Source organism: Delphinus delphis, chromosome X (assembly GCF_949987515.2).
Source record: "Delphinus delphis chromosome X, mDelDel1.2, whole genome shotgun sequence".
Taxonomy (NCBI): Eukaryota; Metazoa; Chordata; class Mammalia; order Artiodactyla; family Delphinidae; genus Delphinus; species Delphinus delphis.
In genome coordinates, this window is record NC_082704.1 from 119,010,873 (window position 1) to 119,299,230 (window position 288,358).

At 46.2% G+C, this 288,358-nt stretch overlaps 2 protein-coding genes and 2 pseudogenes across 6 annotated transcripts; 2 read left to right on the plus strand and 2 right to left on the minus strand.

Annotated features, from left to right (window-relative positions):
• Positions 1 to 445: 445 nt before the first annotated feature.
• On the minus strand, positions 446 to 73,960 carry CLCN4 (chloride voltage-gated channel 4). Of its 3 annotated transcripts, none has more exons than XM_060002228.1 (12): positions 73,811 to 73,960; positions 43,551 to 43,705; positions 39,402 to 39,501; positions 34,803 to 34,990; positions 26,134 to 26,256; positions 19,531 to 19,737; positions 19,344 to 19,424; positions 17,826 to 18,371; positions 15,816 to 16,002; positions 14,903 to 15,301; positions 8,036 to 8,252; positions 446 to 987 (listed from the first exon to the last, which is right to left on the minus strand). In XM_060002228.1, the coding sequence occupies exons 2-12, from the start codon at positions 43,692 to 43,694 to the stop codon at positions 897 to 899; spliced, it is 2,283 nt and encodes a 760-aa protein (XP_059858211.1). In that variant the 5' UTR covers positions 43,695 to 43,705; positions 73,811 to 73,960; the 3' UTR covers positions 446 to 896. The 3 variants fall into 3 exon arrangements, with proteins under 3 accessions (XP_059858211.1, XP_059858209.1, XP_059858210.1); XM_060002226.1 differs by lacking the exon at positions 73,811 to 73,960 and adding an exon at positions 55,250 to 55,602; XM_060002227.1 differs by lacking the exon at positions 73,811 to 73,960 and adding an exon at positions 54,333 to 54,516.
• Positions 41,097 to 41,219, plus strand: LOC132419087 (U4 spliceosomal RNA; annotated as a pseudogene).
• A 6,332-nt stretch (positions 73,961 to 80,292) lies between the features above and the next one.
• On the minus strand, positions 80,293 to 203,158 carry WWC3 (WWC family member 3). Of its 3 annotated transcripts, XM_060002223.1 has the most exons (23): positions 202,572 to 203,158; positions 160,280 to 160,389; positions 156,489 to 156,692; positions 145,532 to 145,608; positions 144,302 to 144,381; positions 131,331 to 131,460; positions 128,117 to 128,263; positions 124,393 to 124,466; positions 111,995 to 112,237; positions 109,050 to 109,139; positions 107,663 to 108,228; positions 102,350 to 102,470; positions 101,387 to 101,461; positions 100,596 to 100,682; positions 99,307 to 99,499; positions 98,206 to 98,370; positions 97,631 to 97,782; positions 96,339 to 96,504; positions 88,896 to 89,060; positions 86,740 to 86,832; positions 84,728 to 84,955; positions 84,454 to 84,581; positions 80,293 to 83,015 (listed from the first exon to the last, which is right to left on the minus strand). In XM_060002223.1, the coding sequence occupies exons 1-23, from the start codon at positions 202,853 to 202,855 to the stop codon at positions 82,949 to 82,951; spliced, it is 3,645 nt and encodes a 1,214-aa protein (XP_059858206.1). In that variant the 5' UTR covers positions 202,856 to 203,158; the 3' UTR covers positions 80,293 to 82,948. The 3 variants fall into 3 exon arrangements, with proteins under 3 accessions (XP_059858206.1, XP_059858207.1, XP_059858208.1); XM_060002224.1 differs by lacking the exons at positions 160,280 to 160,389; positions 202,572 to 203,158 and adding an exon at positions 158,191 to 158,267; XM_060002225.1 differs by lacking the exons at positions 144,302 to 144,381; positions 145,532 to 145,608; positions 160,280 to 160,389; positions 202,572 to 203,158 and having other exon boundaries at positions 156,489 to 156,596.
• Positions 136,828 to 141,147, plus strand: LOC132418696 (V-type proton ATPase subunit G 1 pseudogene; annotated as a pseudogene).
• Positions 203,159 to 288,358: the final 85,200 nt, after the last annotated feature.

The following is a 288,358-nucleotide window of genomic DNA, read 5'->3' on the forward strand; positions in this document are numbered from 1 at the left end:
ACTCTTGTATATGCTATTTGGAAATTCAGCCACTACGGCAAGCTGGCAGAATATAGGACATGGCCCTTGGAAAGCGCTAGACTGATCAATATTTAAGAATGCACAGGCAACAGCAACAAATAAATGAAGCAAATGCGATGGGGATGCAAATCAATGAGGGGTATGTATACCCTCAAAATAAGCACGAATCCCTTTTCGTGGCAGGAAACAGTGCAGCACTAAATGCTCGACAGTTCATCGCGCAGTCCCAAGAAGCTGGTCTTGCATAGAGAAATGATTTCTTCATACTCAACATGGCAGGTGACCCAATGTTGGTTCAGAAAGCAATGGATAAGCAAAATAACAGGCTGAATACAGGAGCCAGCAACGGCTGGTCACGAGTGAACCCACTAGCATACTTGCAGCTTTCACTACGTTCACAGTTAATTTTTCTTTTCCAACAAAGTAAGTGCAAATATCTTTAATCTGATTCAGTAACATAACAGCCAAACCTCAGGAACCAATAAATAAGGACGCTGACACGCCAATACCCCTTGGCCTTTCAGACTCAAAGCTTCACCAACACCAGCCTTCAACAGGAGGGGGCAAATGTTTCTTGACTCAGCAATTGTGTTCCATGTCCTTGTACAAACCGTATCATTTACACCCACCCACGGGCCCCCACAGTAGTTACTAAACTCATAACACAGCTTGAAACTCATAAGGGGTTAAAGCTATAAAATGCCTACTCGCCAATGTATTTTTTCTAAGTTTCATTCTTCTTCCCTTCCTTTTAAACAAAGCTTTTGTTTCCGCTGCCCCCAGTGCATGACCGTTCATTAGGATGACATATCATTTGTTTATTTCTTTTCAAATGACACAGTTGTATTTTTCTCAAAGAAACTGCCATCTTGTTTCTAATTAAACATGATGGATTCAGGGTCCTGGTTTGCCATCTGGGCCATATGTCTCAGAACATCCTTTTTCGTGATGATGCCAAGAAGTCTCCTGGAGAAGAAACAAAATAGAGAAAAGAGGTCAGCCTCGCAATACCGACTCATGCCTGTCCCTAATCCCCAGCGTCCTTTCCACCCGGGCACACGGAGAGACATTTCCCAGCCTCCCTTGCGGATGGGTGGGTCTAACTGAGTGAGCTCTGGCCAATGGCGTGTGGGTGGAGGTGAGAGATACCCCTCCCGACTCTCCTGCACATTTCCTCTCTCCTCATCTGCCAGCCCAAGACGGAGGAGCCAGTGAAGGACTCTGAGGTCACAGAGGACTGAATCAGGAGTCACCAGATTCAAAGACCTGGGTTCTGGAATGGCTGTGTGGTGCAAAGCCCACATCTGCTGCAACTCACACTGGATGTGAGTGACGTGGGAGAAAAATTAACCTTTATTGTGTTCGGCCACTGAGATTGCAGGCTTGTTTATTACAGCAGTAAGCCTATGATGACTAATATGCTCCCCTAAATTCCAAGACTATAATCAATTAAAAAGGGCTTACAGAAGCCATTGTCAAAACGTGACCACACCGCAGAAATTCCAAGCGTGGGGCATTTTAAGCATAAGAAATTTTAAGTATAAGATAACAATTGGTTCTATTTTTATTTATTTATTTAATTTTTTGCAGTACGCGGGCCTCACACTGCTGTGGCCTCTCCCGCTGTGGAGCACAGGCTCCACACGCGCAGGCTCAGCGGCCATGGCTCATGGGCCCAGCCGCTCCGCGGCACGCGGGATCCTCCCGGGCCGGGGCACGAACCCGCGTCCCCTGCATCGGCAGGCGGACTCTCAACCACTGCACCACCAGGGAAGCCCGGTTCTATTTTTAAATCTATCTTACTGGAAGGGTAAAGTTTCATCTCTGCCCATATATGTAAATTACCTGCTCTTTCATAATTCCATGGTTTTCAACTTATAAAAACGATGCCACTTCTCAGGGATCCTGGTATAGAGACACCTATACTGTATACTGCCCAACTCCAGGGAGCACCACTGACAAACTCGACAACGTAAACAGTGCCCCTGGATCATGCCTCACTCTCGATTTTATTAAATACTTAAATAACCACCTGCTGGGGTCAAATCATGCCCCCTGGGGAAAGTGAAAGGTTTGAAAGAAGGGGATGTTTGCAAGTTCTTCAGAGAAAAGAAGTTCCATTGCCAAATTAGTTTGCAAAACGCTGCTCACCATGTCTCCATCATCCCCAGGAAGAGGAGAATAGAGAAGTAAAGGACGGCAGTCTCACCCTGGAATACTGTACGGCTATTGAAATGACAGGTTTCTACTCTGTATCTGGGTAAAATGATGATACACCAAAAAAATCATAAAACACAACTGTAATACACTGTCATTTATTTAATTGAAGCCAAACTATGAAACTCATCTCTTACTAACAGGAAGTGAACATGAAGAGGGGCCGCAAGTACCTGGAGCAGTACTCCAGTCAGTGACAGCTGGTGAAAGGGACACTGGTTAGTGAAACTGTCAGCTAGAATTCTCACTTCCTTGTCCCTGACCACACTGGACCTTAACCTTGAAAAAGCGATCGATTTCTTGTGTTAGTTTCCCCATCTATCACACCGGGGGAGACAGCAGATACTACCTCTGCCCCTCCATCTTATAGGAACATCTTCAGGTGATAGGAAAATAGCAAAAAGGGCCTTTAAAAGCATGCTAAACGAAAAGAATAATGACAATACAGATGACAAAACACTGAAAGAAAGCACCATGACTAACATGATAATCAAAAAAAAAAAAAAGATGGGGAAAAAATGTAGCAAGCACAAAAGAATTAGAAAATCAACATTTTGCAACCCCCAATGTAATCATTAGTTTAGCCAATAATTATCGATGGATTCCAAAACCATCAGGTAAATGGTTGCTGGAAAACAGAAAATTCACATGGTCTCAAAGTATCCCTCCACAGATTACGTACAAAGAGAAAAATGTCCCCTTACTACAGAGGGCTCTGGCCATCCCCACCTCATCCCAGTGATGGAGCTTATCACCAACAAAGTCAGAAAAGCTGACATTATGACATCATCTACACTGGAACACTGCCCGAAACTCGAAACTACTTAAACCAAATCAAACCATGAGGAAGCAATCAATCAAATTCAGAATGTGGGACTACTGGTCTGGATTCTTAAAAAAAAAAAAAAATCTATGTCATAAATATCAAACAAAAAAGGCAGGGAGCCGTTCTAGAGAAAAAACAAAAGAGAAAAAACAACCAAATGCGATGTCTGAACCTTGAAGGAACTCTGGATTGAAATTTGATATGAACTAGGTATTGAGTGACATATTGAGTTACCATTAATTTTGTGTAATTATGGCTCAGTGGTTATGTAAAAGAATGTCCTTAGTCTTAGAAGATGTATGTGTCATACATAATTGGCAAAACTTGGAAGCAACCAAGATGTCCTTCAGTAGGTGAGTGAATATACAAACTGGTCCATCCAGACAATGGAATATTACTCGGCTCTAAAAAGAAATGAGCCATCAGGCCGGGAAAAGGTGTGGAGGAGCCATCTGAGAAGGCTACACACTGTGTGATTCCAACTCTAAGACATTCTGGAAAAGGCAAAATGATGGAGACAGTAAGAGGATCAGTGGTTGCCAGGAGGTGAGGGGAGGGAGGGATGAAAAGGCAGAGCACAGAGGACTCTAAGGGCTGTGAAACTATTCCTGATGATACTACAATGGTGGATACATGTCATTATACATTTGTCCAAACCCACAGGACGTACAACACCAAGAGCGAATCCTAATGTAAACAATGGATCGTAGTTAATAATAACATCTCAATACTGGCTCATCAACGGCAACAAATATAACACACAAATGCAAGACTTGACAGTAAGGGCAACAGAGAGAGGACCAGAGAGGGAACTCTGTACATTCTGCTCAATTATGCTGTAAGCCTTAAACTGCTTGAAAAATAAAGTCTATTAATTCAAGAACACAAAATTCTTAGGGGGAAGAAAGCGGTTGCCTGAAAGGGGGTGGGTGGTGAAGGAGGACAGAGCCAGGAATTGTTCCTTCCAGCTGTTTAGAGCTACTTGACTTTAACAGTGCTCATAGATCACTTCAAACACATTTCTAAAATTTATAAAAATACAGTAAAATCAAAGATGCCCCATAAAACAAGATGCTATTATACTAAACCTGCCAAGCTGAGTCTGTGTCCTGACAGAGTTAGCTTGGTCTGCTGTAACAAGGCACCATACACTAGGTAGGTGGCTTAACAACAGAAATGTATGTTCTCCCAGTTCTGGAGGCTGGAAGGCCAAGATCAGGGTGCTGGCAGGTTTGGTTTCTCCAGAGTCCTCTCTCCTGGGCTTGCAGACACCACCCTTTTGCTGTGTCCTCACATGGCCTTTTTCTCTGTGCAAGCATCCCTGGTGTCTCCTCTTTTTCTTCCTTTTTTTTTTGCGGTACGCGGGCCTCTCGCTGTTGCGGCCTCTCCCGCTGCGGAGCACAGGCTCCGGACACGCAGGCTCAGTGGCCATGGCTCACGGGCCCAGCCACTCCGCGGCATGTGGGACCTTCCCAGACCGGGGCATGAACCCGTGTCCCCTGCATCGGCAGGCGGACTCTCAACCACTGCACCACCAGGGAAGCCCCTCCTCTTCTTTTAAGGACACCAGTCCTACCAGATTAGGGCCCCACTTTTATGACCTCATTTAACCTTAACTATCTCCTTAAAGACCCCATCTCCAAAGACAGTCATATTGGAGGCTGGAGCTTCAACATATGAATTCGGGGATGGGGCGGGGGGCACACAGTTCAGTCCATAACGGTCCTTCAACTCCCTTTAAAATCAAAAAGGAATAGTTAGAAGGCAAGCAGCTTACGCTTGTAATACACCACTAAGAAAGCTGCGATCATCAGAGAAGTGGCAGCACGTGAAAAGGTGAAGCACCTTCTCATCCGCGGTGGGAGGAGTTCCGTGGCTGGCGGCCACCAACTGGCAGACACTCCCTCAGCTTAAAAGGCTCTTTTGTTCTTGCGGACATTTCTTTTCTACTTGAAAGCCTGGCTGAGGACACTGCCCTCCAGAACACCTGGGGAACACCACTCAAATTGGATGACGTCCATGTTCCTTGGTAGATGACAAGCTCCTTGATTTTTTTTTTTAAAGCCTTTTTGAGCTTCCTCCAGTTCTCCCCTCACATAGACGCTCAGTGAGATGCTGATGAAACCAATGCCGCTTTGAGAAAAAACGACTTGTTAACACACACAGACACCCTCCCATATCTATAAAGCCTGGGTTTTGTTCCCTTACAGTCATCCTGGACATAATAGCAAAAGGTCAGGCACATGCAGTCCTGACAACCCCGTCTTAAAGCTTGGTAACTATGTCTGAAAGTCAAGCTGGTTATAATGGCTCTGGGGAAACATGAATTCAGGAGCTGCCTTGGGTTCTGGCATAAATTGTGCCTGGCCTGTGACAATAAGTATCAGAAAAGAAGAAAGTTGAACATCCTCCCAAAAGGAGGCAGCATTAAATCCAGCGGGGTTTGGTAGTGGTATGAGATGTGCTACTTGATGTAAATCAAGTGTTTAAACTTCCAGCCCCTTTGGGTAGCAGTTCAAGTGAACCTGTGGAATGGTAAACAGTCCATCTATGACCATGAACATAATTCACATTAGAGCAGCTGGGCTCCTGTGAGAAGGCCACGCCCCAAGGCCCACCTAGCAGGGCTTGGTGGAAGCTGACACCATCTCCCCTGCTCGCTTTTTCTTTCTAGATCCTCTGTGGAGAAAATCCCAAATTCACTCTTGGCCACTGGAGGCTTCCTAGACTCTGGCCTTAGGGAGACAAAGACTTCCCTGGCTCCTGGTCTGCTTTTAGGATCACCTGGGAGCCCAGGCCCTGAGAAATCCTGCAGACAACGCGAGTCAAGGGTACGAGCTCAAGTGCTCGGCCTAGAGCAGGGAAGGCACATGGCGACGGAATACATCAAAAACGCGAGCTGGCTTGAGCCGTGCCTGCCCTGGCTCAAAGCCCGAGAAGATGAAAGTCCCCGCAAACAAGGATCTCTTGCCAGCACTAATGTATCAGCATCTGTGTTTGTTTAAAATACGTAGAGCGAGAGAGAGGGTGCGATTGTTTTCTCGCAGAACATTCGGAGCCAATTTCGACACCCAGATCTTCACAGGAAAACCTCACGGGGCTCCGTGAGGTGTGAGCGGGCGTTGAGGGCAGCATTTCCTGCCAGAACTGGAGATTCCAATGATAACTGACATTGGATTATTATTTTAAAGGAAAAGAGAAACTGCTATACACTTGAGACGACACGGCTGATCACGGTGGTATTTCTGCCGAGCGCTGGAAATTCAGGTTCATCGGTGGGCTTCAGCAGTTTGCAAAGTGGGGACCCCAACCAGCAGCAATCTCCGGGAGCTGGTTAGAAATACACATTCTCGGGCCCCCTCCCAGGTCGGAGGGGTCAGTAGCTGCAGGGGGGCCCGGCACTCTGGGTTTAACCTAGAGGTTTACTCCTCCGGGGGATTCTGACGCCTGCTTAAGTTTGAGAACCACTGACTTCCTTTAAAAACCACCAGCAGAGGGCTTCCCTGGTGGCGCAGTGGTTGAGAGTCCGCCTGCCGATGTAGGGGACACGGGTTCGTGCCCCGGTCCGGGAAGATCCCACATGCCGCGGAGTGGCTGGGCCCGTGAGCCATGGCCGCTGAGCCTGTGCGTCCAGAGCCTGTGCTCCGCTAACGGGAGAGGTCACAGCAGTGAGAGGCCTGTATACCGCAAAAAAAAAAAAAAAAAAAAAAAACCACCAGCAGAAATGACCTCTAGCCTCAAACACTTATTTATTTGTTCCTTATTGATTGCCCCTCTCCATGTGCAAGACACACCCCAGCTGCAGTCAGAGCTAAGAAGGACACTCGTCCCATCGGCCGAGATTTCTCTGGGTCAAATGCAAATTCAGCTCCTTGCAGAGCCATGAGCAGGGCGGCAGGAGGAAAGCCCGGCACCGATGTCTCCACAGCCCATACCCCACCTCCCAGCCCCCAGCCCATAAAGGAATCAACTGGGCAGAGAATCCTAGGTTCCGCGCTACCTGGACCCAGCCAATCTCTCGCTCCACCCAAGTTTCTGAGGCCCTGGAATTTAGGGAGAGCCCCTGAGCCCAAGCACAGCCCACGGAGCACTGCACCTCTTACATCATCACGAACCTTTGCTCTCTGCAGTGCTGGTTTCCTGGTTCGTGATAACACAGAGCGAAAGCAATATGGCTGCGGCGGAGACGATGCCATGGGCCACCAAATCTCTCGGCTCTGCGATAACGTTTGAACACGTGAAGTTGTTTCGAACCGACCGATGTATTAGGGAGTAATTTGAGCATACTGTGAACCTCACGTTTGCTTATGGGTGATTTCATCCACAGGAAAGTCCAGGAGGACAGAGAAAGATGCCCCGGCCGGGAGCACCCAGGGGCATGGGAATACTCAGCCGCAGCCCTCGCGATGCCCGCTTCCACAAGCCAACTGCGGGGCTTTCTCAAGGTGAAGGGACAATAAACGGCCTTTTTGATACACTTCTCAACCATTTAATGTGTGTAAATGTCTGACCGCTTTTATGAGATTGCCATCTCTGTTTTTTTTGATCTGTCACTGACGAAGTGTTCGAGCGTCGTGCGCCTAACCCTATTTTTCTCATCAGCCCTGAGATCCTTGTTGCTCGTTTCTGCAGAGCACCGTGATGTGGAGGAAAGTGTCGTCACATCGCAACGTCACAGCAGGACAGACCGAACCTTCTCCCAGAGCCAGGACCACTGCGGGTGGCGGGGGAGCCACAGCCCCTCCCCGTGGGCTTCTCCCCTCGGACTCCACCTTCAACCTCAGGGCAGAGACAGGAGCCCCACCTGGAAGCCTGAGTCCCAAGCTCGCTGGCAACTCCTCCTCCTGGGCTCACCTACGGACATCTCTTCCGAGCACTGCCACCCACCCCCCTGCCCCGGTCCCCGCCACTCCCCCAAGGGCTGAGCCCGCGTCCCCTTCATCTTGTTCCCCCCAGGGTCCCGCCACTCACCCGCTCCGCGTCACCAGGCACTGGCGGAGCCCCAGCTTCCGGAAGATGTCCACCACCGTCTCCATGGGGGTGTGGTCCGTGACGGTGAAAGGGCTGAGGTTCAGGACGCGCCGCAGCTTCAGGGGCTGCGGGCTGTTGGCTGGCAGCTCAGGGGGCTCCTCGGTGAAGTACATGACCGAGTCGCTCACGATGCCCTCCTGCCTCTGTCTGGCGTTCTCTGCAATGGGCGAGCAGGACGGTGAGCCTCACGAGACTCCCTTGCGGAGTCCCTTCCCCCACCCCATCCCACCCCATCCCACAGCAACACGCGACTTCCCTCCCCCAGCAGCCTAGAATCCCACAGAGGAGGGGCGCGGAAGGCAGACTCTACATTCTTAACGAGGAGCTTCAGCCAAACATCTGTGAAACTGGCATCTCTCTCTCTCAAGCTAATGCTGCGCGAGACCCCCCTGCTGTGACCTGATCATTCACTGCCAAAGTCTTGCAATGCGGGCCTGACCAGGCTACTTCCTTTAGCGAATGCACTGCTTCTGCCTGGAGGCCAGGGCACCCAGCTGGCCCAGGGCCTGCCACCTTTGCTTTCCTGACACACCTTCACCTCATCAGGGGCTGAGGTTTGACGTGAAAAGAAACCTCACTTAGCTGCCCAATGACCTTAATACATGGTTTGCTTTTTTTTTTTTTTTTAACAAACTAACGTATAACTGGCCCAGATGGCATTATAAATCCTGAAAGGAACAAGAAACCAAGAGGACCATCCTAGGCTCACAGCCCAGAAACGCAGTTCAGTCTAACTATGACCCTTGGGACCAAAGAAATAACCCTAGAAAAGCTGCATTCCCCCCACCCCTTGGATCGCCTCTCTTAAATATGGGCCATTTGGTGGATTTCTCAAAGAAAGATAGTAAAACTGTTATGGTAACAATTAGCCTATTTCTATCTGTAGGCGGGCCCACGTGAAAGAAAGCTGAAGAAAAGTAGGGTAACAGGAACTCATTAGAAATACAGCTTTATGCGGTACTAGAAACCTAGGCTATTTTAAGTCACACATGAAATAAATCCATCGGTCTCAAGATATTTCTCCAAGGCGATTTTCCTTCTGTTGGAATTTTAATCTTTCTTTTGCTTCATGGGAAAAGGTTAGGGAAAATGTACAGCAAGGCTTGCCTTAAAATGGATCCTGCTTTCTATAATACTTTTTTTTTTTTTTGCCTTCTCAAAGACTACTATTCACCTATATTGTTCTTTGAAAAATAAAATTCTAACTGCTGGCTCTAAAGCTATTTATTACAACAGAGTACTCTAATGGAAAACTGGCAGCATTCGGGGTCAGACTGAGTTTGAAAAAGGGTCTCTGTTTAAAAGGGGAACAGAGGGCCCGCTGGGCAAATGCCTGCACAGTATGTGGGTCAGGTTCAATCGAGTTACATCAGATGGAGTACAATTCAACCACAAATACCAGATGACACTGATGCACAACATGCTTTCAGCCGTAGGTGCCACACAGTACACACTGTGCATTTCTCTCCTAAATCGAGATGGCTCTGTCCTGAAATGCTAAGGTGGGCGGCAAACAGTCAACACACACTTATCGCCCATTTTCATAGACCGACTGATTCTCTAAAAGTCCCATGCAACAGGAATCCCATCTATTTCAACAATCCAGTTGAACATCAGGATTGGATCAAGCCACAAAACCCAATCAAGAACTGATCACATGGATTTGCTGAGCCCCCTCATAAAACCAACTACAACCTAGCCAACTGTCAATTCACTTGGTGAAATGAATAACAAGCTTCTATTGCCTCTGAATCTACCGATTGAGTTAGAAGCCCTGATGCGAACAGCACCTAGCTCCGTGAATTCTTGATCAGCACTGCAATCCCAGTGCCTGCACAATGCCGAGAATACAGCAGGCACAAAACAGGTATTTGCCAAGTGCACACATGCGTCAGTCACAAGTGGATGAACGAGTGGGTAGGTCTACTGAACGTCGGTGTCCTTGGCTCTGCCTGTCATGTAGAACAGAACCTATCTCACAAAGTAGGCATTAGGAAGGAAAGCCCTGAGCTATCCACTGCCAAACAAGAATCAAAGGCAACAGCTGGGGTCAGAGCCGGAGACCTGAGCAGCGCTCCTTGGTACTCCAAGAGTAGCAGCTGTGGCTCTCTCCAGAAGGGCTCTCTGTGAGGCCACTTTGGAGCTCTATTATAAAGACCTATCTTAAAGCCTTGATTGAACTTTGGGCATGGAGGTACGACGCACAGCCAAAAGCTGGTGAATGGAAGAATCAGCAAGAAAGCTCTCCTCATCTCTCTACTGGGGGAACCATCTACTCCCACTTTGGACAAGAAATCATCTGTCACCAAAATGCCTGCAACAAACTCCAGCATGAAAGTTCACAGAGGGCAGAGCCTGGCTGCTGTCATCGCTGTGCTCCCAGCTCCCGGGACAGCACCAGCACATGGTGGATGCTACACGAAATATTTCCTGTACGAAAGGGTAAACCAAGCCCTCACCCAGCACATGATCCAGTGCTATGAGAGTATAGGCTCCCAGACCCCAGGGACTCATGGGAACCTGTGTTAGAAAAGAAGCCAAAAAAAAAAAAGATAGCCCAACATTACATGTGTAAAAGGCCTAAAAGATAAGAAAAGCGCTAAATATTAACCAGAACCTTCTACGGTGTTGAAAATGTGGGCACCTTGTTAATTTTCCCTTTGCTTCTGATTTCCCCAACATTCTGAGTATTACTTTTACTTTAAAAAATGTAATAAACTTCATTTTTGTTGTAAAGATCGTTTTTGTTACGTCTAAACTTTTGTTAGCCCCTAGACTTTTTAAAATTGTTGTTAGTATTGGTGGTCTGCTGTTCTATTCTACCACAACTACTATCAGTGGCTGCGGCTCCTGAAAAATGATGCACCTTTTACGAGCGCCTGTTAAGGTCATTCAACCTGACATTCCACTTGCTAGCAGCAGTAAGATCATAATGCCAGGTGCAGGGAGGGTAATGAGGAAAGTGTTGATAAAGTGAATTCCACAAACTATGATAGGCCAAGAAATTTTAAAAGACTGGAAATAATCACATATCCAGTAAGTGATTACAATGGCTTTAGAGCAATGGTTCTCAACTGGGAGTAATTCTGCCTCCACCCTCAGGGGACATTTGGCAATATCCGGAGACATTTTGGGGTCTCATAACTGGGGGGATGGGGTTGCTACTGGCCTCTAGTGGGTAGAGACCAGAGATGATCCCACAGTGCACACGACAGCCTCTATCAACAAAGAATGATCCAGCCCCAATGTTAATGGCTTTAAGGTTGAGAAACTCTAATCATGTTTTTAGGGAGGTAATACGCTATCATCCTGTTCGTTAAAAATGCTTCCATAGGGACTTCCCTGGTGGCGCACTGGTTAAGAATCTACCTGCCAATGCAGGGTACACGGGTTCGAGCCCTGGTCCGGGAACATCCCACATGCCGTGGAGCAACTGAGCCCGTGCACCACACAGCTGAGCCTGCGCTCTAGAGCCCGCGAGCCACAACTACTGAGCCCACGTGCCACAACTACTGAGCCTGCGTGCCTAGAGCCCGTGCTCCACAACGAGAGAAACCACCTCAATGAGAAGCCAGCGCACCGCAACAAAGAGTAGCCCCCTCTCATTGCAACCAGAGAAAGCCCGCGTGCAGCAACGAAGACCCAACACAGCCAAAAATAAATTAATTAAAAAAAAAAAATAAGAAAAAAATGCTTCCATAGATAAACAACACGGTCCTACTGTATAGCACAGGGAACTATGTTCAATATCCTGTGATAAACCATAACGGAAAAGAATATAAAAAAGTATGAATATATCTATAGGCATAACTGAATCACTTTGCTGTACAGCAGAAATTAACACAACATTGTAAATCCACTCTACTTCAGTAAAAAAGTCAAAATAAAAAAAATCTTTTTTAATTTTAAAAAAGTTTAGGCAGATGCCAGACATCAAAGGTTAAAAACATGCTTCCATAAAACAGACATAATTGACAAGAAAGGTTAAAATGGAAAATTAGAAGCAACTATAGTGGTGGTCAGTACAAAGGTGATGTGGTAAAAAAGTAAAAACTATTTAGAAGAAAAGGCAGATGATTTTCTGACAAGTTACAGTTTATAAGGCATGCAGAAGTCCCTCTGCATGTATTTTTTCATCCCCAGCAGAAAGAAGCAGATGCCACCACTGTTCTCCACGGCCTATCCCCATCATTAACAAACAGCTCTCCCAGGAAGAAACCTTTTTATCCCTAAAGAACCCGTCCAACAGATCTGACACGCATCTTGTTGTTCAGTTCTGGACATGGATCCCTTTCTGCAAGTGGGCCTCTTCCACATGCTGGAGAATCACCATCAAATCATCCACCAGGTGAAAAAAATGAGAGTTCCCTTAACTCTGGCCCATGACTCTAACTTTCCATCCCTTTAATCATCTTTGCGGCTTCCCACGGAGTCCTTTCTGGATCCAGCCTCACTTAACTGTGGAACTCAAGACTAGAGGAGCCTGAGCCTGCTGAGCACAGAAAGAGCCTCGTGTTTGCAGAGAGCACCAAGAGGTAAAGTCCCATCTACCAGGAACTTGAACAAGGGCCACATATGGCCCTACGTGTGAGTACGTGACGGTGAAAGGGCCACGTTTCCAAGGTGCTGTGACTAATGGCTCTCCAGCAAAGACAACAGCTATGGTCTGGCATTCCAGAGAGAGACTGAAAGGAAGACATGTTCAGCTTCACGGGAGCAACTGATACCTTTTTAAACATGACACGTGAGAAAAAAATCTTTGCCTCATTTACTACTTTTTTCTTATCTTGGATCTATGTAAAATCTCTGCTCCTCAGTCCCCTGAAAGGGAAATTGGCATGGGATCGTTACTAGCTAAATGCTTACGTCCTATTTCTATATTCGCAAAAGGGCGTCTAAGTCTGCAAATACAGGTAATGAATTTCTCCACCGGAGTACAGGACTTTTCTATATCCACGGAGCAGGAAAACAGCTTTTCAAACTGCTCACAGCCAAACACTCCTTGCTTTCCTGCAAACCATGTAAATGGCAGCTTCCACACTCTTATCGGTCTGATGGAAAGCATAAAGGTATTATTTACACCCCGTGTTGCCTCTTCAGACATTCCAAACATAGCTTCTAGGAGGGCACTGGGTTGGCAAGCTTAAATTTCTTCTCTAACCGGCTGATGACAATTACTGTTTCCCACTTGATTACAGTAATGGGTTTCAGCAAAATTAGTAAGCTCTCTCTTAGCAGGTGTGCCTGGAGCTACACAATAGGTAATGGATTCCGTGACATTTATTACTAGAGTGTTTAAATTTCAACCTTTGCTTAAAAGATTTTAAGGATTGAATAAATTTTTAAAGCCTGCTGATTACATTAATTTAAAACAAACCCAACCGTACTATACAGCTTTTTAAAAAAAAAAATCTCATTATTTATAAGGCAATGGTCATGCCTAAAGGCACCTACCTGTTAAGCAACAGGACGTATAATAAAGAGAAGCATCATGGAGCACTTGAAGCACAAATGTACTTTCATGTCTAAAACATAAAATCAACTGTTGCTTTGGGGGAGGGAAATATGTTTGAGCAACAAGCTAAAATTAGAGGCTATATAGCTCATTGAAACTTATTTTTATAAAGCCTTTGATGAAGATACTTTAAAAACATTTTACAAGCTACTTAACATAGCGAAGAGGTTTTAGAAATTCAAAGGGAGAGCCTAAGAAATAGTTAACAAAGGGCAGGGATAAGCTAAGGTGTGTTCCCGGTGGGGCGTTCTACCATCATACCTGAAAAAGTCCCCCTGGCAAACTTCACAAATGTCGTGGAAGTACAGTCATCAAGGGCACACGTGAGCCATGTCGTGGGCCCCGGTGTACCGTGAGATGCAGGGGTGCTGAGCCGGCGCGCATTAGTGTTTACCATGCGCCGCGGATGCGCTCTGCGGCTCCCTGCCCCCGCTGCATCAGGAAGTCCGGAGGGAACACCCTGGGGGAGCCCCGCTAAGGCCTGCTGCCCCTCCCTCCTGGGCCTCCAAAGACTCACACCGGGCCTCTGCCTGTGGAATCCTCCCACGTCCCGCTCCCCTTCCAAGGCGCTCATCCCTGGGCCATCGGGAGCCCCGGGCTGCTCTGAGCCGCCCGTGTCGGGAACAACCAGCTGGGCATCATCCCCTCTCTGCTCTCCCAACTCAACAGCCTGCCCCTCAGCCCAGCTGATCCAGTTAGCGCACGAGGAGGAAAAGCATCCCACGGAACTGACTGCACCCACGTGGGTCTCTAACTGATGGCACCGGACATCGTGGCGAAGTGACGGGCTTGAGCGGCGCCGAGGGAGGCGTCTGAGGCAAAGGGCTCAGCATCTGAGCCGGTCAGCCTGCCTGGAAGTCTGTCTCTGCGAGCAGCTGGCCCGGCCAGCCCAAGCTCTCCCACCGCTTCCTGCTGAGCTTCGCCCAGCAAGTCCCTAAAAGGCGGAGCGCGTGTGTCCTAGCGGGAGCGGCCCAGGGGGCTGCTTGCAAATGTGGTGCTCGGTGTCCAGCCAAGAATGCCTCCGACAAGACACTGTCCCTCACGGTGTGACTTGGGGGCAGCAGCAGCAGCATTGAGAGGGAGCTCGGGAGAAATGCAGAGTCTCGGGTCCCACCCCAGACCTACGGCAGTCTGGCCAGACGCCCAGGTGAAACGGAATAAGCATTAAAGCGTGAGAGACCCTGGGCTGAAGCCCTCCGACCCTCGTGCACTCTGTCGAACCTCTTTGAGAATGTCGGGGCACAGAGCTGCTATTCGTCTCCGTGAAACGTGAGCCTCCCTGCTTTACTCACTTATGGCAGGAATCAGCTCCCTCCTCTGGGCGAACCCGATGAGGCGCTCCGAGTCCCTGGAGACGACCACGGGGAAGCCGTTGTAGTCGGTCTCCTTGATGAGCGTCTCCACGTCCTCGACGGTCATGCTGCCCTGGGTGAGCACGGACAGCGGCGGCTCCCCCCGCCTTGGCCGCATGACGTCGGTGGCCAGCGTGCGGTGGGTGAACTCGTCCTTCACGTCCAGGAACGGGTACCCATTTAAGTGGATGTGGGCCTCGTAGATGCCTTCCTTCCCAAAGGCATCAGCCACCCACTTGCTGGTCACGGCTGCTGCCATCAGGGGCACGATGTACTCGAGACCACCCGTCAATTCAAACATGATAACCACCAATGACACCGTCATCCTGGTAACTCCACCTGCAACCAAAGGGAGGAATGAAATTGCAGGACTCGACTCCACACCCACAAGAAGACATGAACTGTGGAAACCGAGAAGCCGGCTCTACCCTCCCGGCACCTGTTCTACTGAGACAGTCCAACACGGCGCCCAGGCTCGGACCTCTGGGCCAGAGGCCAGACTCGGTAAACACAGCCTTGCATCAGGAGCCGTAAGTCACATCTCCCTGAGGGGCTCTTCTCCCATGAGGGACAGCAAGTTGTCTATTCACCCAGGACCACACGCCTTGCTTTTTGGTGAGTGGAGCCTACTTGGGCTTTGCAGGTTTCTGACTCAGCAAGCATCGCTCTCTACCAGAACCCCTCGAGCTGGAAAATTGCACAGACTATCCACTATTGTAGATGGTACAGCTGCAAGATGGTGGAGACCCCATCAGCCTGGGTCCCTGGATGACTGAGCAGAGAAAAGCCCTCTGCTACTCACACACACACACACACACACACACACACACACACACACACACACACACGGTACCTAGGCAGGCGGCAGCTCCCACCATGGCATAGAGCCCTGGGGTGACGCAGTCTGCTCCGGGCCTGCACCAATTCCTAAAGATGATCCAGTCGTGGTGATGGTAAGCCAGTTGCTCCACGCCAATTCCCACCATCCTGCCTGCCATGGCCCCCACAGCCATGCTGGGGATGAAGAGACCGGACGGGATCTGTGGGGAGCGCAGGGGAAAGAAGCATGAGGGAAGGGGGCCCCGTTCCCGCCGCCCCGCCGCCGGGAAACTCAGGCCCCCCTCGACGAGCTTGCATTTTGCTTCGGTCTTCAAAGGAGGGGCAACGCTTCAAAACATGGGTCACCTGGGAAACCATGGGACCAGTGATTTCACCTGCTTGGTCGTATCTACTGTGACCTGGAGAAAATGCAATTTTACACTTTCATTTCCTCGCCTTCAAAAGCTGGCCTAGTTTGTCTGCTGTGGATAAAAGAATGATAAGCCCCACTGCAAATAACATTCAAACTGCACATCTGTCACTTGAGATACTCACCACTTTCTCTCTCCCCTCACGTGCCATTCAGATTAGCTTTTAAAATTAAATGTCAAGCCACAGCATGAAAATGGAAAAGCAAGGCCTCAACTGTTCACAGGTCAAAGAAAGAAGCTAAAAGCATCAGTGTAGCTGCCCTGCATCTTCCAAAAACCTTGGCACGGGCTTACTGCCCTCTTGTATGTACAGTGGCCAAACACCTGTCAGAGAGAGATGGGGGGCAGGTCCGTCTTCCTAACAAAGTCCATTTTCCGAAAAGTATTCTGAATATTTTCAAGCCAGGCTAAATGCAGCAAAGAAACAGACCATGGAAACTGAAAGGCCTTGGTAATAGCGTATTTTATATTTTGCTGTATGAAAAACATGTTCATTTCTCTAGTGATCAGACATGTGCTACAGAACAGACTTGACTCTGTTTGTGGAGACTGCATGTGACCGCCGATCCTGACCGGGAGCTGCATTTACGTCACCCCTACCCCACCCCCGCCCCCCAGCTGTCATCAACCTGAGGATGCAAGTGGATCTTTACCCAAATTCAAGTTAAGTTTGGATTCTCGGGTGTGATTTCCAGAGTGTGAGACATTCCTGAGGAAATTGTTCCTTTCTCAGCAACCTTTATCCCCCCATCATTTAATCCCCTGTACCTTCAAAGCAGGCTTCTCCCAGCAGGCACCAGAAGAAAATAAATCCCTTTGCATCAGAGACAGTCACCTGTTTAATAACGTTCATCCTTCCTTGTTCTTAAGGCAAAAATTCAGGTTTGTGTTTGACCACTGCACCCAAGTGCACAGCTTCTCAGACTTTTTTTAGTATTTATTTTTATTTATTTATTTATGTATTTTGGCTGTGTCGGGTCTCAGTTGCGGTTCGCAGGATCTTTCGTTGCTGCGCGCAGGCTTGTCTCTAGTTGTGGCATGGGGGCTCCAGATCGCGTGGGCTCTGTAGTCTGTGGCAGGCGGGCTTAGTTGCCCCTCGGCATGTGGAATCTTAGTTACCACTAGAGATTGAACCCATGTCGCCTGCATTGGAAGGCGGATTCTCAACCACTGGACCACCAGGGAAGTCCCTAGACTTTTGTTTTTTTTAATTCGTAAGAATACCACAAAAAGCAACAGTCATGGAATACAAGGGGGTTCTGGGGGGTTCCCAGCGTTCTGCTCCTGGCCCTGGGTGCTGGTCACACAAGTGTGTACGTTTTGTGAGAATTCACCAAGCTGTACATGTCTCCATATGAATGATATACTCCAAGCCTTAGCTTCTTCACTTGTAAAATGGGGTTATAAATCTCTATTCCATAGGCTTGCTGTTTATCAAAAGCGTTGTTTCTTGTTGATTAAAAGAATGTCAAGTGCCCTGCGCATGAGAACGTTCAGTAAAGGTCACCTCCCCTTTTCCCCTCGTCACAATCTTATTCTGGGGACTAGGGTGCTATCCCCAGAAGGATAGAGGTTGCCTCCCTCCCCTGACACCTTCCCTCCCCTTCACTTACCTTCATGCCAAAGGTAAATATGGTAATGACGATTTTGAAGATCAGCGCCAGGGCCAGCTGCCACATGGCCGTGTAAACCCCGACCCCGGCCGGGCGGTCGGGGATGTCGTCCACGGGTCGCGTCATGTTGGGGTCATTGATGTAGTCACAGAGCTGGGAGGACTCGAGGGCCCCGCAGTCATTGAAGAGCTCGGATATGAGCTCGCTCGTGCTGCGGCGCGTGTAGGGGTTGGGGTAGGCGACGATGGCAGTGATGGCGGTCACCGCAATGACCTCCAGCACCGGGTACTTCCCCAGCTTGGTGGTTTTGCGCCTCCTGCACCAGGCGATGTTGCAGCGGATGAAGAGGGTTCCCCACAAGCCCCCGAAGACCCCAAGCAGGATGAAGGGGAAGAGCTCGGCCATGTACCAGGGCGTGTGATACTCCACGTAGAAGAGGACGAGGCGGCTGTTCCCAAAGGGATTGATGGATCGCAGCGTGAAGGCTGCCACCAGGGCCGCAAAAAAGGACCGCCACAAAGTCTTTAAGGGAAAGTAGTAGCTGACCTGCGACCAACGAACAGGTGGAAAATCAGAGACTGGCGGAAGAAAGAGCTGCCCAGAGCCCCAGCCCCTGATCAGCAGCCACCTGCTGGCATAGGCCACAAAGTCACACTCAAGACCAAAGATGGGCACTTCCTCAACCTAGGTGTGAGTATGGCCCAAATGCACTAACAAAGATACTTAAAGGACTCTATGTCTAAAATTGGAACGGATGCTAGTCAAGGTGTGTTTGAGCTATTTTTTAAGAGAAATGAGAACACTTCATCATAATTCTGTTTATGGCACAGAGACCCTCCTAAAAGAAAAGAAACCTCTGATTTGATTCTCCAGACAACAGATCATGGGTTGAAACCCCTGGCCCAGCAAACGTACCTGGAGGGCACGTGAGTTAAGAACGGTTTGTACATTTTTAAATGGGTGGGGGAAGAGAGAATTATTTTGTGACATGTGAAATATTCAAAAGAACAAGACTTAGTGACAAGTGGTAATGATATAAAATCCAAACTTCAGCATCCATAGGGAAGGTCTTGTGGGAAGGCAGCCACGCCGCGCACGCACGTGTTGTCTGCGGCGCCTTCCACGCTACAAGGGCAGAGCCCAGTGGTTGCGACCGAGCCCTGAGACCCGCAAAGCCTAAAATATTTGCTACCTGGCCCTTTAGAGACAACGTGGGCCAACTGCTGGACTAGATCCATTTGCGTTGCAAAACATAAAAATGCTTCATTGTGTTGTTTATGAAAACGAGAGAGGAGACTGCAAATCTCCCCCAGAAATCACACTGGCAAGTTTTCAACAGGACTTGAAAACACGTATTTCATGGCGAACACTGCGGCTCCTTAATGAGCTGCAGGAATCTCTCAATCCTCCTTCGCATCTAGTCCTCAGAGGGCTAGAGAGGGAAGCCTCCTGCCGCCCCGAACCCCCATGTGTTCCTCGGCGCTCAGAACCACGGGGCCCTCCAGAGCCCACGCTCACCTCTTCCAGACTGAAAAGCACACCCCCGATCGGAGCACCAAAGGCGACAGAGACCCCAGCAGCGGCCGCAGCTGACAGCACCTGCGAAGCAAAGAGCTCCCCGTCAGCCCGAGGCCTTTCCGGCAAATCAGCGGGTACTGGTGAGCCCGGAGAGGGTGGGAGGGCGCTTCATCCTGCACCTGCTCACCTCGCGCCTCTTGCCCTCGTTCTTGCTGTACTTGGAGAAGAGGCTGCTGAAGAAGTTGCCACAGCAGCATGCCACGTGCACCAGCGGCCCTTCCTTGCCAAGGCTCAGGCCCGAGGACACCACCAGCACCAGGGTGACAGTCTTGATCAGCAGGGTCCACTTGCCCAAGTAGCCCCTGATGATGAAGCCACTCAAGATGGTCTTTATCTGAAACACAGGATGGAGAACGATAGGGAGTGAGCCGCTTCAGCGCCACGGCTAGGAAAGTAACCTCTCCCTCCTCTGAGAAGCATCTTTCAAACTGAGATTCACTAAATCATATGGAGGACAGGCTGCTTTAGTTGTTAATTTAGCTATAATTTTATATTGAGAATTTATATTAACGCCTAATTTTATATATTAATGGAACCCTGAAACAATTTCAATGCATAGTAAATCTTACTAATTCCGAGAGTAATGAGAGATCATAACGAGGACTGAGTAAGTAATTATCAGTCTCATTTTATTTATGGCATTTATCCTGTGCATTTTACCCTCTGTTGTGTTGAAAATTGATTTTAACTGTTCTGTATCTATTGATTTTAACTGTTAATTTTTCACTACTGAAAGATGGCCAAGATAAAGGGACATCTGGCTGGCTATGTGACAAAGCAAATACAACAAAATATCAATTGAACTTTAGATCAGGGCCGGCAAACTATGGCCCATGGGCCAAATCCAGCCCACGGCCTGTTGTGTATGACACACGAGCTAAGAGGGCTTTTAATGTTTTTAAATGTAATATGTAAACAAGACTACCGGTCTTTTAGTGAGAATAGTTCCTCAATTTTGCCTCTTGACTCACAAAGCCCAAAATATTGACTCTCTGCCCTTTATCGGAAAAGTCTGCCAACCCCTGATGCAGGCCAGGGGTATATGGGTGCTCAATTATTTCGACTTTCCTGTATGTTTGAAAATATTCTTAATACAATATTGGAAAAAGAAGATGCTCAACATTCTAATAACGCACCTCTGGGGGATGTAAGGGTATCTGAATCCACGGCAACCCCTTCCCTTCCGTTGAATCTTGCCCCCTGGTACTGAAAAGTACTTTGACTACAGGTGGAGCTGCCTCGTGCTCCACTTTCAGACCTGCAACTGTTTTGTAAATGCCAAATAATGGCTTTCTCCCTAAATGTGCACGTGAATTTGCATAACGCTTTTAGAATTCAACGGGGTGCCCATCTCAGTGATTAACTTCATCTACTGGAGTCCTCTTCCCCCAAAACAGGGTTCTTCTGGATACGGAAGCATCACCAATGGGTAAGAAACATTTTACCTTCAACCTCTCCTGCGACTGGCTGAAATGGAGTGAATGTTTACTGCCCAGCTAGCAATTTACAAGCCTGTAATCAGAGATTTATTAGACAGTGAGTGAGTCAGCTAATGAAATTCTTGGTCAGTATCCGTTTTCCCATTGTATAATACATAATGGGACAGTCTCAGCTCTTGTCACCGTCAGGATGTTTACATAACGTCAAAGAGCCTCCTAGTGGGCGCCAAGAAATCAGTTTCTCAAATAGCTATTACTGTTCTCCACCGGCGCTCTGTGGCATCACCTGGAGAATTAGGCACCAGTGAGGACGAGTTATCCCCCCACCCCGAGATCTGATGTAACTCGTCTGAGGTGTATCCTGGGCATAGGAGGTTTACAGCCTCCCCAGGTGATTCTAAAATGCAGTCCAGTAGAGAAGCACTGCTCTCGTCCTGAGAAGAGCAGTCCAGGTATTCCTAATTACTCAATATTTAAGGGAGGTCCTGAAACACTCTTTGGCATCATGTCACCTGTGATGATTTGGAGAGGGTCGTGAAGTGAACTAATCCTAGCAATTTTACAGGGGTGTGACTGGACCATTTCCATCTCAGGAATTCTTGATAGAGATCTGTTTCTTAATTCAAGGAGGAAGACCAACAGTGAGTGAGCGTGTGGGCATCCGTTCTAAAGAACTCACTAAGATCCTTCCTAGAGAACACGAGTGAGGTCTTCCAGCTCTACAATCAGATGGTATTTCTTGAACTAGCCTTTAACTAAAGGCAGACAAACTAGCGGTGGTTAAACTGGTCTTTAACTAGTGCTAGTGGGCCTATTTGAGCCTGTGCTCTGGGGATCTCAGATCCCTTTATTTAAGGGACGTTTTAGTATGCCTGCCACAATCCTGCCCTTTTGTGTTGCCTAGAATAAAATTATCTATAAGTTTTTGTCAGTTAGTTAATGTGGATTTGGACCCCAGGGTACAGTTGAAGAGCGTAATACCATTTAGAAAATTACAAGCATCTAAATTACCTGAGCCTTTGCCAGCCATGACATGTGGTGAATTGAACAATGTAAGAGGTATTTTGTAATTCTCTAAAATGACTTTATAAAATTGTCATGATCAAATTAGGGACTAAAGAAGGCAAATTCATTCCCAGTAGATGCCAAAATCCAATCGCTTGCTTTAATTTGGATCAACAGAGACTGAGTCAAGCAGGGCTTTAGGGCGATGTATTGCAGCACATTTGTGACTTGATGGTGGTAACTTTAAAACCTCTCTGGCAAATAAATATTTGTGAGAGAGTTCACATTGTATAGAACTGAAACATCAACTCAAAGTAAGTTCTAGGGGGGCATGATTACTTTTTTTTTCTTTATTTTATTTATTTGGCTGCGTTGGGTCTTCATTGCTGCGTGCGGGCTTTCTCTAGTTGCGGCAAGCGGGGGTTACTCTTTGTTGCGGTGTGCGGGCTTCTCATTGCTGTGGCTTCTCTTGTTGCGGAGCATGGGTTCTAGGCGCATGGGCTTCAGTAGTTGTGGCCCGCGGGCTCAGTAGTTGTGGCTCGCGGGCTCTAGAGCACAGGCTCAGTAGTTGTGGTGCACGGGCTTAGCTGCTCCGCGGCATGTGGGATCTTCCCGGACCAGGGCTCGAACCCGTGTACCCTGCACTGGCAGGTAGATTCTTAACCACTGCACCAGCAGGCAAGTCCCTAGGAGGACATGATTTCTTATACGGTCCACAGTGGTTCTATGAATGAAGCAGATAGTAGTAGAGTCATCCTTGCCCAGTTCGCTCTAAGTTCTGAAGCCCAAGAACTAGTGTGCACTTTTAAATGTGCTTTGTAGAGCTAATACAAGAGCATTTATTACACAGAAAAGAAATGGTCTCTAAATTTGTATTTTTTTTAATGTTTCAAAGGAGTTTTTGACACTGGCTGGGACCTGGGACCCTTTGCTGCAGTGCTGCAATGCTTGCACCTGGACAAACACCTAGCAACAAAATACAAAGAAAGTATAAGGGACTAAAAGTAACTGCATGCATGCCCAGTTGGGGCAAATTCTGGACAACAAGGTACAAAGAGACCAAAAAGCCCCACTGCCACTTCTGAAGAGCCGGGAGCAAAAGCAGGGCACTGCGCATGCCCCCTGCACTCAACACCACCAAAGGGGTGGGCAGACCCCCTAAGCCTCCCCTCCGGCCGGACCCCTGGACACACCCCTCCCCTCACCGCATATCAGGAACCAGCTCGCCCTGCCCCCCAGCAAGTAGGCCAGCAAGGGCACCTGTACTTGTTCTCCCTCCCCGCCTGCTACAGCTCGGGCCCCAATAAAGCCTTGCCTGAATTTCTTGCCTGGCCTCTGATCACTTTCTATTGATTAAGGAGGTCAAGAACCCTGGTCAGTAACGCTGTCATCCAAAGTAATCTAAATGTTTCAGAAGCAAACATTATAAAGGATGAGTGATTTTTTTTTTTTTTTTGCAGTACGCAGGCCTCTCATTGCTGTGGCCTCTCCCATTGTGGAGCACAGGCTCCGAACGCGCAGGCTCAGCGGCCATGGCTCACGGGCCCAGCTGCTCCCCGGCATGTGGGATCTTCCCGGACCGGGACACGAACCCGCGTCCCCTGCATCGGCAGGCGGACTCTCAACCACTGCGCCACCAGGGAAGCCCGGATGAGTGATTTTTAAACTGTTCAGAAGTGCACTGCATTCAAAGTTTGTTCCGACACTGCCGATCACCTCCTACGATGGGAAGTTTATTTTCTAAAGATCTCATTTAGTATCTTTCCTGAAGTGAAGAATAGCCCTGTATCTCAAACTGAGTAGAGCTGTTTGCATGGTCTGTTGGGTTTTAACTGGAAGGACATCCTTTATATCCAGGAACTACTTATTTGCACTTACTTTTCACTCTGCCCCTCTCCTCCAAGAACTGGGGTAGGTATTGCACCCTTAGGTTAGGAATTTCAAGCTCTACTATAATAATAGGGAAAATTTTCTACTACTGAGTCATAATAACCAAAGCTTAATTATGAAATCTCCATTGGGCTCCTGGTACTTGAAAAGATTATTGTGAACTCTTTTATAAATAGAGACATGAACCTGTTACATATTATATACGGCTGAAAGCATGTTCATGTACCCACTACCAAGTTTAGGACAGAAGAGCAGGTACCTTTGAAAGCCCTGTTTGCTTCCTCAGTGGAACCTTCCTCCTCCCGCCTCCAATCATTCCCTTGCCTTTCTTTATAGCTTTAGCACATATGTATATCACTATACAGTATGCTTGTTTCATTTTGGCTGTTTTAGGGACTCTACATAAATAGATTCATACTTTATTTAGATATTCTTCTGCAACTTACTTTTTTCACTTGATACCGCTTTTATGAGTTTTATCCATGTCAGTGTGTTCCTTGTGCTTTGTCACACGGGAAACAATGCTCAACTCAGTAGTTTATTCCTTTTGAGTTCAGCTGTCACAAATAAAGATGCCCGCTTTGGACGAAGACCAGGTCCAGCCAGCCCCTCCCAGATAGAGTTCCCTGTCTGTCTAAGAGCTGAGCCACGCACCTCTGGTTCTTGGAAGGGGAAGATGGGATTGCCCCCACATCTTTTATTGCTGCTTTAAATTCCCCACCAGTTCCCTACTGGCCATCTCCTTATTTTGATAGGCGGCTGGAGTCCAAAAGCGCGTGCTGTTGGGCATTGCGATCAGAAACCGAGATGCCAACAGTAATCTGTTCTTTTTAGTGTCCCAGGTGCCTTCGGTCTTCGATATCCAATAAAACGCAGTCAGTTCTGCCTGAACACTTGTTTGGAAAACCCAAATTTGTTCCAGTGTGATTCATGCAGTCAGGGCAGAACTTGAGCATAATGCCAATTTCGCATCTGTTTCTGCACAATTTCATCTGGGAGAAACACAAGGCGGAAAACTGCAGCTGCGAATCGAGCCGTGCAGGGCTACACAAAATGCACACAGGCACACGTCTCAGACGACTCCCAGCTCACGCATGCACTAGGGGAGTATTCACACATTTCTTAACCATTTAACGTGTGTCTAACTCTGCTACTGCTTTTATGAGGTTCCTGTCTTTTTCATGTGTCACCAGTGAAGTTTCTGAGTGCTGTGCCCCTCGCCCCATCTTCCCCACAAGCTCTGTGGTTTTGATGATGCAGTTTTGTGATTTTTAGGAATGCATATGGTGCCTTAGAGCAGCAGTGGCTGTACCGAGGAAACAGGATGGTATTGCAGCTTATTTTTCAGGCTCCTGCAGCAACACGCTCATATAAACCATCCAAAGTTCAGCATGAAATAGTCTTTTTTTTTTTTAATCTTTTCCTGGATCAAGACAATGTTGAGCTTTCCTTTCGATGATCCTTTAATTACCCCAGCCCTTTGCATGAACTGCCCAGACCAGCGGCGGTGCTGGCGACACCACCAAAGAGTGTGGGTGCACTGCCATGACCGCTCACATCTTTATCAACTCGGCATCTCCACCGTCTATGGGCGCTGCTGAAGCACCGACGTGAAGGAGAATGGAACAGCAATGATTAGAATGATCATCTAAGTGCTTTTAAAATGATTTCTGGCTAAAAGTTTTACTATGTGGGTTTTTCGGGAATTTGCTCAAGCATCGTTATTCTAACCCAGCAGATCTCCTTGGTTTGAAGTTTGGTCTTGGGCATTCCTCCTGGTCGATGAGGTCACTTCCCTCATACTCTGGTTACAAGAAAGTGCTGAAAAATATTTATAAGAACACTAAACTCACAAGGGTGCATTCACGGCGCATGTACTGAACGTGGAATTCATTTTTTAAAGATTGCTATTACCCTGTCACCAGAAGAGCAAAACGTGGCGAGGGAGTTTACTCATCAGTAAGCTTTCTGAGCAGTAAACCTCCACCGTTGTCCTCTTTCACGTTCCATCATAGACGCACTTATGAGTTACTAGAGTGCCACGTTTGTGTGTGTGGTTGATGGACTCTGACTCCACAGGCTTTAAGGGTTATGCCTGGTTTGTAAAGACAAGAATTTGAGCAGCTGAGAAGCAACAGAGCATAAAGCCAGACAGCTGGATTCGACTCCCAGCTCACCGGCTTAGTGACCTTGGGCAAGTTACTTAACCTCTCTGTGCTTCAGTTTCCCCAACCGTCAAATGAAGAATAACAGTACCTACCTCATAGGCTCCCTGTGAGGACTAAATGAGTGAACAGATGTCCAATGCTTGGAACCGTGCTTAGCACAGAAGTACCACGTAAACATTTGCTATTCTTATTATTGGCACAAAAGAAATTCATTCAGCCCCCACTCACCTCGGGTATACCAGAGCCACAGGCGTATGGTGCAAATACTCGTACCAGGGAGACGGCCAAAAACGCAAACAGCAACGCCCACAGGATGTACATTAGGTAATTCAAAATGTAAGCGCTGGCACCCTAAACAAGACACAGAACAAGAAAGAACACGTGAGCCACCGCAGAACCGAGCGACGCACCTGCCCCTCCGCCAGGCAGCTTCTCTCCGGGTCCTGTGTCAGCGAAGAGGCAGGGTTGGCTTTATCAGCTGCTGCTATTGCTACAGTCGGTTCACACACACAGCGCTGGCTGCTTCTCCGGGAGCTGTGTACACACACCTTCTACCAGGTGAGATCTCAGCAGTCATAGAAACTGTGAATGAGGCTTGGTTTTAATGGCTCCGGGCCCTCAAGTTAATGAAAGGTGTAAGAGAAAATTCTGCCTTCGAGCCCCGGGAAGGTTTGTTTGGTCTCGTGTATGGTGGATCAGCCTCTTTGCTTTCATGAAGGCCACATCCGTGCCGCAGCACGCAGCTGCCCTGCCAATGAGGAAGTGTGGGAACTGCATTTCAGAATACCGCTACCCAGATGTGGTCCCTGGACCTGGGCGTGGGCTGGAAATGCAGAGTCTCAGGCCCCGCCCCAATAGTTCAAATTATCTGATGTGTGGGGAACATTTTCTGAACCAAACACACAGTCTGAGGTCTCTGAGGCTGAGGACCTGGTCTGTGGGCAGAGACCACAATTCTCCAGGCCTCAGCTTCTTGCCACCATCTGGATGCCGCACGTGATGGAGAGGGAAAGTGAGGGCACCTACAAGCCAGGCTGTGGGCACGGCTACACGTGTGCCTGTAAAATGCAAAAACATGCTCCACGAGATGGCTCTAGCCTTAACAATCACAGATATTCACACCCTATGTGGTGAGAAATCAGACAGAGAAATACATTTCACCTAGTGAAAAATGGACTTTTTTGAGACTAAAAATAACGTCTCACCCTTACTAACAGTAATTCTTTGAATCAAAGTATAAATCTTAGAAATGGCTGAAAAGCTAGACGGCCATATTTCCCCCCAAAATAGGAGAGAAGAAATCAAACATGGCGCCCAGCCAATTCTGCCTGCCCACCTCCATCAACTCAAGTAGAGAATTTATTTTTGTATTTTTGGAAGTAATGGAGAGCACTGAGAATGTGTGAGATTTCAAGATCCCGGTCTACTTCTGAGATTTGAAGGAATTAATTTTCAACTCCACTGAGAAAGAGGTTTAGCAAATGGCAAAGTGCATTCCAAATGTCTTCAGCTGCATTAAGTCAATCGGGCAAGAGAGCGGGAGAGGGAAGAGGAGAATAAAGGGATCACATCTATCTTCCAAGAACACTTCTAGCTTGAATGGTCCTCACATTGCCCCTAATGTGAATCGTTCCAACCTAACTCCCCCTCACCTGGGCTTCTGATCTGTTGATGACCCACAGTCATTGTGGTAACCACTGAATTCGGTTAGAAACTAACCCTTTTCCCCAGCTAAGATGTGTATGTGGATCTGAAGCTTGGAGTGCCATGAAGGCAAGCAACAGGTCTGTGCTTCACTGCTACATCCCCTGGGCCTGGGATATTCCCATCACAGAAGGCCCACAAACATCCTCTGTAACGTGCTCCTAAGATGCACTGGAAGATGGTAACTTAATCCACAATGAGCCAGCACTTCACACCTGTTAGGAGGGCTATAATCCAAACCAGATAACAACTGGGGTCGGTGAGGATGTGGGGAAACTGGAACCCACATACACTGCTGCTGGAGTCTCAAGTGGTGCAGCCACTCTGGAAGAGAGTCTGGCAGCTCCTCAAAAGGTTAAATATAGAGTTGCCATGTGACCCAGCAATTCCCCTCCTAGGTATCTACCCAAAAGAAATGAAAACATATGTCCACACAAAAACCTGTAGACAAACGTTCAAAGCAAAATCATTCATAATAGCCCAAAAGTGGAAGCAACCCATGTTACTCAGCTGATGAGTGGAGAAATGAAATGTGCTCTATCCAGACAATGGAATGTTATTTGGCCATGAAAAGGAATAAAGTACCAATCTATGGTATGACACGAACGAATCTGGAAGACATTACGCTAAGTGAATGAAGCCAGACACAAAAGTCCACAGGGGCTTCCCTGGTGGCGCAGTGGTTGAGAGTCCACCTGCCGATATAGGGGATGCGGGTTTGTGCCCCGGTCCAGGAAGATCCCACATGCCGCGGAGCGGCTGGGCCCGTGAGCCCTGGCCGCTGAGCCTGCGCGTCCGGAGCCTGTACTCCCCAATGGGAGAGGCCACAACAGTGAGAGGCCCACGTACAGCAAAAAAAAAAAAGTCCACGGACTGTATGATTCCATTTACATGAAATGTCCAGAACAGGGAAATCTGCAGACACAAGAAAGTAGATTCGTGGTTGCCTAGGACTGGCAGACTTGGGGGGAAATGGGGAGTGACTGCCGTTCCGTACAAGCATTCTTTGGGGGCGATGAAAATGTTCTAGACATTCACAGAAAGACAGACAAGATGAAAAGGCAGAGGGCTATGTACCAGATGAAGGAACAAAATAAAACCCCAGAAAAACAACTAAATGAAGTGGAGATAGGCAACCTTCCAGAAAAATAATTCAGAATAATGATAGTGAAGATGATCCAGGACTTTGGAAAAAGAATGGAGGCAAAGATCGAGAAGATGCAAGAAATGTTTAACAAAGACCTAGAAGCATTAAAGAACAAACAGAGATGAACAATACAATAACTAAAATGAAAAATACACTAGAGGGAATCAATAGCAGAATAACTGAGGCCGGAGACAGGTAAGTGACCTGGAAGACAGAATGGTGGAATTCACTGCTGCAGAACAGAATAAAGAAAAAAGAATGAAAAGAAATGAAGACAGCCTAAGAAACATCTGGGACAACATTAAAGGCAACAACATTCGCATTATAGGGGACCTAGAAGGAGAAGAGAGAGAGAAAGGACCAGAGAAAATATTTGAAGAGATTATAGTTGAAACTTCCCTAACATGGTAAAGGAAATAGCCACCCAAGTCCAGGAAGCGCACCGAGTCCCATATAGGATAAACCCAAGCAGAAACACGCCAAGACACATAGTAATCAAATTGGCAAAAATTAAACACAAAGAAAAATTATTGAAAGCAGTAAGGGAAAAAGGAAAAATAACATACAAGGGAACTCCCATAAGGTTAACAGCTGATTTCTCAGCAGAAACTCTACAAGCCAGAAGGAAGTGGCATGATAAAGTGACGAAAGGGAAGAACCTACAACCAAGATTACTCTACCCAGCAAGGATCTCATTCAAATTCAACAGAGAAATTAAAAGCCTTACAGACAAGCAAAAGCTAACAGGATTCAGCACCACCAAACCATCTACAAAAAATGCTAAAGAAACTTCTCTAAGTCGGAAACAGAAGAGAAGAAAAGGACCTATGAAAACAAACCAAAACAGTTAAGAAAATGGTAATAGGAACATATATATCAATAATTACCTTAAATTTGAATGGATTAAATGCTTCAACCAAAAGACACAGGCTCGCAGAATGGATACAAAAACAAGACCCATATATTTGCTGTCTACAAGAGACCCACTTCAGACCTAGACTGAAAGTGAGGGGATGGAAAAAGATATTCCATGCCAATGGAAATCAAAAGAAAGCTGGAGTAGGAATACTCATATCAGATAAAATAGACTTTAAAATAAAGAAGGTTACAAGAGACAAGGAAGGACACTACATAATGATCAAGGGATCAATCCAAGAAGAAGATATAACAATTATAAATATATATGCACCCAACACAGGAGCACCTCAATATATAAGGCAACTGCTAACAGCTATAAAAGAGGAAATCGACAGGAACACAATAATAGTGGGGGAGTTTAACACCTCACTCACACCAATGGAGATCATCCAGACAGAAAATTAATAAGGAAACAGAAGCTTTAAATGACACAATAGACCAGATAGATTTAATTGATATTTATAGGACAGCAGATTACATCCAAAAACAGCAGATTACACTTTCTTCTCAAGTGCGCACGGAACATTCTCCAGGATAGGTCACATCTTGGGTCACAAATCAAGCTTCAGTAAATTTAAGAAAACTGAAATCATATCAAGCATCTTTTCTGACCACAAGGCTATGAGATTAGAAATGAATTACAGGGAAAAAAACGTAAAAAACACAAACACATGGAGGCTAAACAAGACGTTACTAAATAACCAAGAGATCACTGAAGAAATCAAAGAGGAAATCAAAAAATACCTAGAGACAAATGACAATGAAAACACGATGATCCAAAACCTATGGGATGCAGCAAAAGAAGTTCTAAGAGGGAAGTTTATAGCTATACAAGCCTACCTCAAGAAACAAGAAAAATCTCAAATAAACAATTTAACCTCAGCTAAAGGAACCAGAGAAAGAAGAACAAACAAAACCCAAAGTTAGAAGAAGGAAAGAAATCATAAAGATCAGAGCAGAAATAAATGAAATAGAAACAAAGAAAACAACAGCAAAGATCAATAAAACTAAAAGCTGGTTCTTTGAGAAGATAAACAAAATTGATAAACCATTAGCCAGACTCATCAAGAAAAAGAGGGAGAGGACTCAAATCAATAAATTTAGAAATGAAAAAGGAGAAGTTACAACAGACACCGCAGAAATACAAAGCATCCTAAGAGACTACTAAAAGCAACTCTATGCCAAAAAAATGGAAAACCTGAAAGAAATGGACAAATTCTTAGAAAGGTATAACCTTCCAAGACTGAACCAGGAAGAAACAGAAAATACGAACAGACCAATCACAAGTAATGACATTGAAACTGTGATTAAAAGTCTTCCAACAAGACCTTCCCTGGTGGCGCAATGGTTGAGAGTCCACCTGTCGATGCAGGGGACATGGGTTCGTGCCCCGGTCCGGGAAGATCCCACATGCCGCGGAGCGGCTGGGCCCGTAGGCCATGGCTGCTGAGCCTGCGCGTCCGGAGCCTGTGCTCCGCAACGGGAGAGGCCGCGACAGTGAGAGGCCCGCGTACCGCAAAAAAAAAAAAGAAAAAAAATCTTCCAACAAACAAAAGTCCAGGACCAGATGGCTTCACAGGTGAATTCTGTCAAACACTTAGAGAAGAGCTAACACCCATCCTTCTCAAACTCTTCCAAAAAATTGCAGAGGAAGGAACACTCCCAAACTCATTCTATGAGGCCACCATCACCCTGATACCAAAACCAGACAAAGATACTACAAAAAAAGAAAATTAGAGGCCAATATCACTGATGAATATAGATACAAAAATCGTCAACAAAATACTAGCAAACAGAATCCAACAACACATTAAAAGGATCATACACCATGATCAAGTGGGAGTTATCCCAGGGATGCAAGGATTCTTCAACATATGCAAATCAATCAATGTGATACACCACATTAACAAATTGAAGAATAAAAACCATATGATCATCTCAATAGATGCAGAAAAAGCTTTTGACAAAATTCAACGCCCATTTATGATAAAATTCTCCAGAAAGTGGGCATAGAGGGAACCTACCTCAACATAATAAAGGCCATACACAACAAACCCACAGCAAACATCATTCTCAATGGTGAAACACTGAAAGCATTTCCTCTAAGATCAGGAACAAGACAAGGATGTCCACTCTCACCACTATTATTCAACATAGTTTTGGAAGTCCTAGCCACGGCAATCAGAGAAGAAAAAGAAATAAAAGGAATACAAATTGGAAAAGAAGAAGTAAAACTGTCACTGTTTGCAGATGACACGATACTATACATAGAGAATCCTAAAAATGCCACCAGAAAACTACTAGAGCTAATCAGTGAATTTGGTAAAGTTGCAGGATACAAAATTAATGCACAGAAATCTCTTGCATTCCTATACACTAATGATGAAAAATCTGAAAGATAAATTAAGGAAACACTCCCATTTACCACTGCAACAAAAAGAATAAAATACCTAGGAATAAACCTTCCTAGGGAGACAAAAGACCTGTATGCAGGAAACTATAAGACACTGATGAAAGAAATTAAAGATACCAACAGATGGAGAGATATACCATGTTCTTGGATTGGAAGAATCAATACTGTGAACATGACTGTACTACCCAAAGCAATCTACAGATTCAATGCAATCCCTATCAAACTACCAATGGCATTTTTTATGGAACTAGAACAAATCATCTTAAAATTTGTACGGAGACACAAAAGACCCCGAATAGCCAAAGCAGTCTTGAGGGAAAAAAACGGAGCTGGAGGAATCAGACTCCCTGACTTCAGACTATGCTACAGTAATCAAGACAATATGGTACTGGCACAAAAACAGAAACATAGATCAATGGAACAAGATAGAAAGCCCAGAGGTAAACCCGTGCACCTATGATCAACTAATCTATGACAAAGGAGGCAAGGATATGCAATGGAGAAAAGACAATCTCTTCAATAAGTGGTGCTGGGAAAACTGGACAGCTACATGTAAAAGAATGAAATTAGAACACTCCCTAACACCATACACAAAAATAAACTCAAAATGGATTAGAGACCTAAATGTAAGTCCAGACACTATAAAACTCTTAGAGGAAAACACAGGAAGAACACTCTTTGACATAAATCACAGTAAGATCTTTTTTGATCCACCTCCTAGAGTAATGGAAATAAAAACAAAAATAAACAAATGGGACCTAATGAAACTTAAAAGCTTTTGCACAGCAAAGGAAACAAGACAAAAAGACAACCCTCAGAATGGGAGAAAATATTTGCAAACGAATCAATGGACAAAGGATTAATCTCCAAAATATATAAACAGCTCATGCAGCTCAATATTAAAGAAACAAACAACCCAATCCAAAAATGGGCAGAAGACCTAAATAGACATTTCTCCAAAGAAGACATACAGGTGGCCAAGAAGCACATGAAAAGCTGCTCAACATCACTAATTATTAGAGAAATGCAAATCAAAACTACAATGAGGTATCACATCACACCAGTTAGAATGGGCATCATCAGAAAATCTACAAACAACAAATGCTGGAGAGGGTGTGGAGAAAAGGGAACCCTCTTGCACTGTGGGTGGGAATGTAAATTGATACAGCCAGTATGGAGAACAGTATGGAGGTTCCTTAAAAAACTAAAAATAGAATTACCATATGATCCAGCAATCCAACTACTAGGCATATACCCAGAGAAAACAATAATGCAAAAAGACACATGCACCCCAATGTTCATTGCAGCACTATTTACAACAGCCAGGTCATGGAAGCAACCTAAATGCCCACTGACAGAGGAATAGATAAAGAAGTTGTGGTACATATATACAATGCAATATTACTCAGCCATAAAAAGGAACGAAATTGAATCATTTGTTGGGACGTGGATGGATCTAGAGACTGTCATACAGAGTGAAGTAAGTCAGAAAGAGAAATACAAATATCGTATATTAACGCATGTATGTGGAACCTAGAACAATGGTACAGATGAACCGGTTTGCAGGGCAGAAGTTGAGACACAGATGTAGAGGACAAACGTATGGACATCAGGGGGTAAAACCGCAGTGGGGTGGGGATGGTGGTGTGCTGAATTGGGCGATTGGGATTGACATGTATACACTGATGTCTATAAAACTGATGACTAATAGGAACCTGTTGTATAAAAAGAAAAAAAACAACTAATACTAAACTTTCTTTGGGTTACTTGTATGGAAATATGTTAATATAAATGTTTCAGACATTACATGAAATTCCTAAAAATCTTATATGTTCTGGTATAATGTTATAAGTCATAATTCTAGTTATTACTTTAAAATGTATATCTCAGAAATAACTAAGTTTCCTTGTCAATTGCATTATTATGAACTTTCATCAAATCTTTAACCATGGTCATTTTTAAGTCTTTTGTCATTTACAGACAGTTCTGGGTGTACCCTGATGCTTTCGCAAATATGTTCCTATAAAAGGGTTTCATATTCAAGGAATTCATGGAAAAGACTCTGAGAAGTACAGCTTTCTGGTAACTGACCATACTGCTGAACTGAATGAATAAGCATTTTCAGAACTCTAATGGAAAACTGATGAATTCATAAAAGTGCTAACAAAAGATCAAGATGAAAATAATTACATGGGACTGAGTGAACTGATGAGGATGATTATAATTTTTGCGACTTTCTGTTTGAATGAAAAATAAATGTTAAAAAAAAAAAGTTCTAAAATTCGATCGGGGTGATGCGGCACAACTCTGTGAATATCCTAAAAGCCACCGCATTGTACCCGTTAATGGGTACACCCCACGGAGTATGGATCATGTCTCACTAAAGCTGTTATTAAAAAACAGTAACATCTTTTCTTCTCAATCAGAAGGGATAAAAATCAACCCTATTTCTTCAGCATGATCAAGAGATCACTCTCAGTAAGAAAAATAAAGCCAAACAAAAGGCTTTAAAGAAAATACATACATCGTGCACATGAAATAGTGGGAAAGGATTTTCCAAGTGAAGTTTGAACCCTAGAGCTAGGAAAAGCCAAGTGGCAAGTGGCACTCGTAGTAGCCACGACGACGGTCAGGACAGACCCTGCAAGGTGAGAGCTCGGACGTCCCCCAACACCAGCCACGGGGCTCCCAGCCAGGACCCGCCCCTGCACCCACCTCCGACTGTTTCACCAGCAGCTCCGACCACTTCTGCCACAGGGGACACTTGTCCCTGTCCTCAAACGTGGTCTCATTGGAAGTCCAGCAGCACTGCTCGTGGCTGTACCAGAAGGCGGACAGGCAGATGCCCTCCTTCAGGTCTGTCATCCAGTCGACGGCGAGATCGATGACCCCGGCCAGGGTGCCTGGAAGAAGCAGCGAGAGCCACTCAGAAGGACGGCCGGCATGGGCCAGGGTAGCACGTGCGCCCGGAGGGCCAGGCGGAGATGCCCGTGCCCCGGGCTGCCACGCACCCAGGAACCCTCTTTCTTCAGTCTTGAGGTCACCTGAGCGAGTGGCAGGGCACCAGGTGTGGCAAAAGTGGTGCCCAGCCCAGTGAGACACAAAGGCCAATGATACGCTGTCCTCGGGGGGCTTCAATAGGGTGGGAGGGAGAGACCCGCAGCACTGAGCCCACCGCAAGCCCCTGGGGCTGAGCGGCTTTCAGAACCCAGCCCTTCCGAATCTTAGAAACAGGGTACCTACACCCTATAAATCACGTAACCCCCTCAGCGGCTTCTGGGGCAGGATGCTGGGATCACACACATGAATATCCTCCAGGAAACCTGACAATTCAGACAAAATGGAGACAAAACTATTTATAACAGCCTCGTCATTGAAATAAAGTTTTCCCATCAAATGGAATCCAGCTTGAAAAATCTTACTTGTTAGAACTTTCTGGATTTTTAAAAAATTATGGATAAAGGACTGAGGAGCCACATAAGTAAATAACTACTTTAAAGGCCGATAGGAGTGGGATAAAATCGAGTGTGCAGTGGGTCAGAGAAGGCCATTTTAGGTCTCTTTCTAGAATAACCCATTCCAGTCTTTCACGAAGGCAGGGAATACTTTTGCGCTACCAAACTTTTCACACTTTTACTAGATCCTTATTACAACATCAATTCCCCGAAGGCAGCCATATGCCAGCCTCAGGCGACCCGGCCTTGCCACTCTCCTGGTTCCATCAGCAGTCGCCCACTGTTCTAGCCAGAACACCCGAATCCTCAGCAGCGCACAGGCTCTGACCACCGTTCCCACATTTCTCTCCAGGCGCCTCTCTCTCCATCACGAATCCCACACCCTGCCCACACTGTGTTCCTTGGCACACCAGGCCCTCCTCTCTGCACCACCTCAGATAGCACTGTCCTCCCCCAACCCGCCAAGCTCCTATTTATCTTCCAGATGCTGGCATTTATATCACCTCCTTCAGGAAGCCTTCCCTGATTTCCTAAGTCTGGGCTAAGTATACTTCCCAGGCACTCCCCATCACCATACCTATCACATCCTGATATGATCAGTATTTATATATATGTGTATACACACACACACACCCCTCACATGCACACACACACACTCCAACTAGTCTATAAGGGTGGGGGGAGTCTCTTGTCTGGTTTGTGTGCCACGGTGGGGATCAAGCCAGGTGTCTAGACCCTGTGTCCCCTTTAAGTGGGCAAGGGCCATTGTATTCACGTCAGGTACATAGCTGGAACTATATATCCATGTTGAATGAATGAGAGCAACAAACGAATGAAAATCAGGAAACTCAGGTCCATCCATTCACTCAAGGGCTATTTATTGAGCACCTACGTACTACGTGCCACGTACTGTTCCACACCCTGGGGTACAGCAGTGAACAAAGCAAACTCAGGTCCCTGCCTTCGTGGAATCTCAGCTTGTACGAGAAGACACTAGATTGAATAAGTAAGTAAATGAGGGGCTCCAACAGAAGGTGGTAGGTGCTAGAGAGGAGAATACAGCACGTTCCAATGGCAGCCATTTCCTACAATGGTGCAGGAGAACAGTCGGACACGTCCTCAAAAAGTTAAACAAGGGGGTTTCCCTGGTGGCGCAGTGGTTGAGAGTCCGCCTGCCGACACAGGGGACATGGGTTCGCGCCCCGGTCCGGGAAGATCCCACATGCCGCAGAGCGGCTGGGCCCGTGAGCCATGGCCGCTGAGCCTGCGCGTCCGGAGCCTGTTCTCCACAACGGGAGAGGCCACAACAGTGAGAGGCCCGCGTATTACCAAAAAAAAAAAAAAAAAAAGTTAAACAAGGAGTCACCACCTGACCAAACACTTCCATTCCTAGGCATCTGCCCACGAGAAATGAAAACATACACCCAACACAAGACATGTACGCAAATGTTCACAACTGCATATTCACAGAAGCCAAAGAGTGGAAACAACCCATATGCCCATCAATTGCTGAATGGAGAAACAAAATGTGGTCCACCTACAATGGCAACCAAAAGGAATGAAGTGCTGACACATGTGACAGCATGGATGAACCTTGGAAACGTTATGCTGTAAAAGAAGCCAGTCACAAAAGACCATATATTGTATGCTTCCATTTTATGAAACGTCCAGAGTAGGCAAATTTACAGAGACAGCAAGTAGATTAGCGGTTGCCCAGGACTGAGCGGAGGCTAGGGACACTGGGGCTGATAGCTAAAGGGTAGGAAGGTTCTTTGGGAGCTGATGAAAATGTTCTAAAATTGGCCTTGGTGATGTTGCAAAACTCTGTGAGTACACTAAAAACCACCAAGTTGTACACTTTAACTAGGTGAACTGTACGGTATGTGAGTTATATCTCAATAAAGCTGTTACGTACACACACACATACATACATATAGTGGGCGAGGGCGACGAGGCTCAGAGAGGGAGACGTGCTTTTAGAAAAGGTGGTCAGAGAACACCTCAAGCAGAAGATGACATTGGAACAAAAACTGCCTTGTGTGGAACAACAGCGACACCCAGTGGTGGCTCCTGGTTAACGCCCTGCAGAGGAGCCGCAGCTTGGGCGTCGGAATATAATGTCTGGGCTGCCAATACGGAGGTGACTGGCAAGATAGTGGGACCCCTGGGGCTCGCCACTGGGGAACGGGAAGGTGAATGGGGCAGTTTTCTGGCTTTTCCTTCATCCAGATCAAAAGAACACTTTCGCCACCTTCACTGCCAAGATCATCTTTTTCTTGCCTCCCTCCTATATTCATCTGCTGATGTGACCATGGGATCGCCCTTCTCCAGCAGTCCTCACCCCTGGCTGCATATTAAAATCACAGGGGAAAGGGGGCTTTACTCAATGCTAGGGTGTCATCTCCAGGGAGCTACTATTTAATTGAAGCCTGGGCAGCAGCATTTTTTTTTAATTCCCCAGCTGATTCTTCCTGAAAGAACTGATGGAAATCGGATTAACAGTGAAGCCCGATGGTCGGTATCTGACTTGTTAAAGACAGCCCGACAGGGCTCTGAGATCAGTTGATAAATCTATACTGTGTGACTCCAGCAGGAAGCCAAGACATCTACTCTGATTCCTTCATTTCCCGTATTCATCCCTCCTTCCCAGGAGCCAAGAATAACACAGGGTACAGTTTTATAAATCTATTCTAAAGAAAGACATCAAAGTTCGCAGCAAACTACCCTCTCCGCCCTCTCCCCCCCACCTACCTTTAAAGGACTTCATAGAGCCTAATGAATGGGTGGCAAAACGCCATATGTCCATGAACTCGAATTCCCTCCCAGCACTGCTGCCAATATATACCGGGAGCGCCACTGGGAGGGGAAGGACAGGATGGGCGGAATGGGTGGGTAGCTGCTGTGGCCGGAAGGAGAGGACTGCCCCTTCAGCACTCTCCTGGGCCCTTTAGGACATGCCAGGCAGAGGGAGCCCCTCCCCGGCAACCAGGCCCCTCTTACCACTGTAGATGTAACGAGTGACAGGGCAGCCAGAAATCAAAGTCCTCTAATCACAAAATTTTACCCTATGCCCCGCAGGTGCTCTGCGAGTACGTACTATATTCAACCTGTATCACACAGCCATTCTCTGATCAGTCCTATAAGCAGAACTAGCGTGTTACTACAGGCAGGGGGAGTTTCTTAAGGGAATCTCTTCAGCATGATCAAATTTTTTTCTCCTTAGACATTAACCTTCACAGCCTCCTAAAAGGAAGTAAGTTTCAGGAAACAATTTCCATGGAGGGCTGTGCATTTGCTATTAAAAGGGGAGGTGTCCCCTCCAGATACTCATTCATTCATTCTGGAAACAGCAACTGCTCACAAACATGGTGTTGGGATTATAAGAATGAAGGACACGGAGTCGCTGAGGGTCAGAACAACCCATGGGCTGGAGGTACCTCCCCCGGGCCTTCCTCAGACCCTGTGGTGTCTCACGTTACTGTGAGCGTCTCTCGATGTTTACAATTCATCTCAGGGCCTGCCGGTGTTAGTAAAGGCCAGTCTCATATGATGTTTTATTTTTAGAGATCAACATGTTCCCGTCCTTTCTCACCTTCTACGTGGCCAAGTACTATAGAATGTGAAATGTGTGTTTTCAATAAAATCCAGCATGGCGGTAAACCTTTCTACAGTGTGGAAAGGGCCAACCCGCCTTCTCGGTACCGCGCTCCAATGACCATACCTGGGCCTGTCCGTGCCTTGGGGTCTTTTTGCTTTACTGATGATAGATTTATGTTAAGTGTATTGTCATGTATTGTGCCCTTAGGTATTTCAAGTAACAGCCCCTTTGCCTGAAGTACAAGAGAAACACTCCACGTACCTGCCAGCAGGCCGATGAGCAGCATCACCGCCCATCCTGACCAGGCGTCCAGCAAGCTCTTGATGAACTCCCATATGGACTCCTTGCTTTTGCTGGTTATCTAGAAGCAGAAAGACATCGGAGCTGATGTGGACACACTTTCCAATTCAGGCTTCCTTCTCTGAAACTGTTTCCTCAGGAAACACGGTGATTGAGAAAACGAATATAATGAAGCAACTAGACTGCCGCTAACGTGACTCTTTCAGTTACCTAGCACAGTGGTTAAATGGGCTTTCTAGTTCACAGAGCTAGAAAGATGCCATGGTAGTCTCCAAAGAATCCAAAAAAGTTCACTTACTTAAAAAAACCTCACTAAGTGTGATGTGATCTTTGATTATTTCAAAGCCATTCTGAAGGAAGACATCACTTCGGTGTCACCGTTTTGAATACAAATCATTATTTTAGCCTAAATCGTAAGGTCTGTTCACAAAGACCCTCTTCGACAAAGACTTCAATTCCTTCTTTCATTTTCCAGGCTACATGTTAACAACAAGAACGAACTTAATTTCTTTCTCTTCCTTCCTTCCTCCCTCCCTCCCTCCCTCCCTCCTTTCTTTCCTTCCTTCCTTCCTTTATGGCTGCGTTGGGTCTTCATTGCTGTGCGCAGGCTTTCTCTAGATGTGGCGAGCGGGGGCTACTCTTCGTTGCGGTGCGCGGGCTTCTCATTGCGGTGGCTTCTCTTGTTGCGGAGCACAGGCTCTAGGCGTGCGGGCTTCAGTAGTTGTGGCTCGCGGGCTCTAGAGCGCAGGCTCAGTAGCTGTGGCACACGGGCTTAGTTGCTCCGTGGCATGTGGGATCTTCCCAGACCAGGGCTCAAACCCATGTCCCCTGCATTGGCAGGTGGATTCTTAACCACTGCGCCACCAGGGAAGTCCCAAGAACTTACTTTTTTTTTTTTTTTTTTTGCGGTACATGGGCCTCTCACTGCTGTGGCCTCTCCCGTTGCAGAGCACAGGCTCTGGACACGCAGGCTCAGCGGCCATGGCTCACGGGTCCAGCCGTTCTGCGGCATGTGCGATCCTCCCGGACCGGGGCACGAACCCGCGTCCCCTGCATCGGCAGGCGGACCCCCAACCACTGCGCCACCAGGGAAGCCCCGAACTTTCTTTTTTTAATTGAAGTATAGTTGATTTACAATGTTAATTTCAGGTGTACAGCAAAGTGATTTAGTTATACCTATATATATATATCCTTTTTCAGATTCTTTTCCATTATAGGTTATTACAAAATATTAAATATAGTTCCCTGTGCTATACAGTAGGACCTTGTTGTTTATCTACTTTATATATAATAGTGTGTATCTGTTAGTCCGAACTCCTAATTTATCCCTCCCCCACCCTCTTTCCCCTTTGGTAACCATAAATTGGTTTTCTATGTCTGTGAGTGTATTTCTGTTTTGTAAATAAGTCCACTTGTACCACTTTTTTAGATTCCACATATAAGCAATATCATATGATATTTGTCTTTCTCTGACTTACTTCACTCAGTATGATAATCTCTAGGCCCATCCATGTTGCTGCAAATGGCATTATTTCATTCTTTTTTATGGCTGAGTAATATTCCATTGTATATATGTACCACACCTTCTTTATCCATTCATCTGTCGATGGACACTTAGGTTGCTTCCATGTCTTGGCTATTGTGAATGGTGCTGTTAGCTTTGTGCAGTGACAGTATCATAGCCAGTGAGGTTTATCTGAGGTGTGATTACTGCTAATTGTAAATAGTGCTGCTATGAACATTGGGGTGCATGTATCTTTTTGAGTTAGAGTTTTCTCTGGATACATACCCAGGAGTGGGATTGCTGGATCACATGATAACTCTAATTTCAGTTTTTTAAGGAACCACCATACTGGTCTCCATAGTGGCTGTATCAATTTACATTCCCACCAACAGTGTAGGAGGGTTCCCTTTTCTCCACACCCTCTCCAGCATTGCTGTTTGTAGCTTTTTTGATGACAGCCATTCTGACCGGTGTGCGGTGATACCTCATTGTAGTTTTGATTAACAGCAAGAAGGCTGAAGGAGCCAGCCTGGATCACGCTTTCCAGGCAGATGGTTACATCTAAACACATCGTAAGAGCACCCCTTTGCCTCCCTGTGTTAACAGAATCCTACATTCCTGAGACCATCATTCCCCTCATAACCCTTTAGAGCAAGGGTTGGCAAACATTTTCCATAAAGAGACAGAAAGTAAATATTTTCGGTTCGGCAGGTCAGTTGGTCTCCGTGGCAACTACCGGACTCTGCTGTTGTAGCACAGAAGGAGCCATAGAGAGCATGGCAGTGCACCTCTCTTGTATCCTGTGGCCATGAAAAGGAAATCCAGGGCTTTCTCAGTGGCGCAGTGGTTGAGGATCCACCTGCCACTGCAGGGGACACGGGGTTGATCCCAGTCCAGGAAGATCCCACATGCTGCAGAGCAGCTAAGCCCGTGTGCCACAACTACTGAGCCTGTGCTCTAGAGCCCGCACGCCACAACTACTGAAGCCCGCACGCCTGGAGCCCGTGCTCTGTAACAAGAGAAGCCACCGCAATGAGAAGCCAGCGCACCACAACAAAGAGTAGCCCCCACCCTCCGCAACTAGAGAAAGCCCACGCGCAGCAGTGAAGAACCAACACAGCCAAAACCAAACAAATAAATAAATAAATAAGTAAATAGGAAATCCAGGGACTTCCCTGGTGGTCCAGCAGTGGAGAGTCCACCTTACAGTGCAGGGGCCACAGGTTCAATCCCTGGTCAGGAAACTAAGATACCAAATGCCGCGGGGCAACTAAGCCCACGCACCACAACTACTGAGCTCGTGCGCCTCAACTAGAGAGCCCACGTGCCATAAACTACAGAGCCCACACGCCCTGGAGCCCGTGCGCCACAACTACAGACCACAACTACAGAGCCCACGCGCCCTGGAGCCCGTGCGCCACAACTACAGACCACAACTACAGAGCCCACGCGCCCTGGAGCCTGTGTGCCACAACTACAGACCACAACTACAGAGCCCACACGCCCTGGAGCCCGTGTGCCACAACTACAGACCACAACTACAGAGCCCACGCACCCTGGAGCCCGTGCGCCACAACTACAGATCACAAGCGCCCTGGAGCCTGTGCGCCACAACTACAGACCACAACTACAGAGCCCACACACCCTGGAGCCTGTGAGCCACAAGTAGAGAGAGAAAACCCGCCCACCACAACTAGAGAGAAGCCCACGCGCCACAACGAAAAGATCCCGCATGTCTCAACGAAGATCCCGTGTGCTGCTGCTAAGACCCACCGCAGCCAAAAATAAATAAATAAATAAAATTTTAAAATAATAAAATAAATCTTAAAAAAAAAAAAGGAAATCTAAACTCCTCTTCATGGTCTACTCAGTGGTTCCCAATGTGGCCCCATCGCCCACGTGGCCAGACTCATCTCTAGTCCTCCCCTTCCGTGAATCTGCCACCAAACCTTAGAGCTCCTTGAACTGCCTAAATGTGCCACGGTCTTTCATGCCTCTGTGACCTAAAAAAGCCACTCCTGATGAGAATCCTTTCCCCTTCCTCTGCCTGGCAAATTCTTAGTCATCCTTCAAGACCCCACTGAAATCGCACCCCCTCTAAAAACTCCCTCCCTAACCATCCCTCCTAAATGATCCCACAGCACTTGATACATAACCTTACTGCAGCCCATAAAAATATATATTGACTGCCTACGAGAGGCCAGGCACTGTAATATGTGCTTTCATACACATAGAGCCCCATTTAATCTTCTGGTATAATTAACTCCATCCTTACAGATGAGAAGATGGGGTCCAGAAATGGCACCCCAAAAGTCAGCCAGCCTAAAGATGTCAAAGTCAGGATGTACCCAATCTGTCTGGTTCCAGAGCCCCACTCCTTGCCCTCCACACCACAACTCTGTATGACATAGCCTTCCACCCAAAGCACCTGGTATTAGAATTACCTGTCCACATCTCTGCCTCTCCCACTAGCCCTTCTCTTCTCTAGAACCTAGCTCAGCACACGACATATGAACCCAAGCTCTAGCTCAGTGACTGTCCGATAGAAGCATGGCCCAGCCCTTCGAAGGGATTCCCCTCACAGTGTCCTTATGAACAGCATGTACCTTTCTGTGTCTGTCGGTGTCCCGTGACTTCTCCCTCAGCCAGTCGATGGTGTGGAAGTCCTCATACGTCCCCACATCAGGGAACGGCTCGTCAAGGAAATCCATCAGGTTTCCAGAGCCACTCATCGCTCCTGCATTGACCATGCTACTTACACCTGGGAGAGAAAACCTGTCATTAAAAACGTGAGCAGAACATCTGCACAGACCTGGCAGAACAATCCACGTGTGCTATTTTTTTGCACAGGAAAGACATTTCAGCATAGGCACCTCTGCTGTGATGAAAGATACATACAGTCTGTCTTAGTGAGCACAGGCTGCTGTAACAAAAATACCACAGACTGGGTGGCTCATCAACAACACACATTTATTTCTCACAGTTCCGGAGGCTGTGAAGTCCAAGATCAAGGCACTTACTTAGAGATTCAGTGTCTGGTGAGAGCCCACTTCCTGTTCACAGATGGCCATCTACTCACTGTGTCCTCATCTGGTGGAGCTCTCTGGGGTCTCTTTTATAAGGTCACTAATCCCATCCATGAGGACTCAGCTTTCATGACCTCATCACCTCCCAAAGGCCCCTCCTCCCAACACCATCACATTGGGGATTAGGTTTCAACATATGAATTTTGGGGAGACACAAACGTTAATTTCTTTTTTTTTAACTTTTTATTTTATACTGGAGTATAGTTGATTAACAATGTTGTGATAGTTTCAGGTGTACGGCAAAATGATTCAGTTATACATATACATGTACCTTTTTCCAATTCTTTTCCCATTTAGGTTGTTACAGGATATTGAGTAGAGTTCCCTGTGCTACACAGTAGGTCCTTGTTGGTTACCTATTTTAAATTCAGCAGGTGTACATGTCAATCCCCAACTCCCTAACTATCCCCTTCCTCCACCCTTCCCCTCAGTAACCGTAAGTTCATTCTCTAAATCTGTGAGTCTGTTTCTGACAAATGTTACTTTCTTATTATTTGTGGTAGTTTTGTGCTATAAAGTCACCATGGCCACCGAATTAGTGAGTACTAAATCACTGTCCCCAAGAGAAATACAGGGTTAGGTTCCTTCGAGCCTCTGGTCACATCTTCAGCAACCAATCAATATACAACCTTGTTTTGTGTGTTTCTGTTTAAAGACACCTTATCAAATATATATCGTTGGTTCATCCACTGAACTCACAGCCAACAGCACTGTCACTCACGTTGCAGGAAGTTTGTCTAACAAACATATTTTCTCCATGAGGCCCAGCACAGCCTTCTCGTGCTTAAAAACACTACAGACACTCCTGCCCTGCATTTCAAGGCCACTGGAAACAGCAAAATTACCAATAAAAAAAACACAAAAATGCGAAAAATATGGCACTAAAGAGACTGTGAAAAGAACACTTGTTTCTGGTCTGGGCACTGAAACAAGACGGCAGAGCACCAATTTCTCCAACCTCAGCTGGGATCGTGCATTCCTGGCAACTCAAACTTTTTGAGGCTCTGCACGTGCACTGACCAGGCAAGTGCCCCATGTATTGCCCTGGATGTTACAAATACATTTTAGTGAGCAGGCAAATTCACAAATACGGAACCGCTCATAATGAGGGTCAACTATAACCATTTCTAGAAAACCTCACGTTCTGCAAAAGCAGGGCATCAACATGAGAGGCCTGGGGGAAACAGGGTTGAGGCATACCACTCAAAACCAAATCACTGTAGTCAATCCAGTAACCGGTTCTCCTGGGAGATAAAGCGGACCACTGAGGCAGACAACCTCTGCGGATACTCGAGACGTACAGCAACAGCAGAGTGAAAATGCTAAGACTTAACTCACTGGTGGGAGCCAAGGTGATCCACAGAGGGAGTGGTCCTCTGCACCAGGGCGGGGGGGGGATGCCATGGGGATGACAAGGAGGCAGGACAACCTGCCACGTGAGCCATGCTATGGTCTGAACGTGTGTGTCTCCCCACCCAAATTCATACATTGAAAGCCTAACCCCCAAGGATGGTATTAGAAGGTGGGGTCTTTGGGAGGTGATTGGGTCATAAGGGCAGTACCTTCAAGAATGGGACTAGTGCTCTTATAAAAGAGGCCCCAGGGAGCTCCTCTGCCCCTTCCACCATGTAAGGACACAATAGGAAATCTGTGACTGGAAAAAGAACCATCACCTGACCATGCTGGCACCCTGATCTCAGACTGCCAGCCTCTGTTGTTTCTAAGCCACCCAGTCTATGGTATTTCGTTATAGCAGCCCGAACAGACTAAGACAAACCATACCAGGCTGGCAGCACACTGCCCCGGGCAAGCAGCCCTGAGTGCAGGCCCTCACTTCTAATTTTCCTTAAAATACAGTCAAAAGGGTGCCTGCTACCAGGGCAGTAGCAAAGTGGAGGATTTCTTCCTTTCCTGCCTAAGATAACAATTCCACTCCTATTATTCTGCCTCCCCTTGTCTGGAAAACAATCTCAAATAAACCAAGACATCTTCCATGTTACACCACCATCAGAACCTGATTTACAGATCACACAGGAAATAATTTGACACAGAGAAAACTCTTTGCAGCAGGACCAGTGCTCACCACCAGTTAGCAAGAAAAATAATACACTCTTACAAAGACAAGAGGTTGGAATAGGCACTAAATCAAAATTTCTTTGGCAAAGAGCATGGAAATTTGAATTATACGACGGGAACCACAAAAGTGCCGGAATAAGATGGTTTAAGAAGTGAAGGGTAGTTATTAAAATATTTGAACACAGGCTTCTCTCAATTGCTTTATGTATTTTTATATCTGGAGGACTCAACCACGACCTGACAAAACTGCATTTTGATCAAATTGAAAAGTCGCTACAGGCAAAGTGGAGTAATCACCTTACAAGCAATAAAATGGCGATAGTTATTGATTTATTGACTGTCTGTGCAACTTTGCTACTTTAAAACTTAAAAAGTTTGAAGTCTGAGCCATGCCAAGCTGAAAACTATACCCACTGATGAATGCCCAAGGAAGAATCATATTGCAGAAGTCAGTAGCAACCAATTAATAAAAGGGAAGGAATAAAATTAGAAAGCAAAGATTTCATTTTCATTTCTAGAAATGCAAGACGGTAATAGCCTTGTATTATATGTGGTAAAGAAAATCTCTGATGGGAAAAAGAAGATGGCAGGCTGCTGACCCACAGTGGGTAGCCCGTGTAAGAAACACCAAGCCAGCAGATCGAAGAATTGCAGACACTTGGACATTCTATTAAAAAGAAGTTCATGTTACCTGAAATTTAACCAAATCTCTAGTCAAGCAACAACTCCAGGCAATAATGACTGAAACAAAAAGTCACTCTGGAGAACAAATGTATCCTTAAACTTTGGTGGAGCATGTCATGGTCCTGACGATCAGACGCATAATTGGTAAAGGAAAATAAACATGATTTAATCCGTAGATCTAATTGGAGGCTTTCCCTGGGGGCCCAGAAGGAGGTGGTGACTTTGCTTCTGAAGCTCGGATTAAGAAAGACAGGAGGACCAGAAGTGTAAGAAGAGGGCACCCAGGTCAGAAATAATGGAAAGAGGGAATTCCCTGGTGGTCCAGTGGCTAGGACTCTGCACTTTCACTGCTGAGGGCAGGGGTTCGAACCCTGGTCAAGGAAGTAGGATCCCGCAAGCTGTGCAGCATGGCCAAAAAATTTAAGAAAAGAAAATAAAAATGGAAAGAATTCTATCTGGGATCCCCTGGGAGATATAGATGGATAGGAAATGAGAATCCAGCCAAACACAGGAACAAAATGGAATGAACTCCAGGGACTTGATGAGAAATAAACTTAACCTGTGTAAGTTCAATATGGCACCCAAAGGGATGCAAAGACTGCTGAGCCCTGAACAACACAGGTTTGAACTGGGTGGGTCCACTTATACGTGGATTTAGTTCGATAAATATCATACCTGTATTTTCGTTTTACAGATCTTTACCTACGTGAGGGGAAAAGTTTGTGCTCGATTAGAGAGCCCAATATGTAGAATCACAAGAACTAGGGGTTGAGTCCTGATTCTATCCAGACTGTTTCAGCTTCCTGCCCTTGGGTGAGTCATTCATCAATTCCTTTGGTTTTGAGGCAGTGAGAGCAGGATGCGGCTTTTCGACTGTGCTGGGGGTCAGTGTCCCTAACTCCCACGTTGTTCAAGGGTCAACTATAGTCATCTGCACCTTAGAGGGGAGCCCTTGCTCCTCTCACCTGGTTTTATTTCTTCTCGCCAATAAGAGCACTTCTGCTGGCAGATGACACCTCTGCTTATGATTTCAGGAAGGACAGCATCCTAGATCCTGCATCTGAGATTCCTACTTGGTCTGGATCGTCAAGGTCAGAGCACAGCAAACTGCTGGCTGTGGGCTAAATCCGGCGTGCTGCCTGGCTTTGTAAATAAGTTCTAGAGGAACACAGCCATGCCCACTCCACATATTGTCTATGGCTGCTTTCACATCGCAACGGCACAGTTGAGTAGTTATGACAAAGGCCAAATGGCCCCCAAAGCCTCAAATGTTTACTATTCGGCCATTTACAGAAAACGTTTGCTGACTCCTGATCTACACGGTGGAATGAACACAGAACCAGCTCAGATTCTCTACCTGTCCCTGCATCTACAGCATTTTCAGTGGGACCTTGCGGCTCCTCTTCATTAAGAGGTAGAGTCTATTTCTCCAGCTCCTGAATCAGGGCTGGCCTTGGGACATGCAGTGGAAGTGACAGCATGCATGTACTGAGTCTAGACCCCAAAGGCGACGCGGCCTCTGCTTTCTTCCTTGGCCTTCTGCCATGAGCAGAAACCTAGGCTACATGCTGGAAGATGAGCGACCACATGGAGTCAAGGTGGGTCATCTCAACTGAAGCCATCCTAGATCATCCAGGCTCACCAAGCACAGATTCATGAGTGAGCCCAGCCAAGAGCAGCTGGCTTTGACCCAATCAAACCACCCAGCTGACCTGCAGACCGTGAGAAAAATGAATGGTTATTGTTTTAAGCCACCAGGTGTTTCTGAAAGGGTTGTCATGTAGCAGCATCATAACAATGTTTAACAGGTATGATTTACGTGGGCTCCAAGGGAGAGAAGAAATGAAGATGCTAAGTTAGTTACAAGGGAGGACAACTAACTAAGTTAGTTGCAGCAACAGATAACACACCTGGCAACAGAGACAGGATGGAATCGAACTTCACGCTGGAGGGGTCCATCCTGAAGAAAGAGCATCTCTCTTACACAACCGTATTTACCTACACAGGGACTTCGGAAGACACAAAGGACACCTAGGTCTTTTATCCAATCCTTAAAGGCAAGAAGGGATCTACAGAGCATGAGGGTAGCTGTGGGCTTTTCATATTCAACAAGCTTTCCTAGCTTGTTGAATGTTTTTAATGACGAAAGGGTGTTGAATTTTGTCAAATGTTTTTTCTGCATCTATTGAGATGACTATGTAATTTTTATTCTTCATTCTGTTAATGTAGTGTATCACATGGGTTGAATTTCAGATGTTGAACCATCATGGCACCTAGTGATAAATCCCATTTGGTCATGGTGTAAGATCCTTTTAGTATGCAAACCAGAAACAAGACAAAAAGACAACCCTCCGAATGGCAGAAAACATTTGCAAATGAAGCAACCGACAACAGATTAATCTCCAAAATATACAAACAGCTCATGCAGCTCAATATCAAAAAAACAAACAACCCAATCAAAAAATGGGCAGAAGAAAAAATTAAAAAAATAATAAGAAAAAGAAGGTATTCCCTGGTGGCGCAGTGGCTGAGAGTCCGCCTGCCGATGCAGGGGATGTGGGTTCGTGCCCCGGTCCAGGAAGATCCCACATGCCGCGGAGCGGCTGTGCCCGTGAGCCATGGCCGCTAAGCCAGCACGTCCGGAGCCTGTGCTCCGCAATGGGGGAGGCCGCGGCAGTGAGGCCCGCGTACCGCAAAAAAAAAAAAAAAAAAAAAAAAAAAATGGGCAGAAGACCTAAACAGACATTTCACCAAAGAAGACATACAGATGGCCAAGAGGTACTTGAAAAGATGCTCAACATCACTAATTATTAGAGAAATGCAAATCAAAACTACAATGAGGTATCACCTCACACCAGTTAGAATGCCATCATCAAAAAACCTACAAACAATAAATGCTGGAGAGGGTGGAGAAAAGGGAACCCTCTTGCGCTGTTGGTGGGAATGTAAATTGATACAGCCACTATGGAGAACAGTATGGAGGTTCCTTAAAAAACTAAAAATAGAATTACCATATGATCCAGCAATCCCACTACTGGGCATATACCCAGAGAAAACCATAATTCAAAAAGAGACATGTAGGGCTTCCCTGGTGGTGCAGTGGTTGAGAGTCCGCCTGCCGATGCAGGGGACACAGGTTCGTGCCCCGGTCCGGGAAGATCCCACGTGCCGTGGCGCGGCTGGGCCCGTGAGCCATGGCCGCTGAGCCTGCGCGTCTGGAGCCTGTGCTCCACAACGGGAGAGGCCACAACAGTGAGAGGCCCGTGTACCGCAAAAAAAAAAAAAAAAAAAGAGACATGTACCCCAATGTTTATTGCAGCACTATTTACAATAGCCAGGACATGGAAGAAACCTAAGTGTCCATCGACAGATGAATGGATAAAGAAGATGTGGCACATATATACAATGGAATATTACTCAGTCATAAAAGAAATGAAATTGAGTTATTTGTAGTGAGGTGGATGGACCTAGAGTCTGTCATACAGAGTGAAGTAAGTCAGAAAGAGAAAAACAAATACCGTATGCTAACACATATATATGGAACCTAAAAAAAAAAAAAGTCAGAAGAACCTAGGGGCAAGATGGGAATAAAGATGCAGACCTACTAGAGAATGGACTTGAGGATATGGGGAGGGGGAAGGGTAAGCTGGGACAAAGTGAGAGAGTGGCAAGGACATATATACACTACCAAATGTAAAATAGATAGCTAGTGGGAAGCAGCCACATAACACAGGGATATCAGCTTGGTGCTTTGTGACCACCTACACGGGTGGGATAGGGAGGGTGGGAGGCAGACACAAGAGGGAGGAGATATGGGGATATATGTATATGTATAGCTGATTCACTTTGTTATACAGCAGAAACTAACATACCATTGTAAAGCAATTATACTCCAATAAAGATGTTAAAAAAAACCAGATGAATGGATAAAGATGTGGTACATATATACAATGGGATATTACTCAGCCATAACAAAGAATGAAACTGGGTCATTTGCAGAGATGTGGATGGACCTAGAGCCTGTCATACAGAGTGAAGTAAGTCAGAAAGAGAAAAACAAATATCGTATATTAATGCATACATGTGGAATCTAGAAAAATGGTACAGATGAACCTATTTGCAGGGCAGGAATAGAGACGCAGACATAGAGAATGGACATGTGGACAAGGGGGGTGGAAGGGGAGGGTGGGACGAATTGGGAGATTAGGTTTGACATGAATACACTACCACGTGTAAAACAGCTAGCTAGTGGGAACCTGCTGTGCAGCACAGGGAGCTCAGCTCGGTGCTCTGTGATGACCTAGATGGGCGAGACTGCGGGTGGTGTGGGCAGGGAGGGAGGTCCAAGAGGGAGGGGATATATGTATACGTATAGCTGATTCACTTTGTTGTACAGCAGAAACTAACACACCATTGTAAAGCAACTATACTCCAATAAAAAAAAATAATAATAATGTTTAAAAAAAAAAAACCTTAAGTGTTTCATGAAAACACATTTTCCTTACCACCCTGCATGTTCCCTCATTCCCAAAGTTTGTCTAATCAGTCCTTTGATGTCTGTAGCTCACAGAAGGGACCTGATGGATTCCAGTTCTGCTCAGGGAGATTAAGCAAGTCAAACTGAACTTTTGGGGGACCTGCTGCGATTTCTGTTCACCAAGAACTCGTGAGGCCATTAAAACATGAATCTATGCCTGGCATTTTAAATATCTTCTCCTGAAAACTCCTCAAAGTGTTTACATTAATGAGAGACTATTTTCTTTCAAACGAAATACATCTACTCAAAGTGAAAAGACCACTAACCGAGAAATTTGCGTGAATCCCATCTGGCTGTGTGACCTCCGCTGACCCCCACTGACCTTCACCGCCCTCCTCTCAAAAACTACAGTCCTGGGCTGGACTGTTTCTCAGGTGCTTTCCACCCAGAGCAGATGACACAGAGACTGAAACTTAGTACCAGCCCCTTCCACACGCTCGGGGACAAGCAAACAATCTTCAATTCATCAAAACTTTTTTTTTTTTTTTTGCAGCACGCGGGCCTCCCACTGTTGTGGCCTCTCCCGTTGCGGAGCACAGGCTCCGGACGCACAGGCTCAGCGGCCATGGCTCACGGGAGCAGCAGCTCCACGGCATGTGGGATCTTCCCGGACTGGGCCACGAACCCGTGTCCCCTGCATCGGCAGGCGGACTCTCAACCACTGCGCCACCAGGGAAGCCCCATCAAAACTTTTTGTCTCTGCACAGATATTGGTTAAGCCTAGGGAACTTTCCAGAAATTTCAGAGCTGTCTTCACTGCCAGCTGTTTCTATCAGTCATTACAGAGCAGAAAATCATTTGAAAAAAGAACATACTCTTCACTGTTGGCAAAATTGAGATCATCTGAGTGATAATCTCACATCCTCAAAAGCTATAGTGATATCTGTGAGCATTATTGCCCTTAACAGTTAGAAATGGGAACCCAAAAGTGCAACTCAGAAAAGATTATTAAAAACATAGAAAAAGCAAGCCCCAGGTAAGCAGGGGGATCTTGTACCCAGCAAGAAGCCAAGAGTCCACGCTCCTGTCCTTGATGGAAACGCATGTGCACCAGTAGGTGCTAGGAAGATGCTTGTTCCTCTCCAATCAAGCCAGAGGGAAACAGAGACCAGGAAGGCCGGGGCTGGCCTGGGCATAATCACAGGGCAAGTCCAGGAAGTGAGTTATCTACAATCTTCCAACTTGCCCTGCTTTTCGTGCAACTGCTATTTTAGTAAACAGAAGTAGCAAATCTAACGTCCTCATTTTACTTACATTCTGGAAACTGCTCTGCATTACTCATGTGGCCTGGATCTGGGGGCAGGTCTGGATTACCTGGTGGAAAAGTCAGGCCTTCCCCCTGTCAACCTTCGAGTCACCTGTGCTTGGAAGGGCAGCACGAAAGAGCAGGCGAGGTGGCTGTCATCTTAGGACCTTCTCCTTCTGGCTACAGAGGTGCACTATCTAACTCCAGAAGTTTTCATCCTCTACAAGTAACCCCATGCCCACAGCAGTCCCTCTCCTGGCCCAGCCCCTCGTAACCACTCATCTGCTTTCCTTCTCTGCAGATTTGCCTCTTCTGGACACGTCACAGAAATGGCATCATATCATATGCGGCCTTTTGTGTCTGGCCTCTTTCTGTTATTATAATGTTTTCAAGGTTTGTCCATGTTGGAGCATCAGTGCTTCACTCCTTTTTATGGGTGAATAATACTCCGTTGTATTTGATATACACACGTTGTGTTTGTCTACTCATCAGCTGATGGACATCTGGGCTGTTTCCACTTTGGAGCTATGGTGACTAATGCTGCTATGGTCATTCCAGCCTTCATGTAGACATGTATTTTCAGTTCTCTTGGGTAGATACCTAGGAACAGAATTACTGGGTCATATGGTAAGCCTACGTTTAACCTTTTGAGGAGCTGCCAGACTGAAATCACTTTTCTTAAGTAAGTTTTTTATTGAAATAAACATCTATCCATAAAAAGGCAAAAGTCCTAAGTGTACACCTCCTCAAATTTTCACAAAGTGAGCTCACGCACATAACCAGCTCCCAGATCAAGGACAGAACGTGACCAGCGCCCAGAAGCTCCCTCACGGCCCCTTCCGGGCCCCTACCCCACCCGTAAAGGTAATCACTATCCTCATACCACAGATGAATTTTGCCCGTTTTTGAACTTTATATAAACGGGATCTTTCGTTTCCAGCTTCTTCTGTTTTACACTGTGTTGTAAGATCTACCCATGGTGTTGAGTTTATCTATCGTTCATTCATTCTCTATGCTCTACAACAGTGAACTTTTTCTATTAAGGGCCAGAGAGTAAATATCTATAGCTTCGTGGGCCACGTGGCCTCTGTCGGGACTACTCAACTCTGCCACTGTCACGTAAAAGCAGCCAGAGACAATACACAAATTAATGGCTGGGGCTATGTGGCAATGAAACTCGATTTATCGACAATGAAGTCTGAATTTCATATAATCTTCACCTGTCACCAAGTATTATTCTTCCTTCAGTTTCTTTCCATCATTAAAAAATATAAAAATCAATTCTTAGCTCATTTTGGCTCAGGCAGTGAGCTGGATTTGGCCCACGGGATGACGTTCTTTGCCGCTTCCTGTCCTATAGTATTCAATGGTGCAAACAGACCCCAGTGAGTTTATCCATTCTATTGTGGGCTGGCCTTGCCGTTCTCCTCCCTGTGCCCTCACAGTACCTCAACTGCCATTCAGGGCTTGGCAAATGTTTCCTACAAAGGGCCAGATGGGAAATATTTTCAGCTCAGGGGCCATGCAGCCTCGGTCACAATTCGTCTACTCAGCCCTTCGGTCGTTGAAACACAGAGCAGCCCAGACAGAGCAGAAAGAAGACATGTGCCTGTGTGCCCTGACGTGCGACCTACAGAAACAGGCCGCGCTCGGGGGCTGCTGGGCGCTACTTGACACAAGCAGTCACGGGCCATTGGCCACCTGCCAGGCCCTTGTCCACAGTGCCAGAGCCACCGGCAGGCCGTCAAGCCTCACCTACCAACAGAAGCAGCAGAGCAAGCACCACCATCCACTGGGAATGTACAAAGATGAAGAGACATGGCCTTCCTGCACAGGATTCTGGAAGGGAAGGATGGGACCCTGCAAATGCAAGCACAGGACCTCCCGAGCGACGTTTCAACCTGGAAGCTGCAAGGGAATAAAAGGTAGTTCTTAACACACACACATACACATCAAGGTTTCTAGGATATCCTACCACCGGAAAAGTTTCTCCAACAAATTAGCTATCCAAATGCTTCAAGACACCAGATGCCCCTGGCTTGTGAATACGAATATGGTCATAGCATCACTTTGACAAAGTGGTCAAGGCCATCAGAGCTAGAGGTCACACATACTCACAAGAGACTGTGAAAGGAGTAGGACACAAGGAGGAGAGGATCCCAGAACACTGAGTTCAGAGCCAGGCCTTAGATGACAACTAAAAAAAAATAATATGGAAAAAAGCTTCATGTCTTACAGATTTTCCAGAAGCTCCAGCAACCAATCGCAAGTCACTTTTCTTGCAACCTGCATGGATTACAGCAGGCACTAAACTCAGGGCTGACGTCTGCTGGCCGCCAGCTCCTTGGTGCTGGCCGCTCCTCTGAAGGCCACCAGCCTGGGCTCCCTGGGGCTCAGAGGGGGTGTCACTGCACCACGGGGCCACCAGAGGGTGCTGTGTGAGCAGCCCTGCTGCCTGGGGCAGCTGAGTCCACTGGGCGGGGCCTGCCTCCTCTCCATCTGCTCCAACCAGTACCCTGCCCTGCCTCACCTGCCATCCTTCCCTCAGCCTCCTTTAGCCCCAGCTCCTGCCTCAGGTCACAGGAACTCCTGTCTCCACAGCCCATGGCTTCTGCTCTGTGCCCTGAGCAACTCAAGGCCAATTCCCGCTCCGACCCGTGGCCACTCCTCTGTCACCTTCAGTGGCTTCTCGGCTTCTACACACCCTCTGACTCCAGTGCTTCCCAAGGTGTGCTTGCAGTGGGTGTGTCTCACACAGCCTGCTGACCGAAGAGTCGAGTCGCGTCAGAATCCACACTGTGTGATTCCATCTACGTGGCATCCTATAAATTATACGTTAGGTGGTGACATGAGACTTCGTGTTTGATCCATTAAGCCATACAGTCAGGTGTTATGCACTTTGGGGCGTGTTTGCTATACTTTGCAATTTGAAGAAGTGTTTGAAAATGTGGGCTGCCCATCAGGAAATGCAGCTTCTTAGGCACGATTCTCATTTGTGGCTTTTGCCCAGCACATCTGTTCCTTCTTCCAGCGATAGTAGTGTCATTTTTCTTTGGAGCACAAGCCCTTCTCCACTCTCCACGGTCCTGGAGGTTTGGGTAGAAGGGGACTATGGAGGAAAGGAAAGCTCCAGTTCGATGGGCAGGGACTTCGGGGCTGTCTAAAAACGCTCACTTTCTCTTGAGATGCAGAAGTGTTTGGAGAAGAAGAGGATGCTCTGAAAGAGCCCTCTGACAGGCCCGTGGAGGGAGGCCTGGAGGAAGAAGCTGAAGGGGGCATGGGGGCTTAGGACACCTGGGCCCTGCAGGCCAATGTGGGTGCCTCGCCAGCCCCGCCGAGCCTGGGCTGCTCACCTGTAAAAGGGCTGAGCGCCCTCCGAGGTGGCCTGGAAACAGGCAGAGAAACGCCGGCACCTGGCATTCGCTAGATGAGCTGGTTACTGACTAGACGGCAGTGCAGCCGAGCATCTAGCTCCGCACAGGGATGCAAGAGCAGGTCATTCTCGCCCCCCAGAACTGTCCCTCCCCTCCATTTGGTACCAAAGCTTCCCCTCCCCACCGTGGGCACGTGACCCAGGCTGGCCAATGACAGTCTCCAACCGCCAGGCACAGCGACTGGCTGTGGGGCGAGCAGAGGACCCATGCAGTGCCACATGCGGACGACAGAGAAAAGGAGGACCCTCTTTCCAGGGGAGTGGCTACCCTGGGAGCCACCACCTCTACGGCGGGTCTACAGCGGGGGGATGAGACCGGGCGACACAGACCAAAGATGGATGGACCAGTGGCACCCAACAGGCAATTCTGCCCCCAGGGGTCACTGGGCACATTTTGTCACATCTGACAGGGGTGCTGCTGGCATCTAGTGGGTGGAGGCCAGGGATACTGCTCAGCACCCTACAGTGACCAGGACGGTCCCAAGTGCCGACAGCGCTGAGGCGGAGAAATTCTGCCTTAATTCAAAACTGGACCAAACGAGCCTTTTGGGCACTTCCCTGCAGGGGTTATATTTGGGGGCCCCAGAGTCAACTGGTGACCTTTGAACCATGTGGATTCACAGGTCATTTCTCCCCAAAGTGGCCTTCCAGGGCCAACTGTGTCCCTAAGCAGCCACTTGGCAGTGCCTGGAGACATTCTCAGATGTCACAATTGCGGGGGAGGTCGGGGAGTGGCATCAAGTGGGTACAGGCCAGGGATGCTGATAAACATCCTAAATGCGCAGGACGGCCGAACAGCAAAGAACGGCCCGCGCCAATGTCAACAGCGACACCCGAGAAACTGACTAAGTAAAGGCCTTCCAGTTCCTGAGGCCGGGTTCCCTGGCTCCTGCCAACGCCACCAGTTCTCCCCGCCGTGACAGCGAGAGCTGCGCCCCTCCCACCAGTTCTCCCCGCCCTGGCAGGCAAAGCGGCGCCCCTCCCACCAGTTCTCACGGCCCTGACGGCCAGAGCGGCGCCCCTCCCACCAGTTCTCCCCGCCCTGACAGCCAGAGCGGCGCCCCTCCTACCAGTTCTTCCGGCCCTGACGGCCAGAGCGGCGCCCCACCCACCAGTTCTCCCCGCCCTGACGGCGAGCGGCGCCCCTCCCACCAGTTCTCCCCGCCCTGACAGCCAGAGCGGCGCCCCTCCCACCAGTTCTCCCCGCACTGACAGCCAGAGCGGCGCCCCTCCTACCAGTTCTTCCGGCCCTGACGGCCAGAGCGGCGCCCCTCCCACCAGTTCTCCCCGCCCTGACAGGCAGAGCGGCGCCCCTTCCACCAGTTCTCCCCGCACTGACAGGCAGAGCGGCGCCCCCCCACCAGTTCTCCCCGCCCTGACAGGCAGAGCGGCGCCCCCCCACCAGTTCTCCCGGACCTGACAGCCAGAGCGGCGCCCCTCCCACCAGTTCTTCCGGCCCTGACAACCAGAGCGGCGCCCCTCCCACCAGTTCTCCCTGCCCTGACAGCGAGAGCAGCGCCCCTCCCACCAGTTCTCCCTGCCCTGACAGCGAGAGCAGCGCCTCTCCCACCAGTTCTTCCTGCCCTGACAGGCAGAGCGGCGCCCCTCCCACCAGTTCTCACGGCCCTGACGGCCAGAACGGCACCCCTCCCACCAGTTCTCCCCGCCCTGACGGCCAGAGCGGCGCCCCTCCCACCAGTTCTCCCGGCCCTGACAACCAGAGCGGCGCCCCTCCCACCAGTTCTCCCTGCCCTGACAGCGAGAGCAGCGCCTCTCCCACCAGTTCTTCCTGCCCTGACAGGCAGAGCGGCGCCCCTCCCACCAGTTCTCACGGCCCTGACGGCCAGAACGGCACCCCTCCCACCAGTTCTCCCCGCCCTGACGGCCAGAGCGGCGCCCCTCCCACCAGTTCTTCCGGCCCTGACAGCGAGAGCGGCGCCCCTCCCACCAGTTCTCCCCGCCCTGACAACGAGTGCGGCACCGCTCCCACCAGTTCTCCCCGCCCTGACAGCGAGTGCGGCACCGTTCCCACCAGTTCTCCCCGCCCTGACAGCGAGAGCGGCGCCTCTCCCACCAGTTCTCCCGGAACTGACGGCCAGAGCGGCGCCCCTCCCACCAGTCCTCCCCGCCCTGACGGCCAGAGCGGCGCCCCTCCCACCAGTCCTCCCCGCCCTGACGGCCAGAGCGGCGCCCCTCCCACCAGTCCTCCCCGCCCTGACAGCGAGAGCGGCGCCCCTCCCTCCAGTTCTCCCCGCCCTGACGGCCAGAGCGGCGCCCCTCCCACCAGTTCTCCCCGCCCTGACGGCCAGAGCGGCGCCCCTCCCACCAGTTCTCCCCGCTCTGACAGCGAGAGCAGCGCCTCTCCTACCTTCCCACACATTTGGAGCACTGGGCAGCTGGCTAAAATGCGGATTCTGATCCAGCATGGCCAGGGTAGAGCCTGAGACTCTGCATTTCTGACAAGATGTTGCTGCCGGTCTGCGGACCACACTTTGAATATAGAAAAGGGACCGGGCTGAAGTCAGAAACCCAGGGAAGAGGGAGGGGTGAAGTGGGAGATCGGCACTGACATATACACACACTACCAGACAGTTAAGAACCTGCTGTACAGCACAGGGAACTCTACTCAGTGCTCTCTAATGGCCTATATGGGAAAAGAATCTCAAAAGAAGAAACGCGGGGAGCCAGGCGGGACTGGGGGCCAGAGACAGAATCACGGCCCAAGCAGATTAAGAAGCCGTGGTCAGGGGCTTCCCTGGGGGCTTAGTGGTTGAGAATCTGCCTGCCAATGCAGGGGACACAGGTTCGAGCCCTGGTCCGGGAAAATCCCACATGCCGCGAGGCAACTAAGCCCGTGCGCCACAACTACTGAGCCTATGCTCTAGAGCCCGTGAGCCACAACTACTGAGCCCACGTGCCACAACTACTGAAGCCCGCGCACCTAGAGCCCGTGCTCCGCAACAAGAGAAGCCACCGCAATGAGATGCCTGTGCACCGCAACTGAGAGTAGCCCCCGCTCGCCACAACTGGAGAAAGCCCGCGCGCAGCAATGAAGACCCAACACAGCCAAATTAATTAATTAATTAATTAATTAAATTTTTTAAAAAAGAAGCCATGGTCAGAGGCAGGCAGGAGGGCAGGTGTCTTGGGGGCTGAGAAAGGAGAGCTCTGCGGAGGCGCGGTGAGCAGGTTCCAGGCTGGTCCCAGCCCTGGCTGCACAGCCCGATCACCTGGGGCCTTTCACAAAGGCCCCCAACCCCAGGTCCAGCCCGGAGTAGTTAAATCCGGGTCTGGGGGGCCCAGGTATCAGCATTTCTAAAGCTCCCCAGGTGCTTCCAAAGTGCAGCCTCTCAGGTGAGACCCTGAACCAGGCTGGGATGAGCCCATGAATCCCCTGGGGTCTTATTAAAATGCAGATTGTGATCCTGGAGGGGGGTTGGGGAAGAGGGCAGTCTTGGAGCTCCTGCCTTTGAAGAGTGTCACACCTCTACTCAAGGGCTGCATTACCACGATCATCATCATGAACTTGTGATCCAGTGTAAACCCTTTCCCCCCAGCCCCTCCTCCTAGGGCAGCCAGGCCAGCTCCCCATCCACTCAGTTCTCTGACGCGGGAGGAAATCAGGACCTTAAAATGAATGCGGGGACGCCGGCCTGCCTTTATTCATGCCCTGGATCTCTGTGCACACAACACCATGACACTCTTCAAAAATGCAATCCAGGGCTTCCCTGGTGGCGCAGTGGTTGAGAGTCCGCCTGCCGATGCAGGGGACACGGGTTCGTGCCCCGGTCTGGGAGGATCCCACATGCCGCGGAGCGGCTGGGCCCGTGAGCCATGGCCGCTGAGCCTGCGCGTCCGGAGCCTGTGCTCCGCAACGGGAGAGGCCACAACAGTGAGAGGCCCGCGTACCGCAAAAAAAAAAAAAAAAAAAAACCAAAAAAAATGATACACACGTGAACTTCCTTACAAAACAGAAACAGACCCACAGACACAGAACACAAACTTACGGTTACCAAAGGGGAAAGGGGGAGGGAGGGATAAATTAAGAGTCTGGGATTAAAATATGAAATAGATAACCCACGAGGACCTACTGTATAGCACAGGGAACTCTACTCAATATCTTGTAATAACCTGTAATGGAAGAGAATGTAAAAAAAAGAATACATATATTTACGTATATACGTGTAACTGAATCACTTTGCTGTACACCTGAAACTAACACAACATTGTAAATCAACTACATTTAAATAAACATTTTTTTAAAAAACAAACAAAATTACATCCATCTAGAGATAGAAAACGTTATCAAGCAGTCAGCTCAGTACTTGAGACATCACCGCACAGGCACACTCAAAAATACATACAAGAAAGATAGCTTACCTGTGAGTATACACAGGACAAAAAGAATACGAAAACCATACTCAAGTCACTAGACGTGAAAATGAGAGGTTGGGACACGTCTCTCTGACTGCATCGCCTTTCATATGCACCATGGTCTGCAGTTTTATCCTCTGTAGCAACGCGAGTCTGAAGGGCATGCCTTGCTTTCCCCTCCTAGGTTCGGGGGGTTTCTTTAACTGCTCGATTCATCCTGATTATTCCCTTATTACTTTTCACCCAGGAAAAAAGCTGGGCTGACAAACATAGACAGATCTCTTCCTCGGTGCCGCCGGCCAACATCTTGGCTGACACCCAACCACAGGCATCTGACCCAGAATCTTGGGAGCCCAAAGAAGTGGACTTTGGACCCATCACAGCGGGAAGCAGGGTAGCAGCACCAAGAGTTGGCAGCCCCTTTAGCAGCCCGATGAGCCAAACCCTACTTCACATTTCTTATCCAAGTGGAGGAGGTCACAGGGAAATTGGTTTAAAACTCCCTTTAAATTCTCTCAAGAAATTTCTCTGAAATACATTTTCATTTGTGGCCCAGAACTTTTACTCTAGGAAATCCTGTTCTACAGGATTTAAACTACGAGACTACAAGCCCACAGATACAAGAAGCTCAGCGAATCAGTACACCCCAAGCACCCAAATAAATAATAGAATAAAACCACACTAAGGAGTGGCATAATCAAATTGCTAAACCCAGTGAAAAGGCGGATATCTTAAAAGCAGAAAAAAAGACACCTATATACAGAGAAAACTATGTGACTAGACACAACCACAAGGATGAACAACCTACCACTACATACACTCACTGACAAGGATGAAATTCACAAACCCAATGTCAAGGGAAGGCCAGACACAGGAACAGGAGTCCATTAAAACAAAGTTCCAAATAAGCAAACCGAATGTGTGGAGTTAATCAGGACAGCAGTTACCCTTGGGCTGAGGAGTGACCAGAACGGACATGGGGGTGGCTTCTGGTGGCTGGTCACGTTTTTTCTTTTTCTTTTTAATATTTATTTATTTAGTTAGTTAGTTAGTTGTGCCGGGTCTTAGTTGCAGCTCGCCAGCTCCTTAGTTGCAGCACGTGGGCTCCTTAGTTGCGGCGTGCGAACTCTTAGTTGCGGCATGCATGTGGGATCTAGTTCCCTGACCAGGGATCGAAGCTGGGCCCCCTGCATTGGGAGCAAGGAGTCTTAACCACTGTGCCACCAGGGAAGTCCCACTTCCTGTTTCTTGATCTGGGCACTGGTTACCCAGGTGTGATCACTTTGTGAAAATTCATCAAGCTGTACACTTACACTTTACACACTTTTCTGCACATATATTTCAATAAAAGATTTATTACTCAAGGCAACCCAGAAGACCCATCAACTAGAATTAAATCTCACCGCCATACTGTACAAAAGTTAGATTTTTTAGTTGGCATGCTGCAACACTTCTCTCAAGCACCTGTGAACTACTTTCTTTCTGTTTTAAAATACCTACCTAGAAAAACTGATCTCCCACTGAAATAATTCATGTCCAAAGTCTAAACCCTCTGACCGAGCAAAGGCACTGGGGTTGGCAAACCCACCATGACATGGGCTCCAAGCTGCATTACAGGCCGGAGCACGTTTCACTGGTGCAGGGAGAAAAGGGAAGATGCTCCCAAAGCAGGTGACATCCCAGATTTGCAATGCTGGGTGCTTGAACTGACAGCAGACATCCAGACCCCACTGGCGTTTGCGGGCTAGTGGAGATTGAAGTCTCCAGGCTATGAAAATCCACTGGGAAGTAGACATTTTCCTGAAATATACACAGTTGTCCATTTACTTAAATCAGTACACTGGAGCTCATCATCAATATGCCCTAACTTACACTCAATAACCTAAATCGTGCATGGAGCTCCTCTCCTCCCCAGGTGTTATTATCTAGAATGCTACATAACAAACTACCTCAGAACTCAGCAGCTTAAAATCATACACATATAATCTTACACAGTATCTATGGGCTGGGGATTCAGGAGCAGCTTGGCTGGGTCTTTCTGGTTCGAGGTCTCTCAGGAGGTTGTCGCCCAGGGCCGCAGGCATCTGAAGGCAAGGCAGTGCTGGCTGTTGGCGTGAGGGCTCAGTTCCACTGCACCCTGCGCCTCCACGGGACTGCTTGAGCGTCCTCGGGACATGGCAGTCAGCTTCCTCTAGAACAAGTGCTCCATGGGAGCGAGGTGGAAGCAGCCGTCTCTTATGACCTAGCCTGGCGAGTCACACGCCGTCCCTTCCAGCACACCCCGCCGGTGGCAGTCAGCCCTGAGGGACTCAGTGTGGGAGAGGCTGCACCTGGCCATGAACACAGGAGGCAGTCATCGGGCCCGTCCTGGAGGCCAGTTCCCCCACTAGTCAAAGCTCCTCCCCTCCCCTCGCCATCTCACCTGAAACCCCAGCAACTTCAAATTCATTTGAGATGATGGAGTCTCGCTTTCAAGATGCAGACACCTTTAGGCGGGTGACAGGCCACGCTTCATCCACCCCCTCTAGCCAATGCTCCAGCCACCGCACGGCGCTCCCCAGGGGGGTTAGGCCCAGCAGCGCCGACACTGAGATGAGCCCCCTGGTGGCCACGTGGCGAGAGGCCGAGGGCCACGGCACCCTCGGGCGTCCCCAAGAGAAGAAAGCTCAGACCGCAGGATGCGCAGAAAGAGACGTGAGAATTAAAGTTTGTCAGCTTCAAAATGGTGCCTGGAGAGGGCACAGAGGCGGAGGGTCACTTCTACCTCCCCCTCCTGCTTCCCCCTTGGCCCCTGCCCAGCACCCAGCCCTCCCGCACCCCTTCTGCCCCCCGAGGCTGGCGAGCTGGTGCAGGGCGCGGCCGCCCTCCGTGGCACAGTTCCTGTGGCCCCAGGGCTGCGCGGCTATGTGTCCCCTTTCGGAACATGGCCTGCGTGCTGGGAAGCGGCCGAGGCCAACTGCACACGGCCTCCGGTGACGCAATGGACTCTGTTCTCACATCCCCCCCACCAGAGGGCAGGGAGATGGCCATGAGTTCTCCGCGTTCCCGGCACCCAGGGCCAAGGATGGAGACCGTCCCCAGAGCCCCCTCCTCACAGTAATAAGAACAACAACGACTCTGTACAGGGCTCCCGTCCTAAGCGCTTCACACGCATCCGCCACCAGGGCTCCTGACACTCTCTGAAGTAAATGCCGTCACCCTCAGGCCCACGTTACAGATCAGCAAACTGAGGCAGAGGGGAGGTTAGGTCTCAAGCCCAAGTCCCACAGACAGTGAGCGGGGAGCCAGATTCCCACCGGGGCCCTGAGGGCCCTTCCTCTTGGGTCGTGAGAGGACTGAACACGCCTCGTTCCTCTCGGGACCCAAGAGCTACCTGCTTCCACGCAGAGGGCACTGCTCGCCAAGCCTCTCCTAAACTGCGCGGAAAGCGCTCAGGTAAAGGCTGCTGGGTTACCGTCCAACCTCCCGGGTGGGCGATGGCTCGTGTGCCCCGGAAAACACCACTGGATTAGTTCACCTGGGTTGCCCTGACCAGCCCCACAGGCCAGGTGGCTCAAATGGCAGAAACTTCTTGTCTCCCAATGCTGGAGGCCAGAAGCCTGAGATCCAGGCGACAGTACGCCTGGATTGGTTCCTTGGGGGCTGTGAGGGCAGGATCCGTCCAGGCCTCTCTCCCTGGCTGGTAGACGGCCGTCTTCTCCACGCGCCCCTTCACACCCTCTTCGCTCTGCGCCTGTCTGTGCAGAAACCTCCTCTTCTTATAAAGACCCCAGTCACACTGGACTGCGGCCAACCTCATGGCCTCGTTCTAAGTTGATTACCTCTATAAAGATCTCGTCTCCAAGTAAGGTCGTATTCTGAGGTACTACGGGTTAGGACTTCACCACGTGAGCTCTGAGAGACACGGTATCAGCCCATAACAGCGGCTGAAGACGATGCCCGTGAGAAACGCCGCGGCGTCCCTCCCTCTCCTGGGACCTCTGCAGACCATCTTCCTCCGCAACAATCTACTTCCTGCTCATGTGGGCTACTCCCCCTCGTGGATGAAAACAATGTCACAGACACTCACAGCTAGCATCTCCGTGAAGGTTAAATGCACGGAGTCCTCCAATGCAGCCTCGAGGCGTCCTTCGCAGTGTCCTCAGAGCAAGGCCACAGCGGGAACACGGCCACGGGGTGGCTTCACCGTATTCCAGCGGGGCTACCAAGGTGAGGGCTGAAATGTCAGTCAACTCCTATGTTTTGGGCAAAAGGCAGGCTGGTGGGAGGCCTGACGGAGCTAAGAGGAAAATAATGTGTCTGGGATCGCTGCGGTGGCCCCTCTCGTCCTAACCCAACCAGCACCTCCAAGGGCTCCAGTGGATGGAAACAATAAATTTTACACTGACCATCGCGACCCAGAAGGGAGGCTAAGATCCCGGCAGGAGGTAAGCTCCGGCCACCCCCAGAGACGTGGTAAAAAGTGCGGGGCGAGCCCAGGAGAAGCAACAGCAGCCACGAGAAATGAGTCAGCAGGTCCCCGGGCACCAGGGCAAGGAGCAGACCTCCCGAGGGGATTAACAGAACTCTGCGTGTCTGTGTCACGCTCCCTCCAGCCAAACCCCACCCCCACCCCCGGATCAGCGCTGCCGCTGGTGGGAGCGGGCCCCGCAGCATCCTCGGGGGGTCGAGGGCCCGGCCTAGCCCGCGGGGCTCTCCCCGCACGGGACCCCAGGAGGGGGACAGTCACCTCCAACGGGGAAGGCTCTGGTCTCAAACTTCCATCAGTCCAACCGACGGCCAGCTCCCTGCTCTCAGGACCGGCACAAGGACCTGCACGGGAGGGCTCGGCGACAGTGGACGGTGGGTGACCCAGGCTGACCAGCACGGGGTGTGGCGTAGCCCTCCAGACAGAGAACAGCCAGTTCACAGGGAAAGAGGCAGGCGGCGGGCTCAAGGGCCTGCGAGAAAGCTCGAGCGACTTCATCCACACCAGGAGGCCGGAAGGGGAGCCTTTCCAGTGTCGTATGTGGAATACAAGAGCTGTTGCCTCTGCTGTCCCTGCGAACTGCCGCCCGTCACTGGTGACACTGTCCTGACAGGTGCGGCAGGTGGCCTCCAGCTCGAGGCGCTGTAATCACACACTCACGGTGTGACCTGACCACACGTGCTCCTCTGATGTCCAAGGCCCGCCTGGCTCCGAGCACGACGTGGCTGCTAACTTAGTTAAGGGCACGGTCCTCTAAGCTACAGCTCACCTGGCCACCCAGGTCACCGCTCACGTGGCCACCGTCCCCACCTCCTCGCTGGCCACCCTGCTTTCTCTCTCTCACCCACCTCTGACTTTTCTCCTTACAGCAGCCACAGCCATCCTTTCAAACACAAGTCCAGAAGTGTCACTCTCCCACCCAAGAGCACCCAGTGGCTTGCCATCGCACCTAGAGTCACCAGGGTTGGTGCCACTCCTTCCGAGTCCCCATAGGGTCCGCCCAGCCACCCTTCCAAGCACCTTTCCCACCACGCTTCTCTGGGTGGTTCTTCTCTGGACACGCCCACCTCCTTGCTGCCTCGCCTCAGGGCCTTTGCACTGGCTGTTCCCTCAGCCCGAGCTCTCTGCCCCCTCGATGTTCACGTGGCTCCCCCTCAGTCCCTGGTCACATATGAGCCCTCAGACGGGCCTCCGTGACCGCCCTGTCTAACCGGGGTTCTGAATTCACCACTGCCCACCCTCCGCCTCCCGCTATATTTCATGCGACAGCACAACCTATCAGTTACCTTCTCTTTCCTTGACTTGAATGTCACTTCCACCGAGGCACGAACCTTGGCCATTTGGTTCCACGGTAAACCCCAGTACCTAGACTGGTAGGTCTCAACCGGGGGCAATTTTGCCCACCAGGGAACACTTGGCAATGTCTGGAGTTCAGCTGTCACAAGTGGGGAACGGGGCAGTGGTTGCAACCCACATCGAGTGGGTGGAGGCCGGGGACACTGCTAAACATCCTACAGTGCACAGGACAGCCCTCACCACAGAGAATCATCCAGCCCAAGAGCCCATAGTGTCCAGGGTGAGAAACCCTGGCCTAGACACACAGCAGGGACCCAACAGATACTGGTTGAATAAAGAAGTAAATGAGGGAGTGAGTGAATGAATGAATGAATGAATGAATATAAAGGCTCACGTCTCATGGAAACGCCTTTGTAGTCCTCAGGATATCGGTGGTCTTTTCTCAGGGTACTAACATTTCACTTAATTTTTCATCCAACGAATATTTAATGAGCACTTACTCTGCCACGTGCTATGTGCTGGGTTTACAGTGGTGAACAAAGCACACACGGTTCCTTCCCTCACAGAGCCTACAGTGCAAAAAAGAACATTCTGTACAAGGCATCTGGGGGGGACCTGGGCTGTTCCCCAACTCTGTCGCCACTGGTCACGTGACCTTGGACAAGTCACCTGACTTCTCGGGACATCTCTTGGTCATATGTAAAATATAAGGGTTGCTTTGATTTTTGAAGCTAGCTAGCTTCCAACATCTAAATTCTATGCATTTAATTAATCCCAGAGGTCTTTTCCTGTTTGGCATTTTTACATTGGTATAATACCACAAGCATTGATTACAAAAGCTTGAGGAATCCACACACCCATCAAGAGGGGACTGGTTAAGTAAACTTGCACACCGTCCACACTCTGGAACATGCTGTGAGCGAGCTGATGTACAACAGCTTCCAAACAGCAGGACTAAGAGAAACGAGGTCTATCAAGTACATTACTCTCCCAAGTACTTTCACAAGAAAATGGAATGAATGAATGAATCAGTGCTACATGATACAACACAGCTGAATCTCACAATCACGCTCAGTGCAGAAGCCAGACATAAGCGTGTACAGATCATAGGACTCCAGGTATATGAAGTTCAAGAACAGGCGAAAGGAAACTGTGCTGACAGACATCAGCATGGTGGTACCCTCCAGCCAGAGGATTTGACTAAAGGAGGGCAAGATGAGGCCCTGTGGGAGTACCAAGAATGTTCTCTTCAGCTGGTCAAAACCAACTGAATTAAGATCCACGCATTTCATTCCATGTAAATTACATCCTAGTGAAGAAAAAAGAAAAAGGAAAGTGCTACGTACATTCTACAGACGGATGTATTTGCATAGACATTTTCTGAAACAGTATATAAGACAGTTATCAGTGGTTGCCTTTGGAAGTGGGATGGGGGACCGGGAATGGGAAAGAGACTTTGTTTTCTTTCCATAGCCTTTATCCTGCGTGAAATCCTCCCAGAAAGCATCTATTACTATTTCGATGGAAAACAAGTCATTCAAAAACTACTTATCACTCTCTAGAAAGGAAACCACCCCTGCCCTTAGAAAGGACAACTTATCTCTGGCCAGCCCCTGACAATACAGTCAAGCAAGGGTTTGATAATAAGGCCACCACACGTCAGAATTTGCAGAGGGCTCATACACACCCACCCTCCTCGCCACTAACTAATCTCCCTGGGTCTGGTTTGGGAGGGTGCAGGGCTGGAGGGCTGTTGGGCAAGCTGGGAACCTCCGGGCCAGCAGGTCTCACCTGGGGCCTCAGGTTCGTGCGATCAAGGGCACCTGGAGCTCAGGTTAAGAATGCTCCCCTTGGGGCTTCCCTGGTGGCGCAGTGGTTGAGTCCGCCTGCCGATGCAGGGGACACGGGTTCGTGCCGCGGTCCGGGAGGATCCCACATGCCGCGGAGTGGCTGGGCCCGTGAGCCGCTGAGCCCGCGCGTCCGAAGCCTGTGCTCCGCAACGGGAGAGGCCACAACAGTGAGAGGCCCGCGTACCGCAAAAAAACAAAAAACAAAAAGAATGCTCCCCTTGGGCTTCACCCTCAGATCTCAATCAGAATCCCTCACATGTCCAAGAGTCTATATTTCTTTTCTACCTTCTTCTGAATTTTCTATTGTGCACATTTTCAAATACACAGCACATTATGGAGAAGAGTCCAATTAATAACACCAATCAGATTCAACCAGTGTTCCTATTTGACTGTATTTGCCTCTTCTCGCTCTCTCTCCATTCAATTGAACTGTTTAAAAGTAAATTATTGTGGTTCTCAAAGTGTAGTCTGGGAACACCATGAGGTCCCCAAGGCCTTTTAAGGGAGTCCATGCTGCCAAAAACATTCTTATAATAATTGTACATTTTTATTTGCCTTTTTCCATTCTCCTTCGAGGGTACAGTGGAATTTTCCAGAGGCTACATGACATGTGATACTGCAACAGACTGAATGCAGAAGCAGGTTTGAGAATTCATCTGTCTTCTATTCAGCCATACATTAAAAAGATCTCCAAAAATGTTAAAAAAAAAAAAAACACTTTAAAAGTAACTTATTGCTCTCATTGACACTTCACCCCTAACTACTTCAGCATGCATCACTGAAAAATAAGAGTCCTGTACATATACACGTGTTAGTTATCTACTGCTGTGTAACAAATTACCCTGAAACATGGCAGCAGGAAACAACCATGTCTCATCTCACTGTTTCTGTGTCAGGAATGAGGAGTGGCTGAGCTGGGTGCCTACCACACCACAAGCTTATGGCATCTAATCAAATTTACAACAGTCTCCTCGCATGATCTAGGAGGCAGGCACATAAAAATAACCCAGGTGTCCCCAAAGCCTATTACTGATGTTTGTTCAAGCCAGGATCCAATCAAGGGCACAAGTTATAGCTGGTTATTGTCATGGACTGAATGTATCCCCCAGAATTCATATATTGAAATCCCAATCCCCAATGTGATGGTATTAGGAGGTGGGGCCTTTGGCAGGTGATTAAGTAATGAAGATGGAGCACTCACGATGCAACTAGTGCCCTTATAAGAAGAGGCCAGAGAGCTCTCTTCCCACCATGCGAGGACACAAGAAGGCAGCCATTTGCAATGCAGAAGAGAGCCCTCACCAGAACCCAGCTATGCGGGCACCCTGAGCTCAGACTTCCAGCCTCCAGAACTGTGAGAAATAAATGTCTGTCGTTGATGAGCCACCCGGTGTGTGGTATTCTGTCACAGCAGCAGGGCTGCCTAGGATAGTGATTCCAGCGCTTAAGTCTCATTTGATGGAGGATCCGCCTCCATTTTCTTTTTTTTCTTTTTTAACTTATTTATTTTATTTATTTATTTTTGGCTGCATTAGGCCTTCCTTGCTGTGCAGGGCCTTTCTCTAGTTGCGGCGAGCGGGGGCTACTCTTCCTTGCGGTGGGCAGGCTTCTCACTCCAGTGGCTTCTCCTGTTGCGGAGCACGGGCTCTAGGCGTGCGGGCTTCAGTAGTTGTGGCACATGGGCTCAGTAGTTGTGGCTCACGGGCTCTAGAGCGCAGGCTCAGTAGTTGTGGCGCACGGGCTTAGTTGCTCCGCGGCACGTGGGATCTTCCAGGACCAGGGCTCAAACCCGTGTCCCCTGCATTGGCAGGCGGATTCTTAACCACTGCGCCACCAGGGAAGCCCTCCTCCTTTTTCATTTTCTTTCACATCATTGACTGGGTGCAGAGACAGCGCCCAATGACCCACATAGCGTGCCAAGCCATTCTGGGGACAAGCTACCTGGCCGGCTGTGGGCGCCACCTGTAAAGAAAATGGCTGGAAGTGGACAAAGGAGGCTGCCTGTGCCCCGGCCTCTGCACACTGGCTCCTTCTCGCTAAAGAACCAACCCTCCCCCAGGCGAGCAATTTTTATGGGGCCAGGAAGAGGCAGAGAGAGTGAGCTGAGGGCAAGGGTACTGGGGGAGGGGCACACCACAGTCCCAGGCCCGTGGGAGGGACAAGGATAATTGTTTGATTATAAGCTCCCTCCCCCAAACCCACTACACATAGCCCATGCCTCGCGATGCCACTGCCATGACTGCTTCCTGTCTCCCGGGAGTTTCCAGCTTGCTGACCCTCTTACATCCATCTGATCCCCCCAAGAGCCGAAGAAGCAGGACCAGCAAGTACAGTAGCCCCATTTACATTTTCGGCAACGGTTCCAAGAGGTGAAGTGGTGCAGCAAAAGCCGCTCTCTGAAGTGTCAGAGCCAGACCTTTAGCGGCCAGTCCTACACTGGAGCGTAAAGCGCGTGACCGTGACGGCCACAACGGGCACCAGCACCCGCGTTACCTCCCTCCCTCCCCTCGACACCTCCACACGGGTCCTATTCCCACTTTTGCAGATAAGGATGGGGACCCTGGTCTGCCCCAGTTCCCGACACGCTGGTGTGCTGCTTGTGCTCTTCCCTCCTTCCCTGACACTCTGGCAAGCTAGCTTCCCAGCTACGACTGGCACACAAGACAGGCCTCCCCTTTTTGACTGAAGCTACTTCTGGAACCCCAGAGCATAAAAAAGTCTCTGCATTGACAACATCATGAAAGGGAATCGGATCTCTGACCAAGGGCTCAGCATGAAACAAATCATAGGAAAATGAATTCTAGAATACCAGAGCCAGAACATCTAAGATCGTCCAAATCAGTGGTTCTCAACCAGGGGCAATGGAGCCCCACGAGGGAACAAGTGGCAGGGTCTGGAGACATTTTTCATTGTCACAACTTGGGGGGCGGGGGCCACTGGCATCTAGTGGGTGGAGGCCAGTGATGCAGCTAAAGAAACATCCTCCAGAGCACAGGACGGTGCCCACAACAAACAGATTTATCCAGCCCCAAACGTCAATAGTGCCAAGGCTGAGAAACCCTGATATAAATTCCTTGGTCACTCTGGGGACAAGAAAACTGACTCCCAAAGACACAAAGTGACTTGTCCCAGGTTCCACAGTCCCAAAGCCAGAAGTGGAATCAGGTCTCTACTATATCTGTCTCTCATCTGCTCTGTCTAGGGTTGGGCTGGGGGACAAGGGAAGGTAGGGGCCTGAGGACCTTGACTCTAATAGCCAACCTGAACCAAATGAAGAAAACTGCAGTAAATTAATTACTGAATTACTGCAGCAACACATCAGGGTGTCCAAACGCTGAAAGAAATGCCTTATTTAATTATCAACTAAAATACCATTGCCTTACAGGTCCTCCCACAGTTGCTGGATGGGTCAAATGATCCATGGTGTGAGTTCCAATACAATTCAGTGATACCACGGCTTCCAGAGGGGTCACGTTTTACAGGAAAGAACGCCACATTCTCCTCCTAAGGGTACCCACACATGTCCTGGCCGCGGGTCGTTTGCGAACCAGAGAAAGGAATGTAAACACAGGCCTGAACTCTCAAAAGAGTCCATTAAAATCCCACCTCCTGTCCTGCTAAAATTGAAGTCAGCTGATCCCTCCTCCATCTGCCACTGCGTCATCAAGCCCCTTCTTTCAGCAAGCAAATTACTTAGCAATGGAATTAAAAAGAACACTGGAAATTCATGGATTTTGGTGTTCATTTCCAGCTCCACCCCCTTCTAAAGACCTTTTTGTTCTTAACAGATGTAGCTGGTTTGCACTCTCCTACACGCACATTGGAAGCTTTATTTTATTTTATTGGATACTGTTATTTTTTAATCTATTTAAAACACCCGGAGAAAACAAACACATTTCTGACATATCCCCTTTAAATGCCGGAACCTTGCAAAATAATGCCAAACAATTTAGACCGCACATCTAGCTCTTCAAATGCTAACCAAGAAGTTTCCATTCCATTTCAAGCAAAGCAGCTTGGCTTTGAAAGAAATCAGGCTGACCACTGAGGACAAACCCCTGTAAGGAGAATCAGTAAATGTGTCATTATTTAAGAAGCACAATGACCGTCGGTAGACAGTTATCTTTGACGAGCAGCCCCTGTCTCTCCTTACAATGCCTGTACTGTGATCATTCCTGATTTTTTTCCCCTCCTGTGAAAGAGGCCCGGGTCTTTCAGTCTGGCCCGTGCCCACTTTCCCAGGGTGCGCCTGCCAAGACCCAAGTCACGCGTGAGCCTGCAGCAACCGCCCTCCGCGCCCCCCTGCTGCCTGGTGCCTGCAGCAGCCGCAGCAGCCAGAAACCCCACTTTCGCCGACGGTCTGCAGGGGCTCCTCCTGCAGAGTCCCTTACCTGCAGTGCCGCATGGCGCAGGCCGGTCGCCCACCTGCACCGCATCCTAGAGCATCCTTTCTTCGGCTCAACGGCTGCGAGCGCGCTGACGTCACCGGGAGGCGGGCCCACGCCGCCACGTGACGCCCTCGGGGCGAGGAGGGGAGGGGGGCGGGGGAAGACCCTGGAAGTCCCTGTAGGCGAGGAGCGAGTGGCCGGGAAGCCTCGCTCTGGCCTCCTTTCAGGGCGGTGTGTTTGGTATGGGCAGCTGGCCTAGCCTTCCACCAACTGTGGGAAACAAACGGCACACAGAAGGGGAGACCCAAATGACTCCAGGCTCCACGCAGGTAATAGGATTTCAATAAGGGGATTAGTAATGAAAGGAAATAATTTAGTCTTTTATTTTTAAGAAGTCTTTATCAAATGCAATGGAGAACTAAATAAATAAATCTATTTTGTGCAAATCAAAATGACAGTTAAAATACAGAGTGCGTATACATATTTTGCATAGAGGGTCCATGTTTCAAACCGTATATCAAATACATTAATTTGAAGCATATTCACTGTGGAATGTAATACTAATTGCACTGATGAATAATGCTTGTAATTACTCTCAATACCTGCATTCCAATATCACCGTGTTTTTGCCGAAGAAAACAACAGTGACACCACGTAGTTATACTTCTTACTTGAACATTTGACTGTTTAAAGTAAAGCGCTAGTGCATGAGCACGGTTGTACTTGTGTCTGTTTTCCTAAATCTTCTGGCAAAGAATTTGATCTCTCAGACATGAAAGTTAATTCGCAATAACTCACTATTATACGTTTTCTAATTTTTATCACATTCTGCGAAAGTGAGTCATCTATTAAAGAAAATATGTACAATGTCAATATTTCTCATTCACAACTGAAACAGCCTTGCCTAGACGGACTTAGAAAATTCCAACTGTGATCATTTCATAAATTTGAAATGGCATATTTCAGACTTAAACTGTGAAGATATCAAGTTTCTTGCCAAACCACATAAACGTTCTTGAAATGTGAAAGAGCAAAAGCAGGAACTGTTTTTATTTGTATTCCAGTTTCATATAGATTAGTTTCCTTTCGTTTGAGTTCAAATTGCAATTTTAACATTCCCTTCGCTGGCGCCCCTGAAAGAGATGTGAAATGGGTTGTTTCACAAGCAGGCCAGGGTTACTTACTTGCTATTTATTGCGGCAGCTTTCATGTCCTTCTATATTTAACCCCGGGCCCTTTTACCACCATCCCCTCCTGATTAACCACATTTCTGTTCAGAAGGTCAGTCTCTAATTTGGGGCTAAATAATGGCCCTTGTCTCGCACAGCGATCGATTATTTTCAACTCGATTTGAAAAATCAACAAAGTGGCCGTACAGTATTCCAGGTCCTTCCTCTCATTTGTTTTTCTGAGTGATAAGCAACTTACCTTTTGCTTTCAGATTCCTGAGACATAAAATTTAAATGCTACCGAAATCCCCTGCTCCAGTGGGTTGAGGGTCCGCTAGAGAAAGAAACTGACAAGCTCATTTTCCTGCCGGAGGCAAAAGCCGATTTCAGCCTTCGGCGCGCGGGGCGGGCCCCCACTACCCCGAGCCAAGAGCCAGGCTGCGAGCGTCACGTGCTCCGTCCAGCCACTCAGCCCTGCCCGGCAGGCTGGGTCACCTCGGCTCTGGAGGCCGGCCCTTCCAAACCTCATACAGTCGGTTCCTCCGGGTGCACAGAGAACCCCCGCGTCCCCGACACGGGACGCGCTGCCCGCTGGGGTTGGGCTGCCGGGACTACGGTGGTGGGAGTTCCAAGAATCGACGGGAGCTGGGACGCGGGGCGGTCTATAAAATGCCCTCCGAGGTCCGAAGTGACTTGCTCTGTGTTCCGGCTCGGCGGAAATGACTCAAGCAGAGGCACCTTCCTCGTCGTGGGGCGACTTTTTGCCAGTAGGTTTCACCTTTTCTTCTCCAGGTGATTGTTCAAGTGTGAAGAACATTATAGCAAACAGGCAATTAAGGAAAAGCCTATAAAACTGGGGCGCACAGTTTTCAACAGAATGAGATCACTTCCGACATCCTCCACCTCCACCCATGAAACTGTCCTTTTGGCAAGGACTTAAAAAAAAAGAAAAGATTACCCCCCCCATAAGAATGTAAATTGAACAGTCTTCCTGGTGGGCTGTTTAGCAATTCCTACCAAAAACCTTGCAAATATGCACGGGTTGAAACATAGTGGCCCCGACAGCTATTGCTGTCATTTGCTCCAGGAACTAGCCTCATTAGGAAAAAAGGAAAGGAACGGAAAGAATCGTGAAAGGAAGAATTGCTGCAGTATTATTTATGACCTCAAAGCACCAGCAGCAAGTTAAGTGGCCAGAAACAGAGGATTGGTTAAGTTTATAAGTACAACACAAGAATTAAAACAGATATGGTAACAGATACTTTTCGACATGGAAGGACATTCACGGTGTCTTATTGAGAAAAAACAAGCTGCAAAGCATTATGTGCTGAATGATCTGACGAATGTATGTAGGTGTTGAAGGGAAGCAGAAGATGCCACCCCCAAAATAGGCCACTTGGCATACTGATTATTTTGAATTAAAGTTACTTAAGAAACAGCCTGTGCAAATAAAAGACACTCTGACCTTCCTTGGTCCCCCCAAAGGCATGTGAAGGTACCCTGCCCCCCACCAGGTGGATAAAAGGCATCCTTATTGCGGAGACAGGGAATTCACCACCTGGAAGGCTGTATAAACAAACCTTGTTACTTGCACTAGTTTGCTAGCCCAAGCCCAAACCCCTTTGTTTCTCCAATTTTTCACAAACTTATGGTTTCCTTGTCTAGAAGGTATAAAAGCTGCCTGCTTTGGTGACTTCTTGGAGTCTCAGAATTCTATGGGCTCCCCTACTGTAGGAAATTAAATTTGTTTCTCTCCTGTTCGTCCATTTTATGTCAATTTAATTATTAGACCAGTCAAGAAACCTAGAAGGGAAGAAGGGAAGAGTTTCCCCTACAGTTTAATATATTTATATCTTCGCAAGCATATACCTTTGAACAGAGAAAACAACTGGGAAGCAAATTTACTAAAGTATCGACCTTAGTATTTCACTCAATAGTGAGATTAAGGGAATTTCTCATTTTCTTCTTTTTAGCTTAGCTGCATTTTCTAATTTTTCTACGATTAACATGCATTGCTTCTGTAACAAGAAACAGCTATTGCTTTTTTTTTTTTAAGCACTGTAGGAGACATGATCATGCATTATGTGCATTTTGCTACTTTTTAACGCAGATTTCATTCCTTGAAGATTCTCAAATCTTAACCGCAAAGCCCGGAGAGAACAATTCCTAATCATCCTAGGTTATTCTGCTCATAAAAATCTTCAGGAAGGAAGATGGCAGCTCAGAACTGATGTTACCGTTTCATCGTCCGTAGGTCCAGCCTTAATTTCTCTTCCATTTAAATTCACTTCTTATTCTGCTATGTGCGAAGACTGAAAGATAGCCGTTAAGATCCTTCCTGAAAAGATTCTTCAAACACTTATGTAATAACCTTTGAGCTTTAATTTCTCCATACTGGCGCCTTCTGTTTTCTTCACAGACTTCTACTTGTTAATCCCTTTGAATCTTTTACATTTTTTTCCTCTTATCTGCTGCTGGTACATGGGACACTGTCTAGGGACAGTTTTGGCTGCCACACCTCGGGGCGGGGGGCCCCTGGCATCTGGTGGGTGAAGGCCCAGGGTGCTGCTCACCAACCTACAGTGCCCAGGACAGCCTTGCAACAGAGAAGTTTCCAGCCCAGAATATCACTAGTGCCGAAGCAGAGAAACCCTGCTTATACAGTATAATTTGATTCACCCAAATCTTCCATTTCCCAGGCTTTTTTTTGCCTTTTTTTTTGGCCGAGTCCCACAGCATGAGGGATCTTAATCCCCCGGCCGACCAGGGATCAAACCCAGGCCCCCTGCAGTGGAAGCGCGGAGTCTTAACCACTGGACCTCCAGGGCAGGACCTTCCCAGTCATTTTAAAGAGTTCACCATTGTATAACATGCTGGAAGCTCTGCTTCATTATAATCCCTTAAATGTGGTACTGCTGGCACGTGGGAAGTATGATTGCCTGTATCTTCATAGACTGTTTCAGAATTGATGCACAGGAAGCTGCAAAGGGTGGTTATCTCTGGGGAGCGGAACCCAGTGACTGGGACACAGAGAGGGAAGGGAAGTTTTCGTAGACATGGAAGCACACTACATGGTAAAAAACAAAACAAAATTAAAAAAAAAACTGTCTCTGGGATACAGTGTTACACCAGAACCAACAATGTCTTCAAATGTTCTCAGACACCATCTTGAAGTATTACATAACAACCACATTACAGTATTATTGTCTGCGCTATTTGTCAAGCTTCTGCAAGCCTCGATTTTCCCTTCTAGAAAGTGGGGAGCAGTAGAGGTAGTAAAAGGATCCACCACCTGGGGGCGTTTTGAGGCTTAAGTGAGGGCTCTGGAAAGAGTAAGCAGTGCTTTGCAGAGCCTTACTGCAGCCTGAGACGCAAGGAAAAATATGTACCCCTATATATACTTATCAAAATACCTAGCATATTTGAGCCAAGTGGAAAAAGTTATAACGACTCACAATCTAACACACACACACCTATATATAAAGCCCCATGTGGCCCAGTTCATTTGCACACCATTGTCAACTCACATAAACCCACCCACAGGGACAAGCAGGGCATGTAACCCCTGGCCAGTTGGACATAATTATTCCCCTTACACAGTAATACAGGGTAAAATTGCACTGGTTCAATATGGTAGCCACTAGCCACAAGCTGCTATTCGAGTTTAAATTAATTTAAATTAATAAAATTTAAAATTCAGGGACTTCCCTGATGGTCCAGGGGGTAAGACTCCACACTCCCAATGCGGGGAGCCCAGGTTAAATCCCTGGTCGAGGAGCTGGGTCCTACATGCACGCCACAACTAAGACCTGGCACAGCCTAAATAAATAAATAAATATTTTTTTAATTAAAAAATATTTTTAAAATAAATTTCAGTTCCTTAGTCACACTAGCCACATGTCAAGTGCCTGATCGCCACATGTGGCTAGTGGCTACTATATTTTAGTGCAGATATAAAACAATTCCATCATTGCAGATAGTTCTATTGGGCAGTGCTGCGAAGCATTTCTTTTAAACTAATTCCATTGCAATAAAACAATTTGTGTTTATTACCCAGGGGATTCTGTCTGTAACTGCAGAGTAGGAAAAGCAATCTGGCCAGAGTGTCTGTTGGTGGGAAGGACGGAAAACCATAGATTCTAAAAGGCTGCGTGCCTCTCGCCATAGGTCCCAGACACGGTGTTTCCAAACCAAAAGACGTGCAGCCTCTGCCTTTGGATGTACCCAAGGGCCTGCAAATCTTGCTCCAAAATGAGGTGGCAGTGTCTGATCACTTGTTTCAAAGCAAAAATTGAGATGCGTGACGAGAAAATATTGTCAGTCTACTTAACAGAGACAGACAATAAATCTAAAAACAATGACTAACTCAGCAGTAACGAGTACTCCTGGCACCAAGAAACCAAGTCTCCCTGGAGAAATGACCATTTCCAGGTCACAAACATCTGGTCAAGCAGGGTAGTGTTACCGAACCAAACTTGGTCCCCTCGCCCATGGAGCAGCGAAACCAATGTACTGACACCGGCTTGTGGTGAAGGAAAGCGCAGCGTTTGTTTCAAGGCCAAGGAAGAACTGGCGGCTTAGCTCAAAAGATCCGAACTCCCCAGTGGCTTTCAGGGAAGGGTTTTTAAAGACAGTGTGAGGGAGAGGGTGACAGGGTGTGTGATCAGCTAGCTCGTGCACGATTCTCTCATTGGTTGATGGTGAGGTAACAGGGTGATTTAAAAAATCAGGAATCTTGATCATCAACCTTCTGGTTCCAACTGGTCTGGGGTCTATGTGACCAGCACGCAATTAACTTCTTCCACCTGGTGGAGGTTTTAGTGCCTGCAGACAACTGAAGGGTACGGCCCAGGGTATTATCTATAGCCCCTGAGGAAGAACCAAAGGCCCTTGACCTTGTTTTATGGCTAAACTGTTATTAGTCTTACTTGAATATTTTCTTTTGTTTCTGGTTTTTTTTTTCTTCTCTTATTAAATTTTTCTTTTTGGAACTCAGGGAAGGTCTAGGATGCTAAAGCTTTTCTACATACAAGAGGTGGGCAGCGGACACGGGGCCTGGGCAAGCGTCTGTCCCCGGGAAGGCTCTGTAGGGTCCCGCTCCGTTTCAGTAGCAAGGAAGCCATCTCAGACTCCTGGGGACATATAAAAAAGGACCCAGCAGTCAACCAGTAGAGATTGCCCCAGCTACAGAGGAGGGAATGTGAGCGTTAATAAGGATAACAACTCCAATGGATTAAAGCACACCAAACATATTTAAATTTGTGTTAATAATAACGATACAAAAAAAAAAAATTTCCAAAAACCAAAAAAAAATTGGTCACCACTGTAACAGTGCTGGGGAAACAATTATTTTCAAAACTGGTCAATAAAGAAAAAAATCAAGCATTTATCTTGTTTTTCCCATACAAACTGTACCACTGGATAACCAAATAGACTAGTAAGTTTCTCTTTATAAAGGCATTTCAAAGTAAATAATAATGTTTTAAAAATTGAGAGAATATCATCATTTTTCAACCCTTAGTGAATTAATGGATCTATGTATTGATTATCAATAGTTGCAAACCCTATAAAAAGAAACATTGTAAGTCACCTGATGGATGAAGGTATGTCTTGCCACCCATCCCAGCCCCCAAAAAAGAAAGGAATAAAACGAACTGGAATCTGATCAAGCTTTTAGGTTCAACAACAGCTTTTTTTCAGCATTTATTTTTAGGAAATAAAGTTCAGAGGAACATGTTAAACTACACCCAGGGATACAATGAGCCAAGTCCAGGCTGTGGGAGATCAGAAAACACACAAATTAAAAGGTGTGTGTGTGGTAGGGGGCGTGGATCCTGTGAATTAAAAACCGACACAACTGCGCTGAGATGGCACTGTGCACCTATGAAGATGACAATGATCAAAATGACAAATGTTGGCCAGGAAGTGGAGAAACTGAAGCCCTTGTACACTGCCGGTAGGAATATAAAATGGGCAGCGGCTTTGGAAATAGTCTGGCAGTTCTTCAAATGGTTAAACATAGAATTACCATATGATCTAGAAATTCTACTTTTATGTATAGACCCAAGAGAAATAAAGACCTATGTCCACACAAAAACTTGTACACAAATGTACACAGCAACATTATCCCTATCAGCCAAAAAGTGGAAACAACCCAAATGGCCACGAACTGCCGAACAAACAAACACAACGTGGTCTATCTACACAAAGGAATATTACTCAGCAATAGAAAGGAGTGAAGTCCTGACACAGGCTACAATGTGGACGAGCCCAGAAGACATGATGCTGAGTGAACAAAGCCGGCACACATAGCATGTGATTCTATTTCCAGGAAACGTCCACGATAGGCAAATCCACAGAGAGAGAAAGATTGGCAGTTACCGGGGGTGGCGGGGGGGGAGGCGGAGAAATGGGGGTGACGGTTAACCGGCACAGGGTTTCTTTTTTTTTTTCGGTACGCGGGCCTCTCACTGTCGTGGCCTCTCCCGTTGCGGAGCACAGGCTCCGGACGCGCAGGCCTAGCGGCCATGGCTCACGGGCCCAGCCGCTCCGCGGCATGTGGGATCCTCCCGGACCGGGGCACGAACCCGCGTCCCCTGCATCGGCAGGCGGACTCCCAACCACTGCGCCACCAGGGAAGCCCCCATACCTCTATTTTTATGTTGAAAAAAATTATATACATTTTAATATATTTAAGTCTCTAATTACATTTTTTTTAAAAATCACACATTTCCATTCTGTTCTTAAGGCAGGTTAGTTTAATTTTGTAGAAGAAATACTTTCAAACAATACAAATGACACAATTAGAACAGTGACAAAAATAGAGATGAATACTGATTATAACTTATTCCCACAACAGAAGGTTACTTATTTCGGTGGTGACAATTACGTGACCAGATGAAGTGAAGACCGAATTCCCTTTTACTCATCACACTGTTTCTAAAGGACCCTGGTGGCAGACTTCGGATTGTCCAAGGCACGATTATGGGCAAACTTAAACATAAGAAAATACCCCTTAAGACGACAGGACTTCACTTTTTGGATATGTGGGATATTTTCCAGGGGGTGGCAGTCTTGACTAGTCGGAAGCTGCACAATCGATCACGAAAGAGAAGCCAGTTAGTTAGGGTGCCTCGTGCCCTGCCTGGTGGCCTGGCCTCTGTCGCTGTCCACGTGCCACTTCCAGCACAGCCTGCGAGTAGCACGGACCCGTCACCTCCCCGTCCTTCATCAGCCTGGCTTTTCCTTCCTTTCTGACTATGGTCCCATTCAGGTGCAAAAGCAGACAGGGGGGAGGCGGAGAAGCACAGGGGAAAGGCGCAAAACACAGCGCTCCTTGAACTGACACCAAAGCTGGGGCTGCATTTGTTTCTGGTGGGGCAAAGGAGGGATTTCCTTTTTTTTTTTTTTTTTTTTTAACTCTGGGATGGGGAAGCATTCCAAACAGAAACCTGTGTCTAGTGGGCAGTGACATTTGAAAACCCTTGCGGGCCTTCTGTATTGGCACAGTGGGTTTCCCCACGTTGCTACTTTGTAGGGGTCAGCAGGAAAGCTACCTCAACCTTTCCACCCACTTAGAGCTTCAACTGGCAGTGCCTACACACAGGCCCGGCAACGCGGCCGGGGCTCTCCCACGTCTGGGGAGCCATGTACCTCAGACGCATATGACTTGCTCTCCACACACCCCCGAGTCCAGCGGCAGCCAACCCATCAATCTGAAGTTTCAACAGCTGGGGACAGAGAGGGCCTGCCACCAACCTGACCCGTGCAGCAACGCTGTCTCCTGGGGGGGCACTTCTGGCAAGCACTCGTGTGTTTTGTGTCTCTACCTCTGTTGTGGGTATATATGCAGAGAAATTAGCAAAAGAAAAAAAACCGGGACTAGAGGCAGAAATACATAGCAAGAAGTGACAAGTGTGAAAAAGCACACAGTTTTCAGCCTTACCACCACAGACAACTTCACTGTCCGTGATAGGTCACATATCAATGAAATGCTTTTACAAAATGCATTTTTAATAAATGTGAAAAGGAAGGTGGGTTATACAAGGGAGTGCTTACAGACGAATGAGAAGAGAGATGCTGCTGATTAAGGGGGGAGGGGCACTTTCAAGGGAGGGGCACAAAGACCCAGGAGGAGGGTTCCGTTTTCTTTTACATTTTGTGTGACTCACCTCGTTTACTTTTCCGAGGCCTCATGAAGGAGAGTGCATTTCATATATAATAAATACGTATTAGGCAAACTATACCACCTGGCATTTTTAAAGGATGGTATAGTTTTATTACGTAAAGAATTTTTTCCTCATGAGCTAGTTCTAAGATTTCTTAAGAAATATTGGGACGACTCCAGTATGGGGCGGGGGCCCTCCGATCGAAAGCACATGCTCTCCTGTGAGTGACTCGCCTGGTAGCTGTAGTTCCCACGGAAGCTGGCTTCCTCAAGAAAGCGCCTTCAAAGGTTATCGTGTCCATGTCGTGACTGCTCTATCCATCAGCGGATCCAGTGACTCCGTGAAAACACACCTTCCTTCTTCTCTCTTCACTTTCCTGCAGGGCAGAGCAGCAGAGCAGAAGCTCCACCACCGCCCTCCTTGTCGGTCAGGATCAGATGGGGCAGACTGGAAAGGCAGGCGGGGCTGCCGAGGCCGGGTGAGGGTGGGCTTGTATGGCTGCCGGGGGCTCCGTGACCACCAGCCTCAGACCCGGGGTGGGCACGGAAAGGTGCACGGAAACCAGGGGCTATGGGTGCCCAGCCCGCGCGGGAGACCAAGCTCCGCAACGCACACACCGCACTGACTCAGGACTGAGCCCCTAAGGTGGCATCGTAACAGAACACAAAGGGTGCAAAAGTGTACAATATACATGATAAATGCACAGAGGAGAAACGGGACGAGTGACGAGTTCAGCACATAGTGTTTGCATTTCGGATGTCAGACACAAAACCGGCCCCAAAGTTCCATTCTACCGCATGGCAAATACTGAAGAACAAAATTTCAGTCTTAAAATACATCTTAAAGTCAGTATTTTCCTTCAAGGAAAAAAAAGTACTATAAATAAATTACAATACAGTGAATTTGCCTGAACTCACTTCGTTTCTGTCTTCCAGCCTTTAAGTCAAATAAAACAGCGTAAAAACTGTACACTCTTAACATGATAATTGATCTCTTATAAAATAACCTGTCTTCAGAGATGTCAATTTCACAACAAGGAAAAACCAAGCCCTGTTGCCGTCACTATTATAAAATATATATGTATAGATATATGTGTTTTGTTTTTATTTTTTACAAAATGTGTATATTAATAGCTTTGCACAAATATTTTAAAGACAAATTTAGCTAGTCTAAGAACTTCATGAAAATAAAACAGGCAGATAAATACTTTATGTGTACAAAGCACTACATCAAACATCGTCGGCGGGCAGAGGAGGTACGTTAATCCTTGGTCTTGTAAAAAATGCTATCTTCTCCCTGCGATTGGAAAGAATTACAGGTTAGAGGCTGATAGAAATGCAGTGAAAGGTGGCAAGAGGCTCTGCCATCAATGACAGCTTTTCTGACTCAGAGAACACACTGAATTTCAATCCCCAGGGGCACATCTGTATACAAACCCTCTAAAGTTTCTTGCCCCGGCCCCCTCTCTAAATTTTAATAGAAGTTACAAAGCCCCATGAGGGCAAGGGTTTGTCTCCAGTGCCTAGAACAGTGCCTGGTATACGCAGATGCTCAGCAAATATTTTCTTTATGAATAAATGAAAAACTATACAAGGAGTTCTAAATCATAGTTGAAGGAAGATAGCTATAGTGTTTTATACTCTTTTATGATGGGGAGGTAAAAATTCAAGGTATAAAAAAATTAAGGCTAGACGTCAGGCACACATTATTTAGCCCTAAAAAGGAACACTGCACTGATTCATGCTACAACATTGATGAACCTTAAAAATACTATCCTAAGTGAAAGAAGCCAAACACAAAAGACCACATACTGTATGACTCCTCTTATATGAAAGGTCCAGAAAAGGCAAACCCATAGAGACGGAAAGGAGAGTGGTGGCCGCCAAGAGCTGACGAGAGGTTGGCATGGGGAGTGACTGCTTACCGGGGGTACAGGGTTTCCTTTTGGGGTGACGGAAATGTTCTGGAACTGAATACAGATTGTGACTGTACTAAATGCCATGGAATTGTTCACTTTAAAATGGTTAATCTTATGCTTCGTGAATTTCACCTCAATTTTTTAAAAAGCCAGACACAAAAGAAAATAGATTGACTGGGTGATTTTCCTCATATAAAAGATAAAAACAGGGAAAGCTAATCTACACTATTCAAATTCAAGATGGTGGTTATTCTGGTGTGGGAAATCTGGGGGTGCTGATAACATGTGATTCTTGCCATGTAGGGTTTATGACAATTCACTGAAATATTTCATATATAGGACGATATGCATGCTTTCCTGTATGTCTATTATGCTTCAATCAAACGTTAACTAAATAAAAAAAAAGTTAACTAAAAAGGCAAAGGTGATACACATATGTATCTATATGTAGATCACTGTGCTGTTTACAGGAGCAAACATTTGGAAAGAAGCAGGGTATAAAATAGGTAAATTATATCTGTTAGATGAGACATTACAGCCAAAAAAGATAACAGATGATGTGGCAACATGGGGTATTTTAATTTAAAAAGAGCTAAATGCAAACTCGAACCCACACTGTGATTACAAGCAGCATGAAAAAACAGTGTTTAGAAAACAAGATCGGAAGCAACTCCGCACAATGCTAACAGCAGGGGAGATTCCTGCTTTGTCCTCGACTTCCTGTGGGTCCTTCTCACTACTTACTTTACTCTTCATAATGACAAAGGTATGACAGGAAAAAGCAAGCAGGAGAGTGAGGCCTGGGCTTCTCCCCACCTGAACGCCTGCACCTGGATGGGCTCTTTGAGGTTCTGCCCGCGCAGCTGGCACACCCCTTTGGAGGCCTTCTTCAGCATCTTCTCAGCTGCCTGTTCTTGATGGAAGTCAAGTTTGGTCTGTCTCGTCTGGAACAGCAACGCGGGGTGAACCAGACGGGTTTGCTTCCAGTTTTAAGGAAGACCGATGGAAGCCCCTGCCAGCTCCGGGCACCGGGAGGCGAGAAAGGCCCGCCTGCCTGCCCCCTCCCCCCGTTGGCGGGCCGGGGCCTCACCTGCCTCTCGGCCTCCCGCAGCAGGCTCCGGAAGCGCTCGTCGCGCAGCAGCCAGGCCGGGGGCTCGGCGTGGCCGCGGAGCTGGGCGTCCTCCAGGCGCTGGCGCAGCTCGCGCAGGGCGCACAGCTCCTCGTTCAGCTGCCGCTGCCGCGTCCGCGACGCCTGGAGGTCCAGCTCCAGGTCCAGGGACGTGCGCGCCGCCAGCGCCGCCAGGGAGGACCTGCAGGGCTGCGAGACGGCGGCCGTGAGCGCGCCCACCCCGCCCGCGCCCTGCCTGCAGCTTCTTCCCCGAGTGACCGACCCCACTGGAGGGAGACACCCGCAGCGTGGCCCGACGCCAACACAACACGGATGTGGGCGACACGGGTTCAAACCTCCACTCCGGTAACGAGCCAGTGACAGCAAGCTGTCCGCTGTAATGACGACCTAGGCTTTGGCTAAAGCGCAGAGAAACAGACCCTCTCACACGGGGCAGGAGGGCGTCATCTTTCTCAAGTGCTACTTGACAATATAAGCAAGAGCCACAAAATGTTGTGTTTTCTTTGGTTCTGAAATTTCATTTGACTTGCATCTGAAAGGCACAGCTGATGATGTGCAAAAGCTTTATGACAGAAAAATTCCTAAATACCTGACAAGAGAAAAGTGATCAAATACATTATAAGGCCCGCAGAAAACGCAGCTATTGTAAAAAGATGAAAAATATGCCGACATGGCAAAATCTTAACGGCCTACTGTATAACGGGAAAAAAGCACGTTATAAACCACGTTGAGGGCTTTCTGGTTAAACACACAAGCTGTCAAAAACGTTCCTCCCCAGGGAATTCCCTGGTAGTCCAATGGTTAGGACTCCCCGCTTCCAATGCTGGGGTGCAAGTTCAATCCCTGGTCAGAGAACTACAACTGCAAGCCGCGCAGCGAGGCCGAACATCAACAACAACAACAACAAAAAACGCTCCTCCCCACACACGCCTGAAGTAAGCAAGTCTCCTGTTTTCAAGAAAGCTCTAAGACGAGAATAGAATTTTGTACACGGAGCTGAGAGCAGTAGTTCCCACGCCACGGCTAACAACGCTGGGGAAGGCAGTTAGCGCAACAAAATCACAACTCCACGAGCCTATCAGCGTTGTTGGGAGGACTGAATAACTGTATGCGTTTTACACACCCATAACACTATTTTGCACATATACAGAAGTTAAATGCAAATGTAAGTGACTTAATAAACACAAACTCATTTAAAAGCTCTCCTGAATTCATAGTAGAGCTCACTGGTTCCCAACCACGGGTGACTTGGGCCCTCCGGGGACATTTTTGGTCGTCACAACTGGGGGAGGGGGTGATACTGGCAACTAGTGGGTCAAGGCCAGGGATGCAGCTCAACGGCCCACAGTGCACAGGACAGCCCCCAACAAAGACAGACCTAGGCCAAAATGCCAACAGCATGGCTGCTGAGAAATACTTTTGTTGCTGAGTTATGTATTTTCTTATCATTCTCAGTCAGCGGCTACTCTAAATACAACCACCACAAGGAGATCTGGGAATTTTTTTTTCTTTCAAAGAATTCTTGCCCGGGCACTACCTTACAAATTAAAAGTAGCAAAAGTGTGTAAACTGGCGTGACGTGGAGAAAAAATTCGGTGTATATAAAGGAAAACTGTAGAACGTCCTAAGTAGGAGAATGCTCCAAGTTGAAAGACTCAAATTTTCTAAACTGTATATACTCCCTTGTCAAAAAAGAAAGAAGAATCTCTTATACAGAATGGCTGTTTATTAATTTATTATATTTTAAAATGTAAAGATCATGTATCATCTTAGATTATGACATTATCTTAGGAAATTAACAAATATTGGTAACATATTGACATTATATACACTTCTAAAAATTATATCTAAGTAAACAAGGAAATAAACATATTACCTTTCAATTAATCTTACCTAAAATATTACCCCTTCGGGTTTGTAGAAGTAACTCCCAGCGTACATACAGACGGCAGATTAGTCTACGTGGCACATACCTGCTTATAGCGAAGGGTTCGTCTTTCCAAAGTGTTTCGGACAAAGGGGGACTTCCGGGGCAGCGTTGAACTGTCGCTGTCACTACGATAAAGCTACACCAAAAAGACTGAGGTTCAGAAACATTTCCTCAAGAATTCAACATTCATTCTCTGTGTACTCTGAACTGGATTATTTTGTTTCGTGCAGGTGCTCAAACAGTTATGACGTTTAGAGCTTTTACCAAGACTTTGGGTTTTGCTTACAAGAAAACCCCACACAAGAGTTTCAGGCCAAACAAAGACAAACCAAATAAGCAGACCAACCCCCAGCCCCACCCCTGCTTCAGGTCCATCAACCGAACCAGCTGAGGTTTTCCAGGCTAATCGAGCAACACAATTTCGGTCCTATCAATGCCAACTGCCACTTGGTACGGTGTGACGCTCATGAAAACCCGCACTCTCCTCAGCGCTTTTCACTTTTTATCAGTCATTCTCATTTGCTGTGTTTCTAGCTTTGGCAAGAGCTGGGAAGAGTGGCGTTCCAGATAAGAGCCTCGTTCCCGGCAGGAGGACAAGGCCACACCACTAACACCCACCCTGCCCGTCAAGGGAAAAGGCCTGTCTTTAAAAAGAAAAATAAATAATGCCGACTTCACGGGAGCCGAGACGTTACGTATTTCATTTGGCGGCAGGTTTTCATTTCAGGATCAACATATATCTGTGTGAAAGCAAAGTCCTGGCCTTCACGGCCTTACTTTCCATGCCAATGAACCCCAGATAGCAGGAAATGTTGCAGCACTGCACTTACGTGCCTCCCAGTCATCACAAACATATATAAAAACAGAGGCCTCTAGAAGCATCGCCGGTCAGTGCGTGCCTTTGTGCTGGGCACAAAGCACAGTGCAGGGGCTGGAGGCCTGTCTCTGGGGAGGTGAAGGGCTTCCTCCTTCACCACCCCATCCTCCTCAGCAAGCAGGTGGGAGGCTGCTCCACAGGGGTTCGGCAAGAGTCTAGGATAAGGAAGGATGGCCTTCGATCAGGCACCTCCAGCCGCGTGATGAAGCATCAGGCCCCACAGGGCTGCAGCCTGATGGGGCGGGAGTGCCCCGCCTGACCCTGGGCTGCCCGGGGCAGCGCGACCGGGACACCTCACTGCGTGGGGAGAGGAGCTGCAGGCCTCGCAAACGTGGCCACCCGGGCCCCAGCCCCTGTTGCTCCCTCCTGTGAGTAAAGGATTCCCTGCCCAAGAAAGGTGGGCTCCCTGCTCAGCTCCTGGGCAGTGACCTGTAAGTCCCTAGAACGTTCTAAGTGTCTCTGTTTACCTGGGGACCTTGGCCTGGCCGCACAGTCTCTGCTGACAATGTGAGGGGGGCCCTGGGCCACCAGCTTGACCCTGGAGGGGCTGCAGACGAAGGTCAGCCACGCCGGCCACCAGCAGTGCCCCGTGACCACCCCTACAAAACCCCTGGGCACCAAGCCTCGGGTGAGCGTCCCTGGTCGGCTGTGCTCCGGGCACGCTGCCACTGCTCCGAGAGGTGAGAGCTGCCGCACAACTCCGCTGCGGGAGAAGGGTTGGAAGCTCCGCCACGTCTCTCCGGAGCGCTGCCCGACGCCTCTTCCCTCTGCGCGTCGGTCTGCACCCCTTCCCTGCGGCGCACCATCATCGTGGATACGACGGCTTTTCTGAGTTCCGTGAGTCCTAGCCAATTTCTGAGGGTGGGCCTGGGGACCCCTCAGTGTCTCCCACGTAGGCCTGAGGGTCTGCCTCTCTCATATGATCAAACTCTGGCTTTGCCCTAATGCAGCGGCCCCTTGGTAGCCCTTTCAAGGGAAGATGCTTTCTCCAACGAGCCCCGTCAGAGGAGCGGGAGGGTCAAAGCTCTCCTCGAGCCAAACGGCGCCCCAGTCTGCTGCGTCGTGAGCACTTATCCTCAACAGCGCCTCGTCTCTGCTAGTCTGTGCCGTCACTGTCACACGGCCACGGCCGGCCAACCTCCAACCTGCTGTCCTGTCTCCACGGACCACAGCAGGTGGGGTCTCCCCCTCCACCTGTCTCAGAGTTCTCAACCCTGCGTGCAGGTGAGGATGTGCCGGGAGCTCCAACCCTCTGCTGCCCAGCCCCGCCCGCGACCGATGAAGAATCCTTCCAGGCAGGTGGCAAAGGACTCCCGACTTACTCTGCAAACGTACTGGCTTCGCGCTCCGGGCGAGAAAGTCTGGGAACGGACAATGGTGCTGCTCCGCGTGAAGGGCGAGCCGCGGGCCCTGCGGCCAGGCCTCTCCTTCGGCAGACTCGCCACCTCTTCCGGGAAGAGATCTTCTGTGTTGGTTTCCTTATCAACCTAGATAGTAATTTATTGTTTACCACGACTCTTTCTAGAACACAAGCATTAAATTAGTGGAGTCACCAAACAACCTTGCCATTGCCACTGGAGCTCTAACTGGCATTTCACACTTAACACGTCCAAAATGGAATTTCTGATATTCCCTCTGCCAAGGATCTCTACTTTCCCATTTGTTCCAGCAAAAAAAGGGTTCGTGTCATTCTGGACCCAGCTCTCTTTCATACACCCTATATCTGGTCCAAGATTAAATTCTGCTGGCTCTGTGTTCGAGATTAAGCACGTTTTGACCTCCTATCACCAACCCTCCATCGGGGTCACCATCGTCTTGAGCCTGATTAGCGCAGGAGGCTTCTCACCCGTCTCCTGGATTCCACGCCTCCCTCCTCCCTTCAAACCCTTCTCAACACAGCACCAGGGACACCCTGGTAAAAACTGAAGTCAGACCCAGCAATTCCACTCCTAGGTGTATACCAGAAAGACCTGAAAACAGGTGTTCAAACAAATACTTGCACACAAATGTTCATAGCAGCCTTACTCAAACAGCCAAAAGGTGGAAGTAGTCCAAACATCCACGGGCGGATGAGAAGCTAAACAAAACGTGGCATACTCATGCAAGCGATGAGGAGGGAAGTGCTGGTAGATACTACAGTCTGATGTACCTTGAAGACATTAGGCTGAGTGAAAGGCCAGTCACAAGAGGCCACATGCTGTATGAGCCATTCATTCATTAATTTTTACTGAAGCATAATTGACTTACTATGTTGTATTAGCTTCAGGTGTTCAACATACTGATTACATATTTTAATACATTACAAAACGATCACCATGATAACTCTAGTTACCGACTGTCACCATACAGAGTTTACACAATATTATTGACCTTATACCCTATGCTGTACAGGACATCCCCGTGACTTACTTATTTTATAACTGGAAGTTTGTACCTCTTAATCTCCATCACTTATTTCCCTCATCCCCACCCCCTCAACCCCCCTGGCAACCACCAGTTTGTTCTCTGTAGCTATGAGTCTGTTTCTGTTTTGTTATGGTTGTTCATTTGTTTTGTTTTGTTTTTAATTCTACATATAAGCGAAATCATGCAGTATTTCTCTTTCTCCAACTTATTTAGCATAACACCCTCTAGGTCCATCTGTGCTACTGTAAATGGCAAGATTTCCTGCTTCTTTATGGACAGTATTTCACTGCATATTATGTACATACATATGTATGTGTATATATGTGTGTCTGTGTGTATACATATATACACATATATACCCCATCTTCTTCACCCATTCATCTATTGACAATGGACACTTAGGTTGTTTCCACATCTTGGCTATTGTAAATAATGCTGTAGTAAGTATAGGGGTTCATATATCTTTCCTAACTAGCGTTTCTGCTTTCTTCAGAAAAATACCCAGAAGTGGAACTGCAAGATGGTGTGGCAGTTCAACTTTTAACTTTTTGAAGAACCTGCTTACTGTTTTCCACAGTGGTGACACCAATTTACATTCCCACCAACAGTGCACAAGGGTTCCCTTTTCTCTACATCCTCTCCAATGTTTGTTATTTGTTGTCTTTTTGATGATAGCCATTCTGACAAGTATGAGGTGATACCTCATTGTGGTTCTGATTTGCATTTCCCTAATGATTAGTGACACTGAGCATCTTTTCATGTGTCTGTTGGCCATCTGAATGTCTTCTTTGGAAAAATGTCTATTCAAGTCCTCTGCCTAGTTTTTAATCAGGTTGGTTGTTTTTTTGATGTTGAGTTGTCTGAGTTTTCTGTATAGTTTGGATATTAACCCCTCGTCGGATATAACGTTGGCAACTATCTTCTCCCATTCAGCAGGCTGCATTTCTGTTTTATTGATAGTTTCCTTCACTGTGCAATAGCGTTTCAATTTGATAAAGTCTCATTTGTTTTTTGTTTGTTTGTTTCCCTTGCCTGAGGAGAGATATCCTAAAATACATTGCTAAGATTGATGTCCAAGAGCATACCTACCTATGCTTTCTTGTAGGAGTTTTATGGTTTCAGATCTTATATTTAAGTCTTTAAACATTTTTAAATTGAATGGGAAAGTAGTCCACTTTGATTCTTTTATATGTAGCTGTCCAGTTCTCCCAACACCATTTATTGAAGAGGCTGTCTTTTCCCCTCTGTGTTTTCTTGCATCCTTCATCATAGATTAGTTGATTATATAAGTGTGGGTTTATTTCTGGCCTCTCCGCTCTGTTCCATTGACCCATGTGTCTTTTTTTGTGTGTGTGCCAGTAGCATGCTGCTTTGATTACTGTAGCTTTGTAGTACAGTTTGAAATCAGGGAGCATGATACCGCCAGCTCTATTCTTCTTCCTCAAGGTTGTTTTGGCTATTCGGGGTCTTTTGTGTTTCCATACAGTTTTTGGATTATTTTTTCTAGTTCTGTGAAAAATGCCTTTGGTATTTTGATAGGTATTGCATTCAATCTGTGGATTGGCTTGGGTAGTATGGTCATTTTAACATTAATTCTTCCAATCCATGAGCATGGTGTATCTTTCCATTTGTTTGTGTTGTCTTCAATTTCTGTCATCAATGACTTAACACTTTTCTGAGTACAGGTCTTTTACCTCCTTGGTTAGATTTCTTCCTGGGTATTTTATTCTTTTTGATGCAGCTGTAAACTGAATTTTTTTTTTAAATTTCTCTTTCTGATAGTTCATTGTTAGTGTATAGAACTGCAGACGATTTCCGTATATTAATTTTATATCCCTTAACTTTAAATGTTGCCACTTTACTGAATTCACTGATGAGGTCTAGTAGATTTTTGGTCGCGTCTTTAGGATTCTCTGTGTATAGTATCATGTCATCTGCAAACAGTGACAGTTTTACTTCTTCCTTTCCAATTTGGATTCCTTTTACTTCTTTCTCTTGTCTGATTGCTGTGGCTAGGGCTTCCAATACTATGTTGAATAAAAGTGGTGAGAGTGGGCCTTGCTCCTGATCTTAGAGGAAATGCTTTCAGCTTTTCACCATTGAATATGATGATAGCTGTGAGCTTATCACATATGGCCATATATGGTCAAGTTATGTTCCCTCTCTACCCACTTTCTGGAGATCTTTTATCATATCAAATGGATGCTGAATTTTGTCAAAAGCTTTTTCTGCATCTACTGACATGATCTTGATTTTTATTCTTCAATTTGCTAACATGGTGTATATCTCTTAGATTGATTTGTGGATACTGAACAATCCTTGCATCCCTGGGATAAATCCCACTTGAGCATGGTTTGCTAGTATTCTGTTCAGCATTTCTGCATCTATGTTCGTGAGTGATATTGGCCTGTAGCTTTATTTTTTTGTGGTGTCTTTGGTTTTGGTCGGGGTGATGATGGCCTCATAGAATGAGTTCAGAAGCACTCCTTCCTTTTCCATTTTTGGAAATAGTTTGAGAAGAATGAGTGTTAACTCTCCTTTAAATGTTGGTAGAATTCACCTGTGAAGCTATCTGATCCTGAACTTTTGTTTGTTGGGAGTTTTTAAATTACTGATTCAGTTTAATTACTAATAATCAGTCTGTTCATATTTTCTATTTCTTTCTGATTCAGTTTTGGGAAATTGTATGTTTCTAGGAATTCATCCATTTCTTCTAGGTTGTCCAGTTTACTGGCATACAACTGTTCATAGTAGTCTCTTATGATCCTTTGTATTTCTGTGGTGTCAGTTGTAACTTCTTTTTTTCGTTTCCTTTTTTTCTTTTTTTTTGCTATGCCATGCAGTCTGTGAGTCTTAACCACTGGACCACCAGGGAAGTCCCCTCTTTTTTTCATTTCTGATTTTATTTATCTAGGCTCTCTTTTTTTCTTGATGAGTCTAAAGGTTTACCAATTTTGTTTATCCTTTCAAAGAACCACTTCTTAGTTTCACTGATATTTTCTATTCTTTTTAGTCTCTTTCATTAATTTCTGCTCTGATCTTTCTTTCTTTCCTTCTACTAACTTTGGATCTTATTTGTTCTTCTTTTTCTAGTTCCTTTAGGTGCTAAAAAAAAAAAAAACCTCCCAAATGCAGATTTTCAACTGTGAGGTGGGTCAGCACCCTTAACCCCTGTGTTTTTCAAGGGTCAACTGCAGTCGTGCTTTTGGTACACCTGTGGGTGGAGATGAGCTCTTCCTTACTCTGTCATCTTGGCTACGATCCCCTGGAGTCTGATCTTTTAAACCCTGGATGATTCCATTTACACAAAACAACCAGAATTGGCAAATCCATAGAAACAAAGCAGATTGGTGGTTGCCAGGGGCCGGGGAGAGATAAGGGAGAGTGAATGCTAATGGTTATGGGGTTTTACTTTGGGGTGAAAGAAACGTCTTGGTACCAGAGAGAAGTGGTGGTTGCACAACATTGTAAATGTATTCAAACTCACTGAAATGTTCACTTTGAAAGGGTTCATTTTATGAGAATTTCATATCAATAAATTATTCTAGGAAAAAATTTAAAAAGTGAGTCAGATCACATCACCCCTGGGTTCAAAACTATCCACCAGTTTTCCAATGCTCTCAGAGAAAAAGCAAGAGTCCTGAGTAGGCCCTATATGATGTGGCCCCTTGACTCCCTCTGTCCTCAGCTCTGATGCCTCCTTACCCCGACCCCACCCGCACTTGCAGCTCCCTGCACCTGAATGCCCATACCCAGCCCCACACAAGGCTCCCAGACTCCTTCCTTAAGGACTTTGCTCAAAAACTGCCTTCTCAGTGAGACTTCTATGACCTTTCATTTCTATTATAAAAAATACATAAAATTAACCATCATGGACTTCCCTGGTGGCGCAGTGGTTAAGAACCCACCCGCCAATGCAGGGGACACGGGTTTGAGCCCTGGTCTGGGAAGATTCCACATGCCGCGGAGCAACTAAGCCCGTGCGCCACAACTACTGAGCCTGCACGCCACAACTACTGAAGCCTGCGTGCCTAGAGCCCACAGTCCACAATAAGAGAAGCCACCACAATGAGAAGCCTGCACATCACAACAGAGAGCCCCTGCTCTCCGCAACTAAAGAAAGCCTGCATGCAGCAATTAAGACCCAATGCAGCCAACAATAAGTAAATAAGTAAAATTTACCATTGTAACCATTTTTCATTGTGCAGTTCAGTAGTATTAAATATACTTACATTGTTGTGGAAGAGATCTCTAGAATTTTTTCACCTTCCCAAACTGAACTCTGTCCCCATTCAACAACGCCCCATTTCCCCATCTCTAGCCCCTGGTAACCACCATTCTACTTTCTATCTTTATGAATTTAATTACTTTAGGAATCGCATATAAGTGGAATCGTATAGGATTCACTCTTTTGTGACTGGCTTATTTCACTTTGCACAATGTCTTCAAGCTTCATCCATGTTGTAGCCTGTGACGTGACTTCCTTCCTTTTCAAGGCTAATATTCCATAGTACATATATACCACTTTTTCCTTACCCATTCAGCTGTCAATGGACACATGGGCTGCTTCCACCTCTTGGCTACTGTGAATAATGCTGCTATGAACGTGGATGTGCGAGTATCTCTTGGAGACCTGCTTTCAGCTCTTTTGGATGTACACCCAGAAGTGGAATTGCTGGATCATATGGTAATTCTATTTTTAATTTTTTTAAATAGATTTATTTATTTTTGGCTACATTGGGTCTGTACTGCTGCGCACAGGCTTTCTCTAGTTGCAGCGAGCAGGGGCTACTCTTCGTTGCGATGTGCGGGCTTCTCACCGCTGTGGCTTGTTTTTGTTGCCGAGCATGGGTGCACGGGCCGTGTGGCTCACGGGCTTAGTTGCTCCGCGGCATGTGGGATCTTCCCGGACCAGGGCTTGAACCCGTGTCCCCTGCATTGATAGGTGGATTCTTAACCACTGCACCACCAGGGAAGTCCCTAGTTTTAATTTTTTGAGGAAACTCCATACTGTTTTCTATAGCGGCTGCACCATTTTACAGTCCTGATGTTTGTAGATACCAATTTACATTTCTAAATGTAACCCTTTCTAAAATGGTAAATCTTTCTAAAAATGCAAACCCTGCTTCCCTACCATCTCATTCTTCAGTAGCCCCTTTGACTATCTCAAATGCTGCTGTATTTTACTGGTTTACCCTGTCTGTTACCCACAGGGCAGGACTTTCCATTTGTTACTTTGCTGTTGCATCTGCAATGCCTGGCAGCTACCACATGCACATGGAAAGAGATAATGCAAATGTGGTGAAGAACTAACAACTGGGGAGTCTAGCTGAAGGGGATACGAGTATGTGTTGTACTATTCTAGCAACTTCTCTGGAGATCTGAAGTGCTTCAAAATTAAAAGTTGAGGGAGGAGGACACACCAAGCTAGCCTCCCACAGCTACTGCCCCTGACATGGGCCAACGCTTGTCAAACTCTTAGAAAGAGGAATAATGGCCATGACCGGCAGCCGCGCCCAGAACATCTCTCCGCCCGAGGCACTGCATGGGCTGCAGTGCGGGAGGCTGCAAGCAGGCAGCTCTCACTTCTCTCAGGACCTGTGTTTTGGACTGAGATCAGGGGCTGTGGTGGTAGACGTTCTGATGAGTTGAACAGTTGGGAAACGAAGTTGCAATCGAGCACTGATACAGTGTCTCCCAACCCCACTGCGTTCCTTAGACATTTGTCACCACAAACCTGAAAATTTCCCCAGTGGAGATACATTGATGGGCACAACTAGGATCGGGTGAACAGAAGGGGCAAAAGGATGCTTCACTGCTCTTAATGTCAGAAACGGAGAAAAACGACAAGCGGCCAAAACGTTAGGAACGCACAAAACACCCTGAGCCACACGCGGCCCTGAAGATGGCACCTGAAGGAGTAAAAATCCACCCCGTTTAGTTGTCCTTTCCTTTTAATTTAAAGTAGACAGGGGGCTTCCCTGGTGGCGCAGTGGTTGAGAGTCCGCCTGCCTATGCAGGGGACACGGGTTCGTGCCCCGGTCCGGGAAGATCCCACATGCCGCGGAGCGGCTGGGCCCGTGAGCCATGGCCGCTGAGCCTGCGCGTCCGGAGCCTGTGCTCCGCAACGAGAGAGGCCACAACAGTGACAGGCCCGCGTACCGCAAAGAAGATAAAATAAAAAAAAATAATTATTAAAGTAGACAGGCGTTTCCATGGTACCTGCTGTTTACAGATCTGAGGCCACTCACTTCAGTTCCCTCGCGTAGGGCACACAGGCCCTCCTTCCAGGGCAGCACCTGGTGCTGTGAGGCAAAACATCAGGGGCTCCGCGAAGTCCTTTGTCCTTTTGTTCTTACCTTCAGAGGTGGGGGCTGAAGTTTCTCCGGGCCGTAAGGGTCTGCCTGGCCAGCAAACGTGTGTCCGTGGATGGAGCTGACACCAACGCAGCAGGGCTCTGGGTGCGGGGGGCTGGTCTGGGCGCAGCTGCTACAGCCACTGTCCACCGAGTCGGCTTGCCAACTCCTGAAGGCGGGCATGGCAACAGCCCCCAAAACGTTCATCAGGGCACTGACTTTACTGCTGCACTCAGAGCACAGCAGCAGACACACCCAATATTTGCTTCCAGTGACTGAACACGGTTGCTTTTCTTATAAAATGAAAGGCAGTTCCGTTTCGCAGGGAAGACAGAGCTACAAGGCCTTTCATTAAGAGGGTCTGTCTGTGTGTATCGCCCAATTGCAGCCGCTGAAGATGCCAGCATCCCGGAACCCCCTCTCCCCGAGCCCGCCCAGCCTCCTGCCCATCCCTGAACACACACCCTTCCCCCTCTGCCGTGCACTTTCCCTTTCGGAAATAAATTCCTCTCGAAAATAAATCCAGAGAAAGCTATTAGGAAGAAGTAGCAAGCTTTGGAAACATGATGCTCTTTATGGAAAACCGTGGAAATAAAGCAACACGAAAGTGCTGCTGGAAAGGACCCGCCGGGAAGCGATTCCCTCGCGGTGCCTGCCCATCTGAGCTATTCCTCTACTGCAGACACGTCTGCCCCGAGTCCAGCGTTCACCCACGGGCTGCTCCGGGGAAGACGTAAAGGGGCATCGCATGATTCCATTTACAAGAAAGGCCCAGGACAGGCAAATCCCTGGAGATGGCACGCAGATGGGCAGTTGCCAGGGGCTGGGAGGACTGGGCGGACTGGTAATGGGTATGGGGTTTCCTTTCGGCACGATGAAAACGCCCTCAACTTGAGTGTGATGTTGGGGGCACAGCTCTGTGCCTGTACTAAAAACCACCGAATTGTCCACTTAATGGGTGAACTGTATGGTAGGGAGATTATATCCCAATAAAGCAGTTAATAAAGAAAAAAACAAAACTTAAAGGGCCCTATTGTATTCAATCTGGGCAGAGGGAGTCCCTCAACAGTCCCCCCCTTTAAGAGAAATTCGGGGAACAGAGGGAAAGGTGAAAAGCCTATGCGTAGAGCTGGGGTCAATGTACTGCCCTCATGCAGACTGGCATACGATCCCCTGTGAGAATCCCGACTTCTGGGCAAAGGTACCGAAGAGCCCGCCGCACACATTCTACGCAGCGTGGCGCCTGACGAACACCCCGGCGGCCTCTCCCCCGAGGGGCTGCTGGCCGCGCTCACCTCTCGGACACAGCCTCGGCCTGCTCCGCCCTGCGCTCCATCTCCACGACCTCCTCCTCCGTGTACTCCAGCTTCACCCGCTCCTCGGCCAGCTCTCTCTCCACCGCCTGCAGCTGGGCCGTGGTTCTCGCCAGCAGCACCGTCACCGCGTCCTACAGGACCAAAGGGACGTTGCTAAGAGGCAGCCGAGGCCAGCAGCGTGCGGGTGGCAAAGCGGAAAGCGGCGCGTGCACAGCCCGTGGGGAGCATCCCTGCCGCCGGGCTGGTGGCCGTCCCCGGCTGCTCTCCAGCGGGGAAGCAGCTCACCCCCGGCTGGCAGCAAGACAGTAACTTGGCCTTTCCACGTGGCTCTGAGGACTCAAATTTTAAAGCAACCAATGCATCACTCATGATCATGAACAAGTTGCATTAAAGAATATTACCATGAATGGCCACATACATCACTATAGTCCGTTTTTATTACTTCCCTTGAAACCCTGCTTCTTCGTCGCCACTGTGCTCTAAGACTAAGTCTACACGCGTTTCTTAGAAACAATGTCCCCAGGAAAAGCCCGTCTCAAAGCCAGGCCACCTACTGTCTTTCCAGACGTGGCGGCCACAGGGTCCCGGGAGTCGCTGTGTCCCAGCCGCTCGTCCTCCCGCCGCGGGGGCTCAGGGCCGGTGAACACCTGCACCGAGTACCAGCGCAGCTGCATCTCGCTCGAACCGTCATAATCAGCCAAGTTAATCTGAGCAATGCCCTGTGTGGTGTTTAAAAAAAAAAAAAAAAAAAGCAGAACAGGCCCTGAATGACTACACCTTAACAACCAATGGGCATCAAAGTCACCCTTTAATCTTAAGCAGAAAGGCCATACAATGTGTCACTGCTACTCAAAGGACTGCCGTAAAATGAAAGTCATCAAAAAGGATCGTAATGGGGGTGGCTCCTCGCTTGCTTGTTCAGCCCAATCAGAAAGTGCTAGAAGGGGAACAGGGGCAGAGAATGGACGACATGGAATGGTGGGTCAGGCTCAGGATCTGCCACTCAAAGAGCCGCTGATTCTAGCAGGAACTTTTGAAAAAACAGAGGACTGGTGTAAAATAATATAAATAAGTAAATAAATAACCCCCCCCCCCAAAAAAAAAAAGAGAGAGAGAGAGGATTGGTGGAACTCTCCAATCTCTAATTCTGCCGCTGAAGGGGTGGGACCAAGGGGGAAAATTCCAACCTTGGGAAGAAAGCACCCTGGCTTCCAAGCCCTGGCCCTGCACTGGCTGGCCGGGGTGAAGACGGACTGCTGACCTGCCCAGTTATAAGGCTGCCAGATAAAACAGAGGGCATCTGGGTGAACTGCAATTTCAAATAAACAGATTTTTTTAAAATAGAGGTACGTCCCAGATATTACGTGGGACATACTTACACTAAAAGGCATCCATAGTTTATTTGAAATTCAAATTTAAGTGACCATCCTATACTTCTATCTACCAAATTTCTCAACGCAAGACAGGGATAATGCAGAAGCCGTTGCACAGGAGTTTTGCAAGTATTAGCTGAGATAATATATTTAAATTACAGAACACTTGACAAGATAAGGGGTCTTATCATCCCTTTCTGTCCTCCCAGCTACAGAGATCACTTGACATCAGGACAGCGGAAGGAGGGGAGGGAGGGGGAGAGGGTGAGGAGGGCGCCGTACCAGCAGTTCTTCCTGCAGCTGCGGATTCACTGAGCACACGTATAACTGAAGGGACTTCAACGTCACCATGCTTGAATGCACAGGGATTCTGAAAACTTCATTAAATATCAGGGGGGCTTGCAATTCCAGAGCCTTAGAGCAGTAAGTGTTTGGCGTGCCGGAGTCAAGCGGGGGCAAATAGACGCGGATGTGTCTGCAACCAAGAGAGGAAGGAAAAAGCAGACAGAGGCAGCCTGACACATCTGCACGTGACACGCATGGACCACATACGTGTGCACATACGCCGCCCTATTCCACTGCCCATGTGCAGAATTTTAATGTCTTTTGGAAAAGATCCTTTTCTCAACTAAGAGTAAGCCCAAAGAACTTACGTGCCCCCGGAGATCAGGGGGAAAAACCCAATCACAAAGAGAAGACTTCCAAGTCAGCGGTTAGGACTTCAGGCGGACTCAAACGGAGGTCTGCTTTTACCATCTTTGTGGGAAAACATCTGCACTGATCTCTCCACGGCCCCCTGGCTCCCTCTCCAAGCCCTACCTGCCTTGCCTCTCAGAGTGCTGGCCCACCCAGGCACCCGCCGGGCTGGGCTCCCGGCCCTATCCACCCCCAGCATGGAAGCCAGCACCCAGGAGAAGCTCCAGCATCAGTGGAGTGAAGTACACGTCAGGGCGAGCAGAATCCCAGGGCGAACCCTCAGCCGCTGAAAACCAGGCTGCTTCCAAGGCCTTCGGGAGGCCAGTTTACCAAGACGACTCACGGAAAGGGAGGGCACCGTCGGGCGTGAACACCCATCACCGGTGGGTTCACCCGCCAGGGTAAGTGGGACCTCACACCCCCATCGGGCACCCATCTCCCCACTGGGGACAACACAGATTTCCTTCTCCCTGCTCGGACAAGGATGCCTGAGCCCAGCCTGAGGCCTCTTCAGGCACCTCATCAGATCGCAAGAGCCGAGTGTGGCTGTGTCGCCACCAGCCTTGTGACCAGAATGGACGTTTTAAGCCCCAACGCTGCCGATGATGGGCACCCGGCACTTTGTCAGCATGGCCACGGCACATAACCAGCCTGGCTCCAGTAACTCCACCTGCCTCAAATAATAAACCAGCCTCTTCTTAAAACTTACAATCCTTTAGATTTCAGACAGACACCCCCTAGCGTTTTATTGTAAATTCAGGTTCCAAGACAGTCTTTTCCCTCCCCAAACTGCCACGTGCAGCAGGTCAGCCAGTGGTGCCATGTGGAGGAGGGCCCGGGGGGAGGACACGGCCCCCACTGGCGCGGGAGCTTACATTTTGCAGTCTTCCTTCACCACCAGCCCGGCAAAGTTCTTCAGCTGGAGCACGTTCACGAGGAGACACTCGCTGGCACTGTCGTGCCTAGAAAATAAAATGCACGTTCACAGACTGCAAATGCCCCACGGTGCAGAAATCCTGCTTGAACGACTGCAGTGGTCCTCACCCCACCCCCAGGGGACCTGCGCAAAGTCTAGAGGCGTTTCTTACTGTCACACTGAGTGGAGGGGGGCTACTGCGTGTCGTGGGCGGAGGCCAGGGCTGCTGCTCAACACGCCAGAGGGCACAGCATGGCCCCCCACCGAGAGCGACCCAGGCCGAACGCCACGAGTGCCGAGAAACACTAGGATGACAAGAGCGAGCAAAAGAAAGCTGCTGGGATGTGACCATCCTGCCTCGTTCGTCTGAACACTGCTGGTAACTGCCTTTCTAGACACTGTAGCTAGAAACCAGAACGCTTCGTGTTGCACAGCACTTGGCTACCCCAGCTCCGGCGGGAACTTCCCCGAGGGCCGGACTGTGCCCATGGGGTGAGAGTCCCCGGCTGTGACTCGTTGTTGGAGGACGGCAATGGAGCCGCTCTTGCCCATCTCTCCTTCCCGCCACCTCTGTCCCTTCACCTGAGACCGCTGAGATGGGCCCGGGGGCACCCAGGCCAGGGAGCAGCAGCCGGATCACGCGGGTCCCTCCATCCCTCCTGGCCTGTGTGTGGAGGTGTGAGACGCCGGGCGGGCCCCAATCTACCCATCGTCTTTACGAGCAACAGGGAAGGAGTCTTCTGTACTCACAAAAATCCAACATGGATCTGGGGCCCCTCGTTACCGCAAGCGTCTCCACGCGCAGGGTCGTCAGCATCCTCACTCCTGAACACAGTCGGAAAGGCACCGCGTTATTCCGGGGGGGCCTGGTTACCTCGGACTCGGCAGAAGCTCTCTCACACTAGGGGTGCTTCTTACTGAGAAGGGCTTTATTAAGTTGCAACATAAATAAATGCTTTAAGTGACTGGCAGGGCACGGCAGGTCCCCAGGATCCATGACGTCACCTCCCAGGGTACCTGCTGACGAAGTGGCCTTTTTGAGAAAATACCTCTCAAAACCACATGTGATATTTACGACAAAGATCAAAAACATATACTCTTAAAAGCTTTGCAGGGGGGACTTCCCTGGCGGTCCAGTGGTTAAGACTCCGCGCTTCCACTGCAGCGGGCGCGGATGCGATCCCTGGTCAGGGAACTAAGATCCCGCAAGCTGAGCAGTGCAGCCCAAAAAAAAAAAAAAAAAAAAAAAAAAAAAGTTGGCGATAAGTGAAATGTATACAGATATCTGAGCTGAAAAAATGACATCAAAGGTCTCAAACAAAATAAAGCCCACAAGGGGTTTTGTCCTTGCAAAGTCGATTCCTCCAGCTAAGGAAAGGGGACGGGGGAAACATCCATTTCTAGTGAACGTCCTTTCTAGAAAAGCAGGTCTCCCTCGCACACTGGTTCTCCTTTTCCGGCTCTACTGAGCTCATGCCTTCCAACCCCCGGGGCCGGAGAGAAAGCAGTCATCCTAGATGCCCGAAGCCAGGCCAGTCCCCAGACGCCACCTGGGAGCAGAGGGGGTCCGTGGGGATGCTCAGGGCCCCTCCCGCATGGAGAAAAGCCAGGAGAGCTGCACCCCGGAGACACACAGAGTGTCAAGCCAGACAGGTCTCGGCAGGGGTGCCTTTGGGAAGTCAGCCCAGGCAGGGGAGAAGGTCAGCTTCTAACCTTTTGGTGGGAGGTTCAAACACGCCGCTGTCGCTGGCCAGCGAGTAATCGGACAGGCAGGCGGACACGCAGCGCGCTCTCCGCTCCAGCCTCTGGGCGCTGTCTTCTCGGGGGGTCGCTGCTGCAGGCGAGAGACACGGCCGGGCTCAGGAGGCGACAGTGCGGGAGCCCAGGGCAGAGCAGAGACAAAGGCACGAAGTGGCAGAGACAGGCCAGCACGTGTGCAGATGTGTGTTTACATGCACTCTGCTCGAGTCTTTTCTTATATTGGAAAATGGAAGAAACAGGCTTCTGGCTACTTCTTTAAAAGCTCTTTAAATGATCATCAATCTCCCTTCACCTCCTTAATGAGCGCACAGGTCAGAAGGTGGCGGGAAGGCCCTTGGCGTGGCCCTTTGAGAGAGTGTCACACGGGAAAGCCTGGAGAGAGATTTCGCCTGCACGTGGACGGCAGCGCGCTCTCCGAGAAGCAGGTGGGGGATGTTTCCTCCTTGACGCTGCTTGGTATTCTCCATACTTTATACAAGGAACACAGGCTACACTGCTTTATAATCAGAAAACAGAGTTTTTAAAAATCATCAAATAACCCCCAACAAAAGGGAGTGACTTTCGAGTCAGAGGACACAGATGCACCCAGACTGGGCCTTTGCCAACGTCTCCGTGACTCCTCTGCCGCTCTAACTGCAGCGTCCTCCTCAGCAGCCCTGGGGCCACACTGGCTTCCAGAACTGTCTCCTGGGATTAGGAAGGACCATGACTGGGCAGCTTATTTTTGTCTCATATCTATTGTAAGCAAGAGCCAAAGACAACTACTGACATTTTCCCTTTTATCATTTCATCAACTCTTTCTACTCCTTCCCTCACAGCAACAAGTTTCTTTTAACAAAAGCAACAGAAATAGGCATGCCGTCTCCCGCTGCTAAATGTGACGACGGACACAGGAACCTCAACGCTTCTGAGAGAGGCACACACGGTTAGAACACAGGCTTAAAGCATGAAGCCCCAAACTGAGCCTCACTCTGGCATCACAATGCCTCTTGTTAATAATGCAGGTCCCTCTTGTCTATGTTCTCCGGCCATCTAAGCTCTAGAAATTGAAAATCTAGACACCTGTGCACCCCTGAGTTGAGGGAAATAGCGAGTCCACCAATGACTGTCTCTCTGTTCAACCAATTTATTATTCACAGAACAATTAAACCCAAATATATTCATCGGGGTACAAAACAGACAGGGCTGTGGCCTTTGGTCTCACGATGTTAACTGCAGACAAAAGCCGACCTTTCAAAGGCCTGCAGCGCCCAGCGTGGGGGCCACCGGCCCCGCCTCGGCCAAGGGCAGAAGCTGGCTCCGTCCTCGGATGGCCGGAGACAACAACTCTCACATCGTAGATGACGACTCCCAAGTCCAGCTCTGCTCATCACCCCGGCCCCATGGAAGGACCCAGAGCCTCCAGCTCTAAACTGCAGATAGAACCCCTCAGTTTGCTCCATGGAACCCCAGCAAACACAATGGCTCACTACTTCCATTCCCAGCCCTGACACTCGGCCCTACATGCCTTTAAGGAAGTAACACCACACAATGATCCAGTTAACTTCCAGGCAACCCAATGGTGTGACTGCCAAAATTTCTCTCTCATTGCAATGAAAGTGGATGAAGAGAGAAAGGAAATGGGGGAATCAATCCTCAGTGATCCTGGGCTTAGCACATTCAAGGAGCAACTGGATGCAGGAGTTGACAGAAGGAGGTACGGTCAGCACTTGCCCTGGGTGAGAAAGAAAGCACACGGCACACCCCACAGTACACACCGCAACCATCTGCTCTTGGGCTTCAAGGCAACGAGACGGAGAGTGGGGAGCAACGCCAGTGAAGTAAGGAATAAACAAGCTTCCACACGTTCATTTTATAAACCTCAGACCTTTCCATCATTAAACACAGACAAATAGACACTGAGACTTAAGGACAGCAACGCTGCTTGACAAAAGGGAAGAAAGTATAAGGAAAATCACATCGTGGGCAAAGCTGCCAGCTGGCATATTAAAATAATGAAAGTGTTAAAGTCTGGGAAAAAAACCCAAGAAGGAAAAAATACGTCAAGCTCTTAGAAAAGTTCTTACACAACTTTCATAGCCAGGATGAATACCGTTCAAACGACAACAACAATAATAAGAGCAACTGTTGAGCTACATTAAAGCACAGCTATGAGCTATGCCCTTCCTGACCACACCCCAACCATCCTAAATACACTGATTCACTGCACAAAGATGTGGCACAGCCTGACCAGCAAGGCGAAGGAGAAGTCCAAGGTCACTTACAGTGAACGTTTCTGTCGAGCCGCATGAGAAAAGAGATAAAAAAAAAAAGCACAAAGTGAAAAAACTGTAGAATTTAAGACAACAATTTTAAACAGGGTATGAATGTAATAAAAAACATCAATAAACAAATGAACAAGGTTAAAATATTTACCGACTTATATTAGCAAATACCAGTGGGAAATGAAAATAGGAACGGATTTCAAAATCATGACACATTTGACTTTCAAAATGTGGGGAAGATAAAATTGTAGTAAACATGTAAAAACTGTTAAAGATGACAGTTTATTTCCCCACTCCCCTGCCCCACCTTCTGTCCCCTCAGGTTGATTTAAAACACAATGGGCAATTCTGAATTTTATGTTACTAAAAATTTTTCTCGTTAAAGCTTCCTTAAGTCAAACTTAGACTGTATTGTTCTTAGTCAGACTGGAGAGTGGAGGGAACTACGTGACCTCGGGCGTCATAAATGAGGGGTGGGGTTAATATAACGAGTATTGAGATCCTCGCCAACTTTATGAAGCTGCGATGACTCTAGGCTTCATAAGCATCACGGGAGGCAAGGAGTCACCCTGTGTCCATGCCTGAAGCTGCTCACCCAACCCAGCCCTGCGAGAGCACCTACCAAGACCCATTCACTAAGTCAAGTACCTCTAGTTTGTATTCTACCCAGAGTGTCGTATATGAACGCACCACGAGATGGAAGTATCTGACCACACCATAAGCAAAGACCTCCCAGTCTAAGCTTGAAGCACTATAACATCCACCACAAAGTAGAAAAGAAAAATAAAGGAATCAGGATCAGAAATTAAGTCAGCTCTTCCCCTTCCCACCCAGTCTTTCCCCTGGACCAAAAGCGGTGCTGGACCTTGTGTGGATTTCCTGCATAAGTAGATAGACACTCTTGTATCTCAGCCTTTAACGAAAAGTTGGTACGGGGGGCTGGACACTGAGAAGAGGAAGCTCAAGCAACAGATGCACGATTCAGTCCTTATTTTGTATTTTCTTTTTTGAATAAACATGGAGCACTGAACCTGTGATTGCAACAAAGAACAAAGCGAACAAAGTTCCCCCGTACATGTGAATTACAGAAATAACGTATCTGGGGATATGAAAGGTGTGTTTGCAAACGCAGAGGGGGAGACACCAAAATAACAGAGATGCCAAAAAGGCTCGGGGCTGCCGCAGAACATAATGGATCTCTGGTTAAACACGTAAAGCCTACAAGAGACTATTATCTTACATATATATAATAACCCGCGTGGGTATACATAAAAAAACCCGACAGGTAACAGAATGGTGGTGAATGGAAGAGCCCATAAAGATCACCTCATTCAAGGGCACAGAAGCCAAGACTCAGCTCCATCTAAGGTTGCGCTCAAGGTCGCACAGCTAGTGAGTCAACAGGGCAGGGAACAGAATCTGGGTATAAGCTGCTAGTTCGAAGCCATTTCTGCTACATCACCCTGGTTTTGTATTCAGGTTTTATTTCCACCTTTTGCTGCTGACTGCTTAACAGTACATGACCAGGGTTTCTCAGCCTCGGCACTCTTGACATCTTGGCTGGATCATTCCAGCCAAGATGGGGACCATGTTGTGCGCTGTAGAATGTTGAGCACTGCCCCTGGTCTCCACCTACCAGATGCCAGTAGCACCCCACCAGCCCCACAGTGTGACACCTGAAAATGTCTGCCAAGTATCTCCAGGGGTCAAAAACACCCCTGGTTGAGATCCACTATGCTATACAAATTATCTAGTGTTCGCCTAAATGGAATGTCTAAAAACAGCTTTGCTGTGCAAATAAAAATTAAGTGGGCTGAACTTCAGGAATGAGAGGCCTGTTCTGATCTTCTCTTAAAATTCAGGAAGTTAAAGTCGCTAGAGGTTGGCTCACAAACGCACTCGGGGTGAAGATAAGGAGGGCGGAGCCCAGACTCTGCTTTGTGCACCAGCCATCAGCCAGAATACCCCCCACAACAGCAGTCTGGCTTTCCATGTGGGCTACAAGCTGACAGACGCTGGCACCCAGCAGAAGCTGAATCAACACCAACTGGACGGATGAAATTCTCATGGCTACATGTTTCTGGATTTCAAGAGCAGCGGAGAAATCGATTCGGTAGAAAGGACTGATATTTTCACTCCCTCCGTGACAGAATTATGTCCTTGAAAAGTACAAGGACAGGGCTTCCCTTGTGGCACAGTAGTTAAGAATCCGCCTGCCAATGCAGGGGACACGGGTTCGAGCCCTGGTCCCGGAAGATCCCACATGCCGCGGAGCAACTAAGCCCGTGTGCCACAACTACTGAGCCTGCGCTCTAGAGCCCGCGAGCCACAGCTACTGAGCCCGTGTCCTACAACTACTGAAGCCCGCACACCTAGAGCCCGTGCTCTGCAACAAGAGAAGCCACCGCAATGAGAAGCCCGCACGCCGCAATGAAGAGTAGCCCCTGCTCGCCGCAACTAGAGAAAACCCGCGCGCAGCAACGAAGACCCAACGCAGCCAAAAATAAATTAAAAAAAAAAGTACAAGGACAAAGGATGAAGAGATGAAGTCACAGGGCCAACGGAAGTAGAGATTTCTGCCGGGCCACGGCCAGACAGCAGTCCCAAGGCTGGTCTGAGGCGGGCACACACACAACGCTGTATCTGGGCACACGCCCTGGAGAGTTAAGGCCCGCGTACTTCTTTATCAGCCTCCGAATGTGGAGGAACTGTCTCATTTTCGACAATTAAGTATATTCTGAAAACAAGCCAAATGCCTGGGAAAGACTACTTTGCCAGTTTCCATGACATTTCAAGGACCCAGGGCCAAAGCACGCAAAACGAGCGAGCGAGCAAGCGAGCGGGCGCACGGGCCTCCTCTTGCCCTGGAGGGTCCTAAGCTGAGGGCTCACTAGGCCACAGCAGAGCCAGCTGGCTTCTATGCGGATGCACGGCTTCCTCCCTGAACTCGAGACCTTTCCTCCCCCGCCCCGGGGCACCCACCGGACCCATCAGTACGTACTTGCAGCCGTGGGAGCGGCAGCCGCTTGGGGTCCTCGCTCACGAGGTCCTTCCCCGTCCCCGGGACACCCATGCGGCGGCAAGGACGCCGCGCCCGGCGTGTCTTCGTCCCCCACTGCGGAGGCCTGAGCTCGCAGCCTGTCCAGGGCGCCCACGCCCGCCACCTCGAAGGCGTCCCCGAGCTGCGCCAGGGGCGAGTCTCGCGAGGCCGGGAGGAAGGGCGTGTCCAAGGGCGAGCTGGGCGGGGACAGCGAGGACAGCGAGGAGCGCGAGGACAGGGACGCCAGGGACTGCGGCGTGTCCAGGGAGCGCCTCTGTTTGTGGAGGCCCGTGGGGCCCGGGGCGTCCGCCAAGGGGGCGTCCCGGCCCAGGGAGTCGAAGGGGACAAGGTCGAAGCGCAGGAGCGGGCCGCCCTCGGCGTCGGGCTTCTCGTACTGCGGGAGGCCGTAGATGTCGGTGAAGCTGACGGAGCTCAGGGAGCCCCGGCTGGAGGCCAGCGAGCCCCGGCTGGAGGCCAGGGAGCCGCGGCTGCTCCCCGAGGAGATGGTCAGGGTGCTGGCGGACAGGCTGAAACGAGAAGAGCAGCCTGGAGCCCGCGGCTGGAGCCTGCCCGTCCCCACCGGGAGCCGCGCCTCCGGTCTGCTCCAGAGGAGCAAAACTCTGCCTCGGGCCCGTTCACCCCAGCGCCTCTTCAACACCTCTGAGCACCTGTGAGCGTTTTAAGACACCCCCCCCCACCCCCGCCCCTTCGTAAATATTTCCTTTGTTTCTTTGAATGTCGGTCGAGAGCAGTAGTTAACGTCAAGGGCTCTTGCTCGAGTTCAAGTTCCAGCTCACACTCAAGACTAACTGAATGCATTTGATTTGGTCAAGGGCTTTGCCCTTTCCCAGCCTCCCACCTTCTCACCCTGCGCTGGGATGATAGCGGTTCCTGCCTCAAGGCGCTGTGAGAGGGAGAACTGAGAAAGTAATACACAGAAAGCCCTTAACACTACACTTCACGATACGGTAAGTGCTTGAAAACTGGAGCTCTTACTGAGCATCCAAATCGGATTTTAAAGATATTCATGCCTAATTAAAATGAATATCTTAAAAGGAAATAATTAAACGCGTATGTGTGCATCTATGTAGATGGACATATACAGTCCTGATGCTGTGAGTGACAAAATCCTTCGATAAATGATTCATTATTCTCAAGTCACTCTTGGTTCTCCTCGTATTCCTTGGATCATATATGAGTAGCTCCTCTTAAAAATATCGTGTATCCACACTTTCCTGTCCAGTGTTTACAACCACTGCAGGTTCCAAGTTCTAGGAGAGAAAACCAAGCCAAAGGGAACTGTGAAGTTCACGGCCACGTCGTTATAAGATGATAACAAGTTACCCACCTTTGTAACTGGGACTGGAGATAGGACGTTAGACGGGTAGCTTCTTCCAGCTGCATCAGGAGACAGTTTCTTTTTTCCTGAAGTAGAATCCTGTAGGTACGAAAAGAGTCCACTGGTGAATTTCAAAGACGTCAAGTATATTTTCCTAACAAGAAATTCAACTGTAAATTCCCCCAAACTGACTGAGGTGTCAATGACTAAATTCTAAAAAAGCACATCCAAGATCATAAACATCAAGATAACAGACTGTTTTTGTCTTGCTTAAAAATGTCCCACTGGCTGCCTGAACAGTGCCTGATACACTGTAGAAGTTCAGCACATGGGTGGATAGGCGGATGAATGCATGGGTGGGTGGATGGATGGATGCATGCATGCGTGGATGGATGGGTGGAAAGACGGATGGATAAATCAATGGGTGGGTGGCTGGATGGACTGACGGATGCAGGGGTGGGAGGAGGGACGGGCAGACGGATAGGTGAACAGGTGGATTGGATGGACAGATAGCAGACAGGCAGATGAGCATACGGATGGGTGGCTGAGGTGTGTGGGAGGATGGGTGTGGGTGGATGAACAGATGGATGGGAGACTAGACTAGAATATGGATACAAATGTACAGCATGCAGTAATCTACTGGAATTCCTTGGAACAAATCAGGTTCCCTCATGCTAAGCCCCCTTCCAGGCAAAACTACGTGCAGTTCTAAAATCTACAGAATTAAAAGATTAAACACAAATAAAATAAAAAAACAACTGCCACAGTGTTGGAGGTAGTTTTCTACCTACTTTTTTCAACTTTATTATTTTCTAAAATGAAATTTTTTCCCACAGCGCTACGCCCACTGCCTAGAATAGAGCCCAACATGGATAGGCACTCGACAAATAGTTATTAAGTGAATGTACAAATGAATATGTTCACTCCTAGAACAAAACAGTTCTCGCTTACAATTCAAAATGATGGCAGTTCACCATATGGCCAAGTAGGCGCCCTACAAAACAACTGCTCTTTCCTTTGAAAGAGGAAAAAACTTACATCCCCCCAATCCCCAGCAGTACTCACTAACCTGGCTCAAACTTTCCATCTGACAATGATGCCACTGAAACCAAGACGGGCAAAGACTGGGCCTGGCCAAACAGCTGGCACACGTCAGCCCTGAGACGCGTACCTCCATACCTTTCTGCCTGGCTCCCTCCTCCCAGACCGGGTCTCTTCTAACGCCCTCAGCCTGATCCCAGGGAAAGCCCCCTGCCTCTGGGCCCCAGGCGGCAGGGAGAAACGGGCCCGCATCCGCTAGGCCCAGAACGTCACCGCCAAGGGAACACTCACGGGGCACTTGGCCCCATCACCTGGCCGGAAAGGTGCTTATTAGCACCTGTGCACGGCCCTCCTTGCCCAAGGCTGTGTAGTGCCAGATTCAGGAGACACCTGGGGCCAATTCAGTCCCAGCTGAGGGCCCTGCGCCCCAGGATGCAGCTCCCAGGCTGGTTCCACAAGAGACCCCGTCAGGTGAACGAGCTTGGGTGACCCAGGCCCTGAACCCAGGCATCAGGGTAAAACCAGCTCTGTGGGGTTCCATGGATTTGTGCCCTGGGACCACAGCACTCCTGCACTCTGGATTTCCACATGGTGAGGGCAGAAACACTCAAGGGTACATGGGTGTGGGGTCCTGGTACATGTGGTGGACATGTGGTGTTCGTGGGACTGAATCCTCGCCCCTTAAGAGAAAACCAACCAGAACTCCCAGGCCCTCTGACCTGAAACATACACAAGAGAACAGCATGGGGAGAACAGAAGGTGATGTTAAGCTGAAACGATACAAAAGCACAAGAGCACAGATGAAACTTCCATTTCATAGTCCCGTTGCTCTGGGTTTATTTTGAGCGAGGTGACAAGGGCACGCCACCACGTCAGGCAAACTAACATGCTCTCTGCCCATTCCTATGCACTGGACTCCCCAATCACCATTGCTTCCCTCCAGCGCTGACAGTAGCCCCTCAGGACACAACGCAGACCTGTCTATCAATTAACAACGAATATCCAAGCAGAGACAACCCCCAGCAAAAACAGAGGACAGTCCTAACATTCGATGAAATAATCGTTATAAGGGCATCTGTACTGACCAAATAATTCAGGTGACTATTAAACTCTACCTAGAGAATGCTCACAGAGATACAGCTTATGATCCTGGTAATACAGTGAATTTTAAGGAGCCAGTATGTTATCAAATGGGCGGTGGGCTCTCCAAAGCTCAGCAAATATCCCCAAACTTCTGACAGCTGTGCAACGTGGAAAGCAGACCCAGCCTTCCACGCAATCCGTGATCACACACAGCAAACGCAAACCAGGAGACAGGGCACACAATGAAAGGGCGAGCAACAGAGGACAAAGGACTCTGTGCTGGCTTCACGTGTCCCACTCTGGGAAAGAGCCCCAAGACCAACTGAAGAGATGCACGTTCAGAAAGACACGCGAGAGAGCGGAGACTTCCTGCTGCCAAAAGGGCAGGCTTTGCTGGCGAGAAATCAAAGTGGGAGATAAAAGTAAGAGGTAGACTGCGGAAACGGAGATGCTGCTGATGTCAGGAACGAGGTTCCTCCGTGGTCACGGAGCCGACCACCACCTGCCTCCGGCCCCCTGTTGGCTGGAGACCCGACACCTGTCCTGGGCGCTGTCCTGGAAACACAGGGGCCGGGTGCACCCGGTACCTGCAGCGGGAGTGGGCGGGGTCTAAGTGGTGGGTTCCCTGGTCTTCCTTACTCCATCTGGTTCTCGACCACCTCCCACTTGTAATAGGGACCGGGAGCCTCCGAGCCCTGGGCACCCCCTGCGGACGGCAGGCACCGGCTCCCTCCACCTTCCGCCAGGCCGTAGCTGCCTGAGTAACAAGGCTTCGGCTTTGCCAGCTGCTCCTCCGCCGGAAGCCGGCCCCGCCCGCCCAGCCAGCCCACCTTTCCGTGGCACCCTGCACGGATGTGGCCCGGGAGCACTGGATCTCCTCTTCCAGGCGCCGCCGCTCCTCCTCCAGCCGGGCCACGTCCTCCGCCGGCCTCCTCTGCTGGATGATGAGCTGCAGCTCCTGAAGCAGGGCCTCCTTCTCCTTGATGAGCTGAAGCCGGTCCCTGTCGGCCTCGGCCATGCCCGGCCAGGACTCGCTCTCAAACTGGGCCAGCTGCCTCTGGATACTTGAGACTCTGCGAGACAGGGACACAGAAAAATCCATGAGCTTCATGAAAAAACATCGTCTTCACACATCCTCAGCACCATCACACGGATTCTAGAAACTCAGTCCGATAAATATGGGAATGATTGCACTGAGTAAAACCTCACACGACAAAAATAAAGGATCTGGAAATGAGGTGTAACAAAAATGATGTGTAAGTCCTTTGCGACATATGCCCCAGCCTATGAGATTCAGGATGACAGTAACCATATCATGTTTGTTTCAAAGAACTGACCAAAAGGCTGGCAGACCCCAACTCGCCCACGTGCACGGTGCTGTTTCCTCTGTGTACTGTTCTGGAGCGGGATGGAGCCGGCTCATTTCTCTCTGTGCCCCTCCCTCTGCAGTAGCTAAACACCGTGCTGCACACATGAGAGATGCTTCTGGCCTCCTGCCTTCTCTGCCATGCCTAACTGCTGAGCCCGCCTTAAGAAAATCCCAGGAGAGAAATGCGCCCATCACAGGATTCTGTATCGTGCCAGAGGCCTTGACCACGCATGAAATTCAAAACGCCTGGCAGAGGGCAGATACTCAACAAAAGCTACATGCATGAAACGGAGAATAAACACGCCAGCAAGGATATGAAAGAATGGGACTCAGCCCTGGTGAGAGTGGATGTGGTGTGGGGTAATCTGGGTGGATACAAACCGGTCAGCTGCACTGTGTCAGCACGACCATCCTCAAGGTGTAAAACTATGGCTCTCGTCACTCCCCGTGTGCCTAAACGTCCGTGTGCCCGCTTGGCAGACAGACTGGTGTCCTGAGGTGGTGCTGAATGCAGAGTAAGTGAAAGAGATGTGACTTGTGTTTTCAGAGCATCCTTTCATACCAGGAGTAGAATGTTTTAAGCCCTTTAAGTTTACATATGGCTAAGGATGAGGGCTATTTCCGGGCAGAAACAAGGAACTCCAGACCTGACCAGAACCCAGCGCTGTGGAGGACAGAGATTGGCACACGGGCCCAAAACCAAAATCCAAAGACTTCTCTGAGGTGACAGAGAGCTGTGAGGACAGCTAAGTGGCAGGTGCACATAGCCCTCTAGCCTCTAAGGCAGCGGTTCTCAAAGTGGGGTCCCTGACTGGCAGCCTCAGCATCACCTAGGAGCTTGTTACAAATGCAAACCTCAGGCCCCACCCCAGACCTGCTGAATGCCACATTCTGTGGATTGGGGTTGGGCAACCTGGGTTTTGACAAGCCCTCTAGGAGTTTTTGATGCTTGTTTGACACCCTCTGCTTTCAGGCAGCCCAGCCTGGTCTGGAGGATGCTAATTGGCCTTGGAGCTCTTAGAGGCTTGCATTAGGCACGGATGGGATTATCCTCACTAAAACAGGAATGGCAAGAGTGCTTCTGAGACTGCACTGTCCCGTGCCCAGGGCACATGTCTCTGATCAAAGCTGGCATCCTTCCTGCTGGGTCCAGACTTCAGAATCCTCCTCAACACTGTGCTTCCTGCAGATAATGCCAGTCAGCTGGCATTGGTCCACGTGTTAAGGGCTGTCGGCCATCCCTGCACCAATCCACGCTCTTCCTGAACTAGACATAAGCACGGGACTAGTCAGCCTGGCTGCAGGACTGGGCAAGACTCCTTCTTCAAGTACCAAACCAATCGGATAACCCACAGGCATGAAGAGGAAAGAATATACAAGTTATAGTTTAAATGCACACATTTTACTCAAGCCCAGTTCCCCAAGAAGGTAAAGAAAATAGCTGAATGTCAGTAGCTTTATTAGGCAAGTTCTTTTCTAACGTAAAACTAATTTTCTGAAAATGTGTTGGAAAATGGTGCCAAATCATGTCACTGAAAAAACTAATGACAGACGCAGCTGAACAGGGTTAGGAATCCAACTGGGCTTAGGCATCCACCTCTGTCTAATTAGTGTAATTAAAATTTACGGCAGGCATATAACTGAAGCCCAAGGAAACACTCCAAGCAGACTCATAAATTAGCGCCAAATCAGACATCAGACCCAATGAAATTTCTGGAACATTCTACGGTAGATCAAGCCAAGTCAAAGGTAAGGAATAAATATAAAAGAGATGTACAGTGAGCAAATGCACTGGGTCCTCATAATTTTTCATTTCAATGTATCTGATGGGCAGGAAAGCCTATCTGAGCACAAGTAAAGTTAGCAGCATTACCTGGTAATATATACTAATAATTCTCGTACTACAGGCAGACATATTTTTCAAAGCACTCCTTTTGAGTTTTCTGAAGTTTACATGTAAGGAGATCAAGATTCCATTTGAGTTGGCCAGCTCCAGGTTAGCTGCCATTTCACAGGGATTCAAGTTGCTGAGGGTGGCTGGAGATCCAGTCCTAGATAATCCTATTCTTTCCAGTAATCTCAAGTAATATCAGAAAAAAGAATAAGGAAAAAACTGAATTATGAGAGGGAGGAGAAGCAAAGGGCAAATTTCAAAAGGTCTGCCCACCGTGCGCATAAAAGAAATAGTACAGTGGCCAGAATTAAACAGTGTACTGTAACTTTCCAGAGCTCACAAGAAAAGTATGTAAGGACACATGGTGAGGGATGACTTCTATAGCAGAGACAACCTGGATGAAGCTGACTTCATGTAACCCATCTGGAAAAGTTGTTTGGGCTGTACTGAGTACTAGGCAAGCACACTGTGCTTAAGAACAGTGCTCTTTTAATAATTAAATTTTACAACAACGTGAATGACTGCATACTCATCTCAGAGGTACCTAAGAATCTAGAAGGATACTGGCATATATTGGAAAGTGCAGTTTCTTCCTCTAGATCCACACTCCGGAGGCAGACATTTGGGTCATGCTCTCAGCCAGGTTGAGAGAAGCACGTGTCTGTCTGTCTGTCTATCTGTACTGGGAGCCAAAAGCTCTAAAAGGATTCCTTCAGCGGTTCCTAGTACAGTTGCCAAGGAACAGATGGGATGGCTTTACCTTTGAAACAATAAGCCCTGTCTACCGTGCTGCTGGCTGGGAAACGAGCCACCTGCAAGGCGGACCCTTCGTGTGTTAGGGTTACTGGAGGGAACAGACCTTCCGTCTCAGACCACATACAGATGTACAGTTACGATGTCCCTTCCTTCTACACCCACGCCCAACAGCTGATGCATAGTACAAGTTGGAACCCCACTCCTGCAAGCGCCATCAGTCCAATTCTGGGTAATACAGGAAAAACCATTTCCAGAAAGGCTGTCTTCTGAAATACCTTTTCAGGAAAATTAAATACATGGAAACAAAGCAAGGTCACGATTACAGTTTGTAAAAATAAAATAATCTTTTCCGAGTTCTTTTTTTTTTTGGCCATGCTGCACGGCTTGTGGGATCTTAGTTCCCTGACCACGGACCGAACCCAGGGCCACGGCAGTGAGAGCGGCAAGTCCTAACCACTGGATGCTTAAGAGATGGACCGCCAGGGAACTCCCCAAGTTCATTTATAAAGAGAACCGAGATCAATTACTCAGCCATTAAAAGGAATGAAATTGGGTCATTTGTAGAAATGTGGATGGATCTAGAGTCTGTCATACAGAGTGAAGTAAGCCAAAAAGAGAAAAAGAAATATTGTATATTAACACATATATGTGGAATCTAGAAAAATGGTACAGATGAAACTATCTGTAGGGCAGAAATGTAGACGTAGAGAACAGACATGTGCACACAGTGGGAGAAGGGAAGGGTGGCACGAATTGGGAGATTAGGTTTGGCATAAATACACTACCATGTGTAAAATATAGCTAGTGGGAACCTGCTGTATAGCGCAGGGAGCTCAGCTCGGTGCTCTGTGACGACCTAGATGGGTGGGATTGGTGGGAGTGGGAGGGAGGTCCAAGAGGGAGGGGATATAGGTATCCATATAGCTGATTCACTTCACTGTACAGCAGAAACTAACACAACATTGTAAAGCAATTTTACTCCAATTAAAAGAAAAAAAAAGTAAATAAATTTTAAAAAATAATAAAGAGAACCGAGATCAATTTAAAACTGGCAAGGGTTTTTTTTTTCCCTGCGAGTCAGCTGTATTCTTTACTGATTCTTATTTTTGATAGGTAATCCCTTTTATGGCCTAGATATATATATATATATATATACTCTCACAAATGCCTTTAAAGGCTTTAAAACACATGTCCCTGTGCTCAGGATAGTGAAGAAATGAAAGCAAGTCCTCAATCAAGCATTTTGGTCTCATATTTATTGTGTGATTTCTAAATTCCATCCCCCTGAACAGGCCTAATGTAGACAGAAGCCAAATATGAATCATTTTTCCCTTACTATTTTTGCCCAAACACCTTTTCTGTTGCAACCCAGGCACCATTAAACCACGAATGGAAACCTGCATTTATGCCGCAGAAACTGCTTGGACCCTTACAGTTCACATGGAAATCTTAGATATGACTTCTTTTTCGAAGAAGAAAATGCACTTTTAATATTACACAGTTTTGAGGCGTATTTTACATATCCAGAGTAACCCCCAGGTATCTGAATTTATACCTAAATTCTGTGACCTACAATATAAATTCGCATGTTCCTAAAATACTGCTGCTTTCTGGAATAGAAATGGAACTCAGGCAAGCCATGGCCCTGACTGGTCGTGATGGGACGTGGTGGATCCCAATGCCATGTTCCAGGACATGGTCCCAGCTTGGAGCCTCGTGCCTTCAGATGTCAATTACAGCTACAGATTTGATACCTTTATGTTTCCTCTCCTTAGTTTTCTTTTTTGCAAATATCCATTCAAATGAAAAGCAAAAGTTCAACAAAGTCTCAGCTGAGATCTGAGTCAGATGGATGGTGAAATCACTTCAGCTCACCGAACTAAATATCAATAAACCAGTGTCCATTCGGCTCAGCTCTTTATCCTACACTGGAGATTCACAGAGTCTGAATCTAGAAGTGTGGCATAAGAAGGGCCTACGAATACCCCAACATCCCTCCCTGCCCTCACATCTTGTCCCCTCTGAACGAACAGATCTTCAGAGAGTGAGTTCTTTAAGTGAAAAGCAGATCGTCTCCAGGCTTCTTTCTCTTGGCCTGAATGGAGAAGGTGCGTTCATTTGTTTCTCACAGCCGTGCCCCACTCCCAAACCCAAACACACAGTCATGAGAGAAATGAAGGGAAAATCCAACGGACTGATCAAATTCAGCTGGAACCCTAATACCACACCAGCGACAACTGAGGAACAGCAGGGCCCGTCCTGGCAACAAACACTGAGACACGGAGAAACCGGACGGGCCGAATGTTTTGTTCCTATCAGGACCGCGAGTGTTTCTATGGAAACAGCTAGTTTGTGCACAGTACAGTTCCACTTTCTGGAACAAGTGCTCTTAGGTTAAAAATAAGGAGCCAGGCTTCCCTGGTGGCGCAGTGGTTGAGAGTCTGCCTGCCGATGCAGGGGACACGGGTTCGTGCCCCGGTCCGGGAGGATCCCACATGCCACAGAGCGGCTGGGCCCGTGAGCCATGGCCACTGAGCCTGCGTGTCCGGGGCCTGTGCTCCACAACGGGAGAGGCCACGACAGTGAGAGGCCCGCGTACCGCAAAATAAATAAATAAATAAACTAAAAATAAGGAGCCACCTGAGTCATCAGGATTGCTTCAAGAACACTAGCTCCTCCAAACTGGCTTTGAAAAATTCTCAAATTTTTAACCAATAATGTGAAAATATTCCTATCATAAGGTCTGCCTTGGGAATCCAAAGCCATGTTCCTAAAGGGAAAGGAATAAGCAGTTGTTTGGGTACATTTCACATGACCTAGAGTTGAAAACACAAAACTAGTCACCATGATAGTGGCGGTCTGGTCTAGAGAATTCTCTAGAAATCACACCACTGCTTGGAATTGTAAGTTCCACTTCCATAAACTTCCTTTAAATCTGAATGTACGTGAAACCCTCATTGTCCAGAACATTTACTGCATTTTGACGATTTCCCAACTCTGAGAAACAATCTCGAATCTAGATATACAAGGAAATACATAAGTGCATCAACTTCTCTCCACTTAGAAGTGGCAAAGCCCAGGAGCTTTTGCAGAGGGTAGGAAAGCTAAACTTCGCAGGATGGAATGATTTCAGAAATGATTTCAGAAATGGAATGATTTCAGATTGACATCTAAGGGTGGGGCAGCAGAAGGAAAAGACAGAACACTGAACGTGGCACTAAAATAATGAAAGCCTTGGAGTGGGAGAGAAGGGAAGGATGCGTTTTTCTGCGCTAACACTGCCGTTAGAAGTGATGCCTTCTCTCCCACGCACTGGTGGGTGAACGGGGGGGGGCATGATGCTTTCCTGCATGTGGGACACCCTTCTCCAATGATGCTTGTCATGGAGGTGGCCACGTGGAGAGTCCCTGGACAGAAACTCAAAGCCACTGTGCTCTGACTGTGGTCCTCATTACTCAGGTTTTGGAACATTAACGTTGGTTCTAGATTTAGTTCTTGGCAAAGACCTGCTTGCTGTTGCTCCCTTCCCAAGTCTACGCTGTTCTAATCATGTGTCTCATTTAGAGGCAATCTGAAAAAACACACAGAAAAGGCAACTGGAATAAAATCCCTGACCTGGTGCTGGGTGGCTATGTTCCTGACACCTGATGACCATGACCCTCCCTAACTGTCACATGTATACCAGGAGCGGGGATCGTAGGGTTGTCCTGACCACACTACAAGGGGTATTGAGTCTAGCGTCTTGCAAGATGTGGCTGGCACTTGTAGGACCACAGCTGAGTAGGTTACAAGTCGGGAACTCACTCACCTTCCAGTCAAGCCTTAACTGTAAGCAATTTCAGTGACTGGAGGCCAAATATGATTACCCCACGGGGACTGGAGCCAGGCACTGCCACCACATCAGGGGACCAGATCCAGACTGCCAAACACAGGGTGCCGTAATCAACGACTTGGCAACAACAAGAACGCTTCAAGGATGTTTGTTGTTGTTGTTGTTGTTGTTGTTTGGGTTTTTTTGCGGTACACGGGGCTCTCACTGTTGTGGCCTCTCCCGTTGTGGAGCACAGGCTCTGGACACGCAGGCTCAGCGGCCATGGCTCACGGGCCTAGCCGCTCCACGGCATGTGGGATCCTCCCGGACTGGGGCACGAACCCGTGCCCCCTGCATCGGCAGGCGGACTCTCAACCACTGCGCCACCAGGGAAGCCCCTTCAAGGATGTTTTTAAGCAGGAGAAGGTACAAGGAAAGCACCGAACTGATTATCAAAAACTGAGATCCATCTTCTAAGTGGTCGACCATAAAGCGAGCCCCAGAGAACTCTCTCAGGGGCCGTTCTTCCCTGACCCCTAAGAAATTTGCCATTATACAACTTTCCGCCCTGATCCCTGCTCCCCCTGGACTGAGAAAGCCCTTCCTCAACGTACGGGCAGCCGGAATTCCAGCATCCCTCAGGGCCCAGCTCCAATGCCATTTTCTCCAACACCTAAGAACAGGACGCATCACAGGGGGTTCCAAGACCACAAGCCCTTTCCAATGACCGTGAAGGCCCAGGAAGCATAAGCCGAGCTTGGAATGATGATGTATGAGGTGACTGTGCCCTGCCTCCGTCAGATCCCTAAAGACATGCATGTCTAGATGCCCTTTCTCCTCTTAAGTTAAGGGGAAATATCCCACGGCTCACACCAGGACGAGGGCCTTGGGGAAGGGAGCCAGGAACACAGCAGTTGGCCCGGAGCTGACTGGGCCCCAGGACTCTGTCCACTCGCCCACTCGCAGGGGTGAAGGCCAAAGAGCAAGCGTGACCAAAGCAGACCCCGTTTACTCATTCAATAAATATTCACCAGGTACTCAGCTGCTGGAATTATAGCAATGACCTAAACAGACAAAAACCCCTGCCCCTCACGGGCTTCCCATTCTCGCAGGGAAAGACAGACGATAAAAAAGCAAACACATAAGTACAGAACAGGTTGGGTGATTACATTTGCTGGGAGAATCAGGGTGATGGGGGTGGGGATGGGAGTGCAAGTTTATTCAGGATCATCAGAGAAGCGTCTCTGACACAGTGACCAGAAGGAGAGCAGAGGCCACGTGACCATTTGAGGCCAAGCATTCCATTGCAGGCAGAGGAAACAGCGAGGGAGGGCAGAGGGCACTGTATTAGTTTCCTCTTGTTTCTGTAACAAATTACCACAAACGTGGTGGCTTAAAACAACACACACGTCATTACCTTGCAGTTCCAGATGTCAGACGTCAAAAATGGGCAAGCAGGGCTGGGATCCTCTGGAGGCTTCGGGAAGAAGCCATTTCGCAGCTGTTTCCAAGGGCTGCCCACATTCCTTGGCTCGAGGCCCTGCCACCCTCACATCTCCTTCTCTGCTTCTCCCTCTTATAGGGACCCTTGTGATTACACTGAGCCTCTCTAGATAATCCAGGGTCATCTCCCCATCTCGAGATCTCTAGCTTGAGGCCATGTGCAAAGTTCCTTCTGCCATGGAAGGCACAGAGTCACAGGTTTGGGGATTAGGCCATCTGGGGCAGCATTATTCTGCCAACTCCAAGCACTAAATCAGGAACGCGCCTGGACGGTGTGAGGCCTGGCATGCAGGAGGGCCAACGTGGCTGGACGAGGCTAACGCCCTGAGTCCGTGGAAGACCTGCTCCTGAGCCCTTGATGTCCACACACAGTAGGGATTTCGGAGCAAGATAAGAAGCTCAAGAGTAAGGTTTCTCGAAGGCAAAAAGAAACTCTGGGCCACCCACATCTTTGCTGTGGGGACCGTCCGGCGCATTGTGGGTTGTTTAGCAGCGTCCTTGGGCTCCCGCCCGGGATGCCAGCAATACCCTCTCTCCAGTCATGAGAACCAAAAACATCCCCCCGGGGCGGGGGGGGGGGGGGCGTGCAAAACCCACCCCCACCCCTTAGTGGATGATGGGATCTAACATGTTTTGAAAGGAGCACTTGTCTGAAAAAAAATTCAGACCTGGCAATTTAACTAACCAAAAGTCACACAAAATTATGCTCAACTGCACCATGAGTGCAAAAGTGCACCATTCTCAACAGGGAAAAAGCACGTGACAAGCGACAGAACATCTATGCCCATCACTCCAGAAAAATTTACAAAGAATCGTGGTATTTAACGATGAGGAGGAGATACAGAAATCAGGGCTCTCAACTGCCATTGGTGGCAGTGTAAAGTGTGTAAGTTACTTTGGAAGACGATTCACTGGTATCTATCCGAACTTTGAATGGACATGTCTTTAGACCCATACGTTTCCTTGCTATGTATCTGTCGAAGGAAACAGCCATCTCTGCAAGGCTGGGGACTATAAATAGATGTGCACCATTTGTGAAAAGGAAAAACTGGAATCATCTAGATGTCCATCCGTAGAGGATGGCTACAACCATTGTGAAAGCTATGCATCATATACTGTATTTAACTATATTGAGCTTCATTTATTTCAATGTTCAGGTAAAAACTGGAAGGTTTCATAGCAAATCATTAATGGTGAGAGGTAGGATTAGAGAGGAGGAGAAGATGGGAGGTCTCCAGTGATTGCATCTTTGACAAAAACAATGTATTCATGTATTATTTATGTGTACACAGATGTACAAGCATATATGTGCATGTTTCTGAACCCTGTGTGTCTAACATATATGTACTGTGTGTGCTCACACACACACACACACACACACACACCCCAGATACCGCCTGGGGTATCCCCAGGCAGAACCACTGGCACCCTCACGTATTTCTGTTAGCTGTGGGGGAGTTTATCTCCCAAACAGGTTAAAGACTATATATATATATATATATATATATTTTTTTTTTTTTTGGTCGAGCTGCACGGCATGTGGGATGTTAGTTCCCTGACTAGGGACTGAATCCGGGCCCCTGCATTGGAAGCACGGAGTCTTAACCACTGGACCGCCAGGGAAGTCCCAAAGACCATATGTCTTTATGACATCACATAAACCACAGAATTTCTTCGCAATACCTGGAACAGGGCAGGTGCTGGGCAGAAGTATAATCTCCCAGCCTTGCAGCAGCTTCTGTGCCCACTGCTGCGGGATGTGTGTGAAGCTCCTGGGGTCACCCATACAGATCTGCCCGGCTAAGACGGCACAATCCTCCAGCACAGGGCAGGGGCCCTCGGCCTCAGCACCAGTGACGTCTGGAAGACTCTCTTTTGGGGGCCGTCCTGTGCGCTGTAGTATGCTGAGCAGCATCCCTGGTCTCTACCCACTAGATGCCAGGAGCACCCACCCCAGAGCTGTGACAACTAACAACGTCTCTAGACATGGCCAGAAGTCCACCGGGGCCGGGTGTGAAGTCGGGCCGTCGCACCCCTCCCCCATTCCCCACCCCACAATTGGGAACCATTGTGCTAGTGGGAAAAGAACAAGGCAGTGCTTGTGTCAGCCAACCCAGGACCCCAGGACGTCTTTACAACGCATCTCTGATTTCTAAATGCGGCCAACGCAGCCCAGAAAGGCGTTTCTGAGAAGCCCCTACTGTCCCACAAAGGTTGAAGCGCTGGGGACAGGACCCTCCTCTGCAGCTGCATCGCATTTCCTAACAAGGTTCTGGTGACCTTGAAATACTCCTTCCATTTAGAAGATACTGATGAAGTGCAGTGTCCTCCCCTGCATAATTTTCTTAAATAATGGACTTTCAGCCCAAATGTATTATTTCGATATGTAAAAAGTTACTCACTCTGTACCGACATCATCTCTGGAAAACAAAGAAATCACTTGCTGTGGTTGGTAAATGTCACAGCAGAACAGTAACGATTATGTGAAGTGTAGCAACCGTCAATTTTCTGTAGTTTAATACAACACAGCAAATTCCGATACCCACACAGTGCAGCAGAAACATGCAGGAAGGAGCCGAGGAATATTGAGGAGAGACAAGAGCGGCTGACAAATGCCAGCCAGCGAGCTCCTGAGAAGGGATGCGTGAGGCCGGGGAAGCAGGCGCCGAGGGAAGCGGTCTGCGTGGAAGTGCAGTGCCCGCCTTGAGCGCATCAAGGACATCATGAAGAGCAAGAGCCGGGAGGACCGGGCAGAGGGGCTTTGGACAGAGGCCGCAGCAGCTCAAGCCGGCCCTCCAGCAGGCAGTCAGATGATCTGCTTCTGTTGCTATTTTTACATTTGCTAAAAAGGTAACAAAGCGGATTTCCAGACATCCCTGAATGATACACCATACTGAGCGGCCCGCCTATTTCGCTTCCAGAACCACGCCCTCCCCCTGCCCGCCCCCTGCGTGACATTCGCTCCTCCTCCCCGCGCCCCCCAGACAGCAGTTCGTATGTGACTAAAGAAAGGTTTTCGTGAAGCGTTCCATATTTTTTAAGAAGAATTAAAAAATACAAAACTTTTTGAAAAAGATAGGCTTCACAGCTTTCCGAAGCACATATTTTGAAATGATTTGGTTTTAAGACTCTTTCCAGAAGGCACAAAAGAGAGAAAGTCCCTAAAAAAAGAACATGAAAGCTAGGGCAGGGTCAGAATACTGAACACGGTGCACATGGGGAGAAAGGTGACAGGCTAAAGACACTGTGCCTGCGAGGTCGGCAGCCCACCTGGCAGTGCTGCCCATGAACCCTGGCTGAGACCGGGAGGGAGGGAGGGAAAGACACATTTTGAAAATGCACACACAAGGTCAAGTCCCGATTTTCAGAAGGCGGGTGATGGACAACACAGGTCAACAGAAGCGACTGAGCTTCAATTCTCTCCATCAAAATGATGTAGATTAGGTACCGCTATCACCCGTTGACCTAATCCTTTCTAAACTGTCTTTTAACCCAAGATACGTGGCTTTTTCTGTTAACCTATGGAATAAGCAGCCACATATTCAAAAACCAGGTTTGCTTAAGCTGGTCTGAGGGACTGATGCTCAGTCGGAAGGCAGGGAGGGGGTTCTGAACTACCTGAGAGGATAAGGAGAGCCGGAAAAGTCTCTGTTTTTATTAAATCCCGTCTTCATAACTGTTTGCAATATTGAGAGTTTCACATTTTAATGCACATGAAATTTTGTCACATGTATTCAGACGCTACGCATAAATGAAGAACCTTAATTCTGTACTCTATCAGACACTGCTTTCTGATAAGAAGTGGATAAATCACACGCTGGAACTCCGCGAAACCACTTTCCACAGGAGAAAGGAAGTAAGCAGGAGGGCAAGGTTTGAAAAAGGAGCTTCTTACCTCTTTCTGGCTTCCTCATACTGCCAGTTAAGCCTGACTCGGTCCACGAGCCTTGTTTTATCATCAAAGACGAACTTTGTGGAACAGAAGAAAGAAAGAAAATGGGGGAGACACATTAAAAACATATTTTCAAAATAGAAAATTCACTTAAACTTCCAGCAACAATGAAGAATATTTTAATTCGCCTTCCAATTTCCATTTTGCAAAGGTCTGGAAGGAAACACACCAAATTACAGCCGCCACCTCTGGTCAGTGGAGGTTGCGAGTGGGGCTGGGAACACTTTTGCTGTCCCAACACCGGTGGGTTTTTTTTTTTTAAACCAGTGGAAATATATTCATCTATTGTGTGATTCCAAGCAACAACAACAAATTAAGTTTTAAAAGAAACAGGGAATTCCTCAAAGTTGATAGAAAAGCAAAAAAAAATCATCCCGCCTAGTGTAGTCTATGCTCTCACTCCTCAATCAACACAAAACAATGGTGTTCTCCTAAAAAGTCACAAAATTCGAAGAAGACGGACTAGCTGTGTGAGGTGTTGGCTACGGGACTCCTTCGACTGCCATGCAGCCCGTTAAAGAATCAAAGGTGAAAGGACGGAAGGAAGGCACGGAAAAGCCTGGGACTGGCCGCCTCGCCTCAGGAGTCAAGAGTTGAAATGAGGAGCTCTGATGCGATCACTAGTTGCACCTAAATATTTTCATACCAATTACACTGAAGCCAACAAATTCCCAAACAAAACAAACAAGACCTGTATGAGAGGTAACTGCAGCTCACCTTGGTTACTTCTTCCTTCCTTCCTGGAAATATATGACTCTAGTTTCAATAAATCGGCTCCATCTGTAGATCTGACCTTACTCGGCCATACCTTACGGCCACTACTAAGTCTTTATTTTTTTAAATGACCTCGTGTCGACAAATATTTGGAAATATTCTGCTTGTATGACTGGCAATGAATTCACTGATACGAGTTTTGAGACAGGTCAATGGGGAATTTCCTTATATCTTTATCGCCCTGAATGGCAAGAAGAAATGCCTTATACGAGACCATAAGCACTCGCCAGTGAGAGGTGTCACGATTTTACACGTTTCAGCAGCCTCACCCAAGGCCTCTCTCCACAGTGTCCTCAACGTAAATGCATTTAGGCTGCAGCACCGCATCTGCAGAAACTCTCTACACTGGATATGAGCTACTTGTCACCTTGTCACCTTGTTCATTAGAGACCCCTAAAGCCGACTCATCATCAAGACAAATAAATGTCATTTCTTAAACATCTTCTCAATGCTATTTATGAACCTCTAAGCTCTGATTTTGCACTCTTCTGTGAGAATGAAATGGACATTTTAATAAAAAAAAAAAGCCTACAGCCAAACGGATCCAACAGGTTCCTGCTTCATGGATCCTACATAGCCCTACAACATGTACCCCAACTGCTAAATTCCAACATTAGGCTTGTACTGCTTACAAATCTGTGCTTGCAAAGCCGTGGGCTCCAAAAGCATGTTTGATTACATCAATGCCCATCCCACAAAACTAACTCAAAGTGATAACTACATGAGGTAGGCAGACGTCCAAGACGGCCCCCAATGGCCTTCACCTCCTGGGATTCATCCCATGTGAAATCCCTCCCCTTTGAGAGTGGGCTAGACCCATGACTTGATTCTAACCAAAAGAATACAACAAAGATGATGGGAAGTCATTTCTGTGATTAGATTACAAAAGACTGTGACTTCCTTCCTGCTGGAGACTCTCTTGGCTTCCACACTGTGACAAAGCAAGCTGCCGTGCTAGAGAGGTCTATATGGTAAGGAACAGAAGCCCTCAGTCCAATAACCTGTGAGAAACTGAATCCTGCCAACAATCATGTAAGCCTGAAAGTGGACCCTTCCCAGTCAAGCCTTCCCATGAGGCTGCAACCCTGGCTGACACCTTGACTGCAGTTTCTTGAGCGCCCCTGAAGCAGAGGACACAGCCCAGTTTCCTGATCCACAGTATAAATGTGAGATAATAAAAGTGTGCTGTTTTAAAATGCTAGGTTGGGGATGTTTTGTTATGCAGCAATAGCTAACTAATGCAGTTATAGCCTTTTGATATATTTTTCTATAACATGATGTAGTAGAAAACACAGAGGTTTAGGGATCAGAGACATTGATTCAAACCCAGACCTGCCTCTCCCTGGCTACATGACCTTAGGTAACCTGGCACCTTGACCCCCTCGTCTGTCAAAAGAAGATGGAAACCACTACGTAAATTGAGGTCACAGCCATGAAGCTGCCAGGGCCAGCCCCAGTAAACTCATAAACAATGATAATTTACTGCTGAAGTTATTATAGCTGTATAACCAGCCACTCCCCACCTGACATTTTTAGAAAGTCTTAGCTAAATCATTACAGAACCTTCGATCTTACCTGTTGCTCTCAAACTAGTTAAGAGTCTCTAAAAATTCTAATTCTAACCTTATGTTGAGCAGCAATGAATTATTCATGGAATTCAATAAGTATCATACTTTTTTCCTTCTCTCATGCCAAAATCTTTAGGCAAAAATGCCAGACATTTTTGACTTACAGATTCTTCTCTGTTTTAAACCAAGATACCTAGTCAAAAAATGTCCAAGCGTACTTTTGAGAACAATGAGGGGAACACAGCAAATAGGGCAGTTCAGGACATCCAAGACACAGAGGCATTATTTCCTATATTATACACCCCTGAAAGAGGCACTATTTGTCGACATTTTAAAATATCAGCTAATTATTTAAAATCCAGAGTTTTTTAGTCAATGGTTTTCCTTTCTTTTTGTTTCTTTTTATTTATTTAATTTTAGGAAGGCATTCTGCATTCCATTGATATTTCATCTTTACTTAGTAAGCCCTAAGAAAAAGAAGCCATCCAAACTGTTTTTCCATTTCTAACAAATAAATGTAAAACTTCACTCAATGCCATTACAACAGTAGTGTCTTTAAGTATTCACCACCCTGCTTCAAATGATGGTTGCCAATTTTGTTTTTGTGGCTAACTCCAGGCTTTACTAATTATCAAAAGGGGCATTATGAAATTCTTCCAAGTCCCAAACAAAATTAATTTCAATTCAATTCAATTTCCTGACATTCTCTTAGAAGAATAAGAAATAGCATCAAAGTATAAGCCAAGAGTGACACAGCCACAAAGCCTCTGAAAATCACTGGCCTAAGCCAGAGCTCAGCAAACTATGGCCCGAAGGCCAAATCCGGCCCACCACCTCTTTCTGTAAATAAAGTTTTATTGGAATTTTACTGGAACAAGCCCCATCCACCCATTCACATATGGCCAACGGCTGCTTCTGTACTATGACAACACAGCTGAGTAGCTATGGCTGAGACTGCATGGCCAGCAAAGCCTAGAACACTTATTATCTGGACCTTGGCAGAAAAAGTTAGCTGATCCATGCTCTAAAAAGTCATAGGTCTGCCAAGAAACATCTAGACTCAACTCTCAAAAGGATTCTGCCTTTTCTAAGAATGCGAATCACAAGGATAGAGGTAATAAGCCATTCAATTGCCTCCCAGGCCCCTGAACCTTCAAGATGGCTAGAAGTGGAAAACAGTATTCTTTCTTCAAACTTAATGGCACAAAAGCCAAAACATTTTTGAAGGGAAAGTGGAAAATTTAAAGAAATGGGTGACGGCCACACGAAAGCAGTCCTTTTCTCTCTGAGCACACTCAGTTCCTCCCCCTGCCCAGTGAGCGTACCTCGCCGATGACCTCAGTCTGAGACCCAGCATCGCAGAACTGGTGAGGTAAAGACTCGCCCAGCGCGCCCGCACTGGGAGGGAACTCTTGCAGAGGGTCGGTAAGAGAACAGCTATTCCTGAAGCCATCAGTCAGCTTGGCCAGGCTCTGAAACAGAATGAAACAAGAGACTTGAGCAGCGATGGCGATGCTTCTCTTCCCTTTCACAGCGGTCATTTCCTTCCTGTTCCAGGTCGGCAGCTTCATTACTGGAGAGCAGGCCGGCCCCAACTCCATTCTCACGAGATTCAAAAGAAATGTCGATCAGCACATGCACCTTTCATGAAACTCGTAGTAATTTAAATCAGACGGCAACTGAGTCCTCCTGGCAGCATGTGAATAATATAGAGAACTGTGGTACCACTTCTACGGTTTTTTAAACCTTTGTGTTTCCTAAAGAAAAAATAAGCATTCCCTCCAAAAAAGCCAAATTCAAAATAGAGAGTAGAAAGGCAGTTGCCAGGGGCTGGAGGGCTGGGGAAAATGGGGAGATGCTGGTCAAAGGGTACCAAGTCCCAGCTGTAAGGGGAATAAGTCCCTGGATCTCATGAACCTCATGTCCATAGCATGGTGAGTATAGTTAGTAATACTGTAGCGCATGTTTGCAAGTTGCTAAGAGAGTAGATCTTAAAAGTCCTCACCATGTAAAAACAAAGGTAATCGTGTGACGTGATGGATGTGTTAACTAATTGTGTTAGTTATGTGTTAACTCATTGTGGTAATCATTGTGGTAATCATTTCACAATAGATGTGTATATCAAACCATCATGTACACCTTAAATTTATACAATTTTATTTGTCAAGTGTACCTCAACAGAGCAAAGGGGAGGGGGGAAAGTATTTCCATCCAAAATAGTCTATCAATAAATAAGTCCAACAGAGACGAATGCCGCCTTGAGGTCTTCAGTACCACACAGAAGGTGAAAACAGCTCCCAGACAATATTTACATATTCTTATAACCTGGCTTTTCAGTCACAATGCTACAGGGTCAAAAGTCATCTTATATGGATGTCAGTTTACCAAAAATTAGAGTAAGCATAAATTCTGGTACAGGGAACCCTTTTGGGTAAAAGTTAAAGAGAAATCAGATTTTCTAAGATTTTTTAAAAGACCTGTGAAAAGCAACTATACCCCCATAAAAAGAAATCTAAAAAAATAAGAGAAAAACATGAAAAACAATTTTTTAAATAAAAGACTTGTGAATGCATTCACATTCAGCAGATATTCCTGCAGATACTAGACGCCCACGCGCAGTGTACCCCAGGTAGCTGCCTCGGGATCTAGACAAAGGCGTCTTGGAATGGGCCAAGATTGCTACAGTCATATAACAAAGATGAAACACCTTATTTGATTTTACTAGATGAAGACATTGCCTGTGCGTCTCCCTGGAGCATCTCAGAGAAGATGCTGGGGTCTGAAACTTCTTCCAGAAATTCTATCTCCAGCCTCCGTGGTGGGGAACCCACTCGAGGCAACTGGGTGGCTTGGCCAGTTCTGCACTCTCAGAAAGAACGGGGCAGGGACACCAGCTCCACGTCCCGGGCGAGGCCTCCGTGTCCCTGGGGTGAAGTACCACCTGCTTCACCCCAGGGTTTGGGCTTGGATCACATGGGTGATGTCCGCAGAGCACCTCGCCCAGTGCGGCACACAGAGGCCTCGGCAGACGGCCGCTGTTCTCCTTGCTACCAGGCCTCGGAGAAAATCTAACAACTGACCGTTTACCTCTCATGACCTGGAAATACAGGGCATCTGAAAATACAGATTTCTGGGTCCCAACCCCAGACAGTCTAATCCAGGAGACCTGGGGTAGGGTCTGGTAATCTGCAATTGAACGAGCAGCCTAGGGACACTCCAGCCTCACGCCCTTGACGTTAGGAAGCACTGCCGGGCAAGGCAGTCATGTGCGCACCTGTTGCACTCGGCCTACGAGTCTGAGCTTTGCTCCCATGTCCTTCTGTGTCTTACATGCTACAGAATCGAGACAAATGCCTCCCAGCACCAGGTGCTCACTCGGTGTGCTGAGCCGAAAAGAAAAGCCACAACAGAGAGCATCAGATGCATTCCGGCACCGAGCAGGAGCCCGGCATGGGCATCTGAAAAAACTCAGCTGTTTCTAAAAATAACAGAAACTGCAGGAGTTCAAGGGGCAAAAAAATAACGCAATATAAAGCTACAATGAAAAAAAGTCTGTCCTCACGGTGGAATACTATGCAGCCATATCCAGGAAGGAGGGAACTCTGAGTCCAGAGACGGGAAAAGGTACAGGGCATAACGGTTAGGTGCGGAAGCTACCGCGGGGCAGCAGGCACAGGCCCGGCTTTCTGCGAGGGCAGCTGGCCACGTGTTCACACTTTCAAGTGTCTGGAAGGGTGTACAAGAAGCTAATGAAAGCAGCTACAGGAGGTGAGAGAATGGGGTGACAGCAACTCTTACAACAGACGTTGAATTATTTTGATTATTTAACAATACAAATGTATCACCCATTGTTGTGGCCTTAATTGTGTCCCCCAACAAGATATGTTGAAGTCCTAACCCCCAGAACCTGGAATGTGTGCTTATTTGGAAGGAAGGCCTGCAGATGGAATCAAGTTAACATGAGGTCATGCTGGATTAGAGCAGGTTCTAATCCAATGATCGCTGTCCTTATAAGAAGAAAAAATTCATACACAGAGACACGGGAAACCACGTGATGACAAAGGCAGAGACTGGAGTGATACGTCTACAAGCCGAGGAACACCAAGGACTGCCAGCAGCCCCCAGGAGCTGGAAGAGGCAAGGAAGGAGCTTCCCCTAGAGCCTTCAGACAGAGCGTGGCCCTGCCGCACCTTGATATCAGACTTCTGTCCTCCAGACTCGGAGAGAATAAACTTGTGTTGTTCTAAGCCACCTGGTTTGTGGTTCTTTGTCATGGCAGCCCTAGGAAACTAATACGCATATTTTTAAATATTTATAAATATGTACACACACATATACAGAAGATATCATATACACATATATATCATACATACATGTATGTCTTTAAAATATGTGTGATTATATAATAAGTATATAATATATATATAGTAAATATATATATATATATATATTTTTTTTTAAATTATTAAATAAAGTTAAGAGATAAGCAGGTGGGCAGACAGACGGACGTGGGCTCTGAAGAGCACCCGGGCCTCTTACTTGCATCAGATCCCGCCTCTCCTTCTCGCCTGTACAAATGGCTTTCTTGATGGTCCTGAGCTCGCTCATTATAGCCTGAGCCTCATCCAGTTTGTAATTGGTGTGAGCACTTGACATCTTACGATCAATCCTGGTTCGAAAAGAAACATGAGTCATTCTATGCGAGATTACAACATTCTATTAAACAGTAACAACCCAAAACTTAAAAGCTTCAGAGAAAGGTGGGAAACAGTTAAAAACAATGTTTTGACAAAGAAAAACAAAGATCCCATAAGACCTTCCTTGTTCGTGGTGAACACCAGATGAGACTGCTGGTGGACGGCTCCCTTTGCTCCAAGAGCATCCTCTGCAGGTGAGGACGTTCCAGGCAGGGTTCCCGTGTTCTCTACTAATGCTCAGGCAACGAGTTCACTGGCTTAAAAATTTCCTGAAATTTTAAATTTCCCTCTCTGAGAGCAGGATAATGTCTTATTCGTTTATCCCCAGCATCTGGCTTAGTGGTCAAAAATGTCTATTAAATAAACATACAAATGAAATCTGTGTACAAGAAGAATATATGGGAAACAGCAAGAAGTAGTGAACTTTCAACAGGGACACCCTGTACAAAAGTTGGAAACTCTTATGGCTCCTCTATCTTCCTTTTATTCTGGTTCTAATTTATCACTCTCTCAATCTACTACTCCCCTTCTACTCAAACATCCATTCATCCTTCCTTCATGCTTCGCATTCAAGCTAACTTCCATCCATCCTTCCTTCCAGCCAGCCCACCCCGGGGCGCACAAGGCCTGGTTCTGGGTGGTGGAAGCAGAGCGCTGGCCGAGACTAGGCTTGGCTCCGGCCTACAAAGAGCAGGCAGCCTCCTGTAGCTCGTCCTTGGTCACATCTTCCATACCTAAGTCTTAAGCCTTGGAAGCCCGCGGGGCTGAAGAAGAGACTTTGGTCCAGAAACAGAATGAACTCCTTCTCTGGAAAGTCACCAGATCCACCATGACACAGATTCTAGCTCTAAACTGCTTCCCCCATGTTACCCGAAAATCCAGATGCTTAACGGCCAGCCCAAACGCCCTTGTGTTCCACTCACAAGAGCATCCTGGCATGCTGGTGAGTACAGGTGACACTCCAGCTCTACAGTGGGACCCTGGGCGAGACACTTCACCTCTTTAAACCTCAGTTTCCTCATGCCTCAGATGAGGACACTAAAACTGTCCCTCCCACTTAATGAGAAATGTAAGGAAAGGGCTTACTTAGCAGAGACCTGGCGTATAATGTCTGCACTGATTATTATTACCAGGATAATGCTCAGTCTACTTACTCATGGGAGAAAAAGTAAAAAATGCACCAACTCCGGTACTTTATTATCATTAACAAATTCCTGGCCACAAATGTCACAACTCACAGCAAAACTCAGCACCAGAGCTGATCTGAGCTATCAGCATCACTGGAATGAGAGAACAAGCAGGAAATCATTCCCTCCCTTTGGAATAGGGCTTCAGGGCTCAACAGCACCGCTATGATTGCCATCTGCAACAAACAATATTTATGAAACCTGGTCCCGAGTCCTCTTCCTTGGAGAGCGGATACAGATGCACTGGGGGACCCCACACATTGAATGGTGACACCCCTACATCCCAGCATGACCTGGCCATGTGTTTTTCCATTTCAGCTGTTCTATGGAGAACCAGGAGTCTCTAATGCAAGGCAGGAACAAAGGCCATCCATCTCCCAGCACTGCATCTGTCTAGGAAGTGGCCCAACTTTTCTTGCAAAGAGAATCTAGACTCATTTATGTAATAATATCTCCTTATATCCATCTTCTGATAAAAGGCTTTCCAATACATCTCATTTAATGTCACAAACCACAACCCACATAGGTTGACGAAGTCTGTAGAAAAGGGTTACATCATTTCCATACAAAAAACCCAAGGCCAAAAAAGTGTGATTTCTCTGTAACAGTTAATGACCAATGCCTTTGCTAACCAGGCCTACTGGCTCCTCCAGAATGAGAAATACAGCAAATGGATCGTCACCTGACACTGACACCCACATAGAGAAATGAAACTCTACTGCACTGAACTAAATGTTTTCAATTCCTTAATCATCAGTGCTAATCAAATGGTCAGAGAGTATAGACACACAACCACTGCTAAGGCCGCGACGTAAGATGCTAACCACATCAGCTCCAGCTTCGTACTTAGGTGTTGTGAATTCCTTACAGCTTTTAGCAGCTACAGAGCCTAAGTGCAGCCATCAGTAAAGCCAGGCGCTGCGCCAGCTGCCTGTCAAGGCACCAGCATCTACAATGGGAATGGCCGCTACCTGGAGGAAAACAGGCCCCGATTCCCATCAGGGAGAGGGATCCGCAACCCTGTAATGCCTCGCATCGGCAGACACTGCAAAGCGCGTCGGAGAACGAAAGTTCAACTTTAAGGCCACGGACCCGGGCCCTGACCTCAGCTCCACCCAGGTGGCTCTGAGACCTCGAAAAGGAATGAAGATTGACCAAGAGCAGCTGTTTTCACTCTGTCCCGAGGGTGTCCTGGAGTGGTGAGCTGGAGTAAAGGGAGAACCCACACAGGGCTCGGAGACCCTCACCCCTGCTTCGGCAAGGCCGTCCCTTTGCTCCGTCTCAGACAGTCTGCTTCCACAGAAGGTGTCATTTGAGGGGAAGGAAAGGGGAAAAGATTCCACTGTTAAAAGGTGTGAAAGCTATTAGAGAAGATGATCTCAAAGTTCTAGGAATCTCTGAAACACTATTGTTTAAAAATAGTTACGTATTATTGTAGAATATATAATTATGTAAAAAGTTATTATTATATAAGTATAACCTTATATAGCCATATTTGATACAGTACATATTATTTGACTAAATCATATAATTATATCAATAGCATATTAAAATAGTTCAGTGTATCAAGCACCTACTACTAGGTGACAGAGTCTTGTTGCATGCTTTATGTCTGTCATCTCATTTAATCCCCTCAACAGTTTTATGAGATGAGCACAATCTTCTCAGACTTTAAAATGGAAAAATTGAGGGTCAGAGAGATTAAGTAGCCCAAGAGGACAAGCTGAGACCTGGCAGAGCCAAGGTTCAAACCTACACCTCCCAGGTGTCAAGCCCGAACTGGATCACCAGGTGCAGCGATGGCCCTTGCTACCCCTGGGTGCCCTCCTGCTCACAGTGGCCAAGATAGGGCCCACCTGCTTTATCATCTAGCAAAAACTTCAAAGGACAGGCACCCTCTTCCATCGCATCTGCAAAATTCACTTATTTGGGAGTTTTCTCCCTTTTTCCAAATTCCCTCTAAAACTTTGGTCAAATTCGGAGGATATACTCAATGATTTGGTACTTTCTAAAATATCAATATATTCCATTTCGTGAAGAAAATCATAACATCTGTGACTGCCAAAGAGCTTTTTCCTTTTTTAATTTTAATTAAGAGCTCAAAACAGTGCTTATACATCTCAAATAAGATGACGGAAAGTTGACAAGGGCTCAACAAAAGACGGCATTAGTAAGAATACAAGTTATCACGCAGTGCGACGTGATGTGCATGCTTCTGTCCCCCCAGCACCCACGCGCTGGAATCCTAATGCCCAGGGTGACAGGATCAGGAGGCGGGGCCCTTGGGAGGTGATCAGGTCATGAGGGAGAAGCCCTCATGAATGGGATCAGTGCCCTTATGAAAGAGGCCCCAGGGAGCTCCCCTGCCCCTTCCGCCATGTGAGGACACGGCGAGAAGATGGCCATTCGTGAAGTGGGAAGCTGGCTCTCACCAGACACAGAACCTGACTGTGCTGGCGCCCTGATCTTGGACTTCCAGTCTCCAGAACTACGAGAAATGAATTTCTGTTGTTTATAAGCCGGCCGGTCTATGGCACTTTGTTACGCAGCCTGAATGGACTAAGACCCGGTGTAAAAAAAAAAAACCCAGGACACAGACCACACAGCCTTTACTTTTCACCCCTCAACATTCTGCAGCAGCTTTGGGAAGGTTAAGTGACTTGCTCAAGGTCACACAGCCAATAAGAGGCACAGTGAGCTTCACACTGAGGCCCCTCACACCACACTCATCCTCTTCTGTTGCTGGGCTAGCAATACATTCAGGGTCAAGGCCTCCAAACTCACATTGTGTCAAATCTGAGGGCCACCCACATAGCCAGTCAGATGTTGTCCCAAAGTAAACTGGTGCTCTTTACTGGCTGCCTTTGAAAGAAACGGTTAGAGAGAAAAGAAGGCACAGCTTCAAATGCTGACCACACACCGCTAAGAAAGCATCTTCAAGATGATTCTCATCAACCTCCCCCTCCCACTGCCCTCAAGTGTCCATATTTGTTGTTCAACTTAAGATGTCAAGAGAAGGGCTTCCCTGGTGGCGCAGTGGTTAAGAATCCGCCTGCCAATGCAGGGGACACGGGTTCAAGCCCTGGTCCAGGAAGATCCCACATGCCACCGAGCAACTAAGCCCGTGCGCCACAACTACTGAGCCTGCGCTCTAGAGCCCGCGAGCCACAACTACTGAGCCCGCACACCTACAGGCCGTGCTCCGCAACAAGAGAAGCCACTGCAATGAGAAGCCCACGCACTGCAACCAAAAGTAGCCCCTGCTCGCCGCAACTAGAGAAAGACTGCACGCAGCAACGAAGACCCAACGCAGCCAAAAATAAATATAAATTAATTAATTAAAAAAAAAAAGATGTCAAGAGAACTGGTCTGACAAAAGTAAAACCAAATGGACTCTTAAACCCACATCTTGAAGAAAAGGGCTGCCAGGTCTCGAAAGATATTCCACGTTAATACCACACATTACAAGCCCCAAGAATGAGAAGTGTTGTTACAACTCTACCTTTTACATCACCAGCCCTGGCAGGGGGCCTTGAACGACCCTCACAAAGCTTCCGGCAGCTTTCTATCAGCAGCCGGTCCTGCGTGGAACGCCAGACCTGTCTCACGACGGGAACAACGCTCTTTTTGTTTCCGCCCCCATTTCTGTATGTTTTACTGTTATCTGAGGAGCGCTGGCCTTTTAGCATGGGCTGTAGCTTCTGTGCTACGGTAATGGGATACTGCTGGTCTAAGCCTGCGCTACCTGTGAACAATCCCGTTCTCTTCTGAAACCACTAAATCCCCTCGGACAGAAAATGCTAATTCCGAGGTCTAATGCTGCCTCGTGTGGTATCGAATGGTCCGCAGAGTGCAGTCACTCTCTCTTATTGCAGGAGACACACGGGCTTAACTTCATCACAGCATCCCAAAGCGGAAGAATGTCATCAAGCAATTAAAAGGCTCAAAGCAAAGAGGCTGACCCAGGGGCTAAGAACACACCTCACGGAAAGTGGGTACTGGCGCGTTTAACGAGCACCCCTTTCTGTGATCTGAACAGCAGTGATAGAAATAGATTTCTTAAAACACAATATAACACAGTAAGAAGCAGAGAAGGAAACGCAAGAGGGCAGTTAATAAGAAGGCACCTGGGCCGATGCAGACACCTCCCCGATGCTCGCAGCCCAGGCCCTGGCCCAGGGGGTCCCGGTGTCCCAAGAGCAGTGCCGCACGGCCCCCGGGCTGGTCCCCTCACCCCACCAAGCCCTGCCCTGCACCCGGAGCTGGCTGCATCCCGAGGACCGAGTATGGAACCAGGCCAAGTCCGCATCCTCGCACAGCGTGACACTAGGCGAGGACACAGATGACAAGAAAGAAACCACCGGGTCAGGCAGCAACTGGTGGTTCAAGGAAAACGAAGCCAGGTGTGGGGATAGAGGGTGGGAAGAGGGCTGCTTTTTAGATACAGTGGTGAGCAGGGACCTTGGCGAGATGTTATTTGTCCAGAGAACTATGGAAGGGAGGGGACAGGCACGAGAGACTTGGGGAGAGAGTTCCAGGCACAAGGAGCTGCGAGTTGCACTGCGGGCTGACGCAGGTGAGTGAGGGGGAGACTGGGGGAACGAGGTGAGGATGGGGGCCAACTCATCTGCAGTCTAGATCATATTCTAAGTGAGAGAGCCACCAGGGGCCACGCAGCAGAGACACTTTACAAGAACCCCATGGCTGGTGTGAGGACGAGCAGCCACCACGTCAGCACTTGGGGACGTTACAGGTGGCACGGCGGGAAGAAGCTCCGGTGGCACAGAAGCGTGGGAAACTCAGGGAGAAGTGATGTTAAACGAGCTTCCCGGTTGCAGGACACCTCACAGTCGAACAGGAGGAACATTCCAGACGCCCAGGAGGTCTAGCGTCACTAAAGAGGGAGCTCTCCCCCACCCATTGGCACATCCAGCACGTTCTTGGGCATCACCCATTTGGGAAGCTGTGGACATCCTCATTCTAGCTCCTCCCCCCTTGCCCCCGGGTGCTAGCCATGAGTTACATGAAGACAATTTTTCAAAACAAGCTTCAGAAACTTTGGGGCAGCGATACCCAGTAGCTCTCTCACTGGAAAAGTTTGATTTTTCTGAAGACTTTCATGACTTGTAAACGTTGCTCCTGTTTTCTGAAGACGTTTATAAAGGGCTTCAAGAGAAATGCAAATTACAACGACACTGAGACACTATCTCTCACCGATAAGACTGGTAGAAATGCAAAAGCGTGAGTGACAACACATTGTGCTGGCCACGTGGTTGGAACAGGAAGACGCATCTACTAGTGGTGGGAATGCAAAATGGCGCCACCCTCCCGAGGAGAATACGGCCAATGCCTTTACCCCGTGACCCAGCAAACCCACCTTCGGGAGCTTATCCTGAAACCTCGTGTCTACACGTGCACAGCATTACGTGAAAAGCTGATGGGAAACATTACAAATGGATGTATCAGGCTGACAATGCCAGACCCCACTAATAATCTTCACACCACACAAAAAAAGAGACAACCAGAGAGTGTGCACCTCCTGACCAAAAGGAAAAGAAAATGAAACTGAACTTGAGTCAGATCAAGCCTCTCGGATTAATGACACCCGTTTACGTAAATAGCAGGGGACAGTGGAGCGTGTTAAGTGACGCCGTGCACGTTCAAGCAGCAAAATCCAGTATCAGGGCAATTCTTTGGGACGAGCAAAGTAGCTTCTTCAACAAATAAGATGTCAGCAGGAAGAAAGGAAGGAAAAAAGAAAAAAGGAGAGGAGGGTAGAGATTAAGAGACACACTAATCAAACGTACGGTGTGGACCTTGTCAGAACCCGGACCCAAACAAACCAGGGAGATGGGAACACTTGCTGGAGAAAGGACAACATTAAGAGATTGCTACTAAGTGGCACAGGTATTATAGTTATGTTTTCAAAAGGAGTCCGTTACTTTAGGAGAGACATTTATGGATGAAATATGACTCTGGGATTTGCTTCAATAATGCGGTAAGAGCTTGGGCGATGAGGCTGTGTGACAGACAAAACAAGACTGGCCATTGTGTGGTTAGTTGTTGAAGCAGGGTGAGGGGTACAGAAAGGTTCCCTTACACCATTCTCTCTACTTTTGTGTATATTTGACATTTTCCATCATTAAAAGTTTATATACATTATACACACACACACACGTTCTATCATTAACCCAGAGAATGTGTTCACGGCCAGCTCCCATCTACAAAAATTAACATACATAGACTTAAAAAAAAATACAAAAGGTTCTTTTTTCCTCACTTGGACCCAAGCATAATGATGGATTTCCTTGCTAGCCAGGAAAGTTCACCAAGATAAACAAGTCGAGTTTAAAATGTTATAAGTAGCCAAACTCTCGGTGAGGTGCTCTGGAAAAAAATACAAGGGCTATTCTGGGAAGCAAGAACAGCAGAAAATTTTCTGGAGGAAAATCTAGGGTCTCTGCCTTAAATTGATGTTGGAAATAATATCTGAGAAGCCCATTTACATGTAACAGCTCACGTATTATCTGTGCTCAGACTTAGGATTTCACAGTAGGGGTGGGGTAATCACATTATCGATGCTTACCAAAGGTTTTCCAAATTTCTCAATAAATAATACCTGTCTGCATGATTTGATCCAAACACAAGAGCCAATCTGCAACACCAGATAAATAAAGAGGCTGTTTTCATCTCACACATGGCCTGTGTAACTCAGAGGAAGGTATCAGTCTACTTTTCACTGGCAAAGCGTTTTAAGCACGGCACAAGCACCCTTGTTTCCTCTCCTTCCCGTGAGCTCGTGTCACAGCATAGAGTGACCGACCATTTGCAGTGACAACACAGCAACCAACTAGAAGCTGCCTCGAGAGGCAGCTCCATCTGGAAAGCTGGGCTGGGTCCCCCAGGACCAAGGCCAGGTCCAGAACTTTCCCTCAGGCCACCCCTCAGCCTCCACTGGGGAGGGTGGGTATCCAGCAGTGAGGACCGTCCCCTTGGCAGGGGGCATGTTTCCCATCGCTAAGGATTCTTGCTAAGGAAAGCAGAAAGAAGATCAAACAGCACTGGCCCTTCTCTCTGCAAGTGCACAACTCATACTCCGCTCCGGCTGCAGGTGTAAAGTTATAACTCTTCCCAGGCCAGCTTCTGCTTCCCGTCCAATAAACCCGGAGCAACTGAGGCCGTCTTTTCCTAGTCTTAAAATTACCTTGACTACAAGAGATGAATTTACTTCCTAGCAATGCTAAGGGGAAGGGGTTTTCTCTGTCACCTGAGCCCTGACATCTTTTATTTCTGAGAGTGTTCAGTCTTAAGCTGACGTTGCAATATAACCATTGTCTTCACATAAAGAAATGGAGGTGGCCAGAGTGATGGAGGCCAAGCAGAGGAAAAGGCACTGGGCCCAGCAATCCTGCTACAGAAGCCAGGGCCAGTGGGGAAAGGTGCCGGCCGGGGCTCTCCTCTGAGGCTCGGGGATCCCATGTGACCTCAGTGTTCCTGAACCACCCTGAAACCCGATCACCTGCACCAGAGCTTCAGCGAGTGAGAGCTAAATTAACTGCATGAGGCCCAGCATGAAAAGTCACTATTATCTAGAGACGCTGGGAAGTCTTGATTCGCCCTGGTGAAGAGAGAAAGCTACAGTGTGGCCAAATGACAGAAGGAAATCAACCTCCAATTCAACTGGACAGTCCAAGCAACTTGTGAAGACCTGCCAAATTCAATGATTTGCTTCTGCTTTTTTCTGATCCAGCCCTTTAGCAGAAGTGACACAGGAAGGCACGGCCACGGTGCACAGAGAAGCACCCAGCAGGCAAGGGAGCATCTGGAGGCAGGCAGGGCTGCACGGCATAAAATCACAGAACAGGTATTGCTGCGCCGGGAAGCACCACGGCAGATGGACAAAAAGAGTAACAAAACCAGTAGCCGATATTGAAAATGCAGCTTGATTTGTTTAAGCAAAACTTCTTTAAAAAGCTGTACTGCTTGGGCGGCTGGGTCAACTGACCCGAGGGGACGGTCGAGCCGATTTAGGCCGCTCTCTGCCGCCTTGGAATCGCCGCCACCGTGGCCAGTCGGTCGCAGGGCACCCAGCAGCTGCTCCAGGCCGAGAAGCGGGCCGCCAAGGAGGTGGCCGAGGACCACAAGAAAAGAACCGGAGGCTGAAGCAGGCCAAGCAGCAGCCCAGGCTGGCAGTGAACAGCACCGCCTGCAGAGGGAGAAGGAGTTCAAGGCCGAGGGGGCCGCGGCTCTGGGATCCCACGGCAGTTGCAGCACTGAAGTGGAGGACCCCCAGGAGAAGATGACCATCCTCCAGACCTACTTCCGGCAGAACAGGGGTGAACTCCTGGATAACCTCTTGGCCCTTGACTGCGACATCCAGCCAGAAATCCACAAAAACTACCACAAAAACAGATAAAGGAAGAAAAAACCACCTGTTGTTGCATGGATTGGCATTTTCGATCCCTTCATGGAATATGAAGCTTTAGCAAGGCTTGAGTCGTAGTCTTGCGAAAAGTCATTAAATTATTTCTGTATGTTATATAGTAGGTCCCCTCACTTTCTGCAGAACAGCAAATCTAGCTTCTTTGTACAAACTTAGGGCTTATCCAAAGATTTTTATCTTTTTAAAATTTATTTATTTATTTTTGGCTGTGTTCAGTCTTCGTTGCTGTGTGCAGGCTTTCTCTAGTTGTCGTGAGCGGGGACTACTCTTCATTGCGGTGCGCAGGCTTCTCATTGCGGTGGCTTCTCTTGCTGCGGAGCACAGGCTCTAGGCACGCAGGCTTCAGTAGTTGCGGCGCACGGGCTTCAGTAGTTGTGGCTCGCGGGCTCTAGAGCGCAGGCTCAGTAGCTGTGGCACGCGGGTTTAGTTGCTCCGCGGCATGTGGGATCTTCCCAGACCAGGGTTCGAACTTGTGTCCCCTGCACTGGCAGGTGGATTCTTAACCAGTGTGCCATCAGGGAAGTCCCAAGATTTTATCTTTTTACCTCATATTTCTTGGAATTTAATGGGTATACACTGTCTTTTTTCCTATGCCTTTTCGCTCAAGCAGCATATATATCAATACTGACTTTTTCTTCCTTAGATGTAGTTAAAAAAAAAAATTTCTTAAGAAAGAAAGAGATGAATTTTTTTTCCCTAAATCTTTCTTGAAGGTCAGGGGCTTTATCTATGAAAAAGTAGTAAATAGTTATTTGTAACCTATGTGATGCAGCAGCCAGCCTTAAAATAGTCCTTTCCGGCTAAGAGTTAGAATAATGGATACTAGTATCATTGTTTGGGCTGCTTTTAGTTTCCCTTAATCAAAATTACTAGATGACAGTCCTACCATATAGCACAGGGAACTATATTCAGTATCCTGTGATAAACCACAATGGAAAAGAATATGAAAAAGAATGTACATATGTGTATAACTGAGTCACTTTGCTGCACAGCAGTCATTAACACAACACTGTAAATCAATTTCAATAAAAAATAAATTTAAAAAATTACTAGATGATGGAATTCAAGAACTTGCTACATGTTACTACTTGGTGTACTGAAAATCATTTAAAAGTAAAGACTTTCTGGCATGCAAAAAAAAAAAAAGAAATAAAAAGCTGTACTGACTAGGGATAATTAAAGGAACTCCCATTGTAGATCCAAATCACCAGAGAATGTGCACGCGCGCGCGCGCGCGCACACACACACACACACACACACACACACACACACACACACACTGCTACAGGTAGTGGTAGAGAAAGCAAAAAGCTGACTGTAAGGTTAAAAGCCTGCAGCTCATGCTAAGCACGTGGACAGCTTACCAAACCCTGCCACATGGGGGACCTGCAGGGGGCATGGCAGTGTCTCAGGGCCAGAAAAGTCAAGCCCCTCCAGGCAAGACCCAGCTCACCTTTCTATTGTGTCCCCCTTGGTGTCTATAATATGTCCTTAATAAAAAGCGGACAAACGAATCATCAACCAAACTAATCCTGGGTGATTAACAAAGTGAATGTCAACCTCATGTTAAACAACAGGGTTTGACGTGCCCGTTAATTACCCTTTATGTGAGGTGGGATCATTATCTTTGTCAAACACATTCTGTGTAACCTCCCTATAAAGAGTAATACTGCAATCACATTTGACACACTGTCATTGTGTCTGCACACAGGATGCAAGAGAGTGGCACGCTGCCCACATTTACCAAGAAATCGTAGCCACGTGGATTCCTGCCATTTGCTGAAGGCTGACTATGTAGCAGGCACTGGTGCTGCACTTGGACAATTTAGCCCAATGATCACTGCTATGGACTGAATGTTCATGCCCCCCAAACTTCATATGGTTAGCCCTAACCCCCAATAGGATGGTATTTGGAAATGGGGCCTTTGGGGGTGATTAGATTTAGATGAGGTCATGAGGGTGGGGCCCCATGAAGGGATTAGTGTCCTTAAAGAAACAGAAGAGACACCAGAGACCAGAGCCCCCCACCCAAAAACAGCACCATGTCAAGACACAGCAAAAAGGCAGTCATCTGATAATGAATTTGCCAGCGCCGTGACCTTAGACTTCCAGCCTCCAGAACTGTGAGAAGTAAATGTCTGCTCTTTAAGTCATTCAGTCTACAGTATTTTGTCAGAGCAACCGAGCTACGACAGTCCCCATTGACACATGAGAAGAGTCAACACAGAAGGTATGAAGCACAAGCCCAAGTTCAGCAAGTGAAACCAGGCTCTGAATCAAAAGGGAATATACTTTGAACCAACAAGCATACAATGCCCTTTCTTAGGAAAATTAATTCTTTCAGACCACCAATATCACCATTTATAAAATAACTCCTGTTCATTGAATTTGCTCACTTCATATAACTCACAAATGATAAGAACTTCATCCCCAAACTCTTAGTAGGGATAAAGTTCTAATTGTAAAGATGTCAATTTTATAGGAGGAAGACCTATAGATCAGGCTGCCCAACTGAAAGTACTGTGAGGATGGAAATGTTATCTGTGCTGCCCAATGCAGTGGCCAACTAGCCCAGTGGTCCTCAACTTGGGACAAACATGCCCTCCAGGAAACACTTGGCAATATCTGGAGACATTTTTGGCTGTCACAACTGGGTAAGAGGGTGCTACTGGCATCTAGGGGGTCAAGGCCAGGGGTGCTGCTAAACATCCTCTGGTGCACAGGACAGCTCCACCACAAACAGTTATCTGGTCCAAAATGTCACGAGCACTGAGGTGGAGAAAACCTGCACTAGTCACATGTGACTGAGCATTTCAGATGTGGCTACTGAGGTTGGGAACTAAAATTTTAATTTTATTTAACTTCAATTAATTTAAACTTTAGAATTAAAAACTTTAAGAGATTAAAACTAACAAAACAGGAATTCAAATGTAAATAGCCATGTGTGTTTCAGACAGCACAGCTATCAAGAATGTGCGTAAATATAAAATAAAGGTCTTATTTCCCAAGGAAACAAGAACAAACTATCTTCAGGGAAAAGAGAGATCTGATCCTTAGGATTGGCAAATAATAAGCATAAATAAAAGCATAGAAGTGAACACCCATGAAGCTTTAGGACACATGTCCCGGCACCAAACAGGAAATCGCAGGGAAACTCTCCCTCTGTCACTGCAGGCCACTCACTCTTGCAGGGTCTCCACCCCCTTTTCTTTGTACTGCAGTTCTTGCTTCATCTGGGTCAGCTCTCGTTTTAATCTGGAAAGCTAAAGACAAATTACATTTTTTTTTCCACAAAAAGAAGCTGTGAAAAATGATTTCTACAGTTGTTAGCATTGTCATCTAAGTTTCTGACTACCTTGCAATTCACAGGGTCACCCATTCTCTCCATGGCCTTCCATCCCTGGCATATCAAACAGCCCTGGCATATCAAACAGCCCTGGCAGGGGGGCCGGCTCGCTTAGACACAAAAGGCCCGGGTCACGAACAGCTTTCTACCACGTGGAGCCCTGGAACCAGCAATGATTTTCTTTTTCGAGGTATTGATTTACACATTGCAATGAGCAAACTTTGTCATACTTTTTTCATCCTCTCTTCTGCTTACTACCCACAGATCCCACCTAGGAAACCCTGTTGCTCAAAGCATGGCTTCCCACTACCTGGAAGTCAGTCGCCTGCAGTGCTTATTTAAAGAGATGATAGGACCCACTCCAGGCCTTGTTAAAACTCCGTGGGGGCGAGGCGGGGGGTGTCTGGAGCTCACACTTTGAACTGATGCCCCAGGTGTTTTTCGTTGGTGTACTAGAATGTGAGAACCACGGCACTAAAAGAGACACTCTGGTTTAGGGACTGAGACACCAGGACAGGAGGCTTGGCCTCTAAGATGTCTCCCGTCCCCGCTTCCAGACACCCAAGACAAGGGGCTGAAGGGATGGAACACGGTGGCACACCAAGAACCCGGCACCACTGGCAGGGAGCACCGGTACCTTCTGGTCAAACGCCATCGTAGGCAAGATTTCCCTGGGAATACAGCCACCAGGGAAGAACAGCAGATGCTAAAGCTGCTGAGGGACAGGCCTGGCAGCCCACTAATACAGGGAAGCAGCCCTCTGAGGTTGGGCCCCAATGTCACCAAATCTTTCCAAACAGGGGGTGAATCTAGCCCCATGAAACACACTGAGGGATACAGGTGATTTTTTGTTAGATGGGCTGAGGCTTTAAAATGAAACTTTTCCCTTCCTATCGGAAAAAAAAAGTGGAAAGTAAAACCAAATGTGGTAATAATTCATGAAATGGAAAATCTTACTAAAATATGGGTGTTATACACACTGGCCACCATAAAATGAACCATGATAAGTGATGTTACATAAAAAGACATAGGGGGCTTCTAGTTGTGAAAATATTCGTTTTACTCACCCTATCCCGACGACTTGCTATTTCTGCTTTAATTTGGTATGGGTCGTACTTTGTATTTGTTGAATATCCAAAGAAGGCTAAACAGAAGGAAAATATTTTATTTTATAATGGATCCTTTAAAGTAAATAAATACACATAGATAGGAACTTCTGATTCACCATATTAAGTAGTTAATTCTCAGTCTCAGACTTCCAAGTTGGCGCTGGCTCCTGAAGAATTAACATCTTACAACCTTGAATCTTGATGTTTGATTTTTGCATGAGGCCCTTCTACGTGATTCCACATAATAAAATATATGGCTATAGGTAAATCAAAACTCTGTTTACTTCAACTGCAAAACTACTAGGGTTAAAAACCATATATACACAGGGGGAGGGGTACAGTTATGGTATAGAAAACTATTCTAACTATGTAAACAGTACATACAGTATGAACCCATTTTTACTTCCTTTTAAAATGCATGCACCCATGGAAGTCACTGGAAGAAAAGAACCCAAAAGTTGACTGCTATTCTCAATGGTTTCATTGCAAAAGATTTTGTATTCACTCTCTTCATATCTATAGTCTCCACATGAACGATTTTTGACATAAGAAAGAAAAAAAAAACCCAAAGATTTGTAAAATGAAAAAGACAACTTTCTAGTCACGTATCAGTATCTGGCAGGCTTGAGGAAAAGCTATTCTTCCATGTTTTTGGTTCCCCGAAAGCTGTTATTCTAAGCAGCTTGTTTTTGAGGGATGTTTAGCTAAATCACATTGCATAGATAAATGCTTTCTTCAGCGGTGCAGCACACATGACTTAAAGCCTTTTAACAGACACAGCATCGTGACTGCAGACGGCTACCACCTGGGGGTGAATGGGGCGCGCTCAGCCGCCCAGCTGTGTGCTAAGCACAGGCAGCCAAGCCCTCTCTGCTGTCTCAGCAACTGGAGCAGCTTGCAGCTGTTTCTTTCTCTTTTTTTTCTTTCTTTTTCTTTCTTTTTTTAAATTAATTTTTATTGGAGTATAGTTGCTTTACAAGGTTGTGTTAGTTTCTACTGTACAGCAAAACGAATCAGCTATACATATACATATATCCACGTTTTTTTGGATTTCCTTCCCATTTCCGCCATTTCTAATTTCTATCACCCCATCCACCTCTCTGCATCCCTTTTTCTTGATGCTTCTGTCTCCTTTCTCTTAGGCCTTGGAGCTGCAGTGACTTGGTTCCTGTCCCTTCCTGAGTTGTGGAGGCTCCTCTTTCTTCATCTGAGAGTCACCCCACACTGGTGTAATCTGCCTCCGGGTCATTTTCATTAGTTTCACCTGCTCAGAAGACCCATCAGCAGGGCCAGCATCCATTCTTTTACTCCTTTGATCTGGGTACCAAAGGCTGTCATTCAGGTAACTTACATGTCAACATCTAGAAACTAGTTTATAATCATCTCCTGATTTCATATTGGAGAAGCTGACTCAAAGCCATCAAGTGGGGCTTCCCTGGTGCCGCAGTGGTTAAGAATCCGCCTGCCAAGGCAGGGGACACGAGTTCGAGCCCTGGTCCGGGAAGATCCCACATGCTTCAGAGCAACTAAGCCCTTTCACCACAACTACTGAAGCCCGTGCGCCTAGAGCCTGTGCTCCGCAGCAAGAGAAGCCACCGCAATGAGAAGCCCGCACACCGCAATGAAGAGTAGTCCCTGCTCGCCGCAACTAGAGAAAGCCCGCGTGCAGCAACGAAGACTCAACGCAGCCAAAAATAAATAAATAAATTTATTTTAGAAAGCCATCAAGTGGTTTAAACAGCAAGAGTATTTAATATCCTCAAATAGAACCACATCAGCAAACAGAACCACATCCTAACTTAATTTGAGCTGTTCAGATATATCCTGTTTTTTAAAAAATACAGTTCTATGGAAAATCTACTATTCTAAGCCCCAGTCAGAATTTCAAATTACTAGAATCTACTGGAAATAAATATCTGGAGGAGCTGTTTGCCAAATTTATCTCAAATGTTCTTATATTTAGAATTCTAATCTCTCAAAAACAGAGTAAAATGTTTCTTAAATAGAATTCTTTCTAAGACGAAGAATGTTTATTTCCAAATCCTAGAACCTCCATCTTGCCTGACTCTTTGGTCTCATTTAAGACCAGTAATGAAAGCAACACCTCAGACAATGCCCTTAAGAGGCAGAAGTTATTTCTATAAAATCTCCACGTTAAACTCCTGGGACTTAAGGTTCCCAAGCCTGAGCTTAAGGGGCTTCCACTGGGGCCCAGACAACATGCAAATAAACCTACGGCTTGCTGACTCCTTCCACGTGGGGCCACTTGTCACCTTGCAGCTGAGGAAGACAATGCCAACAGTTACCACCTGGGATCTTTCCCATTCCGGGTAGAAAGTAACCCCACCACCAAAGTCCAGGGAAGTTAACCGCAACGTTAAACATCAGTAACAATGATCTGAAATCGTTGCCAAAACTCTTTTTGTCTGTGCAGTTTCATAGGGAAAATTAGCAAAGAGCCTTGAAGCGCACGCTGGAGGTGTAGTGGGTACAGATGGACAGATACGTGGCAACCTGCCCCCGGTTCTCCTGCATAACTAACAGAGCCCTGAGGCACTTGGGCATCCGCCTCTCCCCCAGGACACTCAGCCTGGACCAGTCCTGGAGGGGGGTCCTGATAAACCACGACATCACTGAGCTGCCCAGTCCACCGATGGGGAGGCCCACCACCCCCTGGAGGACGCTGCTAAGTGACAATGACAGCCTTATTGTCCAGGCCGAGGGGAGTTAGTCTTTTCTGCTACTTACAGCTGAAAACATCCTAAATGGTAAAAGGTTTTACTTATTGATACCACTCATGTTACCTTTGCCATGGTCTCTAAAGCTATAAAATTCCAGGACTGGAATGAGGTAAAAGGCAACTCAAGTACCTAAGACAGTGAGTACATTTTATCTTCAAATGCTAAGGAGAGTGATAAACACTGGCAGATCTTCTAATGATATAATTCAGTTTATAAAGACAGATTCTCAGTTCCTGATGTCTGCCAGTAAGTCTAATGGAACCCATTTGTGGAGTCCAAGGAAAAAGCTCAAGACTCTGGACCGCATTATTTATTTTTTTATTTTTTTGCGGTACGCGGGCCTCTCACTGCTGTGGCCTCTCCTGTTGCGGAGCACAGGCTCCGGACACGCAGGCTCAGCGGCCATGGCTCACGGGCCCAGCCGCTCCGCGGCATGTGGGATCCTCCCGGACCGGGGCACGAACCCGTGTCCCCTGCATCGGCAGGCGGACTCCCAACCACTGCGCCACCAGGGAAGCCCTGGACCTCATTTTTAATGGCACATACACCACAACACTTAGAAAAAGAAACATCTTCCTCTGTTAAGACACGTCTCCAATCTCAAGGTTTAGGATAAATAGGAGACTTTCACCTCTGAAGCTTTCTTCTCACTTGAAGAGTTTGAGTGGGCAGAGCTATTAAACAGCTTAAGGAGGCCGCTCAGGCATAGAGCATTGCTTTGGATGATATAATAGGAAGGTTATAGTTTCACTGGACCTCACCAATGTAAATTACTATACCTTGCTATTATAGGGTAGCTGTCGCATTTATTTCATCTATCCTCATAAAATCTTTGTGAGAGATGGCGATTACGTTTCCCCACTTTAGAAATGAAGGCTGAGTGTGTAGTGAGTTGACCTACATTCTGCCATCAGTCAAAGAGGGACTTCTGTCTAGAACCTGGGCTCCTGTGGCTCACATTAGCTTTTCCAAATTAAAAAGAAATGGCCCTCCGGCTCCCCGGTGCGCAACAGGAGAACTCAATCTGTGTTATTTAGCACTCAAAATGCTGCAGACCCCAGTAATTACTTTGGATTTCGATTTTATGGGTTATTAAAAGGGGGAAATGTGTCCATGTCTGCCTCTGTGTCCATCTCCTCTTACACACAGGGCTCCTCTGGACCGTGAGAACCCAAGATCGCCCTAGGCGGATGACATGCTTTAAAAGAGGGTAGTCCTTCTCCAAAGACCTCCTCTGGGCAGGCGGACGGCTCCTTAGGACCAGGTGTACGCCTTCCAGGCATCGGCGCTGCAGCGAGCTGCTGGAGGGAGCCCAGTAGGACTCCCGCACAGAGGACGGCAAGCCTGGACAGTTTCCCTGCTGACAGGTACTAATTACCAGAGCCGACCAAGGCATGCCTGTAAACAAGCGAGGCCAACTAAAGAGGGCATGACCTCTTTTTTAAAGGCACCAGAAGCAAAGGAACAAAAAAATCAAACCAGCCCGCTGAGAGGTAACCTACAGAAGTAACACAAGGGCCCACCAAATCCAAACCAAGAAGTCCCTCTCTAGGGCAGACGAGGAGATCTGGTAAACATGTGTGCTCTGCGACAACCTTCGAGATTGCGTCCTGCCAACTAATACCTGGGAAGATGCTGCGTGAGCCATTTTTTTCCTGCCTGCTCCAACATGCCTGCGTGCAGGAAAACGAAGGGCTGAATGGATGGACTGTGGCCCTTATCCTCAGCTAGGCAGGAGATGAGAAACCTTCACCAGGGAAACAAGGGAAGACAGTCTTTGTGGGATGGGCCTGGAGCCTCAGAAAGAATGCGGGGCCGGACAGAGGACTGATAAGGTCAAGCTTCCCCACCGCCCGAGCCAGCCCCCCCGAGCCAGGAATGCAGGGCGGGTCAGCGCTTTCTCACCGGAGATAAGGCTGACTCTTTCCCAGGCACCCGAAGAGACTTTGGCTGTAGGCTTCTGGGAGCTCCCAGGAGCCAGGGTAACAAACAAAGTCATACTCCTGCTGCTGGAAGAAAGGATCACAATCAGTAGATCTCAACTCTGGGAATCCCCTGGGGAGCTTTAAAAAAAAAGTGTCTGGCCCCAGCCAAGGCCAATTAAACCCAAATCTCTAGGGGTGGCACTGGGGCCCAGACAGAAGAGTTTTTAAAAGCCCTTCGGGAGATTCCTCCAGTGCAGCCAGGGTTGAGAACCACTGGTGCAGATTCTTCTGCAAAGGACCAAATAGTAAATATTTCTGGCTCTGTAGGCCATACACTCTCTGTCGCAGTTCCTCGACTCTGCCACTGTAGCTGCTACAGACCATGGGTAAGTGAATGGACCTTGCTAGCTCCCAATAAAAGTTTATTTACAAAACACCCACAGTGGGCAGGATTCAGCCTGCGGGCCAAAATTCGCTGACCTGTGGTTCAGACTATAATTTACCCCAAGCAAGAATTCCTTCTAAAAGGTCCTGCAACTGGTCATATACTTCATCTGAACGCATCTGGAGGCCAGAATTTCTCAGGAACAATGAAAAAAAAGTTTCTGAAATAACGAATGTATTCAGTGTTTAAAAAGAAGACAAACAGAAGAAAATATTGCAGCGAAGAAAGTAGGAGAAAACTCTACAAAATGGAGCTGCAGAGAAAGTACTGGGTGCGTCTTAGAGACTGAGTCCTTTGTAGTGAAGAGTTCCATGCCAGGGTTCTACAGAGCATTGGACAGGACTGGGCCCAAGGCAGCTAGCTCATAAGCGAACAGAACTAAAGCAGAGTTGGGGTCTTAGTCTCATGGGGATGTGTGCTCAAATCCAGCAAAGCATGACTTTGTTTTGGTCAGAGACAAAAAAGTTAAGGCTTGGATATTCTCAGGCACCAGATGGCCCAACACTGACACAAAATCTTTCCTCTCCAATGAACAGAGTTTTATTCTGACGACTTCCATAACTCAGGGGGAAATCTGCGAAAGGTGTGGAACAGAGCACTTCCCCTCCCCTTGCCCTCCCCCATGCCCTTCTGCTCCAATACTGGAAATGACTTTCTAGTGAATTCCGCTGTTTACAATTATTGCCTCATTTTCCCCTACAATCAGCCATTCAGGATAAATCGTGTCCCCAACACCAGGCGCTAAGGAAATATCTGTTGAAAACTAAATGACTAGTTTAGTGGGCCACAAGAAAATCAAGAAGCAGAAGGCGTTCTGCCTTCCACGTGCCCCTTCAAGTGTTGTGAAATTGCCGGACTTGTCAATTTATAATGGGTCCTTATTTCCAGGTAACTTGAACAATGGGAGGGCAGCCTGTTCCAAAGCCACGATCAGTTCTTCTGAGCTGACTCTTCCATGTCTCGGAAATACTACACAGCACTGAAGGCTACCTACACAAAAAGATCTGGGTTCAAATCCAAGGTCTACCATTTACTAGGGATGTAACCTTCAAGAAGTAACTTAGCCTACCCAATATTGTTTCTGTGTGTACACCGAAAATAACATTACCATGTTACAGTGCTTCACCATGTTGCAATCACAACAATGCAGGAAAACACTAGCCCATTAGATGTTGCTTCCTTTCACTTGGAGTCACTGTCAATGAAGGAAGTAATGAGAAATAAGTCCAAATCTTCCTCTGTTGTTCCCAGTACCCGAGCAAGGAGCCCTGCTTTAGATGACTAACAAGGTGAGCGACCTGGGTTGTGCCAGACCCAGGTGGCCAACTGGAGCCCAGGTGTGCCATGGATCCTGCCACCAGCAGCTCCTGATGTGGGCCCGGACCTCTGTAGGAGACATCTGTTAGAGCACAAGCCACCAGGATCATTGTCTTGAACTTTAGCCTGTGGCCAGAAATAGTTCATTTGAGTCATAGCTAACAGAATTATCCTCAATGAAGTTCAGGTTAAATGGCAAATTCAAAGAGCCTGATCGGGCTTCCCTGGTGGCGCAGTGGTTGAGAGTCCTCCTGCCGATGCAGGGGACACGGGTTCGTGCCCCGGTCCGGGAAGATCCCACATGCCGCGGAGCAGCTGGGCCCATGAGCCATGGCCGCTGAGCCTGCGCGTCCGGAGCCTGTGCTCCACGACGGGAGAGGCCGCAACAGTGAGAGGCCCGCATACCGCAAAAAAAAAAAAAAGAAAGAGCTTGATCAAAAACTGCAGGGATAGCAGCAACTTGATAAAATGCTTGAATTAGTTCCTAGCTTCCATTCGTAGTCTTTTTCCCTGAGGAGACAGGCTCCAGCAAGAGCCACTGGCATCTCCAGCCCTTCATGAAAATGGCCTAAGCTGGCCTCCAATGCCACCTGCACGAGTAGAAGCAGAGATCGTGTCTACGCAGGGACCTCTCATGGGTTGGGGAGTGGAGTCTCATGGTAGGATCTCAAGTCAACACCCCAGAGTCATCACCTTCCTTGACTCAAGGTTTCCTCATATATGATTTCAAAGACAGCATCTCAAGTGTTTCTTTTTTACTGGGCATTAATAAAATTCTACGGAGCACAGGAAGAATGAAATTGAGTGCAATTCCCTACTTGCCCAAATGTCAACGGAGTGAAAAGCCCGTGGAAATACAAAAACTAATGCTGAGGGAAGTCCCAGCTCCAGAGGACTATAAGTTCTGGATGCCCTCACCCTCTAGGCTCCACATTGCTATGCGACTCCTCCCCTCGGGCTGGGCATAGAACCCGATAGGCTGCAACTAGGTCCTCCTATATTTGCATCCTCAAGGGCTCCAGTCCCGAGTCCCCACACTCACTGCAACTGAAGTCCTGGCTGCACCAGTACAGTAACCAGTACATAAGACACACCTTCTCTTGATGAAGTTTGTCCTTTCAATGACTGGCAAGAAACTTCCTGCCAGGTTTTTCTGATATGTGCTTCTCCCATCTTAGAAAGACTGACTGGAAAGCCTCTTTGGAGACCTAACCAAACCTGACCATGGAACAGATGAGGTGCCTACAGGCTACTGGGAAGAAATACTCTATTAGGTTGAATCATACGAAATTGCCAATATTTGGGCCTTTTTAAGCTACAAAAATGACAATTGTATATGGTTCAATCTACTTCTACCAAGTAACTTTTGGAAAGGTTTAGAATCGCTAACTATATGCTTTCAGAAACAGTTATAAGCCAATGCTTCAGCCAAGTGTGACCTCGAGGCACCAAGTCCATGAGATCACTTAAAAGAGACCATATGCCGAGCCCCGAAAGTCATCTGAATAGATATCAAAAGATCGAAATCTTATACATCTAGTCTCTGACCACAATGGAATTAAATTAGAAATCAACAACATGATACCTTTAAAAAGTTCCAACAACTTACTTTTTTTTCGGCCATGCCACTCGGCTTGCAGGATCTTAGTTCCCCGACCAGAGACTGAACCCGGGCCCTCAGCAGTGAAATCGAGGAATCCTAACTACTGGACCACCAGGGAATTCCCCCAACAACTTACCTTTTTTTTTTTTTTTTTTTTTTGCGGTATGCGGGCGTCTCACTGTTGTGGCCTCTCCCATTGCAGAGCACAGACTAGGGATACACAGGCTCAGCGGCCATGGCTCACGGGCCCAGCCGCTCCGCGGCATGTGAGATCCTCCCGGACCGGGACACGAACCCGTGTCCCCTGCATTGGCAGGCGGACTCTCAACCACTGCGCCACCAGGGAAGCCAACAATTTACTTTTTAAAAAACCCATGGGTCAAGAGAGAAATCTCAAAGAAAATGAGAAAATATTATGAACTGACTGAAAATGAAAATACCAAAATTTGTGGGATGCAGTTAAAGTAGTACTTAGAGGAGAATTTATACCTTTAGAGGCTATGTGAGAAAAAAGAGAGGTCTGAAATCAATGGTGTAAGCTCCCAATTTAGGAAGGTAGAAAAAGAACAAATTAAAGCCAAACTAAGTAGAAAGAAGGAAATAATAAAGAGGACAAACCAATAAAATAGAAAACAGACAAGAAATTGGGGGAAAAAAAAAGAAAACCAAAAGCCAGTTCGCTGTAATGCTACGCACAATCAATAAACATTGAGCTGTGCTGATTAAGACACAAATTATTAATATCACAAATACGAGAAAGGACACCAGCTCAGCGTCCAGACATTGAAAGAATCATGCAGGAATTCTACAAAAAACTTCATAAACTTGACAGCTTGGATCAGCGTTCAGCAGATTCCCCGTGGGCCAAATCCAGCTTGTTACTGTTTTTATACTTTTATCAGAACAAGCCACACACATCATTTAGGTATCATCTCTGGCTGCTTTTGCAGTCTAACAACAGGGTTGAGTAGCTGCGTCTAAGATCATATGACCTACAGAGCCTAAAACACTATCTGATCCTTTACAGAAAAGCTTACTGATTTTTGGATTAGATGAAAGAGACGAATTCCTTGAAGCACACAAATACCAAAACTGATTCAAGAAGAAACAGGAAAATCTGACTAGCCCTGTATCTATTAGAGGTATTGAATTTGTAGTTACAAACATTCCCACAAAGACCTCCAGGTCCAGATGGCTTTTCTGGTGAATTCTATCAAACTGTTAAGAAAGCATTAATACCAATCCCACATGAACTTTCCAAAGCCTGGGGAGAAGGGAACACGTCCCAATTCATTCTGTAAGGCCAGTATTATCCTGATACCAAAATCAGAGAAAGACATTACAAGTAAAGAAAACTAGGAAGAGACCAGACTTTTCTAAAAACTAGCACTGAGCTGACCCATCACATTCTGATGGACAGTTAAAAAGAAACAAACAAGGGCTTCCCCGGTGGTGCAGTGGTTGAGAGTCCGCCTGCCGATGCAGGGGACGCGGGGTCGTGCCCCGGTCCGGGAAGATCCCACATGCCGCGGACCGGCTGGGCCCGTGAGCCATGGCCGCTGAGCCTGCGCGTCCGGAGCCTGTGCTCCGCAACGGGAGAGGCCGCAACAGTGAGAGGCCCACGTACTGCAAAAAAAAAAAAAAAAAGGAACAAACAAGAAAAAAACCTAGTACATATCAATAGCTGAAGAACAAGAGATGAAGCAGCCTGGACACAACGTACCATCATACCTGAGCCTGCATTCTCTCATGGCACATGGAGACACAGCCATCTCAATTCCTGCTACAGGAGGCAAAGCCCACCCCCACTGCTCTCTTCTTCACAGCTTGTATGCTGCAGTGAAAAAGATGTTTGGCCCCTTGGCCTCAATTCCATTCTGACCTGCAAAACGGGATAAAGCTTTGACCACGTCCTTAACGTTCAAAGCTGTGTCACCAGAGCCAAATACCTGGCAACGTGGCAGTCACGTCACAGTAAGTCCCTCATGTCTCAACCAGACTTAGGTTTTTATACAATAAAACCTAGCAGTACCGACTTCATACACTCTCCCCAAGCTCACCGGCACGCGGGACAGGCATGGCCACAAGCACCTGCAGTGGGCGGTTAAGCGTGACAACTCTGTCGGGAAGGGACCGGCTCAGGAAGTGACTGACTGGGTCAGTAACCAGAGGCTTTGGCTTCTGCGACTGGACCTGATTCCTTCAATTCCTGAGCATCTGCTGAGTCCTCCTGAAACAGGAGGCCACATCCAGCAGGCTCCAAAACTCGGAGGGGTCCCCTTTGGAAGACGTCAGTGTGCACCCATCTCACTTGAGGGGCAGAGTTCCCCTGATTCCCCGCGTTATACTGAGTTCCCCCACCTTCAGTGCCTTGCCCAAGAAAGTATGCTACAAAGAGACAGGGGCTTGACATGTGTGGAGGCTCCTGAATCTTTCCATCCAGGACCAACAAAACCATCGTATGGCCTTCCCAGGGACCACCCCAGACAAGCAGGAATAACGGCAGAGATCTCTGGTGAAGCCCTTTTCCACGCTGACAAACAGAAGCCAGGAGGCTGTTTCGTGTCACTACCTGAAACATGCTTGTTTATTTTCTCCCTTCCCCACCCGCATGGAAGCTCCAGGAGGGCAGGGGCCTCTCTTTTCTTGGGCTCCCCCGTGTTGCAGTGCCTGGGCACAAGGCGGACACTTGATCAACATTTGCTGAAGGAGCGGTAGTGAATGACTGTCGGATTCCAGTGTGGAAGGCTGACTACCTAACAATCTGCGATTAGAAAATTTAGGAAGCTGTCTTGCCTGACTCAAGCTCAGTGTCTGCAAAAAGCCTAGCAGACAGACAGCTTTGGAAGTCACGCGTGTTAACCGCGGGGGATGGTGAACTCACAGCTGGCATACGAGCGGCCGTCATCCTCGCACATCTTGTGCAGCTGCTGGTATTCCTCCTGGGCCAGCTCGAAACGCTGCTGCTTAATCTGGTAGATTTCTTTCTTGGCGTTGAGGGCCTCCTGGGCTACAATTAAATACTCCTTCAGCATCCGTTCCTGCTCCCGCCTCCACTGCTCTCTGGGATCCTCAATCTGGGTAAGCTCTGAAATTGAAAGGGTAAGAACATAAGGGACTTCAAAGTAAAATCTTTACATTGACCAATAATCATACAGTTATATGACTAGTCGATGAGAAAATTAATTAACTACCAGGAGGTACATTATGGAAGCGTCTATATAACGAACCTCCCAGAGTGCGGATCACCTCCTATTTACATATCCACGCTTGGGACGAGAAGAAAGCTCTGTAGACATGCAATAGCTCCATGGAGGGGAAGACGGTACCAGGCAACTTTTCACACTCTAAGTAAATGTTGGTGGACATGAACCCAAAGGAGGTCATCCCTGTCAAACTAAGACACACGTCCAAGCTTCCTCTCCCTGCCTTCTTCAAGCCAGGCTGCTGTGGGCTCTGCTGTCCCCGTGACTGGCTCGCTCCCCTTCTCCCACCTCCCACGCCAGACGACGTCCTTCTGCATTCTTCCTGGACTTCCCATAAATCCCCCGTTTTCCGCTCTGGCTCTCTCACTCTAGCAGCTCCCCTAAGGGCTCACGCCCACCTCCGGCTCCAACCTCTCCCCTGAGCGCCCATCCTTTCCTTCCTCCTCCCTCCTAGAGGCATCTCCACCTGGACGAACGCAAAGTAATTCTGAGTCATTCGTCCAAAGCAGAACTCATTCTCACACAGCGCCCTTTCACTACACAAACCAAAGCAAAGCAGAGGAAGCCACGCTGACGAGCGCCTGCGTCTCCCACCTGCCCCTCTGAGTAGCGCCTTCCTCTGGATCTACCCACTGAGCCAGCCTGGGACTCGCCCTCAGAGGACTTGTGCGCTCCTTTCCCCACACAGAGTATTCCATGGGTCATCCACAACTGGCAATTCCTGCCCCTGCGTATCACAGTGGCCGACGTACGCCTTCTCTCCTTCTCCCCTTACTTCAATCAGACCCTCACGATCTCTCTCCAAAAACACGCAGGCTGCCTGCCTCATCCCGCCAAAAGCCATCCTCTGTGCGCTCACCAAAGTGACCTTCCCAACTCTGCCTCCGGTTCTCTAACACATGGCCTTTTTTAAAGCACAAGGTTGTACCTTGGCGTGACGAAATGTTCTGGAACTAGATAAAAGTGGAAGCTGGACAACACTGTGAATGCGCCAATTGCCACTGAACTGCAGACTTTTAAACAGTGAACTTTACGTTCTGTGCAACTCACATCAAAATGGTTAAAAATGTAAATTTTAGGTTATCTTTGCCCCATACACACACAGCACCTGCTAGGATGTTTCAAGTAAGTCCTTCCATTTTAAACCCCCTCCCAGCAACATCCCCTACCCCGCTTCACACTGCTACCCCAGGGCCCCTCCTAGAAAGCCTCCCTGGGCCTTAAAAGCTCCCATGGGGAAATAAAAAACAAAGACAACAAAAATCGGGGTCCTGACCTAGCCCCGGAGTCCAGATTCAGTGGGCCGAGGGGGTGCGGGCAGAGTCACAGCTGTTATAAGTGCCCGGATGTCTCTGACGTTGATTCAGCCATGAGACTCACCCCGGCCGACAGGCATCGTTCGCACTCTGTCCAGTGCACCCGAGAGTCTTGGGAACCTTGCAGGTGATCCGCGTAGGGCCCCTCTGGTCCCTCACGTCACCGTCAATCTGCACGGTTCCAACTTAATATCTGGCTCCCCAGGTCCTGTGCCTTTAGAGAGCTGTAAAGCTGTGCTGTCGAGAGTCCGAGCCTCAGGAGCAAGCTTTCTGGAGTGGGGCCTCTGGCCCATGTACTAATCGTTACAATAATAATCTTTTATGTTCCTGGGGAAAAAAAAAAGAGTTGGGTTCCCTGAAGGTCTCAGAGGGAGGAGGTGGTATGACCCTGGAGCTGATGTCTTCAGCCACATTCCCCATGGTGCTGGGTCACCCGTTATACTCAAGGGGGCCGGAAGAAAGTCCGTGGTGATTCTTCGGTTCTCGGGTTCATGGCCAAGTCCAGCATGTCATGTTGAATCCTCATGGTGGAGCCTGGGTCTCACTTTCCTGTGTCCTCAGGGCCTCAAGAGTGGCCAGCATACAGAGGTGCTCTGTGACACTCGCTGTGACTCAGCCAGCAGGACAGCAAGGCACACCAGCGGCAAAGAAGGGGACACAGAGGGAGGAGCAATTGGGGTTTACGAGAGACGAGCTAGAGGCCTCGGCGGCAGGTAGGCGGCTTCCAAAAACGTTGTGTAAGGCGGATGCCTGTGCCGTTCAGCACTGCCGCCCGGGCCCAGAGAGGCCCACAGCACGGGAAAGGTGGCCCAGAAGAGCCAGACAGCCCGGCCGCACGCAGCCCAGGGGCACCGGGCCAGCCGGGCCAGAGGGAGGGTGGCGGACCCACCCGGAAGCCCTCCTGCCACTGGCATAACCGCCGGGGAGGGCAGCAGGGCCAGGGCGGCACTCACCCCCCTGCCCAATCCCTGGGTGAGAGCCGCAGTCACGTGAAGGCTGAGGGTACGGATTGGAAACTCCCCTGCCCCAGGAGCCAGCCAGGACGCCTCGCCATTCAGAGTTCCAAATGCTGAATTCAGAGGCCGGCCGGCAGGCGACAATGCAGGAATCAGCCCTAAAGGTACCAGCTCGGGTCGATCACACTAAGGGGACAGGAGGAGCCGTGGGACTGAGCGTGGAAGGAGCTTCGTCACTCACATGCTGGGCACCCCGCCCCCGGCCTCCCCCGCACTCAACAAACTGAAGGACAGAAAGCACACCAAGGGGAACTTCGGATCCCCGGTAGTAATGACGATGACAGAAACACGAGGCAGCTAGAACGAAAAGGGGGGAGTGAAGAAATGTGAATCTGAGAGAGAAATGGGTCCCCAGCTGGTCCCAGACGGAGGAAGGCTGAGGAGGCGGCCGAGAGCAAGGAGGGCGGGAAGCAGCGCGTCAGCTCGGCACAACGGACACTCCAGGCGGCTCAGCCTCTTCGGGGGGCCGTCCTGGGCACTGCACGAGGGGGAGCAGCATCCCTGGCCTCCACCCACCAGATGCCGGGAGCACCTCTCCCAGGCATGACCATGAAAAATGCCCCAGACACTACCATGTGTCCCTGGGAGGCAAAACCAGCCCCAGATGAGAACCACCGCTCCCGACAAGTCTACCAAGAAGGCTGGCATGGTCAAGGACCCATTATTTTAGCTGTGGTCTTTACATCATTTTCTCCCTTCACAAAGCTCCAAAATGTTTGGTATATTAAAGCTAAAATCAAAGGGATAAGACAAAATGAAGTTAAGGTAACCACTTGGGCATTTATTGTTCCAAGAACTTGTAAACTTCACTCTGCTAGAAACACCCTTCTCATTTTGAGAGAGATTTCTATTACTAAACTGCCTGGGAAATTTATTCCTTCTTTTAGGTATTCAAATTCTGCATTCCACATATTCCATGCAGTCCTGAGCAACACACAAGCCAGGTAGCTACACAACTGCTTCACTTTTTGAAGAACTCAGCTAATCAACACTTCTGATGACACTGATAAAAATCCAGTTTAATGCTGCATTGGAGAGTAACAATTGTTTCACTCTACAAAAAGAGTTCCTAGCTACCGGGGGATCAATATGGAAAGTCATTCATATGTAACAACTCAAGTGTGGCACTGTACTTACTATTTATGTGGTCCATGTAATAAATTCCAATTTGTTTATCATATACAGTTTCCCATCCTAACGGAAGTTCATCCCCAACACAGTCGGCAAAGGTCAATGGCTTTGTTATCCTGCAAAATAAAATTATGAAAGCAAATTTGAAAGTGAGGTCAATTTCATGTAAGTTTGCTGAATTGACTGTAGAATTCGGTTTCAATACAAAATTATTATCTAATTGACTGCTTTTGCTCCAACTATTTGGTTGGAAAATTAACTCACTGGCTTTGCCTCAATAATCATCAGTAACAGTATCAGTACACTCACAGTTAAAAGCATTACTATCCCACAGTGCAACTTTAAATACCAGCAAAAACAGATATTGACAGTTACAGAACAGGTAAAACAAGCATCTTCTTCCAAGCTGTATGTTTAATGAGGTGATGACAATGGAATGTCGCTCTGCCACAACAACAGGAGAGCACCTACGTTCTCATTCCCTGACAAATGTTCCCCCCTCACAACTTTCAGTTTCTGTACATTACAGCTTAAATGTATCTAAAATGTATTTGTAAGTTTCATCTACCAGTGGTCATAAGTGAAGGAGTTAAATGTTAACCACTGACCAAAGGCAAAAAGCCAAACAAGCATGGTAACAATACAAGGAGATGCCTACTAAATACTGCCTGTATTCTTTACACAGAAGGAATCAGAAACTGCAAAGTATCCTCCTTGAAGTAAATCTGATCAAGGAAAGCTTGGCTTGACACAGATAGATAAAGGAAAGGTTTTCCAGATGGGTTTAAGTAGAACCTCCCCCGCCCCTACACCCCACGATCACACTGATTGACAAGACAGCTGTGGCATAAAACAAGCCGCCCCTATAATCGTCTGAGTCCAGGCAGCTATCTATTCAGTTGTGTCTATAAATGCACATTGACTGGTATGCATGGGAATCTGATAACCTAAATTTCACTAACTCAGTCTTCCCACATCTCTGTTCCAGTCTCTGGCCCCAGGAAAGTGAGACACCACAACCAATGCCAAGCCCCACAAGACAAGTATGAATTTTGAACATGTTATTTCCCCAAACTGGTTCGACAACAAAGCTCTGTCTCTCCCAGGAGCTTTTAGAAATTGATAAACACTATCAGAACGGCACTGATCGAACTCATCTTCGTTTTAAACACAATGGTTTTAAGTTAGAGTCAATATCAAAACAGAAATACATATACAGAAGGTAAAACACACCATGGAAATCTCTCAAATACGATGTGCTCAAAACCCCACAACATCACAAGATGAGCCTACTGCATAGTGTCGGTCCCAGTCCCAAACACCAGTGTCCGCAGCACAGTTCCTTTACGGGTCAGGAATGGTGTGGTGGTGGCGTGGTTCCAAGTCAAACAGGTAACAGCAGGCTGTTGTGCGTGACTCAAGTCCTGAATGGGGCCAAGCCACAACAAATGCTACCTGAAGATAAACTGAGTCCTGAGCACAACTCTGCTATTCTAGATTCACGTATAAGCCTAGAGAAAGATGCCCAAGCGCGGGCACATTCTAAGCATCCTGACATACATGATCTCATTTAGTAGACAAATATAGGTGGGAATGGCTTCCCTGGTGGCACGGTGGTTAAGAATCCGCCTGCCAGTGCAGGGGACACGGGTTCGAGCCCTGGTCCGGGAAGATCCCACATGCCGCGGAGCCACTAAGCCCATGCGCCACAACTGCTGAGCCTGCGCTCTAGAGCCCGTGAGCCACAACTACTGAAGACTGCGCACCACAACTACTGAAGCCTGTGCGCCTAGAGCCTGTGCTCTGCAACAAGAGAAACCACGGCGATGAGAAGCCCACGCACTGCAACAAAGAGTGGACCCCGCTCACCACAACTAGAGAAAAGCCCTATGCAGCAACAAAGACCCGACGCAGCTAAAGGTAAAATAAATTAATTAAAAATATATATAGGGCTTCCCTGGTGGCGCGGTGGTTGAGAGTCCGCCTGCCAATGCAGGGGACACGGGTTCGTGCCCCGGTCCGGGAAGATCCCACATGCCGCGGAGCGGCTGGGCCCGTGAGCCATGGCCGCTGAGCCTGCGCGTACGGAGCCTGTGCTCCACAACAGGAAAGGCCACAACAGTGAGAGGCCCGCATACCGCACAGAAAAAAAAAAAAAAAAAGTATATATACATATGTGGGAAGCCTGACCTTCTAGCGCTGCTGAGCCCAATTCATTTACTTTACAACTCACAACTGTTATAAAACTATTTCAAGTTCATAGTTTTCAATTTTCTATCCAATAAACAACGCAAGTAAGTAAAATAACACTTCCATACTCTTTCTTCTAAAAATAAACTGACACATCTACCATTTTGGCAAATTTTATTTTGGCCTGATATAGAATTCGTATGTCTCTGATTCCACTTCTCTAAACAGAGCATGGGCTTTGCATGATCATCCACAGAATCAGTACTTTGAAGCAAGCAGATGACAAGTCACGCCTCTCGGAGTCCAGCTCGCACCACGAGCAAGGAGAAGAAGTTATCAAGTCCTTGCTGTTCATCTCCTCTGTCCACAGGGCTCACACTTGGAGACCTTTTACTCACTTGACAGCAGTTCGAACAGGCTCAATGAAGAAGTTTTCCAGCTCCCAGAAGACAGAAGTGGTAAACTAGAAGGCAAGGACAGGGGGCCCTTGGGCAGGAAGAAGGCAGCAAAGGAAGCAGCTGACAGCAGGGAGAAACACCCACTCCCTGGCTTCATCCATCACACCGTGAAACATCTATGCTGCGCTTCTGCTTCATTCACCTATTTATCAGGATGACACACGCTCCAGACTTCCAGACAGCTGTAACTTCATTGTATGCAGACAAATTTGGGCATGATTTTCAATCAGAGCATCGAGGATATCTAAATTTATTGTCCTGTCACCCACAGGTATGCCAGTCCAGGCTCTTGAGTTCTCATCTCCCCAAAAACTTGATGCTAGATTTTTCCCACCAACTCCTTCCTACGATCACCACACACAGACACCAGGGTATTTTTGTTTCTATTACACAAAGTTTAGGAAATACACCTAAATAGGAGAGAAGTGTCCATGCACACCACCACTCAAAAACAACCATTATTCCTATTTTGATGTGTCTTCCTCCATCTTTTTTCTATATGTTCTCTTTATTCGTCTTTTTCTGACATAGTCATGATCATACAGTATACACAATTTTCTCCCCTGCCTTTTCCACTTAAGTTTGTAACATGTTTACTTAATAATTCATACCTTGAGTCTCTCCAAAAATTACTCAAGATGGCCTAACACTATAGCCTAAGTATTCTGTCCCCGCTTGTTATAAATTATTTGTAAACATCACCTGGAACAACTGAATAGATTAAGCTCCTTGAGAACAATTACCCTGTCTCAGCTGCCTTTGAACCCCCAGCACCCGGTCTAAGAATAAATAACTTGCATTTTTACAAACAGTTCATTAAGGGGATTAATATGTTTTACCTAAGCACTTTCCCACTATTGATAGCTACACTATTTCCTAATTTCCACTAGTGTAAATATTCATGAGAGCTGCTTTGGAAAGCAGTTCAGCAATTTCTCAAATATATAGTTAAACACAGTTTCCATGTGGGTCAGTAATTCTACACCTAGGTGTATACCTAAGAGAAACGAAAACATATGTCCACAGCAGCATTATTCACCATAGCCAAAAGGTGAAAACAACTAAGGGCCATCAACTGATGAACGGACAAATAAAACATGGTCTATCCACACAATGGAATATTACTCAGCCACAAAAAAAGAATGAAGTACTGGCACATGCTACAGTATGGCTGGACCTTGAAGTCACTGTGCTGGGTGACAGAAGCCAGACATAGTGGCTACATGTTGTATGCATCCATCTACAAGAAATGTCCAGACTGGGCAAATTCATAGAGACAGAGGGTAGATCAGTGGTTGTCAGGGGTTGGAGATAAAGAGAGAATGGGGAGTGATTGCTAAAGGGTTAGCCTTCCTTTAGGGGGTGATAAAAATGTTCTGGAATTAGATAGTGGATGATGGTTGCACAACTTTGTGATTATACTAAAAACTAGTAAACAGCATGCTTTAAATGGTGATTTTTATAGTATATGTGAATTACATCTCAATTTAAAAAACTATGACGAAAGGAACATCTCTGTGCATATAGCTCGTAATCTGTATTTACAATTATTTTCTTTGGAAGATTCCCAGAAGTAAATTTATGGGGTTGAAGGATATGAAGGTCGTTTCTCCTTACTGTGAAGTCAACGTAAAAAAATTCATACAGTAAAGTATAAAGCATAGGAAATAAAATCACCTAAAATCCAGAAGCCCTGGATTCATGGTTTAGCTTATTTTCCTACATTTTTCCACAGCTGACATCATACTAGATACAATTTCACACACTAATTTTTTTCATTTGTGTATTTCCTCATGTCCTTTAAGTCTCTGTCACCATCGCTTTTTATCATTTTAGAACCTTCCGTCATGTGCAGTAAACCGTAACTTTTTTACCAGGCACACCTCCAGTCATCTATTTAGGTATGTTCCAATTTTCTGCTCCTTCTTGTAAATCATGGACATGAGCTCACAGCAAACACCTGATGTATACTGCCAAGGTGCTCTAGCATCAGCATACACTCCTACCAGTGAAGTGAGATGGCCTTTCTCATCACCCTCTGGGGATATCTTGAATGCATTTGTTCAAGGGCTCGGGACAAATCTGGATGGCACGAGCGTGCTTCACTTTCAAAGAACAAGCAGGTAGGGAGTGCAGCGTAAGCTCCCCGGCATTTTCAGGCTGTGGGGGAAGTGTGCAATGAGCTGAGAAGCCAGGCACCAGTGTCCTCCCACAGCAAAGTCCGCTCTGCAGTGGGACATGAAGGCCCCCACGCGGCCAGTTCTCACTGGTCTCCTCCTATCTGAGCGACATCAACCTGGAGCTGCCAGCTCTCCCTGCCCTCAACCGCCCCGCACAGATCTTCCCACCGTAGATTCCCCGCTTCACAAATGGCTCTTCTTGGCCTCAGCAGAGGACATGAATATGGTTTGCTGGCCGTTCTTACCAGAATTGGTCCACAAGAAGGGAGAGAATGCTGGAGGACACAGACACGGGCTTCTTTTTGTTCCCTTTTGCCTGCTGCATCCTGCGGGGCTCTTTAAGAAGTGGCACTGGGCCATCTCAGCCAGCAACAGTTCCCAGAGAGCCATTTACTTCCATGAAACCTTGCATGAGTCATTCCTTCTCTCTCTGGGCCTGCCTCAGTTTCCTAATCTTTAAAATGGGGGTGGGGACTTCCCTGGTGGTCCAGGGGCTAAGACTCCGCGCTCCCAATGCAGGGGGTCCAGGTTCAATCCCTGGTCAGGGAACTAGATCCCATATGCAGGCCACAACTAAAGATCCTGCACGCCGCAACTAAGACCCGGTGCAGCCAAATAAATAAATAAACATTAAAAAAAAAATGGGGGTGATCCGACCAACCTCACGGGGTCATGCTGGCTGGGTGCAGCCTCTTCAGTTACAGCGTGGAGACCAGCTCCATCCACTCCCCTTCCTGCTTCCCCCTCAACCTCCAACAGACTTGCTTCAGACACTATTAGTTTCCTCATGCTGCTGTGACAAATTGCCACAAACTTGGTGGCGTTAAACAACACATTTGTCATCTTACAGCTCCGGAGATCAGAAGTCCGATTGATTTCAGTGAACTAAAACCAGCGTCTGTAATAGACTACCGGCATCCGCGGCAGCTTCTTGCATCTTCAAAGCCAGCCACGGCTGGTAGAGTCTTTCTCAGGATGCCATCTCTCTGGTTCTCCCTCTTCCACTCAGAAAGACCCTTGAGATTACACTGGGCCCACCCAGATCATCCAGGATCACCTCCCCGTTGCAAGATCCTTTATTTAGACTGCAGGGCTGACAGCGGGTGGAGCCGGCGGCGGTGGCCCAGTGCCTCAAAAGCCATGTCCTCCCTCCCGGCCACGCTCAGGGGGCTGGAATATCTGACGCTGACTGCCCTGAATTGCAGAAAAGTAAACGTGGGCAGCAGAAGGTGAGAGCAGAGAGAAGAGAGCAAAGCATGAGCACCGATTCTTTTTGTTCAATCCATGAAGGCAAATGAATTTATTTGGATGATACACAATCTTTCTAATGGTGAGACTTCTTTTTTAATTGAGGTAACACTGGTTTATAACAATGTTTCCTGTGTACAACATATTTCGGCTTCTGCATACACTACAGCGTGCTCACCACCAAAAATTTAGTTTCCATCCATCACCATACAGTTGACATGCGTTGATTTAGCCCTTCCCCCCACCCCCTCCCCCTCTGGTGACCAGTACTCTGTTCTCTGTGTCTATGTGTAAACGCTGGTTCTGAACACATTTTCTTTACCAAAAGGAGGCCAGGGTAATCCTATGGTGCCTGTACTACATTTTCCAGTCTCCTAGAACAAGATAATCTCTATATTTCCCTTAGGAATACGCTTAGGATACTATTCATCTCAATTTCATTCCAAACCAATCCTCAAGAAATTATGATGAGTCCCTCACGTTTTCTGGCACGCATGGCTCACAGCGAGTCTCAGAGCCCACCAGGACAGGCCCGGCTGTTTGTGGTTATTTACGTGGTGAATTACACCCTGTTTGCTGTGCCAGTGCTTCTCCAGCTCCAGTGGTGGCACACTGACACCCAAGAGCCGGGTTCTCACTTAGCAGGGAGTGGGTCCCTAAACTCCCTGAAATTACACAAAAACAGCAAAGTTAAAACAGCAATGAATACACCACAAGCCTGCCACGTTAGTCCTGAAAAGTCACTCAAATAATCACATTTATTATTTATAGAACACGCATATACTTGATTTGGCAATTGTCATCTAGTCTCAATTCTAGAATTTAGGGTAAAGAGTAATCACACCTAGAGCTCAGTCTAAACGTTGCAATTGACATTTCAGTGTATTACTGTAGCATGAGTGACCCGATTTCAGTGTTGAGTCTTAGAATTGTTCTTGAATTACATTTGTGGTTTCCATGTGAAAAGACTGTCTTCTTAGAAATTTTTTTTTTAAATTACATATTATCAGTCTGGGTGCTTCCCTGGTGACGCAGTGGTTAAGAATCCGCCTGCCAATGCAGGGGACACGGGTTCGAGCCCTGGTCCGGGGAGATCCCACATGCCGCGGAGCAACTAAGCCCGTGCGCCACAACTACTGAGCCTGCGCTCTAGAGCCCGCGAGCCACAACTACTGAAGCCCATGCGCCTAGAGCCCATGCTCCGCAACAAGAGAAGTCACCGCAATGAGAAGCCTGCGCACTTAACACTTTGTAATAAGTGACAGCACTTATCACTCTGTAATCATTTGATATGGCTGCCTCCCCTATTGGTCTGTGAGTTCCTTGAGAAAAAGGATTCTGTTTCTCTAATTCGTCTTTTTAGAGAGCCAGAGCCCTCACATACAACAGGTCTTCATTAACCTGTTTGATAAACTAATCAGGCCAATTTCAGAAACTTATATCATATAAAAACCACAATGGAGCCAATTACTAGTCAAGGAACAACTGGAAGAGGGCAAACTAGAATTTGACTGAGCTTGCAAAGCCTAAATTGTAAGAAAAACAGGGCTTAGGAGGCCAAGGTGCTACGGGATCATTCCTCCCTCGAACAGCTCTCCTTAGGCAGATACACCCTAGTAAGGGAGAAAGGTGGTTCAGCAGGCCACAGAGCGTGATGAAATGTCCCTGAAGACCTCCCACATCCTCTGTTCTGATTCTCTACCGACAAAGTCCACTTCTCATCTACACTATGGTTTCCTGAGTGTGGGCCTTTCCACCAGGAAGGGAGAGTCCAGGGTGGACAGGGGCGGGATTCTGGCAAGATGCTCTTTCCTCCAGCAAAGAATAAAGTGTCCAAAGGCAAACCAATCTAGTAGGTGTTTCAGACGACCAGCAAACTTCCTGGGGGCTCCACCTCACAGCGATCCTACCAGTTCTCACACGGGTTCAGACACTGGTGAACCGAAGTCACAACGCCTGAAAAAGACCACGAGCTAGTGACTGAGTAAGTGTAAAGTCGTACAGTGTATGTTTTGTTGAGTCACGCTGACAATGGACAGACACTGCAACAACTTGTAAAAACATCATGGGAGGAAAAACTTCCAACTGAGGCAACTATAAGCACTTACTAGTGAGGGTGAGCCTGGGCAAATGACTGTCTGGCTGTGCCTCAGTTTTCTCATCTTTACTATGGGGTGGTAGGGCTAAAAGGCTGTAACCAATATCAAGGTTTTGGGGACTTATTACATACTCCATAAACATGCATTTTCCTTCCATGCTGTTTTTTCCTCTAAAAACTGGGGGAATGTCAGTATTATTCTGATGTAGCAGAATAATACTGTACGAGTGGAACACAGTTTAAAAGCCTGGGATTGAGATGCTAGGATGCAGGGCTGAGCAAGCTGCCCACAGGCCAAGATGCAAGTCTACCACCCAAAGGAAATCACAGCCAGAGGGGCAGCCGATCGCAGTCACCTGCCTGAGCACCTCACCCAGGACGGTCATCCACCTTGAAAATGACAGAAAAAGAATTTCTCATCAAGCCCATCAAGTGCACAATCCTGAGATAAGTGAAAACACTTTGTTCACCTCAAATATAGGCTCTAATGATACAACTTAGACTAAAATAAAGACAAACTTCAGCCCAGTTAGTAAAAAGAATTCTCTAGGGCAGTGCTGTCCAATAGAAATATTTACAGTGAGGACCACATACTTAACTAAAAAATTTCTAGGGCTTCCCTGGTGGCGCAGTGGTTGAGAATCCGCCTGCCCATGCAGGGGACACGGGTTTGAGCCCTGGTCCAGGAAGATCCCACATGGCGCAGAGCAACTAAGCCCATGTGCCACAACTACTGAGCCTGCGCTCTAGAGCCTGCGAGCTACAACTACTGAGCCCACGTGCCACAACTACTGAAGCCTACGCCCTAGAGCCCGTGCTCTGCAACAAGAGAAGCCACCAGAATGTGAGAAGCCCGCGCACCGCAATGAAGAGTAGCCCCCGCTCGTGGCAACTAAAAAAAGCCGGCGTGCAGCAACGAAGACCCAACGCAGCCAAAAATTAATTAATTAATTTAAAAAATTTTTCTAGTAGCCACATTTAAAAGGGTAAAAATAAACAGGTGAGATTATTTTAATAATATTTTCTATTTAACACAGTACATCCAAAATACTATCAACTTGACATGTAATGATTATAAAAATTATAAATGAGATATTTGACATCCTTTTTTGGTATGAAGTCTCTGAAAGCCGGTGTGTGTCTTATGCTGTGAGCTCACTTCCTGCTGGGCTCGCATATCTCAAGCGCCCAGTTGCCCATCTGGCTGTGGCTACCGCGCTGGACAGCACAGCTCCGGGACCTCAACTCGTTCTCTGACAGTCTGATTCTACGAAGGACCACGGCAAAGTCCACGGGCTGAGACTGAGACCACTTAAGAAACATCCAGCCTGAGACACCGTCTTCTACAAGTCCCTGGTGGGGATCTGGAAAGAGTCAGGTTTCTAAGACCACAAAACATCCTGCAGGGAACTGTTTCCCTTCCCTCCGCCCCTGGCTGCCCATCCGCCTTCCCAGCAAGCCCCGCGGAACAGCTATTCCCAAACTTGGAGCGTTCTCTCCCTTTCCCATGCTTCCCTCCCGCCCCCTTCCTGTTCAAATCTTGATGCGTCTTCCAAGATTTGGCCCAGATTCCTCCTGTCCAGACCCAGCCCACCCCAGCAGGAAGTAAGCTGTCCTTTCTTGGGCCAGCCTCAGCACTTTCTCTCTCCTCCTGGGACCGTTATTAAAACTCTAAGTAGAAGGTGGTTATTTGTTCACATCGCATCTCCCGTAGCATTTGTTCCTTCTGGGCAAGAATGGCATCTCCTCCCGCTCTGACCTGCCCCCACAGAGCTCCAGGGCGCACCCCAGTAGGTGCTCAGCTGCACACACAGGGTGAGTCACAGACAAGACCCGATTAAGGGCGAATGGAGCCTGCCACCAAATCCATGTCCACGGCGGTTCTAGAGCTGTTCTCACACGTCTCTGCCTCGACAGAATACGCTCATGAGCAGGTGTGCAGATCTGAGGCTTGAGAGACTGGATCCAAGCAAGTGGGCTGCTGTGTGACGGATGCATCGCTTCCTCTTCGGGGACCGGAGGAACAGGTGCTCGAGATCTGTTTACCAGCGCCATAGGAAAGGCAGGCTTGTCGCATTACGAATGGCATCCTGGATGCACAGCGCTAAGGAAGGAGAGCCAGTGCAGGCTGGAGGGCCCTCACAAGGAGACCCAGAGTCGGCTCTGGGCCTTCCAATACTCCGCAGCTGCCCTCCAAGTCCCCGCGCCCACCCAAGCATGCACAGAGCAGCCCTCAGAACCTAGCCCCTCCCGATGGACCCCAATGGCTCCTCCTCCCTGGGCTCCCGACCAGGCCGACTAGCCACCAGGGAGAACCCCAGCCAATGCGGTTCTCAGCACGGGTGGGTGGAGAAACAACAACTCCCAGGACAGTGTGACTTCCGGAACCCGCCTTTTACAAAGAGGAACCAGAAAAGCAGGCATTCCAAAATACACAGGCAGAAAGCAGACCAGCAGATCAGTGGCTATCAGGGACCAGAGTGGGAAAGTGGGGGACGGCAGATGGAAATGTTCTAAAACCGAACATCCTGGTGATGGTGGTCCAGCTGCATACAGTTACTAAAACTCATTTAACTACACTAAAATGGTGAGTTTTGTGGGATGTAAATTACACCTTACTAAAATCTGTGTTAAAAAAATACACACACATTGCGATTCCTAATAAGTACTTCATTTACAGTAGGAAGAAACAATGTCAGGACTCCAAGTCATATGAAAAACTGGGGAGAAGAAAAAAAAATCCAAGGACGTAGGTGACTGTCATCTCACTCACGTCAAACTGTTACACACATTTGGCGATGTTGATCCACAAATTCTAAGTCATGGCTGATCGATGTCCTGGACGTCTTCCAAATAGCTGGACACATTGAAACATTCTCTAAACCATCATTCCCAATCCTCTGTATTCATCTGTCACGTTACTCTACGTCATGCTCTCATGCTACAGCCACAGCCCATTAGTGAGCAGTGAAATTGATGGAGTAGGTCCCAATCAGTGTTTTGGTTTAAAAAGAAAATACTGGAGCACATCATACCTCACAAGGGTAGAACGTACATACTATGTCATGACACTTTTCTTTCCATTGCACATGTGATACAGAATGGTCTCCTACTTTCCGGAGCAGTAATTGGCAAGGCAACGCTCCAGGCAGGATATACCTGTAGGTGGCTGCATCCAGTCACACAGGAACCACCGTGTTTAGTGCACAGGGCTGCCGCCTACCACCTGTAGGTTTTGCAGACCCTGCTGAAAGTGTGCAGTCACAGCCGCCAGACCCCCCCAGGCAAAGCCCGCATTGTGCTCAGAGGGACGGGAGAAACTTCTTTAATCAGCACGACAATTTTAAAAAGGTGGGTCCCTCATAACCACCCCCACTTTACCTAAGGAGGAAACTGAGCTCAGGGACAGGCACCTAAGAAGTGGCAAGACCGGGGGGAGAAGCCTGCTCGGGTCACCAGTGGCTCTCTGCACTCCCATCGAGCTCGGAGGAGGGATTCCAGGCAAAAATGAAAGGGTTCCTGCCAGTGAGGCAGGAACCACCATCCCTGAGGAAAAGAGCGGAAATAAAGATGCTGTATTACTGTTATAAGGATACTCATATACGCACCACATTCCGCTTTTAAATAATTTTTATCCTCCTTACTCTCCTGACAAATTGCTAATGATGATTACTCAGAGAAGAGTACAGTTTGGGAAGTTAATGGCCATCTTCTTATTTTTAGTATGGCCAAAACAATAGAAGAGAGACTTAAAATACTCCTTTAAGAATAAAATACAGTGTTATAAAAATTTGGTTCTTAATTTACTACTGAATATCACAGACAGGAAGGGATATTTAAAAATTAAAAGAGGAGGTTTTAAGGAAGGATTCGGAAAAGAAAAAAAAGAAAAAGTAACAATTGACGGAAGAAGAAAGTTCAACTGAAATACGAGAGGAAAACACCACTGGCCAAGGAGAGCAAAGAGGCCCAACAATAACATTCTTTCGAAATGGCATCACAGGGGGAGGCGACCCAGAACGGTCTGGCCATCCCTTCAGCCAAGCGGCACACAGGCATACAGCGGCAGAGACGGCACAGAACTCGGCTCTGTGATCTCAATTTCAGCTTCGCAAATACTGCCGAGATCGAGCTCGCTCCTGCGTACTGCTCCCAGTTGCAGAAGTCCTGTGCCAGGCTTCTAAGAGTAAGAGCTAAAGGATTTTATCACCCGCCCTTTTTTGTATTAATTACCTCCCCCCACCAAAAAAAACCCAGACATACACACCACTTTTTAGCAGTCACTTAATCTGTTTTCTTTTGGGCATGAGAATTCCATTCTTTACAGACGCCTCTTTGCATATATCGCCATCTGAATCCATGAACAAAAGCAGAGGGGAAAATGCCTGAACATCTAAGACATTCAGACACCAATCAAGCTCTGATGAAGAAACGTGCCAGGAAAGGATGCAGGGAATGGCAAGTGCTCGCGGTTCTTTTAGGTCTTGGATCTCTCTGGGAATCTGAGATAAGCCATCGATCTCCTCCCTAGAAAAACATGTTTACACATATACCCAAAATGCTGCCCTCATATATACACGAAATGCTGCCTGTCCGGGAAGTCCAGTTTCGGGAACCCTGTTCCCAAAGCTCCCTGCCCAGGGGAAGAGGCACCAGGGAGAGAGCACACACAGCTCCTGGAGGAAGGGCCAGTTTCACTGGCGGTGGGTTCAAGGCCCAAGAGAGAGGAGCACCAAGGCCGCTTCTGACCTGCCCAGGGAGGACGGGGGACCTGCCCAGGCCTCACGCAGGGGGGGTGAGAACAGGTGAGGCGAAAGGAAGCCTCTCCCCCCGCCCCACCCCCTGAAGGCACGGCCGGCCTGACAAAGAGCAAGGCTGCAGTTTGCAACCGGCAGGGAGGCCTGAGGAATGGAGGCGGGCGCGCGGGCATCAGATCTGTTTCGGAGGAAGGTCCCTCGGGCTACAGAGAAAGTGGACAGCAGGAAGGGGGAGCAGAGGCTGGGCGGGAAAGGTCAAGGCCCGAGGAGCGCTGGGCCTCAGTGACGGGGGCAGGTCCTTGAGTCGCGGTGAAGCCACTCACCAGGCCGGTGCTGATGGCGAGGGGACACCTGAGCTGAACACTCTGGGAAGGGTAACAGGAGTAACCACTTCTGCTATTTCCGGGACCCTGCTGCGTTCCCTTCTATGTGACATCAGGAAGGCGATGAGCTTAAGGTCTTGGGAGGCACCTCTGCACTAACATGGGTCCGCCCAACGGGAAACTCATTCTCACTGTAAAGGTTCTACAACGCAGGGCTCCCCTGAGACTCTCCAAGGAGGCAGGACGGGTCATCGCTGCCTCTGCGGCAGCCTCCCTGCCGGGCCAGCTCGGGCGGGGACCACAGGCACGAGCGAGGCAGGCTGGGTGTTACTGGCTCGAGTGAGGATGTCCCGTAACGTAGGAAGCTGCCCCCCAAACTGCAGGCACTGGCGCAGGGACTCCGTCACTTTGCTCAATATCAAGTCATAAAAATTGTTTAAAACATCCTCAGAGCAGGACTGTGGGTAACAATACTTGGGCAGCCCCCTGAAGTGGCTTAAGAGTGAGCCCCAAACTCTCCTTCAGAACTGAAAAGAGGCCAGGTTCCCACCTGGAGGAGCTGAGTAAGTACACTGCGTGACAACAGCGACTCAAAATTCCCCACCGCGTGGCCACAAGCCGGAGCGGTCAGCATCTGCACGCCAACACCAGGGCTCCTTCCTCGCATGCCCCCGCCACTCTGGCTGAACTTTCTGCACCCTAAAGCCTCTAGAAGGCCATTAACATCCACACCGAGCCTCTCAAGTGCCCTCACTGAAACGCGCGTGCAGGCCCCCAGAACGGCCGCGGGCTGGGCTCCAGCTCATTCTCTCAGAACCCACGCTCCAGCCCTCTCCCGAGGTCCCTCCCACCACCAGGAGGCCCGTGGGACCGTCCCCTCAGCCCTGCTGACAGGGACACCAACAGCTGCTGCACGCGCCCCCCGGAGCCCTGGCCGGGGGAGCAGGGGTCGTTGGGCTGGGCAGGACCGCTGGCTGCTGTGTCCAAAACGGAAAGCAACACCTAGAACAAGTAACCTGCGATTTTTCTGAAATACATCTGTTCTGTCAAACTTGTCGGTGCACATCCCCAAGACCAAGCCACCAGCGCTCAGCGCCTGAGCCCACCTGGGCAGAGCTCAGAACTGTCACCAAAGAGCACCGTTACGGTAAATGGGACTGGCCCCTCGATCGCTGGAACACTGCTCCCCTCATGTGCCTGGGGTCTGCTTCATGATGGCACAGGGGACACAAGTGAAGGAAGGAGTTCTTCCCAGGACCAGAAACCAAGGAAGACTAAAGGGCTCTGCCTGTCCGGCTTTGGGACACCATGGCCCAGCAACCCAATCGCAGAGAATGAGACCGCAATGACGCAGGCCTTCTGTCTTTGTTATCCTCCCCCAAACCAGCCCAGTGCTCTCAACCCTGAAGTGACCTTGACTCATCTTCTCACTCTAAGCGTCCACAGCCCCCTTTCCCTGCAGAGGCCACCTCACCGCGAGCCCAGGCAATCCTGCTCCCAAGACTCTGCTCTGAATCTTCATCGAAGGGCAAGTGCCTTCAGATGCCCCAACTAGTCTGTGCACATCACGAAGTCAAGGATCCTAGAGGTCTTGCCTCCCCAGTACCTGGCACAGACCCTGACCCTACAGCAGGAGTGCACTGAGATCAGATGGATGGAAGGAGGGATGGAGTGACAGGGACAGCTGGAAGGATGGAGGGAAGAATGACAGAGAGAAGGATGGATGGAGGAAGGGATGCATGGACTGAAGGATGGACAAAGGGATTGATGAAGGGATGGATAGACGGATAAACAGTTGGATCAGTAGATGGGTCAATGGAAGGAAGAAAGGAAGGAAGGAAGGAAGGGAGGGAGGGACGGAGGGAGGAAGGGAGGGACGGAGGGAGGAAGGGAGGGATGGAGGGACGGAGGGAGGAAGGGATAGAGGGAGGGAGGGAGAGGGGAGGGAGGAGGAAGGGAGGAGGGAGGGAGGAGGGAAGATATACAGAGGGATGGATGAAGGATGAACAAAAGAATGGAGGGATGGACAGGTGGACAGAGGGATGGATGAAGGATGGACAGAAGGATGGAGGGCGAAAGGGAGGGATAAAGAGGTGAAGAATTCATCTATATAGGCCAGTGGGGAAGAAACTTCTAGAAAAGTAGGAAGCAAACGGATTGAGTTAAGGGAAAACTCCATCCTCCTATTGGGTCTCTCCTGCAAGTCAGAATTCCCAAATCAGGCCCCTTAGGATTTATAGGCAAACACATTCCAGGCAGGCTTAGAGGGCCAGAGGGCAGCCCAGTTCCTTCATATCTCAATTAGGCTTTATTTCCTTAGGTTGCTTTCCTCACTAACTGGGATGCTGGAAGGTAACAAAAGAAGGAGCTGAACTCAACAGTAACCGAACTCCAACCAAGGAGAAGTCACTTCAAAACTTGCTATTGAGCTGATTCTCATCAGGGCCACTTTGAGAAAGGGTGGGTGATTTGGGGGTGCCACACAGAGGGGCTTTCCTGCACTGTCCACTGAGGAAGCCACTAGTCACATGTGGCTATTTAAAGTTAAATTAATTAAAATTAAATTAAACGTTCATTCTTCAGCTGCACTAGCCACATTTCAAGTACTCAAGAAATGTATGTGGCTAGTGGTTGCCATACTGGACAGGGCAGACATGGACCATGTCCATCATCACGGAATGTTCTACTGGACGGCACTGCTCCAGAGTCACAGGGAAGTGGGAGGATGCTGATCTCCCAGGGGAAGGAGGCTGGGTGAAATGGGGTAGAGAGAGGCAGCGGACAGCAGCTCACTGAAGTATTTTCTCCGAGCAGCATGTATTTTAAGGTTTAAAATCTTAAAATACATTGACACTTTGGTTCACTAATCCCACTAGTACAGTGGTTCTCAACCAAGGGCCACTGTGCCTCCCGGGGACACCTAGCAGTGTCTGGAGCCATTTTTGGTTGTCACAAGGGTGGAGGGGAGGTGCTACTGAGTCTGGTAAGTGGAGGCCAGGGATGCTGCTAAACACCCTACAGTGCACAGGACAGCCCACCATGAAGAATCACCCAAGCCCAAATGCCAACAGCAACACCTATGAAAAATGATCTAAAACAGGTGAAGAGCTTAATGTATAAAGAGGGGCATCACAGTACTAGGTACAATAACAGGAAAAAGGAAACAAGCCAAATGGCCAACAATAAGGATGGGACCCAATAAATTACTGCCCACCAACAATCATGTAATAGTTAGTCCCTGAGGACCTACCACACGCCAGGCTCTGCTCAGGCACTGCGGGCAAGGGAGCAAACAGCAAAACAGAACTCTCCTCCTTGTGAGGTCTACCTGGGATAATGTTTAAAGTGTGTTTAATAAGACACTGGAATAACTTGGAAGGGCTTTGGTTACTGGTCAGGGAGAAAGGGTGGCTATAAAATTACTTGATATATCACCGCATTTTGGTTTCTTTACTTACAAAAAGAAAAAATACTAGATACAGAAAACACTCAAACACAACAGTAACTGTAGGTAGAGAGCTGGAGGGGACTGTGGGATGTCTATACGAAGAAAATAAGCCATTTTGTATGAGAGAGCGTTTACCCAGAACCCAAAGCGGCCTCCTCTCCTCTCCTCTCCCCATGATCCCATCGCACAAGTGCGGCCATCACTGAATTCTCCCCGGATTCCTGCTTCTCTCTGTCTAGAAGAAGGGCAAACCAGACAGTGAGAGCTGGAAGCACGTGACTCCAAGGCCGTCCCAGGGCCAACTCAGCCTGCAGCTGTGTTCTATCCGGTTTGCAGTGTCGGCCCTCAGATATTCTACCAAAACCCCAGTGGATTTCCAACATTTAACCTCAGCAGATTTCATTTCAAATACCTGAATTTCCAACTCCCTTAGAAATAGGAAGAGCTGGCACATGGGGATAAGAGTCCCCAAAGACAAAAACGGCTAAAGCTGATGAGGGCCATCCCCTTAGGAAGGGCCACTCACTAGCATGCCCCAGTCCCCACCACTCCCTGTGACCTCTGACATCTGGCAGTTTGGTTGGGGGCCCAGTGCCGGTGGGTGTTTGAGGCTGTAGTCACCACGCCAAGGTGAGGTGCAGAGGTGGGCAAACCCTTCCTGGAGCATGGCCCAGCCAACAGACGGAACGCACAGGGAGCTCCTGCCACGCAGAGCTAGGCACGAGGCTTGGTATAAACGATGCTCGTGGTTGCAGGCAGGTAATCTTGGCTAAGGATAAGAGAGCTTGGGGACCCCACCCTAGCAGAAGCTCTAAGAAATTTGTAAAGGGCTATTCATTTGTTTCAATACTCACTACAGGAAAGCTATTTGAGATGCCAAGTGCCAGGAGTTAACCTCCAGGAATTCAGCTCAGCCAGGGAGCAAATAAATAACAAACAGCCACTACCTGACAAACTCCCTCAATGGGAGGGGCACACAGAGAGCGATGGAAGCTCAGAGTAGGAAGCGATGCAACATAAACATATGTGATTTTTAGGTTCAGCAGAACATCAAACCCTGAGGCCCCGTCACTGCTCCAAAGCAATAACACAACGGCATTTAGAGCTAGCTATTCGACCTTTCGTTCCCCTTTACAAACCTCAGTGTTTCTGGTTTCTCACGTCAAGGCTCATGTGCCCGAGTTTTATGATGAGATTGAAATCATCAACAAATATTCATTCATTACCGTGAACAAGATGGGGTGCATATGACAGTGGGTTTCCACACTGGCTGCAAGGAGAATCAGCAGGGACGTGTGGGTTCACCCCGGAAGCTGGACCTCATTGATTTGTGGGGGAGCACGAGCAGTAGTAGATTTAAATGCTCTTTAGGTAATTATAACTTGAAGTCTGGCTTGAGCCAACTCGTATAAGTGAAGCTCTCACAGGTAAATAAATAGTCATCCGGCTCCTGGGGGGCGGGGGCACCTCCACAGAGAGGGAAGATGGGAGGTGAGAGGAGTCAGGAACTATATACGGGAAGCACAGGATCAGTTACTTTAAGCAGCATCTGCTTTTCAAACTGAGAATTCCACCTAGAATATTTAAAATACCTTTAGAACTCTAATCAAATAATTATTTATTCAGCCCAGGGGTGGGTGATGGCATTGCCACTCGGCAAGTGCAAGAAAAGATCTGGGAAACACGAGGGATGAGAGCAGGCCCCAGACAGTGTACAGTCTGGGAAAGAGGAGAGAACGGAAAACTGCCAGCCAAATACATGCACTAAAAACATTTCACGACGATATGCTTCTGCATGTGGTAAAGAGCAAAATGCCACGCTCATCCCACGGTCAGTTTCTCCTCTTTCAGAGGGAGACGGTGGTTCTAAAACAGTCATCAATTTTTAAAACTGGTACACAGAGCACGTGCTAAGCATGAGACATACAGCTGACCAGGAGATTATTCGAAACAGACTTTCCTTTGCCTTTTTCTAAGGGTGAATGTGATGCGGCACTTAAGTAAAATGATCCTATAAATACTGCGCAGCAAAATATACCACGTGCCCTAACTTGGAATTTAATAAAACATGCGCACTTCTATGGAACTGAATCCCTCTGAGGTGACCTTTTTCTTCTGCTTTTCTGCCCATCAAAATCTGTTCTTAGGAGTCCCTACGCTGTTGCCAAAGTGTGTATGGAAGTAAGTCACTTTCGACCAGCTGGAGACATGGGCGGGGGAGGCCAGGGGGCGGAATGCAGCAGAAGGTGCAGGAAGGAAGAACACGGCAGGGCCTCGGCCCCTGGGAAGCCAGGGGCGAGAAGGGACCCACCAGGGTGATGCAGGATGCTGTGGGAAACAATGCCAGGTCAGCGGAAGAAGAGACTCCTATGACACAGAGAGCCCTAGGGAGCACGCCCTGCCCTGCCCCCATGCCCAGCCTCCTATCAGATGAGAACTTCGACTAGAAAGCTCCACCAACCATCCCACGACCATCCCACCTTCTCAGTTTTGAGCCAAGCCCTCAGCCTCCTTTGGAATTAGGGTCATGAGGTAGGGGGACAACAGACTGACGATACTTTCTTCAGAGTGGAAAACCGCAACATTCCACATTACCGTGATTAAAGCGGAAACACCGCACGCAAGCACCAACCGTGCTCTCTCCATCAGAAGAAACCAAAACGAAACAGTAAGCGCACGGCTCAGCATTTTACACACGAATGCTGAGGTGCCCTTACCATGGGCACAGGAGAAACAGGCAGATGACATGTCACCTCCTGAGAGGCCTGACGACATGGCAAGTCTTGGTGGTACTCCAGGGAGGCCAGGCCATCCTGTGAGTGAGCGTGATGCTCTGCACAGAACATTCTGGAGAAAGGGGAGCAGGGAGCTGATGCCGGCTGATGCTTTATGGAGCTGCTGGATTCTCTGTTTTGATGACACCTAACCATTCAGTCAGGTCGTCAGTCACCTTAGCTAAACTACTGCTTCACCAGGTAGTTGTTTGTTTGTGGGGGAAAGGGGGCTTACCAGAACCCCATGGTTAGGGGCCAAGGGGCTGCGTTTGTTTGTTTTCAGAAAGCTTCCCAGGTGTTTTGCAGGAAGCCCCAAGAATCACTGGTCCAGATCAGTGGTTCCTGAGCTTGGTTGCTAATTGAACTCACCAGGAGAACTTCTCAAAAACGGACACCAGTTGCAAATCATATACCTGACAAGGGTCCAGTATTCGTTATATATAAATAACTCCTAAAATTCAACAACAAAAAGGCAAACAACCCAATGAAAAAATGGGCAAAGGAATTGAACAGATATCTCTCCAAGATATACAGACAGCCAAAAAGCACATGGAAAGGGGCTTAACATCATCAGCCATTAGGGAAATGCACACCAAAACCACAATGATACCACTTCACACCCACGAGGATGGTCGTTTTTTCAAAAAAGCAAACAGACAAACAACAACAGAAAATAACAAGTGTTGGTAAGGATGTGGAGAAACTAACCCTCATGCATTGCTAGTGAGGATGTAAAATGGTACAGCTGCTGTGGAAAAAAACAGTTTGATGGTTCCTCAAAAAGTGAAACATCAAATTACCATATAACCCAACAATTCCACTCCTAGGTATATACCCAAGAATACTGAAAGCAGATACTCAAACAGACACTTGTACATGCGTGTCACAGCAGCCCTACTCACAAGAGCCAAAAGTTGGAAACAACCCAAATGCCCATCAACAAAGGAAGGGATAAACACAATGTGCTCTATCCGTACAATGAAATGGGATTCAGCCCTGAAAAGGAATGAAGTCCTGATACGTGCCACCACATGGGTGAGCCTTAAAACATTATGCTATACACAAAAGACCATACATTCTATGATTCTATTTACGAGAAATGTCCAGAATCAGCAAACCAGAGAGACAGAAAGCAGATCAGTGGTTGCCTGGGGCTGGAAAGAGGGAGGAATGGGGAGTGACTGCTTAATGGGTATAAGGTTTTCTTTTCGCTGATGGAAATATCTTGGAACTAGACAGAGGCAGTGGTTGCACAACACTGTGAATGTACTAAATGCCACTGAATTAACCATTTTAAATGGTTAGTGGTTAATTTCATGTTATGTGAATTTCACCTCAATCTTTAAAAATGGGAAGAAAATGGATATCAGGGGGCTTCCTGGGCCCTGCTGATCAGAATCTCCTTGGGGGGGAGATATACATATATATACCACCTTAAATTAGTATAAAACCGAGAGCATTTCTGTGGCTAAGACCTCAGGGTTTTACCTGATGCTATATTCATCATGGGTAAAGAGTATGACATGCTGCCCTCCCTCTCTCTGAAAAAAACTATGCATTTTAGAAATTTTTTTTTTTAATTTATTTTTGGCTGCGTTGGGTCTTCATCGCTGCGCGCGGCCTTTCTCTAGTTGCAGCGAGCGGGGGCTACTCTCCGTTGCGGTGCGCGGGCTTCTCATTGAGGTGGCTTTTCTTGTTGTGGAACACGGGTTCTAGGCGCGTGGGCTTCAGTAGTTGTGGCGCACGGACTTAGTTGCTCTGTGGCATGTGGGGTCTTCCCGGACCGGGCCTCAAACCTTTGTCCCCTGCATTGGCAGGCGGATTCTTAACCACTGCGCCACCAGGGAAGTTCCAAAACTACGCCTTTTAAAACAGCATAAATAGATGTGTAACATTCAGAAAAACGAAAATAATGACAAAATCATGGCAACGAGGCACTCAAGAACAACGGAACCAGGACAGTGTGTGGATTCAAAATCACGCCCCCAAAATGATGGACGGACCCAGAGTGTAGTCCGCAGAGATGAACACAAAACAAACTGGAGAGGTGACCTCAACATCACTGGACTGTGGTGTGCTCATTATGGACACCCAAATAAGGGCAAATGTTAACGGACCCTAACGAGAGCTGACAAGGACCAGAGGGAAAGGTGAAACTGAAGCTGCCCCCCCAGGCCAGCTCAACAAAAGAAAGAACGATGTAACTCTGAGCTGGCTGGCACTCCGTGGTCAGAGATGTCATCAGGCAGAAGGGACCCGGCCGCCTGACTGCTGACGGCCCACGTTCAGGCTGCAATGTTTGCGGGAGTGTGTGAGGTGCAAGACCCCCCTCGGAACAGACATGGTGCCTGTGGCTTCAAGCCTCTGATGTTCCAATGCTGTTCACTGTGACGGTTCCTGGAGGTATTTCAGAAATCTGGCTTCAGGGACCTCCCTGGTGGTCCAGTGGCTAAGACTCCATGCTCCCAGTGCAGGGGGCCCGGGTTTGATCCCTGGTCAGGGAACTAGATCCCACATGCCACAACTAAGGAGTCTGCAGGCCACAACTAAAAGATCCCGCAGCTAAGATCCAATGCAGCCAAAATAAATAAATAAATATTTTTAAAAAAGAAAGAAATCTGGCTTCAGTAATCCTGACTGGAGATGGTGACGTTTTGTGTCATTGCACAATTCCACCGGAGTGGAGGAGTTACCATGGAGGGACCACCGTACATAGTATTCATTTGCTCCCTTATAAACAAACTGCGCTACAATTAACACTCGCCAGCACCTTCCTTTCCCTGCTTCTGGAAAGTTCTGACTTTGATCCATCTTTCCAATAAGTCTAAGGCCTGATTATCAAAAGAACAATGGCCTAAAGGTCACACTTCTGTTCCACCTTTACTTTCAAGGGGGGGAAAAAAGAACTTAATACGGGAACAATTAACTTTACGTAGGGCTACCTTTTTGGTGAGGAAAAAACCCAGCTTTGCAAACAGTACCAGCCAACTGTTTCACAAAACCAATTCCAGTAACTCGTATGCCTGCGGTACCGTTATGTCATTGGTTTGCTTCTCGGAAAACTTCCCAATTTTTGCTTATTTTAGTAATTTGGAATAGGTCAAGGCACCTCTTTTAACTCCAGGTGGAGAGGTAAAGCAACCAAACACCAGTGAAACATAAAAAGATCATGGGAAAGAGAGGAAAGACGCAAAGGCCTGCTTGCGTTTTCTGGTCCACAATCAGTGAGGAGCTCCCGTGCAATCCAAGTTGACTTTAACTACCCACAAGTCTGGAGAGCAGGCCACACACCAACCTCGCAGCTCAGGACGGCAGAAAAACCAGGAAGAACTTAGTTCCTCCTCCTGCCCCACAACCTGCTTGGGATTAATCCACATGGTTTTACTGAAAATGGGAAAGGTAGCACTCCTCCTCGAAATGACATGCTAGGGTGTTATTTCCACTGGTGCAAAAAAAGGGATGCCACCCACTCCAACCAATGAAAGAGTGGCTACGAAGCACCCCAAACAGACGGAAAGGAAGTCTACGTTTCTCTACTTTACATAACAAAATAAAAGTGAGCCCGGCTGAAGGAAATGCAGACTTTGGATTCCAAATATTTACTGAGTTGGCACTGGATTTAGAACTGAGATGCTGACAATGACTCAGGAAAAAGAAGGATTTTATCAGTTACATGTTTACATAAAACTTTATAGTGATCCATATTTTTAAAGGAGCCAGGTGATAAATGGCATAAGAAAAAGAATTCTATTAATAATTTTCAAGGTAAAGTAAGTACATGAGTTCTTATTTCGAAATGGAAAGAATGTCTAAAGCCCCAAGATAGAGCTGAGAGTTGCTCAAACGGGAATTATTGGTTCTGGCCACCAAGGTGGCACTTGAAATGCAAATGGTGCTCTGTCCTTCTCCCTTAAGTACGTGGAAATGCAAGAAGCTATTCTTGGTAATCCTTGACATTTTCGTCAAATGCCATCTACATGGTGACATCCTGGAGGTTTATGCTATTGGAGGGGAGATGGTTTGGCTTCCGGTGTCTTGCCGAGGTGAATGAGATGGCAATCGCGGGTTGACCTGGGCCGGACCAATCACAGAATGATTTATGTGAGATGCTTCCTGAAGCAGTCCGTCTATCCACGGCCAGCAGAGCACTGCCAGGTCGCCTACGTGCCTTTCCTGAGGAAAAGTCACAATGTGAAAGAGCTCTGTAGAGCTGGCCACTGTGGGCTCCAGCCTCATCATTTTAGACCCCAAACCACCCAACCATTAGGAAGTAACTACTCACTTTTTTTTTTTAGTCATAATAATAATTAAAAATTCATTTCTAAAACAAGACTTTACAACATTGTATGGGCATTCCAAAAGTATATGTAAATCTTCTCTAAAGATATACTCTTTAAACACACCGCTCAACTGCTAAAATAACAAAAACGAAACACATCTGCTGCACAGCGGTTCCCGTTCATGACATTCCTCGCAGCCCCGTCAGCAAAGCTGAGGACAGTCCAGGGAAAAGGCCCGGCTTCCTTGTGCCGATGCTGGCAGAACCCTGCACTCCCCCAGCCCGCAAGGATCCAGAGGCAGGATGACGCTGACAGGCCACTACATGCCAGTACCAAGCCCTCCCCACAAGCTGTGAAAAACAAAAGTCTCCAGATGTCGCCCCTAGCTGAGAATCACTGTTGGAGTGGAATCCGAGAGCCTGGGGTGGGAATCTCTCTTACAGCTTTGGGCACTGGCTGCTAGGAAAATCTTTAAGTTAACTGTTGAAGTGACTTAACGTCTTTCACCACCTTCCTAACCCCGTTTTAGCAACTTTCCCATATCCCACCACTGACATGCGAGCCCCGCAAGAGCGAGGGCTTTCCAGGGGCATCAGTATAGACATGCGTTCTGACAGCTCCCTTTCAAGACCAAACAGCACAATGATTTGGGTAAACTTAACTTCAACCCAAAAGTAAGTTCACCTGTGCCTTTAAATGTACATCCAAAAGCTGTTAATACACATATGAAAACTGTCTTGTAGGTATTGCACAAGGTAGCCAAGACGATCTAGCTGAAGATCTTGACCCTGAATCAACTTCTCTTATTCTTAATATCTGTCCAGTATTAAGTGCCTATTAATTATGGAACAAGGTCTAATCACGTGACGTGAATTTGTAAAACCTCTAACATCACCAAGTACTACAAATACCAAATTCCGGAACACGATGACATCCATACCTGGAAATCAATAATTCTGTACATGTTTGGGTTTTTTTCAGATTTGCATCCTAGCTAATACAAACTACAATGAAAGCTGAAGATGCAAACGCTTTGGTGGTGTTAACACAGCACACAAACAAGCATGACATCGATCACAAGTCAGCAAACTAAGTCCCAAAGGCCAAATCCAGCCCGCCTCCAGTCTCTGTAAATAGGTTTTTATTGAACACAGGCAGGCACATCCACATTTAGGTATTGCCTATGGCTGCTTCTGAGCTACAACAGCAGAGTTGAGCAGTTGCAACAGACACCCTATGGCCCGCCAAACCTAAAATATTTACTATCTAGCCCTTTACCCAAAAAGCATGATGGCTCTGCTCTAATCTGTTCATAACATTTCATTTCCAGCAACTTCATGTACCCAGCCACAAAACCAAGGGAATGCAAAGAACAGCTCTAAGCAGAGAGGAAAAACAGTCACCACGCACTCTGACTGCTTCTTTACACTGGTGAGTCTCCAGTGCTACACAAGTAGGAGGAAACTAAGGAAGCAATTCAGAAGCAGAAGTGACATAAAGGAGGGAGGAAAATTTGACAGGTAGAAGAGAAAAGACCTTGAAGAATCACTAAGCTGAATGACCATTTATTCTGTACAACCACAAGAACAATGAAAATATGAGTGTCTACTACACTAGACATTGACCTTAGTGTCCCCGTTTTCTGAAAAGAGGAAACCAAGGCTCAGAGAGTCCAAATGCTGCCTTAGGGCACAGGTGAAACAGCAGAGCCTCGAGTCAGACTCAAGACCATCCATGCCTAAAATCAAGGCTAACCACATCCGGGTGGCCCCTGTGGTTACTGGTACATTCCAAGAACATACCAATGCCCATGTTCACTCATACAAACCTTAACTATCAAGAAAATGTTACATTTTTTAAAAATTAATTAATTAATTATTTTTGGCTGTGTTGGGTCTTCGTTGCTGTGCACAGGCTTACTCTAGTTGCGGCAAGCAAGGGCTACTCTTCGTTGTGGGGCACGGGCTTCTCACTGCTGTGGCTTCTCTTGTTGTGGAGCACGGGCTCTAGGCACGCGGGCTCAGTAGTTGAGGCACACAGGCTTCGTTGCTCCGTGGCATGTGGGATCTTCCCGGACCAGGGCTCGAACCTGTGTCCCCTATATTGGCAGGCAGATTCTTAACCACTGCGCCACCAGGGAAGTCCCAAAAATGTTACATTTTAGTATATCCAAAAAGAAAGAAAAAGCATATAATACAATTTTAAGAGGTTCTTTCAAAAACGTGTGAAAGATAAAAATGCTGATATTGAAAGTCCCAGGTATCAATTGGTCCTTTACCCACAAACTTCGTTTTACCCCAAAGGCTGCCACGTAATCAGATATCACATCGACTTTTCTAAACAAACAGCAGTGCTAGTAAGTCGTTCTATAAGATAAATTCCTCTGAATGAGAGGCAGTTTCCTTCATGAAACCAACTATATTTTTAACCTAGTAACGCTTACCAGGTTGTAACATGGTAGTACTCTCCCCTTACAGTTGGCCAAACTCCTGGGCAATGTTAACGTGTGGCTTCTTGGTAAGTCCCTGGCAATTGTATGAACGTTTTAAGAAGCCCAGAAGCCTTTTGCACGGTTAGAGGCTGCCAAGTCTAATTTACATAGCCTGGTCTGTCCAATTATCAAGACAAGGCAACCACCTGAATTTAAAAACAGAGTCACTTTAAAAGACTTTTAAAAACAACTTTATTGTGGTATAATCTACAAACCATAAAATCTTCCCATTTTATGTGTAATTTCAATGATTTTTAGTAAATTTACTTAGTTGTGCAACACATAATCCAGTTTTAGAACATTTCCATCATCCCAATCACACCCTTGGTACCCATTAGCAGTCACTCCCCTTTCCTACCCCCGGCCCTAGGCAACCACTAATCCACTTTCTACCTCTATGGATTTGGCTTTTCTGGACATCGTGTATCAGTCGAATCATACAACGTGTTGTCTTTTGCTTCTTTCACTTGGCACAGTGTCTTTGAGGTTCATCCATCACCTCCCTTTTCCTGTGAAACCCATCCAGTACTTGGGGCTCATATCTAGTGACTGCACACCACAGTTTAATGCCGGGTTGGGTATGAGGCTGGGAAGAGTTAGAGAAAGCATGTGGAAGGTTCTCCACAAAACACTGTACAATGGCTGCTGTATGATGTACCTGGGCTAGTGATAGCAAACACATGAGCATGCATCCCTCATGTCAATGACACGCACAGTGTGCATGGCAGGCACCTCTGGGGGCGTCTGCCCTTCTCAGACGAAGCCTCTGTTATTCCAGGAAGCAGAGATGGGCTTCGAGAGGTCTGCAATCCTCCTGAAAGCATATGCAAGCTTCTGTGTGCTTGCGCGTGTTTCCAAAGTCAGAACCTCTACCTTGGGTCCAATTTCCTGGGGCCAGTGATCCCAGTGCTTTAGAGTCCCTGCACTCGACCCAGCCTCAGAGCACGTCTACCAAGTCTGTCAAATGCATGAAGGACACACGAATACTCACAAAAGAGAGATGAAGGAAAAACAAATATTAGAATTCAACCATATAAACATCAACAATTTAACAGTTCCAAAGACCACTGTAGTAGTAAAAAAGACATTAGTAGAAAAACTGGTGAAATCCAAATAACGTCTGGAGTTTGGTTAATAGTAACGTATCAAGGTAGCCTTCTTAGTTCTGACAAGTGTACTATGCTAATATAAAATAGTAATAGTGAGGAAAACTATCCTATCTTTGCAACCTTTCTGTAATTCTAAAACACTCCAAAATAGCAGTGTATTCCAGCAAATCAACAACCACTGGATTGCATTTATCCCATGCCTAGATCTCTTAAGGCAAATATGGAAAAAAAACAAAACACGACAGAGAAAATAACTGCACATTAGCAGCATAATAATTACAGTACTTATATAATCATACAGATCAGGGATAATCTAAATGGTCGAAAACAGAGGGATATTTAATAAACGACAGCACAGCTGCTCAGTGGCAGCTTATGCCTCCAAGAAGAACGCCAGTGGCGAGAACACAGGGCAACAGGGGATAGAGACACAGAAGTGAGGATGTCTTTGCCGGCTGCAAGTAACAGAAACCCCAATTCAACTGGCTTTAAAAGATAAGGAGACTTTGCTATTTTACATTTCACATATGAAAAGCTGCTGCAGGCAGGCAGCTCCAGAACCTTCTGTCTACCCACCCACCTTAACAAAGATGCAGCCTTTCCACTCCACCACCTTCGGTTTCTCAGCAGCTCCCTGCTGGTTTTCACGGCAGCAACTTGGCCGCCCAGCTCCAGGTTTAGGTGGAGACACGACATTAACTGGCGGGAGTTACTTCTATGTAGGTCTATGGGAACAAGGAGCCTTCTGCTCAACCATGCCTGTCTCAGACCTCCCCTCACAGCTCGCTGGACAGCTCTGGGTCACGTGCTCCTGCCTCCGCCAACCGCAGGCCTAGCTGCTCTATGACTGGCTTAGGGCCACCTGAGGTACTACTGACATTCGGGGCTGGATTATTCTTTGTTGTGGTAGGGGCCATCCTGTGCTTTGCAGAATATCTGGCAGCGTTCCTGGACTCTACCCACTAGATGCAAGTAGCACCCCATACCCACCTCCAGTTGTGACAATCAAAAATGTCTCCAGACATTGCCAAGTGCCCCCTGGGGCGGGGGGGGGGCAATTACCCCTAGTTGAGAACCACTGGCTTAGAGCCATCAAGACTTCACCAGGAGCTGCTGAGAGGGTCACATTCCCTGAGTCAAGACAAGGGTGGCCACTCCAACAAGACAGGGGCTCTGACAGTTGGCAAGAAGGCACTGCTCTTGAGAACGCTAGAATATATAAGAAAGTGAAATACAGAAATACAAGGTTATCATTATGAGTAAATAAAACCTGTTTCTACAGGCACAATTACATGAAACAAACGTTTATTGAGAACCTGCTATGTGCTAGGTACTGTACAGAAAAAGCAGAATAAAATGTAAATAAGTGAGTTAAAGGAAAGGAGGTAGTTAAAATTAAAAAAAAAAACCTATGAATAACTAGATCTCTGCTTGATTCCTTCATTTTCCAATTTCCTTTTTAACATTTTAAAATAATTATAGATTCACAGAAAGTTGCAAAGAAATGTACAGGGAGGTTCCATGGACCCTTCACCCAGTTTCCCCCAAGGTCCTATCCTGCATAAATACAGTACAACCCCAAACCAGGTAACCAACACTGCAACAATCCACACAGCTTGTTCAGAGTTCACGTGCTTCCGTGTGTGTGTGTGTGTGTGTGTGTGTGTGTAGTTCCATGCCATTTTATCACGTGTGTAGCTTCTAGATACAGAAACGGTCCACCACTACAAGCCTCCCTCATGCCACTATTTTACAGCCATACCCACCCCTGTCCCCCATCCGTAATCCTTGGCAACCACTGATCCATCCTCTACCTATAGTTTTCTTATTTCAGGAATGCTACATAAACGGAGTCCTACCAATTTCATTCTGTGCACTGTGTTGCCTGGAATGGTACAGTGGAATGGGGTTTGAGCACCTCTCGGTTTCCTCTGAAGGGGAGCAGGTTAATGAAGGGCTTTCCCTGTGACACCAGTCCCATGGGGTCTTTCTGTGTCTCCAAGTCTGTAGGGACAGGTAGAGAGCAGTTCTGAGCAGGTACATATGTGCACATGCACAACTCCTGTAACTGGCCTTTAAAAAACACACAAGTGGGCTTCCCTGGTGGCGCAGTGGTTGAGAGTCCGCCTGCCGATGCAGGGGACACGGGTTCGTGCCCCGGTCCGGGAAGATCCCACATGCCGCGGAGCGGCTGGGCCCGTGAGCCATGGCCGCTGAGCCTGCGCGTCCGGAGCCTGTGCTCCGCAACGGGAGAGGCCACAACAGTGAGAGGCCCGCGTACAGCAAAAAAAAAAACCAAAAAACAAAAAAAACCCACACAAGTTCATAAAGCACAGATGGGGGGAGGGGAGCCTCATTTACCTAGGAGCACAAAAGAATGAGAGTCCCATACCCGAATTCTTCAGGAACTAAAACGTTTTGTACCTTTGAACCTTAGCTTCTTAATTGTGTATTTTTTTCCAGTATTATTCAGATATAACTGACATATAACACTGTGTAAATTTAAGGTGCACAAACATGCTAATTTTGATACACTTATATATTGCAATAATCTGATTACCACAGTAGGGTTAGCTGACACCTCCGTGACATCATATAATTACCATTTCTTTTTTGTGGTGAGAACATTTAAGATCTACTCTCTTAGCAATTTTCAAGTATACAATACAGTGCTATTAGCTATAATCATAATGCTGTACATTAGATCCCCAGAATTAACTGTGTATTTTTAATGAAAATCGTTCTAAAAGTGCTTATTTTCCTGTCTTCTTATTATAAAGTACAGTTGACCCTTGAACAACACAGGGGTTAGGGGTGCCCACCCACCAGAAAGTCAAAAATCTGCATATAACTTATAGTCAGCCCTCTGTACCCACAGTTCTTCCGTATCCACAGTTCTGTGCTGTGGTATTTACTACTGAAATAAATCCAGCGGACCCATGCAGTTCAAACCCAAGTTGCCCAAGGGTCGACTGTAGTCTTTTTTTTTTTTAAGATTTATTCATTATTTATTTATTTATTTATTTTATTTTTGGCTGCGTCGGGTCTTCGTTCTGGCACGCAGGATCTGTGTTGAGGCGTGAGGGATCTTTCATTGCAGTGCACGGGCTTCTCTCTAGTTGTGGCACGTGGGTTTTCTCTCTCTAGCTGTGGCGCGCAGGCTCAGGGCACACGGGCTCTAGTTGAGGCGCGACGGCTCAGTATTTGTGGCGTGCAGGCTTAGTTGCCCCGCGGCATGTGGGATCGTAGTTCCCCGACCAGGGATCGAACCCACGTCCCCTGCATTATAAGGCGGATTCTTTACCACTGGACCACCAGGGAAATCCCTCAACTGTAGTCTTAATTGGCATGTTGTTTAAATAATCTAATCTAACTTTCCCTGCTTGTCTTATGACAGTTAGATGCAGCAGCCTTTCAGGGGGAGGAGAGAAGTCTCTATTTAGGTTTCCTTGACTAAAGGGTCCCCCGCTGGGTTTTATCTTTCTGAGCCCCTTCTCTCTAGTTGGTTAAACTTCCCGCTGGGGTCTTCTTATCCTGTGTCCCCCATCCCAGCCCCCATCTACCCCACCCCCAGTGACTAATAGTTACCTTGAATAGACCCTGTATTCTCCTAAGATCAGAGGTCAGCAAACGTTTTCTGTAAAGAGCCAGACAGTAAATATTTCCAGTTTTGCGGGCCACATGGCCTCTGTCCAGAGACTCAACTTTGTCCTTATAGCGCAAAAGCAGCCAAAGACAATAACTAATTGCACGATTGTGGCCGTGCTCCAATAAAACTTTATCTATGGACACTGAGACTTGAAATCCATATAACTTTCATGAAATACTACTCTTCTTTTGATTCTTTTTTAACCATTTAAAAATGAAAATCCCATTCTTATCTTGCAGGCTGTATAAAAACAGGTGGCCAGCGGGATTCAGCTTGTAGGCCGCTGTTTGCCAACCCCTGTCCTAAGATCTCCCAGGGGCAGTCATCACATGTGGGAAACAGTTTACACTCAACAAGCATCAGTTCGTCAACTGACAACAAGTATTGTTTTCTCGTACATGTAAGAAAATCCAGCCACAAGGAAATATGGGGACTTGCGCAGTGGCATGCCGCAGGTGCAGGTGCAGGAGCGGACCTGGACCCTCTGTATCTTCTGACTTCAGGGCTGACCATCTCCCCCCACCAGCCACCCCTGCTCCCCCGGCAGCAGGCTGGTAACCGCTGCGCTGTTGGCCTATTATTTCATGTAGGTTTTTTTTGTTTTCCCAGCTGCATTTTCATCCCCTTGAGGAAAAGGCCTAGGCGATATTAATTATGTGTTACCCTCCATGGCACCTGGCACAGACTTAGCATCTAGATTAATAAAAATCCTACCATATATTCGCTTTTGGCTACCTGTTCCTAATTTTAGAAAGAAATGTGAAATATTTTATACTTCTCTCTTAAAGTGACAAACTAAAAGCTAAATTAAGTTGATCTCTTTTCTTTGATCCTCAATTGATTTTTCTTAAAGGGTGACAGCTGCTTCCGTGGGCAAAGTTCGCACGGCTGCCCTCAGTTAGGATCACACGATGGTGTGTCCTCTGCATTAAACCAAGAAGCAAAAGCACAAAACCAGATCCCTACAACACATGTGAACCTCAATAACACTAGGCTAGGTGAATGAAGCCTGACAGAAAAGGCCACCTGTATACAGTTACAGAGATATGAAACATGGAATACAGAATTCCACCTATATGAAATGCCTGCAACAGGCAAATCCATAGAGACAGAAAGTAGACTGGTGGTTCGGCAACTGCCAGGGCTGGGGGTGGAGAGGGGAGCAGGGAGAGGCTGCTTAATAGCCAGGGTTTCCTTCTGGGGTGATGGAAATGTGTTGGAGCTGGCCAGAGCGGTGGTTGCACAACACTGGTAATGTACCAAATGCCACTGAGTTGTTTACTTTAAAATGAGTTATTTTGTTATGTGACTTTTGCCCCAATAAAAACAACGTTTTTTAGAGAATGGTGGTAGATCTGTACATTCTGACGGTGGAAAGAGTGCCTAGACATATTGTTAAATGAAAATGGCAAGTCACAGAAAAAAAAATTGATAGCAAGATCCCATTCGTGTAAACTTCCAAAACAAGTATCCGGGCTTCTGCGCATATACTTAGGCAGAGGTGTAGAGAAGGGACGAGCAGGCCACACAGCAAGCTATTATAATGCTGGTTAGCCGGGGAAGGGGCAGGCAGGGATTTTCTTGTGTTCTGCATACTTCCACATTGTGTCATTCTAGCTTCAATGGGTTCCCGTATAACAGAAAAACACCCCACGTCCCTGTGGGTCTGAACATTTTAAAGGGCATCCACCGTCAGGACCACGCACATCTGTGCACCAGAGCACAGCGCCAACAGAGACTGGAAAGTGGGGTCTTCAGGAGAGAAGCACAGCTGCTTGCAAAGAAAAACTCAATCAGGCAGCTTTTTGGGCACCAGGATGTCGAACAATTAATTTTTATTAAGTTTCTCGCTCCTCTGGCTGCATCAATCAGTTGATTAATCACATGAAGTGCATTAAGCTTCATAAATGAGTACAACAGGCCTCAGAAGGGCCTACTGTCAGGACAGCATCACCCCCTCTTTACAATCTTTAAGTTTCTCTCAGAGAAAGGCCAGTGTGTGCGAGGGGCATTTCCAGACAGAAGAAGAAAGGAGGGGAGGGTGCGAACATGGGTGGCTGCAGTCAGACCATCCCTGAACTGCTCTCTGAATGCCAGGCCCCCTCCTGGAGACTGGAGCCCGGCGAGATGGCTGGGTGTGACCCTGGCCTTGTCCCTGACCTGCCAGGCAAGGTCTGCCAGTCGTGCTAGCAATGAGCCACAGGACGAGGGCACCTTCTCCTCCTTCAAAATCAGACAGATGACCGTCTTTGTCCAATTTGCAGAGAAAAATTAATAAAGGCACCAAGTCTCGCAATGTTAAGACTGCCGTCTCCACTTCTGTTAAACATCAGCACCTCCTATATCTCACTCCTCCACCAGCCCTGGCACAAAACTGTGACTCTTGGCTACACACTGTAATCTCCAGGGGAGCTTAAAACTCGGGGCTACCTGGCCCACGTGGGGAGGCGCCAGCATTCCTGAACTTCCCGGCCACTGTGCACAGCCCCAGTGGGGAAGCCCACTCCAAGTTCTGAAGGAGCCAAAACAAGCATCAGACAGAGGAGGACAGACAACAGCTGATCACAGCAAGCCTGAAACCTCGTATTTTTCACGGAGTACACAAGGTCGTGTTTATATCTTGACACTTTAAACCTATGAATGGTCAGTTTTCTCTGAGTAAAACGGTTGGGAGTTGACATCATGGAATTAAAGACATAGCTATTTCCTAGATTCTGCAAGGACACCTGGACAGGGAGGGCGCTTCAGGGCGGCTTCCAAAACGCGGTGCAGCCCCACCAGGGAACAGTATTTGGCAACGAAAGGGAATGGAGCCCTGATCCACTCTGCGACTCGGACAAATCTCGAAAACATGATGCTGAGTGAGATAAGCCAGACGCAGAAGGCCACAGATTGCACGACTCCATGTACATGAAATGTCTAGAACAGACAAATCTATAGAGACAGAGAACAGATTCGTGGTTGCCAGGAGCTGAGGGAGATGGGAGTTATTGCTAAAGGGCACAGGGTTTCTTTTTGAGGCAATGAAAATGTTCTGGAATTAGATAGTGGTGATGGGTGCACAACCTTGTGAGTGCACGAAAAACCACTAAGTAGGGCACTTTAAAATGGCACATTTTATGGTATGTGAAGCATATCTCAATTTTTAAAAAGCGCGGTAATTTTCAGGACAAACCCAGTTGACCCATACACTAGAGGGCTGTCCCGCACTGCAGACAGGCACCTTTGCACAGGACGGAGCTCACCTCCTGCAGTGGTTCTCTGGTGTCCTGCCCGAGATCCAGGTGGCCTGGAAATGTCACACTCACCGGGGCAGTGCCCGATCTCCTGACAGCACTGAGGCTGGCACACAGGAGCCCTCTGCCTGGCTCGATGTCCCACCCACTGAACTGTGGGGCTTGTCCCCCAGGGGTTGGCCCAGCCAGCTCCCTTCTTCTTTCCCTCTCCCTCCCTGAACCCCTTGAGCTTTAAGGAAATAAAAAGAGGGCCCTCCAGATGGAAAATGTTGAGGATTCCACAGCTCCACAAGCAACCTTTCAGGATGCCCTTGCCCTGTCTTTCTAGAGCTTCTGAGCAAAGGCAGAGGCCATCCTCTCACCGGTGGCTCCTTTGTCCACAGAGGGATGGGGATGTCTCTTGGGGGCATCCCAGGCAACCTAATCCCCGCCTGTCTCTCTCTCTCTCTCTCTCTCTCTCTCTCTCTCTCTCTCACACACACACACACACACACACACACACGCACGCACGCGCAGAAGGCCAGGCCAGCTCTCTCTGGGTTACTGCAGAACACTGAAGTGTTAACAGATTCATTTTCTCTTTTCGGCTGTGTTGGGTCTTTGTTGCTGTGCGCGGGCTTTCTCTAGTTGCGGCAAGCAGGGGTTACTCTTTGCTGTGGTGCACGGGCTTCTCATTGTGGTGGCTTGTCTTGTTGCGGAGTATGGGCTCTAGGCATGCGGGCTTCAGTAGTTGTACCACGTGGGCTCAGTAGTTGTGGCTCGCAAGCCCTAGAGTACAGGCTCAGTAGTTGTGGCACACGGGCTTAGCTGCTCCACAGCATGTGGGATCTTCCCGGACCAAGCTCAAACCCGTGTCCCCTGCATTGGCAGGCGGATTCTTAACCGCTGCGCCACCAAGGAAGTCCCGAGATTCATTTTCTTCTGTTCCACTGCATATACACTTGTATACACTTGACATTCAGTATCTACCCATTGATTGAGAATATTCTACAAATTGAAGAATACATTCATACTACTTTTCCAAAGTTTCATGTACTCGTATCACCATTTGCATGGTTAGTAAATTCAGGGTTTTTCACACAAATATGTTTAACATTCGTTCTTCATGGAAAAAACACACAGCAGGTCTCTGTGGTCTTACCCCCTGTTATGGAACATCTTAGTAACCACCAATCTGCTCGAAACAAATTCAGCTCCTAAATGTGAATCATTGCAACCAGGTAGATAGAAGGAGTTCAGCGAGTCTCCATCAGACCATCTGGCCCCCAGAGGACACTTGGCAATGTCGGAAGACACTTTTGGTTGTCATGACTTGGAGGGGTGTGCTACTGGCAGGCACTAGGTAGAGACCAGGGATGCTGCGAAATATGCTACACTACACAGGACAGCGTGACAAAGAATTACCCACCCCCAAATATTAATAGTACCAGGGCAGAGAAACCCTGCTCTAAAGTAACACCTGCCCAGTTTGGATACCTCTTAGGACACTGCCTGTCCGCAATACAGTAAGTTGAATGACTCCACATGTTTCTCTATGTAACCGACTCACTGAACATACACCATCAACAACAACGGTGGCAAAAACAGTGAAGGTTTATGAGTGGGGTTAATAGGAGGCCTCAGCTTGGCCCCTGGTGCGTCCCAGCTACTCCTAAGGTGTTGGAAACATTCCTTTGACACCCTCCCCCCACCCCGCTCCTGATTTCACCTGCCTTAATTCAAGCATCAGCTAAGTCCTGTGCACTACTTGTCGCCTTCACAATTTCTCTGATATAATCCCTGCCTTTTGTAGTCCTAGTGCCCCAGATATCTCTAACTTAGGCCCGTCAGTATCTGTTGAAACCTCCGACAATTTCCAAGTGGCCTCTTCTCTCAGAATTCCACCCTGTCCATCACTCATATTTGGCTAGCTCAACAAATAAGACGTGGTGCCTAACGTGAGTGAAACTCCAAGCTCAATCCACAAGGTGCAGGCCTCCCAGGAGTGCATAAAGAGGCAACAAGAGAACGAATATAAAACACCCGGTGCAGTCCCCCTGAGCGCCCAACAAATACCAGCTAGCGTGGCTGTTATCAACGGACACCAAGCTGACCACATGCTTCCACTGTCTCTGGGAGAACACCACATGGGGCGAATCGGTTTCCTACTGCTGCTGTAACAAACTGCCACAAACCAGGTGGCCTAAAACAACACACATTTATTACCTCACAGTTCCGGAGGTCAGAAGTCAAAAATCAGTTTCATTCTGCCAAAATCAAGGTGTCAGCAGGGCCGTGTTCCATCTGCAAGCTCTGGAAAAATACACCTCCTTGGCTCTGGCAGCTTCCAGAAACTGCCTGCATTCCTCAGCTCGTGGCCACATGACTCCAACATCTGACTCTGCTGTCACATCTTCTTCTCTGACTCTGACCCTCCTGCTGCCCTCTTGTAAGGATTCTTCTGATGACACTGAGCCTACCCAGATAATCCAGGATGATCACCTCATTTCAAGACTCTTAACTTAATCCCACCTACAAATGCCATTTGTGTTGGAAGGTAACTTATTAACAGGTTTAGGAGACTAGGACATGGCCATCTTTGGAGGGCCATTATTCTATCGGGGCGGCGGGGGGGGGGGGGGGAGGTGTCTGTTAAATATCAAACAACAGTGAATATAAGATAAAAGTAACCAGTGGGTATAACACAGTACAAGGGGCACACAGTTACCTAGCCAAGGGAAGGAAGGTCAGGTTAGGTAGTGGATTTGGGCTCAACTCCGGAGTCAGACAGACGCCTCCTCGTTGGCTCTGGTAAGCGAGGTTACTAAGTCAACCCCCTTGGCCTCAGCTCCATCACCTGTCCACCTCCAACTCATGCAGCCCCCATGGGCTTTCAGGGAGAGCATCCACCAAGTGCCTAGAGTGCCTGGCACACAATAAGCACTCCACGTGGTCCTAAGACCCAAGGGATCCCAGCGGGGAGAACAGGAGGCAGGAACAGCACGGTGAGGCCTCAGGGAAGAGGACACGGGCACGTGTGAGCGCCATGGAGGCAGGGACCTGTCTGCTGGTGGTCACCACTGGAGTCCTGAACCCGGAAGCGTGCCTGAGATGGAGAGGCTGTGCAACAGTTACTGAACGAATGAATGGGTGATCGAATGAACAAATGAACAGAGGCGGTATGCTTAAACTGAGTAGGGACTGGGCAGTGGGGTGGCGTATGGGACAGAGCACTGCATCAGGGTCAGAAGACTCAGCTCAGGTCCCTGTCCTTCCCACAGCCGGTGGGGCGCACGCCTTGGCTACAGCCCTCAGATACAAGATGAGGGGTTTGAAGGAAGCGGCCCTGGCTCTTCCAAGAACAAAGCTGGAGGATTCAAGCCACGCGTGGTCTTGCCCGAGCCTGACCTGCCGTACACGAAGACTCGGGGTCAGTCAAACTGAACGGTTCGCTCTCTTATTCCAAACGCACCCAGCACTTCCTCTTCCGCAGCACTTCCCTCACATTCCCCCTTCTCAGCCCCAGCACTGAGAAAGCACGAGAAACGCTCGAACTAGGAGATGATGGACAAGGATAAAGAACCCCCAGGCTCCAGTGAGCCCTGCTCCTTTCTCTGAAGCCATCACCACCTGATAATGGTGCCTGGCGACCATCACTGTCTCCATTTTATGTGTCTCCCATCTCCCAGACAAACTTGGTCTCCATCCACCATCCCAGCACACAGGAGGCCAAGAATCTATAACTATTACTTCATTTTACTGGATTTGAATGGGAATAACTGAACTCAGGAAATTTTAGCTCTGCTTGTATGCCATCAGATTAATTTTACTGAATTCACTGTAAAGGCAGCCAATTAGCAAAAGGACCCAGGCTAGAAGCAGCTCACCGGGCTCACCCAGTGACCTTTAACATGTCACTTGACCCAACAGTTTATGCACTAGAACCTACCAGAGGTGAAACACAGTTTCCACTTCCAAAATCAGAGCGAAAGGGAAGAAAAGGAAACTTAGAGATTTCCAAACATCCGGGAGCTATTTTTGGAAATGAATGACTTTTCCATTCACTCCTCTTAAAAAAAAAAAAAAGAAAAGAAAAGAAAGATATTAGATGGAGAACAAACCAAGAAGTGGTTGTTGATCGTCTAAATGGAAGAAGATTCTTACAGAAGCCCACTCCTTATAGCCTGAAAAGCAAGACACTCCCCCATGTATACAGAGACTACCTATAATCTCAAAGAATGAAAAATGGAAAAATCATTATTTGCTTATCAGAAAGTCTATATAATCCCAAAATAGACTCTGCGGGGTAAATATAGTAAACCTCCTATTAATTAACACCGAATAAAGGCTCCAAGAAGGTAGCAATGATGCCATCTGGCCCCGTTATGTGGGGCTCCAACCTGGCAAATTCCGGAACCGTGGATTGTTTTCTCCTTAAAGCAACAGCCTGTTCAAAAGACTTTTAATATATCACAGAATTTCTCCATGTGGCACAGGTCAAACCCCGTCTCGTGAACAAATGGATCCCTAAAAGCTTTTGTCATGATATAATCTGGGCCTTCCACCATCATCCTGATCATTTAATACTCTGCTTTGATCTCAAATGTGACATGGTCCACCACTCAAACTGCTCGAGGTTGGCATTTCCAGTAACGTACAACCCCAACTGAGCTATCGGAAACAGAACACTAAGTTTCAACAGATCAGTCCACCTATAGGTTAATATCAATACAACCCTGCAAGAAGCAGACATATACATGTCAAAGGCACTGAATTTTTCCAAAAGAGGCAAAAAAGTTCTTCCCATATTATCCACCTAAATGGTAAATACCTTTTTATAAAGTGGCCATTGAACTCTGAGTTGATGTATGTGGAACACATAAGTGTCACTAATGTAAACCACATACAACTCACACACAGAAACTACCAGTCACAAAAATGGTGAATTAACTTTATTTTTAATCTTATTTATTTATTTGGCCACGCCATGCAGCACGTGGGATTCTTAGTTCCCTGACGAGGGATCAAACCCGGCCCCCTACATTGGGAGCGAGGAGTCTTCATCACTGGACCGCCAGGGAAGTTCCAACTTTATATTTTTTAACGAAGTTTTTGGGTATGATTCCCAGAAAACTAACCACTAAAATTATATGCACAGTACTGATCTGCAGACATAGTGAATTTAAACCTAAGGTGGGTTCATACTCCAACTAAAGAAATTCTGTTTTGAAAATATTGAGATTTTTTTTACACATCTGTAGCCACATCTGTAAAGATGTCTCCTCACGTTTGCAACCTCTTTGTTGTAACTTGAAAAAGAAAGTACAGCTACAATAATTCACCAACACACCCTGAGCTGGCAAGACCCAATGTTGTTAAATACAACATTGAATGGAATTACTATAAAACTCTAGAAGAGTTTGTTTACAAACCTTGGCCCTCGGTGACCTTGCTTACGGCAGCATATTTTATGCTATTAGGTTTAATAAATTATATAGGAAATGATGTTTTCAGTCGGCAACAATTTTCGCCTAACCGACTACATTCATCTATTCCTCCATAATTTCATTTTCCTTAAAAACCTATTTCTTTGCCTCTCCTGACAGTTCTCCATTTGGAAGCTGTTTGGGGAAAGTCCTCTTTTTTTTTTTTTTTTGGCGGTACGCCGGTCTCTCACTGTTGTGGCCTCTCCCGTTGTGGAGCACAGGCTCCGGACGCGCAGGCTCAGCGGCCATGGCTCACGGGCCTAGCCGCCCGGCGGCATGTGGGATCCTCCCGGACCGGGGCATGAACCCGTGTCCCCTGCATCGGCAGGCGGACTCCCAACCACTGCGCCACCAGGGAAGCCCAAAAGTCCTCATTTTTTGAATACAGTTTTCCAGTCGTGTGAATCAAATGCAACTCAAAAAGGGTTTAACTGTCAGATGCACATGGAGAAAATGCTGTGCTCTGACACACGGATTTTTCCATATCATAAAAATCATAAAAATCAATTACAACTTTAAAGGATAACCGGTCACCTATAAAAATCAGCAGGGTTCTGTTGTGAAAGAAGAAGAATGACTATTACAGCATTTACACCCCTCTGTAGACTCCACTTAAATGTCTGTGGCTCGCTGAGCATTCCATACATATTTCGGGCAAGGTATTATGGGAGCTGAAGTGCAAGCTGTCCCCTGCTGAATTTTCACTCACTATAAAAACAGTGTCTCATAAACGTGTACACGTTTTTACTTTACACAAAAATGTAAAATGTCCACTTTTGTTCACTCCACCGACAATTTTAGCATTAGAAACAGGGCTTTTTAAAAACCTGTAACATAAGTGATGTATAAAATGTCATTCAATAACACAGATTTCTGGAAAGAGGAACATAGGAAATGTGTATGAAATACATGGAAAGGAAGATTCTACAAGCTGTCTTCTGTGGGGTCTGCTCACCTATGGCCTGGGTTGTACCATTAAAATGGAAACTCTTACATTTACACTTTTCATCATGAATCCACACTCCAATGTAACTACAACTGTTTTATATTACCCTCAAAAAATGAGTCTTTGCCTTTTCTAAGCAAAACAGTATTTTTTAATTGGTTCATTTTCCAGTTGTTTGGATTTTTAACAGACATACAGCATAAAAGGGCACCACATTCCAAGCAGTTCTACCAACTCCAGAACCATCCAAGGCTTGATCAGACAGCTGTGGCTCTAGCCTTTGGTTAAAATTATAATATGATCTCACCTGATTTTCAAAATAACTATGCATCTTTTTAAGCCAATAAACTGTGCTATAATCTCTCTAAGTTTCTGAGTCCAGAAGCTTGCCATGTTCAAAGAGAATGTTAGGGAACCATGATCCTTTTGCCTTTCTTTGTTTTTCCCTATCTGAACCCAGAGAAATCTTCAAACAATAATTTAGCAGCTTCCCTCCCCAAAGGTTTATTTTCAAACGCCAGTGCCATGCAGCGCTGCCTTTCCAGTGCAGGTAGGAAGAAGCAGGAGCCTCTCACCACGCTGGGCCTTTTCAAGTCTCAAAATCACTGGGAAGCTTGCAGTATTTCCTTTCTGGCACTCAGGCCCAGTGTGGAAAGAAGTTGCTCCAGATAGGACAAGATACCAGATCATCACTGTAATCCCTTGGTTTCAACAGAATTCCAACTCCACAAAAAAATGCCTCTCCCCAAAAGCAGCTGAACCACTGAAACCAACAGACAATCGAACAAAAAGTTAACGAAGAAGTCATTACATGAACTTAATTAATCGTAATCTGGTGGTGCTTTTAGAAGCATCTGTTTTTCACTCCGTAAGATTTATTTACGTGAATAATAAGACAATTTAATGCTCTACTCGGATCTTGCACAAAAAGGAAACCTAAAATTCAACTCTTGTTTTCCCTTTATTCCAAAAGCATATGGGTCTAATCATAGCCCATTCTGACCGCAGTACACAGGCTTTTTCAATCAGAATTTTAACTCAATTTTTAAGGCGCTAAAGAGTAACCGTCACAAGTTTGATGGTTACTCCAAAGAATCGGGAATCCCTGAAGTGTCCCATCTGGCACAGTCTTCGAATGGAAACTAGGTTCAGCCCGCCAGACAAGGAACCCACACCACGAGGCTGGGGCGCACGTTTGTGCTCCAAGATGACAGCTCATCTGGCCACCGCGAGGTCGGGGGCGCCTGTAGGGCCATAGCCGGGTGGCGGTGGGCCGCGGAGGCCCGACAGGGATGGGCGAGACCGCGGAGGAAAAAGGAAGAGAGGGCCATCCGTCAGCCCCTGGAGAGGAAATTCCAGGCGCCCAGCTCCCAGGCGTCGGTCAGCGGGTGCCGTGAGGGAACCAAGTCAGGGTGTCCGCCCCGCGGTGGAGGCCGGGGATTCCGCACTCCTGGGGCTCGAGGCCGGGAGAGGGGGAGCCTCGATCCTCGGCCAGGGGTCCGGGGATGGGGGCGCCCGGATCCTCGCCGGGCGCGGAGGACTCAAGATCTTCGTCCACACCCGGAGGCCTCCCGGGTCCTCGATCCTCTCCCTGGGCCCAAGGTATGGGGCGCCCTAATCCTGGCCGGGGCCCGCGCCCCCCTTACCGGTCGCGGGGGTCGATCCACGACGTCTGGCGCGTGTTGTGGTCGATGTAGAAGACGCGGCCGTCGTAGTCGCGCGCCTCCTCCCAGCCGGCGGGGAGCGGCAGCTCGGCGCTCTCCCGGGCCCGTGGGGGTGCCGGCGCGGAGGGCGCGGGGGGCGCGGGGGCCGCGGCGGGGGGCGCGGGCGGCGGCGGCTCCCGCGGGGGCTGCGCGGGCTGAGGCGGCTCCCGCGGGGCCTCGCGCGGCTGTCCCCGCCGCCGCCGCCGGCCGCCGCTCAGCCACGGCATGACGGCGCGGGCCCCGCCGCCGCCCGGCCGCCCCACGCGCGCCGCCTCCTCCGCCAGCACTAAGGCCCGGCGTCCGGGGCGCGGGGGCGGCCGCGGGGAGCCGCCCGCCGCGCCCGGTGCATCCTCCGCCCGGTGCCCGCGCACCGGCGCCCGCCTGCCGCCCGCCTGCCGCCCGCCTGCCGCCTGGCCCTGCGCGCCGCCGCCCGCGCCGCCTGGGTCACTCGAGTCGCCGCCGCTCGTGGAGTCACAGCCCCGGAGCTGCCGCAGCCGCTACCGGCGGCCCCTCAGTTCCCGCGGCGCACCCGGCCATCTTCGTTCCTCGGCGCGGCCCGGTAGGGGCGGGGCTACGCAGGCCCCGCCCCGCGTGTGGCCCGCCCCTCCCCATCCCCTTCTCCCTCGGCGGCTCCTCCCCCGCTTGCTGCAAGCCCTTCAATCTCCCTTGGCTGCTCCGCCTCCAGTCTCTCCTGGGGGCTCTTCGTCTCTTGGCTCCTGTGCCCCCCAGCCCCCACCTCCGCCCGCTGCTCTACTCCTCCTCCCCAGCCGGCTGCTCCCACCCCCCCAACCCCGCTCAGTGTTCTTGCGTCTTCCCCTCCTGCTCCGCGCGCTCCTCCCTCTTCTCTCCCGCTCCACCACCTCCTTGGGCCTCGCCGGGAAACCGCACGGGAGCCAGGATGGGCGCCGCCGCGTCCGTCCGCCCCCGGGCCACCGCGGAGAGGAAGGAGGGCCGGGAGGACGGCGCCCCACCCGGGCTGCAGGCGCGGCCTGCCGGGGGCTGACTCTTGGGGCCCAAACAATTCCCGGGGGAGAGGGCGGTCACCTCACTGCACCCATTCTCAGGCCTTGGATGTCTGGGGTCCTCCTCTCTGCCCAGTTGGTGGGGGAGGGGAACTGCGCCCTGGGTCTCCCGAATACCCGGGATGGTCCAGCGAGGGTGGGTAAGTCCCCGGAAGGGAGGCCGAGGGGGCTCCGTAGCTGGAGGAGGAACCCGAGGCCGGTCCTCTTGGTTGGGACCTGGAGGACACACCTGGAAGTGAGGAGCTGGGCAGGTGGGCACTTCTCATCCCTGCCAGGAGAGCCCCAGCAGGGCTGATCCGAAGTCCCCACTCTGGGCCACGCCCCCTGACCTGCCCTGAGCTCTTGCATCTTCCAGTCTGGAGGATCCAACAGTGTGAGTGGAGACCCAAATAGGCCACTGCTCGGGCGGAAGCCAGGTCAGCTCCTAAAACATGAAACCTCTGTGGTAATTGGTAATTATGTTCCACTCACATCTCATAGCTGGAGAAACTGAAGTCCAAAGATGGGGCTCTCTCTTCCTCCAAATCTGCCAGCTACTACTTCAGGCTCCAGATCCCTGGCCACAAGACTTAATGCCGGGAAGTGCAGGAACGTATCAGGGAGGTTTTAAAACACTGTTACCGTGATACAAAAAGATATGATAAAAACCCTAACAGCAATCCATATCTAGCTACATAGGGGAAGAGACTAGAGGAAAACCTCCCCAAATGCTCACAGCCGTTTGCATTCCTTCAGTGGGATGATTTTTTTTTTAATTATCGTATTTACTGTCTAAATTGTTTGTAAAAGGGTTATATTACTTTTATAAGGGGAAAAGTTGTTTTAAAAAAGAATGTGAAGGCATGGAGACTGTAATTGGGACATATCCGAGGGAGGCCTTTCCTCCTCTTCTCCCACCACAACACAGAAACTTCCTTGCTCCCCAAGAATCTGCCCCCACCCGAACATCATATGCCGGAAATTCCACCACTGGAGTCCTTTTAGTCACACATGCACAGTTATTAAATGTCCAAGGGAAAGGGATGGAGCGTATCAAAAAAGCAAATACTTTGTGATCTTGCATGTTCCAGAGAATGCCCAAGTGCTGAGTGTCCCTACCCTGACATCTTCCCTTCTGATCGGCATGCTTTATTACCAAGGAGGCTGCCACTGCCTTGTCCCTCCCTCCCTGCCCATGCTGCAGTCACTTTACCACCCAACATGGCTGGACTGAAGCTGCAATCCCGCCCTCCCTGCCAGGCATCGTGTCATTTCAGAATTTCACAAATTTGGGCGCTATCACTAAAAATTATCCTGAATGGGGCTGGAGTGCATTGAGTGACGCCAACCTCAACAGAGAGAGAGAACAGCCACACACATCAAAGGACTCACAGAAGGAAAGGCAAGATGAAAAAGTATCAGATAAAGAATAAGGGGTAGGGGAAGCTACACCCCAGGAGGAGCTAAGAGGCAAGTGCTGATGGGCCTTTCCCTGAGGATGAGATCTTCTTCTGGACTCCTCAGACTGGCTGCAGACCTACCATATGCAGGCACTGTGCTGGGCGTTGGGATGCTGCAGAGAACAGGAAAGAGTCTGTGCACCCCCAGCCCGCAAGTCGGGGACTAAACCAAGAATAGGCATTTAGGACTGTGGCCTGTCTACAGACCAAGCCAGGGTGCCAGTTCAGACTGGGAACTCAGGGGAGGCCTTGTGAGACCGAAAGGAAGATGGCTTGGATGAGGAAGCTGAGGCTCCGGTCCTGAGATTCTCGAGTCCTGAGCCCTTGCCCCTTGGCACGTGTAGCCGCAGTCCCCAAATACTTGCTGATTTACTAGCAGATACGGCACCTCACCCAGATCTCCCTGGCTGGGGCGCACACCCTTCTCAGAGGATTACCCTTGGCTGACAGATGTCTGAGAGGTGATACTCCCCACCCCACCCCCGCCCCAGGACTGCTCCTGCAGTATGACAGACCAGGCCCCTGGCCTTGGTGGGACAAAGTGTAGTGCACCTCACCCTCCAGGGCCCCCACCTGGGCTACCATGGCTTTGCTAGCTCCTCTCCTCTCTAGCCTGCCTCCCCTACCCCCATCCATCACTTGCATGAGAACTACCCCTCCCTGAGCACTGCTTCTAGGGAGCCTGACCCCAGAGAGTCTGGTGTGCTTATTCTTCCAAGCACTTAGCGAATATAAACCGTTTGACCATCGTGACAACATCTACACATAGTCCTAACTTCATTTGCACATTAACAGAGGAGAATTGGGAAGAAATGTCACACGGCATGCCAGTGGAGACAGATGGAAGCCCCTCACTGAAAAGGCTTTATCCACAGGCCCACCCACGACCCCTGGACCTCTCTGAGTCAGAGAAGTGAAGCAGGCCAGCCGCATTTGTCTTCCTAAAATGAGCCAACAAAAGGAAGAGACCAGAACTTGGGATGACCGAGGCCTCCATCTTCCCTTGTAATGTTTGCCCCAGGCAGAAACGGATGGTCCCTAAAGACCTGTGCGGGGCATTGGGATGGTAGAGAAGTTGTTAGGGGGGGCGGGTGAGGGGAATCTTGCCTCCCCAGCTTTGCCATATATTGGGAAGTCTTGTGTGCGTGTGTTAATTGTTAGGGAGAATAAGGCCTGTCTTTCTCACAGTCAAGCGGGGCTTTCCATGTTGGACTGAAAAACACAAGCATACACAAAGCACTGCAGGGAAAGGAGGCTTTCGTCTGAGCCGAAGGCACAATTATGCATTCTTCGTTGCCTCCATGTTCATACCACAACCTTGCCAACAACGAAAAGTACAAACGTTGTAGCGACCTCTCCTCCCACCAAGATTTCTGATGGAAAAACAGCTCAGGAAAAATCCACTTAGGCCCTGGGTACTGGAGATGCAAATATTGATACTTGTTCTCCTTGCAGACCCTTTGGGGAATCCCCTTGCGCAAACTGTTAAAATGCCCTCAAGTGGAGCTTGCAGAATATTTTCTTTAAAATGCTTCTTAAGGAGTAAATCCAACACACTCCTTGCACGCCAGGCAAGCATGCCCAGAGTTTGAAGATTTTTACTCGGATTCCACCTTCTCTTCCCAAAGGATAACCTTGAGTTCTCAAGGAAGGTACAAAATTGCCTCTATGCACATTCAATACTTGGGAAGCTTCTGGAAAAGAGAGCACCGGGAGGGCTGCAATTGTCATGTCGAAAATGAGAGAAATAAATACTGCTGGAGAAGTCTTGCCTGCTTGTATAAACAATCGCGTGTTCCAGGAAGTGACACAGTGGGTAATTCTACACAATGTGCTGAGAGGAAAACGGAAATGGGCCAGAGTGGGTCTGAAGAAGAAATGGCTCATTGTTTGGCATTCTTTAAACGCTGGAATAGTTACTCAATTATGGGCGCTTCCCATATATTTGAATAATGCAAATCCACAAGCTGCAGAGAAGATCAGCTGGCGCTCTGGCTAATTCCTGTCTTGCCGGTTTAGGGTCTGCAGAGGCACAGAGCAATGCCGAGATCCCTAACCCGAGACCTCTCCCCAGGCTCAGGAACGAAAAGCGGGCGGGTGGGGCTATTCCCTGAGGGTTTTTTTTCCTGACTTTAAGTCTTCAACTTTAGACACTTATTTGACTTGTGATCGGAAACGCCCTTGTTTGGATTTTGAGTGTGGACGGGGAGGCTGGGAGCATTTTTCTCAAATGGGACTTCCTTGACTTGGGTAGATTTGTGCAGTTTTGAGATGAGGTTTTTCTCATGTCCTGATCTTCCATTCCAAAGAGATGCAGAGTATTCTGAAAGAGTCAGCTGTGTGAATAAACCAGGCCGTCTGTTCGGTCATTTTAGTGCTTTATTCTGCTGTGTGTTGGCTTCTTCGCGTACAGCAATGCCCTTGGCGTTGGTTCATGGCTGTCATGTTGTAGGCGGACTCGGCATTTGTACCTGGGTTATTAAACTTCAGTTTTAAGAAAAAAAAAAGTAAGACCAATTTCTCTCCCAAACTTAGAATATTTGCTGTCACCCACTTGCTTCCTCTCCAGGTGTCCCCTCCCAAAGCTATATTTTTACTTCTCCTTCCCAACCCTTGGGTTGTGTTGCACAAAATGGTAACGAGCCAAATGGAAATGTATTCCAGGCAAACCGTAATTTTCAGAAGACACAGCTGCCATGAGCCGGCATACTACACGATGCTTCCTCCTGGCTGGGTTCTCTCCTGTTTAGGATTATGACTCTGGTCCCCTGTGGATTTGGAAAAACAGATTCTTCAACTGCAGACCTCTGCTTTAAGAGCCAAGCAGACCAGCTTGGAAGCCTCAGGCTTACAGAAACAGGAAGGCGGATTTATCTGACACAGAAATGAGCAGTCTCTGGGTTATTAACATTTGATGACACCAGCATTATAAATTAGTCCCTTTTGTAGCATGAATGGAACAGTTTTGGAACACAGGCAACGTCGGTAGATCCTGAAACAACAACCCCAAGATGTTTGTTATGTATCAGTGCTTTTCAACCAGGGGCGATTGTGGTCCCCAGGGGACATTTGGCAACATCTGGAGATGTTTGCTATGGGCATCCAGTGAGTAGAAGCCAGGGCTGCCGCTCAACATCCTACAGGGCCCAGGACAACCCCACAACAGAGAATTATCCAGCCCAAATGTCAGTGCTGATGTAGAGAAGCCCTGTAATACACGTGTAATTGATGGTAACATTTGTTCTACCTAGGCTTTTAGTGGGGAAATCAAGGCCCAGACAATGTAAGTAACTAGGCCAATGTGATCTGGCCACTGCTAAAAAGCATCACCCCTGAGATCAAAGCTCAGCTATCCCATCTGACCTCTGTATTAGTCAGGGTTCTCCAGAGAAACAGAACCAATAGGATACTTATACCAAGATTCATTATGGAGGTTGAGTAAGGAAAAGTTGAGTTAGCAAACTGGAAACCCAGGAGAGTTAGCAAACTGGAAACCCAGGAGAGCCAATGATATGATTTCAGTCCAAGGCCAGCAGGCTGGAGACCCCAGAAGAGCTGACGTTTCACTTCAGGTCCAAAGGCAGGAAAAAGCGGATGACCCAGCGCAATCAGGCAGGCAGGAGGAGTTCCCCCTTACTTACTGACTCACAGGAGAGACAATCTTTTTGTTTTACTCCGGCGTTTGACGGATTGGATGAGACCCACCCACATCTGCTTTCCTCAGTCTCCTGATTCAAGTTTTCCTCTCCTCCAGAAGCACCCACACCAACACACCCAGAATGTTTGACCCAATATCTGGGCACCCTGTGGTCCAGTCAGGTGGACACGTAAACTCCCCATTACACCTCCTGACTTGATTTCCAGTTGCTCTGTGTTTCTACAACTCCTTATGTCCACAGAGTGATTCGTGGACGGCAGCATCAGCAGTGCGGGGGATCTCATCCAAACGGCCAGCCCGGACCCATTGGTTTGTGAAGCGCTATGTTACACACATGGAAGGGGGTGGCACGGGGGTGCGGGCATCTAAAAAAACGATTTTACTATATTGATTCAGAGAGCCATCTGGTTAGTGTTTCCGTTACTCAACTTCATAATCGATAGGGCTTTATTTATCATTTAAGAGGTGCCAAGAGCTACTCAGCTTTGCATGAGAAGCATAATTAACAGTCTGGATTTGTGTGTCATTCAACCGTAGGCCAAGCCTCCGCGAACTTCAGCCTGGCTTACCTGGCACAGAAGTAGAAATGGGCAAAAGCCAGCCCCCAGCCAACCATGCTGTCAGCAATGTTTGATTTTTGCCTGTTTCCCTGCCTCTCCCCTGCCTGGTATCTCCACCCAGGACTGGCTACACAGTTTGCTGTCTACATTTTGCAGTGCCAAATGAAAAGGCGGGACCCTTTTCAGACTGCTTCCACAAAACACCCTAAACAGAGCAGCTTATAAACAACAGACATTCCTTTCTCACAGTTCTGGAGGCCGGGAAGTCCATGATCAGGGTGCCAGCGTGATCCGGTGCGTCTTCATATGGTGGACGGGTTTAGGGAGCTCTGTGAGGTCTCTCTGAAAAGAACATTGATCACATTCATTAAGGTCCATCATCATGACCTAAGCACCTCCCAAAGGCCCCACCTCCAATACCATCACATGGGGGCTAGGACTTCAATACATGAACTTGGGGGGCACACCAACATTCAGACCACGGCAGACACCTTGTTTAAAAAAATATTAATAATTTCAAGATGGTGATGGTAGACAATTAAAACAAGCACAAGCCCTTCAGAGCACAGGGCCCTGTCCATACCTTTGACTTCTAGTCATTGTGTCCTTTGAACATTCCAAAGGGACAGCAATTTTCAGCAATAGCACAGAAGATCATTTTGGGGAAAGAGGCCCTGTCCCAGCAAATCAAACCACTTGTTCCCCAGGAGTTCTTTGCCAGCCCAGCTACCTCTCCAAGGTCAGCATGATACTGCTGGCAGGAAGAACGTCCCCTGCTCCTACGCCCTGGGCTCCTTGGTGTTGAGGGTTGAATTATGTCCCCCCCAAAATATGTTCAAGTACCTATCCCTAGTACCTGTGAATGTGACCTTATTTGGAAATAGGGTCATTGCAGATATAATTAGCTAAATTACGATGAAGTCATACTGACGTAGGGTGGACCCTTAACCCAATATGACTGGTGTCCTTAGAAGAAGAGAGAAGACAGACACACAGGAAGAAGGCCATGGAGGCAGACACTGGAGTGATATGTCTACAGGCCAACAAATGGCAGAGATTGGCAGCAACACCTGGTGTTTATGTATATATATATATATTTTTTTTAATATATTTATTTATTTTTGGCTGTGTTGAGTCTTCGTTGCTGCCCGTGGGCTTTCTCTAGTTGTAGCGAGTGGGGGCTACTCTTTTGCGGTGCGCAGGCTCTAGGTGCACGTTCTTCAGTAGTTGTGGCGCATGGGCTCAGTAGTTGTGGCTCGCGGGCTCTAGAGTGCAGGCTCAGTAGTTGTGACGCACGGGCTTAGTTGCTCCATGGCCTGTGGGATCTTCCGGACAAGGGCTCGAACCCGTGTCCCCTGCATTGGTAGGCAGATTCCTAACTACTGTACCACCAGGGAAGTCCCATTCTCTAAAGCCTTTAAAGGGAGCATGGCCCTGCTGACACCTTGATTTCAGAATTCTAGCCTCCAGAACCATGAGACAATAACTTTCTATTGTTTCAAGCCACCCAGTCTGTGGTACTTGGCGTACCGCGGCCCTAGGAAACTAATACTCCTGGAAACTTGTCCCTAGGCTCTTGCTTTTGCTTCAGGCAAGACTGAAATCTATAGAAGTGTCCTGATCAGTGCCAAGAAATCCCAGAAAACAGAAGCCTTCCATGACCGCCTCCAGACATCCCACCAAACCCAGGAGCCCCAGGTATGACATGCTTGACTCCGTAAACAGTAATAGCTGACATCCAACGTAGACCAGAAGTATCCAGTTTTACCATGTGCTGCACAAAGTTCCGATTTACCTTGGACCACTGGGTATCCAACCTGTAGATGAGGGTAATGTCTCTTTATGGAAACATTTCAGCTAATCCCAAAGAAGCAGTGATGGAATCAGAATTAGAGTGAAGACCCCTCCCCCAGGGATTGCCTGGATCCTGGTGCTGAGCTTCAACGGTTGCTAAGATCACAAAAAGATAGACGATCAGACTTGATGTGCTTCCTCAGAAAAACACACCACCTGTGACGTAGCCGTGTCAAAAAGTCAAACCTGTATCGAGAGATCAAAGCCTGTAGATCTGGTTACCTGCTTCTAGGAAATATAGACATCAGAGGAATAGTTAACATCTCGGGCATGCTATCAGCAAAATCCCAGCTGATACCCAACAAATGACCTTGTTTCTTTCAGAAATAAACTCTAAGGGGTGGGGGGGGCAGAATGGAGAGATGGAAAGGGAGCCTGTAGATGAAAAAAAAGACTAAAGAGACATAGGAACTAGCAGCGCGGTGTGGGCCGTATTTGAATCCTGATTCATACAACTGGAGAAAAACATCTGTGATATTTATGAGGCAATTGGAAATGTAAACACTCCCTGGTAGTAGATGATGTTAAGGAATTATTTCTTAAAATTTAGGTTGGATAATATTATTCCAGTTATTTTTTTAAAATAGGGCATATATTTTAGAAACACATTTGGAAATAATTATGGGAAATGTGATCTATATATAAGATTTGTTTAAAAATAACATGGGTGATGGAGAGTGGGAATGAGTAGATTTGAGACAAGGTCATCATAAATTGATAATTGTTGAAGCTGGTGATGGGTCATGGGGGTCATCATAAAACCTCTACAATTCATATATGCTTAAAAATGTCCATAATAAAAAATTTTGAAAATTCCATTGGAATGCCATAAAAACAGCTGAGTGGATAGAATCTGAATTTTGGGTGTTATGTCTATAGGTTTTCTATAGCTGCTGTAACAAATTACCACAAACATGGTGACTTGAAAGTATAGAAATTCATTAGAAGTCCAAAATGAGTCTCATTACGATAAAATTAATGTGTTGGCAGCGCTGCATTCCTTCTGGAGGATCTAGTGGAGATTCTGCATCCTTACCTTTCCCAGTATCTAGCGGCTGCCTGAATTCCTTGGCTCATGGCCCCTTCCAGCAATCATGTCCCTCCTCCACCTCAGCTTACATCTTACCTCTCCTTCCCTGACTCTGACCCCCTGCTTCCCTCATATGAGGACCCTTTTGATTACATTGGGCTCACCTGGATAATACAGAACAACCTTCCCATCCCAAGATCCTTAATTTAATCACATCTGCAAACTTCCATTTGCCATGTAAAGTAACATATGTCATGTAAGGAAACATAGCTTTTGGGGATTAGGACATGTCTGGACATCTTTTGGCGGGGGGATTATTCTGCCTACCAGGTATCTCAGATCGACATTTACCAACATTTTTTTGTTCAAAACAGAGACATCCGGTTATGATTTCTGCATACTTCAACAGGGGTGATTTTGCCTCCCGGGGAGATTTGGCAGTATCTGGAGACATTTAAAAAAAGTTTTACTTGGGCTTCCCTGGTGGCACAGTGGTTGGGAGTCCGCCTGCCGATGCAGGGGACACGGGTCCGTGCCCCGGTCCGGGAAGATCCCACATGCCGCGGAGAGGCTGGGCCCGTGAGCCATGGCCGCTGAGCCTGCGCGTCCGGAGCCTGTGCTCCGCAACGGGAGAGGCCGCACCAGTGAGAGGCCCGCGTACCACAAAAAAAAAAAAAAAAAAATTTTACTTTATTGAAGTACAGTTGATTTACAATGTTGTGTTAATTTCTGTCATACAGCAAAGTGATTAGAATATATATATAAACATTCTTTTTCAGGGAATACCTGGAGACATTTTTGATTGTCAAGACCGGAGGTAAGGTCGGGGAGGGTAGGTGGGGGAGGAGGCGGTGCTACTGGAATCTATCTAGTTTGTAGAGAGCATGTATTGTAGGCTGCTAAACCTCATACAAAGCAGAGGACGAGGGATCTACCAAGCCCCACATGTTACTAGTACTGAGGCTGAGCAACCCTGGGCAAGGAGCAACAGAAGGAAAAGCGCACGTTATATTCTCCACAATGTATCTGCAAAGAGCAAGAAATGAAGAAGTATTTTTTTGAATGAACAAACAATTAGCTTGCTAATAAATACATTACACCTTCTCATCAATAAGACGACCTCAAATTCGGTGACCACAGCTGAGTCACCGAATTATATCCAAAAGTGAATATAATCCGGAATATCAAAAAAACTATGTGTTCCTGCTGAAATCACAAGAAGACAGACACCAAAGACCTGATGTGCCTCTAGGGAAGAAAACACCACCAACCTATGAGACAATTTTGCCCTAAAATCCAAACCCGATCTGATCAAAGCCTCTGGAAAGATTCCATGGATTCCAAAGATCTTATTTGCAGATAAAAGGGTATTTACATATCTTAGGATTCCTCTAGTGCAAAGGTCTTTAGAGCCAGAGAGAAAAGTACATATTTTGAGAACCATAGACCTGCAAAATCCAATCAAGGATAAAGCTGCCAGTCCTACAAATGTCCATGGGGTACATGGAAGACTCAGTAATGTGTACAGCTTAATTAAAATTAAGGGTCAGGGTCGTGAGCGCACCTCCCATGAAGTATAGCATCCTGGACATAACAATCATTTATAGACTTCAAGTGTCCCATTAGGGTCACTGACAAGAATCTAGCTAGGGGCCAGCCCAAATCGTGGGAATGTATGCAGGCTCAGTCATGGGATGGTAATTACTATCTGTAATGGAACGAATCTCTCAGCTCCAGGAGGATTTGGGAAAAGTACAGAAACTTTTAGGAGACTCAAAATATAGGATTCATATTTGGGGTAAAGAAGGAATCTCTGCGTATTTGGTATTTTATGCATTTGTAAAGTTTCAAAGAATATCTGAGTTTTGGAAACCACTATAAAATATATAATTGGGTAATTCATCTAAACGTGATTTTAGTTGAAAACTATATAGTATTGGAATATTTTAAAAGAGCTTAAATTTTACTATATTTATAAGTTTAATTTATTAGATTTTAAGGATATTTGCATACCTGGGAATGTATCTGTTAATGGAGACAATTGAAGTGATTAAAAAAGGGAACTGGGTGTAATGTGTTAAGGGTTTTAAATGTACTTTAAAATTCATGAAAGTATTTAATTATCTGAGTTTGCAAGTGGGATCAAATATTTTCCAAAGTCCTCTTAAAATTGGTTGCTATTATTTGCTAGACTTAAAAATGAATTTTAAAAAAGAATAATCAATTTTCTAGGCTGAACTTAAAAGGTTAAGGAAAAGCTACAAGGAGATATCACCTCACACCTGTCAGAATGGTTATCACCAAAGAGAGCACAAATAACAAATGCTGGGGAGGGTGTACAGAAAAGGGAATCCTCTCACACTGTTGGTAGGAATGTAAATCAGTGCAGTCACTGTGGAAAACAGTTTGGAGGTTTCTCAAAAAACTAAAAATAAAACTACCATATGACCCCGCAATTCTACTGCTAGGCATATATCCCCCAAAAACCATGAACACTAATTGTAAAAGATATATGTCCCCCAGTGCTATAGCAGCATTATTTACAATTGTCAAGATATGGAAGGGACTTCCCTGGTGGTCCAGTGGTAAAGAATTCACCTTCCGATGCAGGGGAAGTGGGTTCGATCCCTGGTCAGGGAACTAGGATACCACATGCCACAGGGCAACTAAGCCCACGTGCCACAACTACAGAGCCTCAACTAGAGAAGAGAAAACCCCCACACCACAACTAGAGAGAAGCCCGCACGGCGCAACGGAAGATCCCACATGACGCAACTAAGATCCAGCACAGCCAAAAAAAAAAAAAAAAGATATAGAAGCAACCTAAGTGTCCATCAACAGATGAATGAATAAAGAAGATCAGGAGGCTTCCCTGATGGCGCAGTGGTTGAGAGTCCACCTGCCGATGCAGGGGACACGGGTTCGTGACTCGGTCTGGGAAGATCCCACATGCTGCGGAGCGGCTGGGCCCGTGAGCCATGGCTGCTGAGCCTGCGCGTCTGCGCTCTGCAACGCGAGAGGCCGCAACAGTGAGAGGTCCGTGTACCACAAAAAAAAAAAAAAAAAGAAGAAGATGAGGTATATATATACAATGGAATACTACTCAGTCATGAAAAGGAACAAAATAATGCCATTTGCAGCAACATGGATGGACTGGAAAGTTATTATGCTAAGTGAAAAAAGTCAGAGAAAGACAAATACTGTATGATATCGCTTATATGTGGAATCTAAAAAATACAACAAACTATAACAAAAAAAAAGCAGACTCACAGATACAGAGAACAAACTACTAGTTGCCAAGGGGGGTGGAAAGGTGGGAAGGGCAATATAGGGGTAGGGGATTAAGAGCTACAATTATTATGTATACAGTAAGCTACAAGGGGGAGTTCCCTGGTGGCCTAGTGGTTAGGATGCTGGGCTTTCACTGCCGTGGCCCAAGTTCAATCCCTGGTCGGGGAACTGAGATCGCACAAGCTGTGGGACGCCGCCAAGAAAAATAAATAAGCTACAAGGATATATTGCACGGTGTGGGGAATATAGCCAAGATTTTATAATAACTATAAATGGAGTATAACCTTTAAAAACTGTGACTCACTGCATTGCACACCTGTAACTTATATAATATTGTACAGCAACTACACTTTAATAAAAAATGTTAGAAAAAAGTTAAGGGAAAAATAGGCATTTGAACTTATAACTTAAATAAGTTGACTATCAGATTTGTAAACTGAGTAGATCTTCTTTTGTGCACACACAAACACACACACACACACACACACACCCCATTTTTGAGGGCTATAATCACTTCTGAAGGGCTGTACAATGTCCAAATTACTGTGCTTACATTAAAAAAAAAATCACAAGTCCATCTTTGCAACCCTGTGCCAATAATATGATCAAATACCAATATTGTTTACCAAATAAATTCCACCCAAACTCAGAAACCTTGCTCAGCCCTCCAGAGCCTGCATAGAGCTGAGAAGGTCTCATATGATTCAAAATGCATTCCTCCTAAGATGCTTGTTTCCGTTTTTGGGTTTTTTTTTTACATATTCTGAATCTAATTTTCTGCCTTTGTCATGTTCTCATCCATTTATGGATTTGCATGAGTGTGTGTGATTGGTTGTCATCTGAATAAATTATTTCATTCCCAACCAACTAATTTATGTTCCTTATAAAAGGCCAGCTTAACTCTATGCCAGTTTAACTAGGGAGTGTTGATGGAGGGTCCAAATAACCCTGTTTGCAGCCAGTATGTGCTTTGGAAGGTACTGAGCTCTGATTGGTTGAATTCTACCGTGGTCTAATCGTGGCCCACCACAGTGAAAGTCACACTCTGTGGTCCACAGAGTAGCACCATCTGGCCTCACTCGGACCTCCGCACGTTCACGTTTATGAAGCATTGGTCTACACAAGAATTCAGGTAACAGTAATCACTGCTGCAGTGATATTGTGCTGTTTGAGTTTCCTGCTCAGCAGACGACATAGTTCCATTTATTTCTTTTAAATGAAAAGATGACAAGTTGCAATTCAGTTAACTCTGTAAATTGTCTCTACAAATTATTAAATTACATGTGTATATTGAGTTCTCACAAATGGCACTTGGATGACTGGAACATGAACATGTCACATTAATAGCGGGACAGAAGTCTCCCATGATATGGAAAGGGGTGGGGGGTATCATAATCCGTTGAGGCCCTAGCACCCCGAAAGCTCCAGGAAGTGTGGTGAGCTCCAGCCAACTCAGCTACTATCACCCTAGGTAAAGTTCTGGGTAGATTAATGAAGGTCACAAATGCATTTCTGTTCCTCACGTCAAGAAGGGAGTCCATTTCCCCTCTTCCTTTCAAAAAATTTTTAGCTTATTTATCTTGTTTTTTATTACAACATCGTCACATACATGCAATATTTCCCGTCTTCTAGAATGAGCACACCCATGGCTTTCTTTGACTGATATAATATGGTAGAAGTGAAGTTCTGGGACTTCCATCCCCAGGCTTAAGAGAACGGGTGCTTCAACTTTCTTGCTCTTAGGAGTCAGCCACCATGTAAGAAGTCTGATGACTTTGAGCCCGCCGTGCTATCAGGCAGCCCAGGAGAACCACGTGGAAAGGAGCATTGAGGGGCCAGACTCTGGGAGGTAAGGCTTCTTGCACCATCCATCCCAGACAGCTGCGCAGCCCCGTGCATGACTGTGGCCCATGCCACGTGCAGCCAAAGAATCCCCTCGCTGAGTCCTGCCTGACCCACAGAATCATGAGCAAACAATAAAATATTGTTGTTTAAGCCATTAATCTTGAAGGTGATTTGTCACATAGCAATAAATGTTTGTGACAAATGCACGGACCTGTCTCACAGCCGCTTACCTCCTATTCATCACAGAATAGGCCTGCCAACCTAAGAGGAGTTTCTCCCCCTAAAGCAGGGGGAGAAAGGTGATGAGGAAAGCAACGAAAACTGAGCTATAGAAGAAGAGATAAGAAACAGAAAATGAGAAAATACCAAAGACAAGTTGGCCTGCTCTGATGTAACTCTATGTTCCCAGATGTGGCCAAGCAGTGCCCACCCCCATCACTCTTTTTTTCTTTCTAAAATTTGTGTTAAAGCATAACTTATTGACTGGTAAGTGCACAGATCGTTAAGTGTAAACCTCCAAGAATTTTTACAAACCAAACTCATGCATCTGACTGACAGCCAGATCAGCACTTCAGATGCCCCCTCCTGGCCTCTTCCAGTTACTACACTGACCCTCTTCGGGTTACCACTCTCCTGACTCCTGTTTCTCAACGTTCTATCAGGAACATGCATACTACATGTAATCTTTCGTTTCTGGCTTCTTTTTCTCAACTTTACGTTTGCGAGAGTCATTCACTCTGTTGTGTGTAGTTGTAGTTCATTTGGTGTGGGATGGTTAGTATCAGTGTACGATTACAGCACAATGTCTTTGTGTTTAGGCGGATTTTATCTAAAACACGGGTCAGCAAACCTTTTCCGTGCATATTTTAGGCACTGCAAGCCATAGATCTGTCACAACTACTCTCTGCCATTGCAACTTGAAAGCAACATAGATAACACGTAAACGAATGGATCTAGTTGTGTACCAATAAAATACTGTCTTTATTGATACTGAAATTTGAATTTCATAGAATTCTCATATGTCACACTATTTTATTCTTCTTTGGATTTTTTTCTAACCTCTTAAAATTTAAAAAATACTGTTTTTACGCTATATGTTTAGTCCAAGCAGATGGTATTTTTTTTTTTTTAAGTTTCCAAATGTTGATGCGGGTGCAGGAAAACAGGAATTCTCAGGGAATGTAAAGTGGTGCATTCTTTGAGGTTACCAGTGGGGCATTATATATCAAATACTTTAAAACCGTTCATACTCTTTGACCATTACTAGGCATTTATCCAAAGAAAATAACCAGAGATGTGCATGAAGATTAATGGGCAAAGATATTCCTCATAGCATTATTTATAATATTGAAAAATTGGAAGCAGACTCCAACGTTCAGTTTTGGCAATTGGGCGGATTGACGTAATGCATCCCATGCTCCTCATATTTCTACAAATACACAGACTGCTATATAAAATATGATACAAATATTAAATACACCAACTAGCTAGAGAGAAGCATCACTTTCCTGGGTCAGAATGGAAATGTATGCCCATATAGACCCTCGCCATTAGGAGCTGGAGTTTTAATACCAGCACAGAAATAAAAGACATGACATTGACCCACCAAGACAGGAAGCTGGAATTGAGACCCCCACATAAAGCTGGAACAAGAACTTCCTGCCTCCTTTATGAAAGGGAGGACTAGGGAAATGTCTCATCCTCCCAAAAGAGGTAGTGAGGAACTTTGTCTCTTGTGGGCACTCCAAGGGAGGCGGTGGGACGTTTTAAAAGTATTAAGTCTTCCAATCCATGAACGTGGGATGTGTTTTCATTTGCCCATGTCTTCTTTAATTTCTTTCAGCTGTGTCACGTAGTTTTATTGCACGTGTTTCTCACCTCTTTAATCAATTCCTAAGTATTTTATTCTTTTTGATGTCTTTGCAGATGGAATTGTTTTTGTAAATTTCCCTTTCAGTTCACTGATTACTAGTGTAGAGAAATACAAGTGATTTTTGTGTCTTGATTATGTATCCTGATACTTTGCTCAATTCATTTATTAGTTCTAACAGGTTTTTCCGGTGGAATCTTTAGGGTTTTCTACATACAGGTATACCTCATTTTATTGCACTTTGCCTTATTTTGGTTTTTACAATAATGCAGTATTCGAAGATTTGTGGCCACCTTGCATCAAGCATGTATATGGGCGCCATTTTCCCAAAAGCATTTGCTCACTTTGTGTCTCTGTGTCACACTTTGGTCATTCTTGCAATATTTCTGTTAATATTTCTCGTAATATTTTCTATTGTTATAATATTTTCATGGTGATCTTTGATGTTACTACTATAACTTGCTGAAGACTCAGATGATAGCATTTTTTTTTAGCAATAAAGTATTTTTTACTTCAGGTATGTAACACTGCTTTTCAGACATAATGCTGGTGCACACTTAAGAGACTACAGTATAGTGCAAACATAACTTAAAAAAATTTTTTTTTATTTTTGGCTGTGCCGCATGGCATGTGGGATCCTATTTGCGCGACTAGGGACCGAACCGGGCCCCCTGCAGTGGAAGCGCGTACTCTTAACCACTGGACCTCCAGGAAAATCCCCAAACACAACTTTCATATGAACTGGGAAACCAGAAAATTCATGTGACTGGCTTTATTGCGATATTCATTTTTTTGTGGTGGTTTGGAACCAAACCTGCAATATCTCCAATGTATGCCCATATAAGGTCATATCATCTGCAAATACAGATCATCATTTTTTCTAATTTGGAAGGATGTTTCCTTGCCTAATTTCCCTGGCTAGAACTTCCAGTACTTTGTTGAATAGAAGTGGTGAAAGTAGGCAGCCATGCCTTGCTCCTGATGTGAGAGGAAAAGCGTTGGGTTTTTCACCATTGAGTATGACATTTGCTGTGGAATTTTCATATATGGCTTCTATTATGTTGAGGCAGATTTTTTCTATTCCTAGTTTGAGTGTTCTTATCATTGAAGGGTATTGAAGTTGGTGAATGCTTTTTCTGCACCCACTGAGATCATTATGTGCTTTTCCCCTTTATTTTCTTACTGTGGTGTATGTATCACATTGATTGATTTTTATATGATGAACCATTCTTTCATCCCAGTTATAAATCCCACTGGTCATGGTGTAGAATCCTTTTAATATGCTGCTGAATTCAATTTGCTAGCATTCTGATGAGAATTTTTGCATCAGTGTTCATAAGGGATGTTGGTCTGCAGTTTTCCTGTCGTGTCTTTTTTCTGGCTTTGCTATAAGGATAATTGTGGCCTCATAGAATGAGTAGGAAGTGTTTCCCTCCTTCAGTTTTCTTTGGAAAAGTTTAAGAAGGACAGTATCAGTTCTTTAACTGTTTGGTAGAATTCACTGGTGAAGCCATCAGGTCCAGGGCTTTTTTGTTGGTGGTGGTGGGAGATTTTTGATTGTTGATCCAACGTCTTTACTGTTTATAGGTCTATTCAGATTTTTTGTTTCTTCATGATTTAGTCTTGGTAGGTTTTGTGTTTCTCAGAATATGTCCATTTCATCTAAGTTATCCATTTTGTGGGTGAACAATTGTTTGTAGTACTCTCTTATAGTCATTTTTATTTCTGTAGAGTCAGTAGTAATGTTCCCACTTTCACTTCATTTCTGATTTTCATAATTTGAATCTTCTCTCTTCTTTTCTTAGTTCATCTAACCAAAGGTTTGTCAATGTTGTTGATCTTTTCAAAGAACCAACATTTGGTTTGATTGATTTTCTCTTCTCTATTTTGTTTATCTCTGCTCTAATCTTTATTCCCTACCTTCTGCTAGCTTTGGATTTAGTTTGTTCGTTCTTGCTAGTTCCTTAAGTTGTAAAGTTAGGTTGTTGATTTGAGAGTTTTCTTGTTGTTCAGTGTAAGCATTTATAGCTATAAATTTCTCCCTTTTTCTCTGTCCCATAAGTTTTGATATGTTGTGTTTTCATTTTCACTTGTCTCCAAGTATTTTCCAATTCCCCCTGCGATTTCTTCTTTGATCCGTGGCTTGTTTAAAAGTGTTGTTTAATTTTCACAAGTTTGTGAAATTTCCAGTTTTCCTTCTCTTATTGATTTCTAACTTCATCTCGTTGTGGTCAGAGAAGATACTTTGTGTGACATCTGTCTTTTTAAGTCTACTGAGACTTAATTTGTGGACTAACGTATGGTCTGTCCTGTAAAATATTCGATGTACATTTGAGAATGTGTACACCATTGTTGTTGGGTGGAGTGTTCTGTTAGATGTAGTTGGCTTTTTGTGTTCTTTAAGTCCTCTATTTCCTTGCTATCTTCTGTCTGGTAGTTTTATTATTGCGAGTGGGGTATTGAAGTCTATGACTGTTATTGTAGAAAAGTCTATTTCTCTGTTCAGTTCTGTCCATTTTTGCTTCATCTATTTTGATGCCTGTCATTAGGTGCATAAATGTTTATAATTGGTGTATCTTCTTGCTCTGTTGGAACTTCTATTAATATATAATGTCCTTCTTTATCCCTTGTAAACTTTTTTTGATTTAAAGTCTATTTGTCTGATATTAGTAGAACCACGCCTGGTCTCTTTTGTTTGTTATTTGCAGGGAATATCTTTTTACATCCTTTCACTTTCAATCTGTTTGTGTCTTTGGATCTAGAGTGAGAGTCTTATAGACAGCATGTAGTTGGATAAAGTGTTTTTATCCATTCTGCTCCCACAAGCTCTGTGCAAGCTGCCCCAGGAACACTGCTCAGCTGCCTGCCTTAGGGCTCCGGGTTGAGAACCCTTAGCTGCTACTGCACTAAGAGCTGAAAGTGACTGAAATTAACCACAATTTACCCTCCACGCCTTCCACTGCAAGTTGCAAGCCTTCCATATACTAGAGTTCCAAATAGCTACATCAGACAGACTCTGCCAATGCAACTGTTGTTTAGGTAGGAAGACAGGTTCCTGGTGCTTCCTACTCTGCCACAGTCCCAGAAGCCCCCAATGTTATATCTTATGTAATTACAAAACCAGGAGATTAACATTGGTACAGAGTGTGTATAGTTCTATGCCATCACATGCACAGATTTGTGTGATCACAGTCAAGATACAGAGCTATTCCATTACTACAGAGATCTCTCTACTGCTACCCCTTTATAATCACAGTCCCCTGCCCCACACCATCCTTAACCCCTGGCAACCACTCATCTTTTCTCCATCGCAATAATTCTGTCATTTCAAGAATATTATATAAATGGGGTTACATTATATGGAACTGTTCGGATTTTTTTTCATGCAGCATATAGGGCCCTTGGGATCCATCCAGGGTATTTCATGGATCGATAGTTCATTTTTGCCCTTGCTTTTACTTTTAAGTTATATTCCATGGTGTAAATGTACTACACTTTAACTATTCACGTGTCATAGAACATTTCTGGCTGTTTCTAGTTTTTAGCTATCACACATAAAGCTGCTTTGAATAATTGCGTACAGGTTTTCATTTCTCTGGGATTAGTGCCCACGAAACAGTGGGTAACCGTTAGTTCACTCCATTTCACCTGTAACCTGCCTTCAGTAACCAAGGTCGTTTCAATTGTTTAATTGAGGACTTGCCTGTCCTGCAAGCAGCAGGTAGCCTAAACGATAAGATGTTTGCCCGACTTGTTGTCCGGGAACTTGGAATCAGCTGTGTCTAGTTAGAGCGGAGCTGGTTAAGACTGGATAGGACCACCGACCCTCCAACTGGGCATGCGCGAGTGACCTTTTGACCCCGCAGAGCCCTGTAGCTTAGTTACGCCTGCCCCGAACAATTCCCACACCTTTTTCTAATCACCTTCTCCCGTGCTCCCTGCGCTCTCCACGCCCCACACCCACCCTGCTTTTTGGGTTTTTTTTTTTTTTTTGCGGTACGCGGGCCTCTCACTGTTGCGGCCTCTCCCGTTGCGTAGCACAGGCTCCGGACGCGCAAGCGCAGCGGCCATCACGGCTCACGGGCCCAGCTGCTCCGCGGCACGTGGGATCCTCCCGAACCGGCGCAGGAACCCGCGTCCCCTGCGTCGGCAGGCGGACCCCCAACCACTGCGCCACCAGGGAAGCCCCCCTCTGCTTTTTTTATTAGTTATCCCCTTGCCTTCAGGGAGGTGGATGTGACGCTAGTTTTCCCGTTTCCTCGCTTGGCTACCTTGCGAGTAAACCCTGTCTTTGCCGCAGACCTCGGCGGCTCAGCGTTTTGGCTTTCGCTGCGCCTCGGACAAACAAGCGTGGTTCGGGAACACCCTGGAGTGGGGCTGCTGGGGCGAATGGTAAGTGTATATTTAGATTTTTAAGAAACTGCCACACCATGTTCTACAGCGGTTGTACCGTTCCGTGTCGCTACTACAGATGTCTAGGCGGGTTTCTCCGCATCCTCAGCAGCATTTGGTGGTGTCAGTATTTTTCTTAAAGTTAGCCTTTCTGGTAGGTGTGTAATGACATCTCATTGTGCTTTCAATTTTTAGTTCCCAAGTGGCTAATGATGTTGAAGATCTTTTCACGTGTTTGGCATCTGTATATCCTCTTCAGTGAAATGTCTCTTCACATCTTTTCCGATTTTCCAGTTGGATTGTTTAGTTTTTTTCTGTTGAGGTGTGAGAGTTTGCTTTCGTTTGGCCCCGCCTGTAGTACTGAAGGCTTTGGGTTGCCTCCCCAGCTTCCCCTCACTCTCCAGTCTACCTGAGGGAATCCAAATGTTGGTCAGGTATCCACCCCTGCACTGCGCGGCGTGTTTCTCGAAGGGAAAGCCTACTCCTTCTCTTGCCCTAAGAATCAACTCAATATGATTAACGTTCTTAACCTCTGCCTCGTTGGTGACGTCTTCAGGAAAACCAGTGTGACCCAGTGCCAGCTGCTGCTATGTGACGGGGGTGTGTGGTGGGGAGTCTGATAGGAAGACTTCTGGGAGAAATTTCCCCTCTTTTTAACCCAGAGTCATAGGACAATATTATTTATCTCTTCCTCTTGACATTGACAAGTTGGGATGAGGTACTGCTGCAAATGTCTTGCTTCAAACGTGTTGATTAAACTAGTACAAAGGATGGTAGAAAAGAGAAATGTGGAAGTCCAGGCATAATGGCATCATAAAGACGATGATTCAGCCAGCCTTGAGGACAGCTACATCTCGACTTTCTATTAAAAGAGATCGAAGTTTCCACTTTCCTTATTGTTTGATCCACATGAGTCACGGTTTCTGACACTTGCAGCCCCAAATATTCTCATAGAAACGCCCGCCCTCTGGCCTGTTGTTGTCGAGGATAGTGGTTGCATTTCTGTTTTCTTTTTAAACCAACCCCACCCCGACATTGCTCCAATGACTCACTATTATTGTCGCTGTTTCTCTTGAGCTAATGGACGTTCGTAGAAGCCAGCACACAACAACCAGTCAACACACACGTGGAGCACTTATTAATACAAATACGGCCCGGGTAAAAGGACACAAAGCAAGTCTGAACACATAGCAAAAAATCAATATCAGACAGACCATGCTTATGGAGGGAAAGGCAAACCCCGTTCCAAGAGAAGTTTGCAGAGCACAAAACCATCCACAATGCCGGACGCCTACCATCCCCGCTGCTTTCCCGGTGGGGGCTTCAGGGGGAGGGGAGAAGGCAGGCGGTGTGGACTGACCCCCTGGCTCCCGCCCTGCGGAGGGAGCTGGCCCCTTCCCTCCACCACGGCTCAGCTCCTAGGCTTACAGCTCAGTTCCTGGGCTCTGCTCGTCCCCGACAAGTCAGAAAGTGCGAAGGCGCTGTGATGTTACCCTCCTGCAAGCTCACGAGTCAGCCTGCCCGGCCTTCAGCCCTGGTCAGAGACACGGACTTCATTACAGCAAAAGGCGGCAGCCCCAGCAGTGTCTTGACGTGACACCCAGCTCCCCGGTTCCCACGGGGCGACGGAACAAGAGCGCCATCACCTGCCCGTGGTGGGGACGCGGCAGAACACAGGAGCCCTGAGTTAGGAGCCGAGCTGTCAGCAGGGCTGCTGCTGGCCCGCCCTCCTCTCCCGCGGAGAGGTGACTCTCCCTGGGATGCAAGCCAAACTCCCAGGGCCTGAGCCGGAGGCTCTGCAGCTTTGTTGCCCTGGAAGGCGAGCAGAGTTCTCCCGGTTGAGAAGGAGAAGGCAAGGCAGAGTGACCCGGATGGCTCCGGGAGTGCCACGGGCTTCGTCTGTCCTAGCTGCTCTCTCCAGCTCTCTGGGCTGGCTGCTGTCCTCCCATCCACACGGAAACGCCCAGAAAGCTAGGGAGAGTGGTCGCCCACACTGGCCCTGGCACTTGACGGTGCTTGTCCCCAACCCGTCCGTGCGTTTGTCAACAGTCCCTGTATTAAGCCCTCCTTATTTAATGTTATTTATTTTTGGCTGCGCTGGGTCTTCGTTGCGGCGAGCGGGGGCTACTCTCCGTTGCGGTGCGCGGGCTTCTCATTGCGGTGGCTTCTCTTGTTGCGGAGCACGGGCTATAGGCGCGTGGGCTTCAGTAGTTGTGGCACGTGGGCTCAGTAGTTCTGTCTCGCGGGCTCTAGAGCGCAGCCTCAGTAGTTGTGGCGCACGGGCTTAGTTGCTCCATGGCATGTGGGATCTTCCGGGACCAGGGCTCGAACCCGTGTCCCCTGCATTGCCAGGCGGATTCTTAACCACTGCACCACCAGGGAAGCCCAAGCTCTCCTTAAATTACCCGGTTTGTGCATGCCACGTGCTTCCTCTAGACACCCGGTCTCAATCAGACATAGATACACAATTTGTACAGATCGATAAGAAAAAGGTAAAGAACCCAAGCAGGTAATAAGCAAAGGCAATGGATTCACAAAAGACAGAACCTTGTTGCCCGTGGCCGTGAAGAGATGCTTAACGTCCGAGATGCTTAAAGCCATGCCTCCTACCACAAAGAGGAAGTGAGGAAACGGGACTAATTCACGACCCGCTGAATTGAAAATTGGTAATTCAGGAGTGTGATTCAGCAGTAGCCAGTAGAGCTGAAGGGGATGACCCTTTCGAATCCGCCATTCCTCTGCTGGAGTCCCAAACTTAATTCTTCTCTAGGTATAACAGCTAGAGAAGCTGTGCACACCTGCCCCGTCAAAGGAGCAGTGATACTCAATGATTAGAAACCACCTAAATGCTTATCGATAGGGAATGTGTTAATAAATTCTATTTATAAATTATAATACCTTAAAGCAGTTAAAATTAACTAGGTCTAAATCAACAGGGGGTAAATCATAATGTTAAGCAAATATAGGACGTGCCGTGGTGATTACATTTACGTGTAGAATTTAAAAGCTCAGGACAATACTATATTGTTTAGAGAACATAGTTTTGTAATGAAAGCCTGAGATCAAGGATAGGAAAAATAAGCAGCAGCTTCAGATCAGAGGTGACTCTGGGGATGGAAGGAGAGAAATTAGTTGGACATGGGGACCTCCAACCCTACCTGTAAACTTTTCTTTCTTCAAAATATCTGAAGTAAAAATGGCAACAATTAACATCTATCGAATTCGAGTAGTGATTAATTGGGTGGTATAGTTTTCTATGTATATTTTATACATGGGAAATCTTTAATACTCTAAAGACGGTTAAAACACCTAAATGACCAATTTAAATCAGGGAAGCAAGGTCCAACGAGTCCACAGACTGGAACACCAGGCGGCCTTTAGAAACCACCATGTCAGAGAACTTAGGGAAGCAGGGAAATGCTTAAGAGACATTTGATGTGAAGCGTAGATTAGAAAATTGTTGTATGGGGGACTTTTTGTCAGCAGACTTTTAAAGAAAGATGTACCTTCCTCTTTTCGTAATGCCACATGGTCCCTGATTATAGGTGAGTTGTCTTTTCTCCAATATGTCAGTTTTTACAGTGAATATATAGTCAGTTATCAGAAAAATAAACAACCTAATGATTAATTTGTAGCAGCAGCCTGTCGAAATAAACAGCTGAAGAGCAGCGTTCAATTTCAGACCAAACGCCTTGAAATTATTTTTGCTATTTACTGTGCTTATGCTGCCCTCCGGTGGAGAAATAGAAGAATGCTTATGAACGCAGAGCAGTTTATAAAATGCAGATGTGTTCTTCACATGTTGATAAAGATGCTATATAACTTTATTAAAAATTAATACATGTGCAATGTAAAACACTTAAAGTACCCGGAGAAATACAAAGAAGGGAAAACCTCACCCATAATCTCCCTTTATTATTAGCTCAGGATTCTGAGTTCCTGGGCAGGGGAGATAAACAAGATGAGGGTGTAGTAGTTCGTTCAGTATAAAGTCAACTTTTCTGCTATTGGAGTGCTAACCTAGACCTTTTTTTTTAAAATAAATTTATTTATTTGTTTATGTGGCCGTGTTGGGTCTTCGTTGCTGCGCGCGGGCTTTCTCTAGTTGCGGCGAGTGGGGGTGGGGGGCTACTCTTCGTTGAGGTGTGCAGGCTTCTCATTGCAGTGGCTTCTCTTGTTGCGGAGCATGGGCTATAGGCGCGCGGGCTTCAGTAGTTTTGCCTCTCAGGCTCAGTAGTTGTGGCTCGTGGGCTCTAGAGCACAGGCTCAGTAGGTGTGGCGCACGGGCTTAGTTGCTCCGCGGTATGTGGGATCTTCCCAGACCAGGCCTCGAACCCGTGTCCCCTGCGTTGGCAGGCGGATTCTTAACTACTGTGCCACCAGGGAAGCCCCTAGAATTTGGTTTTGATACTCGATTTTTGCTTTGTTTACCTATCTTCAAGCCTCTGCTTTTACAAATGCCTAGTAATTTGACCCTTGTTCGGAGACTGCTTCAAGTTCATTCTTTCTTTTTCTGTCCTTTCTTTCTTTCTTTCATACTTTTATTGAAAAAAGGTTGCAATGAACATCGTATATATAATCTTGGTGAAATTATAAATATTTCTACAATAGAAATTCCAAACAGGCTCTTGCTCAGTGGCTCCATGCATTTATAAATTTACTAGATATTGTCAAGTTGTCCTTCAGAAAGTTGCATCACTTTATGCTTTCACAGCAACGCATGAGCACTCATTTTCCGATCGCCCATCCTCAAACTGGAGGATATCCAACTTTTTCATTGACCTTTTGGCAATTTGCAAGGTTAAGAAATTATATTCCATTATTGTTTGGGCTTTCATTTCTTTTGTTCCCAGTGAGGTTCAGCACTTCCCCCTGCTTTTTGGTGATTGGTGTTTCTTTGTACCCTTTGCTTACTTCATCTTTGTCTTCTATGGGGTTTTTCATCTTCTTTTTTTAACTTTTGCTTTTGAGCTCTGCGTAAATTAGGTGAATCAGCCCTTTGTCTTGTATCTTCCAGGTATTTCTCAATTGTCTTTTCATAATTCCTTGTTAGTTTCTTATTTATTTTTGCCATGCAGGGATTTTACATCATTACATAGAAAATTGCATAAAGTTTCCCTTTTTAGCTTCTGGACAAAGATGACTTAAAATAAGAAATTCAGATAACTGACAAAACACTAGGAAGCTAGAGGGTGTGGTTGGAAGAAGTTGGGAGGGGGTTAGCGCCCGTGATGGGCAAAGATGAAGACAGGGTGGGTGGGGCTGGGAACCTGGGAACCAAGGCAGATAAGTCAGGCATAGGCTTGGTCATCCGTGTGAAGCCAACGAGGACACGTCTCTACAGCTGTGATTAGAGCGCTCTGGGGGCCGCATCAGGAGCTCAAAGCCGCGGTCACAGGAGGGGAGCACAAGTGGGGAGCTGTTGCTGCCCAGCGGGCCTTTCTCCCTTGGGCAAGAGGGCAGGTGATACTGCTTTTATTATGGAGAACATAGCATGTGGATATTGGAAAAAGAGAACTTGGTTAGTTAGTGCATGGAAGATGAAAAAGTGAATCAAAACCATGTTTAATTCCACCACAGTTAATATTTTAGCCCACTTCCTCCCCATCTTTTTTCAGCTCATTTTTTTAAACATCTTTACTGGAGTATAATTGCTTTACAATGGTGTGTTCGTTTCTGCTTTATAACGAAGTGAATCCGGTATACATATACATATATCCCCATATCCCCTCCCTCTTGGGTCTCCTTCGCACCCTCCCTATCCCACGCCTCTAGGTGGTCACAAAGCACCGAGCTGATCTCCCTGTGCCACGCGGCTGCTTCCCACTAGCTGTCTATATTATATTTGGTAGTGTATATATGTCAATGCCACTCTCTCACTTCGTCCCACCTTCCCTTCCGCCTCCCCGTGTCCTCAAGTCCATCCTCTACATCTGTGTCTTTGTTCTTGTCCTGCCCCTAGGTTCATCAGAACCATTTTTTTTTTTAGATTCCGTATATATGTGTTAGCCTACGGTATTTGTTTTTCTCTTTCTGACTTACTTCACTCTGTATGACAGTCTCTAGGTCCATCCACCTCACTACAAATAACTCAATTTCGTTTCTTCTTATGGCTGAGTAATATTCCGTTGCATATACGTGCCACACCTCCTTTATCCATTCATCTGTCGATGGACACTTAGGTTGCTTCAATGTCCTGCCTACTATAAATACTTCAGCTCATATTTTTAAAGTTGGAATTATGCTTCATATGCATTTTGGTTTTCATTATTCTTTTTTTTTTAAATTTATTTATTGTATTTGTTTTCATTTTGGCTGTGTTGGGCCTTTATTGCTGAGCGCGGGCTTTCTCTAGTTGCGGCGAGCGGGGGCTACTCTTCGCTGTGGTGTGTGGGCTTCTTATTGCAGTGGCTTCTCTTGTTGCGGAGCACGGGCTATAGGCGCGCGGGCTTCAGTAGTTGTGGTGCGGTGGCTCAGTAGTTGTGCTGCACGGCCTTAGTTGCTCCGCGGCATGTGGGATCTTCCCAGACCAGGGCTCGAACCCGTGTCCTCTGCATTGGCAGGTGGATTCTTAACGACTGCGCCTCCAGGAAAGCCCCGATCCACCTTATCCCTTGATGCATTTTGTGGTAAATTGCAGACGTGAGTACATGTCTCCTTAAGTATTTCAGCAAGCGTGGCGTTAACTAGTGAGCCGTATTTGTTTACAGTGCTTGTCTTTGTACGTAAACTTTACACAGAGTAAAATGTACCCATCATTGTTTTTTCTCTCGGTCATTTTCTTTTCTTTTTTATTGAAGTGTAGTTGATTTACAATGTTGTGTTAGTTTCTGCTGTACAGCAAAGTGATTCAGTTATACATATATATACATTCTTTTTGAATATTCTTTTCCCTTATGGTTTATCATAGGATACTGAATATAGTTCCCTGTGCTACACGGTAGGGCCTTGTTTATTCCATGTATAATAGTTTACATCTGTTAACCCCAACCTCCCATTCCATCCCTCCCCCAACCTCCTCCCCCTTGGCAACCACAAGTCTGTTCTTTATGTCCGTGAGTCTGTTGCTGTTTCATAGATATGTTCATTTGTGTCATATTTTAGATTCCACATATAAGTGATATCGTATGGTATTTGTCTTTCTCTTTCTGACTTATTTCACTGAGTATGGTAATCTCTAGTTGCATCCATGTTGCTGCAAATGGCATTATTTTGTTCTTTTTTATGGCTGGGTACTAGTCCATTGTATACATGTACCACATCTTCTTTATCCATTCATCTGTCAGTGGACACGTAGGTTGTGTCCATGTCTTGGCTATTGTGAATAGTGCTGCTGTGAACATAGGGGTGCATGTATCTCTTTGGATTAGAGTTTTGTCTGGGTGTATGCCCAGGAGTGGGATTGCTGGATCATATGGTAATTCAATTTTTAGTTGTTTAAGGAACCTCCACATCTGTTCTCCAAATTGGCTGTACTAATTTACATTCCCACCAACAGTGTAAGAGGGTTCCCTTTTCTCCACACCCTCTCCAGCATTTGTTATTTGTAGAGTTTTTCATGATGGCCATTCTGACCAGTGTGAGATGGTCCCTTATTGTAGTTTTGATGTTCATTTCTCTGATAATTAGTGATTTTGAGCATCTTTTCATGTGCCTATTAGCTATTTGTGTTTCTTCTTTGAAGAAATGTCGTTTTAGATCTTCTGCCCCTGTTTTGATTGGTTCATTTATTTTTTTGTTGTTGAGGTGTCTGAGCTGTTCATATATTTTGGAAATTAAGCCCTTCTAAGTTGCATTGTTTGCAAATATTTTCTCCCGTTTTGTAGGTCATCTTTTCGTTTTGTTAATGGTTTCCTTTGCTGCGCAAAAGCTTGTATGTTTGATTAGGTCCCATTTGTTTATTTTTGCTTTTATTCCTATTGCCTCGGGAGACTGACCTAAGAAAACATTGGTGCAACTTATGTCAGAGAATGTTTTGCCTGTGTTCCTTTCTAGGAGTTTTATGGTGTCATGTCTTACGCTTAAGTCTTTAAGCCATTTTGAGTTTATTTTTGTGTACGGTGAGAGGGTGTGTTTTAAATTTATTGATTTACATGCAGCTGTCCAACTTTCCCAGCACCACTTGCCGAAGAGACTTTTTCCCATGGTATATTCTTGCCTTTTTCGTCAAAAATTAATAGACTATCGGTGTGTATCGTCCATACCAGCACATACACTCACACACAGGCACCTCAGTGTAACTAAATTCACCGTGTGTACCAGCACAGACCACACAAACACGCACTCACACATGGCTCACTGTGACTCAGTGCACTGCCCATACCAGCACACACACACACGCACATAGGCACGGCTCAGTGTAGACTGAATGCACAGCTTATACCAGCATACACACACACACACACACACACACACACACACACACACCCCTCAGTGACTCCATGCAAAGCCCATACCAGCACACACACACACATACACACATCTAAGTATGACTCAATGCTCAACCTATACCAGCACACAGACACACCGACACACACACACAAACGGCTCACTGTGACTCAATCAGACATAGATACACAATTTGTACAAATCGATAAGAAAAAGGTAAAGAACCCAAGCAGGTAATAAGCAAAGGCAATGGATTTACAAAAGACAAAACCTTGTTGCCAGTGGCCGTGAAGAGGTGCTTAACGTCCGAGATGCTTAAAGCCATGCCTCCTACCGCACAGGGGAAGTGAGGAAACGGGACTAATTCACGACCCGCTGAATTGAAAATTGGTAATTCAGGACTGTGATTCAGCAGTAGCCAGTAGAGCTGAAGGGGATGACCCTTTCGAATCCGCCATTCCTCTGCTGGAGTCCCAAACTTAATTCTTCTCTAGGGATAACAGCTAGAGAAGCTGTGCACACCTGCCCCGTCAAAGGAGCAGTGATACTCAATGATTAGAAACCGCCTAAATGCTCATCGATAGGGAATGTGTTAATAAATTCTATTTATAAAGTATAATACCTTAAAGCAGTTAAAGTTAACTAGGTCTAAATCAACAGGGGTAAATCATAACGTTAAGCAAATATGGGACATGCCGTGGTGATTATATTTACGCGTAGAATTTAAAAGCTCAGGACAATACTATATTGTTTAGAGAACATAGTTTTGTAATGAAAGCCTGAGATCAAGGATAGGAAAAATAAGCAGCAGCTTCAGATCAGAGGTGACTCTGGGGATGGAAGGAGAGAAGTTAGTTGGACATGGGGACCTCCAACCCTACCTGTAAACTTTTTCTTTCTTCAAAATATCTGAAGTAAAAGTGGCAACAATTAACATCTATCGAATTCGAGTAGTGATTAATTGGGTGGTATAGTTTTCTATGTATATTTTATACATGGGAAATCTTTAATACTTTAAAGACGGTTAAAACACCTAAATGACCCATTTAAATCAGGGAAGCAAGGTCCAACGAGTCCACAGACCGGAACACCAGGCGGCCTTTAGAAACCACCATGTCAGAGAACTTAGGGAAGCAGGGAAATGCTTAAGAGACATTTGATGTGAAGCGTAGATTAGAAAATTGTTGTATGGGGGACTTTTTGTCAGCAGACTTTTAAAAAAAGATGTACCTTCCTCTTTTCGTAATGCCACATGGTCCCTGATGATAGGTGAGTTGTCTTTTCTCCAATATGTCAGTTTCTACAGTGAATATATAGTCAGTTATCAGAAAAATAAACAACCTAATGATTAATTTGTAGCAGCAGCCTGTCGAAATAAACAGCTGAAGAGCAGCGTTCAATTTCAGACCAAACGCCTTGAAATTATTTTTGCTATTTACTGTGCTTATGCTGCCCTCCGGTGGAGAAATAGAAGAATGCTTATGAACGCAGAGCAGTTTATAGAATGCAGATGTGTTCTTCACATGTTGATAAAGATGCTATATAACTTTATTAAAAATTAATACATGTGCAATGTAAAACACTTAAAGTACCCGGAGAAATACAAAGAAAGGAATACCTCACCCATAATCTCCCTTTATTATTAGCTCAGGATTCTGAGTTCCTGGGCAGGGGAGATAAACAAGATGAGGGTGTAGTAGTTCGTTCAGTATAAAGTCAACTTTTCTGCTATTGGAGTGCTAACCTAGACCTTTTTTTTTTTAAATAAATTTATTTATTTGTTTATGTGGCCGTGTTGGGTCTTCGTTGCTGCGCACGGGCTTTCTCTAGTTGCGGCGAGCGGGGGTGGGGGGCTACTCTTCGTTGAGGTGTGCAGGCTTCTCATTGCCGTGGCTTCTCTTGTTGCGGAGCACGGGCTATAGGCGCGCGGGCTTCAGTAGTTGTGGTGCGCTGGCTCAGTAGTTGTGCTGCACGGCCTTAGTTGCTCCGCGGCATGTGGGATCTTCCCAGACCAGGGCTCGAGCCCGTGTCCTCTGCATTGGCAGGTGGATTCTTAACGACTGTGCCGCCAGGAAAGCCCCGATCCACCTTATCCCTTGATGCATTTTGTGGTAAACTGCAGACATGAGTACATTTCTCCTTAAGTATCTCAGCAAGCGTGGCATTAACTAGTGAGCCGTATTTGTTTACAGTGCTTTTCTTTGAACGTAAACTTTACACAGAGTAAAATACACCCATCATTGTTTTTTCTCTCGGTCATTTTCTTTTCTTTTTTATTGAAGTGTAGTTGATTTACAACGTTGTGTTAGTTTCTGCTGTACAGCAAAGTGATTCAGTTATACATATATATACATTCTTTTTGAATATTCTTTTCCCTTATGGTTTATCATAGGATACTGAATATAGTTCCCTGTGCTACACGGTAGGGCCTTGTTTATTCCATGTATAATAGTTTACATCTGTTAACCCCAACCTCCCATTCCATCCCTCCCCCAACCTCCTCCCTCTTGGCAACCACAAGTCTGTTCTTTATGTCCGTGAGTCTGTTGCTGTTTCATAGATATGTTCATTTGTGTCATATTTTAGATTCCACATATAAGTGATATCGTATGGTATTTGTCTTTCTCCTTCTGACTTATTTCACTGAGTATGGTAATCTCTAGTTGCATCCATGTTGCTGCAAATGGCATTATTTTGTTCTTTTTTATGGCTGGGTACTAGTCCATTGTATACATGTACCCCATCATCTTTATCCATTCATCTGTCAGTGGACACGTAGGTTGTGTCCATGTCTTGGCTATTGTGAATAGTGCTGCTGTGAACATAGGGGTGCATGTATCTCTTTGGATTAGAGTTTTGTCTGGGCGTATGCCCAGGAGTGGGATTGCTGGATCATATGGTAATTCAATTTTTAGTTGTTTAAGGAACCTCCACATCTGTTCTCCAAATTGGCTGTACCAATTTACATTCCCACCAACAGTGTAAGAGGGTTCCCTTTTCTCCACACCCTCTCCAGCATTTGTTATTTGTAGAGTTTTTCATGATGGCCATTCTGACCAGTGTGAGATGGTACCTTATTGTAGTTTTGATGTTCATTTCTCTGATAATTAGTGATTTTGAGCATCTTTTCATGTGCCTATTAGCTATTTGTGTTTCTTCTTTGAAGAAATGTCGTTTTAGATCTTCTGCCCCTGTTTTGATTGGTTCATTTATTTTTTTGTTGTTGAGGTGTCTGAGCTGTTTATATATTTTGGAAATTAAGCCCTTCTCAGTTGCATTGTTTGCAAATATTTTCTCCCGTTTTGTAGGTCATCTTTTCGTTTTGTTAATGGTTTCCTTTGCTGCGCAAAAGCTTGTATGTTTGATTAGGTCCCATTTGTTTATTTTTGCTTTTATTCCTATTGCCTTGGGAGACTGACCTCAGAAAACATTGGTGCAACTTATGTCAGAGAATGTTTTGCCTGTGTTCCTTTCTAGGAGTTTTATGGTGTCATGTCTTACGTTTAAGTCTTTAAGCCATTTTGAGTTTATTTTTGTGTACGGTGAGAGGGTGTGTTTTAAATTTATTGATTTACATGCAGCTGTCCAACTTTCCCAGCACCACTTGCCGAAGAGACTTTTTCCCATGGTATATTCTTGCCTTTTTCGTCAAAAATTAATAGACTATCGGTGTGTACCGTCCATACCAGCACATACACTCACACACAGGCACCTCAGTGTAACTAAATTCACCGTGTGTACCAGCACAGACCACACAAACACGCACTCACACATGGCTCACTGTGACTCAGTGCACTGCCCATACCAGCACACACACACACGCACATAGGCACGGCTCAGTGTAGACTGAATGCACAGCTTATACCAGCATACACACACACACACACACACACACACACACACACACACACACACACACCCCTCAGTGACTCCATGCAAAGCCCATACCAGCACACACACACACATACACACATCTAAGTATGACTCAATGCTCAACCTATACCAGCACACAGACACACCGACACACACACACAAACGGCTCACTGTGACTCAATCAGACATAGATACACAATTTGTACAAATCGATAAGAAAAAGGTAAAGAACCCAAGCAGGTAATAAGCAAAGGCAATGGATTTACAAAAGACAAAACCTTGTTGCCAGTGGCCGTGAAGAGGTGCTTAACGTCCGAGATGCTTAAAGCCATGCCTCCTACCGCACAGGGGAAGTGAGGAAACGGGACTAATTCACGACCCGCTGAATTGAAAATTGGTAATTCAGGACTGTGATTCAGCAGTAGCCAGTAGAGCTGAAGGGGATGACCCTTTCGAATCCGCCATTCCTCTGCTGGAGTCCCAAACTTAATTCTTCTCTAGGGATAACAGCTAGAGAAGCTGTGCACACCTGCCCCGTCAAAGGAGCAGTGATACTCAATGATTAGAAACCGCCTAAATGCTCATCGATAGGGAATGTGTTAATAAATTCTATTTATAAAGTATAATACCTTAAAGCAGTTAAAGTTAACTAGGTCTAAATCAACAGGGGTAAATCATAACGTTAAGCAAATATGGGACATGCCGTGGTGATTATATTTACGCGTAGAATTTAAAAGCTCAGGACAATACTATATTGTTTAGAGAACATAGTTTTGTAATGAAAGCCTGAGATCAAGGATAGGAAAAATAAGCAGCAGCTTCAGATCAGAGGTGACTCTGGGGATGGAAGGAGAGAAGTTAGTTGGACATGGGGACCTCCAACCCTACCTGTAAACTTTTTCTTTCTTCAAAATATCTGAAGTAAAAGTGGCAACAATTAACATCTATCGAATTCGAGTAGTGATTAATTGGGTGGTATAGTTTTCTATGTATATTTTATACATGGGAAATCTTTAATACTTTAAAGACGGTTAAAACACCTAAATGACCCATTTAAATCAGGGAAGCAAGGTCCAACGAGTCCACAGACCGGAACACCAGGCGGCCTTTAGAAACCACCATGTCAGAGAACTTAGGGAAGCAGGGAAATGCTTAAGAGACATTTGATGTGAAGCGTAGATTAGAAAATTGTTGTATGGGGGACTTTTTGTCAGCAGACTTTTAAAAAAAGATGTACCTTCCTCTTTTCGTAATGCCACATGGTCCCTGATGATAGGTGAGTTGTCTTTTCTCCAATATGTCAGTTTCTACAGTGAATATATAGTCAGTTATCAGAAAAATAAACAACCTAATGATTAATTTGTAGCAGCAGCCTGTCGAAATAAACAGCTGAAGAGCAGCGTTCAATTTCAGACCAAACGCCTTGAAATTATTTTTGCTATTTACTGTGCTTATGCTGCCCTCCGGTGGAGAAATAGAAGAATGCTTATGAACGCAGAGCAGTTTATAGAATGCAGATGTGTTCTTCACATGTTGATAAAGATGCTATATAACTTTATTAAAAATTAATACATGTGCAATGTAAAACACTTAAAGTACCCGGAGAAATACAAAGAAAGGAATACCTCACCCATAATCTCCCTTTATTATTAGCTCAGGATTCTGAGTTCCTGGGCAGGGGAGATAAACAAGATGAGGGTGTAGTAGTTCGTTCAGTATAAAGTCAACTTTTCTGCTATTGGAGTGCTAACCTAGACCTTTTTTTTTTTAAATAAATTTATTTATTTGTTTATGTGGCCGTGTTGGGTCTTCGTTGCTGCGCACGGGCTTTCTCTAGTTGCGGCGAGCGGGGGTGGGGGGCTACTCTTCGTTGAGGTGTGCAGGCTTCTCATTGCCGTGGCTTCTCTTGTTGCGGAGCACGGGCTATAGGCGCGCGGGCTTCAGTAGTTGTGGTGCGCTGGCTCAGTAGTTGTGCTGCACGGCCTTAGTTGCTCCGCGGCATGTGGGATCTTCCCAGACCAGGGCTCGAGCCCGTGTCCTCTGCATTGGCAGGTGGATTCTTAACGACTGTGCCGCCAGGAAAGCCCCGATCCACCTTATCCCTTGATGCATTTTGTGGTAAACTGCAGACATGAGTACATTTCTCCTTAAGTATCTCAGCAAGCGTGGCATTAACTAGTGAGCCGTATTTGTTTACAGTGCTTTTCTTTGAACGTAAACTTTACACAGAGTAAAATACACCCATCATTGTTTTTTCTCTCGGTCATTTTCTTTTCTTTTTTATTGAAGTGTAGTTGATTTACAACGTTGTGTTAGTTTCTGCTGTACAGCAAAGTGATTCAGTTATACATATATATACATTCTTTTTGAATATTCTTTTCCCTTATGGTTTATCATAGGATACTGAATATAGTTCCCTGTGCTACACGGTAGGGCCTTGTTTATTCCATGTATAATAGTTTACATCTGTTAACCCCAACCTCCCATTCCATCCCTCCCCCAACCTCCTCCCTCTTGGCAACCACAAGTCTGTTCTTTATGTCCGTGAGTCTGTTGCTGTTTCATAGATATGTTCATTTGTGTCATATTTTAGATTCCACATATAAGTGATATCGTATGGTATTTGTCTTTCTCCTTCTGACTTATTTCACTGAGTATGGTAATCTCTAGTTGCATCCATGTTGCTGCAAATGGCATTATTTTGTTCTTTTTTATGGCTGGGTACTAGTCCATTGTATACATGTACCCCATCATCTTTATCCATTCATCTGTCAGTGGACACGTAGGTTGTGTCCATGTCTTGGCTATTGTGAATAGTGCTGCTGTGAACATAGGGGTGCATGTATCTCTTTGGATTAGAGTTTTGTCTGGGCGTATGCCCAGGAGTGGGATTGCTGGATCATATGGTAATTCAATTTTTAGTTGTTTAAGGAACCTCCACATCTGTTCTCCAAATTGGCTGTACCAATTTACATTCCCACCAACAGTGTAAGAGGGTTCCCTTTTCTCCACACCCTCTCCAGCATTTGTTATTTGTAGAGTTTTTCATGATGGCCATTCTGACCAGTGTGAGATGGTACCTTATTGTAGTTTTGATGTTCATTTCTCTGATAATTAGTGATTTTGAGCATCTTTTCATGTGCCTATTAGCTATTTGTGTTTCTTCTTTGAAGAAATGTCGTTTTAGATCTTCTGCCCCTGTTTTGATTGGTTCATTTATTTTTTTGTTGTTGAGGTGTCTGAGCTGTTTATATATTTTGGAAATTAAGCCCTTCTCAGTTGCATTGTTTGCAAATATTTTCTCCCGTTTTGTAGGTCATCTTTTCGTTTTGTTAATGGTTTCCTTTGCTGCGCAAAAGCTTGTATGTTTGATTAGGTCCCATTTGTTTATTTTTGCTTTTATTCCTATTGCCTTGGGAGACTGACCTCAGAAAACATTGGTGCAACTTATGTCAGAGAATGTTTTGCCTGTGTTCCTTTCTAGGAGTTTTATGGTGTCATGTCTTACGTTTAAGTCTTTAAGCCATTTTGAGTTTATTTTTGTGTACGGTGAGAGGGTGTGTTTTAAATTTATTGATTTACATGCAGCTGTCCAACTTTCCCAGCACCACTTGCCGAAGAGACTTTTTCCCATGGTATATTCTTGCCTTTTTCGTCAAAAATTAATAGACTATCGGTGTGTACCGTCCATACCAGCACATACACTCACACACAGGCACCTCAGTGTAACTAAATTCACCGTGTGTACCAGCACAGACCACACAAACACGCACTCACACATGGCTCACTGTGACTCAGTGCACTGCCCATACCAGCACACACACACACGCACATAGGCACGGCTCAGTGTAGACTGAATGCACAGCTTATACCAGCATACACACACACACACACACACACACACACACACACACACACACACACACACCCCTCAGTGACTCCATGCAAAGCCCATACCAGCACACACACACACATACACACATCTAAGTATGACTCAATGCTCAACCTATACCAGCACACAGACACACCGACACACACACACAAACGGCTCACTGTGACTCAATCAGACATAGATACACAATTTGTACAAATCGATAAGAAAAAGGTAAAGAACCCAAGCAGGTAATAAGCAAAGGCAATGGATTTACAAAAGACAAAACCTTGTTGCCAGTGGCCGTGAAGAGGTGCTTAACGTCCGAGATGCTTAAAGCCATGCCTCCTACCGCACAGGGGAAGTGAGGAAACGGGACTAATTCACGACCCGCTGAATTGAAAATTGGTAATTCAGGACTGTGATTCAGCAGTAGCCAGTAGAGCTGAAGGGGATGACCCTTTCGAATCCGCCATTCCTCTGCTGGAGTCCCAAACTTAATTCTTCTCTAGGGATAACAGCTAGAGAAGCTGTGCACACCTGCCCCGTCAAAGGAGCAGTGATACTCAATGATTAGAAACCGCCTAAATGCTCATCGATAGGGAATGTGTTAATAAATTCTATTTATAAAGTATAATACCTTAAAGCAGTTAAAGTTAACTAGGTCTAAATCAACAGGGGTAAATCATAACGTTAAGCAAATATGGGACATGCCGTGGTGATTATATTTACGCGTAGAATTTAAAAGCTCAGGACAATACTATATTGTTTAGAGAACATAGTTTTGTAATGAAAGCCTGAGATCAAGGATAGGAAAAATAAGCAGCAGCTTCAGATCAGAGGTGACTCTGGGGATGGAAGGAGAGAAGTTAGTTGGACATGGGGACCTCCAACCCTACCTGTAAACTTTTTCTTTCTTCAAAATATCTGAAGTAAAAGTGGCAACAATTAACATCTATCGAATTCGAGTAGTGATTAATTGGGTGGTATAGTTTTCTATGTATATTTTATACATGGGAAATCTTTAATACTTTAAAGACGGTTAAAACACCTAAATGACCCATTTAAATCAGGGAAGCAAGGTCCAACGAGTCCACAGACCGGAACACCAGGCGGCCTTTAGAAACCACCATGTCAGAGAACTTAGGGAAGCAGGGAAATGCTTAAGAGACATTTGATGTGAAGCGTAGATTAGAAAATTGTTGTATGGGGGACTTTTTGTCAGCAGACTTTTAAAAAAAGATGTACCTTCCTCTTTTCGTAATGCCACATGGTCCCTGATGATAGGTGAGTTGTCTTTTCTCCAATATGTCAGTTTCTACAGTGAATATATAGTCAGTTATCAGAAAAATAAACAACCTAATGATTAATTTGTAGCAGCAGCCTGTCGAAATAAACAGCTGAAGAGCAGCGTTCAATTTCAGACCAAACGCCTTGAAATTATTTTTGCTATTTACTGTGCTTATGCTGCCCTCCGGTGGAGAAATAGAAGAATGCTTATGAACGCAGAGCAGTTTATAGAATGCAGATGTGTTCTTCACATGTTGATAAAGATGCTATATAACTTTATTAAAAATTAATACATGTGCAATGTAAAACACTTAAAGTACCCGGAGAAATACAAAGAAAGGAATACCTCACCCATAATCTCCCTTTATTATTAGCTCAGGATTCTGAGTTCCTGGGCAGGGGAGATAAACAAGATGAGGGTGTAGTAGTTCGTTCAGTATAAAGTCAACTTTTCTGCTATTGGAGTGCTAACCTAGACCTTTTTTTTTTTAAATAAATTTATTTATTTGTTTATGTGGCCGTGTTGGGTCTTCGTTGCTGCGCACGGGCTTTCTCTAGTTGCGGCGAGCGGGGGTGGGGGGCTACTCTTCGTTGAGGTGTGCAGGCTTCTCATTGCCGTGGCTTCTCTTGTTGCGGAGCACGGGCTATAGGCGCGCGGGCTTCAGTAGTTGTGGTGCGCTGGCTCAGTAGTTGTGCTGCACGGCCTTAGTTGCCCCGCGGCATGTGGGATCTTCCCAGACCAGGGCTCGAGCCCGTGTCCTCTGCATTGGCAGGTGGATTCTTAACGACTGTGCCGCCAGGAAAGCCCCGATCCACCTTATCCCTTGATGCATTTTGTGGTAAACTGCAGACATGAGTACATTTCTCCTTAAGTATCTCAGCAAGCGTGGCATTCACTAGTGAGCCGTATTTGTTTACAGTGCTTTTCTTTGAACGTAAACTTTACACAGAGTAAAATACACCCATCATTGTTTTTTCTCTCGGTCATTTTCTTTTCTTTTTTATTGAAGTGTAGTTGATTTACAACGTTGTGTTAGTTTCTGCTGTACAGCAAAGTGATTCAGTTATACATATATATACATTCTTTTTGAATATTCTTTTCCCTTATGGTTTATCATAGGATACTGAATATAGTTCCCTGTGCTACACGGTAGGGCCTTGTTTATTCCATGTATAATAGTTTACATCTGTTAACCCCAACCTCCCATTCCATCCCTCCCCCAACCTCCTCCCTCTTGGCAACCACAAGTCTGTTCTTTATGTCCGTGAGTCTGTTGCTGTTTCATAGATATGTTCATTTGTGTCATATTTTAGATTCCACATATAAGTGATATCGTATGGTATTTGTCTTTCTCCTTCTGACTTATTTCACTGAGTATGGTAATCTCTAGTTGCATCCATGTTGCTGCAAATGGCATTATTTTGTTCTTTTTTATGGCTGGGTACTAGTCCATTGTATACATGTACCCCATGTTCTTTATCCATTCATCTGTCAGTGGACACGTAGGTTGTGTCCATGTCTTGGCTATTGTGAATAGTGCTGCTGTGAACATAGGGGTGCATGTATCTCTTTGGATTAGAGTTTTGTCTGGGCGTATGCCCAGGAGTGGGATTGCTGGATCATATGGTAATTCAATTTTTAGTTGTTTAAGGAACCTCCACATCTGTTCTCCAAATTGGCTGTACCAATTTACATTCCCACCAACAGTGTAAGAGGGTTCCCTTTTCTCCACACCCTCTCCAGCATTTGTTATTTGTAGAGTTTTTCATGATGGCCATTCTGACCAGTGTGAGATGGTACCTTATTGTAGTTTTGATGTTCATTTCTCTGATAATTAGTGGTTTTGAGCATCTTTTCATGTGCCTATTAGCTATTTGTGTTTCTTCTTTGAAGAAATGTCGTTTTAGATCTTCTGCCCCTGTTTTGATTGGTTCATTTATTTTTTTGTTGTTGAGGTGTCTGAGCTGTTTATATATTTTGGAAATTAAGCCCTTCTCAGTTGCATTGTTTGCAAATATTTTCTCCCGTTTTGTAGGTCATCTTTTCGTTTTGTTAATGGTTTCCTTTGCTGCGCAAAAGCTTGTATGTTTGATTAGGTCCCATTTGTTTATTTTTGCTTTTATTCCTATTGCCTTGGGAGACTGACCTCAGAAAACATTGGTGCAACTTATGTCAGAGAATGTTTTGCCTGTGTTCCTTTCTAGGAGTTTTATGGTGTCATGTCTTACGTTTAAGTCTTTAAGCCATTTTGAGTTTATTTTTGTGTACGGTGAGAGGGTGTGTTTTAAATTTATTGATTTACATGCAGCTGTCCAACTTTCCCAGCACCACTTGCCGAAGAGACTTTTTCCCATGGTATATTCTTGCCTTTTTCGTCAAAAATTAATAGACTATCGGTGTGTACCGTCCATACCAGCACATACACTCACACACAGGCACCTCAGTGTAACTAAATTCACCGTGTGTACCAGCACAGACCACACAAACACGCACTCACACATGGCTCACTGTGACTCAGTGCACTGCCCATACCAGCACACACACACACGCACATAGGCACGGCTCAGTGTAGACTGAATGCACAGCTTATACCAGCATACACACACACACACACACACACACACACACACACACACACACACCCCCCTCAGTGACTCCATGCAAAGCCCATACCAGCACACACACACACATACACACATCTAAGTATGACTCAATGCTCAACCTATACCAGCACACAGACACACCGACACACACACACAAACGGCTCACTGTGACTCAATCAGACATAGATACACAATTTGTACAAATCGATAAGAAAAAGGTAAAGAACCCAAGCAGGTAATAAGCAAAGGCAATGGATTCACAAAAGACAAAACCTTGTTGCCAGTGGCCGTGAAGAGGTGCTTAACGTCCGAGATGCTTAAAGCCATGCCTCCTACCGCAAAGGGGAAGTGAGGAAACGGGACTAATTCACGACCCGCTGAATCGAAAATTGGTAATTCAGGAGTGTGATTCAGCAGTAGCCAGTAGAGCTGAAGGGGATGACCCTTTCGAATCCGCCATTCCTCTGCTGGAGTCCCAAACTTAATTCTTCTCTAGGGATAACAGCTAGAGAAGCTGTGCACACCTGCCCCGTCAAAGGAGCAGTGATACTCAATGATTAGAAACCGCCTAAATGCTCATCGATAGGGAATGTGTTAATAAATTCTATTTATAAAGTATAATACCTTAAAGCAGTTAAAGTTAACTAGGTCTAAATCAACAGGGGTAAATCATAACGTTAAGCAAATATGGGACATGCCGTGGTGATTACATTTACGCGTAGAATTTAAAAGCTCAGGACAATACTATATTGTTTAGAGAACATAGTTTTGTAATGAAAGCCTGAGATCAAGGATAGGAAAAATAAGCAGCAGCTTCAGATCAGAGGTGACTCTGGGGATGGAAGGAGAGAAGTTAGTTGGACATGGGGACCTCCAACCCTACCTGTAAACTTTTTCTTTCTTCAAAATATCTGAAGTAAAAGTGGCAACAATTAACATCTATCGAATTCGAGTAGTGATTAATTGGGTGGTATAGTTTTCTATGTATATTTTATACATGGGAAATCTTTAATACTTTAAAGACGGTTAAAACACCTAAATGACCCATTTAAATCAGGGAAGCAAGGTCCAACGAGTCCACAGACCGGAACACCAGGCGGCCTTTAGAAACCACCATGTCAGAGAACTTAGGGAAGCAGGGAAATGCTTAAGAGACATTTGATGTGAAGCGTAGATTAGAAAATTGTTGTATGGGGGACTTTTTGTCAGCAGACTTTTAAAAAAAGATGTACCTTCCTCTTTTCGTAATGCCACATGGTCCCTGATGATAGGTGAGTTGTCTTTTCTCCAATATGTCAGTTTTTACAGTGAATGTATAGTCAGTTATCAGAAAACTAAACAACCTAATGATGAATTTGTAGCAGCAGCCTGTCGAAATAAACAGCTGAAGAGCAGCGTTCAATTTCAGACCAAACGCCTTGAAATTATTTTTGCTATTTACTGTGCTTATGCTGCCCTCCGGTGGAGAAATAGAAGAATGCTTATGAACGCAGAGCAGTTTATAAAATGCAGATGTGTTCTTCACATGTTGATAAAGATGCTATATAACTTTATTAAAAATTAATACATGTGCAATGTAAAACACTTAAAGTACCCGGAGAAATACAAAGAAGGGAAAACCTCACCCATAATCTCCCTTTATTATTAGCTCAGGATTCTGAGTTCCTGGGCAGGGGAGATAAACAAGATGAGGGTGTAGTAGTTCGTTCAGTATAAAGTCAGCTTTTCTGCTATTGGAGTGCTAACCTAGACCTTTTTTTTAAAAATAAATTTATTTATTTGTTTATGTGGCCGTGTTGGGTCTTCGTTGCTGCGCGCGGGCTTTCTCTAGTTGCGGCGAGCGGGGGTGGGGGGCTACTCTTCGTTGAGGTGTGCAGGCTTCTCATTGCCGTGGCTTCTCTTGTTGCGGAGCACGGGCTATAGGCGCGCGGGCTTCAGTAGTTGTGGTGCGCTGGCTCAGTAGTTGTGCTGCACGGCCTTAGTTGCTCCGCGGCATGTGGGATCTTCCCAGACCAGGGCTCGAGCCCGTGTCCTCTGCATCGGCAGGTGGATTCTTAACGACTGTGCCGCCAGGAAAGCCCCGATCCACCTTATCCCTTGATGCATTTTGTGGTAAACTGCAGACATGAGTACATGTCTCCTTAAGTATCTCAGCAAGCGTGGCATTCACTAGTGAGCCGTATTTGTTTACAGTGCTTTTCTTTGAACGTAAACTTTACACAGAGTAAAATACACCCATCATTGTTTTTTCTCTCGGTCATTTTCTTTTCTTTTTTATTGAAGTGTAGTTGATTTACAACGTTGTGTTAGTTTCTGCTGTACAGCAAAGTGATTCAGTTATACATATATATACATTCTTTTTGAATATTCTTTTCCCTTATGGTTTATCATAGGATACTGAATATAGTTCCCTGTGCTACACGGTAGGGCCTTGTTTAGTCCATGTATAATAGTTTACATCTGTTAACCCCAACCTCCCATTCCATCCCTCCCCCAACCTCCTCCCCCTTGGCAACCACAAGTCTGTTCTTTATGTCCGTGAGTCTGTTGCTGTTTCATAGATATGTTCATTTGTGTCATATTTTAGATTCCACATATAAGTGATATCGTATGGTATTTGTCTTTCTCTTTCTGACTTATTTCACTGAGTATGGTAATCTCTAGTTGCATCCATGTTGCTGCAAATGGCATTATTTTGTTCTTTTTTATGGCTGGGTACTAGTCCATTGTATACATGTACCCCATCTTCTTTATCCATTCATCTGTCAGTGGACACGTAGGTTGTGTCCATGTCTTGGCTATTGTGAATAGTGCTGCTGTGAACATAGGGGTGCATGTATCTCTTTGGATTAGAGTTTTGTCTGGGCGTATGCCCAGGAGTGGGATTGCTGGATCATATGGTAATTCAATTTTTAGTTGTTTAAGGAACCTCCACATCTGTTCTCCAAATTGGCTGTACTAATTTACATTCCCACCAACAGTGTAAGAGGGTTCCCTTTTCTCCACACCCTCTCCAGCATTTGTTATTTGTAGAGTTTTTCATGATGGCCATTCTGACCAGTGTGAGATGGTACCTTATTGTAGTTTTGATGTTCATTTCTCTGATAATTAGTGGTTTTGAGCATCTTTTCATGTGCCTATTAGCTATTTGTGTTTCTTCTTTAGATCTTCTGCCCCTGTTTTGATTGGTTCATTTATTTTTTTGTTGTTGAGGTGTCTGAGCTGTTTATATATTTTGGAAATTAAGCCCTTCTCAGTTGCATTGTTTGCAAATATTTTCTCCCGTTTTGTAGGTCATCTTTTCGTTTTGTTAATGGTTTCCTTTGCTGCGCAAAAGCTTGTATGTTTGATTAGGTCCCATTTGTTTATTTTTGCTTTTATTCCTATTGCCTTGGGAGACTGACCTCAGAAAACATTGGTGCAACTTATGTCAGAGAATGTTTTGCCTGTGTTCCTTTCTAGGAGTTTTATGGTGTCATGTCTTACGTTTAAGTCTTTAAGCCATTTTGAGTTTATTTTTGTGTACGGTGAGAGGGTGTGTTTTAAATTTATTGATTTACATGCAGCTGTCCAACTTTCCCAGCACCACTTGCCGAAGAGACTTTTTCCCATGGTATATTCTTGCCTTTTTCGTCAAAAATTAATAGACTATCGGTGTGTACCGTCCATACCAACACATACACTCACACACAGGCACCTCAGTGTAACTAAATTCACCGTGTGTACCAGCACAGACCACACAGACACGCACTCACACATGGCTCACTGTGACTCAGTGCACTGCCCATACCAGCACACACACACACGCACATAGGCACGGCTCAGTGTAGACTGAATGCACAGCTTATACCAGCATACACACACACACACCCACCCCTCAGTGACTCCATGCAAAGCCCATACCAGCACACACACACACATACACACATCTAAGTATGACTCAATGCTCAACCTATACCAGCACACAGACACACCGACACACACACACAAACGGCTCACTGTGACTCGATCAGACATAGATACACAATTTGTACAAATCGATAAGAAAAAGGTAAAGAACCCAAGCAGGTAATAAGCAAAGGCAATGGATTCACAAAAGACAAAACCTTGTTGCCAGTGGCCGTGAAGAGGTGCTTAACGTCCGAGATGCTTAAAGCCATGCCTCCTACCGCAAAGGGGAAGTGAGGAAACGGGACTAATTCACGACCCGCTGAATTGAAAATTGGTAATTCAGGAGTGTGATTCAGCAGTAGCCAGTAGAGCTGAAGGGGATGACCCTTTCGAATCCGCCATTCCTCTGCTGGAGTCCCAAACTTAATTCTTCTCTAGGGATAACAGCTAGAGAAGCTGTGCACACCTGCCCCGTCAAAGGAGCAGTGATACTCAATGATTAGAAACCGCCTAAATGCTCATCGATAGGGAATGTGTTAATAAATTCTATTTATAAAGTATAATACCTTAAAGCAGTTAAAGTTAACTAGGTCTAAATCAACAGGGGTAAATCATAACGTTAAGCAAATATGGGACATGCCGTGGTGATTACATTTACGCGTAGAATTTAAAAGCTCAGGACAATACTATATTGTTTAGAGAACATAGTTTTGTAATGAAAGCCTGAGATCAAGGATAGGAAAAATAAGCAGCAGCTTCAGATCAGAGGTGACTCTGGGGATGGAAGGAGAGAAGTTAGTTGGACATGGGGACCTCCAACCCTACCTGTAAACTTTTTCTTTCTTCAAAATATCTGAAGTAAAAGTGGCAACAATTAACATCTATCGAATTCGAGTAGTGATTAATTGGGTGGTATAGTTTTCTATGTATATTTTATACATGGGAAATCTTTAATACTTTAAAGACGGTTAAAACACCTAAATGACCCATTTAAATCAGGGAAGCAAGGTCCAACGAGTCCACAGACCGGAACACCAGGCGGCCTTTAGAAACCACCATGTCAGAGAACTTAGGGAAGCAGGGAAATGCTTAAGAGACATTTGATGTGAAGCGTAGATTAGAAAATTGTTGTATGGGGGACTTTTTGTCAGCAGGCTTTTAAAAAAAGATGTACCTTCCTCTTTTCGTAATGCCACATGGTCCCTGATGATAGGTGAGTTGTCTTTTCTCCAATATGTCAGTTTTTACAGTGAATGTATAGTCAGTTATCAGAAAACTAAACAACCTAATGATGAATTTGTAGCAGCAGCCTGTCGAAATAAACAGCTGAAGAGCAGCGTTCAATTTCAGACCAAACGCCTTGAAATTATTTTTGCTATTTACTGTGCTTATGCTGCCCTCCGGTGGAGAAATAGAAGAATGCTTATGAACGCAGAGCAGTTTATAAAATGCAGATGTGTTCTTCACATGTTGATAAAGATGCTATATAACTTTATTAAAAATTAATACATGTGCAATGTAAAAGACTTAAAGTACCCGGAGAAATACAAAGAAGGGAAAACCTCACCCATAATCTCCCTTTATTATTAGCTCAGGATTCTGAGTTCCTGGGCAGGGGAGATAAACAAGATGAGGGTGTAGTAGTTCGTTCAGTATAAAGTCAGCTTTTCTGCTATTGGAGTGCTAACCTAGACCTTTTTTTTAAAAATAAATTTATTTATTTGTTTATGTGGCCGTGTTGGGTCTTCGTTGCTGCGCGCGGGCTTTCTCTAGTTGCGGCGAGCGGGGGTGGGGGGCTACTCTTCGTTGAGGTGTGCAGGCTTCTCATTGCCGTGGCTTCTCTTGTTGCGGAGCACGGGCTATAGGCGCGCGGGCTTCAGTAGTTGTGGTGCGCTGGCTCAGTAGTTGTGCTGCACGGCCTTAGTTGCTCCGCGGCATGTGGGATCTTCCCAGACCAGGGCTCGAGCCCGTGTCCTCTGCATCGGCAGGTGGATTCTTAACGACTGTGCCGCCAGGAAAGCCCCGATCCACCTTATCCCTTGATGCATTTTGTGGTAAACTGCAGACATGAGTACATGTCTCCTTAAGTATCTCAGCAAGCGTGGCATTAACTAGTGAGCCGTATTTGTTTACAGTGCTTTTCTTTGAACGTAAACTTTACACAGAGTAAAATACACCCATCATTGTTTTTTCTCTCAGTCATTGTCTTTTCTTTTTTATTGAAGTGTAGTTGATTTACAACGTTGTGTTAGTTTCTGCTGTACAGCAAAGTGATTCAGTTATACATATATATACATTCTTTTTGAATATTCTTTTCCCTTATGGTTTATCATAGGATACTGAATATAGTTCCCTGTGCTACACGGTAGGGCCTTGTTTAGTCCATGTATAATAGTTTACATCTGTTAACCCCAACCTCCCATTCCATCCCTCCCCCAACCTCCTCCCCCTTGGCAACCACAAGTCTGTTCTTTATGTCCGTGAGTCTGTTGCTGTTTCATAGATATGTTCATTTGTGTCATATTTTAGATTCCACATATAAGTGATATCGTATGGTATTTGTCTTTCTCTTTCTGACTTATTTCACTGAGTATGGTAATCTCTAGTTGCATCCATGTTGCTGCAAATGGCATTATTTTGTTCTTTTTTATGGCTGGGTACTAGTCCATTGTATACATGTACCACATCTTCTTTATCCATTCATCTGTCAGTGGACACGTAGGTTGTGTCCATGTCTTGGCTATTGTGAATAGTGCTGCTGTGAACATAGGGGTGCATGTATCTCTTTGGATTAGAGTTTTGTCTGGGCGTATGCCCAGGAGTGGGATTGCTGGATCATATGGTAATTCAATTTTTAGTTTTTTAAGGAACCTCCACATCTGTTCTCCAAATTGGCTGTACCAATTTACATTCCCACCAACAGTGTAAGAGGGTTCCCTTTTCTCCACACCCTCTCCAGCATTTGTTATTTGTAGAGTTTTTCATGATGGCCATTCTGACCAGTGTGAGATGGTACCTTATTGTAGTTTTGATGTTCATTTCTCTGATAATTAGTGGTTTTGAGCATCTTTTCATGTGCCTATTAGCTATTTGTGTTTCTTCTTTGAAGAAATGTCGTTTTAGATCTTCTGCCCCTGTTTTGATTGGTTCATTTATTTTTTTGTTGTTGAGGTGTATGAGCTGTTTATGTATTTTGGAAATTAAGCCCTTCTCAGTTGCATTGTTTGCAAATATTTTCTCCCGTTTTGTAGGTCATCTTTTCGTTTTGTTAATGGTTTCCTTTGCTGCGCAAAAGCTTGTATGTTTGTTTAGGTCCCATTTGTTTATTTTTGCTTTTATTCCTATTGCCTTGGGAGACTGACCTCAGAAAACATTGGTGCAACTTATGTCAGAGAATGTTTTGCCTGTGTTCCTTTCTAGGAGTTTTATGGTGTCATGTCTTACGTTTAAGTCTTTAAGCCATTTTGAGTTTATTTTTGTGTACGGTGAGAGGGTGTGTTTTAAATTTATTGATTTACATGCAGCTGTCCAACTTTCCCAGCACCACTTGCCGAAGAGACTTTTTCCCATGGTATATTCTTGCCTTTTTCGTCAAAAATTAATAGACTATCGGTGTGTACCGTCCATACCAGCACATACACTCACACACAGGCACCTCAGTGTAACTAAATTCACCGTGTGTACCAGCACAGACCACACAAACACGCACTCACACATGGCTCACTGTGACTCAGTGCACTGCCCATACCAGCACACACACACACGCACATAGGCACGGCTCAGTGTAGACTGAATGCACAGCTTATACCAGCATACACACACACACACACACACACACACCCCTCAGTGACTCCATGCAAAGGCCATACCAGCACACACACACACATACACACATCTAAGTATGACTCAATGCTCAACCTATACCAGCACACAGACACACCGACACACACACACAAACGGCTCACTGTGACTCAATCAGACATAGATACACAATTTGTACAAATCGATAAGAAAAAGGTAAAGAACCCAAGCAGGTAATAAGCAAAGGCAATGGATTCACAAAAGACAAAACCTTGTTGCCAGTGGCCGTGAAGAGGTGCTTAACGTCCGAGATGCTTAAAGCCATGCCTCCTACCGCAAAGGGGAAGTGAGGAAACGGGACTAATTCACGACCCGCTGAATTGAAAATTGGTAATTCAGGAGTGTGATTCAGCAGTAGCCAGTAGAGCTGAAGGGGATGACCCTTTCGAATCCGCCATTCCTCTGCTGGAGTCCCAAACTTAATTCTTCTCTAGGGATAACAGCTAGAGAAGCTGTGCACACCTGCCCCGTCAAAGGAGCAGTGATACTCAATGATTAGAAACCGCCTAAATGCTCATCGATAGGGAATGTGTTAATAAATTCTATTTATAAAGTATAATACCTTAAAGCAGTTAAAGTTAACTAGGTCTAAATCAACAGGGGTAAATCATAACGTTAAGCAAATATGGGACATGCCGTGGTGATTACATTTACGCGTAGAATTTAAAAGCTCAGGACAATACTATATTGTTTAGAGAACATAGTTTTGTAATGAAAGCCTGAGATCAAGGATAGGAAAAATAAGCAGCAGCTTCAGATCAGAGGTGACTCTGGGGATGGAAGGAGAGAAGTTAGTTGGACATGGGGACCTCCAACCCTACCTGTAAACTTTTTCTTTCTTCAAAATATCTGAAGTAAAAGTGGCAACAATTAACATCTATCGAATTCGAGTAGTGATTAATTGGGTGGTATAGTTTTCTATGTATATTTTATACATGGGAAATCTTTAATACTTTAAAGACGGTTAAAACACCTAAATGACCCATTTAAATCAGGGAAGCAAGGTCCAACGAGTCCACAGACCGGAACACCAGGCGGCCTTTAGAAACCACCATGTCAGAGAACTTAGGGAAGCAGGGAAATGCTTAAGAGACATTTGATGTGAAGCGTAGATTAGAAAATTGTTGTATGGGGGACTTTTTGTCAGCAGACTTTTAAAAAAAGATGTACCTTCCTCTTTTCGTAATGCCACATGGTCCCTGATGATAGGTGAGTTGTCTTTTCTCCAATATGTCAGTTTTTACAGTGAATGTATAGTCAGTTATCAGAAAAATAAACAACCTAATGATTAATTTGTAGCAGCAGCCTGTCGAAATAAACAGCTGAAGAGCAGCGTTCAATTTCAGACCAAACGCCTTGAAATTATTTTTGCTATTTACTGTGCTTATGCTGCCCTCCGGTGGAGAAATAGAAGAATGCTTATGAACGCAGAGCAGTTTATAAAATGCAGATGTGTTCTTCACATGTTGATAAAGATGCTATATAACTTTATTAAAAATTAATACATGTGCAATGTAAAAGACTTAAAGTACCCGGAGAAATACAAAGAAGGGAAAACCTCACCCATAATCTCCCTTTATTATTAGCTCAGGATTCTGAGTTCCTGGGCAGGGGAGATAAACAAGATGAGGGTGTAGTAGTTCGTTCAGTATAAAGTCAGCTTTTCTGCTATTGGAGTGCTAACCTAGACCTTTTTTTTTTAAAATAAATTTATTTATTTGTTTATGTGGCCGTGTTGGGTCTTCGTTGCTGCGCGCGGGCTTTCTGTAGTTGCGGCGAGCGGGGGTGGGGGGCTACTCTTCGTTGAGGTGTGCAGGCTTCTCATTGCCGTGGCTTCTCTTGTTGCGGAGCACGGGCTATAGGCGCGCGGGCTTCAGTAGTTGTGGTGCGCTGGCTCAGTAGTTGTGCTGCACGGCCTTAGTTGCTCCGCGGCATGTGGGATCTTCCCAGACCAGGGCTCGAGCCCGTGTCCTCTGCATCGGCAGGTGGATTCTTAACGACTGTGCCGCCAGGAAAGCCCCGATCCACCTTATCCCTTGATGCATTTTGTGGTAAACTGCAGACATGAGTACATGTCTCCTTAAGTATCTCAGCAAGCGTGGCATTCACTAGTGAGCCGTATTTGTTTACAGTGCTTTTCTTTGAACGTAAACTTTACACAGAGTAAAATACACCCATCGTTGTTTTTTCTCTCGGTCATTTTCTTTTCTTTTTTATTGAAGTGTAGTTGATTTACAACGTTGTGTTAGTTTCTGCTGTACAGCAAAGTGATTCAGTTATACATATATATACATTCTTTTTGAATATTCTTTTCCCTTATGGTTTATCATAGGATACTGAATATAGTTCCCTGTGCTACACGGTAGGGCCTTGTTTAGTCCATGTATAATAGTTTACATCTGTTAACCCCAACCTCCCATTCCATCCCTCCCCCAACCTCCTCCCCCTTGGCAACCACAAGTCTGTTCTTTATGTCCGTGAGTCTGTTGCTGTTTCATAGATATGTTCATTTGTGTCATATTTTAGATTCCACATATAAGTGATATCGTATGGTATTTGTCTTTCTCTTTCTGACTTATTTCACTGAGTATGGTAATCTCTAGTTGCATCCATGTTGCTGCAAATGGCATTATTTTGTTCTTTTTTATGGCTGGGTACTAGTCCATTGTATACATGTACCCCATGTTCTTTATCCATTCATCTGTCAGTGGACACGTAGGTTGTGTCCATGTCTTGGCTATTGTGAATAGTGCTGCTGTGAACATAGGGGTGCATGTATCTCTTTGGATTAGAGTTTTGTCTGGGCGTATGCCCAGGAGTGGGATTGCTGGATCATATGGTAATTCAATTTTTAGTTGTTTAAGGAACCTCCACATCTGTTCTCCAAATTGGCTGTACTAATTTACATTCCCACCAACAGTGTAAGAGGGTTCCCTTTTCTCCACACCCTCTCCAGCATTTGTTATTTGTATAGTTTTTCATGATGGCCATTCTGACCAGTGTGAGATGGTACCTTATTGTAGTTTTGATGTTCATTTCTCTGATAATTAGTGGTTTTGAGCATCTTTTCATGTGCCTATTAGCTATTTGTGTTTCTTCTTTGAAGAAATGTCGTTTTAGATCTTCTGCCCCTGTTTTGATTGGTTCATTTATTTTTTTGTTGTTGAGGTTTCTGAGCTGTTTATGTATTTTGGAAATTAAGCCCTTCTCAGTTGCATTGTTTGCAAATATTTTCTCCCGTTTTGTAGGTCATCTTTTCGTTTTGTTAATGGTTTCCTTTGCTGCGCAAAAGCTTGTATGTTTGATTAGGTCCCATTTGTTTATTTTTGCTTTTATTCCTATTGCCTTGGGAGACTGACCTCAGAAAACATTGGTGCAACTTATGTCAGAGAATGTTTTGCCTGTGTTCCTTTCTAGGAGTTTTATGGTGTCATGTCTTACGTTTAAGTCTTTAAGCCATTTTGAGTTTATTTTTGTGTACGGTGAGAGGGTGTGTTTTAAATTTATTGATTTACATGCAGCTGTCCAACTTTCCCAGCACCACTTGCCGAAGAGACTTTTTCCCATGGTATATTCTTGCCTTTTTCGTCAAAAATTAATAGACTATCGGTGTGTACCGTCCATACCAGCACATACACTCACACACAGGCACCTCAGTGTAACTAAATTCACCGTGTGTACCAGCACAGACCACACAAACACGCACTCACACATGGCTCACTGTGACTCAGTGCACTGCCCATACCAGCACACACACACACGCACATAGGCACGGCTCAGTGTAGACTGAATGCACAGCTTATACCAGCATACACACACACACACACACACACACACACACACACACACCCCTCAGTGACTCCATGCAAAGGCCATACCAGCACACACACACACATACACACATCTAAGTATGACTCAATGCTCAACCTATACCAGCACACAGACACACCGACACACACACACAAACGGCTCACTGTGACTCAATCAGACATAGATACACAATTTGTACAAATCGATAAGAAAAAGGTAAAGAACCCAAGCAGGTAATAAGCAAAGGCAATGGATTCACAAAAGACAAAACCTTGTTGCCAGTGGCCGTGAAGAGGTGCTTAACGTCCGAGATGCTTAAAGCCATGCCTCCTACCGCAAAGGGGAAGTGAGGAAACGGGACTAATTCACGACCCGCTGAATTGAAAATTGGTAATTCAGGAGTGTGATTCAGCAGTAGCCAGTAGAGCTGAAGGGGATGACCCTTTCGAATCCGCCATTCCTCTGCTGGAGTCCCAAACTTAATTCTTCTCTAGGGATAACAGCTAGAGAAGCTGTGCACACCTGCCCCGTCAAAGGAGCAGTGATACTCAATGATTAGAAACCGCCTAAATGCTCATCGATAGGGAATGTGTTAATAAATTCTATTTATAAAGTATAATACCTTAAAGCAGTTAAAGTTAACTAGGTCTAAATCAACAGGGGTAAATCATAACGTTAAGCAAATATGGGACATGCCGTGGTGATTACATTTACGCGTAGAATTTAAAAGCTCAGGACAATACTATATTGTTTAGAGAACATAGTTTTGTAATGAAAGCCTGAGATCAAGGATAGGAAAAATAAGCAGCAGCTTCAGATCAGAGGTGACTCTGGGGATGGAAGGAGAGAAGTTAGTTGGACATGGGGACCTCCAACCCTACCTGTAAACTTTTTCTTTCTTCAAAATATCTGAAGTAAAAGTGGCAACAATTAACATCTATCGAATTCGAGTAGTGATTAATTGGGTGGTATAGTTTTCTATGTATATTTTATACATGGGAAATCTTTAATACTTTAAAGACGGTTAAAACACCTAAATGACCAATTTAAATCAGGGAAGCAAGGTCCAACGAGTCCACAGACCGGAACACCAGGCGGCCTTTAGAAACCACCATGTCAGAGAACTTAGGGAAGCAGGGAAATGCTTAAGAGACATTTGATGTGAAGCGTAGATTAGAAAATTGTTGTATGGGGGACTTTTTGTCAGCAGACTTTTAAAAAAAGATGTACCTTCCTGTTTTCGTAATGCCACATGGTCCCTGATGATAGGTGAGTTGTCTTTTCTCCAATATGTCAGTTTTTACAGTGAATGTATAGTCAGTTATCAGAAAACTAAACAACCTAATGATTAATTTGTAGCAGCAGCCTGTCGAAATAAACAGCTGAAGAGCAGCGTTCAATTTCAGACCAAACGCCTTGAAATTATTTTTGCTATTTACTGTGCTTATGCTGCCCTCCGGTGGAGAAATAGAAGAATGCTTATGAACGCAGAGCAGTTTATAAAATGCAGATGTGTTCTTCACATGTTGATAAAGATGCTATATAACTTTATTAAAAATTAATACATGTGCAATGTAAAACACTTAAAGTACCCGGAGAAATACAAAGAAGGGAAAACCTCACCCATAATCTCCCTTTATTATTAGCTCAGGATTCTGAGTTCCTGGGCAGGGGAGATAAACAAGATGAGGGTGTAGTAGTTCGTTCAGTATAAAGTCAGCTTTTCTGCTATTGGAGTGCTAACCTAGACCTTTTTTTTTAAAATAAATTTATTTATTTGTTTATGTGGCCGTGTTGGGTCTTCGTTGCTGCGCGCGGGCTTTCTCTAGTTGCGGCGAGCGGGGGTGGGGGGCTACTCTTCGTTGAGGTGTGCAGGCTTCTCATTGCCGTGGCTTCTCTTGTTGCGGAGCACGGGCTATAGGCGCGCGGGCTTCAGTAGTTGTGGTGCGCTGGCTCAGTAGTTGTGCTGCACGGCCTTAGTTGCTCCGCGGCATGTGGGATCTTCCCAGACCAGGGCTCGAGCCCGTGTCCTCTGCATCGGCAGGTGGATTCTTAACGACTGTGCCGCCAGGAAAGCCCCGATCCACCTTATCCCTTGATGCATTTTGTGGTAAACTGCAGACATGAGTACATGTCTCCTTAAGTATCTCAGCAAGCGTGGCATTCACTAGTGAGCCGTATTTGTTTACAGTGCTTTTCTTTGAACGTAAACTTTACACAGAGTAAAATACACCCATCATTGTTTTTTCTCTCGGTCATTGTCTTTTCTTTTTTATTGAAGTGTAGTTGATTTACAACGTTGTGTTAGTTTCTGCTGTACAGCAAAGTGATTCAGTTATACATATATATACATTCTTTTTGAATATTCTTTTCCCTTATGGTTTATCATAGGATACTGAATATAGTTCCCTGTGCTACACGGTAGGGCCTTGTTTAGTCCATGTATAATAGTTTACATCTGTTAACCCCAACCTCCCATTCCATCCCTCCCCCAACCTCCTCCCCCTTGGCAACCACAAGTCTGTTCTTTATGTCCGTGAGTCTGTTGCTGTTTCATAGATATGTTCATTTGTGTCATATTTTAGATTCCACATATAAGTGATATCGTATGGTATTTGTCTTTCTCTTTCTGACTTATTTCACTGAGTATGGTAATCTCTAGTTGCATCCATGTTGCTGCAAATGGCATTATTTTGTTCTTTTTTATGGCTGGGTACTAGTCCATTGTATACATGTACCCCATGTTCTTTATCCATTCATCTGTCAGTGGACACGTAGGTTGTGTCCATGTCTTGGCTATTGTGAATAGTGCTGCTGTGAACATAGGGGTGCATGTATCTCTTTGGATTAGAGTTTTGTCTGGGCGTATGCCCAGGAGTGGGATTGCTGGATCATATGGTAATTCAATTTTTAGTTGTTTAAGGAACCTCCACATCTGTTCTCCAAATTGGCTGTACCAATTTACATTCCCACCAACAGTGTAAGAGGGTTCCCTTTTCTCCACACCCTCTCCAGCATTTGTTATTTGTAGAGTTTTTCATGATGGCCATTCTGACCAGTGTGAGATGGTACCTTATTGTAGTTTTGATGTTCATTTCTCTGATAATTAGTGGTTTTGAGCATCTTTTCATGTGCCTATTAGCTATTTGTGTTTCTTCTTTAGATCTTCTGCCCCTGTTTTGATTGGTTCATTTATTTTTTTGTTGTTGAGGTGTCTGAGCTGTTTATATATTTTGGAAATTAAGCCCTTCTCAGTTGCATTGTTTGCAAATATTTTCTCCCGATTTGCAGGTCATCTTTTCGTTTTGTTACTGGTTTCCTTTGCTGCGCAAAAGCTTGTATGTTTGATTAGGTCCCATTTGTTTATTTTTGCTTTTATTCCTATTGCCTTGGGAGACTGACCTCAGAAAACATTGGTGCAACTTATGTCAGAGAATGTTTTGCCTGTGTTCCTTTCTAGGAGTTTTATGGTGTCATGTCTTACGTTTAAGTCTTTAAGCCATTTTGAGTTTATTTTTGTGTACGGTGAGAGGGTGTGTTTTAAATTTATTGATTTACATGCAGCTGTCCAACTTTCCCAGCACCACTTGCCGAAGAGACTTTTTCCCATGGTATATTCTTGCCTTTTTCGTCAAAAATTAATAGACTATCGGTGTGTACCGTCCATACCAGCACATACACTCACACACAGGCACCTCAGTGTAACTAAATTCACCGTGTGTACCAGCACAGACCACACAAACACGCACTCACACATGGCTCACTGTGACTCAGTGCACTGCCCATACCAGCACACACACACACGCACATAGGCACGGCTCAGTGTAGACTGAATGCACAGCTTATACCAGCATACACACACACACACACACACACACACACACACACCCCTCAGTGACTCCATGCAAAGGCCATACCAGCACACACACACACATACACACATCTAAGTATGACTCAATGCTCAACCTATACCAGCACACAGACACACCGACACACACACACAAACGGCTCACTGTGACTCAATCAGACATAGATACACAATTTGTACAAATCGATAAGAAAAAGGCAAAGAACCCAAGCAGGTAATAAGCAAAGGCAATGGATTCACAAAAGACAAAACCTTGTTGCCAGTGGCCGTGAAGAGGTGCTTAACGTCCGAGATGCTTAAAGCCATGCCTCCTACCGCAAAGGGGAAGTGAGGAAACGGGACTAATTCACGACCCGCTGAATTGAAAATTGGTAATTCAGGAGTGTGATTCAGCAGTAGCCAGTAGAGCTGAAGGGGATGACCCTTTCGAATCCGCCATTCCTCTGCTGGAGTCCCAAACTTAATTCTTCTCTAGGGATAACAGCTAGAGAAGCTGTGCACACCTGCCCCGTCAAAGGAGCAGTGATACTCAATGATTAGAAACCGCCTAAATGCTCATCGATAGGGAATGTGTTAATAAATTCTATTTATAAAGTATAATACCTTAAAGCAGTTAAAGTTAACTAGGTCTAAATCAACAGGGGGTAAATCATAACGTTAAGCAAATATGGGACATGCCGTGGTGATTACATTTACGCGTAGAATTTAAAAGCTCAGGACAATACTATATTGTTTAGAGAACATAGTTTTGTAATGAAAGCCTGAGATCAAGGATAGGAAAAATAAGCAGCAGCTTCAGATCAGAGGTGACTCTGGGGATGGAAGGAGAGAAGTTAGTTGGACATGGGGACCTCCAACCCTACCTGTAAACTTTTTCTTTCTTCAAAATATCTGAAGTAAAAGTGGCAACAATTAACATCTATCGAATTCGAGTAGTGATTAATTGGGTGGTATAGTTTTCTATGTATATTTTATACATGGGAAATCTTTAATACTTTAAAGACGGTTAAAACACCTAAATGACCAATTTAAATCAGGGAAGCAAGGTCCAACGAGTCCACAGACCGGAACACCAGGCGGCCTTTAGAAACCACCATGTCAGAGAACTTAGGGAAGCAGGGAAATGCTTAAGAGACATTTGATGTGAAGCGTAGATTAGAAAATTGTTGTATGGGGGACTTTTTGTCAGCAGACTTTTAAAAAAAGATGTACCTTCCTCTTTTCGTAATGCCACATGGTCCCTGATGATAGGTGAGTTGTCTTTTCTCCAATATGTCAGTTTTTACAGTGAATGTATAGTCAGTTATCAGAAAACTAAACAACCTAATGATTAATTTGTAGCAGCAGCCTGTCGAAATAAACAGCTGAAGAGCAGCGTTCAATTTCAGACCAAACGCCTTGAAATTATTTTTGCTATTTACTGTGCTTATGCTGCCCTCCGGTGGAGAAATAGAAGAATGCTTATGAACGCAGAGCAGTTTATAAAATGCAGATGTGTTCTTCACATGTTGATAAAGATGCTATATAACTTTATTAAAAATTAATACATGTGCAATGTAAAAGACTTAAAGTACCCGGAGAAATACAAAGAAGGGAAAACCTCACCCATAATCTCCCTTTATTATTAGCTCAGGATTCTGAGTTCCTGGGCAGGGGAGATAAACAAGATGAGGGTGTAGTAGTTCGTTCAGTATAAAGTCAACTTTTCTGCTATTGGAGTGCTAACCTAGACCTTTTTTTTTTTTAAATAAATTTATTTATTTGTTTATGTGGCCGTGTTGGGTCTTCGTTGCTGCGCGCGGGCTTTCTCTAGTTGCGGCGAGCGGGGGTGGGGGGCTACTCTTCGTTGAGGTGTGCAGGCTTCTCATTGCCGTGGCTTCTCTTGTTGCGGAGCACGGGCTATAGGCGCGCGGGCTTCAGTAGTTGTGGTGCGCTGGCTCAGTAGTTGTGCTGCACGGCCTTAGTTGCTCCGCGGCATGTGGGATCTTCCCAGACCAGGGCTCGAGCCCGTGTCCTCTGCATCGGCAGGTGGATTCTTAACGACTGTGCCGCCAGGAAAGCCCCGATCCACCTTATCCCTTGATGCATTTTGTGGTAAACTGCAGACATGAGTACATGTCTCCTTAAGTATCTCAGCAAGCGTGGCATTAACTAGTGAGCCGTATTTGTTTACAGTGCTTTTCTTTGAACGTAAACTTTACACAGAGTAAAATACACCCATCGTTGTTTTTTCTCTCGGTCATTTTCTTTTCTTTTTTATTGAAGTGTAGTTGATTTACAACGTTGTGTTAGTTTCTGCTGTACAGCAAAGTGATTCAGTTATACATATATATACATTCTTTTTGAATATTCTTTTCCCTTATGGTTTATCATAGGATACTGAATATAGTTCCCTGTGCTACACGGTAGGGCCTTGTTTAGTCCATGTATAATAGTTTACATCTGTTAACCCCAACCTCCCATTCCATCCCTCCCCCAACCTCCTCCCCCTTGGCAACCACAAGTCTGTTCTTTATGTCCGTGAGTCTGTTGCTGTTTCATAGATATGTTCATTTGTGTCATATTTTAGATTCCACATATAAGTGATATCGTATGGTATTTGTCTTTCTCTTTCTGACTTATTTCACTGAGTATGGTAATCTCTAGTTGCATCCATGTTGCTGCAAATGGCATTATTTTGTTCTTTTTTATGGCTGGGTACTAGTCCATTGTATACATGTACCACATCTTCTTTATCCATTCATCTGTCAGTGGACACGTAGGTTGTGTCCATGTCTTGGCTATTGTGAATAGTGCTTCTGTGAACATAGGGGTGCATGTATCTCTTTGGATTAGAGTTTTGTCTGGGTGTATGCCCAGGAGTGGGATTGCTGGATCATATGGTAATTCAATTTTTAGTTGTTTAAGGAACCTCCACATCTGTTCTCCAAATTGGCTGTACCAATTTACATTCCCACCAACAGTGTAAGAGGGTTCCCTTTTCTCCACACCCTCTCCAGCATTTGTTATTTGTAGAGTTTTTCATGATGGCCATTCTGACCAGTGTGAGATGGTACCTTATTGTAGTTTTGATGTTCATTTCTCTGATAATTAGTGGTTTTGAGCATCTTTTCATGTGCCTATTAGCTATTTGTGTTTCTTCTTTAGATCTTCTGCCCCTGTTTTGATTGGTTCATTTGTTTTTTTGTTGTTGAGGTGTCTGAGCTGTTTATATATTTTGGAAATTAAGCCCTTCTCAGTTGCATTGTTTGCAAATATTTTCTCCCGTTTTGTAGGTCATCTTTTCGTTTTGTTAATGGTTTCGTTTGCTGCGCAAAAGCTTGTATGTTTGATTAGGTCCCATTTGTTTATTTTTGCTTTTATTCCTATTGCCTTGGGAGACTGACCTAAGAAAACATTGGTGCAACTTATGTCAGAGAATGTTTTGCCTGTGTTCCTTTCTAGGAGTTTTATGGTGTCATGTCTTACACTTAAGTCTTTAAGCCATTTTGAGTTTATTTTTGTGTACGGTGAGAGGGTGTGTTTTAAATTTATTGATTTACATGCAGCTGTCCAACTTTCCCAGCACCACTTGCCGAAGAGACTTTTTCCCATGGTATATTCTTGCCTTTTTCGTCAAAAATTAATAGACTATCGGTGTGTATCGTCCATACCAGCACATACACTCACACACAGGCACCTCAGTGTAACTAAATTCACCGTGTGTACCAGCACAGACCACACAAACACGCACTCACACATCGCTCACTGTGACTCAGTGCACTGCCCATACCAGCACACACACACACGCACATAGGCACGGCTCAGTGTAGACTGAATGCACAGCTTATACCAGCATACACACACACACACACACACACACACACACACACACACACACACACCCCTCAGTGACTCCATGCAAAGCCCATACCAGCACACACACACACATACACACATCTAAGTATGACTCAATGCTCAACCTATACCAGCACACAGACACACCGACACACACACACAAACGGCTCACTGTGACTCAATCAGACATAGATACACAATTTGTACAAATCGATAAGAAAAAGGTAAAGAACCCAAGCAGGTAATAAGCAAAGGCAATGGATTTACAAAAGACAAAACCTTGTTGCCAGTGGCCGTGAAGAGGTGCTTAACGTCCGAGATGCTTAAAGCCATGCCTCCTACCGCACAGGGGAAGTGAGGAAACGGGACTAATTCACGACCCGCTGAATTGAAAATTGGTAATTCAGGAGTGTGATTCAGCAGTAGCCAGTAGAGCTGAAGGGGATGACCCTTTCGAATCCGCCATTCCTCTGCTGGAGTCCCAAACTTAATTCTTCTCTAGGGATAACAGCTAGAGAAGCTGTGCACACCTGCCCCGTCAAAGGAGCAGTGATACTCAATGATTAGAAACCGCCTAAATGCTCATCGATAGGGAATGTGTTAATAAATTCTATTTATAAAGTATAATACCTTAAAGCAGTTAAAGTTAACTAGGTCTAAATCAACAGGGGTAAATCATAACGTTAAGCAAATATGGGACATGCCGTGGTGATTATATTTACGCGTAGAATTTAAAAGCTCAGGACAATACTATATTGTTTAGAGAACATAGTTTTGTAATGAAAGCCTGAGATCAAGGATAGGAAAAATAAGCAGCAGCTTCAGATCAGAGGTGACTCTGGGGATGGAAGGAGAGAAGTTAGTTGGACATGGGGACCTCCAACCCTACCTGTAAACTTTTTCTTTCTTCAAAATATCTGAAGTAAAAGTGGCAACAATTAACATCTATCGAATTCGAGTAGTGATTAATTGGGTGGTATAGTTTTCTATGTATATTTTATACATGGGAAATCTTTAATACTTTAAAGACGGTTAAAACACCTAAATGACCCATTTAAATCAGGGAAGCAAGGTCCAACGAGTCCACAGACCGGAACACCAGGCGGCCTTTAGAAACCACCATGTCAGAGAACTTAGGGAAGCAGGGAAATGCTTAAGAGACATTTGATGTGAAGCGTAGATTAGAAAATTGTTGTATGGGGGACTGTTTGTCAGCAGACTTTTAAAAAAAGATGTACCTTCCTCTTTTCGTAATGCCACATGGTCCCTGATGATAGGTGAGTTGTCTTTTCTCCAATATGTCAGTTTCTACAGTGAATATATAGTCAGTTATCAGAAAAATAAACAACCTAATGATTAATTTGTAGCAGCAGCCTGTCGAAATAAACAGCTGAAGAGCAGCGTTCAATTTCAGACCAAACGCCTTGAAATTATTTTTGCTATTTACTGTGCTTATGCTGCCCTCCGGTGGAGAAATAGAAGAATGCTTATGAACGCAGAGCAGTTTATAGAATGCAGATGTGTTCTTCACATGTTGATAAAGATGCTATATAACTTTATTAAAAATTAATACATGTGCAATGTAAAACACTTAAAGTACCCGGAGAAATACAAAGAAAGGAAAACCTCACCCATAATCTCCCTTTATTATTAGCTCAGGATTCTGAGTTCCTGGGCAGGGGAGATAAACAAGATGAGGGTGTAGTAGTTCGTTCAGTATAAAGTCAACTTTTCTGCTATTGGAGTGCTAACCTAGACCTTTTTTTTTTAAATAAATTTATTTATTTGTTTATGTGGCCGTGTTTAGTCTTCGTTGCTGCGCGCGGGCTTTCTCTAGTTGCGGCGAGCGGGGGTGGGGGGCTACTCTTCGTTGAGGTGTGCAGGCTTCTCATTGCCATGGCTTCTCTTGTTGCGGAGCACGGGCTATAGGCGCGCGGGCTTCAGTAGTTGTGGTGCGCTGGCTCAGTAGTTGTGCTGCACGGCCTTAGTTGCTCCGCGGCATGTGGGATCTTCCCAGACCAGGGCTCGAGCCCGTGTCCTCTGCATTGGCAGGTGGATTCTTAACGACTGTGCCGCCAGGAAAGCCCCGATCCACCTTATCCCTTGATGCATTTTGTGGTAAACTGCAGACATGAGTACATGTCTCCTTAAGTATCTCAGCAAGCGTGGCATTAACTAGTGAGCCGTATTTGTTTACAGTGCTTTTCTTTGAACGTAAACTTTACACAGAGTAAAATACACCCATCATTGTTTTTTCTCTCGGTCATTTTCTTTTTTTTTTTATTGAAGTGTAGTTGATTTACAACGTTGTGTTAGTTTTTGCTGTACAGCAAAGTGATTCAGTTATACATATATATACATTCTTTTTGAATATTCTTTTCCCTTATGGTTTATCATAGGATACTGAATATAGTTCCCTGTGCTACACGGTAGGGCCTTGTTTAGTCCATGTATAATAGTTTACATCTGTTAACCCCAACCTCCCATTCCATCCCTCCCCCAACCTCCTCCCCCTTGGCAACCACAAGTCTGTTCTTTATGTCCGTGAGTCTGTTGCTGTTTCATAGATATGTTCATTTGTGTCATATTTTAGATTCCACATATAAGTGATATCGTATGGTATTTGTCTTTCTCTTTCTGACTTATTTCACTGAGTATGGTAATCTCTAGTTGCATCCATGTTGCTGCAAATGGCATTATTTTGTTCTTTTTTATGGCTGGGTACTAGTCCATTGTATACATGTACCACATCTTCTTTATCCATTCATCTGTCAGTGGACACGTAGGTTGTGTCCATGTCTTGGCTATTGTGAATAGTGCTGCTGTGAACATAGGGGTGCATGTATCTCTTTGGATTAGAGTTTTGTCTGGGTGTATGCCCAGGAGTGGGATTGCTGGATCATATGGTAATTCAATTTTCAGTTGTTTAAGGAACCTCCACATCTGTTCTCCAAATTGGCTGTACCAATTTACATTCCCACCAACAGTGTAAGAGGGTTCCCTTTTCTCCACACCCTCTCCAGCATTTGTTATTTGTAGAGTTTTTCATGATGGCCATTCTGACCAGTGTGAGATGGTACCTTATTGTAGTTTTGATGTTCATTTCTCTGATAATTAGTGGTTTTGAGCATCTTTTCATGTGCCTATTAGCTATTTGTGTTTCTTCTTTAGATCTTCTGCCCCTGTTTTGATTGGTTCATTTATTTTTTTGTTGTTGAGGTGTCTGAGCTGTTTATATATTTTGGAAATTAAGCCCTTCTCAGTTGCATTGTTTGCAAATATTTTCTCCCGTTTTGTAGGTCATCTTTTCGTTTTGTTAATGGTTTCCTTTGCTGCGCAAAAGCTTGTATGTTTGATTAGGTCCCATTTGTTTATTTTTGCTTTTATTCCTATTGCCTTGGGAGACTGACCTCAGAAAACATTGGTGCAACTTATGTCAGAGAATGTTTTGCCTGTGTTCCTTTCTAGGAGTTTTATGGTGTCATGTCTTACGTTTAAGTCTTTAAGCCATTTTGAGTTTATTTTTGTGTACGGTGAGAGGGTGTGTTTTAAATTTATTGATTTACATGCAGCTGTCCAACTTTCCCAGCACCACTTGCCGAAGAGACTTTTTCCCATGGTATATTCTTGCCTTTTTCGTCAAAAATTAATAGACTATCGGTGTGTACCGTCCATACCAGCACATACACTCACACACAGGCACCTCAGTGTAACTAAATTCACCGTGTGTACCAGCACAGACCACACAAACACGCACTCACACATGGCTCACTGTGACTCAGTGCACTGCCCATACCAGCACACACACACACGCACATAGGCACGGCTCAGTGTAGACTGAATGCACAGCTTATACCAGCATACACACACACACACCCACCCCTCAGTGACTCCATGCAAAGCCCATACCAGCACACACACACACATACACACATCTAAGTATGACTCAATGCTCAACCTATACCAGCACACAGACACACCGACACACACACACAAACGGCTCACTGTGACTCAATCAGACATAGATACACAATTTGTACAAATCGATAAGAAAAAGGTAAAGAACCCAAGCAGGTCATAAGCAAAGGCAATGGATTCACAAAAGACAAAACCTTGTTGCCAGTGGCCGTGAAGAGGTGCTTAACGTCCGAGATGCTTAAAGCCATGCCTCCTACCGCAAAGGGGAAGTGAGGAAACGGGACTAATTCACGACCCGCTGAATTGAAAATTGGTAATTCAGGAGTGTGATTCAGCAGTAGCCAGTAGAGCTGAAGGGGATGACCCTTTCGAATCCGCCATTCCTCTGCTGGAGTCCCAAACTTAATTCTTCTCTAGGGATAACAGCTAGAGAAGCTGTGCACACCTGCCCCGTCAAAGGAGCAGTGATACTCAATGATTAGAAACCGCCTAAATGCTCATCGATAGGGAATGTGTTAATAAATTCTATTTATAAAGTATAATACCTTAAAGCAGTTAAAGTTAACTAGGTCTAAATCAACAGGGGTAAATCATAACGTTAAGCAAATATGGGACATGCCGTGGTGATTACATTTACGCGTAGAATTTAAAAGCTCAGGACAATACTATATTGTTTAGAGAACATAGTTTTGTAATGAAAGCCTGAGATCAAGGATAGGAAAAATAAGCAGCAGCTTCAGATCAGAGGTGACTCTGGGGATGGAAGGAGAGAAGTTAGTTGGACATGGGGACCTCCAACCCTACCTGTAAACTTTTTCTTTCTTCAAAATATCTGAAGTAAAAGTGGCAACAATTAACATCTATCGAATTCGAGTAGTGATTAATTGGGTGGTATAGTTTTCTATGTATATTTTATACATGGGAAATCTTTAATACTTTAAAGACGGTTAAAACACCTAAATGACCAATTTAAATCAGGGAAGCAAGGTCCAACGAGTCCACAGACCGGAACACCAGGCGGCCTTTAGAAACCACCATGTCAGAGAACTTAGGGAAGCAGGGAAATGCTTAAGAGACATTTGATGTGAAGCGTAGATTAGAAAATTGTTGTATGGGGGACTTTTTGTCAGCAGACTTTTAAAAAAAGATGTACCTTCCTCTTTTCGTAATGCCACATGGTCCCTGATGATAGGTGAGTTGTCTTTTCTCCAATATGTCAGTTTTTACAGTGAATGTATAGTCAGTTATCAGAAAACTAAACAACCTAATGATTAATTTGTACCAGCAGCCTGTCGAAATAAACAGCTGAAGAGCAGCATTCAATTTCAGACCAAACGCCTTGAAATTATTTTTGCTATTTACTGTGCTTATGCTGCCCTCCGGTGGAGAAATAGAAGAATGCTTATGAACGCAGAGCAGTTTATAGAATGCAGATGTGTTCTTCACATGTTGATAAAGATGCTATATAACTTTATTAAAAATTAATACATGTGCAATGTAAAACACTTAAAGTACCCGGAGAAATACAAAGAAGGGAAAACCTCACCCATAATCTCCCTTTATTATTAGCTCAGGATTCTGAGTTCCTGGGCAGGGGAGATAAACAAGATGAGGGTGTAGTAGTTCGTTCAGTATAAAGTCAACTTTTCTGCTATTGGAGTGCTAACCTAGACCTTTTTTTTAAAAATAAATTTATTTATTTGTTTATGTGGCCGTGTTGGGTCTTCGTTGCTGCGCGCGGGCTTTCTCTAGTTGCGGCGAGTGGGGGTGGGGGGCTACTCTTCGTTGAGGTGTGCAGGCTTCTCATTGCCGTGGCTTCTCTTGTTGCGGAGCACGGGCTATAGGCGCGCGGGCTTCAGTAGTTGTGGTGCGCTGGCTCAGTAGTTGTGCTGCACGGCCTTAGTTGCTCCGCGGCATGTGGGATCTTCCCAGACCAGGGCTCGAGCCCGTGTCCTCTGCATCGGCAGGTGGATTCTTAACGACTGTGCCGCCAGGAAAGCCCCGATCCACCTTATCCCTTGATGCATTTTGTGGTAAACTGCAGACATGAGTACATGTCTCCTTAAGTATCTCAGCAAGCGTGGCATTAACTAGTGAGCCGTATTTGTTTACAGTGCTTTTCTTTGAACGTAAACTTTACACAGAGTAAAATACACCCATCATTGTTTTTTCTCTCGGTCATTTTCTTTTCTTTTTTATTGAAGTGTAGTTGATTTACAACGTTGTGTTAGTTTCTGCTGTACAGCAAAGTGATTCAGTTATACATATATATACATTCTTTCTGAATATTCTTTTCCCTTATGGTTTATCATAGGATACTGAATATAGTTCCCTGTGCTACACGGTAGGGCCTTGTTTAGTCCATGTATAATAGTTTACATCTGTTAACCCCAACCTCCCATTCCATCCCTCCCCCAACCTCCTCCCCCTTGGCAACCACAAGTCTGTTCTTTATGTCCGTGAGTCTGTTGCTGTTTCATAGATATGTTCATTTGTGTCATATTTTAGATTCCACATATAAGTGATATCGTATGGTATTTGTCTTTCTCTTTCTGACTTATTTCACTGAGTATGGTAATCTCTAGTTGCATCCATGTTGCTGCAAATGGCATTATTTTGTTCTTTTTTATGGCTGGGTACTAGTCCATTGTATACATGTACCACATCTTCTTTATCCATTCATCTGTCAGTGGACACGTAGGTTGTGTCCATGTCTTGGCTATTGTGAATAGTGCTGCTGTGAACATAGGGGTGCATGTATCTCTTTGGATTAGAGTTTTGTCTGGGCGTATGCCCAGGAGTGGGATTGCTGGATCATATGGTAATTCAATTTTTAGTTGTTTAAGGAACCTCCACATCTGTTCTCCAAATTGGCTGTACCAATTTACATTCCCACCAACAGTGTAAGAGGGTTCCCTTTTCTCCACACCCTCTCCAGCATTTGTTATTTGTAGAGTTTTTCATGATGGCCATTCTGACCAGTGTGAGATGGTACCTTATTGTAGTTTTGATGTTTATTTCTCTGATAATTAGTGATTTTGAGCATCTTTTCATGTGCCTATTAGCTATTTGTGTTTCGTCTTTGAAGAAATGTCGTTTTAGATCTTCTGCCCCTGTTTTGATTGGTTCATTTATTTTTTTGTTGTTGAGGTGTCTGAGCTGTTTATATATTTTGGAAATTAAGCCCTTCTCAGTTGCATTGTTTGCAAATATTTTCTCCCGTTTTGTAGGTCATCTTTTCGTTTTGTTAATGGTTTCCTTTGCTGCGCAAAAGCTTGTATGTTTGATTAGGTCCCATTTGTTTATTTTTGCTTTTATTCCTATTGCCTTGGGAGACTGACCTCAGAAAACATTGGTGCAACTTATGTCAGAGAATGTTTTGCCTGTGTTCCTTTCTAGGAGTTTTATGGTGTCATGTCTTACGCTTAAGTCTTTAAGCCATTTTGAGTTTATTTTTGTGTACGGTGAGAGGGTGTGTTTTAAATTTATTGATTTACATGCAGCTGTCCAACTTTCCCAGCACCACTTGCCGAAGAGACTTTTTCCCATGGTATATTCTTGCCTTTTTCGTCAAAAATTAATAGACTATCGGTGTGTACCGTCCATACCAGCACATACACTCACACACAGGCACCTCAGTGTAACTAAATTCACCGTGTGTACCAGCACAGACCACACAAACACGCACTCACACATGGCTCACTGTGACTCAGTGCACTGCCCATACCAGCACACACACACACGCACATAGGCACGGCTCAGTGTAGACTGAATGCACAGCTTATACCAGCATACACACACACACACACACACACACACCCACCCCTCAGTGACTCCATGCAAAGCCCATACCAGCACACACACACACATACACACATCTAAGTATGACTCAATGCTCAACCTATACCAGCACACAGACACACCGACACACACACACAAACGGCTCACTGTGACTCAATCAGACATAGATACACAATTTGTACAAATCGATAAGAAAAAGGTAAAGAACCCAAGCAGGTAATAAGCAAAGGCAATGGATTCACAAAAGACAAAACCTTGTTGCCAGTGGCCGTGAAGAGGTGCTTAACGTCCGAGATGCTTAAAGCCATGCCTCCTACCGCAAAGGGGAAGTGAGGAAACGGGACTAATTCACGACCCGCTGAATTGAAAATTGGTAATTCAGGAGTGTGATTCAGCAGTAGCCAGTAGAGCTGAAGGGGATGACCCTTTCGAATCCGCCATTCCTCTGCTGGAGTCCCAAACTTAATTCTTCTCTAGGGATAACAGCTAGAGAAGCTGTGCACACCTGCCCCGTCAAAGGAGCAGTGATACTCAATGATTAGAAACCGCCTAAATGCTCATCGATAGGGAATGTGTTAATAAATTCTATTTATAAAGTATAATACCTTAAAGCAGTTAAAGTTAACTAGGTCTAAATCAACAGGGGGTAAATCATAACGTTAAGCAAATATGGGACATGCCGTGGTGATTACATTTACGCGTAGAATTTAAAAGCTCAGGACAATACTATATTGTTTAGAGAACATAGTTTTGTAATGAAAGCCTGAGATCAAGGATAGGAAAAATAAGCAGCAGCTTCAGATCAGAGGTGACTCTGGGGATGGAAGGAGAGAAGTTAGTTGGACATGGGGACCTCCAACCCTACCTGTAAACTTTTTCTTTCTTCAAAATATCTGAAGTAAAAGTGGCAACAATTAACATCTATCGAATTCGAGTAGTGATTAATTGGGTGGTATAGTTTTCTATGTATATTTTATACATGGGAAATCTTTAATACTTTAAAGACGGTTAAAACACCTAAATGACCAATTTAAATCAGGGAAGCAAGGTCCAACGAGTCCACAGACCGGAACACCAGGCGGCCTTTAGAAACCACCATGTCAGAGAACTTAGGGAAGCAGGGAAATGCTTAAGAGACATTTGATGTGAAGCGTAGATTAGAAAATTGTTGTATGGGGGACTTTTTGTCAGCAGACTTTTAAAAAAAGATGTACCTTCCTCTTTTCGTAATGCCACATGGTCCCTGATGATAGGTGAGTTGTCTTTTCTCCAATATGTCAGTTTTTACAGTGAATGTATAGTCAGTTATCAGAAAACTAAACAACCTAATGATTAATTTGTACCAGCAGCCTGTCGAAATAAACAGCTGAAGAGCAGCGTTCAATTTCAGACCAAACGCCTTGAAATTATTTTTGCTATTTACTGTGCTTATGCTGCCCTCCGGTGGAGAAATAGAAGAATGCTTATGAACGCAGAGCAGTTTATAAAATGCAGATGTGTTCTTCACATGTTGATAAAGATGCTATATAACTTTATTAAAAATTAATACATGTGCAATGTAAAACACTTAAAGTACCCGGAGAAATACAAAGAAGGGAAAACCTCACCCATAATCTCCCTTTATTATTAGCTCAGGATTCTGAGTTCCTGGGCAGGGGAGATAAACAAGATGAGGGTGTAGTAGTTCGTTCAGTATAAAGTCAACTTTTCTGCTATTGGAGTGCTAACCTAGACCTTTTTTTTTTAAATAAATTTATTTATTTGTTTATGTGGCCGTGTTTAGTCTTTGTTGCTGCGCGCGGGCTTTCTCTAGTTGCGGCGAGCGGGGGTGGGGGGCTACTCTTCGTTGAGGTGTGCAGGCTTCTCATTGCCATGGCTTCTCTTGTTGCGGAGCACGGGCTATAGGCGCGCGGGCTTCAGTAGTTGTGGTGCGCTGGCTCAGTAGTTGTGCTGCACGGCCTTAGTTGCTCCGCGGCATGTGGGATCTTCCCAGACCAGGGCTCGAGCCCGTGTCCTCTGCATTGGCAGGTGGATTCTTAACGACTGTGCCGCCAGGAAAGCCCCGATCCACCTTATCCCTTGATGCATTTTGTGGTAAACTGCAGACATGAGTACATGTCTCCTTAAGTATCTCAGCAAGCGTGGCATTAACTAGTGAGCCGTATTTGTTTACAGTGCTTTTCTTTGAACGTAAACTTTACACAGAGTAAAATACACCCATCATTGTTTTTTCTCTCGGTCATTTTCTTTTTTTTTTTATTGAAGTGTAGTTGATTTACAACGTTGTGTTAGTTTTTGCTGTACAGCAAAGTGATTCAGTTATACATATATATACATTCTTTTTGAATATTCTTTTCCCTTATGGTTTATCATAGGATACTGAATATAGTTCCCTGTGCTACACGGTAGGGCCTTGTTTAGTCCATGTATAATAGTTTACATCTGTTAACCCCAACCTCCCATTCCATCCCTCCCCCAACCTCCTCCCCCTTGGCAACCACAAGTCTGTTCTTTATGTCCGTGAGTCTGTTGCTGTTTCATAGATATGTTCATTTGTGTCATATTTTAGATTCCACATATAAGTGATATCGTATGGTATTTGTCTTTCTCTTTCTGACTTATTTCACTGAGTATGGTAATCTCTAGTTGCATCCATGTTGCTGCAAATGGCATTATTTTGTTCTTTTTTATGGCTGGGTACTAGTCCATTGTATACATGTACCCCATGTTCTTTATCCATTCATCTGTCAGTGGACACGTAGGTTGTGTCCATGTCTTGGCTATTGTGAATAGTGCTGCTGTGAACATAGGGGTGCATGTATCTCTTTGGATTAGAGTTTTGTCTGGGCGTATGCCCAGGAGTGGGATTGCTGGATCATATGGTAATTCAATTTTTAGTTGTTTAAGGAACCTCCACATCTGTTCTCCAAATTGGCTGTACCAATTTACATTCCCACCAACAGTGTAAGAGGGTTCCCTTTTCTCCACACCCTCTCCAGCATTTGTTATTTGTAGAGTTTTTCATGATGGCCATTCTGACCAGTGTGAGATGGTACCTTATTGTAGTTTTGATGTTCATTTCTCTGATAATTAGTGGTTTTGAGCATCTTTTCATGTGCCTATTAGCTATTTGTGTTTCTTCTTTAGATCTTCTGCCCCTGTTTTGATTGGTTCATTTATTTTTTTGTTGTTGAGGTGTCTGAGCTGTTTATATATTTTGGAAATTAAGCCCTTCTCAGTTGCATTGTTTGCAAATATTTTCTCCCGTTTTGTAGGTCATCTTTTCGTTTTGTTAATGGTTTCCTTTGCTGCGCAAAAGCTTGTATGTTTGATTAGGTCCCATTTGTTTATTTTTGCTTTTATTCCTATTGCCTTGGGAGACTGACCTCAGAAAACATTGGTGCAACTTATGTCAGAGAATGTTTTGCCTGTGTTCCTTTCTAGGAGTTTTATGGTGTCATGTCTTACGTTTAAGTCTTTAAGCCATTTTGAGTTTATTTTTGTGTACGGTGAGAGGGTGTGTTTTAAATTTATTGATTTACATGCAGCTGTCCAACTTTCCCAGCACCACTTGGCGAAGAGACTTTTTCCCATGGTATATTCTTGCCTTTTTCGTCAAAAATTAATAGACTATCGGTGTGTACCGTCCATACCAGCACATACACTCACACACAGGCACCTCAGTGTAACTAAATTCACCGTGTGTACCAGCACAGACCACACAAACACGCACTCACACATGGCTCACTGTGACTCAGTGCACTGCCCATACCAGCACACACACACACGCACATAGGCACGGCTCAGTGTAGACTGAATGCACAGCTTATACCAGCATACACACACACACACACACACACACACACACACACACACACACACCCCTCAGTGACTCCATGCAAAGGCCATACCAGCACACACACACACATACACACATCTAAGTATGACTCAATGCTCAACCTATACCAGCACACAGACACACCGACACACACACACAAACGGCTCACTGTGACTCAATCAGACATAGATACACAATTTGTACAAATCGATAAGAAAAAGGTAAAGAACCCAAGCAGGTAATAAGCAAAGGCAATGGATTCACAAAAGACAAAACCTTGTTGCCAGTGGCCGTGAAGAGGTGCTTAACGTCCGAGATGCTTAAAGCCATGCCTCCTACCGCAAAGGGGAAGTGAGGAAACGGGACTAATTCACGACCCGCTGAATTGAAAATTGGTAATTCAGGAGTGTGATTCAGCAGTAGCCAGTAGAGCTGAAGGGGATGACCCTTTCGAATCCGCCATTCCTCTGCTGGAGTCCCAAACTTAATTCTTCTCTAGGGATAACAGCTAGAGAAGCTGTGCACACCTGCCCCGTCAAAGGAGCAGTGATACTCAATGATTAGAAACCGCCTAAATGCTCATCGATAGGGAATGTGTTAATAAATTCTATTTATAAAGTATAATACCTTAAAGCAGTTAAAGTTAACTAGGTCTAAATCAACAGGGGTAAATCATAACGTTAAGCAAATATGGGACATGCCGTGGTGATTACATTTACGCGTAGAATTTAAAAGCTCAGGACAATACTATATTGTTTAGAGAACATAGTTTTGTAATGAAAGCCTGAGATCAAGGATAGGAAAAATAAGCAGCAGCTTCAGATCAGAGGTGACTCTGGGGATGGAAGGAGAGAAGTTAGTTGGACATGGGGACCTCCAACCCTACGTGTAAACTTTTTCTTTCTTCAAAATATCTGAAGTAAAAGTGGCAACAATTAACATCTATCGAATTTGAGTAGTGATTAATTGGGTGGTATAGTTTTCTATGTATATTTTATACATGGGAAATCTTTAATACTTTAAAGACGGTTAAAACACCTAAATGACCAATTTAAATCAGGGAAGCAAGGTCCAACGAGTCCACAGACCGGAACACCAGGCGGCCTTTAGAAACCACCATGTCAGAGAACTTAGGGAAGCAGGGAAATGCTTAAGAGACATTTGATGTGAAGCGTAGATTAGAAAATTGTTGTATGGGGGACTGTTTGTCAGCAGACTTTTAAAAAAAGATGTACCTTCCTCTTTTCGTAATGCCACATGGTCCCTGATGATAGGTGAGTTGTCTTTTCTCCAATATGTCAGTTTCTACAGTGAATATATAGTCAGTTATCAGAAAAATAAACAACCTAATTATTAATTTGTAGCAGCAGCCTGTCGAAATAAACAGCTGAAGAGCAGCGTTCAATTTCAGACCAAACGCCTTGAAATTATTTTTGCTATTTACTGTGCTTATGCTGCCCTCCGGTGGAGAAATAGAAGAATGCTTATGAACGCAGAGCAGTTTATAGAATGCAGATGTGTTCTTCACATGTTGATAAAGATGCTATATAACTTTATTAAAAATTAATACATGTGCAATGTAAAACACTTAAAGTACCCGGAGAAATACAAAGAAAGGAAAACCTCACCCATAATCTCCCTTTATTATTAGCTCAGGATTCTGAGTTCCTGGGCAGGGGAGATAAACAAGATGAGGGTGTAGTAGTTCGTTCAGTATAAAGTCAACTTTTCTGCTATTGGAGTGCTAACCTAGACCTTTTTTTTTTTAAATAAATTTATTTATTTGTTTATGTGGCCGTGTTGGGTCTTCGTTGCTGCGCGCGGGCTTTCTCTAGTTGCGGCGAGCGGGGGTGGGGGGCTACTCTTCGTTGAGGTGTGCAGGCTTCTCATTGCCGTGGCTTCTCTTGTTGCGGAGCACGGGCTATAGGCGCGCGGGCTTCAGTAGTTGTGGTGCGCTGGCTCAGTAGTTGTGCTGCACGGCCTTAGTTGCTCCGCGGCATGTGGGATCTTCCCAGACCAGGGCTCGAGCCCGTGTCCTCTGCATTGGCAGGTGGATTCTTAACGACTGTGCCGCCAGGAAAGCCCCGATCCACCTTATCCCTTGATGCATTTTGTGGTAAACTGCAGACATGAGTACATGTCTCCTTAAGTATCTCAGCAAGCGTGGCATTAACTAGTGAGCCGTATTTGTTTACAGTGCTTTTCTTTGAACGTAAACTTTACACAGAGTAAAATACACCCATCATTGTTTTTTCTCTCGGTCATTTTCTTTTTTTTTTTATTGAAGTGTAGTTGATTTACAACGTTGTGTTAGTTTTTGCTGTACAGCAAAGTGATTCAGTTATACATATATATACATTCTTTTTGAATATTCTTTTCCCTTATGGTTTATCATAGGATACTGAATATAGTTCCCTGTGCTACACGGTAGGGCCTTGTTTAGTCCATGTATAATAGTTTACATCTGTTAACCCCAACCTCCCATTCCATCCCTCCCCCAACCTCCTCCCCCTTGGCAACCACAAGTCTGTTCTTTATGTCCGTGAGTCTGTTGCTGTTTCATAGATATGTTCATTTGTGTCATATTTTAGATTCCACATATAAGTGATATCGTATGGTATTTGTCTTTCTCTTTCTGACTTATTTCACTGAGTATGGTAATCTCTAGTTGCATCCATGTTGCTGCAAATGGCATTATTTTGTTCTTTTTTATGGCTGGGTACTAGTCCATTGTATACATGTACCACATCTTCTTTATCCATTCATCTGTCAGTGGACACGTAGGTTGTGTCCATGTCTTGGCTATTGTGAATAGTGCTGCTGTGAACATAGGGGTGCATGTATCTCTTTGGATTAGAGTTTTGTCTGGGCGTATGCCCAGGAGTGGGATTGCTGGATCATATGGTAATTCAATTTTTAGTTGTTTAAGGAACCTCCACATCTGTTCTCCAAATTGGCTGTACCAATTTACATTCCCACCAACAGTGTAAGAGGGTTCCCTTTTCTCCACACCCTCTCCAGCATTTGTTATTTGTAGAGTTTTTCATGATGGCCATTCTGACCAGTGTGAGATGGTACCTTATTGTAGTTTTGATGTTCATTTCTCTGATAATTAGTGGTTTTGAGCATCTTTTCATGTGCCTATTAGCTATTTGTGTTTCTTCTTTAGATCTTCTGCCCCTGTTTTGATTGGTTCATTTATTTTTTTGTTGTTGAGGTGTCTGAGCTGTTTATATATTTTGGAAATTAAGCCCTTCTCAGTTGCATTGTTTGCAAATATTTTCTCCCGTTTTGTAGGTCATCTTTTCGTTTTGTTAATGGTTTCCTTTGCTGCGCAAAAGCTTGTATGTTTGATTAGGTCCCATTTGTTTATTTTTGCTTTTATTCCTATTGCCTTGGGAGACTGACCTCAGAAAACATTGGTGCAACTTATGTCAGAGAATGTTTTGCCTGTGTTCCTTTCTAGGAGTTTTATGGTGTCATGTCTTACGTTTAAGTCTTTAAGCCATTTTGAGTTTATTTTTGTGTACGGTGAGAGGGTGTGTTTTAAATTTATTGATTTACATGCAGCTGTCCAACTTTCCCAGCACCACTTGGCGAAGAGACTTTTTCCCATGGTATATTCTTGCCTTTTTCGTCAAAAATTAATAGACTATCGGTGTGTACCGTCCATACCAGCACATACACTCACACACAGGCACCTCAGTGTAACTAAATTCACCGTGTGTACCAGCACAGACCACACAAACACGCACTCACACATGGCTCACTGTGACTCAGTGCACTGCCCATACCAGCACACACACACACGCACATAGGCACGGCTCAGTGTAGACTGAATGCACAGCTTATACCAGCATACACACACACACACACACACACACACACACACACACACACCCCTCAGTGACTCCATGCAAAGGCCATACCAGCACACACACACACATACACACATCTAAGTATGACTCAATGCTCAACCTATACCAGCACACAGACACACCGACACACACACACAAACGGCTCACTGTGACTCAATCAGACATAGATACACAATTTGTACAAATCGATAAGAAAAAGGTAAAGAACCCAAGCAGGTCATAAGCAAAGGCAATGGATTCACAAAAGACAAAACCTTGTTGCCAGTGGCCGTGAAGAGGTGCTTAACGTCCGAGATGCTTAAAGCCATGCCTCCTACCGCAAAGGGGAAGTGAGGAAACGGGACTAATTCACGACCCGCTGAATTGAAAATTGGTAATTCAGGAGTGTGATTCAGCAGTAGCCAGTAGAGCTGAAGGGGATGACCCTTTCGAATCCGCCATTCCTCTGCTGGAGTCCCAAACTTAATTCTTCTCTAGGGATAACAGCTAGAGAAGCTGTGCACACCTGCCCCGTCAAAGGAGCAGTGATACTCAATGATTAGAAACCGCCTAAATGCTCATCGATAGGGAATGTGTTAATAAATTCTATTTATAAAGTATAATACCTTAAAGCAGTTAAAGTTAACTAGGTCTAAATCAACAGGGGTAAATCATAACGTTAAGCAAATATGGGACATGCCGTGGTGATTACATTTACGCGTAGAATTTAAAAGCTCAGGACAATACTATATTGTTTAGAGAACATAGTTTTGTAATGAAAGCCTGAGATCAAGGATAGGAAAAATAAGCAGCAGCTTCAGATCAGAGGTGACTCTGGGGATGGAAGGAGAGAAGTTAGTTGGACATGGGGACCTCCAACCCTACCTGTAAACTTTTTCTTTCTTCAAAATATCTGAAGTAAAAGTGGCAACAATTAACATCTATCGAATTCGAGTAGTGATTAATTGGGTGGTATAGTTTTCTATGTATATTTTATACATGGGAAATCTTTAATACTTTAAAGACGGTTAAAACACCTAAATGACCAATTTAAATCAGGGAAGCAAGGTCCAACGAGTCCACAGACCGGAACACCAGGCGGCCTTTAGAAACCACCATGTCAGAGAACTTAGGGAAGCAGGGAAATGCTTAAGAGACATTTGATGTGAAGCGTAGATTAGAAAATTGTTGTATGGGGGACTTTTTGTCAGCAGACTTTTAAAAAAAGATGTACCTTCCTCTTTTCGTAATGCCACATGGTCCCTGATGATAGGTGAGTTGTCTTTTCTCCAATATGTCAGTTTTTACAGTGAATGTATAGTCAGTTATCAGAAAACTAAACAACCTAATGATTAATTTGTACCAGCAGCCTGTCGAAATAAACAGCTGAAGAGCAGCATTCAATTTCAGACCAAACGCCTTGAAATTATTTTTGCTATTTACTGTGCTTATGCTGCCCTCCGGTGGAGAAATAGAAGAATGCTTATGAACGCAGAGCAGTTTATAGAATGCAGATGTGTTCTTCACATGTTGATAAAGATGCTATATAACTTTATTAAAAATTAATACATGTGCAATGTAAAAGACTTAAAGTACCCGGAGAAATACAAAGAAGGGAAAACCTCACCCATAATCTCCCTTTATTATTAGCTCAGGATTCTGAGTTCCTGGGCAGGGGAGATAAACAAGATGAGGGTGTAGTAGTTCGTTCAGTATAAAGTCAACTTTTCTGCTATTGGAGTGCTAACCTAGACCTTTTTTTTAAAAATAAATTTATTTATTTGTTTATGTGGCCGTGTTGGGTCTTCGTTGCTGCGCGCGGGCTTTCTCTAGTTGCGGCGAGTGGGGGTGGGGGGCTACTCTTCGTTGAGGTGTGCAGGCTTCTCATTGCCGTGGCTTCTCTTGTTGCGGAGCACGGGCTATAGGCGCGCGGGCTTCAGTAGTTGTGGTGCGCTGGCTCAGTAGTTGTGCTGCACGGCCTTAGTTGCTCCGCGGCATGTGGGATCTTCCCAGACCAGGGCTCGAGCCCGTGTCCTCTGCATCGGCAGGTGGATTCTTAACGACTGTGCCGCCAGGAAAGCCCCGATCCACCTTATCCCTTGATGCATTTTGTGGTAAACTGCAGACATGAGTACATGTCTCCTTAAGTATCTCAGCAAGCGTGGCATTAACTAGTGAGCCGTATTTGTTTACAGTGCTTTTCTTTGAACGTAAACTTTACACAGAGTAAAATACACCCATCATTGTTTTTTCTCTCGGTCATTTTCTTTTCTTTTTTATTGAAGTGTAGTTGATTTACAACGTTGTGTTAGTTTCTGCTGTACAGCAAAGTGATTCAGTTATACATATATATACATTCTTTCTGAATATTCTTTTCCCTTATGGTTTATCATAGGATACTGAATATAGTTCCCTGTGCTACACGGTAGGGCCTTGTTTAGTCCATGTATAATAGTTTACATCTGTTAACCCCAACCTCCCATTCCATCCCTCCCCCAACCTCCTCCCCCTTGGCAACCACAAGTCTGTTCTTTATGTCCGTGAGTCTGTTGCTGTTTCATAGATATGTTCATTTGTGTCATATTTTAGATTCCACATATAAGTGATATCGTATGGTATTTGTCTTTCTCTTTCTGACTTATTTCACTGAGTATGGTAATCTCTAGTTGCATCCATGTTGCTGCAAATGGCATTATTTTGTTCTTTTTTATGGCTGGGTACTAGTCCATTGTATACATGTACCACATCTTCTTTATCCATTCATCTGTCAGTGGACACGTAGGTTGTGTCCATGTCTTGGCTATTGTGAATAGTGCTGCTGTGAACATAGGGGTGCATGTATCTCTTTGGATTAGAGTTTTGTCTGGGCGTATGCCCAGGAGTGGGATTGCTGGATCATATGGTAATTCAATTTTTAGTTGTTTAAGGAACCTCCACATCTGTTCTCCAAATTGGCTGTACCAATTTACATTCCCACCAACAGTGTAAGAGGGTTCCCTTTTCTCCACACCCTCTCCAGCATTTGTTATTTGTAGAGTTTTTCATGATGGCCATTCTGACCAGTGTGAGATGGTACCTTATTGTAGTTTTGATGTTTATTTCTCTGATAATTAGTGATTTTGAGCATCTTTTCATGTGCCTATTAGCTATTTGTGTTTCTTCTTTGAAGAAATGTCGTTTTAGATCTTCTGCCCCTGTTTTGATTGGTTCATTTATTTTTTTGTTGTTGAGGTGTCTGAGCTGTTTATATATTTTGGAAATTAAGCCCTTCTCAGTTGCATTGTTTGCAAATATTTTCTCCCGTTTTGTAGGTCATCTTTTCGTTTTGTTAATGGTTTCCTTTGCTGCGCAAAAGCTTGTATGTTTGATTAGGTCCCATTTGTTTATTTTTGCTTTTATTCCTATTGCCTTGGGAGACTGACCTCAGAAAACATTGGTGCAACTTATGTCAGAGAATGTTTTGCCTGTGTTCCTTTCTAGGAGTTTTATGGTGTCATGTCTTACGTTTAAGTCTTTAAGCCATTTTGAGTTTATTTTTGTGTACGGTGAGAGGGTGTGTTTTAAATTTATTGATTTACATGCAGCTGTCCAACTTTCCCAGCACCACTTGCCGAAGAGACTTTTTCCCATGGTATATTCTTGCCTTTTTCGTCAAAAATTAATAGACTATCGGTGTGTACCGTCCATACCAGCACATACACTCACACACAGGCACCTCAGTGTAACTAAATTCACCGTGTGTACCAGCACAGACCACACAAACACGCACTCACACATGGCTCACTGTGACTCAGTGCACTGCCCATACCAGCACACACACACACGCACATAGGCACGGCTCAGTGTAGACTGAATGCACAGCTTATACCAGCATACACACACACACACACACACACACACCCACCCCTCAGTGACTCCATGCAAAGCCCATACCAGCACACACACACACATACACACATCTAAGTATGACTCAATGCTCAACCTATACCAGCACACAGACACACCGACACACACACACAAACGGCTCACTGTGACTCAATCAGACATAGATACACAATTTGTACAAATCGATAAGAAAAAGGTAAAGAACCCAAGCAGGTAATAAGCAAAGGCAATGGATTCACAAAAGACAAAACCTTGTTGCCAGTGGCCGTGAAGAGGTGCTTAACGTCCGAGATGCTTAAAGCCATGCCTCCTACCGCAAAGGGGAAGTGAGGAAACGGGACTAATTCACGACCCGCTGAATTGAAAATTGGTAATTCAGGAGTGTGATTCAGCAGTAGCCAGTAGAGCTGAAGGGGATGACCCTTTCGAATCCGCCATTCCTCTGCTGGAGTCCCAAACTTAATTCTTCTCTAGGGATAACAGCTAGAGAAGCTGTGCACACCTGCCCCGTCAAAGGAGCAGTGATACTCAATGATTAGAAACCGCCTAAATGCTCATCGATAGGGAATGTGTTAATAAATTCTATTTATAAAGTATAATACCTTAAAGCAGTTAAAGTTAACTAGGTCTAAATCAACAGGGGGTAAATCATAACGTTAAGCAAATATGGGACATGCCGTGGTGATTACATTTACGCGTAGAATTTAAAAGCTCAGGACAATACTATATTGTTTAGAGAACATAGTTTTGTAATGAAAGCCTGAGATCAAGGATAGGAAAAATAAGCAGCAGCTTCAGATCAGAGGTGACTCTGGGGATGGAAGGAGAGAAGTTAGTTGGACATGGGGACCTCCAACCCTACCTGTAAACTTTTTCTTTCTTCAAAATATCTGAAGTAAAAGTGGCAACAATTAACATCTATCGAATTCGAGTAGTGATTAATTGGGTGGTATAGTTTTCTATGTATATTTTATACATGGGAAATCTTTAATACTTTAAAGACGGTTAAAACACCTAAATGACCAATTTAAATCAGGGAAGCAAGGTCCAACGAGTCCACAGACCGGAACACCAGGCGGCCTTTAGAAACCACCATGTCAGAGAACTTAGGGAAGCAGGGAAATGCTTAAGAGACATTTGATGTGAAGCGTAGATTAGAAAATTGTTGTATGGGGGACTTTTTGTCAGCAGACTTTTAAAAAAAGATGTACCTTCCTCTTTTCGTAATGCCACATGGTCCCTGATGATAGGTGAGTTGTCTTTTCTCCAATTTTACAGTGAATGTATAGTCAGTTATCAGAAAACTAAACAACCTAATGATGAATTTGTAGCAGCAGCCTGTCGAAATAAACAGCTGAAGAGCAGCGTTCAATTTCAGACCAAACGCCTTGAAATTATTTTTGCTATTTACTGTGCTTATGCTGCCCTCCGGTGGAGAAATAGAAGAATGCTTATGAACGCAGAGCAGTTTATAAAATGCAGATGTGTTCTTCACATGTTGATAAAGATGCTATATAACTTTATTAAAAATTAATACATGTGCAATGTAAAAGACTTAAAGTACCCGGAGAAATACAAAGAAGGGAAAACCTCACCCATAATCTCCCTTTATTATTAGCTCAGGATTCTGAGTTCCTGGGCAGGGGAGATAAACAAGATGAGGGTGTAGTAGTTCGTTCAGTATAAAGTCAACTTTTCTGCTATTGGAGTGCTAACCTAGACCTTTTTTTTTTAAAATAAATTTATTTATTTGTTTATGTGGCCGTGTTGGGTCTTCGTTGCTGCGCGCGGGCTTTCTCTAGTTGCGGCGAGCGGGGGTGGGGGGCTACTCTTCGTTGAGGTGTGCAGGCTTCTCATTGCCGTGGCTTCTCTTGTTGCGGAGCACGGGCTATAGGCGCGCGGGCTTCAGTAGTTGTGGTGCGCTGGCTCAGTAGTTGTGCTGCACGGCCTTAGTTGCTCCGCGGCATGTGGGATCTTCCCAGACCAGGGCTCGAGCCCGTGTCCTCTGCATCGGCAGGTGGATTCTTAACGACTGTGCCGCCAGGAAAGCCCCGATCCACCTTATCCCTTGATGCATTTTGTGGTAAACTGCAGACATGAGTACATGTCTCCCTAAGTATCTCAGCAAGCGTGGCATTCACTAGTGAGCCGTATTTGTTTACAGTGCTTTTCTTTGAACGTAAACTTTACACAGAGTAAAATACACCCATCGTTGTTTTTTCTCTCGGTCATTTTCTTTTCTTTTTTATTGAAGTGTAGTTGATTTACAACGTTGTGTTAGTTTCTGCTGTACAGCAAAGTGATTCAGTTATACATATATATACATTCTTTTTGAATATTCTTTTCCCTTATGGTTTATCATAGGATACTGAATATAGTTCCCTGTGCTACACGGTAGGGCCTTGTTTAGTCCATGTATAATAGTTTACATCTGTTAACCCCAACCTCCCATTCCATCCCTCCCCCAACCTCCTCCCCCTTGGCAACCACAAGTCTGTTCTTTATGTCCGTGAGTCTGTTGCTGTTTCATAGATATGTTCATTTGTGTCATATTTTAGATTCCACATATAAGTGATATCGTATGGTATTTGTCTTTCTCTTTCTGACTTATTTCACTGAGTATGGTAATCTCTAGTTGCATCCATGTTGCTGCAAATGGCATTATTTTGTTCTTTTTTATGGCTGGGTACTAGTCCATTGTATACATGTACCACATCTTCTTTATCCATTCATCTGTCAGTGGACACGTAGGTTGTGTCCATGTCTTGGCTATTGTGAATAGTGCTGCTGTGAACATAGGGGTGCATGTATCTCTTTGGATTAGAGTTTTGTCTGGGCGTATGCCCAGGAGTGGGATTGCTGGATCATATGGTAATTCAATTTTTAGTTGTTTAAGGAACCTCCACATCTGTTCTCCAAATTGGCTGTACCAATTTACATTCCCACCAACAGTGTAAGAGGGTTCCCTTTTCTCCACACCCTCTCCAGCATTTGTTATTTGTAGAGTTTTTCATGATGGCCATTCTGACCAGTGTGAGATGGTACCTTATTGTAGTTTTGATGTTCATTTCTCTGATAATTAGTGGTTTTGAGCATCTTTTCATGTGCCTATTAGCTATTTGTGTTTCTTCTTTGAAGAAATGTCGTTTTAGATCTTCTGCCCCTGTTTTGATTGGTTCATTTATTTTTTTGTTGTTGAGGTGTCTGAGCTGTTTATGTATTTTGGAAATTAAGCCCTTCTCAGTTGCATTGTTTGCAAATATTTTCTCCCGTTTTGTAGGTCATCTTTTCGTTTTGTTAATGGTTTCCTTTGCTGCGTAAAAGCTTGTATGTTTGATTAGGTCCCATTTGTTTATTTTTGCTTTTATTCCTATTGCCTTGGGAGACTGACCTAAGAAAACATTGGTGCAACTTATGTCAGAGAATGTTTTGCCTGTGTTCCTTTCTAGGAGTTTTATGGTGTCATGTCTTACGTTTAAGTCTTTAAGCCATTTTGAGTTTATTTTTGTGTACGGTGAGAGGGTGTGTTTTAAATTTATTGATTTACATGCAGCTGTCCAACTTTCCCAGCACCACTTGCCGAAGAGACTTTTTCCCATGGTATATTCTTGCCTTTTTCGTCAAAAATTAATAGACTATCGGTGTGTACCGTCCATACCAACACATACACTCACACACAGGCACCTCAGTGTAACTAAATTCACCGTGTGTACCAGCACAGACCACACAAACACGCACTCACACATGGCTCACTGTGACTCAGTGCACTGCCCATACCAGCACACACACACACGCACATAGGCACGGCTCAGTGTAGACTGAATGCACAGCTTATACCAGCATACACACACACACACACACACACACACACACACACACACACACACACCCCTCAGTGACTCCATGCAAAGGCCATACCAGCACACACACACACATACACACATCTAAGTATGACTCAATGCTCAACCTATACCAGCACACAGACACACCGACACACACACACAAACGGCTCACTGTGACTCAATCAGACATAGATACACAATTTGTACAAATCGATAAGAAAAAGGTAAAGAACCCAAGCAGGTAATAAGCAAAGGCAATGGATTCACAAAAGACAAAACCTTGTTGCCAGTGGCCGTGAAGAGGTGCTTAACGTCCGAGATGCTTAAAGCCATGCCTCCTACCGCAAAGGGGAAGTGAGGAAACGGGACTAATTCACGACCCGCTGAATTGAAAATTGGTAATTCAGGAGTGTGATTCAGCAGTAGCCAGTAGAGCTGAAGGGGATGACCCTTTCGAATCCGCCATTCCTCTGCTGGAGTCCCAAACTTAATTCTTCTCTAGGGATAACAGCTAGAGAAGCTGTGCACACCTGCCCCGTCAAAGGAGCAGTGATACTCAATGATTAGAAACCGCCTAAATGCTCATCGATAGGGAATGTGTTAATAAATTCTATTTATAAAGTATAATACCTTAAAGCAGTTAAAGTTAACTAGGTCTAAATCAACAGGGGTAAATCATAACGTTAAGCAAATATGGGACATGCCGTGGTGATTACATTTACGCGTAGAATTTAAAAGCTCAGGACAATACTATATTGTTTAGAGAACATAGTTTTGTAATGAAAGCCTGAGATCAAGGATAGGAAAAATAAGCAGCAGCTTCAGATCAGAGGTGACTCTGGGGATGGAAGGAGAGAAGTTAGTTGGACATGGGGACCTCCAACCCTACCTGTAAACTTTTTCTTTCTTCAAAATATCTGAAGTAAAAGTGGCAACAATTAACATCTATCGAATTCGAGTAGTGATTAATTGGGTGGTATAGTTTTCTATGTATATTTTATACATGGGAAATCTTTAATACTTTAAAGACGGTTAAAACACCTAAATGACCAATTTAAATCAGGGAAGCAAGGTCCAATGAGTCCACAGACCGGAACACCAGGCGGCCTTTAGAAACCACCATGTCAGAGAACTTAGGGAAGCAGGGAAATGCTTAAGAGACATTTGATGTGAAGCGTAGATTAGAAAATTGTTGTATGGGGGACTTTTTGTCAGCAGGCTTTTAAAAAAAGATGTACCTTCCTCTTTTCGTAATGCCACATGGTCCCTGATGATAGGTGAGTTGTCTTTTCTCCAATATGTCAGTTTTTACAGTGAATGTATAGTCAGTTATCAGAAAACTAAACAACCTAATGATGAATTTGTAGCAGCAGCCTGTCGAAATAAACAGCTGAAGAGCAGCGTTCAATTTCAGACCAAACGCCTTGAAATTATTTTTGCTATTTACTGTGCTTATGCTGCCCTCCGGTGGAGAAATAGAAGAATGCTTATGAACGCAGAGCAGTTTATAAAATGCAGATGTGTTCTTCACATGTTGATAAAGATGCTATATAACTTTATTAAAAATTAATACATGTGCAATGTAAAAGACTTAAAGTACCCGGAGAAATACAAAGAAGGGAAAACCTCACCCATAATCTCCCTTTATTATTAGCTCAGGATTCTGAGTTCCTGGGCAGGGGAGATAAACAAGATGAGGGTGTAGTAGTTCGTTCAGTATAAAGTCAACTTTTCTGCTATTGGAGTGCTAACCTAGACCTTTTTTTTAAAAATAAATTTATTTATTTGTTTATGTGGCCGTGTTGGGTCTTCGTTGCTGCGCGCGGGCTTTCTCTAGTTGCGGCGAGCGGGGGTGGGGGGCTACTCTTCGTTGAGGTGTGCAGGCTTCTCATTGCCGTGGCTTCTCTTGTTGCGGAGCACGGGCTATAGGCGCGCGGGCTTCAGTAGTTGTGGTGCGCTGGCTCAGTAGTTGTGCTGCACGGCCTTAGTTGCTCCGCGGCATGTGGGATCTTCCCAGACCAGGGCTCGAGCCCGTGTCCTCTGCATCGGCAGGTGGATTCTTAACGACTGTGCCGCCAGGAAAGCCCCGATCCACCTTATCCCTTGATGCATTTTGTGGTAAACTGCAGACATGAGTACATGTCTCCTTAAGTATCTCAGCAAGCGTGGCATTCACTAGTGAGCCGTATTTGTTTACAGTGCTTTTCTTTGAACGTAAACTTTACACAGAGTAAAATACACCCATCATTGTTTTTTCTCTCGGTCATTGTCTTTTCTTTTTTATTGAAGTGTAGTTGATTTACAACGTTGTGTTAGTTTCTGCTGTACAGCAAAG

Bases quoted from the DNA above. Each gene is read 5' to 3' on its own strand.
- CLCN4 (XM_060002226.1), bottom strand. From the start codon at position 55,394: ATGCCACGTAGATGGAATCACACAGTGTGGATTCTGACGCGACTCGAC. The intron at 34,991-39,401 runs GTACGTGGAGTG...TGCTTCTTCCAG, and splicing joins GCTCATCGGCCTGCTGGCAG to GCACCCTGGCCGGGGTCATC. The intron at 26,257-34,802 runs GTGGGTGCAGGG...TGTCTTGTTTAG, and splicing joins TGCTGGTGAAACAGTCGGAG to GGTGCCAGCGCTTACATTTT.
- WWC3 (XM_060002223.1), bottom strand. From the start codon at position 202,855: ATGCCGTGGCTGAGCGGCGGCCGGCGGCGGCGGCGGGGACAGCCGCGC. The intron at 160,390-202,571 runs GTAAGGGGGGCG...TTTATTTTGCAG, and splicing joins TGGATCGACCCCCGCGACCG to GATAACAAAGCCATTGACCT. The intron at 99,500-100,595 runs GTAAGCTCCCGC...TCTTGGTTGCAG, and splicing joins GTGAAGGAAGACTGCAAAAT to ACACATCCGCGTCTATTTGC.